Source organism: Capricornis sumatraensis, chromosome 6 (genome assembly GCF_032405125.1).
Source record: "Capricornis sumatraensis isolate serow.1 chromosome 6, serow.2, whole genome shotgun sequence".
In the NCBI taxonomy this organism is placed as follows: domain Eukaryota; kingdom Metazoa; phylum Chordata; class Mammalia; order Artiodactyla; family Bovidae; genus Capricornis; species Capricornis sumatraensis.
The window spans coordinates 110,250,155-110,494,323 of record NC_091074.1 but is presented as its reverse complement, the minus strand read 5'-3'; the positions used below and the strand labels follow the sequence as shown (position 1 = coordinate 110,494,323).

The 244,169-nt window shown below is 43.3% G+C and overlaps 1 protein-coding gene across 1 annotated transcript; it reads left to right on the top strand.

The window, feature by feature from the left end:
- The first annotated feature begins 22,425 nt into the window (after positions 1-22,425).
- Positions 22,426-131,794, top strand: SUSD1 (sushi domain containing 1). The gene is made up of 18 exons (XM_068973655.1): positions 22,426-22,473; positions 22,642-22,792; positions 26,785-26,904; positions 29,427-29,582; positions 39,863-40,015; positions 40,857-41,036; positions 57,606-57,785; positions 69,403-69,500; positions 70,122-70,308; positions 80,377-80,486; positions 85,426-85,618; positions 106,085-106,176; positions 108,601-108,787; positions 120,681-120,777; positions 124,594-124,852; positions 127,732-127,764; positions 127,860-127,977; positions 131,724-131,794. Exons 1-18 carry the CDS (start codon positions 22,426-22,428, stop codon positions 131,792-131,794), a joined length of 2,433 nt encoding a protein of 810 aa, XP_068829756.1.
- Positions 131,795-244,169: the final 112,375 nt, after the last annotated feature.

Here is a 244,169-nt window from a genome sequence, read left to right as displayed (position 1 = left end):
AACTCTTTTCTGTCTGTCTTGTGTTTTCCTTTGGGTCCCTGTTTTCATCTTTTGAAAAATCTACTCATCTTTTAGGGTCTAGCTTGAAGGCTTCCTCCTTAATGATTTCTTTCTTGTTCTGGGCAGCTGAAAGGCCCCCTAATGTGAGCCCCACACTGCCCACCCCCCCAACCCCGCCGATAGGATTTTGTTTAAGGCAGAGAAATGCTTCTTAAAAACTCGACTGGTCTAGAAGCCACAGTCCTTCCTGCATCTTGGCGGAGGCTACAAATGCGATGGGTGGTTGAAGGAAGTCATGGAGTCTCCTTGCCTGGAACTTCCCCCTTAGGCCACCCTAGACTGGTCCTGGGAGCCTGAGGTAGCTTCAGGCTCATTATTCCCAGGAAAGTTGGAAAGTTGGTCTCTAGAAAGCCATTTCTAGAGTATTCTGGAGTTATTGTGTTCTAAAGATCAGAGGTAAGGGTTTGGGCTTCCCTGGTGGCTCAGAGCGTAAAGCGTCTGCCTGCAATCCAGGAGACCTGGGTTCAAATCCCTGGGTCAGGAAAATCCCCTGGGGAAGGAAATGGCAACCCACTCCAGTACTCCTGCCTGGAAAATCCCATGGACGGAGGAGCCTGGTAGACTATAGTCCATGGAATCGCAAAGAGTCGGACAGGACTGAGCGACTTCACTTTCACTTTCAAGGGTAATGAACTGCACTCAACAATGTAATGGGTATGCATTTAAGGCTGTACACTTGAGTTATACAAAATGTAAGTCTATTACAAGGATTTTTATTATTAGGACCTGTGGGGGAGAAGATCTACTTGATTCTACACTGGTCAAACTATTCCCCAAGTACTGTGTTCAGTCTGGGGCATAAATAACTCTTTAAGTAGACATAGGTGACAACAACAACAATAATAAAGCACAAAGTAGTTACCCAGAATGGTGAGACTCAAAGCTACATCCTAGAATGCCGTAACAAGAGGGAGCCCAGCTCAGATAAGCTTTGATTTGTGAAAAGGCAGATCTGGTAAGCTGAGAAGGGAGGAGTTCTGAAGAGCCAGCGTGCTCACAAGTTACAGTCATACCTACTGTTCTTGCTGCCTGGCACCATTTACCCTGCTGATAAAAATGTTGCCCTGTATCATGAATCCCTCCTTCCTGGCTCAGTCCTTGGGGTTTGGGTGAGGCTGACCCCACACTCAGGCTGAGCTCTCGTAGCTCCAGGCTATTTATTGATCCTATTATCGAGGACCATGGTGTGGCTATAGGTACCTCTGTCCCGAGGGAGAAAAAGTTTCAAGGCTTTTGTGTCACTTCTGGGGAAGAAAAGCTTTCTCTGTCCATTGGATTTGAAGCTGAGATGCTGTAAGTACTGATCTGCAGCAGCTATCATGTAGTAACGCAGTGAAAACCTGAAGAACAGAGCAAGCAGAGCCAAGAGAGAATCTGGATTCCAGGGGCGCTGTTGGCGTTTGGTCAAGTCACACCTTAAGTCAGATCTGTCAGTGCACCTCTCAGATTATGGGAGTCAGCAACTTCCAGTTTTGCTTTCAACAGTTTGGATCATAGGAAGTCATGTGAACCAAAAGTCTCCCAAGGAGTATGCAGCAGGGAAGTGAAGCAGAGGGACTCAGGAAAGAGCAACTCTGACAGCAGCTGGTGAGTTGGCAATATGGAGAGCTAGTCTGTTTGGGAAGGTGCAGGTGACTTGACTTAGATGATGTTTGACAACCTGTGTTTTATCTGAGCGTCTAAGGTCTATGGCCTGTCAGCCCAATACTATGCAATACTGGCAAATCATTGATGTACATAAGAAGTAACTGCCATGATGACAAAGAATAATTTGATTTTAAAAAATTACCTGTGAGTGCTTAGGGTTTATTCCACAAACCTGCCAGAGAAAATCAAAGCATAAGAGATCTTTTGAACTGGCTAATACATGCTCCCTTTTCCATTACCCACTTTGGGACAGACTCAAAGTTTCTCACTCATATCCATTTGAAAACCACTGTGGGAGCAAGTCAGTACAACGTGGGGTGACATCAGAGTCCAGGAGACAGTCACTGTGGGAGACAGTCACCTGGGGATAGATCAACCAGGAGCCTTGGAGCCCTTGAATGAACAGGAAATGAGACATGTAGGGAGGTGACTAATCTGAGGATTGTCTGCACTGGCTTCCTCCAAGGATGAGTAGCTGAGCTGAATATTAACACCCACTGGCAACTGAGGACAGACAGTGACTGACTCCAATCTTCCTTCCTTCTTCCAACATGTAGAATACTTGCTAGGTACCAAGAGTTGTTCCAGATATAAGGATAGCTGGTTAACATGGCATTCACAGCCTTGAGTCTAATGGGAAGGACAGGCAATTAAATGCTGAAAAGTCACTTACAGGGAAACTTTGGAAGTAGAAATGTATACTTAATATTTGTGGATTTCACTGTATGTAAATTATGTGTGTATGCAGTCACTCCAATCGTGTCTGACTCTTTGCGACTCCATAGACTATTGCTCACCAGGCTCCTCCATCCATGGAATTTTCCAGGCAAAAATACTAGCGTGGGCTGCCATTTCCTACTCCAGGGAATCTTCCCAACCCAAGGATCAAACCTGCGATTCCTGCCTCTCCTGCGTCGGCAAATGGATTCTTTACTACTGTGCCACTTGGGAATCCCATGTAAAGTATACTTGAGCTTAAAAAACAACAACAAAAACAGGAAAAAATAAAACAGAATCACCTAAAAGTGGAACTGGAAATCCAGGCAGGGTATTATCAGAGCACCAAAATAGAGGTTATTTGTGTAAGCTATAAAGCTGATTGTGATCAGATTGATAAATGCGTGAAAGAGCCAATGCACCTACAACCCACGAAAGCAGAAAGAGAGGCTCTTCAAAAAAGTGAACTTTCTATTTGGAACACTAGAATAACCTCAAGTTCAGAGATATCAGGGGCAGGGAGAAGGAACTGATATGATGGTGCTGCTGCTGCTGCTAAGTCACTTCAGTCGTGTCCGACTCTGTGACCCCATGGATGGTGAGCTGGTAATTAATTCATGAGCTGCAAACATCTGCACCCATTCTCTGCCTTAGAAGTGGTGGATCCTGGATTTTTTCCCCCAGGTGAAACTTTTAAGTAAAGCTTATTTTTTACCAAAGATGAGAGTTATGATACCTGAGGCTCCCAGAGAAGGCACTGGAGCCAGAGAAAGTAGCCAGTGTACACTTTTTCCCTTCCACCCTCAAAACCATTAGAGCTAGGACCACTGAAACCAAATCTCTATTTACGCTTAAGAAAGCAGGGATTCTCACCTGGCCTTGGGAAACATATCCGATCTTCTTATTCTAAACAGATGAAACTCTCATGTGAAAACTAACAGGTATTCAAAAAGCATGAAACAATGAGGAAAACCAACAGAAGTGTCATCCAATGCTACAAATAAACAAAGGACCTGCTGATGAAAGTGTTAATCAAGAAAGAAAAGAACTTTAAAATACCATAGTTTGGGGACTTCCCTGGCAGTCCAGTGGTTAAAACTCTGAGGTTTCACTGCAGGTGGCACAGATTTGATCCCTGGTCAGGGAACCCAGATCCTGCATGTCATGAGGGCATGGCCAAAAAAAGAAAGTTAAAATATGGTAGTTGGTATACTTGAGGAAGTCAGGAAGTGCCATTTACAGAAATAAAGGCATTCTATAAAAAGAAAGAGTTCTTGGAAATTTATGCTTGGGAAAAACATGAATGCAGAAATAAAAAAGTATTTCAACAGATCGGGATGAATGAAGACCAAATTGTGAACAGAAAGACTGTGTTAGAGCTGTCTTCCATATTCAGTGAATAAACACAAAGAAGATGATGAGAATAAAATAAATACTAAGCCACGGAAGCTATAGGCAAACTTTTAGAAGCTGTCTACCATACATTCCACAAGAGATAAATAGAATCAAGAGAACAAAAGAATCAATGAATCAAAAGGAAAAAAATTTCTCTGCTGAAAAGTGAAGTCACTCAGTCGTGTCCGACTCTTTGCGACCCCATGGCCTGTAGCCTACCAGGTTCCTCTGTCCATGGGATTTTCCAGGCAATAGTCTTGGAGTGGATTGCCATTTCCTTCTCCAGGTGATCTTCCCAGCCCAGGGATCGAACCCAGGTCTCCCGCATTGTAGACAGACACTTTACCGTCTGAGCAACTAGGGAAGCCCAAGAAAGGCTCAAATCTACAGATTGAAAGGGTTCAATGAGTGCTGGGCAAGAAGGATGAAAAACTACATCTTCATGAAATTTCTGAATTCCAAGGTTAGACAGAAAACCCCCAAAGCTTGGGTTGAGCAGCACGAGAGACACATTACCTGGAAGGAATCAAATCAGTCTGTGGTTCTCATCAGCAATGCTAATACAGAAGACAGAATTCTAAGGAAAGATTCTTTTGAACCCAGCTTCTAGATGCTGTTACCCTATCATTTAATTATTGTGAATTCAGAATTCTCAACTCAGTTAATCTTTAAGGAAATAAATGATGGGAACAAAAATCAAGATATATTTGGACATGCAAACATTCTGAAAGTTTACCATCCAGGAACCACTTTCTGAAAAAGATACTCAGATGTACTAGAAGCTGAAGAAGAAGGAGGAAGAGGAGCAGCAGGAGGGTGAAATAGGAAGCCACAGGGCACAAAACTCAGCAGTTAGCAAAGAAATCAGTAAAACCTGTGGCTAAGCCCATTGTGAAATAATTGAGTACAGTATTTCTCTTTTAAAGATTGTACTATTTGCTAAGGTCAGTGATGGGTCTTCACTGTTGGCAGTTCTTATTAAGCAAGGCATAGCTCCATCAGCCTTCAGAGTTGTGAGCTTCCTCAGCAATTGTGTCAGTCATGGTTAGATGCACCCTACTTCTCAGGGCTGTGGGTGCCTGCAAGGGTCCTCAGGCCGATTCTTGGTCCGGAAATGGGCTGTCAGCAGGCTTCCTTTTGGGGTTTGTGGAACAAACATACCAACAGCTGAGGCTTCCTCTTGTGAGGCAGGTGACTCTGTGTGTGTGTGTGTGTGTGTGTGTGTGTGAGAGAGAGAGAGAGAGAGAGAGAGAGAGAGAGAGAATGGGTGACAGAGCCCTAGTCTTGCTTGGTGTTACCCTGATACCAAGGGGCAAGGATGGGCCAATACTATGCCAACTGCTTTCTGAACTTCAGCTGGAATGTCTGAAGTTTGCTTCTAAATCCACATCTTCCAGGGCCTTCCCTGGCGATCCAGTGGTTAAGACTTTGCCTTCCAATGCAGGAGGTGCAGGTTGGATGCCTGGTTGAGGAATTAAGATCTCACATCTTGAGGCCAAAAACCAAAACATAAAACGGAAGCGATAGAGTAACAAACTCAATAAAGACTTTAAAAATGGTCCACATTTTTAAAAAATGCCAAATCTTCTATCAGAGTGCCCTTGCCAGTGCAATTCTGAGAACCCTGGTGTCGGATGGCTTCTAGCAGTCAGATGTAACAGCCAATAGTCTATTTGTTGCCCAAGCTGCACAAACTAACTGCAGGTAGGATGTTTGGTTTGTGTGTGTGTTCGGGGGAGGGAGAGGCGTGTGGAGGAAGGCAGGATAATCTCACTTGCTCTTTCTCCCATCGCAATGAAGTGTCTGAGAGTCATTGAGCTTTTAAGAATGACAAGTTTACCTGCACTTGACTTAGAGACGGTCATCAGCAGGGCTTTTCTCCATAGAGACAGGTTCCTGCTATAGGTCTGGACAAATCTGCTTAAGAGGTTGACTCCATCCTGGGAGCGTCAACGTGGCCTCTTACAGGTAGCCTGGCGGTGTTCTCAGAGGTCACGTCAGCTAGGAATAGATGTGTGTGACCAATGTCTGTGACCGTGGAATGTGGTGTTACAGAGGGGGCTCACTTTTATTGTTTTCAAGCACTCACAGTTTTTCAACCAGCGTAATATATCAGAGGCTTCAAATATTTAAATCATTTGCAAGTTAATGCCAACTTCAAGCAATAAGTTCAACACCAAAACTTATCAAACTCATTACAATTACATATTCAAACCATTCCCGAAATATCCACAGATAAGCTATTTATTTACAATTTGCAAGCCTGCTAGTATTCCCAAGCCAGCCTCTGGAAAAAAGCAGTAAGTCATTTCTGGTTAGGAGTGTGATGACCAAGCAAGGGATTTTTCCAGGAAAGTTCTAAGATATTTGGTATCCAGCCTCCCTGTCTCCCTTCTCCTTCTGGCTTTGTGTCATGTCGGGATGAGAACCCACCAGGCAAACACCAAACTTTATATTGTAAGGAGACACACTGAAAAGCAGCCAGGGGGGGGAAATGCTAGAGGTACTAGGGCCAGTGTTCACTTTCTATTTGCCCAGACTTCTCTCCACACTCCTGCCTGCCTCACAGGCCACTCAGGGCTCTCTAGGAATCCCATCCATTTATGTCTCAGGGATTGGGGGATGGGGCTTTCCAAGGGACCTTTCCTATAATTCTGATTTGTCAAGATTCAAAGTTAATGTGGGGAGTCCTATATGTTAGTGCCTGCCTGGTAAAATAAAAATAGGTACCTACCTTTTTTTCCTCATTGACTTTCAAAAATCATTTTCATCATGTTTAAATGTGCAGCTCAGTGGCATTAAATACATTCATCTTGTTTGCAACCATCACCACCATCCACCCCCAGAATTTTCCATCTTGCAAAAGTGAAACTCTCTACTAATTAAACATCAGCTTCCCATTTCCCTCTTCTCCAAACTCCTTCTACTTCTGTCTCTATGAATTTTCCACCTTATATAAGTGGAAACTTATAGTACTTACCCTTTTTTAACTGGCTTATTTCACTTAGCATAATGTCCTCAAGTTTCATCTACAATGTAGCATGTGTCAGAATTTACTTCCTTTTTCTTAAGATTTTTTTTTTAACGTGGACCATTTTTTAAAGTCATTATTGAATTTTTTACAATATTGCTTGTGCTTTATTTTTAAAAAATCTTATTATTATTATTATTTTGCCAAAACTTCAGCCATGTGGGATCTTAGTTCCTCCACCGGGGATCAAAGCCTTATTCCCTGCATTGGAAGGCAAAGTCTTAACCACTGGATGGCCAGGGAAGTCCCTACTTCCATTATAAGGTCAAATAATATTCCATTGTATGTCTCCACTACATTTTGTTTATCCACCCATCCTTGCATGGATATTTAGATTGCTTCCATCCTCTGGCTCATGTGAATAATACTCCTGTGAACATGGGCATTCTTTGTTGTCACCGAATGTTTTGATTATGTAGCAAGATGTATTAAAATAGACTTCAGTATTTCTTAGACTTCAATGATGGGAAATAGGAATAAGTCAGGAAGCTGTCTGGATTATTTATACAAGACTGCTTGATGTCCCTTAAAATCACTTCCACAATATTGGTCAGTAAACCTCAATATTTTAGGTAGGATTTAAATATTTTATTAATCATATGAAGGTTCACTGATGAGTAAATTACTGTAAAAAAACTCTTAAAAGAGAAGTTTAAAGTTTTTTTTTAAGTGTGGAAAATGATAGTTTTTCTGGAGAGCCAGGAAACTAGCATTTGGTGGCCTGAAGCATGAAGAAGGAGCAGATTATAGTGAACAATATGTACACAGATGAGGAAGATAAAATGCTTTGAACTAGGAAAAAATGTACTTTTCATTTTTTTCAACAATTCTTACACATTGGTACTGGAGCAAATTTGAAAATATTGTAATATCTGTACATTATATTATATGTACAAAAGCTATGCATATAATTTTAAAATTTTTTCTCTCATCTCTTTTAGTGGACATTTTTGTGGAAGCCATGTGGCAAATCTAATCCAACGCAGTTTTCAAAGCTGTCTGGTTTACTGATGTCATTTTTCCCTGTTTGAAAACACTGCTGCATACTTAATCGGGTGTGTATCTCTCTGGACATTTAATATTTTACTGGGATTTAGGAGATAGGAGAGAGAGCTCTTTCAGAATTTATGATGCCATCTTGAAACCAAAAGTCATTTTTTTCTTTGATGAAGTCATTAAAATCTTGATATCATGGGAAAAAAAAGGTTCTCTGTAAATTCTCTTTTAAAAGACAGTGGTGTACTGACCGTGCTCCCTTAAAAAAGAAGAACATTTTTCTTAAGCTAAATATTTTCTTGGTAATAATCTCACTGCCAAATTTAATTAACACTGGTTCAATATTCTCTTTTAATTCTAGCGACAAGTACTGATAAGATAATTTTTCATTGCGTGACTCCATGAACTTACCATTGGGTAGGATGTAGTTTGTTTTCACAAAAATATTTGTTTGAAAACAAAAAATCACACAATCTAATGTAGGATATAAGTGCATCATGTATTGTACTAACATAAAATTTTCAAAATTTAGAAAGACTCCAAGCTTCCAATTCAGGAGACACAGGTTTGGGGAGCTAAGATTTTACATGCCATGAGACTCAGCCAAAAGATTAAAAAAAAATTTTTTTTAAACCCCAAATGGTGCACAACCCTCTAGAATAAAATAATCTTCAGAAGGGCTACTGCACAACACCTAGCACCCCATTGAAAAGACACCCAGTAATCTGTTGTCCATTTCCAAGTTTTGGATATTTTTTCCCTGACATCACCAATTAAAAATGTATATGGCTTCCCTGGTGGCTCAGATGGGAAAGAATCTGCTTGCAATGTGGGAGACCTGGGGTTCATTCCTAGGTTGGGAAGATCCCTGGAGGAAGGCATGGCAACCCACTCCAGTATTCTTGCCTGGAGAATCTCCATGGACAGAGGAGCCTGGGGAAGGGGGGTGGGGTTTACAGCCCATGGAGTTGCAGAAAGTTGGACCCGACTGAGTGACTAAGCACAAGCACAATAACCTATACATAGACACAGATTTATAAACGGATGTACACAAATGTATCAAAATGTATGTATTTATTTGGCATGGGAGCATGGCAGAGAAGAAGAGGTATGAGTGAAGTCACTCAGTCGTGTCCGACTCTTTGTGACCCCATGGACTGTAGCCTACCAGGCTCCTCTTTCCATAGGATTTTCCAGGCAAGAGTACTGGAGTGGGTTGCCATTTCCTTCTCCAGACCCAACCCAGGGATCAAACCCAGGTCTCCCACATTGTAGGCAGACGCTTTCCCATCTGAGCCACCAGGGAAAAGTCCGAAGAAGAGGTATAGGTTGATGAAAATGTCCTGAACGTATTTTTGTTGAAACAATGACATGATTTCAAAGTTCATGGAGAGCGGAGCTTAAAGACACTGTCTAAATAATAGGAGATAGCTTGCACTACCTGCCCTGTCCATAGTACTCCCCAAAGCAGGCTCTTACCTTTGCTGAGCAAAGAATGATTAGCAAGGAACCCTGATGCAAAGGGCCTAGGAAGTTTATTTTTAACCACTTCTTTTTAAGGCTGCACAGCAAGTTGAACCCTTCTGTGGGTGTGGTCCTGGGTGGTTAGGGTGAGAGCAGGCCCATGGCACAGAGACAAGCCAGTGAGGATATGGGTGAGGAAATGGGTGAGGAAGTGGAGGGGGCCGCTGCTCTTGGGGTGCTCCACAGACACCTCAAAACGGACCCTTCAAGCTGAAACCGTTCAACCTGGAACTTATTTTTTCTTTCCCTGCAGCCAGCCTCTCCCTACCCCAGCTTGCCACAACTCCCTTTGTGTTTCTATTTCAGTGACTCCCAACGCCATCAACCCAGCTGCCCAAACCAAAAGTTTCGGTGACATCTGTAATTTCTCTTTGCTTGTCCACCACAGTCCACTGGTCATAAGATCCAGTGGATTCCACCCAATACTACTCTCACTTCTTACTTCCCTCCACACTCGGAGCCACTGCTCCGCTCCGGGACGTGTCCTCTCTTGCCTGGATCTCTGAAGCAGCTCTGGGCGGGCTCCCTGCCTCCCGGGCCCCTTTCCCAGTCCTACAGAGCCAACCCGGGGAGACTTTCCTGATGAGATCCCGGTGACTGCTTCTCAGCAACAGTTCTTTATCTCCGCAGCTCACTGCCTCTCTCCAACTGTCCGTTCTCACTCTAAGGAGGTCTCCCTCCCCATTTCTAGAATGCGCGCTCTCCAGTCTAGCCCACGCCTCTCACCGCTTAGATTCCTCTCTGGGCCCTTCTCATCCCCAGGTCTTCGCTTACATCTTCCTGAAGCCTCCCTGACGCCCCAAGCTGACTGTCCCCGGAGTAGCAGGAAGCCCTACCAGCTCTGAAGCCACTGACGGTCTTGTCGCCTGGTCAAGCCTGTCGCCGGGGCGGCCTGGACCGGCGGGCTTCTCGCCCTTGGAGCTCCAGCCACCTCACCCAGCTCTCTTTCAGTTCCTGAAAGACTCCTGTTCCTTCTGCCCCTCACCCCTCTTCCTTTGCCACCCCGGGAGTGCCTCCCTGAGCCCCTAGGATCCCGCGATCGTTCCTCAGGCTTAGGGCACAGGACACGTTTTCTCCCGGCGCAGTCGGGAACTCTACGTTAGGGTGTGTCACTAGGCCGGGCCCGCCGGGTGTCCCTGGGCCTGCAGCGCCCGGCGCGCAGCAGGTGCACGGCCGGTGCAGGAGCGATTGCCTGAACGAGCATTCTCCGGGGCGCCGGCCTGCTGGGGAGGAAGGGCCCGCGCGCCGCTCCCCGACCCCGGGACCCCGCGGCACCCTCGGCTCCCCCGTGCGGCGCCGGAAGCGCCCAGCCCGGTCCCCTCCCCAGGGCGCCAGCCGCCTTATCTCGGCGCCTCGGGGCGGCAGGAGGAGTCCGGGCGCGCCGGGAGGGAGGCGGCGGCGGCATGGCCCGGGGACCCTGGGGCGTCGGCATCCCGCTAGGCCGCCTGCTGCTGCTGCTGCTGCTGCTGCTGCTGCTGCTGAGCTTAGCCCGAGGCGCGCCCCGAGCGTGGAGCCAGGACGGTGAGTGCGGGCGGGGAGCGGGCGCGGCGCTCCCCCGCCCCTGGGCCGGGCTGGCGCAGAGCCCGGGAGTGGGGCTCAGGTCGGAGATCGGGAGGGCGGGGCTCCGAGATACTGGTGGGCTTCCCCGGATGCCTTCCCCGCCCCCGCACAGGGGCTGTGGGGAGCTGAGTGCCCTGTGGTCGGGTCCGCGCCCCCCGGGGACCTGGCGCGAGTGGGGGCTGGGCGCGAGCGGGCTGTGGGGGCGCCCCCTGGGAGAGCCGCGCCTCGTGCGAGAGGGCGTGGAAGGGCGTTCCGCCTGCACTGTCACGCTTCCGGCCCCGCTCTGGCTTTTGCGCGACAAATCCTTGACCCTGGAGCAGTTTTCTTCCTGCCTTTTAATTTTTAACGTTTGATGAAGAACCGAGTGCTAATATGGTGAGAAAGAAGTGTAAGGAAGTTTATGGGAATAAAGCACTCATTAATCAGTTGATTCATTTAACAGATGAATGGTCCTTGAATGGTTTTCCTGAGAAGGAGGTGAGGTCCCTGTGCTGGCCCTCACTGACCTCATAGTCGTGTCCTACTCTTTGCGACCCATGAACTGTAGCCCGCCTGGCTCCTCTGTCCATGGGATTCTCCAGGCAAGAATACTGGAATGGGCAGCCATGCCCTCCTCCAGGAGATCTTCCCAACCCAGGATGGAACCCAGGTCTCCCTCATTGCAGGCAGATTCTTTATGTCTGAGTCACCAGGAAGCCCATTCTGGAGAAGACAGACAAGCAAATAATCCATTTCCAGGCAGTTGGAGTAGTAGCCTGCCAGGCTCCTCTGTTCATGAAATTCTCCAGGGAGTGGGTTGCCAGTTCCTTCTTCAGGGGATCCTCCCAACTCAGGGATCGAATGCTGGTCTCCTGCGTTACAGGCAGATTCTTTACTGCCTGAGCCACCAGGTAAGCCCTTGAACCCCATCAGTGCTCTGAAAAGTTGAGTGGTCAGAAGAGGGAGAGACTACATCTGATTAAGGGAATCCAGTAGCACTGTGGAAGAGGTGACCCTTAGTCAGTCAGTTCAGTTCAGTCGCTCAGTCGTGTCTGACTCTTTGCGACCCCATGAATTGCAGCACGCCAGGCCTCCCTGTCCATCACCAACTCCCGGAGTTCACTCAGACTCACATCCGTCGAGTCAGTGATGCCATCCAGCCATCTCATCTTCTGTCGTCCCCTTCTCCTGCCCCCAATCCCTCCCAGCATCAGAGTCTTTTCCAATGAGTCAACTCTTCGCATGAGGTGGCCAAAGTACTGGACCCTTAAATGGGACCGAAAAAGGTAGGTAATAGTCGATACGGGAAGGTGAGGCAAAGGCATCCCAGCTCATCACAGAGGGCGCAGTCAGCTCTCCACTGAGAATGAATGAGTGAATGCATGAATCCCAGATGGAGGGGACAAAGGAAGAAAGTGCATGGAGGCACAGAAGCACAGGGTCTGCATTTCCATTGGACTGACGTGTAGAAGGTGGGTGGAAAATGGGGGCAGAACAGCAGGTTGGATTTCACCAGAAGGCAGTGCGTTGTAGTTGGCAGACCCAGGCATTTAGACTTAGATGTTTCTGGGCAGTGAGGAGCCATTGATAATCATTGCAGGTTTAGTACAGGGAGTGAGTGATATAAAAAATGGTACAAGGGAGACTTTTCTGTTGGTCCAGTAGGTAAGACTCGATGCTTCCACAACAGAGGGCATGGATTCAACCCCTGATTGGGGAACTAAGATCCCACATGCCAGGCAGTGCAGCCGAAAAAAGAAGTATAAGGAAAGTATCTAGCTTCCCTAATAAAATGAAATAGTCATCCTGTGAAGTGAAATGAAGTGAAGTAAATGAAACAGTCATCCTGTAGTGGATGGCAAATACCATGTAAGGAGATACTCAGAGACTCTGCGGCTCCTACTCTTGTTCCCCACAATTCTCTTCACCTTGGGACTTTCACTATCACTGGATGGTATTTTTCTTGGTTGGCAAACCTTCTGAAGTGCTCCCTCCCCTTTTTGTAAACATCAGATGCTCTGATGGGATTTCTAACTTCCTTCTCTAACTAGATCTCCCACAGCAGTGTACATAAAAGCTTGCAGACGCCTGGAGCATACTTCAGAATCTCTATGTGAAGACAGTAGCCTAGGAAACTGTCCACTGTGTTCCCATTGACTTGCTGGGCTCAGATGTTGACCAAAGTAACTACATAAGCCCAGCCATCTGCAACTGCTTAACTGCTGTGAGGTGAATCTTGGGAAATGGAAGTCAGGGTTGCCCTGGTTGAGCCTCCTCTCCCTATGTCAGCATTTTCCCATCATTTACAACCGTGGAGAACCTGGTGTGATCAAGGGCAGGTTTCCTTGCAGTAGACAGTGTGGGAACTGACTAGAGGCTTAGGGGCTGTTGAGGAAGTTGTTACATCTGTTCTAAAAGTCCTGACTCTTGGCCCCAGAGTCATAACCGCAGGAAATGAGGACTGTGTGTAGATGATAAGGTGGAAAGGGAAGGACTTAATGACAGATATTAAGGTTCAAGGGAACCAAAGAGGGAAGATGGAACACTACAGGTTCGGGACGGGTTGATTTGGATATACGGTTCTATGGTGCTATAGTGCTCCGTCGTGTCCTACTCTTTGCGACCCCGTGGGACTGTAGTCCACCAGGTTTCTTGCCTGATTTCCCAGGCAAGAATGCTGGAGTGGGTTGCCATTTCCTCCTCCAGGGATCTTCATGACCCAAGGATTGAACCTGCTTCTCTGCATCTCCTGCACTGGGCAGGCAGGCTCTTTACCACTAGCGCTCCCTGGAAAGCCCCATATGGTTCCATTGTTGTTCAGTTGCTAAGTCATGTTTGACTGTTTGTGACCCCATGGACTGCAGCACACCAGGCTTCCATGTCCTCACTATTTCCCGGAGTTTGCTCAAACTAATGTCCACTGAGTTGGTGATGCTATCCAACCATCTTATCCTCTGTACCTTCCTTCTCCTCCAGCCCTCAGTTTTTCCCAGCATCAGGGTCTTTTTCAATGAGTCAGCTCTTCACATCAGGTGGCCAAAGTTTTGGAGTTTCAGCTTCAGCATCTGTCCTTCCAGTGAATATTCAGGGTTGATTTCCTTTAGGATTGACTGGTTTGGTCTCCTTGCAGTCCAAGGGACTCTCAAAAGTCTTCTCCAACACCAGTCTGAAAGCATCAGTTCTTCGGCCCTCAGTCTTCTTTATGGTGCCACTTTCATATATGGTTCTATAGAAGGACAAAAAAAGACTTGGGAAGAAAGATGCTTCGTTGTTTTGGAGATCCTGAATTTGAGTTGATGTTAGGAATTTGGAGACATGAAATCAACAGGGAACTGAGACTGTGGACAGTAAGTGTCTGCAGTGATGGTGATTCAATGGTCACTTGAAGCCTTGAGGTTGATAAGACGAAGAGGACCAAGGACAGGTTCTTTTTGGTTTTGTTTTTTTCCAATTTTTTCATTATTTATTTTTAACTGAAGGATAATCACAATATTCTGTTGACTTCTTCCATACATCAACATGGATGTTCCCTTCCTCAAGAGCCTCCCTTCCACTTCCTGCCACATCCCACCCCTCTAGGTTGTCACAGAGCCCCGGTTTGAGTTCCCTGAGTCATACAGCAGATTTCCACTGGCTATCTGCTTTACATATGTTAGTGTATGTTTCCATGGCACTCTCTCCATTCGTCCCACCCTCTTCTTCCTACCCATATATGTGTCCATAAGTCTGTTCTCTTTTTGTGTCTCTACTGCTACCCTGAAAATAACCTATTCATCAGTACGATTTTTCTAGGTTCCATCAATATATGTTAATATATGATATTTGTTTTTCTCCTTCTGACTTACTTCACTCTGTATAATAGGCTCTAGGTTCATCCACCTAATTAGCACTGTCTCAAATGTCTTCCTTTTTATGGCCAAGTAATATTCCATTGTATATATGTATCACAGCTTTCTCATCCATCTGTCAATGGACATCTAGGTTGCTTCCATGTCCTTGCTGTTGTAAATAGTGTTGCAGTGAACAATGGAGTACATGTGTCTTTTTCATTTATGGTTTTCTCAGGGTATATGCCCAGTAGTGGGGTTGTTGGATCATACGGTAGTTTTATTCCTAGTTTTTAAAGGAGTCTCCATACCGTCTTCCATAGTGGCTGTATCAATTTACATTCCCATCAACAGTGCAAGGGGGTTCCCTTTTCTCCTCACCCTCTCCAGCATTTATTGTTGGTAGATTTTTTTTGATGATGACCATTCTGACCAGTATGAGGTTATATGTCATTGTGGTTTTGATTTGCACTTCTCTAATAATGAGCGATGTTGAGCTTCTTTTGATGTGTTTAGTAGCCATCAAGGACAGATTCTTGGAAAGACTAAGTTCAGATGGTACATGTGGAGGAGAAGGAACAGCGCCCACAGAGGTCAAAGGAAGACTGAACATCAGGGACACCAGGAGAATGGGAGCCAAGGGCGTGGAGACTGAGAACAAGGCTTTAGTTTTGGTGGCTCTGTCAGTGGGAGCCAGAGCTAGCTGAGCAGTGAGAGTGAGAGCCAGATGCAGAGGGCTCAAATGGATGCAGGACCTTGACTGCAGAGTAGACACTCTTTAAGGAAGATCGAAGCAAATAGGAGATCGTGTTCGTGGGCTGGCCAGGTCAGTGCAAGATATTCTTTTTTTTTTGGCCAGGAGAAAGTGGTAAAGCTGTCTCCAGCACATTTTATTTTTATTTTTTATTGGACTATAATTACCTTACGATGCTTTGTTAGTTTCTTCTGTATAATGAAGTAAATCAGCCATATGTATGCGTATATCCCCTCCCCCGTAGACCTCCGCCCCACTCTCGTCCCTCTAGGTCATCACAGAGCGTGAGCTGAGCGTCTTAAGCTTTATAGCAGGTTCTCACTAGCTATCTGTTCTGCACATGGTAGTGTATGTATGTCAATCCCAATTTCCCAGTTCATCCCATCTTCCCCTTCCCTCCTCTGTCCATATATCTGTTCCCTATATCTGTGATGGTCATCAGTACGTCTAACACATTTTAGAATGAGATGAATTATCCAGTAGAGTGAGAAACAGAAAATGTAAAAAAAAAAAAAAGAGATTTACTGGAGAAGGTCAAACAGCAGAGGTGGTCTACAAGTGGAAAGCTTTGTAAGGAGAGGGGAAGGAAGGAGAAGAATGGAGACCTGCTCTTGCCTTCCGCTACAGCTGGCTACTTAGTGAGTGCTGTGCAGTTTTCAAAACCAGCCCAACTGTCCTCCTTCTTGGAGGCCCCTTGGAGTTTTCCAGTTCTCTTTGCAGCACCAGAGACACCACACACACACCTCTGTGCCATATTGTGGGGGACACTACATACTTAAGGAAGTATCTATACATACACATATGGACACATACATATCCATATAATACCTTTGCCCTATATGCTTACACCATCAGTCAGTTCAGTCCAGTCGCTCAGTCGTGTCCGACTCTTTGCGACCCCATGAATCGCAGCACGCCAGGCCTCCCTGTCCATCACCAACTCCTGGAGTTCACTCAGACTCACGTCCATCGAGTCAGTGATGCCATCCAGCCATCTCATCCTCGGTCGTCCCCTTCTCCTCCTGCCCCCAATCCCTCCCAGCATCACAGTCTTTTCCAATGAGTCAACTCTTCACAGGAGGTGGCCAAAGTACTGGAGTTTCAGCTTTAGCATCATTCCCTCCAAAGAAATCCCAGGGCTGATCTCCTTCAGAATGGATTGGTTGGATCTCCTTGCAGTCCAAGGGACTCTCAAGAGTCTTTTCCAATACCACAGATCAAAAGCATCAATTCTTTGGCGCTCAGCTTTCTTCACAGTCCAACTCTCACATCCATACATGGCCACTGGAAAAAACATAGCCTTGACTAGACAGACATTTGTTGGCAAAGTAATGTCTCTGCTTTTCAATATGCTATCTAGGTTGGTCATAACTTTTCTTCCAAGGAGTAAGCGTCTTTTAATTTCATGGCTGCAGTCACCATCTGCAGTGATTTTGAAGCCCCCAAAAATGAAGTCTGACACTATTTCCACTGTTTCCCCATTTATTTCCCATGAATATTGCAGTGTAATTGTTTACTAGTGTGAGAGGTCCTTGTGAGTAGGGACTGTGGCTTGTATTAGGAATCTGGTATGGAAATAAATGAAGACTACTCCATGAGAATAGGCAAAGGCTGTTTATATAAAGCTTCCTCTAGCAAGAGAGTCAGCCATTATCTCTTATGTTTGTCAGAGACTCAAAGACAGGCTGGGGAGTCACAACTTTACAGTGGAAAAGGGAAATCTTCAGGTATGCCCCCATTGGCTGGAGGATGTTGCCATGGGCAAGCTGGCAATGGCTTCCCTCTAACAGCAGGCATCCCATTGGTTAGGGGAGTGTATTTGGCTTTCTCTGATTGGCCCTAAGTTTGAGGCAAGGGTAAATATTAGGGAAACTGGCCAATACTGATTAAATCCTGATCACTTGGGACTTATTGTTACAGAGGTGGTTTGACTTACTAGACCAGTGGTTGCAGGTTGTAGGTCAGAGTTATGTTTTTATGTATGATCTAGCCATTGTCCATTTGCATTTTCAGTCTCTCACTGGTAACATTGCTAAATTACATTTAACTGTTATCCAAAATGCTCCACACAGCCTTTGACTGTGTGGATCACAACAAACTGTGGAAAATTCTCCAAGAGATGGGAATACCAGACCACCTCACTTGCCTCCTGAGAAACTTGTATGCAGGTCAAGAAGCAACAGTTAGAACCAGACATGGAACAACACACTGGTTCCAAATCGGGAAAGGAGTACGTCAAGGCTGTATATTGTCACCCTGCTTATTTAACTTCTATGCAGAGTACATCATGTGAAATGCCAGGCTGGACAAACCACATGCTGGAATCAAGACTGCAGGGAGAAATATCAATAACCTCAGATATGCAAATGACACCACCTTTAGGGCAGAAAGCGAAGAGGAACTAAAGAGCCTCTTGATGAAGGTGAAAGAGCAGAGTGAAAAAGCTGGCTGAAACTCAAATTCAAAAAACTAAGATCATGGCATCTGGTCCCATCACTTCATGGCAAATAGATGGGGAAGCAGTGGAAAGAGTGTCAGACTTTATTTTTGGGGGCTCCAGAATCACTGCAGATGGTGATTACAGCCATGAAATCAAAGGATGCTTGCTCCTTGGAAGAAAAGCTATGACCAACCTAGACAGCATATTAAAAATCATAGATATTACTTTGCCAACAAAGGTCCGTCTAGTCAAAGCTACGGTTTTTCCAGTAGTCATGTATGGATGTGAGAGTTGGACCATATAGAAGGCTGAGTGCTGAAGAATTGATGCTTTTGAACTGTGGTGTTGGAGGAGACTCTTGAGAGTCCCTTGGATTGCAAGGAGATCAAACCCGTCAATCCTAAAGGACATCGGTCCTGAATATTCATTGGAAGAACTGATGCTGAAGCTAAAGCTTCAATACTTTGGCCACCTGATGTAAAGAGCCAACTAATTAGAAAAGACCCTGATCCTGGGAAATATTGAAAGTAGGAGGAGAAGGGGATGACAGAGGACGAGACGGTTGGATGGCATCACCGATTCGGTGGACATGAGTTTGAACAAGCTCCAAGGGATGGTGAAGAACAGAGAAGCCTGGTGTGCTGCAGTCCGTGGGGTTGCAAAGAGTTGGACATGACTGAGCAACTGAACAACAACAACAACAGCAACAAAGATGCTTCAGGGAGGAGAGAGTGGAGGAGCGGAAGTCAGGTAGCCTGAGTGGGAGGAAGCTGTGAGATGGTAGTTGATAGAGCAGGAGGGTGTTGGTGGGTGGGTGAGGCGCCAAGCCCTAGCGGAGCAGAGAGGTTAGTAATGGGTGAGAAGGGCTGGAACCAGTCAGTCCTGTTTCTTAACCTTTCCCTGGTATTGCTCTGAGTCTGGGAGTGGCTGAGGAACCTGTTGGCTCAGGCCCTTTGGGGTTTGGGAAAGTCAGGGGCTGGGCAGAGGCCTTGAGAGGCTTGGGGAGCGATGGGTGGAGGGAGTTGGGGAAGTTGTTATAGTATGAAGGGCACTGGCTTCCTGAATCTGCAGCGCATAGGCTTGGTTTTCCCTCTGTCATCGTGAATCACAGCTGCACATACTCTGTTCGGAGTGAGAAGAGGAAAGAGGGGGAAATGGAAGGAGTGCCTTGTTTTGGAGTGACTTACAGTCACTGAAAGTAACGGAGCAGGATTAGAGCTGACGAGGCCGATTCCCACCGTGGCCTGTCTTCCTTCTCCAGGAACTTGGCCCTGGGCCTATTCTCAGCTTCTGGTCAAATCCTAAAATTGGCTCTTAGGTCTCTGCAGCCTAAGGTAGCAAGTGGCCTATTGGCCTTAGGTCTGCAAAGGGGATGGGGCAGGGGGTGAGGTGGGGTTGGGGTTGAATATGGATTATGGGGGGCGGGGGGGAAGGTATGCAGCTGCTAGAGAATGTGAGGCAGCCTGTTTGTGGGTGACATTCAGGACGTGAACCTTAGGGTGTGGCTGCTTTGCTCAGAGTTCTGAAACACTGACGTTGGGACACTCAGCATGGGTTGGTTCCTGGTCTGGAGGCCAGGTGTGGCGGTCCTGCTGCAAGTTGGTCTTGGTTAAAGAGGAAGGTGGACAGAAGAAGGCAAAAGGGCCAGCGCAGATGCGGGCTGATAATCATTTAATGCAAAGAAAGGTTATAGGTTCTTGACTGGGAATGGCAGCCCTGCATTGACGGGGAGAGGGAGTGGACGATGGTTCCCACTGCCCTGCGAGGACTATACTGCTTGAAAGAGTAGAGTGTGCTCTGTCTTGGCGGATTTTTAATGTAGAGGCTATTTTCTTTGTTTGTTTTTGTTTTCCTGTCAGGGATGTTGGAGAGGAGAGGCTGTGAGATCTCTCACATTCCTTCTGTCTCCGGAATCTGATGCAGTCTCTTAGGAGCCATGCAATTTTCTGCGGTACTGTAGGAGACTCGGGAATGCTTTCTCTCCCTGAGCGTCAGCTCCCCTTTGCTTTCTCCCTCAGGTCATCTGATCTGTTTCCACATGTCTCCATGAGTTTGAGAGACAGGATTTCAGGCAGGTTGTGCAGTGGGCTTGTTTGGTGAATGGCTGGGGAGTAGATTACGATTTGAATCCAAGCACTCCATTTGTGCTTTTTAAACTTCCTTCTTCCCTTGACAGTGGACAAAATCTGCTTCGTCACAGTCCATCTGCTGTTGTTTCAAGGGTGCATGTAAGTTGTTGCTTGAATTTTGAAATACGGGCTGGCAGCCTCCACTCCATCCCGAGGTCTAGGTGTCCATGTGTGCAGTGTGACATGGAGAGGGGGGAGGGGTAAGCAGAGCTGAAAGGGTGAGGAAGCTGAACTTACAGCTTCTGAGTCAGAGGTTACTCAGAAGGCTAGAGGATGTGGGAGGTGGGCAGGGAGTGAACAAGGAAGTGAAGGTACTATGGTTCCCAGAATATCAACCCCCTGAATAGGTGGGCATCTGTCTACACGATATTCCTTTGGGTTTCTGCATCAGTGCAGCTCTCCATGACTCTTTATTAGTATAATTGGGAGCTGGCTAGTTGTCAGCACCTTCATTTATTCATTAACGAAGAGCTGTTGCATGGATGTTACAATAACGCCTAACATATTCTAATTGCTTTACGCAGATGAACTCATTTACTCTTCAACCCACGAAACAGCCTGTATAGGTTTATTTTCATCCTCGGATTACAGATTTACAGGAAACTGAGGCACAGGATTGTCAAGGATTCCTCAGCTAGTTAATGGCCAAGCTAGGATTGTAGCCCAAGTGATCTGTCTTAACCCTGCTCTGAACCAGGGTGTCTCAGACCAGGCACTGTCTCATGCATGACTTGTTTCTAACAACAATAACAATATCTATGGAAAGAGCTATAAATATTCATGGAAATTAGCTCTTTGTCTAGTGCTCGAAAGCTCCTGAAGCACTGATATTTCTCATTTAGTCCTCGGAACGTGATCTCCATCTGAAAGATTAAAACCAGATCTCTGACAGTTTCCTTGCCTACGATCCCACAATCAGGGAGCAAGAGAGAAAACTCCAGTTGGGACTGAGACACTGGTGCTTCATTGTTGGATGTAGTTTTGGCTGACGTAGTCACTGCAGAGTAGAGAAGGGAAGTGAATTTAGGGTGGCAGCCCTCAGCTGAGAGACACAGTAATAGTAACTTAGAGCACCTGTCAGGTGTATCTTCTTAGACTTCTTTGCTAGAGTTTGCATTCTCCTATTGCTCTGCCAGTAATTCTAGGCATCCCTAGGCCAAGGGGAAGGTGTGTGTGGGGTGTCCCTCACCTCTGTAGTAGTCACCTCAGTTACTGTGTCGCAGCCACCTCTCTGCTCTCCTAAGCAGAATCTGCTGAAGACAGCAGTCACGTCATCCTTGATGTGGCTGTGAAGCTGCGCCTGGACCCAGTTCCTCTCACCACCCCTGTCCCCAGGTAATAGGCACAGTGACCTGGGCACGGGTCTGGAGGATTCTGTTGGGTTATTCTCTCTGTCATGTTGGTCCCACGGCTGTGCTGCGCCTCAGTCCAGACTTGGTGAAAGATGTCTTCAGTATTTCCCAGGGTCCTTGATGTAGAGGTGGCTCAGCTGGTAAAGAATCCACCTGCAGTGTGGGAGACCTGGGTTCGATCACTGGGTTGGGAAGATCCCCTGGAGAAGGAAAGGCTAGCCACTCCAGTATTCTGGGCCGGAGAATTCCATGCACTGTGCAGCCCATGGGGTTGCAAAGAGTCAGACACGACTGAGCAACTTTCACTTCAGTGCTGCTGGTAGTGTGGTCCATCTGGGAGCTTCTTAGAAATGCAGATTCTCAGGCCCTGCCCACACCCAAACCCAACACTTCGGATTCTGTTTTAACAAGCTCTCCAAATAGGGTGACCAATTATCTTGGTTTGCACCAAACTGAGGGGTTTCCTGGGACAGGGGACTTTTAGTATTCAAACTGGGTTGAATTGGTTACTTTGTCTCCAGTGATTCTCCGTGTTTGTGTGACTATAAATATTTATTACTGTTTTAAGTGGCTAAGTTTTGGAGTAGTTCATTACATAACAGTAAAAAACAGACTGAACAGCTAACACTTTTTTTTTCAGGAAGGAATAAAGGAATAAATATGTGATTAATGTCTTCAAAATTTAACATTGTTAAATTTTAAAGTCACTTTGTAAACTAATTGTGTACGTTTGTGCTTTTCTCCAGTGGTTCTTTTTTAAAATTAATCACTTTTCCGTTGTGCCGTGTCTCTGTTGCTGCGCACAGGCTCTCTCTAGTTGCAATGAGCAGGGGCTATTCTGCTAGAGTGCTCTGGCTTCTCGTTGTGGTGGCTGATTGTGCTGGCTTCTCTTGTTGCAGAGCCCACAGGCTCCTGGGCTCCCGTAGCTGCCGCCCGTGATCTCGGTAGTCGTGGCTTTCAGGCTCTGGAGCTTGGGCTCCGTCATTGTGGCACAGAGGCTGAGTGTTCCCCAGCATGTGGAATCTTCCAGGACCAGGGCTGAAGCCGGTGTCCCCCGCATTGGTAGGCAGTCTCAGCCACTGGACCTCAAGAGAAGCCCTCTAGTGATTCCTAACTGAGTTAGGAGCTATTGATCAATGAACACTATTGTGTGGTCAGAAGCAGCCCCAAACCCACCCCAACCCCTGCCTTTCCTTGTATTGAGGTTGTACTTCCTACCCCTTTCTTTAGGATAGGTTTCTTCCCCACTCCTGGTCCCACAAGCAATTAGCACTCAGAGGCTCTCCCTACTCGGCCCTGCAGAGTGGGTTAATTATGGCTGAACAAGAGGCTTCCGTTGCGGTCCCCCTTTCTCTGGAAACCACTTTCTCTTCTGCAGGTGGTATGGGAAGCCTTTGGTAGCCTGGCACACGTCTTGTGTATTAAAAATGATTAAATAGATTTACCCCATATTGGTGGACATTTAGTGTGGGGACTAATCTCTCCCTTCAACTCTGTCTGTTGCTCATATAACTGGAACCTTCCTGGTGCATTTTTCCAGGTTGCAAAGTTCCATCTTACGCCAGGGTCAGTTAGAGGATCTGGGCATTTAGCTACTCCTCCGTATTTTCCACTTGTTCCTTAAACTCTCAGGCCCTACCCTTTATGTTTGCCGTCTGAGGCACTTAGGGACCTCATTCCTGAGCCTTTCAGGTTGACTTTTATTTATTTTTATTTTTATTATTCTTTTTTTCCCCTCCCTCCCTCCCTCCTTCTTCCTTTCTCCCTTCCTTCCTTTCTTTTTTCTTTCCTTTTAATTCTTCCTCTCAGTCAGTTCTCGCATGTCCGTCTCTTTCATCTTCTGAAATATTGCCAGCATCCTTGGCTTGCTGTCATCTTCTCTCCCAGGGTTTATACTTTGATGGTCCTTTAATGTCATTTTAAAATTTGGGGGTGGAGGGTTGTGAGTGTGTTACGTCTGCTGTGTTTAATTGAAAGTCTTTCATTTGTAATTTAAAAGAAATTGTTTATGTATTTTAGTTGTATGTTTGTATATAGTCTTTTTTTTCTTTACCAATCTTGAATTTGACTACTAGTCTTTACAATGGATGGGCTTACCTTGGCAAAAGTTTTTTCAATGAATTTGAATATATTTTCTAATTCTTTAACATCTTTTTACTAAGTCCTAACTCCCCTATCCCACAGCCTCTATTTGATTTTTCTTTTTTCAAGCTTCTTGCATTAAAATTCTATTTCCCCCCATCCCCTGGCTGCCTGCTTTTCTTTTTTCTTTTAAAGTATATAAAAACATGCCAAACTCAGCTTTTCTGAAGTAGATAAGCTTTTATGTCTGGTATTAAACATTTCAATGTTGATATCCTCTTTGCTCCAATAATTATTTAGGAGACTGTTCTGTAGTTTACAAGAAGGCTTACTTTTGGGGATGCAAGTCTTATGTTTTATCTTGTAATTTTATTATATTATTACATGGGAGAAGGCAATGGCACCCCACTCCAGTACTCTTGCCTGGAAAATCCCATGGGCAGAGGAGCCTGGTAGGCTGCAGTCCATGGGGTGGCGAAGAGTTGGACACGAATGAGCGACTTCACTTTCACTTTTCACTGTCGTGCATTGGAGAAGGAAATGGCAACCCACTCCAGTGTTCTTGCCTAGAGAATCCCAGGGACGGGGGAGCCTGGTAGGCTGCTGTCTATGGGGTCGCACAGAATCGGACACGACTGAAGTGACTTAGCAGCAGCAGCAGCAGTCAGTATGACCTTTATAATTTCTACTTTTTAAAATTTGTTGCATTTTTCTTTAAAGTTTGGGATATTTGTTAATATCCTATGGTTAATTTAGTACTTCTTAGTGATAAGCATGGCTTGTCTCATTTTTGTGTTATATTTTGTTTTAAAAAATAAAAAACAAGCCTGATTAAGAATATTTGTATGTCTCCCTTTCTCAGTTAGTTTGATGCCTAGAGCAGTCTGTGGGCTAAGTCTTTATTACCTGGGTAGTAATGGAGCCAAGACTAAGGTGAAATTCCATGCTGAAATGTTCTCCCTCCTAGGTCAACTCCTGATATTACAGACACTGGGAGTGCAATATAATGTTCCCACAGAATCTCGGCTAGAAATTCTTGTTTGATCTTGGGCCATGTATCACCATCTGGTAGATCTGGATGTTTCAGGAATTTTAGCCCCAAACATTTTTGCTGCTTATCTAAATAATTGGGATCTGGTGATCCTCCTGGGACTGGTTATTATCTCACTGACATTTAAAACACATTTGCCACTTTTTCCCTAAAAGGAAAATGGATAGGGCAGTAGATGAGTAGCTCTCCCCTCCGTTTGCTTCTTTTTAAAAATAACTATTGTAGTTTATTTTATTTATTTTTTGGTCATGCTGCACAGCTTGCAGGATCTTAATTCCCCCACCAGGGATTGAACCTATGCCCCTGCAGTAGAAGCATGGAGTCCTAATGCCCAGGGAATTTCCCCATTGCTTTTTAAGTTGCAGGCAGTAGGACTGCAGGTGCCTTTATCCAGTTGGTCAATAAAAATATATTGAATGTTTTTACCCTGCCCTAATGATATGTGGGCAAATGACATAAGTCCTGTCCTTGAGAAGCTCATTCATAATAACCAGCTGGGAAGACAGAGGTGGAATAGAATATATTGACAAATTAACATGGTTGATATGGGAATGTATAAGCATTAGGAGAGCACAGAGGAAGATACATTAAATTTTCCTAAAGAATGAGGGAATGAGGACCACCCTAGGGAGAGTGTGATATTTAAGCTGGGTCTTGAAATGAGAATAGGTGTTAGTTGGCCAGGGAGGGAAGGATAGATATTCCAGATGAAGGAACATCATGACTAGGGCATGGACTAAGACAGTGGGTAGCATGTTTGTGTGGGAAAGAGCAGTTGGCCTCTTTCCTGGAGATCACCATGTATTTGAGTTTGGAAGCATTGAGGCTTATAGGAGTTAGTCTAGGGTTACACTTAGGGAAGCACTGAATACCAGGTGGAAGAATTTGCACTCTACTCTGTGGGCAGCGGGCAACCCCTGCAGATTTCTAAGGGTGAAATAAGGTCTTTCGTTGTTCTTCAGTCACTAAGTCATGTCCAACTCTTTGCCACCCCATGGACTGCAGCACACCAGGCTTCCCTGTCCTTCACTGTCTCCCAGAGTTTGCTCAAACTCATGTCCACTGAGTCAGTGATGCTATCCAACCATCTCATCCTCTGCTGCCCTTTTCTCCTTTTACCTTCAATCTTTCCCAGCATCAGAGTCTTTTTCAATGAGTCAGTTCTTGGCATCACATGGCCAAAGTATTAGAGCTTCAACTTCAGCATCAGTCCTTCCAATGAATATTCAGCGTTGATTTCCTTTAGAAATGACTGGTTTCATCTCCTTGCAGTACAATGGATTCTCAGGAGTCTTCTCCAGCACCACAATTCAAAAGCATCAATTCTTGGGTGCTCAGCCTTTTTTATAGTCCAACTCTCACACCCATACATAACTACTGGAAAAACCATAGCTTTGACTAGACAGACCTTTGTTAGGAAAGTGATATCTCTGCTTTTTAATATACTGTCTAGATTTGTCATAACTTTTCTACTCAGGAGCAAGTGTCTTTTAATTTCATGATTGCAGTCACCATCTGCAGTGATTTTTGAACCCAAGAAAATAAAATCTGTCCCTGCTTCCACTTTTCTCCTATTTACCATGAACTGATGGGATCTGATGCTATGATCTTAGTTTTTTGAATGTTGAGTTTTAAGCCAACCTTTTCATTCTCCTCTTTTATCCTCATCAAGAGGCTCTATAATTCCTCTTCGCTTTCTGCCATTAGAGTGGTATCATCTGCATTTTTGATGTTATTGGTATTTCTCCCTGCAGTCTTGATTCTGGCTTCTGCTTCATCCAGCCCAGCATTTTGCGTGATATATTCTGCATAGAAGTTAAACAAGCAGGGTGACAGTATATAGCCTTGACGCATTCCTTTCCCAATTTGGAACCAGTCCTTTGTTCCATGTCAAGTTCTGTTGTTTCCTGACCTGCATACAGGTTTCTCAGGAGGCAGATAAGGTGATCTGGTATTCCTATCTCTTTAAGAATTTTCCACAGTTTGTTGTGAACCACACAAAGGCTTTAGCACAATGACAAAATTGGTCCCCTGGAGGAGGAAATGGTAAACCACTCCAGTATTCTTGCTGTGAGAACCCCCCATGAACAGTATGAACAGTATGGAATAAAATCTACCCTTTATAATTTTGGTATTCAAATGCTGGTTCTCCATTGTAAATGTCTGCTACCAAAAATGTGACTCATCTGGAGTACGTGACTGAAATGTTCTTTTCCTGATATATGCAATTTATGATTCAGATTTCCATTCGGATATCTGTGCCACTTGCCATGAACATGCTACCTGCTTGAAAAGAGAAAGGATGAGCATCTGTATCTGCAAATATGGATTTGTGGGCAATGGGAGGACTCATTGTATTGGTAAGTTCTGACTCTTGGCTAAGTTGAAAACTTCATCAAGAAACAAGATTCTCCAGTATTAAAGAGTTGGTGTCCTTGGGGGGCAAACATTGCTATTGTTCATGTGCTTTTATTATAAGAAGTTTTGTCAATTACAGTAAGTCTCTGTTTTCGTGTTTGGATATATCCTTTCTTTAGTGTTTACAAGGAATTATCCCTCACGTTAGAGGTCACTGAACTTGAATCTCTGGGAACTCTCTGACCTAACACAGATATGAAATCTGGTTTTAAGTCTTGGGTTTAACTTAGCAATTTGAGTGAGTATTGTCTTTTTAAATTTCTCGAGTTGTTTTGACAGAAAACTATTTTTATTAGTACCATGAGGAAAAACAAAGCACAATTGCCTATTGAACTTTTCTGGCTGATAGGTGAAATACTGTTTCTTTGAGTCTTATGTCTACCAAAATCCATCCTTCAAGTTTTTTGTAGTTGTGACCCTTTAAGCTCTTGGATGACTTACAGAAATACAAATACCTTTAGACTAGAAGTATCTGAAATAATTTTTTGTCTCAGAGAATCCACCATGCCATAGGGAAAGGGAGGGGAAGAGAAGTCGCTCCGCCGTGTCCGACTCTTCGCGACCTCATGGACTGCAGCCTACCAGGCTCCTCCGTCCATGGGCTTTTCCAGGCAAGAGTACTGGAGTTGGGTGATGGCACCATGCCATAGGAGTCAGATAATATCCAGTGTCAAGCCCAGTTCAGAGAGAGAGAGAGAGTTCCAGAGCAACTTTACGGTAATGGATGTTAGGATAATCATGGTTTTCTCCCAGCATCCATGTTACCTGCAGTGAACATATGGATAGTTTTACCTTGTAGCTGTGGATTGACAGTATATACCACCTTACTGTGGTATCTTTGGTTTTGTTTGCTTGTTTGTTTCCTAAAAAAAAAAACAATTAAATCCTGAGTTCAAAAACTCATATTCTACTTCACAGGTACATGTTTTCACAATCACACAACTTTGCTTGTTCCTGCAGGCTGGAGTTGGGCCTCCCTGACCCTCTCTGTTTAGGATACAAACACTATATACTTCATATTCCAATAATTGGTGTGCTGAGACCACACCATAGGTTGCAGGTAAGATTACAGATGTAGTGCTAAGTCATGGGACCTAAGAACTCTAGAATTCCCTACAAACCCATATGTCCCTTCTGATGAAGTCTGCAGGGCAGACGTGCCTCAGGAACAGTAGCAAAGGAACATTCCATCTTATGGGCAGGTGGGCTTGTATCTGAAAGCCCTGTGCCCTGCGTAGTAAGCCAGACTGGACACTTGACCTAGCTATGGCTTGAGGGTCCATTTGGCCTCTCTGTGTTCTTAGATCGTTTAACCACAGATAGTTTTAATGATGAATAGATTTAATTAAATTTTAAAAAGATAATGTAAGGAAAAGGAAAGAAAAAAAACCTACCATATTTTGAACGGAGTGTGGAGTGCTCTTGGGTTAGCAGGAATTGTGTGCAATTGTGAGAGGCAACTGAACTGTTGTGAGGGGACCAGTAATGTAATAAAACAGTAAGTGACAGACAAAAAACTCCAGTCCCTCAGCAGATGATATCCTCCCCCCAAAAAACCAGCTGGATAGATCACCTCTCAAGGGATGTAAGAGAAATTGGTCACAGGAGTTCCCTCTGATGGTATAGTCTAAGGCAGAGTGAGTGAATTCTAACCTGGGGGCCAGACTTCATTGCTGCCTGTTTTTGTAATAGGGTCTTAATTTGTTTACTGACTCACTGTGCTTTTATGATCCAAAGTACGGAGACCCATGACCGGCCTTTGAAAGAAAAAGTTTGCTGACCCCTGGGCTGGAGGACAGGAGGGAGGTTTATGTTCATTTGACATTGATTTCAAATGATTGAATTAGAAATAGTCACGGCAGCTCCTGTGGTCTCATCACGCATCCAGGTTCCAGCCCCTCCTCACTCGGTGATTAACATTGTTTATATGGATCACTAACAATCAGCAGGAGCTGCTCCTGCCACTGTATTAGCCCTGCCCCCGGATGAGGCTTGAGCACTAATTCCATTGTGTGTCCTGGTGACTCAGAAGTAACAAATTTTCCAGTTAATCATTGGATGCAAAATCATTCTACTTTGATTTTTGTAAAAAAAGGCAAGAGAATGGCTGAGCTGGAAAAGTGGGATTCTGCTGGATTTTTCCCCCCAGGCCTATGACAAGATCTTTTTAAGTGTGGAGAAGTTCAAAAAGCATCTCCATCTCCCAGTCTTCAAGTAGGATGGGCTATCAAAATGAGATGCTGAGTTTCTCTTGAGGTTTCGTACGCACTTGGCGTGAGATGAGGAGCCCATGTCCTGGAGTCTGAGAAGTATAGTGAGCGGAGGAGAGGCTGGGGAAATAGATCTTTCTGCTGTTGTCATAGAATATTGATTCCCAAGTCCGTAGCACAGGAGAACAGTCTGGGTGGTTGATCGTGGTATGGCGTGACAGCCCTTTCTGTGCTTTGTCTCAATGTACCCACAGATAAAGATGAGTGCCAGTTTGGAGCCAGTGTGGTCTGTGGGAACCATACATCTTGCCACAACACACCCGGAGGCTTTTATTGCATTTGCCTGGAAGGATATCGAGCCACAAACAACAACAAGACATTCATCCCCAATGACGGCACCTATTGCACAGGTACTCAGGAAGGGGGTTGCAGATGGCAATGCGGTGATGGCCGAGGGTACCTGGTACCTGGGATGTGGAGGATGGTGGGTATTTGGACATGGCCTGAGTGTTAGTTAGTATCAGGGAATTAGTGTTCATTTTGTTAGAAGGAATAGCTGTATTGTAGTATTTTAGGATAATATTCTTATTTTGGGAGCTGCATGCTAAAGTATCTAGGAGCGTTATTATGAAGCTTCTGGTGTAGTGTTTATTTATAAGATACTTTAAATGGCAAAATGTGAATGATTGCTGAATCTTGGGGGGTGGAGGTAGAACTAGGGGAGACTGTAATATTCTTTTGCTTGCTCTGTGTGTCTGAAATGTTTCATAACAAACAGCAAGGAGAGATTCTTCGAGATGGTGTGCCATCTTTGGAGGGACTGTGGTACTCGCCAGCTCTGTGCACACTGCCCCAGGGATGAGCTCTGTAATGCACCTATTAGAGTTGTGGGCTTGTCTCCTGGAGGAATAAGCTGAGTGAGGAGCACAACTTTTAGGATTTCAGTAGCTTTGAAGGTCAGGTTTTGGACATATGTTGGTCAAATAAAAGGAGTGGGCAAAGGCCTCCTAATTTTCAGTAGCTCCTGTTATTATTTTCATGATTGTATGTCATGATAATATAGCTCTTGGATTTTCTAAGGAAATCTTTGAAACAGTAATGAGGAGGAAAGGCAAGAAAAGACTCCTAGTTCTAAGATGGTTTTGTGTGGACTTAATGATTTTTCTTGAGGAGGTTATGGCAACCCACTCCAGTATTCTTGCCTGGAGAATCCTATGGACGGAGGAACCTGGCAGGCTACAGTCCATAGCATCACAAAGAGCTGGACAGGACAGGAGCGACTTAGCAGGCACAATGACTCTTCTTAAAAAGCTTTGTGATATTTAAAGGTTTGGGGGAGACACGAGAGAGGAGAGCATTTTTTATCTTTTTCCCAGGAACCGCAGGTTCTGATGCTCTGATTCATTCTCCCTCTTGACCTGTACCAAGGTAAAAGTCCCTCAAAGGGTACATTTGATTTATTCTTGGCATGAATGAGCACGTTCCCTCAGAGAAAACATTTTATAATATCTTGTTGTTTTAGGTAGCAAATTACTTGCTACATGATTGTAGAAGTGCAGTGTTGCAGAATTAAATTAGGTGCCTTTAAAAAAACACTTGGAAGATGATGGTTCATTCAATATACATTTTTCATGCGCTTCCTACGTGCCAAGGATGTGCTAGTAGGAGGTGATGGCGGATAGCTAATTTCAGTTGAATGTATTAGTCATGGGTAAGCAGAGGGCACTTTCCAGAGTCTGGAATCCTTGGAGGCACTTACCTTGGAAGTGGGTGAGAGATGCGATGCTTTCTGGAGGGCTTAACACCTGAAATTGTGTTTTCAAGTCTGTGGGAGTTTGACAGGAAAAATTTTGTAACAGTATGTTTCAGTATAGTTTCCAAGGATGCATTATGTTTTTTAAAGGATATGAAGAAGAGAAAGGAAGAAAAGAAATATTATATGCAAGGGCCAAATAGATGTCAGCTTAGGAAGAACTGACCTTCCTGGAACAAAATCCTTATCTAGGCTCTGCTTCTATTTATTCTACTTCTTGTAATTATTTAGTGACCTTCCCCTTTAAAAAAAAACTGAGGTATAATTCATTAAACCACAAAATGCCCTCTTTTAAAGGGTACAATTCAGTGGTTTTCAGTATAATTCAAAATAGTTGTGCAACAATCTCCATTACTCGATTTTAGAACCTCCCTTTAACCCTCAAAAGAAACCCCATATCCAATGGCAGTTATTCCCATTACTTTTTTTTTTTTTTTGAGGCCTTTATTTATTACTTTGTAAAACCTGATGGATGACTTTTCTTGATGACACTGAGTTTCTTGCAGAGTCACAGTTTCACAGAAACACCAGTGGACTTTAGGTAGGGCAGAAGCTTTAGCAAGTTTGGGGGTATCAGCAGTTATCCAGTGCTTGCCTGGAACCAGAAGATTATAAATCCCAGTTCTTGAATTCTGAGAAATTCCTGGGACTTGGTGTTCATTGTGCTCTGCAGGGTTCAAGTCAAGTTCAGGAGCTGTTGCAGGTAGGCCTCCTTGGATGTCACTGAGTATAGATGAGGGCTGAGCTGCAGCAGTTCTGGTGCTGGAGAACCCACAGACGTTCTGGTCCCCAGGCTGCCCCTGGAATGACTCCTGGCGATCCTGGAAACTTTGCGATGAGCCACAACCCAGAGGAAGAAGCTCTATGGCACTTGCAGCATGAGGGCATTCCAAAATACCGGAGGCCTGGACAAAGGCGTTGCTGTCCCTCGTGATGGTCTTCATTTCTTCACATCCTTGCCAACCCTGGATAATATCAATAACAGTCCCCATCTTAAATGGGTGTTTATGTTCCTCTAATGTGGCTTCCTAAGATATAGGTTTCTGAGCTGAATTTGGTGTTTGAGGAGGGACTGTGCCCTCTATTTTAGAGCATTTAAATGAAAGAAGAGAGTGAAAAAGTTGGCTTAAAACTCAACATTCAGAAAACTAAGATTATAGCATCCGGTCCCATCACTTCATGGCAGATAGATGGGGAAACGGTGGAAACAGTGGTTGACTTTGTTTTTCTGGGCTCCAAAATCACTGCAGATGGCGATTGCAGCAGTGAAATTAAAAGACACTTGCTCCTTGGAAGGAAAGTTATGACCAACCTAGACAGCATATTAAAAAGCAGAGACATTACTTTGCCAACAAAGGTCCGTCTAGTCAAGGCTATGGTTTATTCAGTGGTCATGTATGGATGTGAGAGTTGGACTATAAAGAAAGCTGAGCACCGAAGAATTGATGCTTTTGAACTGTGGTGTTGGAGAAGACTCTTGAGAGTCCCTTGGACTGCAAGGAAATCCAACCAGTCCATCCTACAGGAGACCAGTCCTGGGTGTTCATTGAAAGGACTGATGTTGAGGCTGAAACGCCAATACTTTGGCCACCTCATGCGAAGAGCTGACTGATTGGAAAAGACCCTGATGCTGGGAGGGATTGGGGGCAGGAGGAGAAGGGGACGACAGAGGATGGGATGGTTGGATGGTATGGTTGGATTGCATCATTGACTCGATGGACATGGGTTTGGGTGGACTCTGGTAGTTGATGATGGACAGGGAGGCCTGGCATGCTGAGGTTCATGGAGTTACAAAGAGTCAAACACGACTGAGCTGCTGAACTGAACTGAAATCTAGCATTTAAATCAAGCCGTGTGGCCACTCCCCTGCCTCTAGCCAAGAACCCCCTGCAAGGATGTGTACGTGTGCACGCTCATTGTTCATGGTCAGGGTCAGGCGTGGGTTATGAAGGAGTGGCTTGTGCTCTAGGGAGAGCTGAGTCAGTAGAGAGGCGAGGCCCATTCACAAATTGGCTATCAAGTGTTGAGGACCAAAGATCAAGCAGGCACTGTGTTAAGTGCTTTCCACATGTTTTATTTAATCTGTGCCAAAAAACCCTACTATAATTAACTTCATTTTACAGAAGTGGTTTGGAAAGGTTAAAGAACAGACATTAGTACAACTAGTAGGTAGCAGAATCAATTCTCCAACCTGGGTCTGTTTGACTTTCAAATCCATGAAAGAATTTTAAATACAGAACATCAGGGCTCTGGGATGAGGTCAGAGTGTCCTGCTCGGTTTTGCTTTATTTTCTACCAAAGTATGGTTCTGGCTGTGGATAAAGTTAAATAATCTTATATATAGAATGAGGCATAGGGAATTTTCTCCCTTGATTAGTTAACTATGTTAATACGGTTGCTCAGAACATTTTTTTCTTCACAAGCAAACATGTTATAACCTTGGAGACCCAATGGAATCTACCACTACGTGGGGAGTTTGTCCTGTTGAGCTTAACGTGATGACCTTAACATGTCTATCCAGTCAAGATCTAGAACAGTTTAGTAAAGGTATGCTTTGGGAGCATTAGGAAATAGCAGAGGATTAACTGTGAAAATCATGTCGTACTCATCTCAGTGATATATGGTAAATACATCTAGACTTCCTTAAGGCAATTGATGTTCCTGACAATCTCTGTGGACAAGACAGAGAATTATTGATTGGATGATGTTAAAATTAGATTGTAAAGGAAGAAACAGTGTGGTGTAGTGTTTAAGGATATGGTCTCAGGAGCCAGACACCTGGCTTCTGATTCTAGCCTTTCCACCATTTAACCTGCATGGCTTCATGTTAACCATTCTATGCTTCAGTTACTTCATCTGTAAAATGGGGATAATAATAGCATCAACCTCCCAGAGTTTTTGTGAAGAATAAATAAGGTGGAAAATAATCATTAATAAGTAACAAAGTGTTTAGAACAGTGCTTGACGTGCACAAGATGACATGCAGGAGTTATCGTTATTAATAGTCATTATAACAATTATTGTTATTAGGCTGTTGAATGACTGTACACAAAGCAAATGGATTAATGCCTGCAGTGACTCATACAGAGCTAATCAGTATCTAGAAACTCCAAGTGTTTTCCATACCACTGCATTTTTGCCTTATAATACTTGGGCCTTTAATTTTTAGTAGCTCCTGAAAAATTAATTTATTCCTACTCACTACTTTTTAGGAATCTGGGGCAGGTGGACAGGCTGGAAAATGGTTTCTGTGTTAAAAATGTATACATAAACACATTTTACAAATTCCTCAGTGGGGGGGGGGGGGCGGAAATCTTACTAAGCTAAGATGATAGATCCAGTCTAGGAACACAGTGCTGAAATCATTTCTAAAGTCTGTCCTAGATTGAGATTGATTTTAAGAATCCTCTCTTAACAGTTACCCAAACTTCCATGATTTTGTTATCAACAATGTTTGTTGGGTTTGCCTGGTGGCTCAGTTGAATCTGCCTGCCAATTCAGGAGACATGGGTTTGATCCCTGATCTGGGAAGATCCCACAGGCAAATAAGCCCATGTGCCACAACTATTGAGCTTGTGGTCTAGAGCCCGGGAGCTGCAACTGCTGAAGTCTGTGCTCCCTAGAGCCCGTGGTCCCTAGAGCCTGTGCTTCCTGCTCCGAAACAACAAAAGCCGCAGTGATGAGGAACCTGGACACCTCAGCTATAGAGTAGCCCCTGTTCACTGCAACTAGAGGAAAAGCCCACAGAGCAACAAAGACCCAGCACAGCCAAAAATAGATAACAACACTGTAGAAGAAAGAGCAAAAAGCAATGTTTGTTTGACTGGTTTCACTTCTCGCCACCCTTTGTTGTGTTTTATGATGTCTTCTCCTTTCTTGACAATATTTATTCTGATTTTTTTTTTTTGGTCAGTAGTGTGGTTCTTGAGATCATTCATGTTCTAAAATGTCATTCCCTTCCTTAAATATAGCACGATGTTTTGCTCTGCTTTCCTTAGAACTCTGTACATATTACTCCTGTGCTATCTGGCATTTAGTGTTTCAGACAAGAAGTCCTGGGTCAGGTTGCTTCTCTTTTCCTCATAAATTACTATTCCCTTCTCTCAGGAGGTTTATAGATTTTTCTCTTCTTCCTTGAAACCCAGAATGACTCATTTTTCAACATTCATGCCTGTCACCTTAAAAGGCTATTTTTTATTTGAATACAAAACTGGAGCGTTTTTTTTTTTGACATTAAATTTTTATATATTCACTCCATTTTCTTCTGTAATTCCTTTTAAATAGATATTGAATGTTTGGGGTCTGTTCTCATATTATTTTTTTGTCCCATAATTTCTATCTTAGATAATTAATTTTTCTATGTGTTTTGGAGAATTCCTTGAGTTGAAATTTGTGCATTTATTTTCAGTGCCTCTATTGAGCTTTTATTTTTGGCATTCGTATTTTGCTTTTAATTTCCAAGACTTCATTTTTTTTCCCCTCAGAAATTCCCTTTTTCTTTAATACAGTATCTTCTTCACCTTATTTGGATTTCAGCATCTCTTCCTATGTCAGGAGTGTCTTAGTTAACTCTACTCCTCCCACCCCACAATGCCCCCCAAATTTAGTGGTTTAAAACAACAATTTATTATTTGCTACAGTTCTGTGGCTAGCTGGTTTTGTCACTTGTGTACAGATATTCAAGTGGTGGCTGGTCTAGGCTGGGCTGATGAAGGAAAGCCTCTCTCACGTACGGCTCGGTTGGAGTGTGTGTGTGTGTGCAGTTGTGTCCGACTCTTTGGACCCTATGGACTGTAGCTCTCCAGGCTCCTCTGACCATGGCGTGGAATTTTCCAGACAAGAATACTGCAGTGGGTTGCCATTTCCTACTCCAGGAGCTCTAGCCATGTCTCATGGGTCTCCTGTGTTGGCAGGCGGATTCTTTACCACCAGCGTCACCTGGACCTTGATTCTAGCTGTCAAGCAGGCTACCTTAGTTCTCCTTCACGCAGTATCTCGTCCTTAGGGCCTCTCTGACTGGCCTGTCTCCCAAGCACCGCAGCCTGAGTTTTCTGTAGCGTGGACACTGGATTCCAGCTGAGGGAGAGAGGAAGCTGCCAGGCGTCGCCTAAGGCGATGTCCAGAGCAGGCGCCATGTTGCTTCTGCCAAGTTCCATTGGACAAAGCCAGTCTCAAGAGCGGCTCAAGAGGAGGGGAAATGGATTCCATTCTTGATGGGAAGAGAGGCAAGAAAGGAAGGGGAAGAGTTGTTGACAGCCATCTTTGGAGTGCATTTCCCACAGAGTTTCCCAAAGATGTAGGTTGATCAGAATTGGTCCCTTGGGTCTCCTCCAGCAACTGAATGAATTACTGTTTCCCAGACAACAACCAGCTAGCAACGAGGCAGGTATTCCTTGGCCCAAAACCCCAAACCAAACAAACCAGTATAAAGACTATAGTGAATTTTAATAAAATCACTAAACAAAAATATGAAAGGATTCTGAGATTATATTCTTCCTTTTGGGCAGGGGCATTGTTAAAACATTCTTTTTTATTTTTTAAATGAAATGATAGTGTTAGTTTTTTTGAGGAAAAAAAAGACTTTACTGGAAAATTAGAATATTGGTCAAAGAAAAGAAATGCAAGAAGGCAAAGTGGTTGTCTGAGAAGATTTTACAAATAGCTGAGGGAAGAAGAGAAGCAAAAGGTAAAGGAGAAAGGGGACGATAATACCCAACTGAATTCAGAGTTCCAGAGGACAGCAAGGAGAGATGAGAAGGCCTTAAGTGAACCATGCAAAGAAATAGAGAAAAACAATAGAATGGGAAAGACTAGAGATCTCTTCAAGAAAATTGGAGATATCAAGGGAACATTTTGTGCAGGGATGGGCATGATAAAGGACAAAAATGGTAAGATTAAGAGGAGGTGGTAAGAACACAGAAAACTGTACAAAAAAGGTCTCAGTGACCTGGATAACCATGATAGTGTGGTCACTCACCTAGAGCCAGACATCCTGGAGTGTCAAGTCAAGTGGGCCTTAGGAAGCATCGCTATGAACAATGCTAGTGGAGGTGACAGAATTCCAGGTGAGCTATTTCAAATCCAAAAAGATGATGCTGTGAAAGTGCTGCACTCAATATGCCAGCAAATTTGGAAAACTCAGCAGTGTCCACAGGACTGGAAAAGGTCAGTTTTCATTCCAGTCCCAAGGAAGGGCAATGCCAAAGAATGCTCAAACTGCAGTTGCACTTATTTTATATGTTAGCGAGGATATGCTCAAAATCCTTCAAGGGAGGCTTCAGCAGTGAACTTAGAATTTCCAGATGTACAAGCTGAGTTTAGAAAAGGCAGAGGAACCAGAGACCGGATTGCCAACATTTGTTGGATCATAAAGAAAACAAGGGAATTCCAGAAAAATATCTACTTCTTCTTCATTGATTACACTAAAGTCTTTGACTATGTGGAACACAACAAAGTGGAAAATTCTTAAAGAGATGGGAATACCAGACCACCTTACCTGTCTTCTGAGAAACTTGTATGTGGGTCAAGAAGCAACAGTTAGAACCTTACATGGAACAACTGAGTGCTTCAAAATTGGGAAAGGAGTGTGACAAGGCTGTATATTGTCACCCTGCTTATTTAACTTATATGCAGAGTACATCATGCAAAATGCCAGGCTGGATGAAGCACAAGCTGGAATCAAGATTGCCAGGAGAAATATCAACAACATCAGATATGCAGATGATACCAACTCTAATGGTGCAAAGAGAAGAGGAATTAAAGAGCCACTTGATGAGGGCGAAAGAGAAAAGTGAAAAAGCTGGCTTAAAACTCAGTATTCAAAAACTAAGATCATGGTAGCCGGTCCCATCACTTCATGATAAATAGAAAGGGAAAAAGTGGAAGCAGTGAAAGATTTTATTTTCTTGGGCTCCCAAATTATTGCATACAGTGACTGCAATCATGAAATTAAAAGAATTTTACTCCTGGGGAAGAAAAGCTATGACAAACCTAGACAATATATTAAAAAGCAGAGATATCACTTTGCTGACAAAGGTCCGTCTAGTCAAAGCTATGGTTTTTCCAGTAGTTCATGTATGGATGTGGGAATTGGACCATGAAAAAGGCTGAGTGCTAAAGAATTGATGCTTTTGAATTGTGGTGCTGGAGAAGACTCTTGAGAGTTCCTTAGACTACAAGGAGATCAAGTCAGTCAATTCTAAAGGAAATCAGTCCTGAATATTCATTGGGAGGACTGATGCTGAAGCTGATGCTCCAGTACTTTGGCCACCGGATGTAAAGAGCTGACTCATTGGAAAAGACTCTGATGATGGGAAAGACTGAAGGCAAAAAGAGAAGGGGGCGACAGAGGATGAGATGATTAGATAGCATCATTGCCTCAATGGACATAAATTTGAGCAAACTTTGAGAGATAGTGGAAGACAGAGGAGCCTAGAAGTCCACGGGGTTGCAAAGAGTTGGACAGGACTTAATAATTGAACAACAACAACACCATCAACAGCAATATCAGTTCTTCCAAAATTACAGGTCTTTGAAATCCCAGAGTCTGGGAACAATCAGACTTTCTTCAGTCACACTGCCCCTTCTGTCCTCTGTCCCCCTGATAGTTCTTGCAAATGTCCTGGAAAAAGTCCCCTTTTACTTATGGTACTTTTCTTTCTCTAAGTGAAATAGGTGTCTCTGTGGCTCTGATGGAGTTTCTAAAGCTTTAAATTTCGTTCAGTAAGCCAAGTTGGAGGGGAAAAACTGCTAACTTGCAGAAAGATTTCTTTTTTTCAGCCTCTGAATGATTGTGTGGTTTTTACTCCTGCACCTGCTACCACTGGCAATCTTCAGTCAAAGGGAAAAGTCTGCTAAGAAACATGTCTTATCCTTCTTGAAGGCTGTTTTAAGCACTTCTGGTCTTGGTAAAATTAGTGAGACCCTTCTAAGTAGCTTCTTTTCTTCTTGCCTTATGCTCATGAAACAATTTTCACTCTGGTCTAAGCTGTTTGTATTAGGAATTCTTCAGATATTTTAACATAAAGTTGATGCCAGCCTTGTTTTATAGTAATTTAATTTTTTACCATACTTATTCAGGTTCATTTTGTTGGTTTGTCAAGAGAGTTGGTAACAGTTGTTGGCTTTTATAAATTTTCAGAACACATTGACAAATATTTATTGAGCACCTGTTGGTGCCTATGATATGGACACAGGAGAAGGACTCTTAAGGAGTACAACAAATTTGTGATACAGTTACAAACAAATGCATCTACTTAAAAGTGTAGATTGAGAATGTGAGAAGTGGCTATCAGGAAGAATGGATAAAGAAGATGTGCCATGTTTATACAACGGAATATTACTCAGACGTTAAAAAGAACAAAATAATTTGCAGCAACGTGGGTGGACCTGGAGATTGTCACACTGAGTGAAGTAAGTCAGACAGAAAAGGAGAAATAGCACACAACATCCTGAATATGTGGAATCTAAAAAAATGGTATAAATGAACTTATAAAACAGAGACTCACAAACTTTCAGAATAACCTTATGGTTGCTGGGGGGTAGGGAAGGGGATAGTTTGGGAGTTTGGGATAGACATGTACACACTGCTGTTTTTAAAGTGGGTAACCAACAAGGACCTACTGTATTGTACAGGGAACTCTGCTCAGTGTATGTGGCAGCCTGGATGGGAGGGGAGTTTGGGGGAGAATGGATACGAGTATATGTATGGGCGAGTTCCTTCTCTGTTCACTTGAAACTATTGCAACACTGGTAATTGGCTTAACCCCAATACAAAACGAAAAGTTAAATCCCTCAGCACAAAGAAGAAATGGCTATCACAATGTCCAACCCTTTTCTCCTTTTTGTTTTTCTCTCCCTTCTTGTATGGGTCTCAAGACATAGATGAGTGTGAGGTTTCCAGCCGATGCAGGCACGGAGGGCGGTGTGTGAACACTCGTGGGAGCTATGAATGCTACTGTATGGATGGATACTTGCCAAAAGGTGGACCTGTGCCTTTCCATCCGACCAGAGATGCCACGTCATGCACAGGTGGGTTCCTGGCAAAGAATGCAGCATCTGAAGGTGAGAGTCTATTGATGACTCTCCTGCTCTGAGCCTAAGTCAATGGGTCTGTGTTGAGGATGTTGGTGGGAATTTGTGTTTTGCATATTTATAACCTATAAAATTAAATAAGTCATGATAGAGGGGGCTATATTAAAGTTAAAAAAACTTTAGGGATTTTTGTAGTCAATAGATATTCAGATATTAACCATTATATTAGATAGTAAACACAGCTAATCTGGTAAGGACCAGCATCTCAAAAGTTACCAAGGAAGTTATAAAGGCTTATATATTTTAGGATATTGTGCAAAACGAAAGTTATACTTTGTTGGGCTAGGCTTCTCTTCATTGTTGTTTAGTCCCTAAGTCATGTCTGACTTTTGTGTAACCCCGTTGACTGTAGCCCACCAGCCTCCTGTCCCTGGCATTTCCCACACAAGGATACTGGAGTGGGTTACCATTTCCTTCTTCAGGGGATCTTCCCAAATCAGGGATCGAACTCACGTCTCCTGAATTGGCCGGTGGGTTCTTTACCCCTGAGTCACCAGGGAAGCCCGCAGGCTTATCTTCAGTTAGTGTAAATTAGTGCGAGTTGATTGCCAGATCCTTTCAGTTTTGTGCTGTTACTTGTGGAAGACCAGACGACTGAATAGAGACACTCATTGGAAACGTGCCCAGAAGTCTTGTAGAAATGAGTCAGTCTATTTTAAAATATGACTCGCGTGTGTGTATGTAAGGGAAGAGAGGATAAAATAAAGATGGAAAGAGATTATGTATTTTGAAAATATACATTCATATAGTAACAAGTTTGACATTAATTTATTTTCAGAAATAGACTGTGGGACCCCTCCTGAGATTCCAGGTGGCTATATCATAGGAAATTATACCTCTAGGCTTGGCAGTCAGGTTCATTATGCTTGCAAAGAAGGATTCTTCAGTGACTCAGAAGATACAGTTTCCAGCTGCACGGCCATGGGCACATGGGACTCCCCCAAATTAAACTGCCAAGGTGAGTTTTCCGAAGGTCCAGCTTCCCAGCTTACAGCATCTGGAGGCTGTTTTCCTATTTCTCTCTAAATCTCTTTTTGGGATAATGAATGAAGTAAATAAATCCAATAATTTCTTGTTGTTTCTACTAGGTTTTCAGTTGATTCTCTTGGTATTTAAAGGAATAATATCATCTGCTAATGATGATAATTCCATCTTTCATTTTCCCATGTTTATAATAGTCATGTTTTTCTCTTAACTGACCACTTAGTTAGTGTTTTCAGAGCAAAAGTTTAAGTATTAGTATTGACTTTGAACTTTCTTTCCTTATTCCTGACTTTCATGGGAGTAGTTTGAGTATTTCATAATCAGTCATGATTCTGGCTTTCTGATGTTACCGACATCTAGTTATGTTTTTATGTACACTGATAGAGAGCTATGTGCTAAGTTCTGTTCTAAGCACTCATTCAGTCCTTACAATATCCCTATGAATGTGTGCTATTATTATCGCACTTTACAGATGGAAAAACTGAGGCATGGAAAAGTTAAGTAATTTGTTTGAGGTTATTGAACTAGTGATAGAGCTGACATTTGAACTCAAAATTCTAGTTTCTGAGGTTGTATGCTTTATCATTCTGGTATACTCCTGTTTTTGTGATGCTGTTGGCTTCTGGTTTGTTTTCTACTTTTGTCTTCATCATTTTACCAGTTTTTGGCTATATATACATGATATTAAGGAAGTATTCATCTATTTCCATTTTTTACTGGGATTTGTATCATTTTTATCGTGTCTTTTAAGCATGTATTAAAGTGAAAGTGAAAGTGAAGTTGCTCAGTCGTGTCCGACTCTTTGCGACCCCATGGGCTGTAGCCTACCAGGCTCCTCTGTCCATGGGATTTTCCAGGCAATAGTCCTGGAGTGGATTGCCATTTCCTTCTCCAGGGGATCTTCCAACCCAGGGATCGAACCCGGGTCTCCTGCATTGTAGACAGACGCTTTACCATCTGAGCCACCAGGGAAGTCCAAGCATGTATTAAGGTGATCATGTATACTTTTCTCCTTTCAACCAGTTATATGTTGGTTTATATTATTAAATTTCCTAATAATGATCAATACTAGTTGCTGGAATGGATTCTTCTGGGTCTTTGGTATTTTATTTTTTCAGTCTGGATTATATTTCTGAAATTATATCTAAAATTCTTGCATTGATATTCATAAGTAAGATTGGTCTATTTTCTTTTCTATGCTATCTTTGGTGGTATAGTTATTAATGTTATTCTAAATTTTGAGAAAAGAAAGTGAAAGCATTTCCTTCTTTCTGTATTCTCTGGAATACAATAAACAGGATTTTTGAAGATTTCACCTGGAAAACCATCTGGATGTGGTACTTGGGGAGAGGTAGTCCTTGGGATATTAAAAAAGAAAATGAATACTTACTGGTCCTGTTTAAGTTTCCTATTCCTTTTGACATTCATTTTGGTAATTTACATGTTCTTAAAAACATCATCAATTTCAAATTTATTTGCAGAGAGAAGGGTAAGGCACTCACTTACTTTATACGCACTTACTTTTTGATTTCCTGTAGTTATATGTGTTATACTACTGAAATATTGGAGACAGTTTCAAATGTCTATCGATAAAGAAAGAAATTAGTCAAATAAATCATAGCATATACATGAGATGGACTATTCTGTAGCTAATACGTTGAAAAGAATGTTTACTGACATAGGTATATTAACAGTATATTACTGAATTACAAACTATATGAATAATATGCCCTTAATTTTGAAAATTTTCACATATACACGTTTATGAAAAAGTTTAGAAAGCTATGCATTAAAACGTGAACTGTGCAGAGGAATTCCCTGGTGATCCAGTGGTTAGGATTCCTCACTTCCACTGCAACGGGCATGGGTTTGGTCCCTGGTGGGCGAACCAAGCTCCTGTATTCCATGCTGCTGTGCTTAGTTGCTCAGTCCTGTCCAACTCTGTGTGACCCCATGGACTGTAGCCCTCCAGTCTCCTCTGTCAATGGGCATTCTCCAGGCAAGAATACTGGAGTGGGTTGCCATGCCATCCTCCAGGGGATCTTTCCAACCCAGGGATCAAACCCAGGTCTCCCACATTGCAGGCGAGTTCTTTACTGTCTGAGTCACCAGGAATGCCCCCTGGATGCCATAGGGTGCAGCAAAAACAAAGCAAAACAAACCCCGAAAATGTTATTGAAGGAATTTTTTTTTTACGTATTAGACAAAGTAACAAAGTTGTTTCCATTTTGGAAAAAAGAAAATAAAGCAATTGTCATGGAAGTTATTGTGTATCTGAGACACCTCAGTGATGGGCTTGGCTAAGTTAATCCTTTTGATATTCCGATTTGCGATTCAGGCTCTGATCGCATTCTGATAATTGTCATCCTGGGGGTTAAGGAATTCTAAAAGTACATTTTAGTTCTCACATTGTCTTTCTGTGGATCAATTAAAATACAGAACTGAGATTAAAATGTGCCATAATGCATGTCAAAGAACTCCCTAGAGAGTTACGTAAGAAACTTCATATAAGACAATTCATATTACTTTGAAAATCAGTCGTCATCCAGATTATTGAACTGAGAATGGAGAAAGTTAATTTAGAGAAGAGTGCTTGTTCCATTCCCCAAAGAACTGTCACTTAGCAGGTCTTCATGTCTTTCTTCCCTCCGGTTATAACTGTTCCCTGTGCTTGCTGACACCCTCCCCCGTGTCACCACATGGCCACCGGCTTCTCCCTGCTGCGCTTTCTCTCTAAGCTCGCGCCTTCATATTTATCCTTCTTCAGTCGTCTTTGGGGCTCCAGAATCTGGGCCCTGTGCCAGCCGGCACTGTATTTTTAGTTGAGCGTTGTGAAGCCGCAGGAATTGGGAATTCCGCTGAAAACACTAGCAAACTGTGAACTTGGATGCTGAAGAGCAGGTACTTAGGAAAGGAGCAGCTGTGTGGTCCAGATGGCAGCGTGTGTGTCTGAGGATGGACTTCCCCACCAGAGAAGGCACAGTTGGCGGATCCTGCTGTTTGCCTTCTCCCAATTACTGGAGGCTCTGCTGCTGCTTTGGTGAGGGGGGATGGAGGGAGGCTGTGACATAAATTCCCTGTTCAAGCAGGCCTCAGAAGTGGATGATGGAAGGGAAGATGACACCTTCCAAAATAGGTAAGACTTTGTGGAAACGTGCATCACACATTTCCAGCATCTCTCTGGAGAAGACAATCTCTAGCTTGCATTTCCTTTGTTGTTCAGTTTCTAAGTCATGTCTGGCTCTTTGCCACCCCATGGACTGCAGCACGTCAGGCTTCCCTGTCCTTCACTGTCTCCCAGAGTTTGCTAAATTCATGTCCGTTGAGTTGGTGATGCCATCCAACCACTTCATCCTTTATTGCCCCCTTCTCCTGCCCTCCATCTTTCCCAGCATCAAGGTCTTTTCCAGTGAGTCGGCTCTTCATATCAGGTGGCCAAGGTATTAGAGCTTCAGCTTCAGCATTAGTCCTTCCAGCAAATATTTGGGGTTGATTTCCCTTAGGATTGACTGATTTGATCTCCTTGCTGTCCAAAGGATTTTTAAGAGTCTTCTCAGCACCACAGTCCTAAAGTATCAATTCTTCAGTGCTCAGCCTTCTTTCTGGTCCAACTCTTGACACCTGTACACAACTACTGGTAAAACCATAGCTTTGACTGGACAGACCTTCGTTGGCAAAGTGATGTCTCTGCTTTTTAATAGGCTGTCTAGGTTTGTCATAGCTCTTATTTTGCTATTACTATTATTTTTTTTTAATTTTCAGAAAAGGTGCCAGTTGTAAGTGACAGCTTAAAGAATTTGAGTTTTAAAAAATTCAGCCAAGCCAAGAGCAAGGTGAGGGAATCACTTTAACCACATTATCATTAGCAACAAATCCAGAGTCCAGCTCTGATGCTATACCTGATAGATCCTGTGACTAGGCAAGTCTGGAGTCTGGAAGGAGAAAAACCAGATACACCATGAACTGTTCTATAAGAGTGAATTCTCAAGTATCATGTAAGAAAAATGGGTAAAACCTTAGAGAGTTCAGATGGAGAGATGGGTGGGTCAAGGATGAGGTGGCATTTGCATTCTTCCTTTTGGGTAGTGACAGTGGTTAGCAGTGTAGGTGGGCCAGTTGAGGGTTCTGGGACCATCCAGGTTTGTTCCCATCATTTTGGGGGCTTTATCTTCAGGCTGGGAGTTCTCACCAGAGTGTGTCTGGTACTGAACAGTCCCTTAAGAATCCACTTCTATGCTTGCTTCTTGCTTAAAACTCCTCTAAAAACAGTGAAACGGCCACTGCACCTAGAGTCAGATCCTAACTCCTAACCATGGGTAAATATTTGTTTATCTGTTTGGCTGTATGGGTTCTTAGTTGTGGCATGCAGGATCTAGTTCCCTGACTGGGGATCGAACCCAGGCTCCTTGTACTGGGAGCGCAGAGTCTTAGCCGCTGGACCACCAGGGAAGTTCCATAACCATGGATTTTGAAGCCAACATGGGTCAGGTCCTTTTGTGTTTCTGTACAGGTTACGTCTCCCAATATTCTCTCCCAACCAGTATGTCTCTTATCAGCTTCAAGGCCTTTTCTCTCTACTTGAAATAATTGCCAATCTGCTTTAAAACATTGTTATTGTGGTAGACCACACATAGTATAAAGTTCACCGTTTTAGCCATTTATAAGCCATCTATAAATGTACAGTTCAGTAGCATAAAGTGTATTCACAGTGTTGCGTGAATCACTGCTGTCCATTTGCACCATACAAAACAGAAGCTCTGTACCCATTAAAAAAGAATCCCCCATTCCTTCTCGCTCTTCTACTTTCTGTCCCTGTGAATTTGTATTATAGTTACCTCGTATGTGTGGACTCATACAAGACTTGTCTTTTTATGTCTGGCTTACTTGACTTAACATAATATTTTCAAGGTTCATCCATGTTACAGCATGTATAAAACTTCATTTGTTTTTTTCCCTTTTAGTTTCATTGAGAGGTGATTAACATGCATCACTGTATAAATTTAGGGTGTGCAGCATAATGATTTGACTTACATACACCATATCATGAAATGATTATCACTGTGAATTTAGTGCTGATTCATCGTCACACACAGATACAACATTAAAAAAAGAGAAAATGCGGGCAAGTCCCTGGTGGTCCAATGGTTAGGACTCTGCACTTCCACCACAGGCAGCCCAGGTTTGAGCTCTCATGGGAAAACTAAGATCTCACAGGTCAGCTAAATGAATACTTAGAAGCTACACACTGGATGTTTCCATTTAAAAACAAGAAATAGAAAAATGATAGCCTTTTTCCTTGTGATGAGAACTTTTCGGATTTACTCTCAACAATTTTCTTATATAATGTATAGCAGTGTCAATTTATCACTTTGTACATTTCATGCCAAGTACTTATTTCTTTTATAACTGGGAGTTTGTACCTTTCGAAGAACATCATTCCTTTTTCAGGCTGAATAATTTTCTGTTGTATGTATACACCACATTTTATTTCTTCATTCATCTGTTGAGGGAGGCTATGTACTTTTTGCACAGCAAGCTCCTTTTCATCTTTCAAATTTCAGCTTTGATGTCATCTCTGACATCCTCTTGCTTAGGATGTGTGTTGCTTATTATTATTTTTATGGGACAGACTGGTGAAAAATCAGTCTGGGGGGACATCAAGCACGCATCTTCTTCAGTATCGTCTCTCCGCCTCCTGGCACAGTGCCTGGCATACCTAAGCCCTGTAGAAGCACCCCAAACCTCCCCCAAAAGGTGGCAGAGATGATGGCAGGCATAGTGGACTTGACTTCTGAACTGCGTCCCGGCTTATCCTGTGGCCGAGCCTTGCTGAAAGCCTGGTCTCCTCTTTTCCTGATTCCACACCTTCTTACTCTGTCTTCTGCACCTTCAGGCCTGCTTCTCACCTGGCATGACATTTCTGTGTTTTGATAACCCACAAACAAGGCTCTGGGGCTGACTCTTGGTTTCCCCATCTCCACACATGCGGCCCTCCAGGATGGATGGCACAATCCTGTGGGCTGATTGCTGAGGCAGGGTTTCTTCTTTGAGTTGGTTAACAAAGGTGGGACATGGTTTCTCAAGTCTACTAATAGCAGAGCTGAAGCTTGAAGGTTTACAAGGTTTTCCTTAAACATTGTTTGGTTTGCTTTTTAGAAATGCCTTCTGAGGTGGTTACTGTTCTTTTTTAGTGAAAGTCGCTCAGTCATGTCCAACTCTTTGTGACCCCATGGACTATAACCCCATGGTCCGTTGAATTCTCCAGGCCAGAATACTGGAGTGGGTAGCATTTCCCTGCTCCAGGGGATCTTCCTAACCCAGGGATTGAACCCAGGTCTCCCACATTGTAGGCAGATTATTTACCAGCTGAACCATAAGGGAACTAGTTTGGCTTTATTTCCCATTTCATAAATATTCCATTTACAACCAATAATGGGTATCATTTCCCATTAAGAACCAGAGCAAGGAAGCGACTTACCTTATGTCACCAGCTTAGATATCAAGTTGAAAACCCAAAGCACCTTTCCAGAAGGCAAATTCCGTATAGAAGCAAGCCTTTGTGAGCCCTGGAGGTGGGAGGCAATGGTGAAAGGCTGGAGGGCTCTAGAAGGAGAGACACTGGGGCAAACTTACCTTCCTTCCCAGTGTGGTTTTGAACCCACCCAGAGGGATGTGTGTTGTTGCTGAGTCAACTCTTCATCTTTTAAGATTTTCTTCGTGGAGCCCCATCTCATCTTTAAACAGTTGGGGAGGGTTTGAAAAAGCTTTGGCATAAGTTGGAATACAAATGAGTGCATTCAGGGGAGGAGTGGCGGACAAGTTTCATTGCACTGCTGTCTGAATTTTTAGTAGTGTGTGAGGATTCTGGGACCACACCCAGACTTAGCAGGGAAGAGCACTGAGTTCAGCTCCTGATGTCTCTACCTGGGTGAGAAAGGAGGGCGTGGTCACACACTTACTTTGTGTTTAGCATCTGTGTTCCTGGTGATGGGAGTTTTTGCTCCTTTGAAACTGATTTTCTGGGAGCTCACTACATAATGATCTTTTTTTTTTTTTAATTTATTTTTTTGTAAAGTAGTGTTAGTCACTCAGTCGTGTTCGACTCTTTGCAACCTCATGGACTGTAGCCTGCCAGGCTCCTCTCTCCATGGAATTCTCCAGACAAGAATACGGAGTGGATAGCCATCCCCTCCTCCAAGGGATCTTCCCAACCCAGGGATTGAACCCAGGTCTCCCACATTGCAGGCAGATTCTTGACTGTCTGATCCACCAGGGAAGCCAATTTTTAAAAAAAATTATTTAAATTTAAAAAATTAGTTAACTTATTTATGACTGGATCTTCGTTGCTGCCTGCAGGCTTTCTCGAGTTGCAGCGAGCAGGAGCTACTCTTCACTGCGGTGCACAGGCTTCTCACTGAGGTGGCTTCTCCTGTTGCAGAGCATAGGCCCTAGGGTGCACAGGCTTCAGTACCTGTGGCGTGTGGGCTCCGTAGTTGCAGCTTGAGGGCTCTAGAGCACCAGTTCAATAGCTGTGGCACACAGGCTTGGCTGCCCCACAGCACGTGGCATCTTTCTGGACCAGGGATCGAGCCCATGTCCCCTGCATTGGCAGGCAGACTCTCAACTGGAGCACCAAGGAAGTCTCCCTATTGATCTTTAAAAACTGTCTTGACTTACTGGCTGCCTGCAACAAATCTCTTGTGTGATCCTTTTGCCAAGTAAATTCCATTAAACATATCACTTACAAATGTTTGGAGTCACGTGAGTGTACAAAATGAATGATGACATTGGTTATAAGACTCAGGGTGATGAAACATGAACTCTAGAATCAGAAAGGCTTGTGTGAGTTTTGGCTAAGCTGCTCAGTGGTTCCATCACCACCTCTAAACTTCTCCAAACTCCGGTTGCCTTCTGTCGAAGGGGGAGAAATTATTGTCACCCTAGAGTTATTATGACATTTTAAGGAGATAATGAGTAAAAGTGTTTGGCATTGTGCTTGATGCAGAGTAGCTGCTGGGTGTTTGCCATCAGAAAATGAGAGTCATAATCTAGACAGGAGTGGCTGGTAGTTTTTCTAACAAAAATTCTAGGTCTTTCTGAAACATCCTACCATAAAATGGGAAAGTCTAACATTTTTTAGCTTTCACTTTACCTTATTTATTGGTTTTTGATTCATGTGTTCTATTTACAGCTAGAACAGTTTTAGTGTCATTTTTTGAAAAAAGATTGTTATGCAGCTACCTCAAAGCATCAAAAACCATTTCAACCTACAAATGGAAGATCTCTATGAGAAATACTGATAAACCTTTTCATTTTCCTTCCAGCACTCACGCTTTTACCTACCCTATCACCTCCTCTGATGTTTCTGAAGTGTTCAGATTCTACCTGTTTCCATAGTGGACACTATTTGTTGACAATAAGCGTTTTTATGTGAAATGGAAAATTTTCTTTTCCCTCCAAATGATCTGTGGATATGATCTGAAGAAAAAGTATTGAGGTTAAAGTTCATGGGGGACTTCAGAATACAAAATCCACTGAAAAGTAATTTTTTCCTTTTACCATCTTAAGGGCAGGTAGGCTTTTTGGTACTAATGAGTTCAGTGACAGCAGTTCATAAGCTGCTTATAAGAATGTGCTTCATGGAATTATGTAACCCTCCCATTTCCCTTGGATGATTGTGATATGATTTTCTGAATTCAAGTTGTCTCATATTGCAATGTTAAGATTTCAACCCCTGCATCAAATATGTATGTAGTTTAATGCCCAAGTGATCCTGAACTAACTATATTTGGCCAGATTCAGAACATGTCATAAAGTGGGTGAAACTTTGTCATAAGGCTACATTTATATTTCTTACATATAAACTTCACCAGAGTTCTGGTTCAAGATGGTGGAGTGTGCTTCACCTTCTCCTGAGAGAACAGTAAAATCAGAGCTAACTGCTGAAAACTGTTAACAGGAAGATGCTGGAACCCACTAAACTTCACCAAAATTAATGCTCATAATAATATTAATAGCTCACATGACTTTAGGGGATATTCTAAATATATAGGATATAGATATAGCTCACAAAGAGCTTACTGTTAAGAGGGGAAGAGAACATTTTTACAAATGAAGATTATAGGTATAAGAGCTGAATTATCTGATCTAGAGCGTGAATGTAGTGTAGACTCTGGCATTCACCTACCTAGACTGTTCGGGCCCTTACAACCTATCATGTTACACTAATTTCCACGTGTTATAAAGCTTCTGATTTGATACCGCATGCTGCGTGCTTAGTTGCTCAGTCATGTCTGAGTCTTTGCTATGGACTGTAGCCCATGGACGGAGAAGCCTGGAGGGCTGCAGTCCATGGGGTCGCTGAGGGTCGGACACGACTGAGCGACTTCACTTTCACTTTTCACTTTCATGCATTGGAGAAGGAAATGGCACCCCAGTCCAGTGTTCTTGCCTGGAGAATCCCAGGGACAGGGGAGCCTGTTGGGCTGCGGTCTATGGGGTCGCACAGAGTCGGACACGACTGAAGTGACTTAGCAGCAGTAGCCCACAAAGCTTCTCTGTCCATGGATTCTCTAGGCAAGGATACTGGAGTGGGTTGCCACGCTCTCCTCCGAGGGATCTTCCCAACGCAGGGATTGAATCCCTGTCTCTTAGTTTCCTGCAATAGTAGGCAGATTCTTTACCACTAGCGCCACCTGGAAAGTCCCTGATTTGGTACTCAGGCACAGTAAGGGACTTACTGTTGGGTAAATGTGAAAATTGACTTTAATGTGATTTTCTTTCATTTTCTTCCCTGTAGCTGCCCTTTAGCTATAGTTTTTCATTTAGTAGTTTATTTTTCTGGCAAGAAGAAAGATTTATTTTTCTCGGAAGGAAAAAGTGAAAAAGGTTTTTCTTTTTTGGGAGGGGTCAATATTAATAGGTAGAATAGGTCAATCATTCATTCCCTCAGCATTTGGGAAGATGTCTACCTCAATTTGTGGACATTATTGGTCTTTTTTTTTTTTCTTTCTCAGCTTGGTATTTATTGGTCTCTAAAACAGTCTTAAATTAAGCCTTATATTACACTGTTATTGCTATCGTCAATCACATTATTTGCTGATGTGTAGTCGGATACGACTGAGCATAATAAAACAAGCACTGTCACAAGCACGTCACTTTCAGTTTTCACTTTCCACTTTCATGCATTGGAGAAGGAAATGGCAACCCACTCTAGTGTTCTTGCCTGGAGAATCCCAGGGACGGGGGAGCCTGGTGGGCTGCCATCTATGGGGTCGCACAGAGTCAGACACGACTGAAGTGACTTAGCAGCAGCAGCAGCAGCAGCATAATAAACAACAGTTATTGCTGATACAGTAAGTTGTTGATTAGATGGCATAAATTGCCTATACCTTTCATCAAATAAATTTCCTTCCGGACCATTTTCTTGGGTAGAATATTAAAGGGTGGATAAGCATTTTTACCTTCAAGATATGAAACAGAGTTACAATATCAATGTGATCTTTGAAACTGGCATAACACGTTTTCCCCCAGGAAGACCTATTTTGAAGTTGATTATTTGAATAAAATCACAGATAATAGGATACTAAGGAAAAATTCCCAGCCACATTCATAATTAGATGACTAGATTCCTGATGCAGATTCAGTATAATTACCCAGAGATATGTGTGCTTTAATGAACACCCCTATGCATATGTGACACAAAATTTGTGCAGTGTAGTTTTTTCTTTCCTTTGGATGTTAAGTGTTTTTAAATGGCTTCTTTCCTTGTGACAGTGCTAGTTTTATTATCAATTGTAACCTCTGTTGGGTTGATTTTTGAATATGTCTTAATCGGGGCCACTGGCTTTCCTGGGTCCCATTTGGCCTGAGCAGAAGTGGAAGTGGCCACCATCTCAGCATGATGCAAATATCTACGATGGGCTTATGTTCCATACAAGACCTGGGCCAGACCCAGGGTTAAATATCAGTACCAAGAAGGCTTCAGGGCAAGTACAGTGGCAGGGGAAATCCATTTCCAGCCACTCTCTTGCTATGGTTAAGTAGAGGGAATTGTCATAGAACCATTCTGGACTGATTTAAATGCTTTTTCATGCAACTTTTTCTTCTGAGGTTTTGGTTAACCTATAAAGTCAGAGCCTAGAGTGAACCCCTTCAGTGTGAGCCTGCCTGGATGGAATGAACCTGGATTTCAGGATCACAAAAACCGTGCTTTGAATACTGGCTCTGTCTTTTAATAGTGAAGTAACTTTTGAATGTGACTTAAACTCTTTGACCTCCATTTTTGTATCTGTAACCTACATGAAAATAAGACATTTACCTTGCAGTAGGGTTTTCCATGAGAAATAAATAAGACTGTGTATATGGAAGAGACTACTTTATGTTTAGTTGGATTTTGGTGCACGCTATTGTTTTAAAATTATTAAAATTTTTTATTAAAACTATTGCGGTTTAAAAAGCATTCCCAGAATTCACCGTTAAAAGAATGATAGTTTTTGTGGGCCTTTTTCTCAGCTTTCATCTACTTGATGTTTGGTAGGTGTGAGTTACCTCTGTTAGATAAAAAAAATATAGAGGTGACGTGCTCCTGTCTTGTTATCGGTACTTACAATTTACTAATGTGTTTTTCCTTCCTCCAGGGCTCTGGTCATATCAACATAGCATTTAGAAAAAGATTTCTTTTTTTTATTTTTGGCTGCGCTGGGCCTTGGTTCCATGCTGGGGCTTTCTCTAGTTGCGGAGAGCAGGGGCTTCCCTCAGTTGCAGTGTGCGGGCTTCTCTTGCTGTGAGCATGGACTCTAGGGTGTGCAGGCTTCGGAAGTTGTGGTACGTGAGCTTAGTTGCCCCGAGGCATGTGGAATCTTAGTTCCCAGATCAGGTATCGAACCCATGTCTCCTGCATTGACAGGTGGATTCTTAACCACTGGACTACAAAGTAAGCCCCAAAGTAATATTTATTGCATCTTGAACAACGATGAAGTAGTAGCAAGCTGCTGCTGCTAAGTCACTTCAGTCCGACTCTGTGCTACCCCATAGACTGCAGCTCACCAGGCTCCGCCGTCCCTGGGATCCTCCAGGCAAGACCACTGGAGTGGGTTGCCATTTCTTTCTCCAATGCATGAAAGTGAAAGTGAAGTCGCTCAGTTGTGTCCGACTCTTAGCGACCCCATGGACTGCAGCCCACCAGGCTCCTCCATCCATGGGATTTTCCAGGCAAGGGTACTGGAGTGGGGTGCCATCACCTTCTCCGAGTACCAAGCTGCTGCTGCTGCTGCTGCTGCTAAGTCGATTCAGTCATGTCCGACTCTGTGCGACCCCATCGACGGCAACCCAACAGGCTCTCCTGTCCCTGGGATTCTCCAGGCAAGAACACTGGAGTGGGTTGCCATTTCTTTCTGCAATGCGTGAAAGTGAAAAGTGAAAGTGAAGTCGCTCAGTCGTGTCCGACTCTTAGCAACCCCGTGGACTGCAGCCCACCAGGCTCCTCCATCCATGGACCAATGTGCAACTATTTATTATTTACTAGGTAAAACATACAGATGTAAGTAGGCATTGTGAGGATGCAAGAGATTGTAAGATAAAGCTTCTTTCCTTTAGGAACTGTTCATGTATTTGGGAAGACATAGTCAAAAGAACCCCACTAAATCCTCAAGCAGGAAATAAAGGTCAAATGAACCGGATAAACATTCTTTTAACAAATTACTTATTTAGTATCTTTTCTGCTGAGCTGGGCCTTTGTTGTGGGCCTGTGGGCTTTCTCCAGTTGCAGCGAGGAGGGGCTACTCTCTAGTCATAGTGCCCTGGCTTCTCTTGTTGTGGAGCACGGGCTCTGGGGCCCTTGGCCTTCAGAAGTTGCTCCTGCAGAACTCACTAGTTGCGACACACAGGCTCTCGAGCACAGGCTCAGGAATTGTGGCACACAGGCTTAGTTGCCCCATGACATGTGGGATCTTAGTTCCTGGACCGGGGATTGAACCCGTATCCCCTGCATTGGCAGGTGAATTCTTAATCACTGGACCACCAAGGAAGACCCAGATAAATAATTATCCTTGTTTCTACTTCTTCTCTCATTCTCACATCTAATCTGTCACCAAGAATCTTGTTTTGCTTCCTGTATACGTCTGGAATCCATCCCGTTCTCTCCATCTCCATCATGACCTCTCGAGTGCATCTAAGGCCTCACCTCTCTCTGTTGGACTTCTGCTCTAGACGCTGATCCACCTCTCCTTTTATTCCTGTTCTCTACCCAACATTCAAAATGGTCTTTTAAAAGTCTAAGTCAGATTATCTCATTCCCTTGCTCAAAACCCTCGCATGGCGCTCAGCTGCTGTTTCACAAGCTCCAAGCTCTTTCCTAAGGCTTACAAGGCCCTGTGACCGTCTCTGCTCTTCTCTGCACTGTCATCTCATGCCACTTCTCCTTGCTGACTGTGCTCCAGCCAACAGGCTGCATTTCCCCTTCTGGAACACATCAAGAACTTTCTCACCTCAGGGTCTTTGCGTTGGCCTTTTCACTTGATTGAAATGTTCTTCCTTGGGTCCTGAAGAACCCAAGGAAGGCTCATTCTCATCCTTCAGGTCCTAACTCAGATGTTACCTCCTCAGAGAGCTCAAACCATTCCTGACCACTCTATGTAAAAAGTCTTTCCCATCCTATCACATTATCTTTCCTCCTACTTAACATTTTCCACCATCTGCAATTACCTTGTTGAATTATTTTTTTTGTCTAATTATTCTATCCCTACGTTCTCTGAGAGGAGTGATCTTATACATTTTGTTCAGTGCTGTAGTGTATCGCATACTGTCTAACATACACTAGGTGCTCAATAAATAAATGAGTAAGTGAATGAATGAACACAGGCTACGAAAGCTCAGAGGAAGAAGGGATCCCTCTATTAGTCATGGAGCAGTTTCTTCATTGGGAAGGATTTTGCTAGGTTTGAGGGAGGAAGCATGTAATCTGAGGAGAGAGAAAGTGAGCAAGGTGGAAGGTGACAGAAAGAGGCGTATACTGTAGATTTTCAAAGATGGAGCTGCTCCTGAGAGGCAGTGGTTATAGGAATCTGATGGATGTGGATTCGGCTTCTGTCACACGATTACCCATGTGACTTTGGATGTTTTATTTAACCATGTTAAGTCACTTTACCTGTAAGATGGGGAAAATAATCTCTACTATGGAGGGTTACTGTGAAGTAGTAATGTTAGATACTTGAGGCCCATTTGGGATGCGTGTGATGTCAAGGGGTAGCCATTCATACCACTGTTTAATTTAGGTTTTCACCTGTGAGTGTGCATACAGATCAGATTTGCAGCTTAGTAGAAGTGTGGATACCAAGAACCCAACAGACTACTACTCATTCAGAAGAGTTGTCTCTGGGTGATGGTGGTATGTGTGTGTGTATGTGTGTGTGTGTGAGAGAGAGAGAGACACTCCATTGTGTGATTTTTTTTCAAAAGCTCCCTAGGTGATTTAGACCGTATAGCTGTTGTTTAGAACCATGTGTTTAATCCTCTCTAAATATCTCTTGCCAAGGGACTGTCCCGGAGAAGGCAATGGCACCCCACTCCAGTACTCTTGCCTGGAAAATCCCATGGATGGAGGAGCCTGGTGGGCTGCAGTCTATGGGGTCGCTAAGAGTCGGACACAACTGAGCGACTTCACTTTCACTTTTCACTTTCATGCATTGGAGAAGGAAATGGCAACCCACTGCAGTATTCTTGCCTGGAGAATCTCAGGGACGGGGGAGCTTGGCGGGCTGCCGTCAGTGGGGTCGCAGAGAGTCAAACACGACTGAAGCAACTTAGCAGCAGCAGCAGTAGCAAGGGACTGTCCGAATTGAATAGCTCTGAGATGGGAAGTCACAGAGTTGGGTCCAAGCTGCCTATCCCTGGGCATCTACCTGAGTCCCTAGAGACCAAGCTATTGATTTCTTATCTATTAATATCAGTTAAAAAATAATCTCGTAGTCCCAACTAAAGCCACCGTACCTTCCATTATTCTTGGTCATGTCCAAGATGAAAGTCAATTTAATTTTTTTCTATACTTTTATACCTTTATTATCCATATGCTGTGCTCAGTTGCTAAGTCCTGTCCATGAGATTTTCCAGTCAAGAACACAGGAGTGGGTTGCCATGGCCTCCTTCAGGGATCTTCCTGACCCAGGGATTGAACGTGGGTCTCCTGCATTGCAGGCAGATTCTTTACTGTTTGAGCCACCAGGGACGCCCATAGACCTACATAAATCTATACCCTCAATTTATTCACTGATGATCCCTCTAATTTTCTGCTGTAACTGAACCCTGTCTTGAACTGGCTGTTTTAGATGTCAACAGTGGCTGGGCAGTCTTAGGAAACATTAACCATCTGTTCAGTTGGTTGCTCATGTACACACAAATATACTAGCATCTTGGAATGTTTGGGGCCAGTATGCAGGCTGAAAGATCTGATGTTGGGAAGATAAGCTGAGGGCCAAGAGGTCTTGTGTCGGGCCAACACGTATGAGAAGGGAACAAATCTCTGCGGGCAAACATGGGGATTGAGAGGTGGACAGGGTTGGAGGCTTTCTTTAATGAGCACCTCATTCTGGTCCCATAACTGCTCAGGATTTGTATCTGCAGTGACCAGAGAGTAACTCTTTACTGCTAGGTCTGTCAAGCTCTACATCACACTTGAATGATTATGAAGACTTATCTGTACATCCAGCTTGTTTCATTCTTGTGTTTCTTCTAAAGGCCCATCCTTCTCTTTTCTTAGGGTATTTATTCTGATTCACTTTTGTTATTGGGTTGGAGTTATTTTTGAATTTTTTCCCAGAAGAGTTACACACGTAGATTTTTTAAGAATCGTAAAATACCTGAAAGTGACTCTTTTATTCTTCTATGAGGCAGAGTTTGGCTGGGTCTAAAACGGCAATGTCGTAATCCTTGTCCTTCAGATTGTTCTCTGTAAGTATTCCAGTGTCTTCCAGTAGTCAGAGTTGCAGAGAAGATATTTCATATTCATTGTATAAATCCAGGTTTGTCTCCCTCTATGTAGCTGGCTTTTTCCCTTTGAAAAGTGCATCTATATTGAATGTTAATTAACTTTCCCCATTAATTTCCTTTAAAAAGTTCAGAGATTTTGTATGTATTTTGTTTACTCTTCAGTTGGCAAAAAAATCTACAGTTATATTATTATTTACTCAGAAGTTAATGACCTGAAGATACACAGTAAAAGAGAGCAGAAAAATCTTAGTATTTAAAAGAACCCTGAGATGGATTCTTTCATTGACCAAGGAGTTTGCTATAGTATAAATAATCTCATAATTAGAATGTTTTCTGTATATACATGTTTGTAAATTTCATTAAGCTCAGAGAACTCTGTTTTCTTTACTTCTGAACAGTCTTATTTTAAGTATCTGCAGTTGAATTATTTGATGGGGTTAATGTCTTTCCTTATCCCATATGACTGGACTCTATCATTGCTAAATGTTTGTTTCTAAAAGGTGAATTATGGGATGGAAGTCATGGGTCATAACAAATGCTGTCCTACTTCTTATTGCAGAGATTGACTGTGGCCGCCCTCCAGAAGTGCAGCACGCGATCCTAGAGGGGAATCACAGCTCCAGACTGGGCAGTGTGGCTCACTATGTCTGTCTAGAGGGCTTTGAGAGCCCTGGAGGAAAGATCACTTCCGTTTGCACAGAGAAGGGCACCTGGAGAGCAGGTGCTTTGTCATGCTCAGGTATAAACCCCATTCTGTAGGGCTCCTGTCTCCAAGAGCTAAATAGCAAGCAGGAGTATGGAACCTAAAGCCTTTGATTGCTTGCTCTGTGTACTGCACCTAGCCATGCCATTTACCCCAGCGGGCACTTGGCTTTAGATTTGTCAGCCGAACCCTGAAGATTTAAAGGGTGGATTGGGAAAATAATTTGGATAGAAAACATTATGCATTTGTCTTTTGAAACTCACTTTAAATCACAGTGACTCCTATCTCTTCTGCTTGGTTGGCTGAGAGACTTTTCTCTATGAACCATTTTCACAGGGGGCTTACTTGAAAGTCCTAATTAAGCACATGTTGACAGCTTTTCAGAGGAAAGGTGGTGTCATGTATAGCGAGGTTTTTAATGTTTATTTTTAATTGTGGTAAAATATGCACAACATAAAATCTACCGTCTTAACGCTTTTTCAGTGTTAACTATTTTCACATTGTGCAACCAGTCTCCAGAACTTTTTCATCTAGAAAAACTGAAAGTCTGTATCCATTAAAGAGTAGCTCCCTATCTTCCCACTCCCCACAGCTCTGGTACCACCATTCTGCTTTCTGTTTGTATGAGTTTGGCTAATTGACCTCAAGTAAGCGAAACCATTAGTATTTATCGTTCCGTGGCTGGCTTATGATCCTTAACATAATGTGCTCCAGGTTTATCCATGTTGTTGCCATTGGTGGTATTTCCTTCTTTTTTCTGGCTGAATGATAATATTCTGCGATGTTATATACGCATTATGCTTATCCATTCATCTGCTGATGGACAGTTGTGCTGCTTCCACCTTTTGGTTATTGAGACTAATGCCTCTCTGAGCACAGGCTTACAAATATCTCTTTGAGACCTTGATTTGAATTCTTTTGGATGTGCCTGCTGTGCTAAGTCGCTTCCATTGTGTCTGACTCTTTACGACCCCATGGACTGTAGCCCACCAGCTACTCTGTCCATGGGATTCTCCAGGTAAGAATATTGAAGTGGGTTGCCATGCCCTCCTCCAGGGGATCTTCCCAACCCAGGGATCAAACCTGCGTCTCTTATGTCTCCTGCTTTGGGAGGCGAGTTCTTTACCATTAGCGCCACCTGAAGTGAAAGAAAGTGAAAGTGACGTCGCTCAGTCGTGTCCGACTCTTTGCAACCCCATGGACTGTAGCCAACCAGTCTCCTCCATCCATGAGATTTTCCAGGCAAGAGTACTGGAGTGGGTTGCCATTTCTTTATCCGGGGGATCTTTCCAACCCAGGGATCAAACCCTGGTCTCCTGCCACCTGGGAAGTTCATAATTCTTTTGATATGCTCCCTCAAATGGGATTACCTGTGAAAAGGAGTTTTGAGACTTCAGTTCAAATTCCAGCAGTCCCCTGTGCTAGCTGTGTGTCATCATGTAAGGCATTATTCTTTTAGAGCCTCAGTTTCCTAGTCTGTAAGAGGGGGGAAATATAGCCTGCTTTTCCTACTTCAAATAGTTGTTGAGACGGAATCAAATGAGATAATCTACAGGGAACATTTCAAAATTTAAACCACTGTGCACATATTAGGTCTTTTACTGAAATTATTAGCCTGACTTGAAGCGGATCCTGAGTCAGAAGTATAGGCTTCCACATGCTTTATTTCACCTTGGCCTCCACGAAACAAGGTGGGGAAAGGCAGTGATTCTTAGGCTTGTGATAGTTGGCCCAGGGTGTGACAAATTGTTGTCACCTAGTCTTGAATGGCTCTGGTAATTTGTTTCTAGATGTTGACTTGCTTGGCTCTGAAGACAGATCTCTGAAGAGTGAAATCTCAAGGTAGCTTTGGTTTGGGTCTCTGGCTTGACTTGCAGTTGAATTATGGCAGAGTGTCTTGAGTTCAGTTCAGTTCAGTTCAGCTGCTCAGTTGTGTCTGACTCTTTGAAACCCCATGAACTGCAGCACGCCAGGCCTCCCTGTCCATCACCAACTCCCAGAGTCCACCCAAACTCATGTCCATTGAGTCAGTGATGCTATCCAAACATCTCATCCTCTGTTGTCCCCTTCTCCTCCTGCCTTCAATCTTTCCCAGCATCAGGATCTTTTCCAATGAGTCAGCTCTTCACATCAGGTGGCCAAAGTATTGGAGTTTCAGCTTCAACATCAGTCCTCCCAGTGAACACTCAGGACTGATATCCTTTAGGATGGACTGGCTGGATCTCTTTGCAGTCGAAGGGACTCTCAAGAGTCTTCTCCAACACCACAGTTCAAAAGCATCAGTTCTTCAGCACTCAGCTTTCTTTATAGTCCAACTCTCACATCCATACGTGACTACTGGAAAAACCATGGCCTTGACTAGACAGATCTTTTTTGGCAAAGTAATGTCTCTGCTTGGGTCTTGTCAAGCTAAGTTTTCTAAAGGAAATTCTAGCATGAGCAAATATAACATGTGGACTACAGGTTATTATTTGTCCATAGGGGAAGAGTTTATGACCATTTGTGGGACGGAGATTTGAAGAAATCTATCAATCCATTCAATAGATATTTATTTAGCATACATTGTGTGTGGGGTACTTTGCTGGACACTATCTTTTTGGAATTTATGGGGCAATGGAGTAAATAGATTTTTCTCCAAAGAAATGCACAAACAAATATACATTTAATATTGAAACCCTTGGGTAAAGAACCCTGGAGAAGATGAACTCAGTCCTGTTGCTGAAACCATGTCTGTGCCATGCATTTTCCACATTTAGTTATCTATACCGCCACTGCAGTAGGATGTAGGTTAGAGATTGCAGTCATAACAACAAGGAGGGGTAGATTTGGATGAGAACCCAGAGATCTAGACCAGCCTTCTCTTATGTCCCATTGACTTGTCCAACTTGCACAAAGAAGCAAGGGCAAACCTATAACTAACACCAAGGACTCCAGAGTCCCCATCTTCATCATTGGAAACATTGAGAAGAGCTAATGCCATTTCAAACCAGACTGATAGTCTTCCCAAACAATGACTGCCTCTCCAACAGCACCTCTAAGTTATTTGGAGGGAATGAGGCAGCTGCCTCGTGGGTTGCTGAATTCAACATGTGGGGAGGTGGTCTTGGGCCAGAGCTACCTGTGGAGTCACTGGGTCTGAGAGCTGGGTGTAGCTTCAGGACCCTTAGCCATTTTCTTCATGGCTGGCTCAAGCTGTTTGTGCCCCCACCATTCAGAATTCAGGGGGAGCACTTGGATTAGTCACTCCTTGAAAAACCAGTGGATCTGCATGGCGCATAGTAAGCTATTAATTAGCTGATGCTTGTAGAGCACTTTGAAGAACAAACATGTTATGTAACTGCTAATTATAATTACCGACCTCAGCCTGCCACCTTTCACAATGTCTGTGGCTCCAGCTGCAGCTGTTTCCATGGGCTTATGCAAGCTTTGATTTAAGAAGAGAAAAGGCATTCTCCCCGAGAGCTGTGATCTTGCTCTGAGGAGGCCTCTATGCCCTCAATCAAGATTGGCAGCTAAATTCAATTTCCGCAGATAAAGGGGGGCGATTTACATGCTGATTAATTCATGGCACAGTGCGCACGATCGCTGGGTCGCTAGGTAGGAGACAGTTCTGGAACTGTAGTGAGAGAGGCTGATCACCACGGCTCTTGCTCAGCTGCCCCTCCCTCCTTCTTTTTCCTATTTTTCACCCGTTTCTTCCTACCTCCCCCTTCTGCCTTACCTCTTTCTGTGTATTTTGTATTTACCCTCCTCAATGTTCACTTTTTTCCAATTTTTTTCTACTTTTCTGCCTAACCTGCTGTATAGCAGAGTGATTCAGTTAGAACTGTATACATTTTGCATGGAGTATGAACTCTGGCAAGGTGGTGGGACTTTTTTTTTTAAGGCCAGTTTAGACTGGAAACTCCAGACAGCCGAGAATTAGGCAATTACGTTGGTGTCTGGAAAAACCCCAGGTGGAAGCTTGATGTTCAGTGAGTCGGCTTACCTCAAGATCAAAGAGACTGATTCATTCTTGATAAGACTGTCCCTGGCTTTCATTCTGCACAGGTCATTTGGCTTTTTATGTTTAGAATCTGAGTTAATAATTATGAAGTTGATGCTCACTCACTCCAGGCTCTTAGAAGAGCAGCATCTCTATTGAAACGCAGACTGTTTGACTGCTGGGAGCCTCTCTGAGTCCCTCACCCGACTCAGGCACCGGAGTCCAAATGCTTCCAGGCCTCCTGTTAGCTTCTGCTCCTTCTATTTTTGCTGTTGTTGCTGCTTTTCATCCCAGCGAGTGCTCACTTGCAGTTCGACATATTTCAGACAGAAGAGAAAGGTCAGCTGGAATAAATGGGCACACATGCAAACAGCCACATGCCTGGAATTTGTTTACATACATAATGTTTAGACCATCAGGCATTAGAGCTGCCGTAGATCACACACCAGCTCAGACACCCACGGCTCTGCCAGGAGCCTTGATGCTTGGTTTCATTGTGTCCTCAGAAAAACCTGGTGAAGTAAGTATTGATGTTTTCATTTCATAGATGAGTAACCTGAGACTCGTAAAAGTGAAACAACTTTCACAGGGTCATTCAGTGACTAGTAAATGGCAGAGACAGGATTTGAACTTAGGTCTTGAAGCCTGAGATTTTCTCCTACCAGGTTCCCAAGGTTGAACTATTTGTAGGTCACCCTGACAGAGTTTGTCAGAGGAAAAGTATCGGTTATTTAATGTTTCTTTAAACAACTTAGATTTAAAACTTAAATTTGTAGTTTAAATTTATTGACCAAGGACGCTTTGTAATATATGTAATAGCATGAATTTGATGTTAACACCTCGTTTTTTTTCAAAAATCAATACCAAGCGAGCCTATAGAATGTATAGAGGTGCCAGCAAAACTCACCCTAAAGTGTATGAAACATTTAGCAAAGCATACTCTAAGCCATGCTGCTCTGCCTCTTTTAGGCGACCTTAAAGACTGAAAGGGCCTCCCAGGTGCCACTAGTGGCAAAGAACTGGCCTGCCGGTGCAGGAGATGTAGAGATGTGGGTTCGATCCCTGGGTCAGGAAGATGCCCGTGAGGAGGAAATGGCAACCTATTCCAGTATTCTTGCCTGGAGAATCCCACGGATAGAGCAGCCTGGAGGGCTACAGGCCGCAGGGTTGCAAAGAGTCGTACACGACTGAAGTAGCTTAGCATGCAAAGACTAAAAACAAACAGGAAACACAGCAGAACTCTTATAACCAAACACGATTTGTATAACATTGTCACCTTGGGGAGGGAGCCGTACTCTCATTTCAATGATGCTATTATCAAAATGTTTCTGTTTTGTAATCCAACTGGGATGGCCTTTGAAGGTAGTTTAATGCATCACATTGGAAGACTGGTCATGTTAGTTTTGAAATCAGGTACTGTTTTCACCTAGAAATGACCTCCAGCTTGACCATCTGCTAGGGTCTCCTGAATTTATTTGGTAGGATCTTTTACTGTTTTCAAAAATAAAGAACATGGATAGAAAATTGAAAACCAAAAGAGTACGTTAGGCCAGGCCCTGCCCACCGTGGGGCTCCTGAGAGAGCGGGGTGTGCTCACTGACTCTGTCCCCTCCCACCCCAACTTTGTCTCAGTCTCTCCTGCAGGAGAATCAGGCATCCAACACCCCAGTACACTTAGGTGGTCTTAGTGACCACCTAACCATCAAATTCATCTTCTAGCATCAATCCTTGTTCCTTTTAACCTTTTCATAACACTTAGCATTGCCCACCATTTATCCATATATTCATCCATCTATTTAATCAATCAACCAAATGATAAATATTTTAAAAATATCTGTGTCCAACCAACTGTGTTAGTTTCTGGGGATAGAAAGACCTTTTTTGTCTTTGCTGTTAGGAGAGATTTTTTATTGTTGTTCAGTTGCTCAGTTGTGTCCGTCTCTTTGTGACCCCATGGATTGCAGCATGCCAGGCTTCCCTGTCCTTCACCATCTCCTGGAGCTTGCTCAAATTCATGTCCATTGAGTGGGTGATGCCATCCAACCATCTCGTTCTCTGTCGTCCCCTTCTGCTTTCAATTTTTCCCAGCATCAGGGTCTTTTCCAATGAGTCAGTTCTTTGCATCAGGTGGCCAAAGTTTTGGCTCTTCAGCTTCAGCATCAGTCCTTCCAATGAATATTCAGGGTTGATTTCCCTTAGGGTTAACTGGTTTGATCTCCTTGTAGTCTAAAGAACTCTCAAGAGTCTTCTCCAACACCACAGTTCCAAAGCATCAATTCTTTGTTGCTCAGCCCTGTTCATGGTCCAAACTCTCAGGAGAGATAGACTTAGATATTAAACAACTAATTACAAAATTAGTTCCTTACAAATGTGATGAGTACCACAGAGAAATACTAAATGCTCATAGAATGCTAAAATACATATCTTTATATATATGTATATTTATACACACACACAACCATGCGCCACGTGCAGAATCTAAAGCAAAGCAAAGGTACTTTATCACCAGTGAATGCTTTGGTTCTCAGAGTTCAATGTAGAGTTCATTTGGATGGTGTGGGGGCCTCCTTTGTTTAAAGCCGGGGAGGCCTAAGTGTTCTACAACTGGGCAAGCCAGAGATCCGCTCTGCCTGCCTCTCTCCAGTTAGACCTCAAGTCTGATCACAGAACCATGTGCCCTCCTTTGGGAGAGAAAGAGCCATATGTGAGAAGGGTGAGAGATCAAGCCCTTGCTGCCTCATGCAGGCCCTTCTCGGGTGGGGGTGAGAAGGCTGGGGTGTTCGGTGGGAAGGAAGGGAGATAAAGGAAAGAGACAAGACTGCGGATCTTCTCTCCCAAGGCATCGCGCTGTCCTCGCCAACCACTGGCCGCCTTCCACGTCGCTCTCTCCTCTGATTTCCCCTGGAGTTTCCATGTGTCGTAGTCCCCTGCTGTTGTGCTGTCCACTCCCCACGTTGTATGTGGGTGGGTCACCTGCACCCCGAGCTTCAGTTGCCATCCACACATTGATGACCTTCAAGAAAGTTTTTTCACCGAGATAGATTAACTCAGACTTAGCACGTTCTAAGCACAATTCATTCGTTTCTTGCTCACAAATGCATTCTACTTCCTCCCATGTTTCTTATGAGAACAGTGGAAGGCAATCCATTCAGACTCTCAGGCTTGGAGACTGGCAGTCAGCCTAGACGCCTTATCACTCATCTGCTATTGCTTCTCCTTCAGGAGAAACTATTACTTATGGTTTTAAAGGCAGTGCCCTGATTCCATATTTTTGCCTTTTTGCTGAGTAACTTCTTCAGTCCAAAGGCTCTGGGTTTTGGAGTCTGGCGGGTCTAGTTCTGAATTCTGACTTGACTGCTTACTGCTTCTGTCCACGCTATCTGGTCCATAGTAACAACTCAGTAAATGTTCACCTATAATTGGCTTTATGATTGCTTCCCATGACTGCTGTGAAGATATGATCAAGTCTATAAAGACCTATATATCAGTGTTTGATGTATTGGAATCACTGAGTCAAGCGGGTCAAAACACACCAGAGTTATTTTTTGTCTTTTAATTAAAACAGTTTTTTTTGGCCACACCAAGCAGCATGGGATCTCAGTTTCCCAACCAAGGATTGAGCTTGTGACCCTGCATCAGAAGCTCAGAGTCTTAGCCACTGGACCGCCAGGAAATTCCTCCTCCAGAAGTATCTTTCTTAAAAAAAAATAAAACAGTCCCCACCATCTTCCTGCTTTTAGCTCTCCATGGCTGGCAGGAGTAAGCCTGTGTTTAGTTTGGTGCACAGGTCTTCCCAAGTCTGATCCTGTTCTCTTTCTGAAACCTTGCTGCCCCTCTTCCTCCTCTCCAGCACGTTACACAACACCACTCTGAAATTGTCCATACCGTTTACACCTAGGACTTTGGACCTGCTTAGATGTCTTCCCCACTCTTAAGCCCTGCAGCCATGAAGGGTTGCATGGCCTCCATGAAGCCAGCTTCCCCAGTTCTTCTGGTGAGAGTTGGTGGCTTCTTTCTCTATACCTTGTGGTACTTGTGTATAACTTTGTTCTGATATTGATGGAATCATAATTTATCTGCTTGTGTGTTAGCTTCCTCCATTAGATACAGTGTTCCTGAGGGAAAAATCATCACAGCCCAGTGCCTGGCAGGGGAGGATGTTTGGCGTTCAATGATGGTTCAGTTAAGGGTCAATGATGAATAAAGTGCTCTGGACTCAGTTCCAAAGAGAACTTCCAAAAGTGTTTTCAGTTTTCAGTACTATTAGAAAGAAGGTGTAGCCTCCCAAGTCATCTCTTTTAAAAGGGCAGCATGAATGTAGATGTTTAATATCTGATACATTTACAAAGAAGTCTTTCCAGCTGGTGTGTAGACACCTGGAGGGAAGAGCAACTGAATTTTGTTCAACTACTCCTTGGAATGAAATAGCTGACCTCCCTACAATAAGATCTGGGTCCCATCTGTGCAGAGAGCAGGGCACAGGCTGGAGGCAGATGGCACTTCTGAGATGTCATTTGCGGTTGTCATAGTGAATGAACTAAAAGGAAGAATAAGAAAGGAAACTTTCATGTCTCCTTTTTTTTTTTTTTTACATTTTAGGATAACAGGATTAGAACTTCTTTTAAATTGAAATTTATTTATTTTAATTGGAGGCTAATTACTTTACAATATTGTATTAGTTCTGCCTCATGTCTCCTTTCAAATCTCTGCTTGGGTGGCAAAGGGTCCCGAGTGGGAAGGAAATATGCTTTAATGGCAACTCAGCGACAAGGTGAGGAGTGGGATGTTTCCTTTTCCTTCTGGACCACGGGATGAGTATCAGGGGGCTGTGGGAGTGAACAGAGGAGTCTAGAACTCTAGTGCTTCGATGGGCTGGAGAGGGAAGGGGCTGGGAATATTTGGGACTTTTTCAAGCTGATAAAAGGCTGTTGCCAGTGTCATCATCATGCTACCCAAGGAAGTGAATGATTGGATCTTTGCATCCACCAGAGTACCCATGTCCACACCTGGAATATTTCTTTGATTTCAAATTATCTGTGCTCCAGGAAGACGCACTGATGTAGTGACCCAGGAGTGCAGTAGATGGACATGCGTGATCCTCTGGGGTCTCTTCAGAAATTTGCCTCTTTTCCTCTTCCTGCCTCCACTTATTCCCACTTACTGTCAGCTGACTGGGCTTACCCATGACCAGGTCATGTGTGACATCAAATCTCGGCAGTGCTGCTGATTGGGTGATTTAGTAAAGATATAAAATCTTCAATGGGCAAGGGGGTCAGTAGCTTAGGGTCTATCTAAAGGTAGCATTGGTTCTGAGTATGAAGAAATGGGGCTTCCCAGGTGGCTCAGGGGTGAAGAATCTGCCCGCTAATGCAGGAGACATGGGTTTGACCCCTGGGTTGGGAAGATCCCCTAGAGAAGGCAGTGGCATCCCACTCCAGTATTCTTGCCTGGGAAATCCCACAGACAGAGGAGCCTGGACAAGCTACAGTCCATGAGGTCTCAAAGAATCGGACATGACTGAGCAACTAACACACACACACACACACACACACACACACACACACACACACACACCCCAGGAAGCAGGAGTGAAGGCTGAGGTGGGCAGAGCAGGGAAGGAAGCCAAGCCAGCATGAGGATTCCTTGTTGCCCTGGTCCTTACTGAGTGCACGTGATCGCACCATCAGTGCAGCAGTGCCCTGAGAGGTCCTGTAGGTCTGCTCTACAAGGGGAAGAAAAGTAAGGGGCAGATTTTTCCAGTACTTCTTGTCTTTCAAAAAAGTGTCCATTCCCCCCACTTCCAGGTTGCACATGCAGCAGGGAAACCCCAGCCTGGGAGACAAGACATGGTCATGTTGTCAAAGCTCAGACAGGGCAGGAGCAAGGGGCATGTGAGCTGAAAGGGTCTAAAACATCCATCAGGGGCATCTGCTTCAGTGGGGAAGCTTGAATGTAGGGTGAGGAATATTCCCCTTTGGTGAGATGTTGATTCTCTCCTCTAGAGGTGATCGTTTGGTAACTTCTACCTGCAGGGAATAGGGCTTCCCTGATAGCTCAGTTGGTAAAGAATCCGCCTGCAATGTAGGAGACCCTGGTTCAACTTCTGGGTTGGGAAAATCTGCTGGAGAAGGGATAGGCTACCCACTCCAGTGTTCTTGGGTTTCCCTGGTGCCTCAGCTAATAAAGAATCTGCCTGTAATGTGGGAGACCTGGGTTCGATCCCTGGGTTGAGAAGATCCCCTGGAGAAGGGAAAGGCTACCCACTCCAGTATTCTGGCCTGGAAAATCTCATGGACTGTACAGCCCATGGGGTCAGACATGACTGAGCGACTTCCACTTCACCTGCAGGGAATTTTATTCCTTTTGATGCTGTTGTAAGTGAGTTTTTAAAAATTTTATGTTTGGCTTTTTCTTTGATAGTGGACAGGAATGCAATTGCTTTTTGTACATTGGCCTTGTACCCTGCTACCTGGTTGAACTTGTTTCTTAGCTTTAATTGTGTGGTGTGTGTGTGTGAATTCCTTAAGAATTTTTTTAGACAAGAGCATGTCAGCTGCAAGTAAAAATAGTTTTACTTATCTGCAGGAAATTTGTTAAATAGAGAAAAAGCTAAGTCGTTTCCCCATTCTCGTCTGAACAACTTCCTAAGTCGTTTACTAGGTTCATTGGAAACTGTTATCTCAGGAACAAAGTGTCTCCCACACTGCTAAATTTATTACATGAAATATGTACAGAATATTTATTTATCTGAAAAATTTTAATTGGAGAATAATTGCTTTACAATATTGTGTTGGCTTCTGCTATATAACAATGTGAATCAGCCATAAGTATACATACGTCCCCTCCCTCTTGAGCCTCCCTCCCACACCCCACCTCCCACCTCATCCCACCCCTCTAGGTTGTCAGAATACTGCGGTGAGCTCCCTGTGACATACAGCAACTTCCCATTAGCGATCTATTTTACATATGTAATGTGTATGTTTCAATGCTACCCTCTCAATTGGTCACCCCCCGCCCCTGCCACATGCAGAATATTTAAAAGAAACAGAACAACTTAAAGAAATTAGTGGCTTCCTAATAAATCAGATTTAAATGGTTTCAGTTAACGGAGCCCCAGAAATACCCAGGGACCTTGTGGAGAATTTATTTAGCTTACCCGCAATGGGCCGCTCCCGAGGAATGGTCATGGGTGGTGATCTGTGTCATTTCCCTCTTGGGAACAGCAGTGACCTGGCGATCAAAACGCTCCATCAGTCAGTGGGATGAGGGAACCGGAAGCTGGTCTAACCTGCGCAGCTGCAGGGAAGGTTCAGGGCTCGGTTCTGGGTCCCTTTCCTTCCCCCAGAAATGGAATGCCTGTGGCATCCAGTGGCCTGTCAGACCAATCACAGGCTGGAATTCTCACCCGTACTTAAGGGAATTCTCACCCTTTTCTTCCACATCAGGTCATGGGCCGAGCTTCACTCATGATAAAGTTAAATTGGGTGATTGGCCTGGGATAGCTTGAACTGCTGATTCGGTTTCTGAATCCTAGTGTGAATGGTGACCAGCAGAGAGACCAGCTGGGCAAGTAAACAAAGTCATGCCCTCTAACGGGCTGGCCATTAGGATTTTCCCAAAGTCCTTTGATGCATTTTGTTGAGTGGATTCTTTCTTTCTCTCTTTTAGAAATAATTGTAGAAATTAATGAGGTGTCGGTGTTTAACAACACCTGTGTGAGGTGGCAAAGAAACCCAGGAAGAATAAACTCCAAGATCGAATATGTGGTAAGTGAAGTGAACTCCTTTTTCTTCTGCCAGGGCAGAGATGGTTACCATGGGAATGAGAGTCAGAGGAACTTGCTTCCGGAAGTGCTTCTCAATCAGATAGCTCTTCAATCCCATAGTCCTTTTTAAAGTGAGTAGAGTTTTTCCGATATCTGGATCATTTGATTTTACATGTGGTGTTTAATGTGTTTGTCATCCTCCAGGGTGTATGCGTGGGGGGTGTATTTATATTTGGCATCATCATGATTGCTTGTTTCCAAGCTCTTGAGTTTCACTCCCCCAGAGCAAGCCTAGAAGCATCTGCTGCCTGGGTGACAGGATGCAGCGAGCAGGTCTTGGGCTGTGACTGCCTCCATTGATCACTGGTCATCTGAGTGCAGGATAGCACTGCTTAGAGAAACGCCCCATTTTATGTCACTTCTCAGGGTTTCTGGGTTACCGGGCTGATCAGATTGCATCATCAGATACCTGATAGCAGAGGTTTGCCCTGTTTGTCTGCCCCAGGGTGAGCAGTCAGTATAAAAGGGAGTGGTAAGAGAGTAGGTTCCAGCACTACAAAATCTCTCCTGGTTGTTTTCAGTGAAGTCACGATGGGTTCTCTTGTCTTTTCCCCTCACAAAGATACACATAAAAGGACAGCGGTTGGACCCCCTGGAATCAGTTCATGAGGAGACAGTTAATTTGACCACAGAGAGCAGGACCCCAGAAGTGTGCCTAGACCTGTACCAGGGCACCAACTATACCGTGAACATTTCTACAGCCCCTCCCCGACGCTCCGTGCCAGCCGTCATTGAGTTCCAGACAGCTGGTAGGTGGAGGTGAAGTCTCATTTCCTGCTAGAGAATGCTAAGCACAGGATGTGGGGAAACGTGCTTCAGAATCCACAGGTCAGGAGAGTTCACAGTTACTTTATAAGATTTGCAGCCAAGAGGTTAATTACTCCAGCGGTCAGAACCAGAGCAGGGCTAGTAGGAGAGATTCCTGTCCTAAGGATGCCAGAGTGAATGGGATTCTTACCTGGGTCCTCTAGTTGACGTGGAAGGTAGCAAGAAGGCATTTAAAAGATAGCAGTAGGCAATGATGCACTGTTTCAATTGTCCAAGGCAATAGCGGTTAGCCATCTGGCTTATCTTTGGTGGGAAACTCAAAAGCCATTTCTTACTCTTGCCCATGACAAAGGAGGAGTCAGGGAGGCTGACCCAGGAGCTGTACATCTAGGATGAGAAGTGACCCCAGGACTGATTAGGGGTGGGGATTCAAAGTGAGGGTGAGCAGGTGGAGAGGAGGAGGCAGCCCTAGGATGCAGGAGGGTAGAAGTTGGTTGGAAAGCAGATTGGACAGGAAGGAGCCTCAGGAAGTTGTAATAAACACTAAGGCACATAGATATCATCTGGATTTTTATATCATCATGACAATTACAATAAGTTTTTTTCAGCACTTTGGTTGTGGGATGTCAAAATTAATTAAATTCTTTAAAAGCAAACCTTGAGAAGCCATTGGTGTCATTTAGGGTCTTGTATGAGTTGAGGTAGTTCTCAGCTAGCTATTTAATGTCCTGTTTAAGGAAACCTATTTAAGTTGGACCATAAAGGAAGCTGAGTGCTGAAGAATTGATGCTTTTGAACTGTGGTGTTGGAGAAGACTCTTGAGAGTCCCTTGGACTGCAAGGAAATCCAACCAGTCAATCGTAAAGGAAATCAGTCCTGAATATTCATTAAAAGGACTGATGGTGAAGCTGAACCTCCAATGCTTTGGCCACCTGATGTGAAGAACTAACTCATTGGAAAAGACCCTGATGTTGGGAAAGATTGAAGGCAGGAGGAGAAGGGGATGACAGAGGATGAGATGGTTGGATGGCATCACCGACTCAATGGACATGAGTCTGAGCAAGCTCCGGGAGTTGGTGATGGACAGGCAGGCCTGGCTCAGAGTCAGACATGACTGAGTGACTGAATTGAATTTAAGAAAACTCAACCTTTAGGTATTGCTGCTGCTAGGAACTGGGAAGTAACACGGATGTGGCAGAAATAAATGAAAAGTGTGCTAGTCTTTACAATATCATTCAGACTATGAAATTATACAAAATAAGTCTCAGGGTACTTGTATAGAAATAAAATGATTTATTTCTAAGTAAAGACTATGCTAGGGAAAGATATTGTCAACTTAATATGGTAACTAATTAGAGAAAATTGTTCAGAGTTAACAATAAACTACTGTAGATTTATTAGGAATGAAAAGATCATCCTAGGACTCCAAACTCATCTGTCCCTGTTCAGGCAATGACAGATTGCTGTTCATTGTCCGCTGTTTTTACTAACATCCTCTTCAACCTTTTCAAGTTAATTTCAGCTGAGGCCAGCATGGTCTTTGGGTTCAGACAGACCTGGATTTACATCTTAACTCTGCTGCTTAAGAGTTGGATGACCCTGGCTGAGTCTGTTAATGTCTCCAGACCTCCTTCTGTCTGAAATTTTAAGTGGAACTAGATTAAATTTGCAAGTTAATCTAGTGAGGATTGGGCTTTATATTGAATTATCCCAACTGGGTACAAGGTACATTTCTACATTTTCTCCATATCTACTCAGGTTTTGTCCTTCCTGTTTATTTATGCCTTCATGTGAAAATTTGTCATTCTGCTCATCTGGATCCTGCACGTTTAGCCATCCGATTTCATGATTAGTGTTATGCCAGTTCTCTTTAAATGAATTGGGAAGCTTTCCATATTTTTATACCCTGGAAAAGTTTATATCACTTCGGGATTATCCCCTTTCTTTAAAGCTGGACACATTTGCTCATAATATCATTTAAAAGTTTCATCCCTTTGGGAGATAATTCTTTAATGACTGTCAATTTCTTCTATGGTTTTGGGGATTTGTTTGTATTTCTTACATTTTCTTGAGTCAATTTTTATAATTTATACTTTCCTAGAAAATGTCCATTTAGTGATTTTATTTTTTTATCTATTTATTTTTAATTTTTTAAAATAAAAAAATTTTAATTGGAGGCTAATTACTTTACAGTATTGTGGTGGTTTTTGCCATACATTCACATGCTATATTGGGAGAATGTCAAATGGAATATTTGTAGTCTCCTCTGGAGTTATACATTATATATCCCCAGGTTATTTTTTTTCCTACTGTTGTGTTTCTTTCTTTTTAACACTTGATTTGCTTAGCTTGGGTTGTGTGTTTCATTACTATTCTTTTCCCTGAAGAATAATCTCTTTGGTTTTTAAAATTATTTTTTATCTCATTAATTTCTCTCATTTTAAAATTTCCTTCTCCCTGATTCTCTTAAGTTGGTTATATTGTTCTATTACTAAATTCTTGAGTTAATTGCATACTTCAACTTATTTCCATTATTTTCTGTTTGATGATAAAAGATTTCAGTTCTTCTTTCTCCCTTCTGGATTTGATCTTTGGTGGAATTCCTTAGGCATTTATACATATTCTCTTTATTTTTACTTTCAAGACACAGTGTAATTACTATTCTGATTTTCCCTTGATGGAAGAATTATTTATGAGGGTGTTAATATATGTTCCCTTTATTTTTACTTTCAAAGCATTATAGACTTGGTATTTTGATTTCCCCATTGATTGAAAGATTAATTATGTATGCTATCAAGTGGTAGGTTTAAAATATTCTCAACATTTACACTTTGCTGTTGATTTCTAGTTTTTTTTCAATTTTAGTATTCTTTGGGGGAGATTTGTTGACATTTTCTTGGGATTTACTGTTTGGCAAAGTTTTGCAATACTAAGTGTAGTGTTTGCTTGTAAATAAGGTAAGATTTAGTCTTAAATCAACTTCAGTGGTAAGGTTTTTCAGGACTTCTGTTTTTGTTGTTGTTATTATTTTTTGCTTATTCTGATTGCCATTCTTCTCAGGTTGCCATACATTCTGATAGTTTGTTTCACACATTTTGATGTTATGATATTTATGTTCATGATTGATGTCTTAATTGTAGATTCTAACTTGCACTATTAACAAGTGGCTCACTTTAGCCTATTTAATAATTTTTTTGCCCTGATTTTCTTGACTTCTTTGTGCTCTGCTTGCATGATATGCCTTGGCCCACTTTTGTTCTTAAAATCTGTCTGGATAATATCGCTATGGATGTACTTGAGGAGATAGCATACGTTGCAAACGTTTGTGAGAAAAATAGAGTTAATCAATTTACACAGTGGTGTTTGTGATATGATTTTCCTTTCTTCTGTCATCTTAATTTTTTCTCTTTTTAATGCTTTGTTGCTATGTCTGGTGTATACTCTATTTGCTGCACAAATGTTCTTTTCTCAGTGATTCAGACAGTAGAGATCTTGCTTTTATTCAGTACTACACATTAAAAAACAAAAACAAAAAAATCCTATTTGAATGTGTATTTCTCTTATTACCAGTGTGGAGACTGGAATCATGTCGACTTCTCCCCCCAAAAAAAGACAAGGAAGTTAGCATTTTTTACTTCCTTTTATTCCTTCCCCTTTTGCTTTCCTTTTGCTACTGGCTTAATACAGCTTTTTATTGCCAGCTTCTTATTTTTAATAATTTTTAACATGCACTACATCTTTCAAGAATTCATTTTTATATAAACTTATAGCAATATTTATAACAATTATATAAACAGCTGTATGTTTTCATAGTTTTGGTGCTTACTAGCGGTTCTTTCATACCAAAGTTTTTCTGTTTTCCTCTATTTTTATTTCTCTTTCTGCATCGTGATTTCTATCTTCTTACTGAGGAATGGGATACTTTCTGAGCCCAGGGTTATCAGAGAACCTCATTTTGTTGTCTTCACAAGTGAATGGGAGCTTGATTGAAGATAAAATTATTGGACAAAACCTTTGTTGTCAGAATCCTGGAGGCGTTTCACATTGGCTTTGGGAATTTAAAGTTTTGAAAGAGGAATTTGAAGGTGTGATTTTTTTTTTTTCAATCCCACATAGACAATCTGATCTTTTTCATGCTGGGTATCATAGTTTTCTTTATATGTGAAGTTCCAGACTTTAATCACTTACTCATGCATGTGGTAAATGCTTATTGACCACTTACTATGTGTTTGACAGTTCTGGGCATTGGGAATTCAGTAGTGAATGAGACAGAAATCTTTTCTTTCATGAAGTTTCAGCCATGGTTATATACATGTTAATGTTTTTCACAATTTTCCTAGTACCCTGTGAGTTTTTGGATCTTCACATTTAGGTCTATCTACACATTAAGAATATTTTCTTTCATTAAATCTCTGAGTCTTGTTTTTGTTAGTTTGTGTCAGCTTAAAAAAATATGCACAGTGTGATAGATGAGAGTTAAGTTTTATTTGGGGCAGTATGAGGACTGCTGCTTGGGAGAGAGCACCTCAGATAGCTCTGAGAAACTGTTCCAAAGACATAGGGGTAAAGGACACTATATATGTGATTTTGATAAAGGGGGAATCAAGTACAGATTTTTTGGTAGAAAATTTCTGCTTGTCTCGTGAAGCTTCTGCTAGTCACAAGAAACAATCTTCACCAAGAAGGATTTTAGGGGTTTTCTAGATATGAAGAGATACAAGAATTGGGCTCATAAAATCAGCTCCTGAGAATATCTAGCTATCTGAAGACCTGTCCTGCCAGTCTTCCAGGAGCACAGTTCAGTTCAGTCGCTCAGTCGTGTCCGACTCTTTGCGACCCCATGAATCACAGCACGCCAGGCCTCCCTGTCCATCACCATCTCCCAGAGTTCACTCAGACTCACGTCCATCGAGTCAGTGATGCCATCCAGCCATCTCATCCTCTGTCGTCCCCTTCTCCTCCAGCCCCCAATCCCTCCCAGCATCAGAGTCTTTTCCAATGAGTCAACTCTTCGCAGGAGGTGGCCAAAGTACTGGAGTTTCAGCTTTAGCATCATTCCTTCCAAAGAAATCCCAGGGCTGATCTCCTTCAGAATGGACTGGTTGGATCTCCTTGCAGTCCAAGGGACTCTCAAGAGTCTTCTCCAACACCACACTTCAAAAGCATTAATTCTTCGGCGCTCAGCCTTTTTCACAGTCCAACTCTCACATCCGTACATGGACCATAGGAAAAACCATAGCCTTGACTAGATGGACCTTAGTCGGCAAAGTAATGTCTCTGCTTTTGAATATGCTATCTAGGTTGGTCATAACTTTTCTTCCAAGGAGTAAGCGTCTTTTAGTTTCATGGCTGCAATCACCATCTGCAGTGATTTTGGAGCCCCCCAAAATAAAGTCATGTCACTGTTTCCCCATCTATTTCCCATGAAGTGATGGGACCGGATGCCATGATCTTCGTTTTCTGAATGTTGAGCTTTAAGCCAACTTTTTCGCTCTCCTCTTTCACTTTCATCAGGAGGCTCTTAAGCTCCTCTTCACTTTCTGCCATAAGGGCGGTGTCATCTGCATATCTGAGATTATTGATATTTCTCCCGGCAATCTTGATTCCAGCTTGTGCTTCTTCCAGCCCAGCGTTTCTCATGATGTACTCTGCATAGAAGTCAAATAAGCAGGGTGACAATATACAGCCTTGATGTACTCCTTTTCCTATTTGGAACCAGTCTGTTGTTCCATGTCCAGTTCGAACTGTTGCTTCCTGATCTGCATACAGATTTCTCAAGAGGCAGGTTAGGTGGTCTGGTATTCCCATCTCTTTCAGAATTGTCCACAGTTTATTGTGATCCACACAGTCAAAGGCTTTGGCATAGACAATAAAGCAGAAAGAGATGTTTTTCTGGAACTCTCTTGCTTTTTCCGTGATCCAGTGGATGTTGGCAATTTGATCTCTGGTTCTTCTGCCTTTTCTAAAACCAGCTTGAACATCAGGAAGTTCACGGTTCACATATTGCTGAAGCCTGGCTTGGAGAATTTTGAGCATTACTTTACTAGCATGTGAGATGAGTGCAATTGTGCGGTAGTTTGAGCATTCTTTTGCATTGCCTTTCTTTGGGATTGGAATGAAAACTGACCTTTTCCAGTCCTGTGGCCACTGCTGAGTTTTCCAAATTTGCTGGCATATTGAGTGCAGCACTTTCACAGCATCATCTTTCAGGATTTGAAATAGCTCCACTGGAATTCCATCACCTCCACTAGCTTTGTTCGTAGTGATGCTTTCTAAGGCCCACTTGACTTCACATTCCAAGATGTCTGGCTCGAGATTAGTGATCACATCATCATGATTATCTGGGTCATGAAGATCTTTTTTGTACAGTTCTTCCATGTATTCTTGCCACCTCTTCTTAATATCTTCTGCTTCTGTTAGGTCCATACCATTTTTATCCTTTATCGAGCCCATCTTTGCATGAAATGTTCCCTTGGTATCTCTAATTTTCTTGAAGAGATCTTTTGTCTTCCCCATTCTGTTGTTTTCCTCGATTTCTTTGCATTGATTGCTGAAGAAGGCTTTCTTATCTCTTCTTGCTATTCTTTGGAACTCTGCATTCAGATGCTTATATCTTTCCTTTTCTCCTTTGCTTTTCGCCTCTCTTCTTTTCACAGCTATTTGTAAGGCCTCCCCAGACAGCCATTTTGCCTTGTTTTTTTTTTTCCAGGAGCACAGAGTGCCTCATTTCTGCTCTCCACTCTGAACTCCTTCAGCGGGTATTGGAGTTCAGCTGCTGCAGCAGCACATAGTTTAATCTTTGTAGAGATAGATGACGGCCAACCATGGCAAGCGCCGATTTGTGGTTGACATTTATTTTTGCACTTCAAATACTCCTATGTAGAATTCCTGCATTGGTCTTCCATTCTCTCTCTCTTTCCTTACATCCATGCCTTTGTCCTCGGCCTTCTGTGAGTGTGTAGTAAGTCTGTTCTCTAGATGCATTTATGCATCTATGAATTGACATTTCTGATGCACTTTAAATTCTCTTGTTGCACTTTCATTTCCTTTTGTTTTTTGTTTTTGTCTCTTCTAGTTCCTCTTTTATTTCTGCCTCTCTCAACCAATTTCCTCTCTGCTATCACATTCTTCTACCATCTCATCCTTTATCTGTTTGAATACATCTTTAAAATTTTTTACTGAGTGTACGAAACAGATGTTGCTGAGTTTTGCTGTTATTTTGCTCAATATTTTTTCAGCAGTGTTCATTCTTTGCTTTCAAGGCTTGATCTCCCTCTTCTTCTTTGTAGAATCATTTCTTAGGCTCCCCCTTTCTTGATTATGATTACTTACCCTTGGAAGGAGAAGTTTTATTTAGGGACTTCCCTGGTGGTCCAGTGGTAAAGAGTTCACCTTGCCACGTGGAGGATGCAAGTTCGATCCCTGATAGGGGAACTAAGATCCCACAAGCCACAGGGTAACTAAGCCCATGAGCCACAAATGCTGAAACCCATGAGCCACAACTAGACAATTCGTGCATCCCAGTGAAAAGATCTGTGAGAACAAAGATCTCGCATGCTGCAACTTAGATCCGAGGCAGTCAAATACATAAATAAATAAATATGTTTTTTAAAGTTTTATTTAGCATTGATATTCCCTTCATAATAAAAGGGATGGCATTCCCTTTGGTCTTACTTTTTCTTGCATAACATTGATATGCTTATCTCAGATCTCATCTTGAAAGATTTACTGCTGGTTGGATGATCCAGTGTCCTTTGAGGAGCAGCTGCAAGAAAGCCTCCTGCCCTGATTGAACACTTGGCTATCTTGGATCAGTAGAACTGTAGCTCTTGCGTCAGCTCAGCATCACCTGGCTTCATGTGGACCTTTGCCTACAGGGGCTGGAAGGAACAAGTCTCCCCTTTTGCCAACCACAGCTCTCTGTCAAATGGAACCTCCAGATCCCCAGGCGTCCACTTAGAAGTCCTTCTCTGTTAATGATCTCCATTGTGCTAACAAGAGACTATTATTATTAGAAGTAGAAACAGTGAGAACAAACAGTGTATGTAACCCTGGGTGCTTATCAGAATTGCCTGGTGAGTTAAAAAAAGAAAAGAAGAAAAAAAACCCACCGATGTCCAAGCTCTCCTTTAGATCTGCTGATGGGCATTTAGGATTGGGAGCCTTCAGGCTAAGGGGCTCCAGACGGAGCAGTCCTGTGACCAGTCCTTGCTTCCGGCCCCCAACTCTCTGGGCACCAGTCCGCCCTGTTCCTTCCTTTGAGATTTTGGGACCCTGCTCCTTTGCTTGGAAAGCATATTGCACAGAGCTCTCAGCCTTTTTTTTCCTTTGCCTAGTTTCTTCCACATTGCACTTTGTAGAAATATCTTCATGTTTCTGCCTTATAGATGGCAGTCAACCCTTCTTTCTAGCCCAGATGCAAGTTGACCCATTTTTACTGTTCTCCATCACTTCTGTCAGGGTTGGGGGTGGGAAGTGGGAACCAGATGCCTTTGTTCTCAGACCATAAGGGCTATAAGTGGGAAAATCATACTGAGACAGGAACTCTGCAGACAACACTTCTGCTTTATGTTCTGTTTGCGTACAGACATATGCTATATGTGGTATTGCTCACATAGGTATACTTGACATGCCTCAAAACCACATGCATACATGGAGCAATTTTTGTTTCTGGGATCCTTATGCAATCCTGAAAATGAAAGTTGTGAAGGTATCGGAGAGCACTTGTGATAGGTCTTCAAATTCTTTCCCATCACCATATTTTTACATCTTCTAATAAGAGCTAGCCAAGACTACTTTCTCCGAGCTGATTGCCTGGTGCTGCCTATGTCAGTGATATTTAAAATGTAAAATGGACAATTCTGATTTTGAAGACAAAAGTTTATTGTTATCATTATTTCTTCTTAGGTAGCAAAGACTCCAGTGGGAGAAATACACCTGAAAGGTTGTTATAAAAAGCTTCTCTCTGCTAACATTGAAACTTTTTCACATTTGTAGAAAATGTCCAGACTTGTTTGTTGGAAATCTGCTTTTTCTTGAAAATTAGCCTTGGTATTACTAGACTCTCTGTGGGGGTCTTAACAAACTTCTTTTTTGTTGTTATTGTTTTAACTGCCTTAAGAAAATAGAACATCGAAGAAATGAATTAGGCTGCAGGAGGTATGAAATTACTTTTCTTCTGTACAGTGATGGAAATGCATCTGCTTCTTGATTATTTTACTGCATTAGCCCTCATCTAAGGAGCCCTGGAAATACTGTCTGCTGAGAACACACATCTTGCCTGGTCATCTACTTTCTGATCATCTGCTCTAAGAAACATTTGCTTTAAGAGTTCTAATCCCTGACCTTTGACTTTTATTCAGCTTTCTCCTTATTCTCAGACTTTCTGCCTGTTGAGATAGTTACCTTCATGACGTTTTACTTATGGGACAATCCAAAGGATAGGATTAGCTTTCTAAAATCTCACACCTTTATGGGTTAACAATAGCTTTATATATTTTATTCTTTTTTATGGATTTTTGACTGCTCTGGGTCCTCGTTGCTGCACGCAGGGCTCTCTCTAGTTGCGGTGAGTGGGGGCTACTTTCTAGTTTCAGTCTTCAGCTTCTCATTGCACTGAGTTCTCTTGTTGCCGAGCACAGACTCTAGGGTATCCCGGCTCAGCAGTTGTGGCACCCAGGCTTAGCAGCATGCAGAATCTTCCCGGACCAGGGATCGAACCCACATCCCCTACGTTGGTAGGTGTATTCTTGACCACTGAGGCACAAGGGAAGTCCTACAACCGTTTTAAAATATATATACATTATTTGTGCTTGTGATATAAGAAAAGCAACATGGATTGCTTGATTCCACAAATAAGGAAATTGAGGGTCAGAGGGGTTAAGTGACTTAGCTAAGGTCATGCAATTAAGAAGCTGTAGAGCCAGAACCTGGAGCCAGGTTTGATGCTTCTGCCCTTACACATTCTGTTGGCTCTTGGAGTTGCCACTGTCCTTCATCGTGGTGTGTTTGGCTAGCAACATTTCCCTGTGTTCTTTCTTATCTTTCAGGTGATGATCTCTTAGAAGATGATGGGATTTTCAATATTTCAATATTTAATGAAGTTTGCTTGAAATTGAACAGGCATTCTAGGAAAGTTGGATCAGAACAAGTGTATCAAGTAAGAAGATCTCTTAAGCTATTCTTAATAAATTGTGTCACTTAAATATTTGGGTGCTCTCCAAGTCGGGATCCAGAGTATTTAAACACACTAATGGAATGAACTTCTAGATTGTTTAATTTTTGTTTCTAGAGATGGATGCAAGACAGCTGCAAGTGAGGGACTAGATTGAAGGAAGATACTATATATATATATTTTTAATTTTAATGATTTGCTATCCTTTTCTCTGATATTTCATATATATTATATTTTATTAATATTTTGGCATATTAGTTGCCGCTGGTTTTGTCATCAAATTCATACATGGATGTCAGTTTTTAAGAAACTTCTTGCAGGGCTGTTGTTTCTCATTTAACTTGAATTTATAAACATTACAAATCTCAAGTGAAATTGTGAGTGTAATCAGGTAGGAACTGAGATTTGTTATTTTTGTGTCAGTTTCAATTCAGTTCAGGCAAATTTTGCAAATTTGCCTCAGACTGATCTTCATTCTACCCCACTGCATTCATTCTGTCCTGTTGCATTCACTCAATCCAAATTCTCATACAGCATAACAGAGTTCCTAGTACTTTAAAAATTAATTTGTAAAAAAAAAGTGACATTCATACCTCATTTACCTTTTCTATTTATTGGGAAGAAAGAGTATCTACACTTAGATGGCCTTATATTCAGAGAAATTCTCCAGTTAGCTGCTTGGAACTTTCTAATTTTGTTCAGTTCAGTTCAGTTCAGTTCAGTTCAGTTGAATCGCTCAGTCGTGTCCGATTCTTTGAGACCCCATGGACTGCAGCATGCCAGGCCTCCCTGTCTATCACCAACTCCCAGAGCCTACTCAAACTCATGTCCATTGAGTTGGTGATGCCATCCAACCATATCATCTTTGTCATCCCCTTCTCCTCCCGCCCTCAATCCTTCCCAGCATCAGGGTCTTTTCCAGGGAGTCAGTTCTTCACATGAGGTAGCCAAATATTGGAGTTTCAGCTTCAGCATCAGTCCTTCCAATGAATATTCAAGACTGATTTCCTTTAGGATGGACTGGTTGGATCTCTTTGCAGTCCAAGGGTCTTCTCCAACACCACAGTTCAAAAGCATCAATTCTTAAGCACTCAGCTTTCTTTGTAGTCCAAATCTCACATTCATAGAGTTTAGTGCCTAGCAAATCATCTGGCAGAGCGTAGACTAAGTATTAAATTAGAATTAATTCATCAGCCGTTTGCCAGAAGAATATCATGTGTTAGGACCTGGAAGTTCTGATCCGAATTAATATAAGCATACATGTAAACAGACAACTACAATTTGGTATCATGAGAGTTTTGATAAAAAGTAAATAAATGAAATAGGAGATTATGTTCAGGTACAGTTTTCTTTTAACAAGAATCAGAAATGATGCCGAGTCATAGACAGTAAGTAGGAATTCACCAGACGAAAGATGTTGGGTGAGGTGGAAAAAGGGCACCATGGGCACGTAGAGTAGCTTATTGGATAATCGAGAACGTGGCTTTTTGGAGGAACAGAGAAAACAAGGGAGATGGGAAGAAATGAGACAAAAATCTGAGTAGTGGCCTGATCATCCTTGTATCCTGTACTTTTGAGCTTGGATCTTATTTTGATGTCTATGTGGAGGCACTGAAGGATAAACAGGTGAGTGAAATATTCAAATTTTTATACTGGAAAGAGCACTGAATCTAGAAATATATTCAGGTATCTAAGTAATTTAATATAAAATAAAGATGATTTTTCAAATGAATACAGAAATAAATGGTTTGGAGACAACTGGTTAACAGCTGGGTTAAGAGGATAAATGATTCTTACTTCATGGCCTACACTAAAGTGATTAAAGAGTTCAATTTAAAAATCACTATTTTTTTAATATGTCAGACAAAGATTAAGTAACATGTGAAACACTCTTAATGAATCCATTGGAAAGAAGTGAACATTCAAAGGGAGTTTGCAAAAGAGAATATACTTACTGCCAAAACACACATGAGCATGTGTTATGCCTCAAAAAAAATATAAACCATGAGTTACCATAGTCTTACTATAAACTTGGAGTGAATCCTGTTACACACAGCTGTGGGCACTTAAATTGGCATGATTTTCCAGAATGGTTACTCGTTAGGGTCTATCAGTAAATTTTCAGACATATACTATAATTTATTATGCAGACATACACAGAAAGATTAAATTATCCTCTGAAGCTTTATGTATATTAGGGGAAATTGAAAACAACTTAAATGCCCATTAATAGGGATTTGTTCCAATAAATAATCATACATTCATCGGATAGAACACTATCAGACGCGAAATATTTTCTGCTTCCCGCTGGACAGCATTTGCTGCTGTGGACCAGTATTCCCACTGAAATGGTCTCTCTATCTCTGTTGGTCTGAGCCCTCTCAGTCTCCTTTACAAGATCTCTCTTCTGACTGTCCCTTGAACTTGATTCCCCCAAGGTTGCGCCTTCCCTGTTCTCTTGTCATAATGCACCTGTCTTTGGGTGTCTTACCCATTGTCTTGACTTCCGTGACCGTCTCCATCTCCCAAGACTCCTGAGTCGATTTAGTTAGGGCTAGTCTGTTCTCTAAGCTCTGGGCCATGTACGCCACCCCCTACCAGCTTCCTGTGCTCCTTTAGCACTGTGTCTTCACATATGTGACTCTCTACCTGCAAAACCCTTCTTTCCCGCATTGTACCTGGCTAACTCCTGCTTGTCCTTCAGTGATCAGCTTGGTCATCTCCCTGGTGGGAGGCCTTCACTGACCTCTTCCCCCAAATGCCATCCCTTCTTTGAATTGTTTTTCCTATCCTGACTTTTCACATCCCCAACTCACATAAAGTGAAGTTTTTCAGTCGTGTCCGACTCTTTGCGACCCCATGGACTGTAGTCTACCAGGCTCCTCTGTCCGTGGGATTTTCAAGGCAAGAATACTGGAGTGGGTTGCCATTTCGGTTAATGCTAATTTCCCCTTCAGTCCACAATTAAGATGAGGAAGCCTTCCCTGATCCCTAAGGAGGAAGGTCAGGTGGCCCTCTCGGGTACTCCTCCAGCCTCATGTGTTGTAACACTTATTCCTGTGTATTTTATTTGCCTGGATACTTACCTGTGAGTTCCTTGAGGTTGGGACCTGTATCTTATTTACTGTTGTATACCCAACACTGTATACTCTGGCTGGCAAGTAACAGGCACTCTATCCATTTGCAGGATTATTTAATAATAGAGAAAAATTTTATAATATGTTGTTAAGTAAAAGGACTATATTATAAAATTATTCAAATTGTGTGATTTCAAGTTTGTTAACTAGAAAGTAATTTTTGTTTATAGACTGAAATACAAGTAGTTTAGAATGAGACAGACTAAAGTTGTGAGGTTTTTCTCCAGCAGATGGCAGCAGTCTAAATGTAGAAGTGGGTGAAATCAAACGTGGATGGACGGAGTGCTTTCAGTTGTCAAGAATGGGTGACATTGAGAACAAAGGGGTAAGGGTGTTGAGGGTGTCAGGCAAGGAGAGTGGTAGAAGTGATATAACAATGAGTTTTTTTTTTTTGAGATGGGGGGGGAAGCTGAGGGTGGGGGTGTTAGAATATTAGTAGACAGTTTTGAGTGAGGAGGTCTTAGGGGATTTCCTGAGAGCAATCAGAGTGGGAGCAAGTGGTTCAGAAGAATAGGTGATGGGGAGATCCTGGTGGAGCAGCTCAGAGGAGGACACAGTCTAGGATGTGGCTGTGGATATGGGTAGCTCAGGTGGAGTGGAGTAGCTTCACAGCAGTGAACTCAAGGCACTCTGAGACCCAGTTTTGATGGCTTATCTATATAAGGACTTACATGTTACCCAAGAGAATGCTAGGAATGCTTGCCTCTATGGGGGAGAGAGGAACTCTCAATGAGCCAGGTGTCAGAGTGAGGTGGAAGAATGACTGTGATGAAGAAGGGTAGAGGATGGAAGAGTCAGTGACACCAGCATCAAAGGAAACTCTAAAAATATGTACATCCAGCTAAAGCACTAGATGATCATATGATCTGGGACTTTTACATGGTTTTTTTTTTCCTTTATAAGCCCCTATATTATATGTACATCTTGAGTTGGTGGTGGCTAGAGTATTATTGGGTTAACATTGTGTGTGATGACTCCTTATACTGAAAACTCTTTTCCAGAGCTCTAATAGGCAGGCTCAAGTGAAGTACCATGGCTCAGTTGCTCAGTTATGCATTCCAAAGGCAGATAATTTGGGGATGTCCTCATAAAAGTTTAAAATGTCTATTCTAGAGACTTGTCTATGGATTCCTTATGAATGAAAAGAAAAGGATTTTGCCCAGTAACTCTAGTGCAATCTCCTTCACCTGGGTAGGCTCAAGGGATTACTGTAGACTAGCTTGACATTTGGAGAAGGCAATGGCACCCCACTCCAGTGCTCTTGCCTGGAAAATCCCATGGACGGAGGAGCCTGATAGGCTGCAGTTCACGGGGTCGCTAAGAGTCGGACACGACTGAGCGACTTCACTTTCACTTTTCACTTTCATGCATTGGAGAAGGAAATGGCAACCCACTCCAGTGTTCTTGCCTGGAGAATCCCAGGGACGGGGGAGCCTGGTGGGCTGCCGTTTATGGGGTTGCACAGAGTCGGACATGACTGAAGCGACTTAGCAGCAGCAGCAGCAGCAGCTTGACATTTGGTTAATCGGAGATGTAGTTATGCATTTTAAGCTTAGTCTTATAGCTGGTTGAGGGGGAGGTTGCATAGGCTAGATAGGGTAACTTTGTAAAGTTGTCACCCAGTTTAGCTTGCTGTTGTATTAAAAATAATTCTATGTGGGTGAGGATAAGTAGAAGGAAGCTCCTTGCTTTCTTTCCATTTTGCTTGTAGTATAGGTATCTGCAAGCCAAACAAATTTAATGCATCCCTTTCTTTAATCTCTTTAATCCCTTTAATCTCATGACAGTTTAAAGTTCTAGGTCGAAGGCGGTATCTGGATACTTTTTATCATGCAACATCGTTTAACTTTACTACGAGGGAACAGACGGCAGTGGTGTGCTTAGATCTGTATCCAGCAACTGACTACACGGTGAATGTCACTCTACTGGGATCTCCGGAGTGGCTGTCAGTGCAAACAACAGTAACCACCGCACCAGCAGGTAGGTGGGGATGTCTTTCTGTTTGGGATCTTAAGACAACAAGTTAAATCTGTGTATTGAACTACACAACATGGGGGAGCATAAAGAATGCTAGTCTTGGAGGCAAGAGACCTGGGTTCTCGGTCTAACAAACTGCCAGTTTTGTCTGGGGTACAAGGTCTCTGAATCTTCCCTCCCCAACAGGGGTGCTGGCTCAGACCAGGAACTGAATGATTTACTCAGGGATCTCTAGGGGTAATGGATCGAGCATTGTGTAAGGCTTTCTATCTTTCGCCTCAAATTTAAGACAGCTGAAACCTAAACTTAGACATGATGGCCAACTAGAACCAACTTCCAGGAGTTTGGAAATGTGAGCTCCACTGTGTCGGGCATTGGAGGGACAAGGAGGCCACCTGACTGGGTCTCATACAAGCACATTAACCCAACACAGAGAACAGTGGCCTAAAGCAGATTAGGCTCCTTCTCCTGTGGCTTGTGTTGTTGCTGTTTAGCCGCTCAGTTGTGTCACTCTTGCGACCCCATAGACTGCAGCACACCAGGCTTCCCGGTCCTTCACTCTCTCCTGGAGCTTGCCCAAACTTGTGTCCATTGAGTCAGTGATGCCATTCAACCATCTCATCCTCTGTTGTCCCCTTCTCCTCCTGCCTTCAGTCTTTCCCAGAATCAGAATCTTTTCCAGTGAGTCGACTCTTCACATCAGGTGGCCAAAGTATTGGAGCTTCAGCTTCAGGATCTGTCCTTTCAATGAATATTCAGGGTTGATTTCCTTTCCGATAGAAGCGGCTGCGTCAACTCCACAGCTCTCCCTAGTGGCGAGAGATGCTGATGTTGCTACAATTAATTTCCTGTTGTTTTTTTTTTTTGCCGTCCTGTAGGGCCTTCAGCCTCTTTAGTTCCCCGCTGCTGCTGCTAAGTCGCTTCAGTCGTGTCCGACTCTGTGCAACCCCATAGATGGCAGCCCACTAGGCTTCTCTGTCCCTGGGATTCAAACCCGCACCCACTGCATTGGAAGTGCTGAGTCTTAACTGCTGGACTGCCAGGGAAGTCCTTCTACAATTAATTTCTTTTGTTCTTTTATCAGTAAGGTTTAAGGGACAAACCTATGGACAGCCAGGCAGAGACGCTGCCCCCTTTGAAGGAAAACAGTAGAATAAGATAGGTCTTGCTCCTGAGGCCTTTATCCTGTTCACCCACTGATCTTTGCGGGTCGAGAGTGAACACTTTGGTCTTCGTACTTGGAAGGCTCTGAAATATAATAGACACAAGTGAGGCCCATGCAGTACAGGAGAATGAAAATTCACTATTTTATTTTCCATCTCAGATTATGCTTGGTATCAACAGACATTGCACGATGCATATCTCCTCACAGCATAAACCTAGCCCCCACATCCATTTCCAGAATTTGAATATACATTTCCTCCAACTGTTCAATCCTCAGAGGAATATAAGTCTGAAATTAACACCTACTTCTCCTTGTAAATTAACGTGTAAAGGCACTCGAGTCCCAGGTTCTTTCCTCCCCAGTGTTTTCTCTGCAAAGTCTCTGTCAGAGTGGCCTGCTTGTGATGGAGAGTGTGCTCTAGCTGTTACATCCTAGGAATCTTGTTTTTTTGTGACTTCTTGGTGGAGGTGGTGCTCAGTCACTCAGTCGTGTCCGACTCTTTGCGACCCCATGAACAGTACCCTGCCAGGCTTCGCTGTCCATGGGATTCTCCAGACAAGAATACTGGCGCGGGTTGCCATTTCCTCCTCCAGGGGATCTTCCCAACCCAGGGACTGAAACTGCATCTGTTGATCTCCTGCCTTGGCAGGCGTATTCTTTATCACTGAGCCACCTGGAAAGCCTATATTACTAAGGTACCTCCAAAGTTGAAGTAATCTTGAATTATCCCAAGTTTCACCTTTCAGTGTCTCAACGTGAGTCCCAGAGTTACAGAACTTTGAAAAGCAAAATTAAGTGACAGCTGTACAACACTGTGAGTGTACTAAATATCATTGAATTGTATACATTAAAGTGGTTAATTTTATGTTGTGTGAATGTCAGTGAGAAAAACTCGGTGGATTAGATCTGTTTGTCTTGCTCCTGGGCCTCAGTTACCTTCTGCGTGATTCCTTATGTGACATAATGAAAGTAAAATGTTTAACACAGTTCCTAGTACATAATAATGATGATGACGACAGTACTAGCTTTATTTACTCATTTGTTTAGGTTAGTTTTTATTGGAATATAGTTGCTTTACAACGTTGTGTTAGTTTTTACTGTATAGTGAAGTGAATCAGCTATACGTAGTCATAGATCCCCTCTTTCTTGGATTTCCTTCCCGTTTGGGACACCACAGAGCACTGAGCAGAGTCCCCTGAGCTGCACAATGGGTTTGCATCAGTTGTCTATTTTATACACAGTAGCAGCTCTAACTTTGCTTTTTGAGCACTGAAGATGTACAGCCATTGTCCAAAGTGCTATCCTTGAGTCAACCCGAACCTACCCAACCTTCTGAGGAAGGCATTGCTATTATTCCCCTTTTACAGACAAGGACCATGAGGCACAGAGAAAGTTAAGCAGCTTGCCCAAGATCACAAAACTCGTGAGAGATAAAAGTGGGATTTGAACACAGTCTGGCTCCAGGGCCCTCATTTTTAAACAGTGCATGTGCTGCTTTTCACTAAATATTAGTACTCAAAAAAAAAAAAAGCAAAATTTTGCTCCTAGAACCTAGCACATGTTAGTCCAGACCTCCTTTGCTTTTGTCAGCCTTGCAGCATGAGCAGAAACTTCAAGTGCCATGGGTGTGTAAATGCATTCATTGAATAAACGTTCCTTTCTTATCTATTGTGTGTCAGGCAGGTTCTTATAGCTGACAGTGCAGCAGCAATAAAACAGTCTCAGCTGTCACGGGGTTGGAGTCAGGAGGTTGGAGAGGAGACAGATAAACAAGTAAGGAAATATATCATATGTTAGGTGGGGCTAAGTGGTAAGATGAAGACTAAAATTTGGCAAAGGGAGTGGCAGTTGATGGTCAGGGAGGGCCTCTATTGTAAAGAGACATTTAAGTACAGGTTTGAAGGAGGTGAGGAGAACACCATGTGACAGGCATGTCCTTGGCATGTTCCGGGAACATCAGGGAAGCCGGCATGGCTGCAGCAGAGTGAGTTGGAGAAAGGGGTAGGAGATGCAGTCTCTGGCTTGAGTATAATGAGGGGGTCGTGCTGCCAGGGTGAGAAAGTGAGACTGTGGTTCTCTCCTCCTTTGCAAGGTGGACCCCAGATTATCCAGAGTGAGTATAATCTGCCGTATGATGTGTCCTCCTCTATAGGCCACCAAGTAATCAGAAGTCCACCCGCCGTGAATTTCAACTCAATTTGGGAAATCTCTTTTCATAAAGTTCCTTGGATTCCGTCTGACCTTAGGCTGCTCATCTGTTGTCGGGGGAGGAAATCTGCTCTCTCTGAGCATTTTGGAATTTTGCCCATGGTGGCTCCAGGTCTTTCTTGTCTATCCCATGTATTTAGAACCTTGTATTTCCATTTCTCCTTCAGGCCCTGTTTCTCCCACCCTCCACCATTGCTAAAGATCTTGATCTGTGTAGTGAAAGAGCCTCCTTTCTCTGTAAGCAGGGCATCCATATCTATAGTAGGAAACTCTTCAAGTGAAATGCATTGTCTTAAAAAGAAATAGACCCTCTGACATGGAAAACAAAGTAAGGTTGCCAGAGAGGGATAGCAGGCGGCAGGTGGTGGTGTTTAGTTGCTAAGTCGGGCCCGACTCTTTTGCACCCATGATGACTCTTTTGCAACCACAGTGACCGTAGCCTGCCAGGCTTCTCTGTCCATTGGATTCTGGAGTGGGTTGCCATTTCCTTCCCCAGGGGATCTTCCCGACCCAGGGATTGAACCCACGTTTCCTGCGTTGGCAGGTGGCTTCTTTACCACTGAGCCATCTGGGAAGCTCCAGTGGGGGCAAGGGGCAGAGATAAATGAAGAATTTGGGATTAACATATACACGCTGCTATATATAAGGTAGGGCTTCCCTGTCGGCTCAGGTAAATCTAGAACCTTTACCTAGAATCTTTACCTGATTCTAGGTAAAGAGTCTGCCTGCCAATCAGGAGATGCAGGAGACTGGGATTCAGTCTCTGGGTTGGGAAGATCCCCTAGAGAAGGAAATGGCCCTGCAGTATTCAATGGACAGAGGAACCTGGCAGGCTACAGTCCATAGGGTCGCTAAAGTCAGACACAACTTAGCCACTAAACAACAGCAGCAACAACATATATAAGGTAGGGAAACAACAAGGACCTACTGTAGAGCGCAGAGAACTGTATTCAATATCTTGTAATAACATTTAATGGAAAAGAATCTGAAAAGTATATATATGTGTGTGTACATATATGTGTGTGTATATATATATATATTGTATATTTGAATCACTTTGCTGTACACTTGAAACTAACACAAAATTGTAAATTAACTATACTTCTATATACAGAAAGGAGGGTACATGACAAAAGGGGAGAAAAGTACACTCATAGTTCATTAGAAAGAAAGAAAGAAATATATTGTCTTGCAACACAGTCCCAACTTCCTGTTCCTTTCTCTGAATTTCTCTGTCCCCAGAAAGCTCCCAAGAATTGTCCTAATCCAAATGACTTCCTATTATTGAATGCCTTGCTTCTGAGTCCTGCTTCCTGGTTAAGAGGTTTCCTTTGTCTTTCCTGGAAAATTACCCTGCTCTGATCCTTGAGCTGCTGTTGAGTTTCTGGAACTCGTGCTTTCATTGGTCTGATGTGGTGCAGGAAGTCCCCTAGGTTAGTGGTTTTTCACCCAAACCCCACCTTTCCCTAGAACTGAATTTCTAAGACCTGATCTGCCCGTGTTTCTTTGATGGGAACCGAAGCACTCCTTCCTACCACCCTTTCCTTTACTGCATTGCGAGGGATAATCCTCCAGTGTCCAGGGCCTCCTACGTGTTCCATTCTGCTCCGTCAGGCTAGCTGAGTGCTAAGCTTTCAACCTTCCATGCCAGCTGTTTCTATTCCTTCTTCTTCCCCAGGCCTGGCTAATACCTTTTGCTATAGATTACTACTTACCTTCTCTGTATTTGCTTTTTGTTTTCGTACTTCAATTTTTGTGTTCCTAACATGTAACTTGGGATTCTGCCTGTGAGGTTTTCATAGAGCAAGAATGATGCCTTGCTTCAGTCAGTGTTCAGATAAAGTCTTCCCACCTTCCCTTTTGTTGGGAGGTATTTATTTCTGTTCGGTTCAGTCTGTGACCTCAGCCTGGGCCTGATCAAGGAGGCACCCTGAATCCTCCTTACATCTCTGCTTTTCTGCTCCTTCTTTTCAAGTTTTAAATCCGTGTATTTCCTGGGCAGACTTCCTTATAGTCTGTGCCATACCTGGTGTTTCAGCTGTAAGAACAATATCACCTTGAATCTCACTGAATGATGCCTGAAGAATCCTGCACTGATCTTTCTATCTTTCTCTTATTAAATATGTCACATTTTCTGTAGCTACATAGTACCACAACTCCAGTTATTGAAAAGCTCTCTGTTAGTGCTTACACGGGTTACCTATTTACACCTGTCAGAGGACCCTTCTTGATAGAATAATACTTAACTCTGATCCCACCTTTTGGGGGATCATCTTGTTTTTCCCCCAGAATAGCCCCTTTATTCTTCTCTTTGATGATTTTCAGCCATTTCCCTGACCTAGTGAGTATTTCTACCTTTTCTAGTCTCTTTAGAGCGGTTACATTTGGATATATCTCCTTTTCCTTATCGTAGTTTTCTAGCTGGGCTAATAACATTGTACAGGAGGCAGTGATCAAAGCCATCCCCAAGAAGAAGAAATTCAAAAAGGCAAAATGGCTGTTTGGGGAGGCCTTACAAATAGCTGAGAATAGAATAGAAGCAAAAAGCAAACGAGAAAAGGAGATATAAGCATCTGAATGCAGAGTTCCAAAGAATAGCAAGGAGAGATAAGAAAGCCTTCCTCAGTGATCAATGCACAGAAATAGAGGAAAGTAATAGAATGGGAAAGACTAGAAATCTCTTCAAGAAAATTAGAGATACCAAGGGAACATTTCATGCAAAGATGGGCTCAATAAAGGACAGAAATGATATGGACCTAACAGAAACAGAAGATATTAAGAAGAGGTGGCAAGAATACACAGAAGAACTGTACAAAAAAGAACTTCATGACCCAGATAATCATGATGGTGTGATCACTGGACTAGAGCCAAACCTTCTGAAACGTGAAGTCAAGTGGGCTTTAGGAAGCATCACCATGAACAAAGCTAGTGGAGGTGATGGAATTCCAGTTGAGCTATTTCAAATCCTGAAAGATGATGCTGTGAAAGTGCTGCACTCAATATGCCAGCAAATTTGGAAAATTCAGCAGTGGCCACAGGACTGTATATTTTCACCCTGCTTATTTAATTTATATGCAGAGTACATCATATGAAATGCTGGGTTGGATGAAGCACAAGCTGGAATCAAGATTATTGGGAGAAATATCAATAACCTCAGATATGCAGATGACATCACCCTTATGACAAAAAGTGAAGAAGAACTAAAGAGCCTCTTGATGAAAGTGAAAGAGGAGAGCGAAAAAGTTGGCTTGAAACTCAACATTCAGAAAACTAAGATCATGGCATCTGGTCCCATCACTTCAAGGCAAATAGATGGGGAAACAATGGAAACAGTGACAGACTTTATATTTTTTGGGCTCCAAAATCACTGCAGATGGTGACTGCAGCCATGAAATTAAAAGACATTTGATCCTTGGAAGAAAAGCTATGACCAACCTAGACAGCATATTGAAAACAGAGACATTACTTTGCAGACAAAGGTCCGTTTAGTCAAAGCTATGGTTTTTCCAGTAGTCATGTGAGAGTTAAACTATAAAGAAAGCTGAGTGCCGACGAATTGATGCTTTTGAACTGTGGTGTTGGAGAAAACCCTTGGACTGCAAGGAGATCCAACCAGTCCATCCTAAAGGAAATCAGTCTTGAATATTCATTGGAAGAACTGATACTGAAGCTGAAACTCCAATACTTTGGCCGCCTGATGGGAAGAACTGACTCATTGGAAAAGACCCTGATGCTGGCAAAGATTGAGGGCAGGAGGAAAAGGAGACGACAGAGGATGAGATGGTTGGATGGCATCACTGACTAGGTGGACATGAGTTTGAGCACGCTCCGGGAGTTGGTGATGGACAGGGAAGCTTGGCGTGCTTCGTGCAGTCCATGGGGTCACAATCGCAGTCGGACACGACTGAGCGACTGAACTGAACTGAATATGATTTCAAATTTTCTTCTTCTCCTTCACTTTACTCCATTTTCTCCCAATATTGTCCCATTTGCAAGATCAAAACCTCTTCTGTAAACTGATTTCATTCCTTTTTCAGAGCTTGAGCAAATCTCATCTTTAGAAAGAAAGGGTTCTGTCCAATACCTTTTATGACTTTTTCTCAGCACTTGAGTTTGTAATAATCCCACTGGATTTTATCCCCTTTTCAACCAGGAAGAATCCCTGGTCTAGAATCCCCAGGCTGTTGTTGTTGTTCAGTTGCGAAGTCGTGTCCGACTTCTCGTGACCCCATGGACTCCAGGGGTCCAATGCAGTCCTCCAGGCTGCATGTCTGGAGGCCTCCCTTTCCTTTACTGTCTCCCAGAGTTTGCCCAAGTTCATATCCATCGAATTGGTGATGCCATTCAACCATCTCATCCTCTATGACCCTGTTCTTCTGCCTTCAGTCTTTCCCAGCTCAGGGTCTTTTCTAGTGAGTTGGCTCTTTGCATCATGCGGCCAAAGCATTGGAGCTTCAGCTTCAGCATCAGTCCTTCCACAAGTAGGACTGGAAGGACTGATGCTTTAGGATTAACTGGTTTGATCTCTCAGTCTGGGGCTCTGTAAAACAATCCAGAGCAATTTGAGAGCCTGTGGTGTTGGGGTGACTCTTGAGCCTGTAGACAAACCATGGGTTCAGTCTTTTCTCAGATCTCTTCATTCTGAACAAGATAAAGAGAGACAGAATTTGAGGCAGCTAATCTCCTGTTGTCTGCTAATGTCTGGCACCCCCAGATGCTCTCTAAAATCCATCAAAATCTGCCACTAGTGATCTTTTTGTGCTCACAAACTTTAGCTAACAGAAGAATCACCTGGAGAGCTTATTAAAGCATAGGTTCCTGAACTCCATCCTAGAGGTTCTGACTCAGCAGGCCTGGAGCGCAGACCTCAAAATTTCATTTCTAGTAAGTTTCCAGGCCTTGTTGATGCTGCCAGTCCATGTTTTGAGCAGCACTGCTCTAACCACACAAGCTACTTAGCTACTTCTGGGCAAATTAAAACCTTTACCTAGAAGAAAAGACACGATAAAGAGAAAGACCAAAAAAAAAAAAAAATAGTGGTAGTCAAAATAATTCAAAGTGCTCATGTCTAAGAAGCTCACACATTTTGCCTGATATGCGAAGTTTTCCTGGTAATTGAATATCTATCAATACCTCATCTAATTATTTTTTAATGTGGCTACACCAAGTCTTAGTTGTGGTGCGTGGGCCCTAGTTCCCTGGTCAGGGATGGACCCCAGGCCCCCTGCACTGGGAGCACGGAGTCCTAACCCCTGGACCACCAGGCAAGTCTCAGTGCTTGATCTATTCTTGCAGTTCTAGGTACAGAGACCAAGAGCCTCCATCTCTCCCGGGGGTGCTTTGCCCCCTGGTGGAGGCTCTTGTCTTGTTGCAGGTGGAAGATCGTGAGTCTTACCTACCCCGCTTCTGCAGACTGACACATGAAAGTAAAGTATTGACTTTATTTGCCTGAGCAAGTTCCCAGGAATTACCCCAACATAGTTCTAGTAAGAGTGACGCTGGAGAGTGAGGCTAAGATATGTGTGGCAAAATGGGGTTTCCTACTGTCTTTCCCCCTGGAAGTTCGGGTAGTTGGGTCTGCACAGGGACCCTTGCCTGGCTTATGCACCCAGTCTCAGGCTGACGATCCGAGGAGAAGGAATGGGCAGAGACAGGTTACTCACTTCTCGGAGACGAGATACACATGTCCCTTGGGCCTGAGTCTAGGCAGTTCCCAGACAGCAAGGATCTGCTTCTTTGGGCAGTGACCTATGACATATGAACTCCCCCCCTAGGAAATGTGACCGAAGGAATAGTAGCCTTCTTCTTACCTGTCAGATTACATATTTACTCTTCATTCCTTGAGGATTAGTGAGTAGTGAGTGGAGAGAGGCCATAACTGTTCTTTCTTTTGTAAAAATCAGGAGACAAGTAAGTAGCAAGCTTTAACACACATGACCTCTGTAATGTTAGAGAGTTGATTGGGAAAGGTCCATTCCAGTTCCAGGAGTGTATTTTAGGAAAGTAACTCTAAGTTCCTCCAAATTCATATATTTCAACATCCAAATTTCTTGACTGATTTCTTTACTATTGTTATTACATTTATCTGTTCAATTCTGTGTTTTCATTGATAGAGTAAGAGTTTATTATTCATAGAGTAAGAGTTTATTATTGGTGTCAAATTATTTGTGTCAAATACTTATCCTGTTTTATCATTTTTTAAAATTTGTTTATGATGTCTTTGATGTATAAAGGCTTTAGGTTTCTATGCAGTCCAATTGATTGATCTTTCCTTTGTGATTTATTGCATTAATGTTAAATACAGATTTTTCAAACAAAAGTTTTTATTTATAGCCCATCTTTTTTTTCTAGGACTTTAAGTAACCTACATCATAGGGAAAGTGTTAGTTGCTCTGTCGTGTCCGGCTCTTTGTGACCCCGTGGACTGTAGCCCGCCAGGCTCCTCTGTCGGAGGGATTAACCTGGCAAGAATACTGGAGTGGGTTGCCATTTCCTCCTCCAGCAGATCTTCCCAACCCAGGGATCGCACCTGGGTCTCCCGCATTGCAGGCAGATTCTTTACCATCTGAGCCACCAGGAAAGCTAAGTGACCTGCATGGGTATATAAAATAAGTAGGTAACCTAAAGAAGAATGTAAAACAAACTCAGGGACCTAAAAAGGATGTCAGAATAAGGCTAAGAATAGTTCATATCCTTATAATCTATTTACTTTTTCATCAGTGGCTTGCACATTTAGGTTTAAGTTGTCAACCCATCCAGCCAGGAAGAAAGCCATTACATGACTTATAAGGTTACAACAAATGGTGTTCTTGGAAAGAAGTAAAGTTATTTTCAACATATAGAAATTTCTGATTGGGGGAGGGGCGTTTCATAAGTAATTCAGTGTTTGAGCAGCATTTTATGAGGACTTTATGATGCTGTTTCTTTATTGCCCCTCAACATGGCTCATTGTGTCTTAGAAAAGCACAATTCACTGTGGAGTGGGCAGGGAAAGGTGCCTCCGAAATGCCTGTGCTCTGCTGATCTGACTTGATTCAGGGGTACGATTAGCTTAGTTTAGATTATTTGGAGGAATGAACTGGAGTCCATGTTTTTCAGGAAATGTTTCCTAAATATTGCTGCTCGATAAATGATGGGGCCCATGTGTTCAGATGATTCTGTCTCATCTGTCCCTAGGAAACAGTTGATCTGTGTTGCCAGTTGAATTACAAGGATCTGTGCCGGAAAAGAAGCTGCCTGCCTCCATTATAGGGTTAAGCCGAGTCTAGGGAGCTAAGCTAAGGGAAATGTACAAATCTGCCCTCCATGGTTGAATCTCAATTCCTGTCCTTACAACGTGATCACATACTTTTAGCCTGAAAATCTCATGGTGGTTGTAACTAGATACCAAATTTGTCTTAAGAAAAATTTCAACAAAATAATGAACTCTCAACTTTGAATAATGGTTATATCCTTCTAAGATCAACTGAAATATACATCAAGGACAACTAAAATGATGCCCTATTTATAGAGTTATAGAAGGGCTGTAAAAATAGTAACTGAGCTTTCCAGATAGTTGATTTGTTGCCATTTTTTTCTTGACAATATTTACCTTGAAAAACCAACTGTCTGTTTAGGCTGCTCCTAATTAGAGGTTTAAAACCAAATCATTTATGACTAAGAGAATGCTGGTTTTTCTGTGCTCTTTAGAAGAGGATTGCTTGCATTTAGTTACTTCTAAAATAGTGTTGGTAAATTTTAAAAAGTATCTAAAAAAGAGGAACAGGCCACGTTTCCTCTATTCCCTGGTTGAATTCCTGACTGATGAAGTGGCTTACGATAGCAGGTTTTCTAACAGCATGCATAATTTGAGATCTCTTGGGACCTTATAAACCTTCCCCTGTAACTGATTGCTGTTCACAGAATTGAAGTCCAAACAAAAGATAGTAAAGACCACAAATAATTTAACATGGTTTCTGATATTTTCCCACAAAATGATAAATACTGTAATAACATTTCTGGGTGGAAAAGGTATGTCTGAAGTCAGCCTGCTTCTCTTATAAGCCATCAGCCTGAGAAACTCATACTTGCCATTGGCCAAGCCAAAAATCAGCATATATTTTGCGTGGAATAGCCAGTCATCTATAATATGCCAAAAATGGAGAGAGAAAATGGTTGTTCTTTTTAAGATAATGACATTGTAGATCCAGCTAGGTAGAACCATACTCAGAGGATAAATAAAGATGAGTAAGTTCTTTGGAACTGGAGCTTGTCACTAAATGGATTTTAAATGGCTCTAGATGCAATGGGTTCGTCTCATTCTTCCGTTTCAGGGCCACTATATTCGAATCATGTGCACAGACAAAGAGGCTCCAAGGCTCTCTCCTTGGCTGAAATCAGACAAAAGACCACTTACTTCTTAGTTTACCCCATCCATTAATACAGTACAAAGGAAACCTGACTACTTGATGTTCTTTTTTCTTTTCATTTCCTTGTGACTTTTAAATTTGATATAATTTCAAATTTCTCTCTCTTGTTCTCTCTTTCTCTCCCCTTTTCCTGAAATAAATCCCACTTTGTCATAGTACATTGTTTTTTTTAATATGGCATTAGATTCTGTTTCTTTGAGTATTTTTGCACCAATATTCATAAGTGATGTGAATTTATAGTTTTCTTTCTTCTTCTGTACTATCCTTATCAGGTTTAGACATTAATATCTTCTTTGTTTCATAAAAAGAATTTGGAAAGTTTCCTTCATCGTTACAATTTATGAAGCATTTGGACTACCTGTTCTTGGATGGTTTGGTAGAATTCCTCTGGGTAACAGTCTAGGCCTAGGTATTTTCTGTGTTAGTTCCTTGATGATGGTCTTAATTTTTTCTTTTTTTTATGGACATTGGTATGTTTCAGCTTTTAATGTCCAATGGAGTCCATGTTGGTAAACTGTAGTAGGAATTACCCATTTTATCTGTTTTCAAAATTTATTTGCATGGTGGTCTGCAAAAGTAACTTTTTGAATTTTATTTTGTTTCAAAGATTATTTCTCCTTTTACTTGATTTTTTCCTTTTTATTTTCTAGCTGATTAGTTAGCAGTTTGTCTATTTTGATAAGTATTTTCAAAAAGTGAAGTTTTTTTTTTGTTGTTATTAATTAGATCTACTGTTTGTTTCCACAATTAGATCTACTCCACATCAGGGATTAGCAAAGTATGGACCGTGGGCCAAATCTGGCCTGTCATCTGATTTCATAAGAAAGTTTTATTGGAACACAGTCAAGTCATTTATTTACATATTGTCTGGTTGCTTTTGTGCTACAAAGCCAGGATTGAGTAGTTGTAACAGAAACATCTGGTCCAGAAAACCTAAAATATTTACTATTAGATCCTCTATAGAAACCTTTCCTGACTCCTGCTCTACATCATTAATTTCTGCTCTCATATTTCCTGTATGCTCTCTTATGCTTCCTTTTGCTTTAAAAAAGTGGTTGGAGTTTATCTGTATTCTTCTATTTTGGGTTCTCTTTTGACTTATAGGGGCTTCCCTTATGGCTCAGCTGATAAAGAATCTGCCTGCAATGTGGGAGGCCTGGGTTCGATCCCTGGGTTGGGAAGATCCCCTGGAGAAGGGAACGGCTACCCACTCTAGTGTACTGGCCTGGAGAATTCTGTGGACTGTATAGTCCATGGGGTTGCAAAGAGTCGCCTGAGCAACTTTCATTTTGACTTAATCGGATCTTACTCTCTCCCTGCACTTCTTTTTCCTGTCACCACATAGTTTTCAAAGGATACCTATTCCTTCCTTTTTAGTCTCTGCTTTCCCAGAAGCAATACCTTTCTCGTTGTTCAGTTGCGAAGTTGTGTCTGACTCCTTGCGACCCCATGAACTGCAGCACACCAAGTTTCCCTGTCCTTCACGATCTCCCAGAGTTTGCTCAAATTCATCTCCACTGAGTCACTGATGCCATCCAACCATCCCATCCTCTGTTGCTCCCTTCTTCTCTTGCCCTCAATCTTTCCCATCATCAGGGTCTTTCCCAGTGAGTCAGCTCTTTGTATCAGGTGGCCAAATGATTGGAGCTTCAGCTTCAGCGTCAGTCCTTCCAGTGAATACTCAGGGTTGATTTCCTTTAGGATTGACTGGTTTGACTTGAAGTCCCATAGATTTTTCTTCTTTTGCTTGTAGTTAGTACTCTGATATGCCAGGTCTCTTTATCAGTATTTTCACCCTTAAGGTGAAATTCCTCTTTCTGGGAGTGACTCTGCCTCATGATTGGGCCCTTTGCTTCCCTCTTCTCTTTCACAGGTTTCTTCTAGTGCCCCCTCACTCTCTAGAATGATGTGTGGGCAATTGAGAGATAGTTTTGCTGGGCCTTGCTATTCGTTTTTTCATAAAAGGTGATTAAAGTTTGCAGTTTTCTCTTGTCTTCCAGTGGTGACGACAGCATTGGTTTTATGTTGTTCTGTTTGCTTTTGCAGTTGATCTGAAGTATATTTTGGAGAATGTATGGAGAGATTTGAATTTAAGGGGCCAGCATTATCAGTGAAGTAACTGGAATGCTAATCTTAATGAACTCTTTTTTTGAACATTTATTTCTGGTTGTGCTGGGTCTTTGCTGCTGCACAGGCTCTTCTCTAGTTGCAGCGAGCGGGGGCTTCTCTTCCTTGCAGGGCGCGGGCCTCTCATTGCAGAGGCTTCTCTTGTCGTGGAGCATGGGCTTTAGAGTTGGTGGGCTTCGGAGCACAGGCTCAGTAGTTCTGGTGCACGGGCTCAGTTGCTCTGTGGCAAGTGGGATCTTCCCGGATCAGGGATCCTACCAGTGTCTCCTGCATTGGCCGGTAGATTCTTCCCCGCTGAGCCACCAGGGAAGCCCTGTAATAAACTCTTCAAGTGCTAACTTTCTGTCTCCCTGTCTCTGCTCTCCTGCCCTTTCTTCTACCTGGAAACCTCACCCCTCTTCGTCAGTTCCTACATTCCCTTCTTTCATGTACTGAAAGTACATGTTCCTTTTTCTGAATCTTTTCCAGGAGGAAATATTGGGAGGAGTTTGGCACAGTTACTCTGGAGTCAGGTTATCTAAATTCAAATCTCAGATCTGCTGTTTACAATCTCTGTGCCTTTAAGCAAGTTATTTAACCTCATGTGGCTAAACTGCCTTAACTATGGGAATAAGGGTTATGGATTTGTTGTGGGACTAAACGGGTTAATGCACATGGAAAACCAGCATATGTGATATGCAATAAGCATCTATCAAATATTAACTGTGACTTAAATTTATCTTATGGCATTTATTATATACTCCTTTATATTTTTGTTACATTGATATAGTGGGTAACTTCTCTTCTCGATTAAATACATATTAAGGGCAGGAACCATGTCTTATTCAGAGTACTTGTATTCCATTCGGTTAATATATCAGGTAGGGGCTTCCCTGGTAGCTCAGCTGGTAAAGAATCCACTTGCAATGCAGAGACCTGGGTTCCATCTCTGGGTTGGGAAGATTCCCTGGAGGAGGGCATGGCTACCCACTCCAGTATTTGTCAGGAGAATCCCATGGACAGAGGAGCCTGGCAGGCTACAGTGCATGGGATCGCAAAGAGTCGGACATGATTGAGCAACTTTCACACTCCCAGTATATCAGGTGCTTAGACTTCCTCATATTGCTGACTGCTTACATTTTAACAGTAGGGAATGCCATGCTCGCCACTGTCCTGGACACTAGGTGTACAAAGATGAATGAGCCATGGTGTTTCATAATACACACATGCATAATTATACATACATAGTAATATAATGCATAAAGTGTAGTTTGAAGTTGCAGGGGACTCTGGGAGCCCTGAGAAAGTAATGACTGATTTTCCCCAGAGTTGCTTGCCTGCATTAACAAAGCTGAAACATAATTTCTAAGAATCTGATGAACTAAGAGCCAAAATTTTTCTTCTCTGAGTCATTCTTGCAGGTCTGGTTTTTCAGCTTTAGGTTTCTTGTGGGTGGGGAAATGAGAGAGAGAAGGCAGAGTGACCACTGAAAGTGCAGCAGTGAATGGCCATTTGAATGAGAGACCGGGCATGTATAATACTTACTAGAGCAAAGGATCAGAGAGTGGGGCAGGACAGGATTCAGCGTGAGCTGGCTTCTACTGGGGATCCTTTTCCCCTCCAAGTGAGTCAGCAGGGATTCAACCTACCTTTAGTTCAAACAGTGAGCCCCTTGGATGGAGAGAAGGGAATCTAGACAGAGTCACTCTCTGACCAACATGGACCTAAACTTAACCAGTGAGTCGTTTCCTGTGAACAGAAGGAATTGTGGATCCACCATTACTGTAACATTACAGTTATTTGTGGCATGCAGGATCCAGTTCCCTTCCCAGGGATTGAACCCAGGCCCCCTGCCTTGGGAACACAGAGTCTTAGCCACTGGACCACCATGGAATTCCCAAGATTATATTTTAAGATTTATTTTTTTCGCTTGTTTATTTTCTGCCTTTCTCACTAGAATGAATTCCATTCTGTGCAGGGACTTCGTTTTCTTACCCCTTTATCCTGCTCCAAAGAATGCCTGGCACATAGTGAGAACTTTCTAAATATTCAGTGAATGAATGAGTAAACTTATTCCAAGAAGGACCATTGGAATCACCTTTGGAAGTACATTCCACTTGTAGATTACTTGGTGGAGAATTGGTATCTGCACTTTCCTATCTTTTCATTCAAGGATGTGGCATTTTTCTCTTTATTGTTTTCTTTCATGTCCTTCAGTTCAGTTCAGTTCAGTTCATGTCCTTCAGAGAAAAAAAATCTTCATGTTGTTGCCAAAATCTTGACTCCCTGTCCAACTGATGCCAAATAGAAATATGGAGACAGAGTTTGGAGAAAATCAAAAAGCAGATTTATTCTTTGCCAGGCAAAGGGGAAACACAGTAGGCTAATGCTTCAAGAACTGTACTCTGCTCTCTGGGAGATAGGGAAAAATTTTATATCCTAATGAATGTTTTGCTTTTTGGAGGGGCAAAATTTCAAAATGGCTATAGCAACCGGGTCTGGTGTCTCTGAAGTTATTGACCTGTGACCTTTTTGAAATGTAGCATGCTACAAGAGAAGAATGCCAGGTGCAGAGTAGAGTTTATATGGAATTAGAGTGTAATTAGTTTTGTTGAGCTTTGTGAAGGACAAATCTAGCTACAAGTGTTTGTAGTAACAGCTAAAGAATAATCAAGATTGCTTACCTCTTTTAGGCTTATTTATGCTGTTTCCCCAGCTTGTTCATTGTTTTCTTATTTTCCTTGTTTATCAGAAAAGAAAAGTCTCATGTCTGTTTAAGAAAAGTATTATTTCGATTTTCCTGCCACAAGGTAAGTCTTGGACATTTCTTCAGTTCAGTTCAGTCGCTCAGTCGTGTCCGACTCTTTGCGACCCCATGAATCGCAGCATGCCAGGCCTCCCTGTCCATCACCAACTCCCAGAGTTCACTCAGACTCACGTCCATCGAGTCAGTGATGCCATCCAGCCATCTCATCCTGGGTCATCCCCTTCTCCTCCTGCCCCTAATCCCTAAGACTCTTGAGAGTCCCTTGGACTGCAAGGAGATCCAACCATTTCTAGTTAGATTTATTTCTAGGTATTTGAAGTTTGTTCATGGTTTCTTCTCTTGTGAATAGAGATCTTTTAATTTTTCTGTTTCATTTGTGGTTTCAGTTTACTTGTGTGAGCAGGCCTATGTTCATCCTGGGGGCTCAAAGGGAGAATCCATTTCCTTGCCCTTTCTGGTTTCTAGAGCCTGCCTATATTCCTTGGCTTGTGGCCCCATCCTCAGTCTTGAAAGCTCCTCAGTTTAACATTAAATTTCTCTCTCGCCCTGATCTTGTCTCCTTCTTTTAAGAACCCTTGTCACTGCATTGAGCCCATCTGAATAATCCAGGGTAATCTTCCACACTGTAATTACATTTGCAAAGTCTTTATGCCATTAAGGTAATATGATACAGATTCTAGGAACTAGGATGTGGACATCTTTGGAGGGACCGTTATTCAGCCCATCATACTTGTTCTTGCAGATATGTAGAAAACTGTTAGTTTTTCTATGTTCTCACCTTTGCGTGCAGTTTGCCAAATTCCTATTATTTGTTTTTCTATTGTTTATTTGTTTTTTAGTTGATTCTTTTTGATTCACTAGCAGTTGCATAATTTGACCCCCCTCTTTCTGGCATTTATAGCTCATCTTTTCATTGCCTAGGCCTCCATTGTCTAGAATCTCCTGAGTATAGAGGAGCCTGGCAAGGTTGCAAAACAGTCGGACATGACTCAGGGGCTAAACAGCAACAACAGGGCTAAATAGCAGCTGTCAGGCCATACATCCTTGGATTGTTCTTAACTTTACTAGAAATTGCTTCATTGTTTTACCACTAAGTATGGTGGTTTCTATTTAAATCAGCAAGTTTCTATCAAATTAAATCTTAGTTTATGAAGATTTCTATAAAGGAATGTCCATTAAATGTATTAACCATTATGATCATAAAAGTGACATATGGTTTTTCTCTTTTGATCTATTAATATCTTTTCCAGTAATGATCATCTCTGTATTCCTGGAGTAAATCTCTCTTTTTTCTAGTATACTGTTCTTTGAATGTATTGCTGACTTCTATTTGCTATTATTTTCTTTTGTATTTTTGTATTTATATTTATAACTCAGTTTGGCATAGCGTGTTTAGTTACTGGTTGTGCCATTTTGTATAGCTTGGGCATTGTCGATTGTCCAGTCATACTGAATGAATTGGAAACTTGCTACCTTTTTGTATGATCTGGAACTGTTTAAATACTATTAAAATGTGAGTTTCCTTGAATCACTACTCAGTTCAGTTTAGTCACTCAGTCGTGTCTGATTCTTTGCAATGCCATGAATTGCAGCACACCAGGCCTCCCTGTCCATCACCAACTCCTGGAGTTCACCCAAACTCATGTCCATCGAGTTGGTGATGCCATGCAGCCATCTCATCCTCTATCGTCCCCTTCTTCTCCTGCCCCCAATCCCTCCCAGCATCAGAGTCTTTTCCAATGAGTCAACTCTTCGCATGAGGTGGCCAAAGTATTGGACTTTCAGCTTCAGCATCAGTCCTTCCAGAGAACACCCAGGACTGATCTCCTTTAGAATGGACTAGTTGGATCTCCTTGCAGTCCAAGGGACTCTCAAGAGTCTTTTCCAATACCACAGTTCAAAAGCATCAATTCTTCGGTGCTCAGCCTTCTTCACAGTCCAACTCTCACATACATACATGACCACTGGAAAAACCATAGCCTTGACTAGACGGACCTTTGTTGTCAAAGTAATGTCTCTGCTTTTCAGTATGCTGTCTAGGTTGGTCATAACTTTTCTTCCAAGGAGTAAGCATCTTTTAATTTCATGGCTGCAGTCACCATCTGCAGTGATTTTGGAGCCCCCCAAATAAAGTCTGGCACTGTTTCCACTGTTTCCCCATCTATTTGCCATAAAGTGATGGGACCAGATGCCATGATCTTCGTTTTCTGAATGTTGAGCTTTAAGCCAACTTTTTCACTCTCCTCTTTCACTTTCATCAAGAGGCTTTTTAGTTCCTCTTCACTTTCTGCCATAAGGGTGGTATCATCTGCATATCTGAGTGAAATCAAGTCAAGAAGTCAAGTCGCTTAGTCGTGTCTGACTCTTTGCGACCCCATGGACTGTAGCCCACCAGGCTGGTTGTTGATATTTCTCCTGGCAATCTTGATTCCAGCTTGTGCTTCTTCCAGCCCAGTGTTTCTTATGATGTACCCTTCATAGAAGTTAAATAAGCAGGGTGACAATATACAGCCTTGACGTACTCCTTTTCCTATTTCGAACCAGTCTGTTGTTCAGTATTCTTGCCTTGAGAACCCCATGAACAGTATGAACAGAACCAATATTGTTTATCTCTAAAACCATCTTCTATACCTAGTAGCGAGATTGCCTTATCCTGAATCACCTATACTTTCTTCCCTACTTTGTCTTACAACATTTGAAGTAAAGCTTGTGACCTGTGGAACAGGTTTTCTTCGGGCAAAGCTGCCCAATCCATAAAAAGGGGTCACATCCTTTGGCTTGGCTTCTTTCAAAGGAACCTGTTGGTTGAGGGGCTTACACAATAGGGTTGGCTTGCATGAGATTTTCTTTTTCTCAGGTGCTTTGGGAGTTGTCTTTATCACATATTAATCATCACAGTGTTCCTATGAAACTTCTTAGCAAGTCTGATGTATTATTTTCAGTTTAGGGACAGGGATCGTCTTTGAAGGAAGTAACCTCTGAGTTTTGAATAACTAGTCTTTATTTGGGGCTTCCCTGGCGGCTCAGGCAGTGGAGTCTGCCTGCAATGCAGGAGACCCAGGTCTGATCCCTGGGTCAGGAAGATCCCCTGGAGATGGGAATGGCTACCCACTCCAGTTTTCTTGCAGGGAGAATCCCATGAACAGAGAAGCTTGGTGGGCTACAGTCCACGGATTCTCAGAGAATTGGACAGACATGACTGATCGATTAACACTTTCATAGTCTTTATTTTAAAAGCTTGAAGAATGTGCCTCTATATTACACAGTACCAGATTTGAACTATCTTTTGGATTGATTACTATGACATTGAGCAGAGACCAACAAATGGTTCTTTGGTAATAAAAGATGAGGAAGCCCAAACCAAGAGGGACCATTCCTCGCTTTCCATCATGAAAAGCCTGACTGTTCGAGCTGGCCTTTTTTATTTCCTCAGGGAGCAATTCTCAGTTCTCTGCTGAAATGTTGCTCTCAGCTCAGAATTTCAAACTGGTGCTTTTTTTGTCTAAATGAGGTTTGTCCAAGGCAAGGACAATGAGTTTGAGCTTAGGAAACTAAGGGAATTTGCAGTGAATAGACTTAAATAATTTTTAAGAAGGATCCTCTGATTGGGTATCTTTTGGTCGTGAATCTTTCATCAGGACTGAGTTTACAGGAATATAAAAGCAGAGTTTCTTGGACTGCTATCACTAGTTTCTACATTGAAATAGTGAAGAAGGCATCCTCTTGTAAATGCTAACCTTTGGAAGATTGTTCAATTAGAAAGTAATATTTTGGTATAAGGTGTAAGTTGATTTCTCATTCTTTTCCTCTTGCAGTACAACAAACCATCAGAAACATTTCAATATTTAATGAAACCTGCTTGAGATGGAGAAGTATGAAGACAGCTGATATAGAGGAGATGTATTTAGTAAGTTACTGAAACTTATTCTTTTTTTAGGTGTTTGTCTTGTGTGGGAGGTTAAAAAAAATATCAACAAACCAAAAAAAACAGAAAAAAAGACCGCTTAGATAGCTTCCGTAATCAACGAAAGATTTATAGTTACAATTGCAATAAGAAGCAAAAACCATATGAGCCAGGAATCCCACTGCTGAGCAAATACCCGGAGAAAACCATAATTCAAAAAGATACATGCACCCCAATGTTCACTGTAGCACTATTTACAGTAGCCAGGGCATGGAAGCAGCCTAAATGTCCATCAACAGAGGAATAGATAAAGATGTGGTGCACACATACGAAGGACAATTACTCAGCCATTAAAAAAGCAAACTAATGCTGCTTGCAACGGCATGGGTGGATCCCAAGATTGTCATACTGAGTGAATAGGTCAGAGAAAGACAGATATCATATGATATCATTTATATGTGGAATCTAAAAAAAAATGTACTAATGCCTATTTGCAGGTGCCAATGCCTGTTTGCAGGTGCCAATGCCTGTTTGCAGGTAGCAATGCCTATTTGCAGGTACCAATGCCTGTTTGCAGGTAGCAGTGCCTGTTTGCAGGTAGCAGTGCCTGTCAGACATGGAGAACAGACTTGTAGATTTAGCAGGGGAGGGGGAGGGTGGACTGAACTGAGACAGCAGCATTGAAATATACACATTAGCATATATAAAATAGATAGCTAGTGGGAAGTTGCTGTATAATAAAGAAGGCTCAACCCAGTGCTCTGTGACAGCCTAGATGGGTAGATGGCGTGGAGTGGTGGGAGAGAGCTTCAAGAGGGCGGGGACGTGTATACTTACGGCTGATTCACGTTGTTGTATGGCAGAAACCAACACAACATCATAAAGCAATTATCCTCCAGTTTGAAAAAAGGATACAAATGAACTAGAGGTAGGGGATGAGAGAGGGAGGGATAAATTGGGAGATTGGGACTGACATGCATGCATGCTAAGTCACTGCAGTCGTGTCTGACTCTGTGGGACCCTGTGGACCATAGCCCACCAGGCTCATCTGTCCATGGGAGGTACTTGTAGCAGAGAAGCAAGTCATTCATTCCAGGATTCTCCAGGCAAGAATACTGCACTGGGTTGCCATGCCCTCCTCCAGGGGGTCTTCCCAACCCAGGGGTTGAACCCACATCTCTTCTGTCTCCTGCATTGGCAGGCAGGTTCTTTACCTCTAGTGCCGCCTGGGAGGCCCAGGGACTGGCATATACATGCTGCCACATATGAAATAGATAACTGGTAAGAGCCTGGGGTATAGCACAGGGAACTCTACTCAACACTCTCTAATGAGCTATATGAAAAAGAATCTTAAAAAAGTGGATATATGTATATGCATAACTGATTCACTTCGCTGTGCATCTGAAACTAACACATTATAAATTAACTATACTCCAATAAAAATTAAAACCATAGAATAAAAACTGAATGCAATTCTTAAAAAAAAAAGAAGCAGAGAGAAAGTGGGCATTTCTGCTGCATATTTGAAGTCAGAGACTTTGGGGATTGATGAGAAAGACATGAGGGTTTCTCTGTGTAACATAGTCTGATACAGAGCCGAGGTTCAGGCAGTATCCATGAAAGGAAGCCAGTGACTTTTCATGGTGTGTGTCTCTCTGCACCAGTGCCTCTGATAAGGGTCTGAATGTGTTGCCTAGCGAGTCAAGGGGGAACTTTTAAAGCTAAATATGTTTGTAACAAAGGTACAGACCATGGGATGAGCTGCTGCTAGAAGAAATTAAGTAGGAAGAGAAGTGGATCTATTGGTCCAGATGCTGGGACTGTCAGAAGGTGGTGAGAGAGGAGAAAAACCCTTCCCAGGTCTTACCAGAAACCGGCTAGGTGTATCCTGACGCACACCTTGCTCTGGAAAAGCCTTAGTTCAGATTCTTAATTTTTTCCTAGGAGATTGTTCTCTGGCCTTCCTTCCTCAGTTTTGCCAACAGGCTTTCCCACCGGGCGTGTGCCATTGTGTGTGTGGGAACAAAAAGGGAGAAACTTGTCAGTTTCAGGGACTGTTGTGCATTTTGATTTAAAAATATATTTATTTTACTGATCATATTGTAATTATGCACTTCCCAAATATTTATAGTATTACAGCTCTACTTGTATTTCATATTTGTTTTCTCAGACTTTTTATTTTGTATTGGGGTAGAGCCTATTGACAATGTTCTGGTAGTTTCAGGTGAACAGCGAAGGGACTCAGCCATTCATATACATATATCCATCCTCTCCGAAACCCTCCTCCCATCCGGGATATCACATAATGTATTTCACTTTTTAGAGGAACTTTAGAATGGAGAGCAAGAGTGCTCATGAGAAAAAGTAAGTATCCAGGCATTCAACCTTTCAAGCTGGTAGTTTACCTGGCGAACTTTTCTGTTTCAGGTCCACATTTGGGGCCAGAGATGGTATCAGAAAGGATTTGCCCAGGAAATGATCTTTAATATCACTGCCAGCAGTCAGACTCCTGAGACGTGTTTGGACCTGAGGCCAGGTACCAACTATAGTGTCAGCATCCAGGCTTTGTCTTCTGAACTTCCTGTGGTCATCTCCCTGACAACCCAGATAACAGGTAAATCTTGAATAACAGCGCTTGGCCGAATGAAATCGCCGCAGAGCTGTATAGGCTCAAACAAAGAGCCACACTATTACTTTTTATCATTATATGATGAACTTTAAGAGAATGAGGAAGAAGGATATGAGATTGGAGAAAGGTTCTCAAGGGACTTCCCTTAAACTGCAATGTTTTATTTCTTAAAAAGATATCTGAAACAAAATAGCATTGAATAAATCTGGAGAGTGTGTCCATGGGTGTTGGTTACATTCCTTCTGGATATTTGAACTATTTCATCCTTAAGAAGAATTTGTCTTCTGACTGTTTCTTTCTCAGTAACATATTTGTCATTCTGTTACAAGTACCTTAAGAGTGGGCTACCCTCCGGGGGAGAATGACTGGCAGTCTCACTCTAGGACCCTAGAAAATGACTTTCCACTCATTTTCTCATCTCGCCTCAAATCTGTGATGGTGTCCTCCAGCCCCCCAACACACACACTCTGAGCTAATTATCAGAGTATTAGTTTCTTGTGTCTTATTTCCCTGATAATTTAGAAGTAATCAGGTGAGGACTTTCTACTCCCAAAGTCTCCCAGGGCTGCCTGCAGGCAGAACCTACATTTTATCTTCTCTCTCGATCCCAACTCTCTTGCCCCCACCTTCCCTTAATCCTGCCATCCCCTCTTGCCTCGTCTGTCCCCCCAGTAAAGAGTGAGTCCCGCCACTGCACTGGCAGGTTGTCATGTCTCCTTTTTAAATGAAAACAGAGATAGACATCTTTGGATGCCATATTCCTTGCAGCTGCTCTGTCTTTTCTCAGCCTCTACAGTGAAACTCCTTGCAAGAATGTTGTGGAGGCGCCACATCCTTACCTCCTCTTCTGTCTTTAACTGTTTCCAGTCCAGAGGCATTTGTTCTCAATGCTTTACTGGGAGTGTCTCTATCTTGCAAAATCCGCAGGCCCATTTTATTCTTATCTGATTTTCTCTACAGCATTTGGCATCCCCTCCTTGAAACACCTTTTCTCTTGGCTTTTGGATCCTGCTGCCTCGCTGGCTGCTCTTTCCCAGGCTGTTCCACCAGTTCCGTCTACTTTAATGTGGCCCCGCCCTCTGCCTTCTCATCCTTTTACTTCATTATCTACCCTTTCTGCCTCTGTGATCTCTACCAGTCTCATGGCTACAAACAATACCTATATTTTGACAGTCCCCAAATATGTGTCCTAGTCACATTGGAGAAGGCAATGGCAACCCACTCCAGTACTCTTGCCGGGCAGGTCCCATGGATGGAGGAGCCTGGTAGGCTGCAGTCCACGGGATCGCTAGGAGTCAGACACGACTTCACTTTCACTTTTCACTTTCATGCATAGGAGAAGAAAATGGCAGCCCACTCCAGTATTCTTGTCTGGAGAATCCCAGGGACAGGAGAGCCGCGTGGGCTGCCGTGTATGGGGTCGCACAAGTGTTGGACACGACTGAAGCGACTTAGGAGTAGCAGTCACATTCTCTCCTCTGAGCTCCATATACCTACCTGTCTCCAATATCTTATTTGAACATTTAATAAGCAAGACCAATAGAACTTTTGATTTCTGATCTTTGTCTTTACCCCACAAATCCATTTTCCACCCAGGCTTCTCTGTCTCAGTCATTGGCATTCCTATTCACTGATTGCTCAAGCCGTAAAGTAATTGTAATTAATTCTGCTTCTCCCACCAGTTTCTATTCCTTAACAAGCTGGCTTCTTCCTGAAATAAACATTATGAATCCAACCACTTCTACCCCCTTTGCCTTTACAACTAGCAACTTAATCCAAGCTAGCAACTTCTTGCTTGGACTCCTGCAATAACTTCTAAATCTTCTCCCTGCTTTCACAGCTGCCTGTCACCTGCTGCTGTCTTCATCTTCACCAGAGCTTTAAAAAGATCACTCAAGGGATTTCCTGGGCAGCCCAGTGGTTGTAGGGGACATGGGTTTGATCCCTGGGAGCTAAAATCCCATGCGTTGCACAGCGCAGCCAAAAGATTAAAAAAATAAAAAAATTGAAATAAAAAAATATTTAAGAAGATCACTCAAAGTGTCATACTGAGTGAAGTAAATCAGACAGAGAAAAACAAATATGTAATGTTGCTTATACATGGAATCTAAAAAATGGTACAAATGAACTTATTTACAAAACAGAAATGGAGTTACAGATATAAAAAACAAACTTATAGTTACTGGGGGGAAAGGACGGGCAGGATAAATTAGGAAATTGGGATTGACATATACACACAACCATATATAAGGCTTCCCTGATAACTCAGTTGGTAAAGAATCTGCCTGCAATGCAGGAGACCCCAGCTTGATCTCTGGGTTGGAAAGATCTGCTGGAGAAGAGATAGGCTGGCTACCCACTCCAGTATTCTTGGGCTTCCCTTGTGGCTCAGCTGGTAAAGAATCTGCCTGCAATGCAGGAGACCTGGGTTTGATCCCTGGGTTGGGAAGATCCCCTGGAGAAGGGAAAAGCTACCCACTCCAGTATTCTGGCCTGGAGAATTCCGTGGACTATATAGTCCTTGGGGTGGCAAAGAGTTAGACACGACTGAGCGACTTTCACTTTCACAACAATATATAAAATAGATAGCAAATAAGGACCTATTGAATAGCACAAAGACCTCTACTCAAGACTCTGTAATGACCTGTATGGAAAAAGAGTCTTTAAAAAGAGTGGATATATGTATATGTAAAACTCATTCACTTTGCTGTGTACCTGAAACTAACAAAACAGTGTAAATTGACTATATTCCAATAAAAAATTAATACAAAAAGAAAAACATTCACATAAGAACGTGTCATCCCCAGCTCAAAACTGTCGGATGAGTTTGCGTTAGTGTTGGAATAGAATCCATGTGCCTGACCACGGAACATGTAGTCTGGCCCTTGCCTGCCTCACTGACCTCATCTCCCTCTGGCCTCTCTCTTTCTCACTAAGCATCAGCTGCCTCCCTACCTTCCCTGCTATTTCTCAAATGGGTCAGACGTGTTTTTGCATCCAGACATTTCCATCTGGTGCTTACTGATCCTTAGATACTCCCTCCACATGTCCTGGTTGTATAGTCGCTACGTCATGTTTGATTCTTTTGTGACCGACTGCAGCCTGTCAGGCCCCCTGACATGAGATGTCCCAAGCTAGAAAATACTGGAGCTGGTGGCCATTTCCTTCTCCAGGGCATCTTCCTGGCCCAGGGATCAAACCCGCATCTCCTGCATTGCAGGCAGATTCTTTACACCTGCGCCACCAGGGAAGCCCTGTCACTCAGGTTTCTGCTCAAATTCATCCTTTCAAAAATCACCTCCCCATCACCACCCCATCACTCTCTATCCATTTCCTCTGTTTGAATTTCTTCACAGAACTAATTTCAGAACTTGTATTTTGATTTTTACTTGTTTGTTTTCTTTTCCCCTACTAAAATAGGAGCCCTCTGATGGCAGAGATTTTTGTCTGTGTGTTCTGCCTTGAATCCCCAACACATAAGGATCGTGCTAGCCCACGTAAGGACAATGATAGCACAGCAAAGAAATATTTTTGTAATGAACGCATAGGAAGACTAATCTCAAAATGGCCAGCGGGTGGTGTTGGCATTGAGAAAATGGCTGGTTAGTTAATGAAAGCTTTAGACCAAAAAAGAATTCACCAGCTGGTGAGTTGGAAGGAAATGTTCAATTTGGGCATTTCTTCCCATGGTGATTTATCAAGATGAATAGCTGTTCAGTCTCCTACTCTTTGGTCCGTCTTCTGTTTGGACATTTTGCGCTGCTGATTCACATTAGCATTTCATATGTTTTGATTTGGGAGAGAGAGTTTCATCTTGATGAGCCTCATTTATACCTTGTTTTGTACATGAAACAGCCTGGTAGCTCACGCACTCTGTATCTGTGCTCATGGCCACCAGGGGACACTGTTGAGCTATTTGAATTCATTGAGACCTTGCCTGTCTGTTTTCCCTATCTATCCCACTTTAAAGAATTTGCAATTTTAAAAAAGTGTGAAACTTCTAAGCAAACAAACAAGAGAAGAACAGACCCCAAGCCCTCCCTTTAATGAATAAGAGATGTGCTTCCTTGCCTAAGATGTGACTCTGTTTTAGTAAAATCGTAAACTTTTGAATTTTACCAGAAATGTGAGGCAAGGGGTTTGGATTTGGAATATGCAGCAGCTGGTTTCCCAGAAGAAAAGTGCATGGAATTTCCATTCTGAGTGTCTTACGTTAAGTTAAATCTTACTGATGGGAACAAGATGAAAGCATGCGCTTTAAATATATTGCTGACCTCAGGGGAGAATGAAAGTTTTTGGAATGTTGAAGGACAGAAGCAAGTGTTGCAGTGAAAACAAAAGAGGGTGCTGGTGAGAAGGGTGATGAGATGGAGAGGAGATCACAGTGCTTCTGACTCATAGCCCACACGCTTCCGCAGGCAGCCTGTTGATGGGAATTCCTCAGAATAGCCCCACCATTCATTCACACACCCTTTAGGTCAAGGGGAAGAATGAACGTTTATCTTTGATGTGGACCCAAAAGGTCAGAAGAGCTGTCATACACAGGTCGTGCTGTTTTCTCTTGTTGTTGTTCAGTTGCTCAGTCATGTTCAACTCTTTGCGACCTCATAGAGGTCACATGCCAGCCTCCTGTGTCCTCTGCTCCCGAAATTTGCTCAGATTCATGTCCACTGAGTCAGTGATGCTATTTAACCATTTCACCCTCTGCCATCCGCTTCTTCTGCCTCCAATCTTTCCCAGCATCAGCGTCTTTTCCAATGAGTTGGCTCTTCACATCAGGTGGCCAAAGTATTGGAGCTTCAGTTTTAGTCCTTCCAATGAATATTCAGGGTTGATTTCCTTTAGAATTGACTAGTTTGATCTCCTTGCAATCCAAGGGACTCTCAAGAGTCTTCTCCAACACCACAGTTCAAAAGCATCATTCTTCAGCGATCAGCTTTCTTTATGATCCAACTCTCATATCTGTACATGACTATTGGAAAGACCGTAGCTTTGACTATATGGACCTTCATTGGCAAAGTGATATCTCTGCTTTTTAATATGCATCTAGGTTTGCCAAGTCAAAAAGCTTATAGGCAAAATTATTTTCTTAGAGATAGGAGAGAACCAGAGTGGGAGAGGTGGAGGGAGGGGGGAACAGAGGAGGAAAGAGAGAGAGAGAGCCAGTACCTGCAGGTAGATAAACCACTCATTCGACACAATGCGGTGATCATCTGTGGTTGAATGGCCATTATGGAACCAAGAGTGCTGGAAGAGAAAAAGGAAACAAATATGTGAAAGAAATCATTTCTTCCTGAGTCTATCCTCAGTGCCCAGACTGGCAACGTACATGAGAACTTCCCCATCTCTGTATTTGTAATAAGAAAAAGAGAATGCACCTTTTCAGATGTTCAGGAGAGCCACTGAAAACACAGGTGTGTCCCAAGCTTTATTGGACTATCCCTTTCGCAGAGAGGTCCAGTCAGGATAGCTCTGATTCCCGCTCCAGGACTAGGGACCACTGCCCGCACCTCTGTTGTGTCCTTAGGAAAGGACCAGGCGGGACCAGGTGTCTTGAGTTCTGCTGGCCTGGGCTTCTCTTCCACAGACCATCTAAGGGCTGTGAAGTCCTGTGTCCGCAGTGAGGGCTTCATCTCCGCAGGCTGGATGCGGGGCACCACCCTGGCTCCTGATGGCCTCACCCCAGCTGTTCCCCTCTTTGTCCAGGCTTTCTCAGAGTCTTTCATGGACACAGATTCCTTGATGTCTGAGGTCCTTATGTTAGGTCAGCCCAGGATGAAGGACACATGTCCTTCCATACCTCCTCTAGTCCCCAGAAATCTCCCAGCTACTTTCTAGCTTCAGATCAACCCCCAACCCCTTAAGGAAATGACTGTTTGGGGATGGATGTCACCCCGCTCTTCTCACTGAAAGCATCTGCACCCCCTCTGAGGCCCCACAGAGACAAGATGGTACACCACCGAGGAAAGCAGGCTGGATGTGTTATTTTCACAACGTTATATTAACGTTGTGTGAGTGCTAAGTAGCTTCAGTCTTGTCTGACTCTTTGTGACCCTGTGGACCAGAGCCTGCCAGGCTCCTCTGTTCATGGGATTCTCCAGGGAAGAATACTGGAGTGGGTTGCCATTCCCTTCTCCAGGGGATCTTCCCCACCCAGGGATCGAACCTACGTCTGTTACATCTCCTGCATTGGCGGGTGGATTCTTTACTACTGGTGCCCCCTGGGAAGCCCATCCTATATTAATATTAGCTGCTTATAAAATATGAATGGGAAAGTTTCTTTATATTGAATGCCTAAAAGGGTTTCTGTGTGTTGGGGTGGTTGAAAGGTATACTGAAACATAACAATTAATTCAGCAAATACCTATTGATTGGTTATGTACAAAGACCAGTGCTAGGTGCTGAAGGAGATAAAAATAAAAAGAAGCTGGTTCCTTCTCCTTGGGAAGCCAAGTCTGATAACCTTACTGACAAGGGAGTTGCAGCTCACCGTATGATACCTGATGACTTATGGCATAAGCTCTATTTTCTCCATTGCTGTCAATTTCAATTTATCATGCCAGCCTGGTGGGCTACCATCCATGGGATCAGAGAGTCAGACACGACTGTGCAACTAACACACTCACACTGAGTGGGGGTCGTGGTCCAATTAGGAGATGCTGAGGATTAGAAAAGAACCTCTAGGGTATCTTTACTTTTATATATTCATATATGTTAGTTCCTTGCAATTACTTGATGCTTATAGCATAAGGTTGGGACCTTTGCTTAAGTTTGGTGCAGACAAAATTTTCCTTTACTTTTTCTTCATTTTAGTGGGTCTTAGAGAAATGACACATTTGCGCTTCTGTTACTTCCTTTCTCTCACTGATTTTAATAATTTGCCTACATTAATGATTAATCTTTCGTTATACATATTGCACCCCCGGTTATGTACTCTTGAATTTTCTTTTCAGTATTCTTTTTGACATTCAGACATTTTAAGTTTTCATGTAATCAAGTCTATTGATTCTTTTATAGTTTCTGCCTCGGGTCATGCCAAGAAAAGCCTTTCCCACTCTGCAATCAGATCAGTTCTTATTCTCTACTATTTTCTAATGCTTCTTAACAATTTTGCTTTTCACATCTTAGCTTGCAACAATCTGGAATTTGTTTAGATGTGTGGTATAAGGCTAAATTTACATGGTAACTTTTTTCCCCCCAAATGATCAGCCAGTTTCCCCATCACCTTTGGAAAGACTGTTTATGCCACACACTATATTCTCATTTGTTTATTTGGGTCTCTTTCTTGATTATCTAGCCTGCCTACCCTGTGCTTTTACTTTCTTATTTTAGTTATTGTAACTTTAGAGTATATTTAATATTTGGGGGACAAGTTCTGCCTCATTGCTTTTCTCCTGAATCTTCAAAGTTTTCTCAGCCTCCAAAATTTCCTTTGTCACTTACTTCTAGGAGAGAATGGACATTGTTGGCATCTAGGAGGGGCAGTGAATGTCTTCCTTCTGGGTCTGCCCCCAGCTCACATACTCAGGGTGAAAGAACTCCACCCCAGACACCACCCATTTCTTGCCTTGGGTCTGATTTGGTTTAAATCAGTAATAGGCCGATGGAAAGGAGAGCAGACCAGCCAAAGACAGCAGTTTGGGGAAGAGAAACAGCACCTTGGAAAATATGGCTAGGATTAAAGTTATCTGCCTGCAATGCGGGAGACCTGGGTTCAGTCCCTGAGTTGGAAAGATCCCCTGGAGAAGGGAAAGGCTACCCACTCCAGTGTTCTGGCCTGGAGAATTCCATGGATTGTATAGTCCTCGGGATAGCAAAGAGTTGGACATGACTGAGAGATTTTCACTAAGGTTGCTGCTGCTGCTGCTAAGTCGCTTCAGTTGTGTCCGACTCTGTGCGACCCCATAGACGGCAGCCCACCAGGCTCCCCCGTCCCTGGGATTCTCCAGGCAAAAACACTGGAGTGGGTTGCCATTTCCTTCTCCAATGCATGAAAGTGAAAAGTGAAAGTGAAGTCGTTCAGCCACGTCCGACTCTTTGCAGCCCCATGGACTGCAGCCCACCAGGCTCCTCCATCCATGGGATTTTCCAGGCAAGAGTACTGGAGTGGGGTGCCATTGCCTTCTCCATCACTAAGGTTATTTAACCTCAAAAATGCAGAAAAGAAACAGTCTACTCAAGTTCGGCTTTTGCATTTGAGAGAAAAAACAGACTATTTATAAGGTGGGAAAGGCAGTGAGCAGGCAGAACAGAAAGTAGTCTAGAAGTCATGTGTTGATTGAATCAGCTGGATGGTTGTGTCCTTAGAACTGGAAGGACGGACGATGCTGGGGCTGAAAGGGGCAATGCGGCACAGAACAACCAGGAGGGGCTTCCTTGCCCTGCTGTGGGCCCGCCTTCCCTAAACTGGGCAAGCGCTTTTTTTCTGCTGTTCCTGGGGTGGGTGAGAAACTGGGTGGTTTTAAAAGGTTTGCCAAGAGATTAGAGGACCTAGAATTAGTCATCTCAGAGAAGAGCAAACAGAGGAATAACTTAAAAGAGCCCGAGGAGGGTTCTCACACAGAAAAGAGTAAACAGTTAATCTCCCTCTGGGCTGAAAACAGGAAATGTGTGATAAAAACCACTTACTTTCCTGTGAGGACGAAATGTCACCAATGAAAGGGCCTTTCAGTGATAGCCTGAGAGCTGAGTGTAGAGATACTTGGAATGCTCCTGTGCCCTGGTGGGGAACCTGGTGGGGCTTTTCCGTCTGCATTTCCCCTCTCCCCATTGCTGGCTGGCTGCGGGAGGCTAGCCTCAGGGGTGTTATGGAATTTCTTTCTGGCTGCCTCTTGGAAAGGTGGTGGACCTTTCAATACTGTAGGGTGCGGTCTTAACTGAAAGTAGAGGCTGTTCCAAGTCACCCCAAGGGCCTTTAACAGTGGCACAGATTTACAGAAAACATGATTTGTATGGCCACTGTATCTGCGTGGTGTTGGAAGAAATTCTAGACTTCGTGTTTAATAAACTCTATAGGAAATTCTCACTCGTCCCCCTGGTCTTAGATTCCTGGGTGTCCCGGTGGTCCACTCTGGGCCCTCATCTTTTCTCGGATGCCTTTATACCATCTCTCTGGGCCGCCGTGTGTGCGAAGTCGCTTCAGTTGTGTCCGACTCTTCGCAACCCTATGGACTGTAGCCCACCAGGCTTCTCTGTCCGAGGGATTTTCCAGGCAGGAATCCTGGAGCGGGTTGCCATGCCCTCTTCCAGAGGATTTTCCAGACCCAGGGATTGAACCCATGTCTCTTATGTCTCCGGCATTGGCAGGTGGGTTGTTTACCACTGATGCCACCTGGGAAGCCCCTTCTGTTGATGACTGACTCCATGTCGCCATCACAGTTTGCTCGTAAGCTCTGGACTGCATTTCTAACTGCCTGCTGGACGGTTTCACAAGGACTTCAAACTTAACAGGTCTAGAAGTGAGCTGCAGCTGAACCTTCCCCCAGACCTTGATGAATGACGTCGCTACTGACTCAGGGACCAAAACCAAAGCCCAGGTTCCTTCCCCTTCCTTATCTTCCACCACTTTCCGTTCCGTCTCTGCCCCACGTATCTCCTCCATCCGCCCCCTCTTTTCCATTGTGAGCACCATCACTTGCTTCAGGCCTCAGACACTTCTTACCCAGATTTTGGACAATCTATGCTTCTGCTCTTTTCCAATTCATCCTCCAGCTGGCGGTCTAAATTGTCTTTCTAAAATATACATCTGCTGAGAATCTTTAGATGACTTCTGCTTATTTACAGGACCTCAGATCTGACCTAGACACACACGGCTTAATTATTATTTACTTGTTTATTTGATTTTGGCTGCAGTAGGTCTTCCTTACTGCCTGCGGGCTTTCCTTAGTTGCGGAGAGTGGAGACTACCCTTTTTAGTGTTGCTTGGGCTTCTCAATGCGGCGGCTTCTCTTGTTGCGGAGCGCAGGCTTTAGGCACATGCACTTCAGTAGTTGTAGCTTGTGGGCTCAGGAGTTGTGGCACGTGGGCTTAGTTGCTCCTCGGCATGTGGGATCTTCCTGGACCAGGGATCGAACCCGTGTCCCCTGCACTGGCAGGCGGATTCTTATCCACTGTGCCACCAGGGAAGTCCTACACTTCTCACTGTATTTTCTGTCTCTGCTGAGCTGGAACTCAACCTTTTGGCTACACTGAACACCTGCTGTTCTCTCTCTGCACGCACTCTCTCTCACCTCCCACCTCTGAGTGTATCAGTTTCTGTATTTGATAGGCTCACCCCACTGCCCTGGGGCAGGCATTCTTCCCCTGCATTCCTACCACTCTCATTATCGTAGCTCCAAGCACCACCTGTTTACAAGACTCTGCTATCAGACTCTGAGCTCCTGGAAAGCAGAAACCGGGTCTTCCATGGCTTTTCTCCCAGCCTCACATAGAGGTGGCTAGGAAATATTTGTTGAAAGGCAGTGTGTAAATAGCATATTTAGTGGAGCTTTAAGATCTATCTTGGAAGGTCCAAACTTTTTTTTTTATTATAATTTGAATTGAAAATTTCTACTCCAAATCTGTTTTCTAATTGGGTAAAAGAGTCTTGAGTGTCTGTTTTGGCCTTCTAGTTCTTAATTTCACTGTGGCAGCATTCAGGGGAATTTCGGGGGGACTGCATATTTTATTTTTTCTCTTTCTATCTCTCTCTGTAACTCTCATCCACTTGATAGCACTGTTGAGAAGATTAAATGAGATGAGGCATCTATAGGACATATCTACATATGTGTTGTGCAGCCAACACATGTTAACTGTGTGACAGGCAGAGTGGTGGCTGGTATGTTCATACTGTGAATGTCACTCCCAGTTAGACGATGCAACCCCGGTGTCAACCAGTCAGTGCATTCTCCTCCCCATGAAGTAACTATATGGGAAATCTGGTTGCTGGGGAAAGCAAGATAAGGGCAGACAGCTGTGTGATTATAAAGGCTCTAGAAGTCTAGGGAATTCCCTCCAAGTCCAGAGGTTAGGACTCCATGCTTTCACTGCTGAGTTGCAGGTTCAATCCTTGGTCAGGTGGCTGATTCATGTTGATGTGTGGCAAAAGCCATCACAATATTGTAAAGTAATTATCCCCCAATTAAATTAATTAAAAATAAAATTAAAAAAATAAAAGGATAATCATATACACACACACACACACACACACAAACACACACACACACAAATCCCTGGTCAGGGAACTAAGAACCCACAAGCTGCACAGAGCAGCCAAAATAATAATAATTAATAATAATAATAATAAACTCTTCCCAAAGGATCTAGAAGTCGGATATGCTGGTCTCCTCACCAAACAGGAATCTATCTTCCAAGATCATTGAAATGACCACAGCCTCCACCCTCTGTTAGTGCTGGGGCATCACTTTTTAAAAGAATTATAATAAAATACATACAACATAAACTGTACTATTTTAATCATTTTTCAGGGCACAAGTTATTGGCATTAAGTACATTCACAGTGCTGTAAACCATTACCATTATCTATTTCAAAAATGTTTTCATCACCTCAAACAGAAACTCTGTTGACCATTAAGCAATAACTCCCCATTCCCTATCCACACCCTCAGCCCTTGGCAACCTCCAATGTATTTCTGTCTCTATGGATTTACCTGTTCCAGAGATTTCATGCAAGTGGAATCATGCGATATTTGTCCTTCTGTGTCTGGCATATTTCTCTTAGCCTCATGTGTTCAGAATTCGCCCATGTTGGAGCATGTGTCCAAATTTGCTCATCACTTCTTTCATGAAAACTTCCTCTTGATGTCCCATGAGGACCACTTTCTTCATGATTCTGCTTGTTCTGATCACACCGGTTTTCTTCTTTGCAACATGTTTTCAGAGCCTCCCCTTCCGGAAGTAGACTTTTTCACTGTGCATGGAGGGCCTCTGCCACGCTTGCGACTGAGGAAAGCCACAGAGAAAAATGGACCCATCAGGTGAGTAGAGGCCTCTTTCCCATGGCTGCCCAGTGGCTGCCCGTGGAGTGTTTTGGAAACACTGCTTCGAGTGAGGATGAGACTTCTCTCTAGGTGGCTACGCTGTGGTAGTTAAGGCAATGGGCCTCTTTTTTTGTTTCCTGGGGCACAGACTGGGCTTCCCTGATAGCTCAGTTGGTAAAGAATCCACCTGCAATGCAGGAGACCCTGGTTCAATCCCTGGGTCGGGAAGATCTGCTGGTGAAGGGATAGGCTACCCACTCCAGTATTCTTGGGCTTCCCTTGTGACTCAGCTGGTAAAGAATCTGCCTGCAATGAGGGAGACCTCGGTTCAATCCCTGGGTAGGGAAGATCTGCTGGAGAAGAGAAAGGCTACCCACTCCAGTATTCTGGCCTGGAGAATTCCATGGACTGTGTAGTCCATGGGGTCGCAAAGAGTTGGACACGACTAAGTGACTTTCACTGACTGGGCACAGACTGAGCCTTTAATTCCAACCAGCACCCTCCTTAGTGAATAGAGAGATTTTTAAGGGACCAGAGATGAGCATTTGGGCAGCTGAACTCAAGAAACAGAATCTGCTCCTTCGGTCATTCAATAAGCATTGAATGTGCCTGTGACATGTCGGGCAGTGTCCTTTGCACTCATGCCTCCAGGTATATCCATTAGTGATGGTGGATCAGGAGCATCATTGCATTTACCAAAGACAGAATGTATTTTCCTTTATTTAAGGGTGACCTTGGGGTGTGTGTAGTGGTTTCTAGGAGAGTCATTTGGATGATTCCTTTAATTCATTCAAGTACTGAGATGTGGGCAAGACATTGCATTGCTAATAACTGCCTCTTGGACTCCAGATGGTATTAGGGTGGAAGTAATTTACATCAGGTGGTGGACTGTGTTGTGTTCAATTAAGCTTTTTATTTACACAGGTCAGGGAAGGATTAGGAAAGCAGAAATATTCCCTTTTTAGAGAGGAAGATTGATGTTCACTTGGAGGGATGAGCAACTTACTGACAGGAGTCTAGAAAAATGGGATAGATGATCTTATCTGCAATACAGAAATAGAGACACAGACATAGAGAAAAAAATGTGTGGACACCAAGGAGGGAAAGAGAAGGGTGGGATGAATTGGGAGATCGCAGCTGATTCATATACACTACTATATATAAAACTGGTAACTTGTGAGAACCTACTGTATAGCACAGGTAACTCTACTCAGTGCTCTGTGGTGAGCTAAATGGGAAGGAAATCCACAAAAGAGGGGGTGTTTGTATACATATAGATGATTCACTTTGCTGTACCATAGAAACTCTTCCAACACTGTAATTATATGCCAATAAAAATTAACTTTAAAAAAGAAAAGATGGCAATATTCTGCTTCCTTGACCTAACCCACACTACCTATGTCTCTCATGACCCTTCAGTCTAATGACCCTACAGTACAATCAGGGTAAAATTCATGAGATATCACAAAACTGTCCAAAGAAAGTCTAGCAAAATTATCTGTGTGTCCATTTATAATGAAACTTGGGCTCTTCGTGTCTGTTCATTTGAGCCCAGTAAATGCTCAAAAGTCTTTCCAGGCATGTGTATGGCCTAAGTTGTTCTGTGTCTTAATTCCTGACAAGTTGCTGGAAGGCATTGTAATTCTGTTGCTGGAAGGAGACTGGAAGTCGTGACCTCAGTGCCCGAGAGAATGTGCAATACGTACGTGATATTTAGGCCAGGTAATTATGTAAGGGAGAAAGAAAAGCCAAATGACACTCTACCCTTGTGGCTCTGTGCCGGCCAGTGCCTCCAAAACAGGAAGTGGAGATCTGTGAGTCACTGGGGAAGGTGCTGGTGAGAAAGAGGGGAAGAGTCCTTCTGGAACAGTCGTGCTCTCAACAGCCATGACTGCTTCCCCAGTGTCATCGGCACTGATTAGCAGCAGGATGTTGGGGTGGTTTCCTTGGCCCGAATACCTGGTTGGAGCTAGAGGAAGCAGCCAGCCCAGAGTCTGCTGTGTGCATTATCCAGGATGGGGGCGTGGGGCGCTTGGTGGAGCAGGGGCTCTGGCCCCACGCCTCCCCTCCCTGACCGGGTGATCTTGGGGGATGATGCAGCCTGTAACCAGGCTCTCCTCATGCTCATGTCTCCCACACTTGCCAGATTCCAGGAATCACCTAGGATGCTTTATCAGCAGCATGAATTCTCAGACTCTACTGGAGATTTTGATTGAGTAGGTCTGGGATGCGGGCTGGAAATTTGTACAGTTATCAAGCGACTCGGGTGATTATGATCATACTACCTGGGAAGACTGCTTTATGCCTCTTGAATGGTACCTCTACTAGGAAATGTTCAGAACCAGAGGAGTTCAAGTGAGCCTTGAACTTGCACTTGAACATCACTACCTACATGGTAAGATGAGAGGGACTTGAAGGTGTGCTTACAGACAGCATGGAGCCTGCTGCCCATTTACTTTTTCACCTGTGTCTGTGATTCACAGGGGTGTCTTCATCTTCAAGTCCCCAGGAAAGTTTGTTGTTATAAGTGTTCCTTTGTAGGCAGTGAGGCTTAGTAAATGTTCACTGGTGGTGGCAGTGACAAAGCATTGCCCTGCGGGCTTCACTTTGTCTTTTTTGTACAGAGCTCACTGCTGAAAGTGAATCCAGAAACTTTGTGGAAATCAGGGGCCTGAGGACACCTAGGAATTTCAGGAGCCTGGTGGATGGGTACTTTCTAAATCCAACACCTGCTATTAACCTAGTGACTCATGGGCTCTTAGGAAGCAGGAGATGGGGCATTAAGAATGTGGAGCAGGAAGTGTATACTTATTGGTAAAATAGAATTACATATGCTAATGAGTTTGGGAAAGTATCCTAATCATATTGATGCTGATGCATGTTTTTCTTCTTTATTGAAATTTCAACTCAAGAAACATCAGTGCAGAGTCAGTCATAGCCAAAGACCTGCAAAGATTTGCAAGAATGCAAGAGTAAATCATTCAAGTCCTTACTATCAAGCCTGATAGAGAAAGCAGACATCCCAAAACTTACTAGGAGATGAGCCCAAGCAGATGGAAATAGAAAGGAAGATGTGATTTATTCTCAGAGTGTTTTTGTCCTTACACTTTCTTTTGCTGACAGATTTTCTGTTTGGTGGGATAAATAATACTGAAACATGATAAAGTGACACCAGACTGCTAGTGTGTTTCTTTGTCCACATGTAGGGAACATACAGGATTTTCCCTTTCCAGCTGTTGAAGGATATTGTCAGACTAGATGAGTTCACGGTGACTTTGCACTCCGTGCTTCTCATTCATTTCATAGGAACTTCGGTATCAGTCCATGAACTGGAGGGAGTGTCCGTCACATGAGTTCTGTTTTAGGCTCCTCATGTGATTATGTGGAGCCTTTTGGCAGACTTAGTGCCCTAACTCTTGTCGGCAATAGGCCTCCATGTGACTGCTAAACCCTTTCCCCAGCTGGACTTTGTTTGCCCACGAGAAAAATCACTGATTAGATCAACTTTATGACATGTATGCTCCAGGCAGTTTCCCAGGTAGCCATCTGCGGCTAGAACTTAGAGAGACCATTCTCCCAGTATCATGAAGCATGAATACGGTTGGTTCCCACTGGAGTTCCATGACTGTTGGAGCTGCCAGATTGTGAAGCCCACGTGGGCAGGGACTTTTATCCAGTGTTGTATCTCCAGCATCTAGCAAAGTGTTGATCTCATAGCCGGTGCTCAGTAAGTGTGAATAAATGAATGAATGACAATACCCCCCCCCACACACCCAAGCAAGGGTCTGATAGACATTTTCTTTTCTCTTACAGTTCATATCAGGTGTTAGTGCTTCCCTTGGCCCTCCAAAGCACATTTGCTTGTGATTCTGAAGAGGCTGCTTCATTCTTTAGCAAAGCTTCTGAGGCCAGTGGATACGTGACGGCAGAACTGCTGGCCAAGGATATTCCCGATGATGCCCTGGAGATATCTATTGGAGACAGGCTGTACTATGGGAAATATTATAATGCACCCTTGAAAACAGGGCACGATTACTGCATTATATTACGAATCACAAGTGAATGGAATGAGGTATAGTTCTTTAAAAACTCTTGTGAATTTGATATTTTCTTCTTCATGTGAAATTTACATATTTGAACATTTGTTTTCCCCGTATCTGAGATGAACACTGCGTATAAGAACCATAAACATGTATTGAACCCTTTCACTTTATAAAGGAGGGGCAGGTGAAACCTTTCTGGAGGTGGATATTCTGAACTTGCTGGGGGAACGTGTTTGGATCTGTGTTTGGACTGAATTTGTTTTGTTTTTTCCTAAGCTTTATGGAATGCTCTCATCCCATTGCACTGGGGAAGCCTGAGCTGGAGTGGAACATCGAGATCTTTCTGCCACTTCCCTGTACTCCTGCCAGGCTGCTGCATTCCCTCATTCTCTGGGAAGCAGCAAGAGGGGAGGGGCAGATTATGCTCAGCACTATTTTCTGGCTCTATTTCCTGCTTCCGTTACTTCCTTGGCTATTGCGTAAACCCCACTGTCATCGCTCAGTCCTTAGAGAGTCTATGTGTTTCTAGCAGTGGTTCTTTCTTGAGACATGGGAACTCATGAGAAACACGAAAACAGGAGACGTGTATACTCTTTACAGAATGAATGATTATAATGAGCTGGACAAGCAGAATAGCCAGAGCTGGGTCCATCAGTCGGGGTGGAGGAGCTTCTGGAAAGAGCATTGTCATGGTTGCCCTAGGAAAACTCAAGAGTTTGATATCAGTTCATATTGGTTGGCAATGAAAACTAGAAGAATTCTATGAATAGAAGCATCTCTTGACTGATGAATGTGGGGCATCTTGCGTGTAAGGCTCATCACATGTTTAAGGCTGAAACATGCTATTAAATTTTGTATAGGACACAAGTCACATGTGCCATTATCATGTGTGATATAAAACTAAGACTATGTCCAGGTAGCAGAAAGGTCTGGGGGTGTTTTGTGGCAATTAAGTAGGGATTAAGAATTGAAAGACTAAAGTCCAGAATATATTGCCCTTAACTTGTTGCAGAGGTCTTTATGACTGAGACAAGGCCTCCTTGCTAGAATATCACTTGGAGATCCTGACTTGGTATCTCTAGCCATAGGCAACGCTGGCGGTAGAGTATGTGTGCAATTTAGAGATTGCTCAGACCTGCTGTCTCCGGCCGGGACTTTGCTCTGGGAGGGTGTATTACTCAGCTTGGGCTGCCATTTCAAACCTGCCAGTACTGCCCTTACTAGAGCTTTGTAAATTGGGAAGAATGAGTTTTCCAGTCCCCTCTTTTTGTTTTTCCTTTTATGTATCTGCCTCACTAAGTAACATTACCATGTTCCTAGTTGCCAATACAGAAAGTGAAAGTGAAGTCGTGTCCGACTCTTTGCGACCCCACGGACTGTAGCCCACCAGGCTTTTTCGTCCATGGGATTTTCCAGGCAAGAATACTGGAGTGGGTTGCCATTTCCTTCTCCTGGGGATCTTAATGACCCAGGGGTTGAACCCAGGTCTCCCGCATTGAAGGCGGATGCATCTGAGCCACTAGGGAAGTCAGTACAGAAATCTAGGAATAATTCTTGTCTTTCTTTTTCTTATCTTCTTGTGCAGTCCATTATCAAATTATGTCAGTTATGTCACCTTAATGCCATTTAAAACCATCCTTTTCTCTCTTTCATTAGCACGGTTTAGCCTTTGACATCTCTGTCTGAACAGCAATTTTCTAACTCATCGTCTCGCCTCTTCTACCTATACCCTTGCTCCATACCACTGCCATAGTGAGTTTTATAAAATGTAACATCTGATCAAGCCACTATATTTTAATGAGCTCCCTTCTTTATCTGGCCCTGTCAATGTCTCTCCTTTAATACACTCAGTTCCCTAGTAACAGTCTTGCTTTTTGAGGTCCTTTTTCTTTCCCAGTATCTTGAAATATACCCTTCACTTTATTCTTGCATATTATCTTTTATTAAATGCACTGATGCAAGGCTTCCCAGGTGGCACTGTGGTGAAGAATCTGTCTGTCAATGCAGAAGACACAAGAGGGTTCGATCCGTGGGTCAGGAAGATCCCCTGGAAGAGGAAACGGCAAGCCATTCCAGTGTTTCTTGCCTGGAGAATTCCACTGACCGAGGAGCCTGGCAGGCTACAGTCTACAGGGCCACAAGGAGTCAGACATGACTGAACAACTGAGCTCAACAAATGTCATCTAGAGAAGTATTTGTATATCCCAAGCCTTCTCATAGCCTTGCCCGTAAGAGGCATCACTATGTCTTGCTGAACCTGGATGTGACCTTGGAATCCTCTTCAACGTCATTCTCCAGGCAGTCAGTGCCAGTTGCTGAGAGCTGGCAAGGGGAATGGAATTCGCCGCCATGCCTGCTCTTTCCCTGGAGTGTGTACTTCCTGAGAGCCATTGGAAAGCTTTAGGGTCATCATTCCTAGGCTCACTTCTGTCTCTGTTGCCCTGCCAGACCCTTTGAATGCTTGGTGATCAAAAGGCTAAATTGTAAGATGCTACAGCTGAATGAGACTTTTCTTTTTTGGCCACACTGCACAGCATGCAGAATCTTACTTCCCTGACCAGGGTTTGAACCAGCAACTCCTGCAGCGGAAGCACAGAGTCTTAACCACTGATTGTTTTTGCTGTTCAGTCGCTAAGTCATGTCTGACTCTTTGTGACCCCATAGACTGTAGCATGCCAGGCTCCTCTGTCCTCCACTGTCTCCCAGAGTTTGCTCCAATTCATGTCCATTGAGCTGGTGATGCTATCTTAACCACTGAACCACCAGGTAGGTCCCCAGGATGAGACATTAAACATCATGTTGTCCAAAGTAAGAGATAAAACCCTGCAACTTGGAGGGCAAAGGTGTATTATTTAAACGGACATCACATGCCGCCCAGTTATACATGTTGCTTTACTTTCCTTTACAGGTGAGAAGAAGTGCCTGTGCCGTCTGGGCTCATGTAAAAGGTAAAACCGTTTTCTGTCCCCATTTCTCCTCTGTTCACTCGGCAGCATGAAGTGTCTGTTAATGAGATTTCTTTTTAAACTGTCACAGGTGATGGAAGCACATCTCAGACTAGCCGTAGCTGAAAAGGATGGGGGTGGTGGGAGCGCAGGGAATCAGAACCCGAGTGGCATCACCAGGAACCGGGACGGGGCTCTTAACACCACGAGTAGGACTCTCCCTTTCTCTCTGTCTCTCGTCTCCTCTGTTTCTAAGTGTGAGCTGCTTCACTTTCTTCTACTGTGAACTACGCGGGGGGGCAGGATGGGCAGCAGCTGCCCCATGTTAGCCACGTCAGTGGGGACAGACAGTTTTTCAGTTCCAGGAGTCTCTTCTCCTAGGCAGGTGACTATCCATTGGATGAATCACTGTTAAGAGGAGATGGGGTAGTGTGATCAGCCTACCTGGGGTTTGGGGCTTACTTACTGGCATGGCTGGTTGGGGGTGCCGATCAGTGTGATGGGCAATCCCACAGGGTTGCATTGAGAGGGGCATATGATCCCCATCAGGAAAAGAGGAACAGCAAACCATGTTGACAGACCAAAGCAAAGAGCTACAAACAGTCCACTACTTTCAACCATTTGGCTACTTCTCATGCACACGCACACACACGCACACACACACACACACACAATTTAGAAAAACATCCTCCATTAAGAAAGTGGAATTATCCTCCGTATAACCAAAAATGGAACCCAAGAAGAAGACAGTCCAAAGGTGGATCTGTATTAAATCCAGGTCCAAGACCAAGGGATGACCCATTCCTATTGACTTAGTGCTTCTCATGATCTGCTTAGCAGTCTGTGATTAAATGGCAGATTAAACCGTTCTCAAATCACAATATATAATACGAAAGGGAAAGGTGGATTATCACAGTAACTACATTCATTTAGAAAGGAGGAAAAGGGCTTCCCTGATGGTCTAGTGGTTAGGAGTCTGCCTTTCAGTACAGGGGACACTGGTTTGATACCTGGTCCTGGAGGATCCCACTTGCTGTGGGGCAGCTAAGCCTGTGAGCCGCTGTGCTCTGCAACAAGAGAGACCTCTGCAACGAGAAGCCTGTACACTGCAACTAGAGAGTAGCCCCCACTTGCTGCAACTAGAGAAAGCCCTCGTGATGCAATGAAGACTCAGCACAGCCAAAAAATTACTAACTAAATAAACAAAATCATTAAAAAATGGGAAGAAAAGATAAAGAACCAAGCTGTGCAAGACTTCCCTGGTGGTCCAGTGGTCAAGAATCTGCCTTCTGGTGCAGGGGACACAGGTTCGATCTCTGGTTGGGAAACTAAGATCCCACATACCGCAGGGCAACTACGCTCGTGCTCCGTAACTACTGAGCCTGCCACACTCTAGAGCTCGTGCATTGCAACTAGAGAAGCCAAAAATGCAACAACTAAAGAAGCCTGCACACTGCAACTAAGACCCAGCATAGTCCCCTGCCGCCACCCCCCCAGCCCCGGCCTTCTCCTGCAAAAGAACCATGCAGTTGCCCGGGGACCGATATCAATGACCCCATCCTGCTGGACAGGAAAAGCAAGCCTCTCCTGGGCTGGCAGCAGAATGGGTCACCTGCTCAGTCAGTTTGGCTGCCTCGGGCTCTGCCTGATTGATGGGGGAGCACCTTGTCCCTTTGCTCCAGAGCTCTCCCTAGAGATGCAGCGGGGAAGAACCTGCTGAGGACCCTACAGCTCAAACCTTCTGCTTCTGGGGGGCAGTGATCTGGATGGAGGAGTTGCCTTAGGGATTGAGCTACCACAAGTCTTGTTCACCAGGCTGGGATTTCCCTGGCAGGACATTTCTGTAAACCAGAGGGCAGCCAGCCACTGGATTTGACTCATAGGAATTCCATTAATTTGTAGCTAATACCAGAAATCTTGTCAAGTTTATGACCTTTTTGAATCTGGACCTTTTCCTGGTGGTTCATGCATCCTAGCCACTGCCTGAGGAATTCTGCTGTAGCCTGGAGTATCAGTTTAACTCCTTACATCTGTCCCTCACCTCAGAGCAGCATAAAACAATAGGCTGGGTTGGTTAGGAAAAGCCTGCATCACCCTGCTTCCAGGAGGGATCCACTAGGTGGTGCTTTACAGCTGGGGGATGTGTTACCCTGTCGGTGGAGGGTACCTAGCAGGAAATGATTGGGAGGAACCTGGAGAACTAAGCTTCCTTTATTTGTCTGAAAGTGAAAGCTGCTCAGTCGTGTCCAACTCTTTGCAACCCAGGCCAGACTACTAGAGTGGATAGACTTACCTTCTCCAGGGGATCTTCCCAACCTAGGGATCAAACCCAGTTCTCCCTCTTTGCAGGTGGATTCTTCACCGACTGAGCTATCAGGGAAGTCTGCTTATCCCCTAAACTCATTTCCCATCTTTTTATCTCTCATCACACCAACTTCCAACATGGGTAGCGCACATGGCTTTTCATCTGGGCATTGAGCATTACCTGACTGTCAGCCGTCTTGAATTGTATATTGCCAGGTAGTGAGGGCCTCTCTCTCTTTCTTCAGTTTTCTTGTGAAAATAATTTACATATAATGTTGTGTGAATTTAAGGTGTTTACCAGGCTTCTCTGGTGGCTCAGAGGTTAAAGTGTCCGCGTGCAATGCAGGAGACCTGGGTTCGATCCCTGGGTTGGGAAGATCCCCTGGAGAAGGAAATGGCAACCCACTCCAGTATTCTTGCCTGGAGAATCCCATGGATGCAGGAGCCTGGGGGGCTACAGGCCACGGGGTCGCAAAGATTCGGACACGACTGAGCAACTTCACTCACTAAGGTGTTTAGTGTGATTTGAATCATGTATATACTGCAGAATGATTACCGCCATGAGGTTAGTTACTGTCTCCATCACCTCATGTAATCACCTTATAATATGTAATTTATACATATATAAAATCTGTGCATATATGAGTATTTAAGATCTACTCTCCTAGCAGCTTCCAAGTGTACAATACAGTACTGTTGACTATAGTCACCATGCTATACACTAGATCCCCAGACCTTACCCATCTTACATCTGGAAGTTTATACCCTTTGATCAATATCTCATTTCCCCTACCCCCAGCCCCTGACAAACACCACTCTGTTTCTGTGACTTCAGCTTTCTAAGATTCCATGTGTCATTGAGATCATACCGCGTTTGTCTTTCTCTGTCTGATTTAACTTCACTTAGCATCACAAGTGAGGGCCTCTCTTAACAAAGATGTGCGCCGGTACATTTCTGCTTTCCGGTTAGCTAAGCCCCCTTTCTTGGAATTGAATGATGGCCACAAGAAACAATCACACATTCCAACATTTGGAAGTTTTTCTACCAATCCATTCCCCAAAGCTTAAAGGGCGGAAAGGAGTTCCTACAAGGGAAAGAGGTGCTTCTATCCGAAAAATGGAGGCATACAAGCATTGTGGATAGGCCCTTCAGAAACAATAGCTTCCAGAATCTACTACTTTCCACAGATGTTTGGTGTAAGTAACAAACTCACACTAGATAGAAGATACGGCCGAAGAGCTGGCCATGGTCATTTTACCGAGATTAACAGGAAAGATTTTGCTTTGGAAATATCTAAGTGGTTTTTGGCAGTACCCTTTCCCCCTCATATTGAAAGAGAGTTTGAACCTTTAAATACAAGCTACTAGAAAGCTCTGAGATAATAGAAAACCCACTGTGGTGTTGAAATTCTGAAGGGGACGCTCGCACAGATACATCTATGTACAGGGTTTACTTGGGTGGCCACTCACCTGGCAGTCTCCTTTTGCAGAAGTTTTGGAGACTGCCTTTTCAGAAAGTAATCTGGAGAAAACTAGGATCCAAATTAGTCCTGAGATTGTTTCGGTTCACTCGTGCCAACCAACAGCCCCATTCTTGCTTTTGCCCGCTGATGAATTATGCTATGTCACCTTTCATACATTCCCCTAAGAGGGCTTTGTGATGACGACCAGGGAGCCAGCAGTGGGTTTGATGGGAAACCCATCAAGGGAGCTGAGGCCTGAGCTCCCTTGCCCGAGTCCTGCTTGTAATCAGTCGAGTATCTTGTAAATTGTATTTAACTTGGCTGGTTCTTCATTGCCTTCCTCCAAGATCCCTGCGATCCTTTCCAGCCACAAAGGACTTGAGCCTGTGTTTTCTTGAGTCATAGCACAAGATCATCTGATACGTGAGATGATGAGAAAGTGTACATTCTCATCAGGGAACATTCTTTAGTCACAGGCATGAAACCTCTGAGTCATTTATGACCCCTCCTCTTTCTCTTTTAGCCCACATTTTGCACTTGGGCAGGGCTTTCTGTCATTTCTGTGTTCACTCCCTGAGTAGAGGCCTTTGGACGACTGGCCAAGCCTATTTCTTATCTCCCACAAGAGTGTTCAGGGGTTTCCTCTTCCCTCCAGCCTACTCTGCCGCCCGACATGTTAATAAGGTGCAGTACTGATTTTCTGATTTCCCCCGGTGGTCCCTCCAGAGTTCTCCACTACTACTTTTTAAAAAATTACTCTGGGGGGAATTTATGTCCATATCTTTTGGCTGCGCTGCGTCCTTGTTGCTGCACACAGCCTTTCTGTGGTTGCAGTGAGTAGGGGCTACTCTTTCTTACAGTGCACAGGCTTCTCATTGAGGTGATTTGTCTTGTGGAGTGCCAGCTCAGTAGCTGCGGTGCACAGTTTAGCTGCTCCGCGGTATGGGGGATCTTCCTGCACCAGGGATCGAACCCGAGTCTCCCGCATTGGCAGGCAGATTCTTAACCACTGGCCGCCAGGGAAGTCCTGCCAGTACTTCTTAGTCTGGTGTCCAGGGCCTCAGTTGGACAGTGATGTACCCTTCTGATTGCATCTCCATTCTTCTCCATTTAAACCAATGTGCCCATACTTCTCTGCCTGTGTCCCTTCTTTTCTCTCCTGAATGTCTTTGCTCATATGATTCTGTGCTTACTTTCACCTGGATCACCCTATAATCTTCCTGCAATTTCTGTTTATTACAGTCCCTCCTGTTCTTCAAGATTAAAGTCAAATGCCATTTTCTCCTTGACACTTTAAAGATTTCCTCAACAGGGCAGGATCTCTCTTCCCTCCCTCTCTTTAGCCATTCTACTGTACTTTCAAGCCACTGGCGCACTTGTCTTTTCTCACTAGATTTCATACCCTTGAGGGATAGCATTTGAAGAGTGAGAGCAGTGCCTGGTAAGCAGCAGGTATTTAACCAAACTTTATTGGATTGGGTTGAATGATTACTGGGGAACTAGTAGTACAGTCTGATGAAAAATGAAGCATAGCAGGTGCAACACTATCAAATAAGCCAGAGAAGACTGACATCCAGATATAAGCCTAGTGGGTATGTATATGTATGAATATGCTGTGCATGTGTATATATACATACATACACACACACTCATTTTGAACCTTCATAATTGTAGTAGGTAGTATTCTCTTAATAATACAGCCTCACAAATTGCTGGTCCCTGGGGTACACCCACCTGCTCTTACTTATTCGTAGAGTATTCTAGTTGTTGCTGTGATAGTATTTAAAGATGTAACTGGAGTCCCAAATAGGGAGATTATCCGGGTGGACTTGATCTTATCATGTGAGTCCTTTAAATCTGTGTCTAAAAGTCAGAGGGAGAAGGCAATGGCACCCCACCCCAGTACTCTTGCCTGGGAAATCCCATGGATGGAGGAGCCTGGTGGGTTGCAGTCCATGGGGTTGCGAAGAGTCAGAAATGACTGAGCGACTTCACTTTCACTTTTCACTTTCATGCATTGGAAAAGGAAATGGCAACCCACTCCAGTGTTCTTGCCTGGAGAATCCCAGGGATGGGGGAGCCTGGTGAGCTGCCGTCTATGGGCTCGCACAGAGTCGGACACGACTGAAATGACTTAGCAGCAGAAGTCAGAGACAGGGGAATTTGGAGGTTCCAAGGGAGAGATGCATTTGATATAATGATTTCTCCTGCTGGCTTTGAAGATGGGGAGGACCACATGGCAAGGATGCTGGCAGCCAGTAATAATATGGGGACCTCAGTCCTACAACTGCAGGGAACTGAATTTAGCCCACAGGCTGCATGAGCTTGGAAGTTGATTCTTCTCCAGAGACTTCAGAGGGAAATGCAGACCTCCTGCCATCCTTATTTCAGCCCTGTAAGACCCTGAGCTGAGAACCCAGTCAGTGTGCCTGAACTTCTGACCCACGAAACTGTGAACTGATAAATGGGTGCTACTGCTCAGTCTATGGTAACTTGTTAAGCTGCAAGAGAGGATGAATTCAATAATTTTACTGATTCATCAGGTTTTATTTATCTCTAAATTAGTTTTCTACTTTGGTCTCCTTTGCCATCTTCTGCTTCTCAGGAGTGACTTCCCAGATAGCACTAGTGATAAAGAACCCGTCTGTCAATGCAGGAGACAGGACATGCGGGTTCAATCCTTGGGTCAGGAAAATCCCCTGGAGGAGGGCATGGCAGTCCACTCCTGTATTCTTGCCTGGAGAATCCCACGGACTGAGCAGTCTAGTGGGCTACAGTCCATAGGGTCGCACAGAGTCGGACACCACTGAAGTGACTCAGCATGCACGCATGCATTCCTCAGGGGATTCAAGCAAGGGAACCCTAGAATAGCAGAGAGAAATTTAACACACTAAATAGAATTCACAGTGCCATTATTTGTACCTTTTGGAGAACAGAATTGTTGCTTTCCGAAAATGACCCTGCTGGTGTAAATTTGTGAAAAAGTCCGTAACCAGAGGAAGTCCTCAAGCTGTCACAAAATCTAAGAGTAGGAATGGGGCCTTTTAAATGAATTCTTCAGCACCTGTGATATTTCCATTAGTGAAGAGGTTAAAGATAAGGCCCGGGAAGCCCTGTCACTCCTTCGGAGCCCTATACCTCTTCAGGGAGCCACCCCACAGAGAGTGGGTTAAGCCTAATGGATTAACTGGTTAAAGAACGAGTCACTGAGAATCTAGGATATACACATGATTCACTCACTTGGGTTTCTAAAAGAATATTCTACAAGTGACTGAGAAGAAAAATGACATGAGATCATGGAAGGGAGGGTTAGCCAGGTGGCAGAGCTTTGAAAAATGTAATACCCATTGGCTGGTTGCAAATTTTCTCAGTTAAAAAATTAATGTGGGAAGTCCCTAAAGAAGCATGTGGCTATACCATGATTGGATTGACTCAAGTTCACAGAGTACAAGTACAATGTAGAAAAAAAGACATAGAACCAGGAGCTGTTCTACCAGCAAGAATCATGCCAATATTAGCAACCGTAACATTTACAATTGCTTACGGTGTGCCAGGCACAGTTCTAACCTGTCTGAACTCAATTATTTCTCACAATAATCTCATAAGGTGGGTACTGTGGCTATGATTCCCATATTATTGGAGCATCCCTCAGTGGGGAAACTGAGGCCCAGAATGGCTGAATAACTTGCCCAAAGTCACACAGTTGGGAAGTGGTGGTGCCCAGGACAGACTTGGTCAACCTGACTGCAGTACTCAAGCTTTGAAATTCTGTTATATATTTGTGTCTGTTTCTGGGCTTTTTACTTAAATTTTTTTTTTTAATTTTATTTATTTTTGACTGCACTGTGTCTTTGCTATGGTACATGGGCTTCTCATTGTGGTGGCTTCTCTTGTCGCAGAGTCCGGGCTCTAGAGCTCAGGCTCAGTAGTTGTGGCCAACAGGCTTAGTTGCCCCAAGGCATGTGGAATCTTCCCGGACCAAGGATCAAACCTGTGACTTCTGCACTGGCAGGCGGATTCCTAACCACTGGACCACTACGAAAGACCCTGGGCTTTCTATTCTGTTCCGATATATTCTTTCCTGTACTGATACTGTACTGTTTTAATATCTAGTCATTCAAGTCACTCCTGATTTTTTCTTTCTTAATTTTTTAATTTAATCAGAGAGCCTCCTCCTGTTTTATAATATGGCTTCTTAAAAACATGAAGGCCTTTTTCTTCTGAATACCAAAAATAGCCAAGCAGTATGCATCAAGCTTTTCTAGAAAATCTCTTGACAACACTTTCTGAGGGAATCGTTTGCCTGGCTCTTTAGGAAAAGGTGTGTCTACTCTGCTTTTGCTGTGCCGGCTCCTCTGGAGAGTCTCCAGTAGAATGACACAGCCCTCAGCCTGGTTGTAGAGATCTGAGCCATGCCAGGCTGTAGATTTCTGCAGTGACGGAAAGGTTTTAAAAGTGTGTTGTCCAGCGTGGTTGCCATGCACATGTGACTGCTGGGCACTTGAAATGTGCACTTAAAAGAGTGTGACTGAGAAACTGAATTCTTGTTTCAAATTTTTAGAATTGAAGTATAGTTGACTTTCAATGTTGTGCCAGTCTGCTGTACAGCAGAGTGACTCGGTTAAGCGCGTACAGACATTCTTTTTTATATTCTCTTCCATTCTGGTTTATCATAGGATAGTGAACGTAGTTCCCCGTGCTGTACAATCGGACCTTGTTGTTTGTCCATTCTGAATGTGTGGTTTGCGTCTCCCAACCCCAGACTCCCAGTCCATCCTTCTCCCTCCCCTTGGCAGCCATAGGTCTATTCTCCATGTCTCTGAAACTGTTTCTGTTTTGTAGATGAGTTCATCTGTGCCGTATTTCAGATTCCACATGTAAGGGATATCCTGTGATGTTTGTCTTTCTCTTTCTGACTCACTTCGCTTAGTGTGATCATCTCCAGGTGTATCCGTGCTCAGCCTATTCTATGGCTGAGTAGTGTTCCATTGTATATATGTGCTGCGTCTTTATCTGTTCATCTGTCCATTGGCATTTAGGTGGTCTCCATGTTTGGGCTGCTCTGAGCACAGGGGTGCATGTATTTTTTCGAATTATAGTTTTATGTGGGAATATTCCCAGGAGTGGGATTGTTGGATCATGTGGTAATTCTAATTTTAGTTTCCTGGGAAGCCTCCATATCGTTTTCCACAGTGGCTATACCAACTTATAGTATAGAACTATATCAATACCCACCAACAGTATAGAAGGGTGCCTTTTCTCTATACCCTCTCCAACATTTGTTATTTGTGGGCTTTTTTCTTTTTCTTTTACAGTATGATATATTGGTATAATTGGTAAATTAGTATTTCCTCTTTATTTTTAAAATAAAATTATTTATTTATTTTTAAATGACACAAAGATGAATTTTTTAACGATAAAAGGTACATTTCACAAAGAAGATAGACATCATAAACCATTAGACCCCTGACAGCAAAGAAACAAAGATACGTAAAACAAAAATCAGAAGAAATATAAGAGAAAAGAAAAAATATATACTCATAGTGAGACATATTAACATTGATCTGAGAATATTTTATCAAGTGCAGAAAAAATAAGAATAGGAACATCTTGAATGATGTCATTAATAATTTAAATATAATAGATTTCTATTAATCTTATATCCTGTGCCTAGTTGTGCTTAGTTGCTGTGCTTAGTTGCCCAGTCATGCCTGACTCTTTGCTCCCCCGTGGACTGTAGCCTGCCAGGCTCCTCTGTCCATGGGGATTCTCTAGGCAAGAATACTGGAGTGGGTTGCCATCCCCTCCTCCAGGGGATCTTCCCAATCCAGGGATCGAACCCAGGTCTCCCGCATTGCAGGCAGATTCTTTACCGTCTGAGCCACCAGAGAAGCCCAAGAATATTGGAGTGGGTAGCCTATCCCTTCTCCAGGGAAACTTCTCACCCCAGAAATCAAACTGGGGTTTAGCAGCTGAGCTACCAGGGAAGCCCCAATCTTATATCCCACAAAATTTTAAATATATTTTGTATCTCATATGCTGTTATTAGATGTCCATAGGACATTTAGACGGTGAAGGCAATGGCACCCTACTCCAGTACTTTTGCCTGGAAAATCCCATGGACGGAGGAGCCTGGGAGGCTGCAGTCCATGTGGCTGGTAGGAGTCAGACATGACTGAGCGACTTCACTTTCACTTTTCACTTTCATGCATTGGAAAAGGAAATGGCAACCCACTGCAGTGTTCTTGCCTGGAGAATCCCAGGGACGGTGGAGCCTGGTGGGCTGCCATCTCTGGGGTTGCACAGAGTTGGACACGACTGAAGCGACTTAGCAGCAGCAGCAGCAGGACATTTAGAGAAAAATTGGCTATTTGTAGATTTCTTAATGATGGCCATTCTGACTGGTGTGAGGTAGTACCTCATTGTAGAAACTGAATTTCAAATCTAATTTAATTTAAATTAATTTAGATTTAGATAGCCACATGGGGCTAGTGGCTACTGTGTTAGACAGCACAGAATTGATGTTGAAATGGTTAAGTGGCGTGAACTGTTCTCAAATACACCACATTCACTGCCAGGGAATTAAGTCATCTATGTTTTGAGGGTCTCAAGCTCAAGGGCTATTTTTCCTCTTTAGCTTCTCTCCCCTTACCGTAGCAGATATTTGCTTCAGCTGTTTTCAGCTCTTCCAAGGCAGTGCTGGGTTACCTAGGGGGTGGACTAAGCATATGCCTGGGGCATCAGTAAAAGGAGGGTACAGAAAAATGAAATACAGTTGGCCCTCCGTGTCTGTAGGCTCCACATTCATGGATTCAATGAACTGTGGATTGAAAATATTCAGAAAAAATAATTCCAGAAAGTTCCAAAAAGCAAAAATTGAATATGCTGCACACTGGCAACTGTTTACCTAGCATTTACTTTGTATTTACAGCTATTTACGTAGCATTTGTATTGTATTAGGTGTTATAGTTAGTCGCTCAGTCGTGTCCAGTTCTTTGTGATTCCATGGACTGTAGCCCGCCAAGCTTCTCTGTCCATGGAATTTTCCAGGCAAGAGTAAAGTAAAAATAATAATAATAATAAATTTTTTAAAAAAGAAAAAAAAAAAGAATACTGGAGTGGGTACCCATTCCCTTCTTCAGGGGAACTTCCTGACCCAGGGATCAAACCCTGGTCTCCTGCATGGCAGGCAGACTCTTTACGTCTGAGCTACCAAGGAAGTGCATAACCTAGAGATGAATTAAAACGTACAGCAGGTTATAAGCAAGTGCTGTACCATTTTACATAAGGGACTTGAGCATCTAAAGCTTTCAGTATCTGAGAGGGGCCCCAGAAGATCCCCCATGGCATTTCAACAATGACAGCTGTAACAAATCATCTAGAAGTTTTTGGAAATGGATGCACATCCTTAAGCTTATTCCGTGGCTTGCTGGCATTTTTTTTTTTTAATTCTATGTATGCAGTCAGCCCCCCGAGATCTTAAAGTCTGGTGGCTCCATTGTACAGATTTTTGTTCTTCCAAAGAGGAATTTGAACTACCACAGCCCGAGGCCCCAGCATCGTCAGCCTGTGCAGGAAAGATCTGGTCTGAACCCCCTGACTTTGGGGAGAGAATATGGAATCACTGCTGCAGATAAAGCTGGATTCAGATCTGCACTGGGAGAGCATGGTGCTGTGGTCAAGCAAAGACCCCAGGGTCAGGCAGCTTGGGTTTGAATCCTGGCTCTATCATTTAGTAGCTGGGTGACCTTGGGGGAGTTTCTTAACCATTCCATGTCTAGGTTCTTCTTCTATAAAATGGGAATAATAATAGTGCCCAGTGTAATAATACTTGGTGCTATCATTATGGTACCCAGTGGGTGGTTAGGAGAGGTTTTTCGATCAGTGTCTGGCACATAATAAGTGGTAAGTAAGTGCTTGCAAATTAAAATGAGGCCTTTAGTTTGGAACATGATCCTCTGATTTAGTCATTTGGCCCAAATGTGCAACTCAAATGTGGGTGTTTTCCCGTTAACAACCAGGGATCTCCCTGGAGTTGGCATGCGAGGCATCCCCAAATAGAACATATGAATGCCTTTCAAAGAGTTTTTACATCAATTTTCTTATTTTATGCTCATGGCAACCTGCTGAACAGAGCAGGGAGGTAGCACCCTTATTGGTGTGTGGGAAAAGTGACAGATGACTTTACTCAACAGAGACAATTTGTTTGCTGTATTTGACTACCAAGCTAAACTACCATATTTGGAGCAAAACTCCAAATGATGTCAGAATGACATCCTCCTCAAGGGAAAGGAAATCTGCCCATAAAAGCTGATCAAGTGTAATTGACTTGAAGGAGGATAGGCACACGAAGAAGTATGCGTTTGTGTGCCCCCAAAAGATCAGCTTTTATCCCTTGAAGTTACATTCAAGTTAGAACGTGGCCTAGTATTCATGCTCCCTTTTCAAAAGTGCCGTGGGACAGTGTTTCCCTGATGCCCTGTTCTCAGGGCCAGCTCAAGGGGCCAGAGGCGCTCTGGGCCTTCTGGGGATGGTTTATTAAACAGGGTCAAGCTCTGGTTAATGCGGAGCGAGCGCAGGTGGGCTGCAGCTCCTGGGAGCGCCGTGGTGATTCTGGACGCTGTGGGCTCAGGGTGCGGTTTTCGTCTCACAGGTTCATCGCTCACACTCTCGCTGCCTCAGGTGCTGGGCGTTGGGCTGGGATCCGTGGCCGTCGTGATTGTCCTCGCATCCCTCTCCTTCTCAGCAGTGTGGTATGTGAGACCGTCATTTTTGAGAAATGAACGGAATGGAGGGAGGAGGGGCTTGGAACCGTGAGGAACAGCTGGGATCGAGGAGGGTCAAAGGGGGTGTGGGGGGAAGTTGTCCTACCCTCCACAGATACTCAGCAGGTGAAAGGCATGGGTGACTCTGCACCTTGGATGGGGGCAGGGGCGGATGGGGAATGCCCTCCAGTCCCAGGAAAAGAGCAAGGTCAGTGATGGCTCCTTGGCCGCCCACACATGTGGCACGTCTCCCGGGCTGCTTCCTGTGCACATGGGGATCGCCATGGGAAAACCAGCGTGTGTCAGTGAACTCTCTTTTCCTCCTCTGTGTCTAGATCGCCAGTGGGCACTGTGTGAAGGGGACGCTCTGCTGCTGGAGCAGATGGCGTGACAGCTTCTCAGAGGTCTGCGCAGAGGCCCCGTGTGTGCGTGGACCTGCGGTCCCATTCCTAGATTCAAGACGGTCACTATCTCTTTGGCATCCCCCCAAGGAGGACACTCAGGAATTGCTGCTGTCTTCCTTGTATCTCTGAACCTGAGAACCTTGATATACTGTGTGATATTGACCCCAGGCTGCAGGTCACGTGGGCTGGGCCTGTGTTCTCCTCCAAGTGATACCTGAGAGTCTCTGCCTCTTCCTTCAGAGCATCTCTGTTATGAATTCAGAATCTGTTCTTTTACAATAAGTAATGACATACACAGGCTTCCCTTATAGCTCAATTGGTAAAGAATCTGCCTGCAGTGCAGGAGACCCAAGTTTGATTCCTAGGTTGGGAAGATCCCCTGGAGAAGGAAATGGCAACCTACTCCAGTATTCTTGCCTGGAGAATCCCATGGTCAGAGAAGCCTGGCAGGCTACAGTCCATGGGGTTGCGAGAATAAGACACGACTTAGCGACTGTATCACCACCAATGAGATGCATTGAGATGTGGGCTGGAGTTTGACTGTAGGAGGGACGTCAGTGCAAAGGGTAGAGATCATGACTGAGGCAAACATGTCAGACACTTTAGAAGCACCCCTTTTCCTGCAGTTAGTGACCCACTAACTAGAAAGCATGCTAGCCTGGGACCTCCCTGGTGATCCAGTGGTTAAGACTCCATGCCTCCACTGCAAGGGGCATGGGTTCATTCCTGGTGGGGGAACTAGGATGTTGTGTGGTGTGGCCAAAATGAATAAATAAAATGTTTTAAAATACTGAAAAAAGGGAAGAAAGAAAAAGTATACTATGCTGGCCACTCCGGTAAGTTCCTTGCAGTGTCTGGTAGGCAGCCATTACTTTGATACATTTCCCTTTGTCTTATATGTATTCAAAAGCCATGAGTCTTCTTCCAGTAAAAAAACATTCTGTTAACTTAGCTCTCTTCCACATGAACGTTTATAGCAGCCTTGATTAAATTTTTTATCACTGCTTCCTAAAAATGTGCTTTAGATTGAGGGTTCGTGTGATAACAATAGGTCGCAATAGTATGAAGCCCGTGGCCAGAGCCTCTGTGTTTACAGGAGAGGGGAACAATGTGGTTGACATGATCCTGCGTTTTGTCTACAACGTCAGTGACTATGAGTGTTACTTTATCACTAACCATGACACATTAGGTGTTAAGCAATCTTGGGCCCGTTGTCAATATGCTGAATTGACGGATAGAGTGGATTCGATTTGACTTTTGAAGCTCGAATCAGTGTTCCTGAACTTTCCTCCCTAAACTACAGGGTAACTCCAAGGCTCAGCAAGTCAGGAAGGGAGAAGGACAGAGCCTTGTGGCTTCTCTAAGGGACAGTGGTGTCCTCTTCCACCTTCTCCCTTTCTCTCCAGGCCTGGAGAATAGAGAACTTGGGAAGAAGGTGGGGCAAGCTTATTGCCCAACTCGAGGTGCAACATAGATGAATGTGGTCCTAGAATTGGGCAGCACTGGGGTCCTAAAGAAAAGGGACAGCCTTTCTAATGTGGTGGGCTGGCACATGCTTCACTGGCTCCCTGGGCATCAGTGAGGGGCACATCTGAGCAGCCTGGGCTTGTGGGCTGATGAGGAGACATGGGCAGAAATAGAACAGGTGAAAGCTCTCTATGAAGCTGCTCCCAGCCCAAGGCATATCTTCTCAATTGCGAAGAGTCAGAGAGAGTGAAGTGGTACCGAGATGCTTGGGTTTTCAAGGTCAGCTGTCGGCCATGCCCCTGACCAGTACTGGACAGTATTAGGAATAGTTGTCCTTTGTCCTGAGGTACCAGCTCAGACTGCAACTTAGGATCAACATGAGAACCACGCCTGCCCTCATCTCAGGTGAACTGTAGAGTAGAACTCTCAACAGACTAACACAAGCAGCTTCCTACTTTTAATTTTTATGTGTAGCAATTCACATTTAGACTGTTTTCACAGCTCTTGGGTTAATTTCGGGAATCATTACAAATTCTTGCGGTTAGTATTGAGTAAGGTCTCTGATGAGTAAGGATTTCCCTCCAAAGCCCCCTCTGTTCAAAGAATCTGAGCCTCCTCCCCTCATTATCTATTGCCAGTTCTGTGAATACCGTATGTTTCTGTAGTTCCCCCTAATTTCCAGTTCTCAAATTAACTGCCAAAGAAGCTACAGTTGTCCATATGGGAACTTAGCATAACTGTCGTTGAAAGGAAGAAATCCCATTTGCTTGGTGTCAAAAGTGTCTGCCTAAAACAACTAACGAAATACGAAGTAAAATGTACTTCTGGGTACGTGCAGAAACGTAAAAGCAGTTCATGAAAGGGTACTGAAATAGCAAAAACATAGACTTTGCTGCTTCTTCTGAATGTTCCAGATTATAACACAGAACTGCTTGGTGTTAATACTTAACAGAAGCAGGTGCTGAACATTTGCAAAAAAGATGCACCATTTTCCTGCAGTTCTTTCCTGACCATTTTCTCATACACATGAAGGCAGCTTTAAGTTCTCTGAATTTACCTGGTTAGCTTTACCACAGCACCATCCTTTTTTTCCCAAGCGGATTCCTGGCTAAGGCAGGAGAGCATCACAGGAGACCAAGGGTGAGTCTTCCTTGCATTCAGCATCCTTCTGTCGAAAGAGATGAGGGCCACTAAATAAAGCTTGGTCCTCAAGTAGAGATGGAGAAAGGCTCTTTTCTTAATTCACAGTCTTGGTGACAGTGTATAGAGGTGAGTGCTAAGATTTAGTCTTGAGTGACCTAATAAATTAAAAATAAAAATTGGAGGGTTACCCAGATATTGGACAGTTTGTTTCCTGGCTGACTTTTTGTTTTTGTTTTTGGTGCCCATAGTTTTTATTTATCTCCACCATAGGTTTTGTTTATACATGTTCTTTCATTCCATCCTCACAGCAGTTTTCTGTGATGGGAAGCTTGGGGGTTATCATTTCCCCATTTCAAAATGGAGAGATAGGTTCTTACAGATACGTAACTTCAGTTGTGGGGCCAAATATTCTGGCAGGAAGTCCAGTTCTCATTTGGGATTTGAAGGACCATTTGATTCTTGGGAGAGTCAGGTTTTTATATTTCCAAACCATGCATATATATATATAACAATATATATAGTGTTACTGCCTTTAGTATTGGAGCACCTGTGCCTTTTTATACTTATTTTTTCACTGTAGATACCTTCCCTCACCACTTCTAGATGGAGCCATAAAAAAAACAAAATAGATGGAGGTTAATTAGGGGAAATAGGTAATTGTCCACCCATAACTCCAGACCTATAATTGCATCTGGGCCCTTTAAGATGAAAACCAGAGCAGAACTGATTATCTTTGACATTCCGCAGTAGCTTGGAAAAAAGTTAATATTTAAATTGATTTTAAAGGAAGTGAAAATAGAATTCTCAAGGCTCCCTTCATATTGCTAACTGATATTTTGATTTCCTAAACCCTTAATTTTTCCATTTGATTCACCAAAGAGAAAGCCAGTAGTAGTAGAAGTCAATCAAATGGTATTTTTAAGGACTGTTTGCCTCCTATAGCCTTTGTTGGTTAAACTCAAGTGCTCAGTTTTGGAGAGGAAAGAGGGTGTGCCTTTTTGTGTGTCTGTGGGCAAGTGATTCAGTGAGGCAAATCAGTTTTAAGAAGAGTGCATGCCGATTGTCTCAGAGAGAATGAATGAGTCATTTTGGTGATATATGTGTGTGTGTGTGTATATGGTTATGTTTCCATATCCATACTTTGTGGGCACAATTAAGGGTTACCAAAACGGCGTCAAGCAAGGCATATGGTTTCTAACATGCTTCTTTTCCATCAGCATATCCTGGCCACATTTTTTTCGTGTCAATAGTAACAGCATTAAAAGTTGGCACCATAATTTATTTAACCAATACTCTGTTGTGTATTGTGCATTTAGAGTGTTTTCAGATGTTTACTATCTTTATATGCCTCTATATAGTTGTATACAATTATCATTCAGGCTAAATTCCTAGACGCGAAGTTGTCAGAATGAAAACTGTATACATTTTAGATTTACTACGTATTGTCAGAGAAATCTCAAAGAAAGTTTATGCCAGTTTATGCTCTCACAGGCGGGAAGCCTCAACACAAGTGGCATCATTGATATCCTTAATCTTCATTAATCTGGTAGGTGGAAAATGACCGTCCAATGCTTTGTTCGCATTTCTCTGTTTTGCATGCTGATGGTCCTTTGTAATTCTGTTGGGGTGCCTTTTTTTTCCCCAGTAGTTGGCTTGAATCTTATATTGACTTGAAAAAGCTCTTTATATTATGGTAATTTTACTCTTAACTGTCACCTATGTTGTAAACACATTTTCTACTTTATCATTTCCCTTTTGACCTTGTTTGTGTCATACATTGCCACACAAAACTTTAAATCTGTGTAGTCAAGGGTATCAGTCTTTTTTCTTATGTATTTTGCCCTGGAACCATGCTTAGAAGGACCTTCCAATCTCAAGATAACAATTGTAATTCAGCAGTTTTAAAAAAATTTAAGTCTTTAAGTGTTCTGAAATTTATTTTAGTATAAGGAGTGAGGTTGGGAGGGGTCTTTTTTTATTTTTATTGTTGCTAAATGGTTTAGCCACTTGTTCTACGCATATTCCTTGACTGCTGTTTTTTTCTCTGGCGATTTGACTCATATACTGAATCAAATACTAGAGTCTATTTCCGAACTTTCTCTTTTGTTGTACTAATTTATCTCTATGCGGATACCACCTGCTTTGAGTTTAAAATAGGTTTTTGTTTTTTTAATATCAAGTAAAAATGAGTTGCCACCCTTTTTCTGTTAATTCTCAAAGTATCCTCAGGTTTTATTATATATTTATTCATGTATACATATTTATTATATATAAACTAAAGAATTATTTGGTTCAATTCCTCCTCCCCAGATCTTCATATTTTTCTTGGGGATGTATTAAATAAAGAGTACTTCTACCCCAGAACATGATATATGTCTCCATTTAGCGTTTGTGTGTGTTCCTGTCTAGCATATTCTAATTTTTGACTTGGGCTTCCTGGGTGGTTCACTGGTAAAGAGTCCATCTGCCAATGCAGGAGACATGGGCTCAATCCCTGGGTCTAGAGGATCTGTTGGAGAAGGAAATGGCAACCCATTCACATTCTGCCTAGGGAATCCCATGGACATGGGAACCTGACAGGCTACCGCCCTTGGGGTCACAAAGAGTTGGACACGACTGAGCAGTTGAGCACAGTGCAGCAGTTTTCAACTTACAAGCTGCTGCTGCTAAGTCACTTCAGTCATGTCTGACTCTGTGCGACCCCAGAGACGGCAGCCCACCAGGCTCCCCCGTCCCTGGGATTCTCCAGGCAAGAACCCTGGAGTGGGTTGCCATTTCCTTCTCCAATGCATGGAAGTGAAAAGTGAAAATGAAGTTGCTCAGTCATGTCCGACTCCTAGCAACCCTATGGACTGCAGTCTACCAGGCTCCTCCATCCATGGGGTTTACCAGGCAAGAGTACTGGAGTGGGGTGCCATCGCCTTCTCCGAACTTACAAGCTAACTAATGCTTATTTTTGGTTGTGTGTACCTAGATATTTTATATCTTATATCCTGAACTCTTGAGTCATTAACTCTGATCCTGCCCTTGAAAGTGCAGCATCCCACAGCCTCTTACTCCAGGCATTGTTGGAATTCTCTTCCCCTGGAGTTCTGCCATTTTGGGAAGAAGTCACATCAAGATGGGACTCCAGCTCGACTGTCTACTTGACCCACAAAAGCTCACAGACCCTTGTCAGGCCAAACAAGGGATTGCCCCGCCATCACAGATCACTTCAACCACCGACTTCAGTTTTTCACCTGGTTGACCCTTTGGCCTCTATTAATAGAGTGCAGCTTCTACTGCATTCCAGCATAGTTCCCACTTTTCTGTCCTGCTCTTGGCCTGACAGGCTCAGCTTCTCGACCCTTGGGTTTCCTATCCCTGGAATCAGATACCAGGCACTGTGTCCTCTGACACAAAGTCTCTGAGTGGCGGTCCCCTTGAAGCTCCTCTTTCCCGACTTGCCCTAAGGAAAGTCCGCTTACCTCCTGCCAAAATGGTGGGAGATAGAAAATGCACAGCATGCCAACAGCTTTCCCCAGAGAACTTTCTCTTAGCCTTTTCAACTTAAAACCACTTTACAACCTGGGCATTGGGCGAACGGTCACAAGACCACTTGAAAATCCTTATTTTAGAATATGGGAGTGCATGCAACCTATTCTTTTCAATTTTTCTGAAATTTGATCACAGTGAAAAGAGTCCAAGTTGAGGCCAAATGATAGAAAAATACAATTCACAGAAAAATCAAAATGGCTCCTGAACACAAGAAACGATGTTCAATCTTACTTTTAAGAGAAATGGAGACTTTCCTGGAAGTCCTGTGGTTAAGACTTCATCTTCTAATTCAGGGCATGAGGGTTCCATCCCTGGTTGGGAAGCTAGGATCCTGCATGTCTCATGGGCAAAAAACCAAAACAGAAAACAGAAGCAATATTGTAACAGATTCGGTAGGGACTTTAAAAATGGTCCACATCACTCAGTGGCTAATGTGATGTTTTCCTACATAATGAGAAGACAAAGTGAAGGAAGGGAAGCAAAAGTCCTCAAGGTACCACTGTGGTGCAGTTCTGGTTAGAGCTGTTGAGGACTGAGTGGGTGATTGATTTGGTGTTTGGGAAATAAGGTTTGTGGCAGGACTGGAATCCAAATAGATTTTTGTTGTTTTAGGTAATTTATATCATATGCTATCTTTTAGGTAAGAAAGCGGAGGAATGAGAATATGTATTTAATTTTATATAGAGAAACACTGGAATGACAGCAATGAATTGATGCAAATGATGAAAATGGTTATAAATGAATAGACTGGGGAAATAAATGGTGCACATTAAAAAAAAAAAAACAACCTTAAGGAAAAAGAAAAGTGTAAGTTAGTGAGATATCATTTCTCACCTGTCAGTTTGGGGAAATTCAGAGATTTAACAACACACTGTCTTCTGAGGCTGTGGGGAAATAGGTACTCAAATGTTGTTACTGGGAGTATAGAATAGTTCAGTCTTTATGGAAGGGAATCTGGCAATATTTACTTTTGTCCAGCTTCTATTGTCCTTAACTCAGCAGTCCCACCTCTGGGACCTATCCTATGGTTTCACTTACACATGTTCCAAATGATGCATGAATAGGATTATTTATCATGACATGGCTTATAATAACAAAAGCTTAGAAACTACCCAAATGCCTCCGAAGAGGAAACTAGTTGCATGAACTATGATACTTCTTTGTACACAATAAAGTACGCTGAGTTATAACAAAGGAATGAGGAAGGACTCTATGCACTTGTGTGAAGAGATCTTTAAGCTGCACTGTTTTAATGAGGAAAAATGATGGAGAATAATGTATATCATATGCTAGCTTTTATGTAAGAAAGGAAGGGTGAGACCATCTCTTCAATTTTACATAAAGAAACACTGGAATGATGGCAATGAATTGATGTAAATGGATACAAATGGAGCAAGGGAGAATGGGGTGGACCCCTCCACAGGACGACAGTGAGTCTTTTAAGTGTTTATTTTCTTATTTTGTTTTGACTTTAAACATGTAGTCAGTTCAATCACTCAGTTGTGTCCGACTCTTTGCGACCCCATGAACTGCAGCACGCGAGGCTGCCCTGTCCATCACCAACTCCCAGAGCTTACTCAAACTCATGTCCATCGAGTTGGTGGTGCCATCCAACCATCTCATCCTCTGTTGTCCTCTTCTCCTCATGCCCTCAATCTTTCCCAGCATCAGGTCTTTTCCAATGAGTCAGTTCTTCCCATCAGGTGGCCAAAATATTGGAGTTTCAGCATCAGTCCTTCCAATGAGTATTCAGGACTGATCTTTAGGATGGACTGGCTGGATCTCCTTGCAGTCCAAGGGACTCTCAAGAGTCTTCTCCAACATCACAGTTCAAAAGCATCGATTCTTCAAAGCTCAGCTTTCTTTATAGTCCAACTCTCACATCCATACATGACCACTGGAAAAACCATAGCCTTGACTAGACGGACCTTTGTCAGCAAAGTAACATCTCTGCTTTTTAACATGCTATCTTGGTTTGTCATAGCTTTTCTTCCAAGGAGCTTAAACATGTATTACTATTATTACTAATAGTAATATTACTATTCAAAAACATAAAAATAAAATTGTATAAGAGAAAGTGTTCCATTGAATATCCTATTACACATGTCAAATAAAAATCTGATGAGTGCTGCTTGGTTTCCTTCTCAATGTAAACCCAAGACACTTAGATTTAGATCAGATTGGTTTAATTCCTCATCACAAAATTGGTGGGGCATCCAGTACTATTTAAAGATTTCTGAAAATTCCATGGGGTAGTAAATGTGGATGTGTTATGTCAACTCTACAGCCAGTTTCTGCTTCCTATGAATTAGGTTAGTTAATAGGTTATCTCACCCTCCTGTGTGGGGTCCCTGTTCCCCTGGCACTGACCCACCAAGAACTCAGCTCCTTTTCATGATTTCCACCCAAAGTCTCACTAAGGACTTAGGGCATTTAGGTAATATGAATGGAGAGTGTGTTAGTTTCCTATTGATGCAGTAAACAGATTGCCACACTTTCAATCACACAGATTTATTATTTTACAGTTCTGAAAGTCAGAAGTCTGCCTTGAGCCTCACTGGTCAAAGTATTGGCTGAGCTGTGTTTCTTCTGGAAGCTCGAGGGGGGATCCATTTGTCTGCTCTTTCTAGATTTTAGAGGTTGCCTATGTTCCTTGATTGTGACCTTTTCTCCATCTTCAAAGCCAAGAGTGTGGCATTTTCAAATCTTTCTTTCTGACCCTCCTGTTCCCTTTCCCAGTCCCACTTCACTTTATAAAGATCATTGTGATTTCAAGGGGCCTCCCTGGATGATTCAGAGTAATCTCAATATTCTTAATTTAATCACATCTACAAAGTTCCTTTTGCCATGGAAGATAACTTACCCACTGACTCTGGCATTAATATGCAGGCATCTTTGGTGGCCATTATTCTCCCTATAACAAGAGAATATTATATTTTAGATATGCAAATAATTAAAAGCAGATGTTAGTTATCTCTGTTCTTCAATGTTCTCTTCCCTTCCCAATCCTTCTCATCTTCATTATCAAATCCCCTAAATTCCTGAAATGCAGAACCATTTAGATGTCTTTTTCTTTCCTTCTTTTTTCCCCCACTAATCTATGACCTAGGGGTTTCTCTCATAGCTCAGTCAGTAAAGAATCTGCCTGCAGTGCAGGAGACTCTGGCTTGATTCCTGGGTCAGGAAGATCCTCTGGAGAAGGAAATGGCAACCCATTCCAGTATTCTAACCTGGAGAATCGCATGGACAGAGGAGCCTGGCAGGCTACAGTCCATGGGATCACAAGAGTTGGACATGATTTAGCCACTAAACCACTACCACTAATCTATGACCTAAGCATCAACCTTAATCCAAATAATTTACCAAAATAATTTTTAAAGCAAGAATAGCTTCCTCCTTAAGAATTCTGTTTCTAGGTGTTAACTTAAACTTTATATTTTTGACCTTCTGAAAATTTCCCAGAGTTTCTGATTGCTGAACGTATCCTTCTTTGCTGCACAATGCTGATTCAGATTTCTTAAACATTTTTTTCTGAATCTTTGGTAAGCATGATTTTGGGAAGACAGCTAGAAACTAGAAGATGAAATATTTGAGAGGGAATTATAGCAAAGACTGTATATGCTTTTTAATTTTTTACTGTGGTGTAGCAAATTACTACAGATATAATGGCTTAAAACAGTACATATTTGTTATCTTCAATCTTTTATGGATCAGGAATCCAGGTTTGGTTTATTTGGTTTCTCTGCTCAGAGTATCACAAGTCTGTACTCAACGTGTTGATTGGGTTGCATCTTCATCAAGAGGCTCAATTGGGGAAGATCCCTCTTCTATGCTTATTCATGTTGTTGGCAGAATTCATTTCCTTGTGGTGGTATGGTTGAAGGTCCAGGCTTTTTGCTGGTTGTCAGCTGGAAGCTGTCCTCAAGTTTTAGATGTCAATCATAGTTCCTAGAGGGCCATTTTGAATTGTTTGCCATCTGGGATTCCTAAACAGACTGCCCAGTTCATCAAGTCAGCAAGGATAATCTCTGAATACAGGGAGAGACCAGATCCCCTTTTAAAGGGCTTTCATCTAAATCATGCCCACCTAGGATAATCTACTTTTAACTAACTAAAAATCAACTAATTTGGAGCCTTAATTATACCTGCGAAAGCCCATCACTTTCCCCCCCCATATTCTGTTGGTTAAAAGTAAGTCACAATCAAGGGGAAAAGATTATTCAGGCTGTGGGCACCAAGTGGCACAGATTATGAGGGCTATCTTAGAATTTTGCCTACCATAAGTCACTAAAAATAATCAATTATAGATTTTAAATTCTACCACAGTATTTCCTAGGTTCTTATAAGGGGCTGTAGCAAAAGCTGAGAAATACTTCTATGTTCCCTTAGAAGTGTGCCAAGGCTGCCAGTGGTGGAAGTGACCAATGGCCAGAGGTTTTAGGAAATTAACTGGGTCTGGAAGTCTGCCTTCTCCCCTTGAAGAAGATACATTTCTTTGAGTGATGTACAGAGATTTTGGGGAAGGGAAAGGACATAATTTCTCAGGGTCCATAGGCATGTATATTAAAAAGCAGAGACATCACTTTGCTGACAAAGGTCCGTACAGTCAGCGCTATGGCTTTTCCAGTAGTCATGTATGAATGTGAGAGTTGGACTATAAAGATGGCTGAGTGCTGAAGAATTGATGCTTTTGAATTGTAATGCTGGAGAAGACTCTTGAGAATCCCTTGGACTGTAGGAGATCAAACCAGTCAATCCTAAAGGAATTCAGTCCTGAATATTCATTGGAAGGACTGAGGGTGAAGCCGAAGCTCCAATGCTTTGGCCACGTGATGCGAAGAGCCAACTCATTGAAAAAGACCTTGGTGCTGGGAAAGATTGAGGGCAGGAGGAGAAGGGGACAACAGAGGATAACATGGCTGGATGACATCACTGACTCGATGGACATGAGTTTGAGCAAGCTCCAAGTGTTGGTGATGGACAGGGAAGCCTGGAGTACTGTGGTCCATGGGGTTGCAAAGAATCGGACATGACTGAGCGACTGAACTGAACTGAACTGAGTACAGCCAAGAATGGATGAGACAGGGCAAAGCATGTATAGCTGTTACCACAAGCCGTGATTCCTTCTGTCCAAGATGCCTTCCAGTGAAGAGTGGACCTTAGAATCTGAAAGAGGGCTCAGCTCCAAGAACCAGAGGGACCTTGGGTTGTCTTGGGATGGTTTCTATTCATTGTGATCTCACAGAGATGAACACCAGATGATGTGGACACTCGCGCTAGGCTGGGATGGTCAGGGACAGCCCTGAGGCTCTCCACCAAAGCTGCCTTCTGGCCAAAAAGGGGCGGAGCCCAGGAAAGGGGAATTGTTGTTGCAGGGCCTTTAAAGGGGCAGCCGCTGGGCAGAGCATCTCTTGCACTGAACAAGGAAGACAGTGTCTTGGTCTGGGTCAGAGAGTCTAAGTTTTCACATTGCATGAGGCCCTGTCAAGGAGATGTTGCACAAGGCTGCCAGACTTGAAGACTCCAGCCAGTCTGCAGCTTGCTGCCAAAGGCATGAAACAACGGAGTCTGACTTGGCTGCCTGGGAACAGCATTCATGAGCATTCTTACTAGATTTTTTGGAGAAAATTAACACATAGCTACCTGGTCTGAATACCAGTCTGAGTTTGGTGAATCTGGAAGAGCTTGCAAGATTAGATGGAGGCTGAAGAAACTCCACCAAGGTGACTGACCTTGTGAGACTGCATCTCTCAATCTCTATCTGTAACACACCTCTGGTGTCAGCACTTTCCTCCACTTCCCTCCATCTCTGCAGTCATTCCTCCCACCTCCCTCGACAAGCACAGGCTGCTGCTGCAGAGCCCTGTTATTGTTGTTTAGTTGCTAAGCAGTGTCCAACTCTTTGTGACTCCATGGACTGCAGCACACCAGGGTCTTTGGTCAATGGGATTTCCCAGGCAAGAATACTGGAGTGGGTTGTCATTTCCTTCTCTAGGGGGATCTTTCCGACCCAGGGATTGAACTCGTGTCTCCTGCATTGGCAGGTGGATTCTTTAGTGCTGACTCACCAGGGAAGCCCGTAGACCCCTGTAAGGAGTGAAAGTTGCTCAGTCGTATCTGACTCTTTGTGACTCCATGGACTACACAGTCCATGGAATTCTCCAGGCCAGAATACTGGAGTGGGTAGCCTTTCCCTTCTTCAGGGGATCTTCCCAACCCAGGGATCGAATCCAGGTCTCTTGCATTGCAGGCAGATTCTTTACCAGCTGAGCCACAAGGGAAGCCCAAGAATACTGGAGTGGGTAGCCTATCCCTTCTCCTGCAGATCTTCCTGACCCAGGAATCGAACTGGGGTCTCCTGCATGCAGGCAGATTCTTTATCAACTGAGCTATAAGGGAAGCCCTGATAGACCTTGTAGACCAGTCCAGACCCCTGTAGACCTCTGTAAAGAGATCACTCAGATGGGGGTGGAGCTAGAACAGAGCTGGAACCCCCACTGGAGATACAGCTGAGGGAGCACGCAAAGCTGACTGAGAGCCAGGCATGGAAAGGCCAAGGCTTGTCACTGGATGAGACAGTAGAGCAGAGACCTACATCAAGAGGGACACACGGTGCTGAACAGACTTGGGGAGTTGCCTGTGTGCCTTGGAGGGCTGCCTATGTGGCCCAGGACTGTGGTCTGTATTGATCGTATTGCACACTTAGCTTTCTAAGGGTGACAAGCCAGGTCATTGTCCTCAACCTCTGCCTGCAAGTGAGTTGCCAACTGGCCTTTTATCACCCACCCAGCTTTCGTCAGCTTTGTCATCCAGGTCATTGCCCTAAATCCCTGGAACTTCACCAGTTTCCCGAGAACAAACGCTTTGGACTGCTTCTAGTTTATGGATAATTCTAGGGCATTAGCCTGCACTTTTGGAAATGCGAGTTTCCAAATTGACTTATCTTTTAATGCCTTATGATTTCTGCTTTGCGTAATTATTTGCTTGGTCAACCACCATGCTGTGCTCTGGTAAACTGAAACAAAGTGTTGTAGCTGAGCAGCGAGAAAAACAACCTATTCTGAGCAGATGCATTCTGAGTGGAATGAGAGTCTGAGGCTTGAGCCTCTTGGAGAGGATGCTCAGCTGTACTGAACTTTTCAGCATTTCCATTGAGAAGCTCCAAAATTCTCTGACCTGAGTGAATGCCTATCTAATTCTGAAGAGATTCCTCAGGAACCCCACTCTGAGGGTGGTGATAAGCCATTAGAGTTATTTATATTTGTAAGATTTATAAAGAATACTTACAGTGAAAGGAAAGCTTTTCTTAAAAAACAAACAAACAGAAAGACAAAAACCAACATTCATAGAACACAGGGATGGAATTTGACTCCCTGTGAACGAAATCATAGCTTAACATAATCCGAGTTATATTGTGATTTGGAAATGTTCTGAACTCAACACTTATGCTAAGACAAAAGTATGTAGACATTTCCCTCCCCGCCCCTTCCCGCCTCAGGAATAAGCTTGCTGAATCACCACAGGTTTGTTTTTAACTACTGGTTTGCTGAATGTCATTGTCTAGTTGGCTTGGAGTTGCTCTGAGTCCACCCTTGAGCCCACTCTTTGAGCCTGTCTGTCATTTGGAAAAATGCATTACTGGTGTCCTTCCTGCTAAGTATAGAGCCTTGGTAGCCATGTCAAATTAGTGGTTAATAGTAAGACTTAACCCTTTGTTAAACATATTTGCCGCAAATAAAGTGTTCCCTATATGGTTGGGCATTGTTGATTCCCACACTTCCTTAATAATCTATCATTCCCTACATAAAATCTTACACACCAATAACAAAACCCATAAAATCCTTCTGCAAGGGCAAAAAATGATTAGATAATTCAAAGCTAGTTCTGCTGATATTTTTTTCCAGAAGTTACACCCAAATATACTTTCTCTGGCACCAGCAAAAATGAAGCAAGAAATGAACATGGAAGTAGGAAGCCAGGTGAACATCAGACAACTGACCAAAATGTTCCCTGTCCAAAGGCTAGGTGTGATTTCCAACCTCACTTGCACAGCCTGTGTCTTCGACCTTTCTATTCCCAGACAATACTGTTTTCTTTTTTTGCGTAACACTACTCTTCTCTAACTGATGGCTTCCAATGGATCATATCTGTCTGAGGCATGTTTCTTAAACTCTAAGGAGGACTTGTCGTGTGTCCTGTCTGGAGTGTAGCCAGGCAACTTCCCAGTATACTTTCAAAGGAATGAGAACGGAAGTGTGAAATACAGTCCCATCTGTTAGTTTAGCATTCATCGTGAGCAGACTGGACTCTCGCCCGACTGAAACAAACTGATGTCATCTGCTTTCATTTGACCCTGAATGTTCCCTGTGATTGAGACAGCAGTCCAGGTTTCATTTCACAACACCCAGCAAACTTTGCTGAGTGCCTTCAATGATGGAGTTTCTACCCTACAAGCGGAATGACAAGAGGCAAGTGTTAGTTGTTTAGTCGTGTCCAATTCTGTGACCCCATGAACTATAGCTGGCGAGGCTCCTCTGTCCACGGAATGCTCCAGGCAAGAATACTAGAGTGGTTAGCCATTCCCTTCTCCAGGGGATCTTCCTGACCCAGGAACTGAGCTCCAGTCTCCTGCATTGCAGGCAGATTCTATACCGTCTGAGCCACTAGGGAAGCTTGAATCACAAGAGAGGAGGGGTGCAAAAAAGAAGGAAGCGGGTAGCAACAGTTACTCAGGTGGAGATTGAGCTGGACCTTGAAGGATTAGGAGGGTTTTTTCAGATGGAGGAATCTAAGAGGGAAATTCCAGTAATAGAAGTGGGGAGGGGTATAAGAATATGAACAAAGGCAGGACATTTCATGAAGAGACATTAAAAATCACAATAGAGGGAGACATTTCCAGAGTGAAAATGGAAGAACTGATGGTCCATCAGATTGGCTGGTTGCTGGAGGGAGGTAGTGAGGTTCATATAGGAAAGGAAGATATGCTGATTAAGCTTTTGAAAAGAACATTTAGAAAGAAGAGGACATCTGCTAGACAGTTTGTGACTCTAATGAGACTTTTCCCCCCAAAACATGATAGATTTTCATCTAAATTGTACTCCTTCCAAGTAGATACTTTGAAAAACTAAATACTTATTCTACTGATGCTATTAGTGTTTTTAAAAAGTCTTCAGAAATCCCCTTTGGGAATTGCCTTCAAAATGTGTTTATGAGTTACCAAAGAACACTGCATAGGTTTATTACCTCGTGGGTTTCTGTCTCTGTTTCTCTACATATGGTGAAAACGTTATACACACATACAAAATATGTATCACTAAAACTTAGCCTGTTAGGCATTTTTAATTTAATTTTTTCTTGAGATATTGTTGATTGATAATGTTGTGTTCATTTCTACTGTACAGCGAAGTAGGTCGGTTATATATACATTCTTTTTTTATATTCTTTTTTATTAAGGCTCATTACAGGATATTGAATAGAGTTCCCTGTGCTATACAGTAGGACCTCATTGTTTATCCATTCGACATATAGTAGCTTGCATCTGCTAACCCCACCACCCCTCCCTTCCCCCTCCACCCCCTTGGCAACCACGATTCTATTCTCTATGGACATTTCTTTTATAAACTAGAACATGCTGAGAACTTCCCAGGTGGTCCAGTGATTAAGATTTCATGCTTCCCCTGCAAGGGGTGGGGGCTTGATCTCTCGTCAGGGAACTAGGATCCCATAGGCCACGAGGCTCGGCCCAAAACACAAAAACAAAAGCGCTAGAACATGTGACAAATGGTTTTACCTATTTCCAGAAATTGAATACAGTCTGGAAACGATTTCACTTATGGACTCAGAATACCGCTCCCAAAATGTGCTGTGGGCTGTGATGGCAATCTTCAGAGAGGGCTTCAGCAGTAGTCTGAGCCACCACAGCACTGGAGCCATGTGGCCTCCGCGGGTGGCCTCCATGGGTGACTTTGCTGCAGGGACTCTGTCCCTCGATTATGCACATTCTGGGGAATTTCTGTGACCATGGCTGGACAAGTTGTCATATAACAGCTTATGGTTCACAGTGGCCTCCTGTGGTCACTCATGATTAGAGGCTCCCCTTGCCCTGAGTCCCCCAGAAGATGCTGCCAAAACTGGGGAGGGAAGGGGGTTTCCTAAAACCATCAGGGACTAAGACAGACACCCTAACAGCAGAATCTGAGGAGGCCTGGGACTTCAGCTCACCGCACACTCTGGCTTTGTTTCACGGAAGCAGAGCCCTTCAGCAGAGGGAGGAAAGGCCTGTCCTATGCCCGGAATCAGGAAGCAGGCTGCGGAGTGCCTCTGATTCCATTCTGGGGGCAGACGGGTCATACCCCCTCCAGGACCACATTCCAGGGCAAGGTTCTGGATCCGGAAAGAATGCAGAGCTTGGAAACAGCTGACCAGTATTCCTGGAAGGTGCACACCACAGACTAGCAGTTCTGATTCCTCAATAAAGTGCCCAAAGGGCGCGAGCATGTGAGTGTGTATATACTGTGTATATGGTACACGTGTGCATGTGTGTGCTGTTGGTTGTGTGTACACACATGTGTGTATTGGGTGCTGCATGTGCATATGGTATGCTCATATGGAGTGTGCGTGTATAGTGTGTAGTGATGCATGTGTGCATTTTATGTTGCCTGCTGTGTCTGTACACATGTGTCATTGTGTGGTGAATGTGCATATAGTCTGTTTGTGGTGTGTGTGGTACACGGGTGCACATATATGTTGTATGTGTGTATACGTGTGTGTGGTATATGTATGTATGATATGTTCACATACTGTGTGTGTGGGTGTGTGTGTGTGAAGGGTGCTTGACAATTCTGGCAGGAGTGAGTGATAGGATCTGCCAGTGGTCATCCCTCTCCCTCCACCTTCAAAGCCTATGGGAATGGGTCAGTAGAGATAGGAGACAAATTCCGTGAGCTGAAGAACCAATACTTTTTCCCTTGGGAGGAAGAATGATGTTTTCGCAAGGACTACACAACTCTTCGAATCAGAGTAGCAGCGGGTTGTCCGCCATTTGTGTTGCACGCATCTCCCATTTGTCCTTTGTCTTCTAACCTTTATTCCTTTACAGGGCTCCTATTTGTTCTGCGTTGGAAAGTTTTCACTGTTGCATAGTTGAGGTTCTTAATCTTTTGTTTGTGATCACTGGCTATCATGACATGCTCAGACTTTCCACACATCATTATAAAAACAATTGTCCAGTTTCTCTCCTAGTGTTTATGTAATTTTGGTTTTTACTTTAAAATATTTTGTTGTACTTGGAATTTATTTTATGTAATGAATGAAACAAGAACCTGCATTTTATTTAAAACATTCCACACTGACCTGTATTTTTCTTTCACAGTATTCATCATAGTTACAATAGCCTAATTATTTATGTGATTAGCTTTTACCAGTCACCATTGATTTGAGATACCATATATTTCCTACTGTTGGAATACTTTAAAAAAATGCTTCTTTCTGTAAATATCATGTTGGAATTTGGACCAGAAATAGGATGATTTTGTAAGAATTTATACTAGAATATTTCTGTATTCTAGAATATTCTGTATTCCATAGGGGATGCCTTTTCACTTACCCATATATTATTTTCTATTTCTTAGTAGTTTTCTGTTTTTTTCATGTAATTAAAATTTATTTATATAAATTAATATACTTTTAAGATGGACTAAATTTGGGTTATATTTATAATACATTGTAAGACTTTGAGTACTGAATATTAATATTATATCATGAAAACCTTATCAACTTTTTACTTTTCAAAAATTTTCTGCTGAATTTTAAACTTCCTATTATTTGCAAATAACGATAATTTTGTTTTTTTCATTCCAGTATTTAAACTTCTTATTTTGTTCTTTTGCTAATTACAATGTCTATCACATAAAAACAATGTCATATTATAGAGATTATAAATGTTTGATTGCTAAGCATGATATTGGTTTTTGATATGAGATATGTTTTGACAGTAAGGAAATTATTCACTTAATCTCATTTTGCAAAGACCTTTTATTGAGAATGGACATTAAATTTTATGAATGTTTTATTGAAATCTGCCATGGGACTATATGCTTTTCCCACTTGGTCAACATTAATATAAATTTTCTAACATTTAGCCACCTTTGCATTCTTGTAATACACAGTCATAGTCATAGTATACTGCTAATTAAGTCTGCTCCCAGGTTCTACTTAATACTTTATTCTAGAACGTTTTATAAATCAACTTTGATATCTCTAATTTTCTCTTGTGCATTATCTATTCAAAGCATCAGTACATTGGTATTTGTAAATTGGAAAGAATTCCTTCTTTCTCTCACGTAGGACATTTAAAATATGTTGTTTAGTTATTTTAGGGGCTTCCCTGATGGCTCAGCAGATGAAGAATTTGCCTGAAATGCTGGAGACACAGGAGACTCTAGATAGTAATTATTCACCTCTTTTCATTTGCCTTTTCAAATGTGTCAGCATAGGATTATTCCATGTTCTCTGGAATTGTGAAGTAGTCTTGTCTCTAGATACTGCCCCAACCTGATAGGAAATGATAACAGAGAAAGACGATCATGTGCTTGGCAGACCAGAATCTCTTGCAACACCAGGTCCCTTGGCAATCAATGATGAGCCAGTGGGCCCCAACGGGAGTGCTTCTCATTCTTCCAGCAGCTTTCCCATGCCCCCAGGACTCAGAGTGTGGGAACCTTCAGAATTGCCTCCACTTACAATCTATGACACTGCATTGTGGTCACAAGCTGGAAACTGGTGTCAGGTCATGGGACTCTCAGTTTGTTCCAAAGGGCGTTAAAAGGCTGCAATCTTCTTGAGGCCTTTCCCAGCTATAGCCTGCTGGAAGTACTTTTTCTTGCTTTTACTTCGTTTTCGTTCCTACTTGTGTTGGTGTAGGGTTTGTGGTTAACATACTTCTGCCATCATTTTCTTGACAAGTCCTCATAGCTTGTTTCACTTCACAAAAGTCCATGGGTGAACAGTATAAAAGATCATTGTTGGTGATGTCCCTGGTGGTCTAGGGGTTAAGACTCCACACTCGCAATGCCAGTGTCTCAGGTTCAATTCCTGGTCAGGGAACTAGATCCTGCATGCTGCAACTAACAGCCTGTGTGCCACAGCTAAAGAGCCAGCATGCCACAGCTAAGACCTGGTGCAGCCACATAAATATTAAAAAAAAAAAAAAAAACTAATAAAAATGGTTGAAAAATAAAGGAAGAAGAAAGAAAGATTATTTGGAGAATTTTCCTGGTCATCCAGTGGTTGAGAATCCCAACTTCTGCTGCAGTGGGTTTGAGTTGCAGCCCTGGTCAGGGAACTAAGGTGCTGCAAAAAGCAGCCAGAAAACAAGCAAAAAACCAAAACCAAAGTCCTGTCCCCCAAACAACAAAGACAAAACGACTCCAGAGAAACCATGCTTAAAAAAATAAATAAAGGAAAGACCATTTGGGAAAGTAAATGATCATGGAAAGCCTAGACAATTTTGAAAAGGTTTTCTCTACCAGATAGGATGTGCACGTCATGCTCAGTTGCTCAGTCGTTTCTTACTCTTTACAACCCCATGGACAACAGCCCACCAGGCTCCTCTGTGCATGGAATTTTCCAGGCAAGAATACTGGAATGGGTTGCCATTTCCCACTCCAGGGGATCTTCTTAACCCAAGGATTGAACTCATGTCTCTTGTGTCTCCTGCACTGGGAGCCAGGGAAGGCCTCCAGATAGTAACTGTACCATAAAACTGTGATAAGTAAAGTGGTGCTGGCACTTAAAGAGAGAGATCAATTAAATGGAAGCCCAGAAACATATCCAGGGCAACACCTGTTGTCAGTGTCTCTGTGAGTGTGCTCAGTCAATTCAGTCGTGTCCAACTCTTTGTGACCATATGGACTGTAACCCACCAGGCTCCTCTGTCCATGAGATTCTCCAGGCAAGAATATTGGAGTGGGTTGCCATGCCCTCCTCTAGGAGATCTTCCCGGCCCAGGGATCAAATCCAAATCTCCTGTGTCTCCTGCATTGCAGGTAGATTCTTTACTGCTGAGCCACCAGGGAAGTCAGTCAGTGTTTCTACGGAGACCTAAATTATGGCCCCGACATGTGGGATAGGGGAGACTAAATGAAAAACGTGGATTACATGGAAGATTCTGGAATGGTACTGAAGTTATCTCAGGTCACTAACACTCTTTGCTCTGAGTTCCTGGCAGAAACCAATGCAAATTCATTCTGGAAGAACTCATCTTCAATTTAGATCCTCAGGATCCCCATTAATCACTATGAGAAACCTATATGCAGGTCAGGAAGCAACAGTTAGAACTGGACATGGAACAACAGACTGGTTCCAAATAGGAAAAGGAGTACGTCAAGGCTGTATATTGTCATCCTGCTTATTTAACTTATATGCAGAGTACATCATGAGAAACACTGAGCTGGAAGAAGCACAAGCTGGAATCAGGATTGCTGGGAGAAATCTCAATAACCTCAGATATGCAGATGACACCACCCTTATGGCAGAAAGTGAGGAGAACTAAAGAGCCTCTTGATGAAAGAGGAGAGTGAAAAAGTTGGCTTAAAGCTCAACATTCAGAAAACGAAGATCATGGCATCTGGTCCCATCACTTCATGGCAAATAGATGGGGAAACAGGGGAAACAGTGCCTGACTTTATTTTTGGGCACTCCAAAATCACTGCAGATGGTGACTGCAGCCATGAAATTAAAAGACACTTACTCCTTGGAAGGAAAGTTATAGCCAATCTAGATAGCATATTGAAAAGCAGAGACATTACTTTGCCAACAAATGTACATCTAATCGAGGCTATGGTTTTTCCAGTGGTCATGTATGGATGTGAGAGTTGGACTGTGAAGAAAGCTGAGCGCCAAAGAATTGATGCTTTTGACCTGTGGTGTTGGAGAAGACTCTTGAGAGTTCCTTGGACTGCAAGGAGATCCAACCAGTCCATTCTGAAGGAGATCAACCCTGGGATTTCTTTGGAAGGAATGATGCTGAAGCTGAAACTCCAGTACTTTGGCCACCTCATGCAAAGAGTTGACTCATTGGAAAAGACCTTGATGCTGGGAGGGATTAGGGGCAGGAGGAGAAGGGGACGACAGAGGATGAGATGGCTGAATGGCATCACCAACTCGATGGACGTGAGTCTGAGTGAACTCCAGGAGTTGGTGATGGACAGGGAGGCCTGGAGTGTTGTGATTCATAAGGTTGCAAAGAGTCGGACATGACTGAGCAACAAATGAACTGATAGCTCAAAGATCACTGAACATTCAAGGGAACAAGTCACTATGACTGAAAGTTAGCTTAATCTATACCTTCTGTGTGAAGACACCAGGGACTGGAATTATTAGACATAGAATGTAAAATAATTGTGTATGGAATATTTATAGAAATGAAGAAATTTTAGAAATGAATAATTGGAGATTATTTATTAGGATGGGGAAGATTTAAAAATAATCAAATTGCAACATCTCTCAGGTATACTTTTAAGTGAAAAAATTAAATTCATAATTGCATATTTGGTATTGCTAAATTTAGCATAAGAAAGAGAATGATAAGAATGCATATATGCTTTATCTGCATAAAGAAACATGGGAAACATACACAAAAAACTGACAGAAATGATTACCCTTAGGGGCAGATAAGGATGGGATAGAAATATTTTTAATTCATACATTTCAATATCATTTAGATTTTTAAAATCATATGTCTTTTCTTGTCTGCTCAAAAATAGTTTAATCAAATAGAAATTTTATCAATGAAGCACATAAATTTAACAGAATATCAAATACAGCTAAAGAGAAAATTAGAGATAGTGAAGGAAATGGTAATGCATTCCAGTATTCTTGCCTGGAAAATCCCATGGACAGAGGAGCCTGGCAGGCTACAGTCCATGGGGTTGCATGAGTCAGGCATGACTGAGTGAGCACAAAGAGAAAATTAGCAAAGCAGGAAGACAAACACAAAAAGAGTGGTCAGAAGAAAGCACAGACAGAAAAGGATGTGTAAAATATAAAGAGAGATTGAGATACAGAGGATGGAATGTGAGGGTCTGAGGTACATATAATCAGAATTTCAGAAGAAATGAAATGGAGCGGGATTCTATAGGCCTTGTCCCCCATATCCTCAGCCTGCCTTCTGTCTGTGAAGAAGTTTAGCCAAAGAACAAATTTAATCTAAGAAGTGAGAAAATGCAGAAAAAAAAGGAAAACAGTCGAAGGAGACCAACAATAATTATGTAGTTATTAAGCCTAGTCAAGGACCTTTAGCTCCTTCTCAAGGGCTGTAGGGAATGTTCTGAGCCATATCCTGTGAGTTGTCTTCATAGAGAGTGAAGAAGCTGACTGCATGTTGACCAGCCTAGAGCCATGACATGCTGATGGTGGTTTTGTAGCTGAAGTTGTGTCCAACTCTTGCAGCCCCGTGAACTGTAGCCTGCCAGGCTCCTCTGTCCATAGGATTTCCTAGGCAACAGTACTGGAGTGGGTTGCCATTGTCTTCTCCAGGGGATCTTCCCAACCCAGAGATCAAACCTGTATCTCCTGCATTGCACGTGGATTCTTTACCACAGAGCCACCATATAGGGAAAACCAATTGACCGTAAAGAAATGGGAACAAACTGAACACGGAACTGAAGATGAACTGTTCTTAAAACAACCAAGACGACGCTGGTCAGACCACCAATTTCAAGATGACCATCAGAACTGACTCTGCTGTTTCAATACACAGCCCCCTCCCTCATTCTATAAAGGCTCTTGCCCCTTGAGGGTTGGGCGGGGAGGAGCTGGTCTTTGGACACGCATCCACCCACACTCCCCCCACTGCTCAGGTGCCAGCATCCAAAATCAAGCAAACTTTCCTTTCCAGCAATCTTTATTGGCTTTGGGTGGTGAGCAGCTGGACCTCACATTCAGTTACAGAAAGAATAAGGAGTATGGAGAAGAAGCAATATTTGAAAAGCTTGAGATTTAGGGGCTTATAAAATCCCAGGTATAGGTGAATCACTTTGCTGTACACTCTAAACTAGCACATTGTCAATCAACTACACTCCAATATAAAATGAAAATCAAATTAAAAAATAATAAAAAGAAGTAATGATGATGTTACTCCCACATTTGGAGTGTGAAAAATGATTAGAAAGGCCATGGACTGATGGAGGAGTCTCGGGCAGAAGGAAAGACTGGGAAAATGGTATTGAAATAATGCGTGTCCCAGAGGGCAGTACCTGGTGGCACTGAAGATGGGGCATATGAGATATAAAGGAGTCTGCATTATGGAAATGGTGATGGCAGCAGAGATTAAGGAGGAAGCCAGCATGAGCTGATATGCTGATGGGAGACGGTTATGTCTTCAAGGGAATCTGGAAAATTTAACAGTAAACTAATAGTTTATACTCAGTGTATTTTTAGTTTTTTACTGGAGATAGGGCACTAGGGTGACCAAGAGAGACAGGGACAGTACTTCATGAGGAGGGTAATCCCAGCTGAGGGGTCAGAGTGAAGGTCCAGAATAATGCCTTTTTAAATGAAACCATGTGTCTTTTTTTCCCCCCTGAAATCACTCAATTTCTTTTTTTTTTTAAATTATGAAAGCATAATGACATTTACAGGAGACTTGGAAAATACAGAACCAAGTTACATATAGTTTCACTGTATACTGAAATATTTTTTAAAGTAGATAAAGTAAGATTTCTAGTTGGAGTTTCAAAATCAAGCTCTCAAAAATTATTAGAATGAATAGATAGCACTAGTGGTAAGGAACTTGCCTGCCAATGCAGGAAACATAAGAGGGGCAGATTCGATCCCTGGGTTGGGAAGATCCCCTGGAGGAGGAAATGGCAACCAACGCCAATATTCTTGTCTGAAGAATCCCACGGACAGAAGAGCCTGGTGGGCTACAGTCTATAGGGTTGCAAAGAGTCAGACACAACTGAGAGACAGGGCACACAGCACATATACAGAAAAGTAGAAGGATATAGTAGGCCTGAAAAGCACTGTGAACCAATACAGCTTGATTAAGATTTATACAGTTTTTCACACCACAGTAGGATACAAATTCTATTCAAGTTCCCATAAACTAGATGATATTGAAACATATCCCGGGACATAAGGTTCAAAAATTTAATGATCTAATGGCGTTGAAATCATATAGAATCTGTTCTCTTATCATCGTGGAATTACATTAGAAATCAATATCAAAAGATATTTGAAAATAACACACAGATTTTCAAGTGCAATGTGACATTTACCAAGAGAGATCTCTGACTTAGCCATTGAAAGCCTCAATATAGTTAGAAGATTGAAAAAAATAGAGGGTGATTGCAAAGAAGAAAGTATTTAAATGAGAAATTAATATCAAAATATCACTCAATTTATCAATTTACGTGAGTCATTCCTCATGCCAGACCATGAGCCCCAGGGCAGAGTCCAGTTCCCAGCTCTGTCTGCTCACGTGATCTCAACCTGACCACACTTTCCCTGCAAAAATCCCAGAATGCCCAAGGGATTGGAGTCTTGGGATTAGTTTAGTAAACACTTCTTATAAATATCTCTTAAATTTTCCATTAAAAAGACAGGCAGCTGGCAACCCCAGTCTTCCGCAGTGGGCCCCACCCCATGTCTTTTTATTAAAGTCAAAACATTTTAGCTGTTTCCATATGAACTTTATGTATCAGATAGTGACAGAGAGGGGCATTTCTCTGGGTCTCTTAGTCTATAAATAAGATATGGCTAGCGGGATGAGTGGAGAAGGCACTGGCAACCCACTCGAGTACTCTTGCCTGGAAAATCCCATGGATGGAGGAGCCTGGTAGGATGCAGTCCATGGGGTCACTAAGAGTCGGACACAATTGAGCGACTTCACTTTCACTTTTTGCTTTCATGCATTGGAGAAGGAAATGGCAACCCACTCCAGTGTTCTTGCCTGGAGGATCCCAGGGACAGCCTGGTGGGCTGCCATCTATGGGGTCGCACAGAGCCAGACACTGAAGCGACTTAGCAGCAGCAGTAGCAGCAGCAGCAGCAGCAGCAGCGGGATGAGCACCAGCTATTGAACATTTACCTTGTGCTAGGCGTGGAACTGTGCACTTTGTAAACAAGGTCCATTGCAGGTATCTAAGGATCGTTATCATAATAGTTATTACTTCTCTTGCTCACACTCAGTTGTGTCCGACTCTGCAACCCCATGGACTGTAGCCCACCAGGCTCTGCTGACAATGGAATATTTCAGGCAACAATACTGGAGTGGGTTGCCATTTCCTTCTCCAGGGCACCTTCCCAACCCAGGGATAGAACTCGAGTTTCCTGTGTCTCCTGAATCACAGGCAGAATCTTTATCTGCTGAGTTATTGGGAAAGCCCATTTTAAACATGTTAAAACTTATGTTTAGAATCAGTTTAATCATTATCCAAGGTCACCTACAAGTACCTAGCAGAGCTGGAGTTCTAACCTAGGTCTTTGTACTCTAAATCTTAAGCTTGGGGACTTCCTTGGCAGTCCAGGTGTTGAAACTCAGTGTGGCCAAAAAAAAAAAAAAAAATCTTAAGCTTGGAAATTGTTTGTGTACACTCAATTACATAAAAGTGGAAATCTCTCTCATTTTTAGAGGATTCTCTGGGTGATAAACTCAGTACTCAATTTCCTGTTCTCCATTACTTTGCCGACTAAGGTCCATCTAGTCAAGGCTATGATTTTTGAAGGCTGAGGGCCAAAGAATTGATGCTTTTGAACTGTGGTGTTGGAGAAGACTCTTGAGAGTCCCTTGGACAGCAAGGAGATCCAACCAGTCCATTCTGAAGGAGATCAACCCTGGGATTTCTTTGGAAGGAATGATGCTGAAGCTGAAACTCCAGTACTTTGGCCACCTCAAGCGAAGAGTTGACTCATTGGGAAAGACCTTGATGCTGGGAGGGATTGGGGGCGGGAGGAGAAGGGGACGACAGAGGATGAGATGGCTGGGTGGCATCACTGACTCGATGGACGTGAGTCTGAGTGAACTCCGGGAGATGGTGATGGACAGGGAGGCCAGGCATGCTGCAATTCATGGGGTCACAAAGAATTGGACACAACTGAGCGACTGAACTGAACTGAACTGAGTTAAAGGATTGCAAAAAGACTGACCCCAGGAAATAAAAAACACTAACAAATATTTCTTTTTGCTTCTCAGCTGTCAGCATGACACCTTAGCTTTCTATTTCTTCAAATTTCCATAAAACTCATTTTGTTTCCCATTAAATATAATTTTAGTTTTGGAAGCTTTGATTTTTAAGGTGGGTGTGAATATATGTTTGTTCTAGGTGCTTGTATGTCAAAACAATTTGTAATATAGTTAATTTTTAAATGTCTCTTGGCAACTGTTTTAAAATCATTTCAACCTCTGGGGGAGTTGAAAAATAAATATTTGCTTCCTGAGAAACTACAAAACAAATGACTCTTTTCTTGTTCTTGGGAATTAAATTCTCACATTTAACTCCATATCAGAAGTAGCTTCTTTTTCATTTCCTATGATATTTAAACCTTTTTTTTCCTGAGCAGTGATGAAAACACCTCTTTATGCAAACACTCTGATTCCTGCTCATGTTAAAACCCATTTGGAAAGCACCCCCATTCAAGGTATCAGTAACATTTTCTTTGAAGGACACTCTAAGTGAACTGGTTTACAGGGAATATATCCTGCCCCATGATGCAATCTTGGTCATATGTCTCTGATATTTCTTCACATAGACCTTGCCAAAACTCACATGTCCCAGTTTTGGAAAACAGCATGACATGGTCAGCTGATTCCAAGGCCCAGATCAGTGGTTCACAAGATTTACTGAATATTAGAATCATCTGAGAAGCTTAAAAAAAAAAAAATACAGTGAAGTCTCAAGAGACTCTGATTTAAGTGGCCTGGAGTGCCACCTGGATGTTAAGATTTTTTTTTTAAATTTCCACAGGTAATTCTCCTGTGCAGACAAGTTTGGAAACCGCTGCCCAGAGCCAGGGGTGCAGGTTTAGCCCCCACCCTTCTTGTAACAGGCTTCCCAGGTGACTCAGTGGTAAAGAACCTGCTTGCTGGTGCAGGAGATGCAAGAGATGTGGGTTTGATCCCTGGGTTGGGAAGATCCCCTGGAGAAGGAAATGGCAACCCACTCCAGTATTCTTGTCTGGGGAATCCCATGGACAGAAGAGCCTGGCAGGCTATATACAGTCCATGGGGTCATAAAGAGTCGGACACAACTGAGCAAGCATGCACTGCTTAGAATAGAATAAAAAGAAACAGGCAAATGTTAGGTAAAACCATTGTTGAAACCTTGGTTATCAAGAAGCAGACTTCCTGTGAAACCTCCTTCCATCAAGCTCCTTTCCCAGGGTTGGTCCTCAGAATCATATTTGATGGAGAAAAAAATTAGCCTCATTATTATTTTTACCAGTGGGGAGGATACAGCTGATTTAATTTATGTATTCATTCATTTATACTTTTAATATAGGGCTTAATGTTGAATTAAGACTGTAGCAAACCTTAATGGCAGTATACATTATACCGAGCATGAAACTAGCTAACACTATATTCTGATAATCACAATATTTTAGTTCTTTTGGGAAGAAGTTTGTTGCTGCTGCTGCCGCTAAGTCGCTTCAGTCATGTCCAACTGTGCGACCCTATAGACAGCAGCCCACCAGGCTCCGCCATCCCTGGGATTCTCCAGGCAAGAACACTGGAGTAGGTTGCCATTTCCTTCTCCAATGCATGAAAGCAAAAAGTGAAAGTGAAGTCGCTCAGTCGTGTCCAACTCTTTGCGACCCCATGGACTGCAGCCTATCAGGCTGCTCTGTCCATGGGATTTTCCAGGCAAGAGTACTGGAGTCGGGAGCCATTGCCTTCTCCAGGGAAGAAGTTTAAGGATGTTTATAACTCTTTGGTAGATATGTATCCGTAGTCATCAGTTAGTCTCTTTCTAATTGACTCCTTTATTCTGGGCCACAAACGTTCAAATCTCCCCTGGGCTTTAAAACATTTTCTTCTTCCCTGCTTCCCACTCAACCCATCATACCACCTTCTTCCATCCTCTCACTGCTGCATTCTTCAAGAGCACAACCTGTACTTTCCACTCTTTCCTAAATGTTATCATACCTAATTTCCATCTCTGTATCTCCTTGGAAGCTGCACTCACAAGAGTGATTGATGGTTTTGGGGATCAAAATCCAAATTCAATAGATTCTCTTCATGTTATTTAACCTGTTATTTAATACCATTTAAAATTCTCTGAAGCAGTGATGATAAACTCAAACTTCCCTGGTGGTCCAGTGGTTAAGAATCTGCTTTGCAATACTCGGGACTGGGATTTGATCCCTGGTTGGGGAACTAAGATCCCACAGTCTTCGGAACAACTAAGCCTGGTGTGCCACGACTACTTATCCTGAGCACTGCAACAAAAGATCCCCCATGATACAGCAAAGATCACTAGTGCTGCAACTAGGAAGGACCCTTTGCAGCCAACTTAAAAAACAGAAAGAGAGAAGAATGGAACACTCAGAGATATTTAAAAAAAACAACCCAAAACCCCAATGTGTACTTGACATAAGAATCTATACATAGATGGGAGAAAGGTAGCTGAGTCCAGAAATAACCTTGAGAGCATGTGAGTAATTAACATAGGACAAAGGTGGCCTTTAAATTAAGTAGAAAAAGCATTCATCTGTTGCTGGCTGTGCATAATGAGGAAAATGAGGTTGGACCTCTTCCTCACACAATACATACAGTTAATATATCTCTGATGGATATAAACTTTCAATGTGAAAAAAAAGAAGAAATTTAGAAGACTTTATGCATGAACTTTGAAAAGAAGAGAATTCTTAAGTAAATCAGAAAGCCCAGAATTTATAAAAGAAAACACAGATGTGGATGGCTATATTAAAGATTTTGTTTTTTTCACATTGTTGTACAGCAGAAACTAGCACAATGTGGTAAAGCAGCCATCCTCCAACTAGAAAATAAATAAAATAAAATAAAGAAAATCTTTTGTACACTGAAAAACACTGAAACCAAAGTTGCAAATGACAAGTTGGAAAAAAATATTAGTAATACATATAATAGAGATTTAATATCCTAATATACAAGCAGCTCCGATAAATTGATAGCAAAAACCCTCAAGAAGCTAGATTTTAAGCGGGTCAGGACTTGAACAGGCAATTTATAGAGAAACAAATGCAGATGACCAGCAAACGTGGAAGGCAGAGTAACACAAATTAAAGCTATTATGAGAACCATTTTTCACTTTGATTGGCAAAATAAAAGCACCAGTGATGTGGCAGGCATATGAGTTGCTGCAATTTTTAGGAATGGAATCCAGCTCTATCCATTACAACTAAAAACATATTTATCTTTGCTGCTGTCTTCAGGAATGCAATCCATTTCTATCCATTCCAACTAAAGGCATATTTATCTTTTATCAAATCTCACATATGATACTCTATCTCTGAGAAATAGACAGTGGTATGTAGATATACATGTGAAAGTGCTTCTGGTGTAGTTTTGCTTGTGTTCAGTGTCAACAGGAGAGGTATGGGGTCTGAAGTTAGGCTTGCAGGGCTGAGTCCTGAAACAAATCTTGCAGACAACATACTCTTCTGAACTGATCTTTATTTTATCACTTATTATTCAGTTCCTCTTTTCCTTGCTTCTTTTTCTATTGTGGCAGGTTTGACTTGTCACATGGAAGAAATACTTAAAAATTTCTCATTTTTAATTTTTTGTCATGTTTTTCTTTGTTTCCAGAGATTTTTACTTTACATGTGTTGATGTCATGTTATTTGTTATACAAAAGATGAGTGCTCAGAAGCTCGGTTGTGTCTGACTCTTTGCAACGGCGTGGACTGTAGCCTCCCAGCCTCCTATATCCATGGGATTTCCCAGGCAAGAATACTAGAATGGGTTAACAGGAGACCCTGGTTTGATCCCTGGGTTGGGAAGATCCCCTGGAGAAGGGAATGGCTACCCACCTCAGTATTCTGGCCTGGAGAATTCCATGGACTGTATAGGCCAGTCATTTCAGTTCAGTTCAGTCACTCAGTTGTGTCTGACTCACTCTTTGTACCCCCTGGATTGCAGCACGCCAGGCTTCCCTGTCTATCACCGACTCCCGGGGCTTGCTCAAACTCGTGTCCATCAAGTTGGACACCACTGAGAGACTTTCACTTTCACTATTTCTTCCTCCAGGGAATCTTCCTGACCCAGGGATGGAACCGGCATTTCTTGCATCTCCTGCATTGGCAGGTGGATTCCATACCACTAGCGGCACCTGGAGGCCCCATATAAAAGATAATAGCTACTAAATATAATGACAAATTTCCTGGTAGCTCAGATGATGATCTGCCCGCAATGTGGGAGACCAGGGTTTGATCTATAGGTTGGGAAGATCCCCTGGAGAAGGGAATGGCTACTCACTCCAGTATTCTTGCCTGGAGAATTCCATGGACAGAGGAGCCTGGCGGGCTTAGTCCAGGGATCACAGAGTCAGACACGATTGAGTGACTAACACTACTACTAAATATCAATGATAAATTATATGCCTTTTCCCATTTTTTTGAATTCTACTTTATCTAAAATAATGACTATACTCTCCACTTGTATTTAGTTTGCATTTGCTTCAGATTTCTTTGTCCATCATTTTACTATTCTGTGCCACTTTCCTGTTTTTCAAGGTTTCAGTTCAGTTCAGTTCAGTCGCTCAGTCGTGTCTGACTCTTTGTGACCCCATGAATCGCAGCATGCCAGGCCTCCCTGTCCATCACCATCTCCCGGAGTTTACTCAGACTCACGTCCATCGAGTCTGTGATGCCATCCAGCCATCTCATCCTCAGTCGTCCCCTTCTCCTCCTGCCCTCAATCCCTCCCAGCACCAGAACCTTTTCCAATGAGTCAACTCTTCGTATGAGGTGGCCAAAGTACTGGAGTTTCAACTTCAGCATCATTCCTTCCAAAGAAATCCCAGGGTTGATCTCCTTCAGAATGGACTGGTTGGATCTCTTTGCAGTCCAACGGACTCTCAAGAGTCTTCTCCAACACCACAGTTCAAAAGCATCAATTCTTTGGAGCTCACCCTTCTTCACAGTCCAACTCTCACATCCCTACATGACCAATGGAAAAACCATAGCCTTGACTAGACGGACCTAGGTGTCATAAATCACAAATCTGTATGCAGGTCAGGAAGCAACAGTTAGAACTGGACATGGAACAACAGGCTGGTTCCAAATAGGAAAAGGAGTGCGTCAAGGCTGTATATTGTCACCCTGCTTATTTAACTTATATGCAGAGTACATCATGAGAAATGCTGGACTGGAAGAAACACAAGCTGGAATCAAGATTGCCAGGAGAAATATCAATAACCTCAGATATGCAGATGACACCACCCTTATGGCAGAAAGTGAAGAGGAACTAAAAAGCCTCTTGATGAAAGTGAAAGTGGAGAGTAAAAAAGTTGGCTTAAAGCTCAACATTCAGAAAATTAACATAATGGCATCCGGTCCCATCACTTCAGGGGAAATAGATGGGGAAACAGTGGAAACAGTGCCTGACTTTATTTTTCTGGGCTCCAAAATCACTGCAGATGGTGACTGCAGCCATGAAATTAAAAGACGCTTACTCCTTGGAAGGAAAGTTATGACCAACCTAGATAGTATATTCAAAAGCAGAGACATTACTTTGCCGACTAAGATCCGTCTAGTCAAGGCTATGCTTTTTCCTGTTTTCATGTATGGGTGTGAGAGTTGGACTGTGAAGAAGGGTGAGCTCCAAAGAATTGATGCTTTTGAACTGTGGTGTTGGAGAAGACTCTTGAGAGTCCCTTGGACTGCAAGGAGATCCAACCAGTCCATTCTGAAGGAGATCAACCCTGGGATTTCTTTGGAAGGAATGATGCTGAAGCTGAAACTCCAGTACTTTGGCCACCTCATGCGAAGTGCTGACTCATTGGAAAAGACTCTTTTGCTGGGAGGGATTGAGGGCAGGAGGGGAAGGGGACGACCGAGGATGAGATGGCTGGATGGCATCACTGACTCGATGAACATGAATCTGAGTGAACTCCGGGAGTTGGTGATGGACAGGGAGGCCTGGCATGCTGCGATTCATGGGGTCGCAAAGAGTCGGACACGACTGAGCAACTGAACTGAACTGAAATCACAGTTTAAATTCTCTGAGATTTCTAGAAGCACTCTTTAAACTATAATTCTCTGTCAACGATAGGGAAATTTGCTTTCCATACTGAATATGAGGAATTTAGAGAACATTTGCTCCACCCTGTACTTGGCAGAGTGCTTCAAACAGTGTAATTCTGGGTGGATTCTGAATGTAGCAGTGGTCCTTGTTTTAACACAAGCAGGCATTTCTTACTAACCTGTGAAGTGGAAGGAAGAATGAAATTAGGATATTTAGCCTCATAATCTTTCATTCCAGGGAAAACTGTTTCTACTGCTATCAGTTTCACATCTCTCACTGCCAGCTGTGATTCTGCCAAATGACGCAGGACAAGGGTTAGGAGCATGAAGTCTCTTCAGCAAGGTGTTTTTTTTTTTAATTAATACTGGATCAGTCACTTTAGAGACTCTATTTTGTATGCTGTTGTTTAATCACTAAGTTGTGTCTGACTCTTTGTGACGCCATGGACTGCAGCCCGCCAGTCTCCTCTGTCCCTGGGATTTTTCCAGGCAAGCATACTGGAGTGGGTTGTCATTTCCTTCTCTAGGGAATATTCATGATGTGGGGATTGAACCTGCATCTCCTGTACTGGCGGGCAGATTATTTACCATTGAGCCACCTGGGAAGCCCAAGGTTTTTTTTTTTTTTTTTTTTTTTTTATCTTTTGGCCTCACTGCATGGCACATGGGATCCCAGTTCCCTGATCAGAGATTTAACCTGTGCTCCCTGCATTGACAGCACACAGTCTTAAACACTGGGCCACTGGGGAAGTCGTCTCCACCAAGGTTTGCACCCTGAGTTCACCACTTACTTGTTGGGTGGTCTTGAGTGATTAACTTAACATATTCAGCTTCAGTATCTGGAAAAATAAATAAATAAAGCTTGGGCAACAGTAGAATTCTGAATTCCATAGAGTGGTTCTGAGGATTAAATTACATAATCCACAATGGTGGCACATACTAAATGCTGATGAAATGTTAGCTGTGGGTTATTATTTTTACCATCATCATCCCCAAAATGGGGTTGATGACCTTTAGAGACCATTTCTACCAGAGCTCAATAAAGTGGCATAATAACGATTGCTTTTCCCGTCCTAGAATTTTCTGCTCACAGTTTTCCCATGGACCACATGCTGGCCTGTCATGGGATACTCACAGATCGATCAGTGAAGAGTAAATTTACTATCACAAAGCAATAATTGACTTTCTTCAGTTGACTCGTTTCTCTAATATAACTTGAGGCAAGTCCTTACCACCTCTAGAAAGTGTTTCACACAGAGTCCTCTTTTCCTTAAATTCTCTGGATCTTATTCTACCCACTTCCTCTTGCAGTCCTCTCTGAGGTCCCCACTGTTCTAGGTCCCACTTCAATTTCCTTGAAAAACTCAACCGTGTTGCATGGGACGTAGAAGCTGAAGACTCTGGGGTCTTCAACCATCACCTGGAGGCTAACATGAGTGCCCTCTGCTCATCCTTTGTCAATTTAAAGGGAGGAGGGCATCTGGTCTCTCTGTGCAGTAAATGGTGAGTTCTCCTCTTCTGGGTTATTTTTCCCTCCAACAATAGTTGTGATCAATTCAGTCTTGCAAATTTGCTCAGCAGCCAGCGTACTTCATCATCCAGCTGACAGAAGGGCAAATTTTTAAATAAATTATATATTGAGTTGTTACATATACTAGGATCTGGGCTAATTCTTTCTTTCCTATGCATTTCTGTTAAATCTTATATGTACCAGTCTGATTGCCTTCCTGTGGCTTTATAACATATTTTAGTAGAGAACAGAGCTAATTCCCCTTTCAGTGCTTTAATTTTTCAAAATTGTTCAGCTGCTCCTCCATCTCCTTTTCATTAGAGGCAGGAGAAGAGAAGATGCAAGGCCCCAACCTCCTTTGTTATGCTGGGTGGACAGAGGACACAGTTCTATTTAAGCTGGAGCAAGGTCTAAGAAGGGAGATTCTGGGAAGCCTTTTATTTTAATGATAAAGTGTTCAGTGAAGGCTGTCACCTCTCCTTTCCCTCTCTTCCCATTTTGAAAGCATATATGTGTCAGTCATCTTGAACTTAAGAATCATTTTTTCAAGTTCAAAAAAATAATAAAGCCGGGGGAATTTATACAAGTCTGTGGAATGGTAAGGATATATTATAAAATGTCCTTTCTCTAGACCTATCGGGAGAAATTAGGCAAATATTGGCTCAGTTACTGAAAGTGACTTCCATTAATTCACCCATTTAATAAGTCTTGGTTGAGTCTTTCCTGTTTGATGTGTGTGGACATAAAATAATGAGCTCATTCCCAAAGGTTGATGGGTATATGGATAAGGAGCAAGAAATCAACCCGGTTGATGGTTTGCACTTGAGAGAATGATGCTCAGGTCTGGACAGTAGACTCCTATCTTCTGTGGACTCTTTACAAAAGTGATTTCTCAGCAAACTTCTTGCATTTCCTGGTTTCGATGCCCACCCAGTCCCTACCCTCCAAGGATGATTTTTCTTATCTCAAATTGCCTTGTGTGGAGAACATTCTTTTTTAGTAAGCCCAGTCATTTTACTAAGGAGCAGGTGGCTGGAGGAACCATTCTTGAAGCCAGTTCTGCTACTACAGGGGCCTGAGATTCACCAAGGGGATGATGATGACGTGGACATCATGTGTGCTTTTGTTACAGAGTCCCTCTGCTTGCCATACAATAGGCCAGTGAATCTGAGAGATGAGGTGTTGAGGCAAGGAATACAACTTTATTCGGAACGCTGGCTGACCGAGAGGATGGCAGACTAATGTCTAAAAATAACCACCTTGCCAGGGTGTGGATGTCAGATTCTTTCATAGAGCCAGGGAGAAGCATTGAGGAACTACAGTCAAAAGACAGAATAGAGAGGGAGAGGCTGCGGGGAAATGAGAGGAGCTTCAAGCTTGCAAAACGTCTCCAGGAATGATCAGCCTCAGGGAAAGGATATGTTAATCTCTTATTTTCACAGGGCAGAGTCAGATGATCTCCCTGTGAGCTAACCAAAGACACTTTAGTTGAACAGTCAGGCAGAGGGCCAGGGTCCTGTGAGGCAGGCCATTATGTATGACTGTAATTATAAAAGCCATGAAAAGCAAGTCAAAGAAACAGTTCCAACAGAACTGGCTTCTCCCTCCAACACTTAGAGATCAGAAGGGAAGAAGCCACTTTAGACTGGGGGATTGGAGACGATTTCAGAACCAAAATGGCATTTGACCTCTTGTTTTTGGTATTATGGCTAAATTCTTACAGACCTTAAGCAATTCACCCAAAGTGGAAGCAAAAACTTTTGTGGGGAAAGTAAAAATTAGCTGGTGTTTGTTCTTTGTACCACAGATATGCTAGGACTTCCTGGGGTGGGCGGCTGATAAGATCAGTGGTTAGTCAAAGTGATTGCTAAGTTACTGCCAAGCTAGACCTTGAATCATCTTCAGTGGAGCCTTGTGTCCCAGGGAAGGCCAAACCACATACTTCTCCTGTTTGTCACCTGACCTCTCTTCAGAAGTTTTCTGAAGGCATCCAAGACCAGTAACCACTGAGCTGTGAAGGGACAGTCTGGTCTCTTAAGTTTGTAATGTAGAGGGCTGAACTTGCTCCTGGGCTAGTAAACTCTGGTCCTAGGCAGGATAATTTATTAAGATATGCATCTTTATTTTCTTGGTACATTACTTGGCATTCCAACAAGTAGCTTTGTGCTCCCTTGCTGTAGGGCCTAAAGAAGTAGTAGTCTACAGGTCACCTCCCTTCCTGGCTTTCTCCATTTACCCTGAAGAACTGAGCACATTATTCTAGGGAAAGGATCTGTAAAGTGGCTTGAGAAATAGAGTTCTTAGTGAAGGAGGGAACAGACAGAGTTGGACTCCACCTTAGGCCAGGCTGCGAACATTAGGCTACATGCATGGCCACCCTCCCAGTGGACTCTGAACTTTAGAAATGTCTATAGAAATGGCACACCAATGGAAAACCAGACCCCCAGATAAAAGAGCCTCAGGACTTGTACTTGGACTCTCCGTTGCCTAAAAGAATATGCTAATTATCTCTATAACAGAACAAAGGGGTAAATTCCATTATGTTTCTCAGGATATAGCCACAGGCCTATTGATAAATATCCACTGTTAGACTTGGGACACATGAATCATGGGTTAACTTTGATCATATCTCTCTTTTACCTTGTCCAGACTAGTGTCAAGGAATCTGGAGAGTTGGGTTTGAGCAAGTACACTAAGGGTATTTAAAGTTTTCACAAAAACTGGTCAGGGTCCCTGGCTAAGAGGAGACTCTGCCTTGGGCCCGCCAGTGTAATAAACTGCACTCCACTACCTGCATTGTCCTTCTGAATGAGTTTTTTTCCTGGAACACATGGCTACAACACTTGGTGCATTGGCTGGGAAACTCCTCACTTTGAGGAGACAAGTCCCATTTGGGACTACTCCGAGGCCTTGTGACTTGAATCGTCTAGAGAGGGGAGGGCCCCTCGCCCTTCTGGAAGGATTCTGCTCAACGCCCGGACCTTTCACATTATCAAGTAGTGGACAGCAGCAGGGAAACTGAGCGCTCAAGTGAGGAGGAACCCACACAGCAGGGTGGAAGAGGGGGCCTGATCACCTCCCTGGGAGGGGCTAGAAGGAGCAGGAACCCACAGGAGCCTGGAATAGGCAGGTGGCGATTGCTTGGTACACAGGTCAACGAGCGTGCTCGGACTTAGAAAGGGGATTTGTGAAGGTCATTTAGGTGTGTCCACGCCGACTCAGGGAAAATTATTACCAGCAATCACCAGGGGATTTTTAGGATAGGAAACTGGTCCTTGTATGCTCATATTCTGCCCTCCCCCAGGAAGTGTCCCATCTGCTGTGAAATTCTTGATCCCCTCTGAATTGTCGGGCTAGCAGGAAGGGGATACATAAGTGAGTCCAGTTCAGTTCAGTTCAGTCGCTCAGTCGTGTCCGACTCTTTGCGACCCCATGAAAAGCAGCATGCCAGGCCTCCCTGTCCATCACCAACTCCTGGAGTTCACTCAGACTCATATCCATCGAGTTGGTGATGCCATCCAGCCATCTCATCCTCTGTCGTCCCCTTCTCCTCCTGCCCCCAGTCCCTCCCAGCATCAGAGTCTTTTCCAATGAGTCAACTCTTCGCATGAGGTGGCCAAAGTACTGGAGTTTCAGCTTTAGCATCAGTCCTTCCAATGAACACCCAGGACTGATCTCCTTTAGGATGGACTAGTTGGATCTCCTTGCAGTCCAAGGGACTCTCAAGAGTCTTCTCCAACACCACAGTTCAAAAGCATCAATTCTTCGGCGCTCAGCTTTCTTCACAGTCCAACTCTCACATCCATACATGACCACTGGAAAAACCATAGCCTTGGCTAGACGGACCTTTGTTGACAAATTAATGTCTCTGCTTTTGAATATGCTATCTAGGTTGAACTTTCCTTCCAAGAAGTAAGCATCTTTTAATTTCATGGCTGCAATCACCATCTGCAGTGATTTTGGAGCCCCCAAAAATAAAGTCTGACAATGTTTCCACTGTTTCCCCTGTTTCCCCATCTATTTCCCCTGTTTCCCCATCTGTTTGCCATGAAGTGTTGGGACCAGATGCCATGATTTTCATTTTCTGAATGTTGAGCTTTAAGCCAACTTTTTCACTCTCCTCTTTCACTTTCATCAAGAGGCTTTTTAGTTCCTCTTCACTTTCTGCCATAAGGGTGGTGTCATCTGCATATCTGAGGTTATTGATATTTCTCCCGGCAATCTTGATTCCAGCTTGTGCTTCTTCCAGCCCTGCATTTCTCATGATGTACTCTGCATATAAGTTAAATAAGCAGGGTGACAATATACAGCCTTGACGCACTCCTTTTCCTATTTGGAACCAGTCTGTTGTTCCATGTCCAGTTCTAACTGTTGCTTCCTGACCTGCACATAGGTTTCTCAAGAGGCAGGTAAGGTGATCTGGTATTGCCATCTCTTTCAGAATTTTCCACAGTTTATTGTGATCCACACAGTCAAAGGCTTTGGCATAGTCAATAAAGCAGAAATAGATGTTTTTCTGGAACTCTCTTGCTTTTTCCATGATCCAGTGGATCTTGGCAATTTGATCTCTGGTTCCTCTGCCTTTTCTAAAACCAGCTTGAACATCTGGAAGTTCATGGTTCACTTATTGCTGAAGCCTGGCTTGGAGAATTTTGAGCATTACTTTACTAGCATGTGAGATGAGCACAATTGTGTGGTAGTTTGAGCATTCTTTGGCATTGCCTTTCTTTGGGATTGGAATGAAAACTGACCTTTTCCAGTCCTGTGGCCACTGCTGAGCTTTCCAAATTTGCTGGCATATTGAGTGTAGCACTTTCACAGCATCATCTTTCAGGATTTGAAACAGCTCAATTGGAATTCCGTCACCTCCACTAGCTTTGTTCGTAGTGATACTTTCTAAAGCCCGCTTGACTTCACATTCCAGGATGTCTGGCTCTAGGTGAGTGATCACACCATCGTGATTATCTGGGTCGTGAAGCTCTTTTTTGTATAGTTCTTCTGTGTATTCTTGCCACCTCTTCTCAATATCTTCTGCTTCTGTTAGGTCCATACCATTTCTGTCCTTTATCGTGCCCATCTTTGCATGAAATGTTCCCTTGGTATCTTTAATTTTCATGAAGAGATCTCTAGTCTTTCCCATTCTATTTTTTTCCTCTATTTCTTTACATTGTTCGCTGAGGAAGGCTTTCTTATCTCTTCTTGCTATTCTTTGGAACTCTGCATTCAGATGCTTATATCTTTCCTTTTCTCCTTTGCTTTCTGCTTCTCTTCTTTTCACAGCTATTTGTAAGGCCTCCCCAGACAGCCATTTTGCTTTTTTGCATTCCTTTTCCATGAGGATGGTCTTGATTCCTGTCTCCTGTACAGTGTCATGAACCTCTGTCCATAGTTCATCAGGCACTCTATCTATCAGAACTAGTCCCTTAAATCTATTTCTCGCTTCTACTTAAATCTTAAATTTCTCACTTGAATCTATTTCTGACAGAATGTGGTCCACTGGAAAAGGGATTGGCAAACCACTACAGTATTCTTGCCTTGAGAACCCCATGAACAGTATGAAAAGGCAAAATAATAGGATACTGAAAGAGGAATTCCCCAGGTGGGTAGGTGTCCAATATGCTACTGGAGATCAGTGGAGAAATAACTTCAGAAAGAATGAAGGGATGAAGCCAAAGCAAAAACAATATCCATTTGTGAATGTGACTAGTGATAGAAGCAAGATCCGATGCTGTAAAGATCAATATTGCATAGGCACCTGGAATGTTAGGTCCATGAATAAAGGCAAATTGGAAGTGGTCAACAGGAGATGGCAAGAGTGAACGTCGACATTCTAGGAATCAGCGAACTAAAATGGACTGGAATGGGTGAATTTAACTCAGTTGACCATTATATCTACTACTGTGGGCAGGAATCCCTCAGAAGAAATGGAGTAGCCATCATGGTCAACAAAAGAGTCCAAAATGCAGTACTTGGATGCAATCTCAAAAATGACAGAATGATCTCTGTTCATTTCCAAGGCAAACCATTCAATATCATGGTAATCCAAGCCTATACCCCAATCAGTAACCCTGAAGAAGCTGAATGGTTCTATGAAGACCTAAAAGACCTTCTAGAACTAACACGTGAAAAAGATGTCCTTTTCATTATAGGGGACTGGAATGCAAAAGTAGGAAGTCAAGAAACACCTGGAGTAACAGGCAAATTTGGCCTTGAAGTATGGAATGAAGCAGGGCAAAGGCTAATAAAATTTTGCCAAGAGAACGCACTGGTCATAGCAAACACCCTCTTCCTACAACACAAGAGAAGACTCTGCATATGGACATCAGCAGATGGTCAACACCGAAATCAGATTGATTATATTCTTTGCAGCCAAAGATGAAAAAGCTCTATACAGTCAGCAAAAACAGGACCCAGAGCTGACTGTGGCTCAGATCATGAACTCCTTATTGCCAAATTCAGACTTAAATTGAAGAAAGTAGGGAAAACCACTAGACCATTCAATATGACCTAAATCAAATCCCTTATGACATAGTTCAGTTCAGTCGCTCAGTCGTGTCCGACTCTTGGTGACCCCATGAATCACAGCACGCCAGGCCTCCCTGTCCATCACCATCTCCCAGAGTTCACTCAGACTCACGTCCATCGAGTCCATGATGCCATCCAGCCATCTCATCCTCTGTCGTCCCCTTCTCCTCCTGTCCTCAATCCCTCCCAGCATCAAAGTCTTTTCCAATGAGTCAACTCTTCACATGAGGTGGCCAAAGTACTAGAGTTTCAGCTTTAGCATCATTCCTTCCAAAGAAATACCAGGGTTGATCTCCTTCAGAATGCAGTCCAAGGGGCTCTCAAGAGTCTTCTCCAACACCACAGTTCAAAAGCATCAATTCTTCGGTGCTCAGCTTTCTTCACAGTCCAACTCTCACATCCATACATGACCACAGGAAAAACCATAGCCTTGACTAGACGGACCTTAGTCTGCAAAGTAATGTCTCTGCTTTTGAATATGCTATCTAGGTTGGTCATAACTTTTCTTCCAAGGAGTAAGCGTCTTTATGAATTGGCTTTTCCCGGAGACGGCCTGGGACATGGGATATTCAACCCATTATGTTTTCATCCACACCTGATCAAGCCCACCAAGGCAGAACAGACTTTCAGGGAGAAACAGTCTTGGACCACATGGTGTTCTGGTTTGGCCTTGCTGACCAGCAGGTGAAGACAGGCCGATCCTCCTTCTCCCTCTGGGATCTGGCAGGATTTGGAAGAGGATGACCTGCCCCTCCCCCATACTGGATGACGATGCGCCCACTGGCCCAGTGCTCCACCAGGACTGGAGGCGCCTTAATGCCCGATCCAGGGCCAGGTGAAGTTTCTGCAGCAGCCACTGCTCCTCTGCCAGCTCTCCCGGAGGTCGTAGAGCTCCCATCTCGGCGGTTTCCGATCCCGGTGGCAGAAGCCTCTGGCCAACACTCCCAGGATCTGGATCCAGCCGAACCGCCCAAGCTACACCTGCCTCTCCCAGTGAGTACTGACAGGAAGGGGAAGGAGAGAATGGAATTAATTAGAAACTGCGCTCTGCCAGAGAGCCAGAGGGAACGAAAGAGAACAGACAGGAGATTTGCAATGCCAGGGAAAGTCTACCTCGGGCCCTCCGGAAAACCTCATCTGCCCCCAGGAACAGGACAGTCCTTCAACTGGTCCCAACGGAGGCCCCGGGCCCCGTTAGAGCCAAACCAGTGAGTCCACTACTGAGGTTTTGGCCACTGGAGTAATGAATGCCCCAAAGCAAGGAAAGAAAAGGAAGCTCCCGCAATGGTGGGGCTTGCTGATTTGGAAATTAAATAGGGCTGCCAGGGCTCAGAGATATCAGGTCCCCAAAAGCCCATGGTAACCTTGAAAGTGGGTGACAAAAACATTGACTTCATGGTGGTTACAGGAGCAGAACTGTCTGTAGTAACAAAACCTGTTGCACCACTGTCCAAAAAGACTACTGCTGTAACTGGGGTATCGGGAGAAGACATGATTAAATTGTTTTGCCAGCCCAGAAAATGTCGGATGGGGGTGGGCACCAAGTGAGTCATGAATTCCTCTACATTCCTGAGTGCCCAGGACCCCTGTTGGGAAGACATTTGCTCTCCAAACTAGGAGCACAAGTGACTTTTTCCCCTGAGGAGAGGCCCGCCTTCTGGATAGGCCCTATGACTTATTTGTTCTCTCTCAATACCACCCCCCAAGATGAGTGGAGGTTGCATGAGCCTCCGAAGGAAGAACCTGGTGGGCTGGAAGAGCATGAGAGAGAGCTAACTCAATTATTCCCTGAAATCTGGGTGGAAGACAACCCATCCTCCCCCCAGGCTGGCTAAACATCAAACCCCAGTGACAATAGAACTCAGACCAGGCACCATCCCAGTTAGAAAGCGCCAGTACCCGCACCAATAGAGGCCTGGGCCAGCATACTTCCTCACATCAATAGATTGAAACAAGCGGACATTCTAGTAGAGTGCCAGTAGGCTTGGAATATGCCAATCCTGCCAGTCAAAAAGGAAGAAGGAGAGGACTATAGGCCTGTACAAGATCTCAGGCTAGTCAACTAGGCTACTGTGACTTTACACCCCACTGTTCCAAACCCCTATACCTTACTTAGCCTCCTCCTGCCAAGGACTAAAGTTTATACTTGCCTAGATCTCAAGGATGGCTTCCTCTGCGTATGCCTTCCTCTGCGTATGCCTCGCCCCAGCATCACAGCCCATCTTTGCCTTTGAATGGGAAGATCCAGTCAGGGGCACCAAACAACAGCTCACCTGGACTCCCCCACAAGGGTTTAAGAACCCCCCAGCCATCTTTGGGGAAGCCTTGGCTTCTGACCTGAACTCATTCCATCCGGAAGTGTATGGATGTTGGCTCCTACACTACGGGGATGACCTGCTGCTGGCCCCTGAGACCAAGGAAAAGTGCTGGGAAGGGACGAAAGCACTGCTCCAGCTGCTGATGGAAGCAGGTTACCGGGTGTCGAAGAAGGCACAGATCTGCAAGGAGGAGGTAAGGTATCTGGGGTTTGTTTTAAAGAAGGACACAAGGTTCAGACCCTAGCTGGGTTCTATATACTGATGGCACTAGCCTGATAAAACAAGGACAACGGCTGTCAAGTTAGCCAAAGCGGAAGGGGCCATCAAGACTGAAAAGGGATGGTGGGAATTGCCAAGTGGCAAATTATTGGTACCGGAAGAGCTGGCACACAGTCTGGTAAGCCAAACACACTGAGCAGCCCACCTAGGCCATGCTGCCTGCCCACATATTAATGCTGCCTCTCGGGTATTCAGACAAAAACCTTCAGGTATTCAGCTGAAAGGCATGCTGCCCTTCGAACACCTGGGAGTGGACTTCTCTGAAATGAAACCTCACCGACACTACTGTTACCTGCTGGTCATGATATGTACGTTCTTGGGATGGGTAGAAGCTTTTCTCCCTGGACTGAAGGAGCATCAGAAGTAGGCCGGTGCCTACTTAGGGAAATAGTTCCCAGATTTGGATTTCCTACCAGCATTGGGTCAGACAATGGCCCGGCTTTTGTAGCTGATTTAGTACAAGTAAGCAAAACTTCAAACATCAAATGGAAACTGCACACTGCATATAGGCCCAGAGTTCTGAGATGGTGGAATGAACCATCCAGACACTTAAAGAGACTCTCCAAGTGGATCATAGAGACTGACTGCTCCTGGTGGACTTGCTTCTGACGGCTCTGCTCAGACTCAGGATGACTCCATGGTCCCAAGGCTATTTTCCATACGAAATTGTGTATGGGAGGCCCCCTCCCATAATAAAACAGGTGTCAACAAATTTGCCTCAGGTAAGTGAAAGAGGAGAATGAACAAGTTGGCTTAAAGCTCCACATTCAGAAAACGAAGATCATGGCATCCGGTCCCATCACTTCATGGCAAATAGATGGGGAAATAGTGGAAACAGTGTCAGACTTTATTTTGGGGGGCTCCAAAATCACTGCAGATGGTGACTGCAGCCATGAAATTAAAAGACACTTACTCCTTGGAAGAAAAGTTATGAGCAACCTAGATAGCATATTCAAAAGCAGAGACATTACTTTGCCGACTAAGGTCCATCTAGGCAAGGCTATGGTTTTTCCAGTGGTCATGTATGGATGTGAGAGTTGGACTATAAAGAAGGCTGAGCACCGAAGAATTGATGCTTTTGAACTGTGGTGTTGGAGAAGACTCTTGAGAGTCCCTTGGACAGCAAGGAGATCCAATCAGTCCATTCTGAAGGAGATCAGTCCTGGGATTTCTTTGGAAGGAATGATGCTAAAGCTGAAGCTCCAGTACTTTGGCCATCTCATGCGAAGAGTTGACTCATTGGAAAAGACTCTGATGCTGGGAGGGATTGGGGGCAGGAGGAGAAGGGGACGACAGAGGATGAGATGGCTGGATGGCATCACTAACTCGATGAACGTGAATCTGAGTGAACTCCGGGAGATGGTGATGGACAGGGAGGCCTGGCTTGCTGCGATTCATGGGGTCACAAAAAGTCGGACACGACTGAGCGACTGAACTGAACTGAAGAGGGGATAGGATTTCGCAGCAGATGGAACTGTGTAAGGTAATAAATCAGGTAACTAAGTTTGTACAAGTAAGGGTGCCATTCCCCCTTGGGGAACAGATTCATGAGTTTACGCTTGGTCAGCAAGTATGGATCAAAGATTGGAAACTTGATTTACTAGCCCCTCGATGGAAGGGCCCTTATACTGTTATTCTAACTACCCCTACTGCAGTTAAAGTTGCAGGTATTGCCCCTTGGATCCATCATATGAGGGTGAAGAGAGCATACCACGCAGACCCAGAAAACGCTGAGTGGACTGCACAGAGGGACCCCGCTGACCCTCGAGAGACTAAGACCATCCTTAAGAAGATCCTGGACAAGCCCCTTGAGGATGAAGCCGCATAATCAACTCCTGCTGCTTGGTCTCATCAACGTGCGCATTCGTACGTGGACTTCACAGTACCTCAAACTGTTGGGTATGTGTGGCTATGCCTCTGTCTGTGATGGATAGACTTCCCTGGTGGCTGTCATTGCTCCGCCAAGGAGATTTTAAACCACTCTGCTCTTTTCTGGGACACAGTCATAATCTCTCCTTGCTCTCTGGGCGTAAGCCAGAACTATAGTCAATAGACTCGGGTCATAGGGTTACATTTGATATAAATGCCAGTGTAATAAAAGCCTAACCTACAACAAGCCCTGGTAAATCTACCTTATTTACATGCTAGGTGGACAAGATCTGTGTTTCAATGGTATGAGTATATTACTGCCTTATTCGTACCCTCCATAGGGACAACAGATATTATGATTAAAGTAGAGGCCTTGACTAATTTCACCAAACAGGCCCTCCTAGATAAAACAAAAGCCATCCAAGCCTTAAATGAAGAGCAAATCCAAATGAGAAAAGCGGCAATTCAAAATAGAATGGCTTTGGACATACTCACAGCTGCTCAAGGAGGGACCTGTGCTATAATTAAGGTTGAATGTTGTGTATGGATTCCTGACTTATCTGGCAATGTATCAACTGCTTTAGATGACATGAAAAACCAGGTAAAAGCAATGTCAGATGAAAACATTCCTTTCTGGTCTTCGGTCCTATCTTGGGTGAAGGGCAACTGGTGGAAAACTATATTTACCATTGTTATAGTTGCCTTGATAGTTCTGCTTTGTGGACCCTGAATTTTACAATATATTATGAACTTTGTAACCTGAAGGTTAATGTCCTTCTCCCAAATTGGCGGTCGGAGAGCCAGGGTGCAATATATCCCTATGAGTGATGCTCATAATATGAGTTAAGAGCATCAAGAGGAGGGAATGAAGGAGGAAACAGACAGAGCTGGACTCCACCTTAGGCCAGGCTGCGAACATTAGGCTACATGCATGGCCACCCTCCCAATGGACTCTGAACTTTATGCCTGAAGTCTATAGAAATGGCGCACCAATGGAAAACCAGACCCCCAGATAAAAGAGCCTCAGGACTTGTACTTGGACTCTCCGTTGCCTAAAAGAATATGCTAATTATCTCTGTAACAGAACAAAGGGGTAAATTCCATTATGTTTCTCAGGATATGGCCACAGGCCTATTGATGAATATCCACTGTTTATCTAGACTTGGGACACATGAATCATGGGTTAACTTTGATCATATCTCTCTTTTACCTTGTCCAGACTAGTGTCAAGGAATCTGGGGAGATGGGTTTGAGCAAGTGCACTTAGAATATATAAGGTTTTCACAAAAACTGGTCAGAGTCCTTGGCTAAGAGGAGACTCTGCCTTGGGCCCACCGGTGTAATAAACTGCACTCCACTATCTGCATTGTCCTTCTGAGTGAGTTTGTTTCCCAGAACCCGTGGTTACAACATTAGCAATGGAACAGCAAAGATTTTTATCCAAGGGAAGGAGGAGATATCTGCAATTTTTGTAAGTAATGGCACTCTGTGGCATATCCTCCAAGAACCTCAGGAAGATGACAATTCCATATTAAGCATAGGAAGGTCTTCCTGGACTCTGGGTATCAAGGCTCTCAGCCCTGGCAGATTTCTATGAGGCAACTGGGCCACCCAACTTCAAGAATCTGTGTAAGCATCTTGGTGGAAACCATGTAGAGAAGGGATTACATCATAGGTCAAACCTGTCACACCATATGTTTTTGTACAACCTATGAATTAACATTTTTTTATTTTTAAATATTTGAAAACTATCAGAAGAAGAAGAATATTTCATGACATATAAAAATAGTGTGAAACTCAAATTTCAGTGCTTATGAATAAAGTCTTTTTGGAACACAACCAAGCACATTCATTTACCTATTGTCTATGGCTCTTTTCGATCAACAACGGCAGAGTTGAGTGGTTGTGACACAGTCTCGTCTGGCCTGCAAAGCCGGAAAAATTTATTCTCTGGTCTCTTGCAGAAAAGGTTCACTGGCCCCTGAGACACAGCAATGACCAGAGATGCTCTTCAATGTTTTGCTTTACATCATGAGTCCGGGACATTAGCTCTGGGAGTGGGGATGGGACTGGAAGGTGGGGAGGGAAAAGAATCCTCTTAATCACTGAAATTTAATTTTCTCTAAGCTGAATATAATGGGATGATGACATTGATGCCATCCCTACCGTAATTTTATTAAAAGTAGATAGACAGTATGTTCTTTCTAGCATGTTCAGGTTTGTTTTACAAATTCATTCTTATCTCAGAGGCCTTCCTGGCTTTTGTTTCACAGATCCTGTTTTGGAAATAATGCCCATAGGTCTCTTCCATCTCTGAATATCCAAATCCTACCATTAGATCTCAACCCAAATATTTACTTTCCTCTCTATCCCTAGAAGTCTAACTTTGTTTTTTCTGCTTGCAGATCCACCTAATGAGATTTTTTTTTTTTTTCAGAAGAAACATGCTTTCAAATATCCTGATTGTTTTTCTTTGTGCAGTGGGACCATTTCTCCCAAATTAAAGTTTTCATGTGATTTCTCCACTCTGTAAATCCCCACTGGACTCTAAGACACATGGTCAGTTCAGCTCAGTTGCTTAGTTGTGTCTGACTCGTTGTGACCCCACGGACTGCAGCACGCCAGACTTCCCTGTCCATCACCAACTCCTGGAGCTTACTCAAACTCATGTCCATCGAGTCAGTGATGCTATCTAACCACCTCATCCTCTGTCATCCCCTTCTCCTCCTGCCTTCAACCTTGCCCAGCATCAGGGTCTTTTCAAATGAGTCAGTTCTTCGCATCAGGTGGCCAAAGTATTGGAGTTTCAGCTTCAGCATCAGTCCTTCCAATGAATATTCAGAACTGATTCCATTATGGTAATTTGCATGCATTTCTTATAAATTTCCTGAGTACAGCGGTTGAGTCTAAGGTCAATAAGCCATCCTGAACAAGAATCAACTCAATTCAGATCAGTTCAGTCACTCAGTCATGTCCTACTCTGTGACCCCATGAACTGCAGTATGCCAGGCCTCCCTGTCCATCATCAACTCCTGGAGTTTACCCAAACTCACGTCCATTGGGTCAGTGATGCCATCCAACCATCTCATTCTCTGTCATCCCCTTCTCCTCCTGCCCTCAATCTTTCCCAGCATCAGGGTCTTTTCCAATGAATCAGCTCTTCGCATCAGGTGGCCAAAGTATTGGAGTTTCAGTTTCAACATCAGTCCTTCCAATGAATGCCCAGGACTGATCTCCTTTAGGATGGACTGGCTGGATCTCCTTGCAGTTCAAGGGACTCTCAAGAGTCTTCTCTGACACCACAGTTCAAAAGCATCAGTTCTTTGGCACTCAGCTTTCTTTATAGTCCAGCTCTCATATCCATACATGACTACTGGAAAAACCATAGCCTTGACTAGACAGACCTTTATTGACGAAGTAATGTCTCTGCTTTAGCTGTCTAGGTTGGTCATAACTTTCCCTCCAAAGAGTAAGCGTCTTTTAATTTCATGGCTGCAATCACCATCTGCCACTGTTTCCAGACATCCTAGAATGTGAAGGTAAGTGGAAGCTTCACTGTGAACAAAGCTAGTGGAGGTGATGGAATTCCAGTTGAGCTATTTCAAATCCTAAAAGACGATGTTGTGAAAGTGCTACACTCAATATGTCAGCAACTTCAGAAAACTCAGCAGTGGCCACAGGACTGGAAAAGGTCAGTTTTCATTCCAATCCCAAAGAAAGGCAATGCCAAAGAATGCTCAAACTGCCTCACAAGAATCAACTCAACCAGCTTCAAATTCTGTCTCCACTGCTAGCCATCAGGGATGTGCAGTCCCCCACCCCTCAACATTTTCTGAATGCTCCAGTGTTGGGTGCCCAGCCACCAGACCCACAACTGATAAGGCGACGTTCTCAGAGGTGATGTGATAATTCCCTCTCTGCTCTGGCTTGTCCCTGGCTTTCGTGTAATCTCATTAGGAATGGAGCCAACTCTCCTGAAGAGGCCAAACAAATCTCATGTGTACATTCTGCAGAGACAGGATAATTCATGATTCAAAATCCTCCAGATTTATTTATATTAAATAACTGAGATATTGTTTGTACTTCCTCCTGTGAATCATGCTCTGTGCATTTGAAACCAAGGACCCCCAACCAAAAATTGAATTTCTCTGCCAAGTTTATGAGATCTCTCTATCCAAACCATATTCCCTTTCTTGTCCAATACCCATTCCTCTCAAAATTGAGGAGTGTCAAAAAAGAGGGTGACTGAAATTTAGTGGGACCCCATGGGGCCCTCCTGAGTCCAAGAGGCTTTCTGTGTCCCCCATTCTGTTTGTAGGAAAAAGGCTTTCAGTCTTCTTGATGATCCCTGAGTTCCAAAGGGTAGATTCAAACAGTTACTAATAACTAGAGGAGTGAGGGAATGCAGAAGCAAAAATGGTAGTCAGAAAACAATAGCAGAGCATGGGAGAGGGTCCTGGGGTTCATCCTCAAAGGATATATATATACCTAACAATCTGACACAAATGCCGAACCTGATTCTGATCAGCGCTTCTGCACACAGTATATCATCTATGAGGACTTGTCTCTTCATCGCCCAGAAAGGGTTCGGCAGGGCAAAGTCTGGGCGGCTCCTTCAGCTGGTTTATAGGTTGTGTGATGTCCTTTACTCGCACAGTGGGATAACCTAGTGAAGGCACTGTTTTCATTGGTCCCATTTTTACAAACAGGTAGACTCATTCATTGGAGAAGGCAATGGCACCCCACTCCAGTACTCTCACCTGGAAAATTCCATGGATGGAGGAGCCTGGTAGGCTGCAGTCCATGGGGTCGCGAAGAGTCAGACATGACTGAGCGACTTCCCTTTCCCTTTCAATCTGATGCAAACCTCTGAATTCTTCTTTATGCATTAAGGCTTCTACTCAGGTGGAGGATGGTAACTTCAGGCTGAGCACGTCAACCTGAGACTGGTTGGAACCAGAAGACTGATGATTGAGATTCTTGAAACACTACTCTGTTCCCTCCCCACCAGCCAATCAGAGGAAGGTCACACACCCAGGAGTCTGCCCCCCAAGTTTTGCCTTTATTTTTTTATTTTTGAAAATTTTCTTGACCACACCACGCAGCATGCGGGATCTTCATTCCCTGACCAGAGGCTGGACCTGTGCCTCTTGTATTGGAAGCTCTGAGTCTTAACCACTGGACTGCCAGGGAAGTCCTCCCAAATTTTGCCTTTAAAAATGTTTCCCTGAAAACCACTGGAGAATTCAGGCCTTTTTTGAGCATAAGCCACTGGTTCTCCTTGCTCAGCACCTGCAATAAATCTTTCTCTGGTCCGAATTCTGAAGTTAGGTTTGTTTGGCCTCACTGTGTGTCAGGCACATGAACTTGAATGTGACCACACACTTACGCTGATCGCCCTCTTTGGTCCACCTCTGTGAGCCTACTCCATCTGAGAGATGTCCCCTCTGTCAGATGGGGTGGGAATCCAAGCTTGGGAAACAGGAATCCTGTTTTCTGGCTCTTTCTCTAATCCATCTTTTCCACTCATTACTGTCTCTTCACACAATTCGAGCCTCTCACAGAGGGGCTTTGTCCGCTTGCTGGGACAGCTGTGAGAGAGTCCCTGAGGGTGCCGTTGACATAGCCTGACTGGCTCTGTACCAATTACTTGTCTGAGACCACAATCAGAAGTGCTTCTTAATTTAAAAAAAAAGAAGAAGAAGAAGTCCTTCTGATGCCAGGACGGGCCAGTTGTGGCATTCCACCTGCCATTTTCTACTTCCCATCATCACTGCCAGGGGTCACCCTGCTTCCAGGTCTGTTGGACAGACCCTGCGTCTGGGTCTTGTCCTCAGGCTCTCGTGGCTGGAGCAGATCTGCTCTCAGTGGCTCTGGGTCCTGGCTCCGTCCTCTAACTTCTGAGGGCCACAATGTGAGGTCTTGCATCTTAAATCTCTCTTCTCTGGGAGACTCCCATCAACCTGAAACCATTCTCTTTTGTTTCATGCCCCAAACAAAAAGAAAGCCCCTGAAATAACCCTCCTTAGACCCCATGCTCCTCTCAAGCTGGAGCTCACTGTTTCTTTTCTTCTGTACAGCCAGACTTCTCGAGAGTATTGAATCCCCTCCACTGTCTCCACCCTCTCAACCTCTGTTCCCCCTGCAGCCCACAGTGACCTGATTTCCGGCTGAGGCATCTATCGGAACCACCCTTGTGAAGTTGGTCATTCAGTCCCAGCTGATTTGATTTCTGCTGACACCTCTCTTCTGAAAACATGCTTACCTTCAGCTTCTGTGACATGTCACAGTCCTGGAGTTTTCTCTTACTTCTCCCATCATTTTTGTCTTGGTTTCTTTTATCAACAACTCCTCTATCTAATTTCTTTGGTTGGAACTCCTCAGAGTTTTGTCCTAGACATTCTTCTTATCCTATGCTCATTTCTCAAAAAATTACATCTATCTACTTCTTTGACTTTAAATACCATGAGAGAGTTCAGGTCTTATAGCAGAATGACCCCACTGCAGAACTGGAGCTGTTGGCTTCCATATGGAAGGTCAGGTTGGGTCAGGAGAAGCCCAGAGAAGACAGAAACTGGGGTTTCAACCCATAGAATCACTGAATAAGCAACCCAAGGTGATATCTTTCCTCATCCGAGAAAGTCAGTCATTGGAGGCAGTCAGACTGTGATGGGGCCAGTGAGCCTGGGGACCCTTGATTGGTTGGGGGCCTCTCAGTCAGATGGGGTTAACCTTAGCTCTTACCTGTGTGACTCCATTCCTATGAAATATCCAGAATAGGCAAATCCATGGAGACAGAAGGCAGATTAGTGGCTGCCAGGGACTAGGGGGAGAGGAGACAGGGACTGACTGCATAATGGGTACAAGATTTCCTTTTAGGGAGATAAATGTGTTTTGCACTAGATAGCGGTGATGGTTGCACAACAGTGTGAATGCACTAAATGTCACTAATGATAGAAAAAAAAACATACATCTCCTCAGATTGACCTCAGCAAGAGAGCCACTGCAGCTGACCCAAACCGTCTAGACCGTGCAAGGGCAGCTGTGACAAGCGCGTAAGGAGCCGCACCCTGGAAATGACTTGAAAGCTACACCTTTCCCTAAGATACAGAGTGTGCTATTTTATAAGACAACTAGGGGATTTCTAACCATACTAAATCACAGTGAACCGCAGGTGTGTAGTGTGACAGTAGAATATAGACTAAAGTTGAATGAATAATTTTTTTTTCGAGTTTATATTTCTGTGACTATGATGAAGTGAAATCTGATGGTTCAGTGGAGCATTTTGGTAGCCTGATCTGAGGCTGGGGAAGGAAGCTGGTTTGAACTATTTAAGGCCTTAAGAGCTGGTAGGACTCTGTAACCATTTGGAGAAGTCTAGAATTATACCCTTGACAAGTGACGTGAGTGAACACTGCCTTGTGCTGGTCCTTTACTGATCTTGTTCTATTGTATTTTTCACAACGACCAAGAAACACAGGAGACCCAAGATTTGAACCGAATATATCTACCCCCAGAATCTATGAAATCCTTCTGAGCCTGTGAGTCCTTGAGTCAGAAAAAGAGGGATTGGCTGGGGGAGGGAACTGCTGATACCCTGGGTTCTGCCTAAGACTGCTGAGCCAGCATCCTTCATGGCATCTCTCTTACTGTTCCTGCAGCTGTGTAGACCGGGAGACGTTGCCTACACAGTCGTCTTGTCTGTGACCTTGACATTGTCTCTACCCTGCTGATGACAAAATGTGAGAGAATCATCCTGCTCAGTGAAACTTCTAGAGTTCGCTTGCTTGTCAATTTCCCCCTCGTGTTCGCCATCCCCTCTTCATTTCCTGACTTGTAAACAAGCAGGAGGAGGGCAGGTGACTGGTAGCTATGCTACCAGAAAACTCTGCTGTGCTCAGCACATCCTGTTATTGTGAACCTCAAGTCCTGCTTTGGCGTCTACCAGCCCTATTTTCCCTCCTTTTTCTAGCCTGCGGTTAGGGGAGTGAGTGGATGTACGGATATTTTTATATCCACATTTATATTTTTCACTGGTGTACTCGGGAGATCGTGAGCCTTGGGACTGATGTTGGATTCAAACCCTAGTTCTAATACTAAACCTCAGTTTCCCATTTTACCTGGAAATAAATAAAAATATTGAGCTCAAAATCCTTTTTATTTATTTTAGAGTTTCTTTTATTGACATATAGTTGATTTACAATGTTGAATTAATTGCTGCTCTACAGCAAAGTGATTCAGATATGTGTGTGTGTGTGTGTGTGTGTGTGTGTGTGTGTGGTTTATCATGGGATATTGAATCTAGTTCCCAGTGTTATATCTTATTGTTTATTCTATATATAATAGTTACCTCTGCTAATCCGAAATTCCCAATCCTCCCCTCCTCCACTCCCTCTGCCTCTTGGCAACTGCAAGTCTGTTCTCTGTGTCTGTAAGACTGTTTCTGTCTTGTAGATAAGTTTGTGTCATATTTTAGATTCCGCATATAAGTGATATCATATGGTATTTGTCTTTCTCTTTCTGGTTTACTTCACTTAGTATGATAATCTCTAGCTGCATCTGTGTTGCTGGAAATGACATTATTTCATTCTTATTTATGGCTAAATAGCATTCCATTACATATATATTCATATATGTATATATACACATGCATATATATACACCACATCTTTATCCATTCATCTGTCAATGGACATTTCCATGTCTTGGCTACTGCATGGGGATGTGTGTACCTTTTCAGAATCTTTCTGAAGCCTGCATGAAATGATAGAAAAGGATCTAGCTCTTTTCGTGACTTTCAGTAGGCACTCAAGAAATTCTATTTCTCATCCTTCCCTAAGCCCTCTCTCAAATGTTTCTGTTTTAGCACGAAATCCAGACGAAGACCCTGATTCTGGGAAAGATTGAAGGCAGGAGAAGGGGATGACAGAGGATTAGATGATTGGATGGCATCACCAAATCAATGAACATGAGTTTGAGCAGACGTTGGGAGATGATGAAGGACAGGGAAGCCTGGCTTGCTGCAGTCCTTAGCAACTGAGCACCAATCAGGCTACGTATTGGACCGTGACACAGACTCTGTGTCGTGGTGCTTGGAGTGAGCGGAGATGGGATAAGCCTTTGGGAATAATGAGGACGCTGCCCTTGCCTCACTCTCAGTGAGTGAAGCCGGAAGGCTGCAGGATTCTGGAGGACATTCTGCCTTTTCCCTCTTTTCTTCCAAAGCTCACTTTCAGCCCAGCACCCTCAGCCTGGGTCCCCACTGGCACAAGTTACTTTACAGGCTTGGCCTTTCTTAAACCACAACAGAAAGTGGTGGTGCCCAGGCTTGGGAGAAATGACAAAATATGTGATCTGTCCCTATGCACTAACATCCTGAATTTGGTCTTTTCTCTCCTTAGAGTTAGCTTTCCTTGCAGTGTCTGGATCTCTCCTTTCCATCTGCCCCTCCACCCACAAGTATCTATGCCCAAATGTCAACTTCCAGAAGGTATGTGGAAGACTTCCCCAGTGGTCCAGTGGTTCAGAATCTGCCTTGCAATGCAGGGGATGCAGTTTCAATCCCTGGTTGGGGAAACAAGATCCCATGTACCAAGGAGCAGCTAAGCCCGCGTGCTGCAACCACTGAAGCTCACAAACCGCGGAGGCCATGTGCCATTACTACAGAGTCCTCAAGCTGGAATGAAAGATCCTGCATGCTTCAACTAAGACCTGATGCATCTGAATTAATAAATATTAAAAAAAAAAAAAAAGAATGCATGTGGATCAGGCCACACCCTTCCAGGGCAGCCTTGGTCCTGCCATAACGTATTAGGACATGGTTGCCCAAGAATTGCCCATCAGAGTAGGCCGCAGAGTGAACCAACAGACAATTCCTTGCCTCCGCTTATGAATCTAAATAAAGAACATCAGCTTGGTACAATATTTCTGTGTGTGTGTGTGTCTGTGTGTTAGTCACTCAGCCGTGTCTGACTCTTTGCAACCCCATGGATCGTAGCCCTCCATGCTCCTCTATCTACAGAATTCTCCAGGCAAGAATACTGGAGTAGGTAACCATTCCCTCCTCCAGGGGATCTTTCTGACCCAGGGATCGAACACAGGTCTCCCATGCAGGCAGAGGCTTTACAGTATGAGCCACCAAGGACACCCACAATGTTTCTCAATTTCTTTCTTTCCTTCTTTCTATTAATGTATCAGTCAGGTAAATAAGAACACCCAGAATAATATCAGGTACCATATATTAAGCATATGATATGTTTTCAGATGCACTAGCAGGGCTTCCCAGGTGACAATAGTGATCAAGAACCAACCTATCAGTGCAGGAGGTATAAGAGATGCAGGTTTGATTCTTAGGTTGGGAAGATCCCCTAGAGGAGGGCACGGCAACCCACTCTAGTATCCTTGCCTGGATAATCCCATGAACAGAGGAGCCTGGAGGGCTATAGTCCACAGAGTTGCAAAGAATTGGACACAACTAAAGGGACTCAGTATGTACGCATGCATGCACTAGCAACAACTCTATGAATCAGAACCATTATTATTCCCATTATACCAATAAAGAAATGGAAAGCACAGAAAGGTTAAGTCACTCTTCCAAGGTCATACAATTAATGGTAAACCAAGTGTTAAACCCTGGAGATTTAATTCTTACATCCTGGGCTTTTACCATCAGGCTATTGCAGAATAGGGTGTAACATGGCTTTAAATGTTAAGGTCTGAATTTCGGGTCATGACTTAAAGGTGAGTACTTACTGGGATGCAATCAGTATCTTTTGACTGAACCTTGTTATTTGCATATTTCTGTTATAATCAGAGCATGTGGGTTGACATATACATTGGTGCAGCCATCTTTGGAAAATATGCCCCAACAACTTTGAGAATGTTGTAAAAAGCAGGACCTTTATATAATATATTAAAGCTTATTCTACTACTATAAAGTAAAATGTAGCCACAGAATTTCCTTCTTTCTCTAGGTTTCACTTACACGTTCAAAGCATTCCCTATCGAGTGGATGGAGGTGCCCCCAAAGCCATAGTCTCTATATACAGAGAAATCTAAAAGGCTACATAAAAAGTTTCTGCTTTTAGGGACTTCCCTGGTAACCCAGTGATTAAGAATCTGTCTTCAAATGCAAGGGGCATAGGTTCGATCCCTGGCAGGGGAACTAGGATCCCGCATGTCCTGGGGCTGCTGAGAATCAGCTATAGAGAAGCTTGAGTGCCACAGCTAAGACCCAATGCTGCCCAATAAATAAGTAAATATGTTTTTTTAAAGATTTAAAGAAAAGTTTCTGCTTGCAAACTTATATATCACTCCAGGTAGAGAATGTCTTCCCTTACTTGATACTTACAAACCCAGGAGGTGGAAGCCTTTATCCATTTTTCTGTTGAAATTTTCATTTTTTGGTTTAATTTGTAAGAAATCTTTATATGTAATATAACACACACACATATATAACACACCAAACTACATTTGGTGTTTAAAAACATAATTATGTTGCAAATATTTTCCAAGTTTCATATTTGTCTTTTGTTTATGCTGTATTTTTTATCATTTTTGTTGCTTTATAGCACTGGTTACTGTTATGCAACTGTTAGGTTTATTATGCTTTTCCTTTGTGGTTTCTAATTTTTGTGTTAAGCTTCTAAAGGCTTTGCATATGCCAAGATTATATGAATGTTCACCTATATAAGCTACTATGATTTTTTTATATTTATTTTTATCTTTTCTTATTTTTTGGCTGCACTGAGCAGCATGTGGGATCTTAATCCCCCAGTTAGGGTTTGAACCTGTCCCCCCGCAGTGGAAGCATGGAGTCTTAACCACTGGGCTTTCAGGGAAGTCCAGTTATTTTTACATTTAATTCTGTATTTTATCTGAATGCATGTCAACATAAAGTAAGGTTCAATTATTTCCCCCCAAATAGTTGGCTAGTTTATCATTTTCCCCAAATGGTTAACCATATTACTTGTGGAATAATTCCTCCTTCCAATGATATAAAATGCACCTTTATCATGAATGTGAGCCACATCGTACTGTGATCTGTTTCAGGAATTTCCATCTCTGAGTGCACCCTCTGATTTTGCTCTCATGACACCAGTCTCAAGTCTTCTTTGCACATGTCCTTAAAAATCCAGCCCATTAATGATCAGTGGGTTGGATTTGATTAAATATTTACTGGGAGAGACAGAGAAATGGGTTTCCACTAAGTTCCAACACACAAACTAATCAATGAGCCCCTGCTGAGCTGCTCTATGCTTCCCCACATGGGTCTGAGTCCTGATGGGGTTTTCAAATATTTGTTTCATAGGTAAGGTCAGTTCTCCAGTATGGCAAGCCCTCTTACCCAAAGGCCTTGGTGATCAAGGAATCTGGGTGCTCAAGGGGAGGAATCAGGGTATTGTGTTGCCCTTATTTACATCCTTGTGGGATTACTGGGCTCTAGAGGTATGCTCCCCTCCTTGGCTGGGACAACTGGACCTTTTGACAATGACAGGTCTTTCCTGGTGGCTCAGATGGTAAAAAATCTGCCTGTGATGCAAGAGACCTGGGTTCAATCCCTGGATAGGGAAGATCCCCTGGAGGAGGAAATGGCAACCCACCCCAGTATTCTTGCCTGGAGAATTCCAGGGACAGAGGAACCAGGTAGGCAGAGTCCAGGGGGTCGCAGAGTTGGACACAACTGAGTGACTAACATTCACTCAACCTCACAGCAGTCCACTGGCAGCTCCAGGCCAGTCTGGAGAGACCAAGAAAGACTGTTGCAGATAACAGACTATTGCATTTGAAAGGTGAATGTCATGACTGCTGTAGAACAGATTCCAGGCTGTCTTAGCTCATCGCCAAAGGAGCAGAGAAATCCCCTCTTCCTGCACCACCATCATATCAAGTTTTTCTCTTTGTAAATACTTCCACATCTGTGGCCTTATTTAGTCCTAACAGTTCTTCTGTGAGATAACTGGTGGTTGTCTCCAGTTTATAGAAATGATAACCTCAGAAGTGATACAACTAAAATGTAGAAAAGGTGGAACTAGATCAGAAACTCAACTGATTAGCCTGGTACAAGATTGTTTAACTTTCCCCCATGGAATGTGTATTATCCTTGCCCACTCATTCTATGCTGCCCACCCCCCGCCCCCCATCAATTTGCTTTCTCCTGTAACAAAGTTTTTTTTTTAGTTCAGGATTTCCCAGGTCAAACTCTGAACGCTATGCCCCCTGGTCTCCACGTTTTCCAAGCCAAGTTTATTTTTTAGTTAGGCTTTCTGATGGGGCTAAAAGTGGGGCTGCAGTTTAGCTTGAAAAGAGACAAGGTCAAGGCTACTTGAAAGGAACTGGCATTATGCCCCGGGGTTTGCAGTGGAAACTGAACTTCTTGCATTTTTAGATAGAAAAGGGGTCAGCCTGCCCAGCCTGAATTGTCAACCAGACGCCCTGGTCTAGGGAATTTTCCTGCCTCAGGACTGCTGAACTGAGGAGTAAAGTTCTGGAGTCAGGGGGTGCAGTGGGTGAGAGGGAGTTTTGTAGACAAGAGAACTGTATATTTCAATGGGGTCTTCATGCTCACTAGGACACAACAGTTTATGGTATTCATTAAAGATTTCCAAATCTTCATATCAGCAATTAAATCCTTTATGGACTCTGGATAAATGTAATTATTTGTGTTGCCTACTTGTGTTTTTTAATAACTGGATTTACCAGAGATTCATCTCTTTCTTCTTTTCCCAAAGAAACAGCTCTTGGATTTGCTTATCTGTTCTGTCCAGTTCTGTTTCCTAACTAATTAGTTTCCACCTTCATCTTTATTATTTTGATCTTCTTGATGTCTTTGAAGTGGATTTTACTTAAATCCCTGTCATTAAATGTTAACCTGTTGTCATTATTATTTATTTGGTAATAAAAGCATTATTAAATGGAAGCATCCCATTTTTTACACAAGTTCTATTTTATAAATAGCTTGCAATAGTAAGCTGATATTGGGGAGTGCAGAAGTCTTTTCTAGTTTCTAAATGGTGGATGTTAAAAATCGAGATGGAGTGTTGATGACAATTGCCAATATGATCTACATCTGAAATTGCAGAAATGCATAAATCATCCTCACCAGCCACTCTATGCTTCCCTTTAGAGGCTTGTTCGGAGCTATATATAAGAAACACTAGGGAATTCCCTGGTGGTCCAGTGGTTGGGACTCCAGGCTTCACTGCCCACCCCAGGTTCAATCCCTGAGGGGGGGGAGTTAAGATCCTACAAGCCATGAGGTATGACACCCTAAAATTAATCCAATGGGAATCAAAGCACCACTTTATTAATAGCTGAGCCAGTTCATATAATGTTCAGAGAGAAGCTCTGGAGAAGCTAGAATGGTGTCAAGCCTAACACAGATTCAGCTCCAAATCTTGGGATCAAACATTCGGGTCTCCTGTGGCATGAGCTGGCTGGGCTCTGAGAGGTGCCCTGACTGTTGCCACCTAGGCATCAGGAGTCCCTAGGCATACAGAACTGGAAGAGGATGGGGAAGTGGGCAGAGATGCTGCAAAGCCACCTGGCTTGGGGGAAAGTGTAAGGCAGGAAGCGAGTGGGCAGAGAGCTCGCGGCATGGGGAGAAGCAGCTAAAAGTTCCCTTCCTATATATAGTACAGAGCTTGTCTTCGTGTCATCGTTTTGTTTTCCATGGCTACTTGTGATTAGAGGATATAGTCCAAAACCTGCTGGTTTCAGAAATTAATGAGATTTCCTTACAGGGCTCTTTCTCTGTGCAACTGTTTCTTTGACATTTAAAAGAAACGATTTTATATGTAACTAATATGAATGATGCTAAAGCTGAAACTCCAGTACTTTGGCCACCTCATGCGAAGAGCTGACTCACTGGAAAAGACTCTGATGCTGGGAGGGATTGGGGGCAGGAGAAGGGGATGACCCAGGATGAGATGGCTGGATGGCATCACTGACTCGATGGACACGAGTCTGAGTGAACTCTGGGAGATGGTGATGGCCAGGGAGGCCTGGTGTGCTGCGATTCATGAGGTCACAAAGAGTCAGACACGACTGAGCGACTGAACTGAACTAAATATGTCTACTAATTCAAACTTACTATATGTATTAGTCAACATTTAATAACTTTATTTATTGTTCATTTGGTGATAGAACAATAGGAAATCACAAACATATTGCTACAATGGCATATTTAGAAAATTACATGACAGCTTTAATATTTCTTCATTCAACTTTTAATCTCTTATTCATATAAAATGATTCTTTGCCTTGTTGAAGACTTAAGCCCTTTTCAAACTTAATTCCACTTTTCTGCTATGAGTATCGCCAGGACGTTTTTTTGAACTGAAGTAAAATTGACTTGCGATATTAGTTTTAGGTGTACAACATCATGCTTCAATGTTTTTATACATTACAAAATGATCATCACAATAAGTCTAGTTACCATCTGTCACCATACAAAGATGACAATATTATTGACTGTTTTCTCCATGCTGTATGCCCAGACCTTTTTGTGTTTGTTTGATGTATCTTTGCCTACATTTTACACCTTTCTAAGTATTTTATATTCAGTTCAATTCAGTTCAGTTCAGTCACTCAGTCGTGTCCGACTCTTTGCGACCCCATGAATTGCAGCATTTCAGGCCTCCCTGTCCATCACCAACTCCCGGAGTTTACCCAAACTCAGGTCCATCTAGTCGGTGATGCCATCCAGCCATCTCATCCTCTGTCGTCCCCTTCTCCTCCTGCCCCCAATCCCTCCCAGCATCACAGGCTTTTCCAATGAGTCAACTCTTCGCATGAGGTGGCCAAAGTACTGGAGTTTCAGCTTTAGCAACATTCCTTCCAAAGAACACCCAGGGCTGATCTCCTTTAGAATGGACTAGTTGGATCTCCTTGCAGTCCAAGGGACTCTCAAGAGTCTTCTCCAACACCACACTTCAAAAGCATCAATTCTTCAGCTCTCAGCTTTCTTCACAGTCCAACTCTCACATCCATACATGACTATTGGGAAAACCATAACCTTGACTAGATGGACCTTTGTTGGCAAAGTAATGTCTCTGCTTTGCAATATACTATCTAGGTTGGTCATAACTTTCCTTCCAAGGAGTAAGCATCTTTTAATTTCATGGCTGCAATCACCATCTGCAGTGATTTTGGAGCCCCAAAAAATAAAGTCTGACACTATTTCCACTGTTTCCACATCTATTTCCCGTGAAATGATGGGACCAGATACCATGATCTTCGTTTTCTGAATGTTGAGCTTTAAGCCAACTTTTTCACTCTCCTCTTTCACTTTTATCAAGAGGCTTTTTAGTTCCTCTTCACTTTCTGCCATAAGGGTGGTGTCATCTGCATATCTGTGGTCTTAATCTGAAACTTCTGTTAAATGTCTGTCACATTGTTTTATATTTTTTGGTTTAAAAAAATTGTGTTCTCATTCTTTTCTGCCTCCTTCCCTCTCCCTTCCCTTCTTCCCACCTCCTCTTCCATTCTTCCTGTTCTTCCTTCCTTTCTTCTTTTCTGCCCTCCTCCCTTCCTCCCTTCTTCCCTCTCCACTCACCTTTCACTAATTATAAATATACTCTTCAATAGTTTTTAGTAAATTTGTAGAGCTGTGCAGCCATGACCACAATCCAGTTTTAGAACTTTCTCATCAAGCAACCAGCAATGTTTTCTGTTGATAAATTTCCCCTTTCCATGAAATTTGCTCAAGTGAAATCATACCCTAGGCAGTCTTTTGTGTCTGGCTCTTTTTCAGTTAGCATAATGCTTCTGAAGTATTTTGTGTATCATCGCTTCATTCCTTTGTCACTGACTAGTATTCCATGACATGGATATACCACATTTTGTCTTCCCGTCACCATTTGGTGGACTACTTTTTTGGCTATTCTGAATAATGCTGCTATGAGTGTGATTTCTGTGTGGACATGTTCTCATTTTCCTTGGGTAGGTTCTCAGGAGTGAAATTCATGATAAGATTTGTGATGAGTTTCTGTTTAACTTTATTTATTATTTGCAAAAATACAAGTAGAACAATAGATCGTTTTCTCCAGGCATGATTGGCCTTTCTCTTTCCCTCCATGCTCCCTTTGTCCCCAAGTCAAGAAAAGTATCCTTTCTGTCATTGAATATATCCATACAGAGTTGTTGCTTTAATTTAGACTCTTTGGAATGTGTGACTCAGTGCTTTTAATTTTAATTTGTTTTGAGATAATTCCTATAACACAAAATTCACTACTTTAAAGTGTACAGTTCCATGGTTTTTAAATATTCACTATGTTTTGAGACCATCACACTGTCTAATTCCAGAATATTTCCATCATTGCCCCCCATGGATACCCCCTACTTATTAGCCATCAGTCCCAATTCCTCTCTCACCCCATGCCCTGAGAACTGCTAATCTAGTTTCTGTATATATGGATTTATTTATTTCAGAACTTTAAAAAATTTTATTTATTTTATAATTGAAGGATAATTGCTTTACAGAATTTTGTTGTTTTCTGTCAAACCTCAACTTGAATCAGCCATAGGCATCAGAAATTTCATAAATATGTCATCATACAGTATGTGGCTTTATGTGTTTGTCTTCTTTCACTTAGCCTAATAGGTTTGGCTTTTTGAAAAACATCCTATACCACTTCACATTCCCATCAGTGGACTATGAGGGTCCCAGTTCCTTGGGATAGTATTTTAATGATTACCATTCGGTCCATGGGGTCTCAAGAGTCCAACACGACCTAAAGACTAAACAACAACAATTCCTGTTATGAGATTGAAACAGAAGAGATGTGCCCGACTCAGCAGTAAACATGTCCCTCTGAGTTGTGTCCACATGGCGGAGAGTGTGAACAATGAGCTGGGGGGAGGGACTTATCCTCAGTCGACGGCAACTTTGTTCTGGGCTTTCTGGACACTCGGGAGCTCTGCAATCTCATTTCTTCAGAAAAAGAGCTCCTCCAGTCCCTCCCACATTCTGGACTTAAGAGGGGAAACAAATGGGACCCTGGCTAATTTGGGACATTTAAAAACACAGTGTGAAATAACATCAAACACGGTCCAAAATGCCTCTTCTCTTCCTTCCTTCCTTCTTCTTTCCTCCCTTCTTCCTTCCTCGCTCTCTCCCTCTCTCCTTCTCTCCCTTTCCTTCTTCCTTTCTTTCTTTCTTCTTCTTCTTTTTTTTTTTTTTTAAAAACTCCTGAAAGGAATGAATTGTGCTTTCCAACTAAGTCTGCCAAAGTGAGTTTTATGACTGACTTGATTGTAGGAGCTAGTCGACAGAAAGGCTGCAGTTCTGAGAACCACACAGCTCAACCCTATACCAGAGCTGTCAATGCAACCCGCCCTACCATGCGTATCTTAGGAAAATTGAGGCAGGCAGCACATTGTAGGAAAGAAGAATTCTGAGTTAGCAGCCGGATTCTGCTCGGGGGCTGGTTTCCTCAGGCACACTGGGAAATTCCTTCACTCACCGTCATTGCTGCTGAAGTAAGTTCTGATCAAAGTTGCAAAAACAAATGCAACACAGCAGAGGGAGGAAGATTGTTAAAACTGTGGTTTTTTTACAGGAAAATAGAAAAACGGACAAACGAAAGTGTCAGGCCAAAATTTGTTTCTTACGTCTTCTCTTTGGAGCCCTACACTGACAAGGTGGATGGATTTCCTTCCAGGTTGAAAGAACAAATATCTCTGATGCAAAAGCACAATGTCAGTGTCCCTTCTCCCAGGGACAAAACTCACGTCCCCTTCTCAGCGCTTGGCTATTGCCTATAAGCTACTGACGGTTTGTTTCTGGGGGATGGCCCAGGGCTGGCCCTCCTTCTATCACCTTTGTTATATATTTTGTAGGCTTGGGCAGATAAAGAAGGACTTCCCTGGTGACCCAGTGGTAAGACTCCGAGTTCCCGGTGCAGGGGCCCTGGGTTCGATCCCTGGTCAGGGAAGTAGATCCCATGTGCCACAATCACGAGTCCACATGCCACGATGAAAGAGCGAAGATTCTACTTGCTGCAACTGAGCCAAAAAAATAAGTAAATAAATCTGTACTAAAAGAAAAAAAAAACCTTTTGAGAATATGCTCAATAACTCAGTGTAACAACAGTGGGATTAAACTTTTGTTATACAACAGATAACAACAGATGGATTAAAATAATTGTAATTATTCAGAAGGCTACTTTCTCTGGGAGAGGAGGCTTGCCCTTCTCAAATAATTATGTTTTATATATGCATTTTGAAAGTTTGCACCTCTCCAGGAATTTTAAGGGCACTTACCCCCTAATGATAACACATAATGATTTGCAGAAATATTTCCATGTGTGTGAGGGGGAAAAAAAGATGAGTTTTAAGGTTCCAAATCTGGAAATTTTTAATTCTGTTCTGATGGTTTGCTGTCTTAAACATCAATACTTCAGCATCTCCCAAGTCATATATTTCAGGGATTCATATCATGAAAGGTGGCTAATGGCATCTGGTTCAATTTCTATTTCTTTAATCAATATTCTTCCCCGTGGCTAATGGTATCTGGTTCAATTTCTATTTTTTTTTAATCAGTATTCTTTCCTGTGATACGGAATATTTGAGAGCTTATAGGAGCACATGGAGTGATCACGCACAACATTTAGTGGAAATCAGATGAATGCTCTGTTGAGTGAATTGTCTAGAGGGTTTATTCCTTGGTTAAACAGCTCTTTTTTTCTTATTTATCACCTGTATTGTTTCATTTATCCTCACAATTGATTGCTGATTAAAGGCCAAGCATAAGAAACCCTGACATTGAAACGTATGCCACAAACTAATAAAGGATATAAAATAACAATTCTGCAAGTTTGCCTCAGACTGATCTTCATTCTGTCCCGTTGCATTCACCCAATCCAGATTCTCACACAGCATAACAAAGAGTTCCTAGTACTTGAAAAATTAATATGTAAAAAAGATAGTGACATTCCTACCTCATTTACCTTTTCTATTTATTGGGAAGAAAGAGTATCTACACTTAGATGGCTTTATAGTCAGAGAAAGTCTTCAGTAAGCTGCTTGGAACTTTCTAATTTTGTTATCCTGATATAAAGCGCAAAATTAAAACAGTAAACCAATAGATTAAAAAAATTTTTTTTGATTGCCCTGGGTCTTTATCATGGCACTCAGGCTTTCACTAGTTGCCCCCCTGGCATGTGGAATCTTAGTTGCCTAACCAAGGAGAGAACCTGGGTTCCTTATATTGGGAGGCAGATTCCCAACCACTGGACCATCAAGGGAACTCTCCTGGCCCCACCAATAGATTTTTAATGTTCAAAAATTTTGAAACTTCAAACAATTTTGAAAATGATTTTGCCTGTTTTTGATGGCATACACATTCTTGCTTCAGTACTTCATTGTAGAACATGCTTGATTCCCAAACCAAACTCAACATAACGTGTCATTTAATTTATTTGTTTAAAATTAGGATTTTTTTCCACACAGTTAAAAAAATTAGATCCTGCCATTTGTTAGTTTTTAAAAAGTAGAGTTTTGCCTTTATATAATATAAAAATTATCTCAGTACCTTAAAGTGAACTGACAGTATATCAACGAGGTGTTGATCTAAAATAAAGTATTTTAAAATTAAAATTACTTCTTTATTATATATGATCCAAAAATGATGACTTATTTAATTACTAAGAAATGTGACAAATATATGAATAATTAATAGAATGCATTAAATGAAAATTTTAACTTTATGACCTATAATTATATTTTTAACAAGCTATAAATATATTGTTGTTTTTTGTTTAGTCATTAAGTTGTGTCCAACTCTTTGGAATCCCATGGGGAACTGCAGCACTCCAGTCTTCCTTGTCCTTCACTGTCTCCCAGAGTTTACTCAAAGTCACGTCCATTGAGTTGGTGATGCCATCCAATCATCTCATCTTCTGCCACCTTCTTCTCTCTTGCCCTCAGTCTTTCCCAGAATCAGGGTCTTTTCCAGTGAGTCAGCTCTTCACATCAGGTGGCCAAAGTATTGGAGTTTTAGCTTCAACATCAGTCCTTTCAATGAATATTCAGGGTTGATTTCCTTTAGGATTGACTGGTTTGATCTGCTCTCAGTCCAAGGGACTCTCAGGAGTCTTCTCCAGCATCACAAGGGAAAAGCATCAATTCTTCAGTGTTCCACCTTCCTAATGGTCCAACTCTCACAGCATAAAACATATATATGAGACTAGATATAGATGTAGATAGAAAGGTGTAGATTCAAAGGAAGTACTTTTGAATGAAAATCCCTTGTGAATACATAGTTTATGTTTCATGGGGAAAAATGAAAGAGAAGGAGAGAGGTGTGAAATACTGGCAGGAAAAATCCTCTGTTATATCATAAAATCATTAGTTCACACATCTCCTTTCAGAAAATTTACCTCTTTTCTGGGTGGTTCCACCCACTTCCCCAGGAGTATGGGGTATAAGCCTCTGTTCCAAATACCTCGCTCTTTTTTTCCAGGACGAATTACTATTTGAGAACTTAAGAGTTTGGTGGTAAGTGATAACTTCTCCAGATCTTTCAAGAGTCAAGAGAGGAGACCTGAATATTGGTTGGTTTTCCCTGTCTCACACTAGCTTTTTCTTTCTTCCATCACTTTCCAGAGTCTGAGTCACATGGGTAAGCAAGCCAAACATTTCTGGAGTCAGACAAGCCACCAGTATGCATGCATCACCAGAAAACTAACAGCTGTCTTTGACATACAGGCAAGGGTGTCAAGCGCTGGCATGGAACTCGGGCTGGCTTCCTGACATGAACCTCTTGACACACTTCTTGATTCTCAGATTGATTTTTCTTTTCCCAAGTCTCCGGGTTCCCCAGTTTGGGAGTTAGTTTCCTGCTTACATTTGCCCAGAATGAAAAGCTGTTCGCAAGGCAGTCATTATGCAAGTATCAAGTTCATTCCCTAATCCACAGTCCTGCGTCAGTCCCCAGACGTCTGGTCCACGAGAGGAAACAGATGCTATCTCAATCTAGTTTCTGTGAGATCAGAAGCAATCATTTCAGTTCCTCTCTGGTTTCCTGAGCCAACCTTCTCCATGCTTCTACTACAAAGCCTACCTCAACTTTTGCATGGCTAGCTCTAAGATCTCTTTATGGGTGCAGTGAACCCTGAATTGTTGTTCTTATAAGCAATGGAAAAAGAAGAATTGTTCCTAAAAGCAATTCAAGCTCTTAAGGTTTTAGAAACATGCCTCTTTGAAAACTGAGCAGTGCTTTCTAGAACTTTGCAAGGAAGTTTCATCTTTTTAAATCCACAGGCTTGCTGCATATATCATGGTGCCCTGCTGCTGAAAAATCATGACTGAATCAATTTTATGAGGTTCTGAGGTCCCTTTGCCTTGCTAGCTGGCTCTTGGAGACTTTACCTAGCTCTTAAAAGATGTATTATAGCTAAGGAGAGAAATAAAGAAGGACTCAATAGTGGGAACATCATAGGAGCACTGAAAATCACTTATATATAAAAAAAGGATACATGTAGTTCCAAAGTGACTGCATAAGCCAGATATTACTCTTGAAATTGATTATATGGCTAAACTCGTAGGACAATAACCTGAGTGTAGAACATGTACATGCTTATTTTATCTTTTTAATTATAATCTTCTTTGCAAAACTATAGGGTCTGTGAGAGAAGAGATTTTTATTTCTTTACTACTGTATTGTTGTGTCCTATATATGACAGGTTCTCAGTAAGCAAAACTGGACAGTGAGGCAAAAAAATGTGGCCTAGTCAAAATTTTAAAAAATTTTTCATCTTGCAAAGAAATAGATATAAATACTAGTACAACTGGAAACATCAATTTATTTTCCAGGACACTATCAAAGGTGTATCATTAAACTTTAAGCTAAATGCCCAGAGATAATTAATAGAAAACAAAGGAGCACAAGGGAAAAAATGCAAAACATAAAATCTGAGATGAGAAACCAAGTTTTTCAGCCAGGAAAATAAATGTAAATGAGTAAAGTTGTCCTATTAAAAGATAAAGACTTTCATATTAATTTTAAAGGTCTGTTATTTATTTCTATTTAATGTCTGATAAATAAATTTTATTTGTACAAGACAAGTCATTCAAAAATAGCTACTATTATAACATCAGAAGCCATGAACATAGTCAAAGAGTGTTGGGGGTGGTGAAATTTAAAAATGTCTATGGAGACTTCCCCAGTGGTCCAGTGGTTAAGAATCTGCCTGCCAGGGGCCACAGGTCCCATCCCTTGTTCTGGAAGGGTCCATATGCTGTGGAGCAACTAAACCCATGTGCCGCAACTACTGAGCCCACGTGCCCAGAGCCCACACTCTGAAACAAGAGAGGCCACCACAATGAGGAGCCCATATCCTAAAACAAAGAGCAGCTCCCACTTTCCACTAGAAAGAAGCCCATGCATAGCAACAAAGACCCAGTACAGCCATAAATCAATTAATCAACTTTGAAAAATCTCTATGAATAACACAATCATTTGTTACATCCAAAAAAGATTGAAAGCTGGAGGATAGAAAGATATCACAGTCATATACTTTTGGAAATACTACCTTCACCTGTAAGTATCTTTGGAGTAATAGCTATTTTATATGCACCAGAGATTCATAATAAATATTAAATTACCCCAAAGGCACAAATGAAACATTAACATAAGTATGAAAATAATTTTATGTAAGGTTAAAAATCTAGTTTAAGATGCTTCAAATATATAGAGCTATAGACTAACGCATTATATCCTCTGAGTTGAGGTGGAAATAAAATTAGGGTTAGAGGCACGAAAGAATGTATGACCTATGTTAGATTTTTTTAAAATGCAGTGGGAGCTTTGTAAAGGTTTTAAGTATAGGGAGAAGGGTAATTAAGTTTGCCATATAAAAGGATCACTCTATTAGTCACACCAAGAATGAAGGCACTCTAGAAGTATCCTGGAAGCCAGTGAAGAAGCTAAGACAAGCTTTCAGGAGAGAAAAAATGGTGGCCTGCAGAAGGTGATGCAATGGAGAGAGAGAGGTAAATACATTTGAGAAGTATTTGGAAGGTAGAATGGATAAGACTTGGGGATTGATTGTGTGGGTGTACATGGCAGGGTGTATTTCCAAAGATGGATTCAATAATATTTCCCATCCAGATCAAGAGAGAGAGCCTGTCTCCACATCCTTAACTCTGGGTGAGTCCTGAGACTACTCTCTCTAACCAATAGAACATGGAGGAAGTGACACTGTGTCATTTCCAGGTGTAGCATTCAAGCAGCCAGCTCTCTTCCACTTCCTGTCTCTTAGAACCCCCAGGTAAGAGGTGTGACTACCCAGAGAACAAGCCTTGAGAAGCCCAAGGCCTTGGAGAGGTCCTGGAAGATGAGATGGCATGTGAAGAGGAAGACGGAGGAGTACTGAGGTGTCCCACACTGTGAGTGAGGAAGGCATCTTCAAAGGTGGTCCCCCACCCCAGATGTCCCAGCTGAAGCACATAGCTCAGAGATGAGCCATCTAGCCAAGCCCTTCACACATTCCGGATCCCCCAAATCATGAGTCAAATAAATTGCTGCTTTTAGCCCCTGTATATTGAGAGTCATTTGTTATGTACCAACGGAAAACCAGAACAGTGAATGGGAAGGAAAAGAATACTAGGAATGCTATTTGTAGGATTTGTGGTGATGCCTTTCTTGGAGATGGAAGATGGTCAGAAAGATGATGAAGTCAGCTGAGTTCAATTCATCAGTGAGAAACCCTTGTAGAGTTCTCGTAGATGAATATATTGTTGGTACAGTGAGCCGAGTGAGACTAGAACAACACAGAATCTCTAAGCAATCAACACTTCAGAGAGAGGAAAATGAAAAACCTTCTTTAGAAGGTCGTGAAGTAGAAGCCATTCGAGTGGAGATTCAGAAATCAAGGGCAGGAAAGGGTCTCAAGAAAGAAAGAAAGAAAGAAAGGCTGAAGAGAGCCTGTCTTACATGAACCCAAATTGCCCAATGGATTAGCAAGAGGAGCTTAGGGAAAAGATGGGAGAGAAGAGTAGACTGCAGTTTCTTCGGGAGTGGGAGAGAGGTGAGGATACAAACATGGGGAATGCAGATGCTATTTAAGACCTGTTTGACTATACAAGGGAAGAAAAATGGGGCTACATCCCTGTCAATGACAGAGGTTGCTTTAACAACGTTTTTTTTCTCTCTCTCTCTCTCTTAAGATGAAGGAGACAAACTTTTTTCCCTTTAAAAGAGTGATACTTGGGACAGTTTTGTCTGCTATTGTTCAACTGTCCTCTGGCTTCTTGCATTGCTGCGAGAGGTCCTAGAGCATCCGGCCCTAAGCCTTCCTTGGGTGGGAATCATTTCACTTCTTCCTGGCTTCCCCCTGCAGCCTCCTCATCTTTCTCCTATCTCCTTTCTTTTCTATCTGCTTTCCATTAAAAAAAAAAATATATATATATATATATATATATATATATATATATATACAGTACTGTATAGCACAGGGAACTATACTCAATATTTTGAAACCTGTAAGGGAGAAGAATCTGAGAAAAAAGATATATATGTATGCATAACTGACTCCATTTGCTGTACACCTGAAATTAACACAACACTGTACATGAACTATACTTCAACTTTTTAAAAAACTGGGGGAAAAAACAGCTGCCAAAGTATGAAGTGTAATCTGAAAAAGACTGGAAATGGAATCACTGTGCTGTGCATCTGAAACTAACACAACATTGTAAATCAAGGGTTCTTCCAAAAGCTTTTTAAATAGATTGCTGAATGCATTACTTTTAAAAAAGTTATAAAATTTTAAAAACCATTAATTCCTGAGTCTACCGTTATTTCTTCTACAGTTCTCTTTGTTGGTTTATGCCTTTGGAAGAACATTCTTTTTACTGTGGGTTTTTAATGCAGAGAGATAAAAATGTGTTCCGTTTGTCTTGTCTCTTTGGAATTCCTTGCCCGTGGAATATTAATAACATTAATAACACCTCTTCTTTGGCCAGATGGGCTTCGCTAGTGGTTCAGACGATAAAGAATCCACCTGCAACGTGGGAGATCCAAGTTTGATCCCTGGGTTGGGAAGATCCTCTGGAGAAAGGAACAGCTACCCACTCCAGTGTTTTGGCCTGGAGAATTCCATGGACAGAGGAGTCTGATAGGCTATAGTCCTTGGGGTTGCAAAGAGTCGGACACAATTGAGCAACTTTCACTTTTGGCCAGAAAGGAAATAATCATACATTCCCCAAAGCTTATAGGTCAGATTATAAAGCTTATAGGTCTTATAGGTCAGATTGCCCAGCAGCAATGGACAAGGAGAGATGAAAATAGAGATAAGAGATATGGTGGGTTTTGTCCTCGGGCTCAGTGGGACTCAGCTCTGACCTGGAAACGAGGTGCAGTGGTGAAACAGGGGCTTCTTTTCCTCACCGTCACTTGGTACTGGCAGCTGCCAAGTGGCAACTGTCAGTGTAGGGACAGTTGGTGGCAATGAGGAAGAGGGCTTGAGCCAGACGTTCCTTCCTCCTGATCTTGTGTCATCCCCTCCCTGAACGAGGCAGCCTAGCCAAACTCAGGCTGGGATGGCACCGTTCTTGAGCGTGAGGTCCTCCAGGCTTCCTAAAAAGCCTCAGGAAGACTGAGGGCTAACCTGAAAGGAGGTGGGGACCGGGACCAGAGTAGGAAGAAGACAGATGAGAAGAGGGTAGGAGATGGGTGATGGCAGCTAGAGTTTCCCTCTCTCGTGCTTGAGGACTGAGGGGCCTGATTAGAAATGACATCTTTCAGGGCTTCCCGGGTCCCAGTGGCTCAGTGGTAAAGAATCCGCCTGCCAACGCAGGAGACATGGGTTTGATCCCTGATCTAAGAAGATCCCACAAAAAATAAGCAAAAAAGAAAGAATGAAATAACATCTTTCAAATATCCTAAAAGTTGGCAGAAATAATTTTGGAGTTAGAATGGCCTGAAGGTTCTGAAGGTTCCTGGCCTCCACTCCAGAAGGTGGAAGGGCTGCAAAAGGTTATTCTGAGTAGGGCCTTTTTCAGATGCTGTGTGGGTGAGTGTTTCTGCTGTGCCTTCCACTGAGGCATATAGATGTAGGGAAGGAATTTGTCACTGCTGGATATATATATATATATACTCTGTTTATATATATGTAATGGAAAAATCAGATTCTTTTCCATTATAGGTTGTTAGGAGATAATCAAAGGACTCAATCCTGAATATTCTTTGGAAGGACTGATGCTGAAGCTGATGCTTCAATACTTTGGCCACCTAATGCGAAGAGCTAACTCAGTGGAAAAAGAACCTGATACTGGGAAAGACTGAAGGCAGGAGGAGGAGGGGGCAACAGAGGATGAGATGGTTAGATGGCATCATTGACTCGATGGACAAGGGTTTGAGCAAACTCAGGGAGATGGTGAAGGACAGGGGAGCCTGGCATGTTCCAGTCCATGGGGTCACAAAGTATTGGACACGACTAAGTAACTGAACAACGACGAAGATATTGAATATAGTTTCCTGTGTTAGACAGTAGGTCTTTGTTTAAATATTTTTATATAGTAGTATGTATATGTTAATCCCAAACTCCTAATGTCTCTCTCCCCCTACTCCACTATCCCCTTTGGTAAGCGTAAGTTTGTGTTCTATGTCTTGGCAGTCTTAAAGACTAAGCCCCACATAATCTTGATGGGAATTATAAATTAAATCCCTCATAATACAACAGAGATGCAAGTTAAAGATTGGGCTTCCTTTAAAAAATTCTTTTAGTTTGTGGATTCTGCTTCTTTGAATATGACTTCTTATCTCTTTGGGTTTCCGATTCATAAATGTTGGCTGGGTTTTCTCAGAACTCCTGTCATGGGAATATTAGGCAGAATGAAGCTTTGCAGTGTTCCAGGCAACCCAGGGAGAAAAAGTGAAAAAGTGAGGACAACGCCCACGAGGTAGTCATGGGCTCCATCCTCAAACGACAGGGATCATGTGCCTCCTCACATGTGGCTCAGTGGGAACAACTCATAAGACCCTTCATGTTCACCCCGCTTAGGGCTAAGCCTGCGGGACAGGTCTTGGGAGAGGAATACGCAGAGCCTAAAACTGCCCCTCCTGTAAATACAAGGACCCTCAGCTGGAGATTGGACAGCTCTTCAGACTTCCGAGCTCTGTGGTGGTCCCTTGGTGTTTCTGGGTGCTAGCCTATGTCTGGGCTGCAGCTGAACTATTATTCTTGCTTATCTCTTTAGAGAGAGCATAAAAAAGGAATTTCTGCAGGAGGGGGAAGGAAATGTTTGTGTTTGAGGGGTTTAGTGGAGTGGGTGCGTGCTGTCTTTTATTATAGGAGGCTGTATGGTACAGAGGTTTTTTGTTTGTTTTTTGGACTCGTGGCAAGTGGGATCTTAGTTCCCGACCAGGGATGAAACCTGTGCTCCTGCATTGGAACAGCAGTCTTAACCACTGGACCATCAGGGAATTCCAGGCATAGAGGTTAAATCACCAACCTTGGAACCAGACTTGCTGGACTCAGATCCTGGCTCTGTTCCTAACTAGCTTTGTGACCTTGAGCAACTTACTTAATCTCTCTGTGTACCTATTTCCTTATCTATAAAATAGTGATAATAATCACATTGCTCTCAATGGATTGATGTAAATATTAAATTACTAGCATATGTAAAATATATAAAATACAAATACCAAAAACCCGGAAAGGTTGCTATAAATGTTATACTATCTGTGCCCTCAGCCGCATTGGCATCATTACCACTAGAGGGCGCTGTTAGCCTTAGGGGCATGACAGTTCAGTTCAGTTCAGTTCAGTTGCTCAGTCATGTCTGACTCTTTGGGACCCCATGAATCGCAGCACGTCAGGCCTTCCTGTCCATCACCAACTCCTGGAGTTCAGTCAGACTCATGTCCATCGAGTCGGTGATGCCATCCAGCCATCTCATCCTCTGTCGTCCCCTTCTCCTCCTGCCCCCAATCCCTCCCAGCATCAGGGCCTTTTCCAATGAGTCAACACTTTGCATGAGGTGGCCAAAGTATTGGAGTTTCAGCTTCAGCATCAGTCCTTCCAATGAACACCCAGGACTGATCTCCTTTAGGATGGACTGGTTGGATCTCTTTGCAGTCCAAGGGACTCTCAAGAGTCTTCTCCAACACCACAGTTCAAAAGCATCAATTCTTCGGCGCTCAGCTTTCTCCACAGTCCAACACTCACATCCATACATGACCACTGGAAAAACCATAGCCTTGACTAGATGGACTTTTGTTGGCAATGTAATGTCTCTGCATTTGAATATGCTATCTAGGTTGCTCATAACTTTTCTTCCAAGGAGTAAGTGTCTTTTAATTTCATGGCTGCAGTCACCATCTGCAGTGACTTTGGAGCCCCCCAAAATAAAGTCTGACACTGTTTCCACTGTTTCCCCATCTATTTGCCATGAAGTGATGGGACCAGATACCATGATCTTCGTTTTCTGAATGTTGAGCTTTAACCCAACTCTTTCACTCTCCTCTTTCACTTTTATCAAGGGGCTTTTTAGTTCCTCTTCACTTTCTGCCATAAGGGTGGTGTCATCTGCATATCTGAGGTTATTGATATTTCTCCTGGCAATCTTGATTCCACCTTTTGCTTCTTCCAGCCCAGCATGACAGTTAACCCCTAATAGTAGGCACAGGATCCCTGGACTAGGGGGAGCCCAGCACTGAAGCAGCCACTGCTCTACTCTTCATTTGAGTAAGAAAAATTTGTTGTTGTTGGAAAAGCAACCATCCAAAGCCTAGAAAAAGGGCAGGCCACAGAACGATCCCGAAATTCAGAGTTGTCATGGCAAGCATGAGCTGGAGCCTAGGGAAAATAGGAAGTGGCCAACAAGGATAACTGTTAAACCCTGGCTTTAGAGAGAGTACTATGCCTTTATCTCAGGCCAAGATCTGGAGCCAGGAGAGAAGGGGAGTCAGCAGGAAGGCCCTGTGTGTTCAGTGTGAGGAAAGATGGTACTAAAGCTTGAAACCTGCACGAAGGCAGGTGGAGACCAAAGAAGAGCCTTAACATCCAAAGGGTCAGGGTGGTTACTGACATGAGATACGAAGCTGGGGCCTGAAGGTAGGAACAGAACAATCAGGTTCAGGGGGAACGTTCTGGAAGGAGCCATTATAAGAGGCTTGCAGCCAGAGCTCTGGGTAGCTGGCGAGTTCCTAGGACCCCTGGGGCTCCTTCCTCAGCTTCCTCCCCCTCCCTGTGTATGTGACCCATGCTGAGTACCTGCCATTTAGGGGGCTTGCCTCGCTGTCTCTCTCTACGGGAGGGCCTGAACAGGCCGCAGACCACTGTTACTTCTCTCCTTCCCACTTCATTTGCTGCACCCTTTGCAGAAATCTATCTGGTTCACACCCACTGTTTCCACAGCCCATGGCTCCCATCCCAGTGAGATTTCATTAATGTCTGTTTCCTGGACTGCCTTGTCCCTGCCCTGGCATTCTTGCACCCTGCAATGCCTGGGTATCTGCAGCCTCCTCCGTGGGTATGTGTGAGTGTGACGTAGGGAGATGCTGAGATGGAAGACAGCACCCCAACTGGGACTGAGATGGAACACTTCATTCACAAAGCGGTGGGTCCCTGAGCACACTGATTTTATTTATAGAAACAAAGAAAGGTGACATTTCTCACATCTGAGTGTTAAGCTCTGCCATTGGCTACACTGATTTCCAAAAACTGCCTGTGATCAGAAGGGGGCACTTTGTGGTCTGATTTGCAAGGTCCTTCTAGAAGGTTCCCACTGCCCTCCCGAATAGCTGCCCCACCACCTCATCTGTTTGGCATATTTGTCATTAACATTATTCCTATATTGGCGCTATTTCCTTAGTATGTGGAAACCTTTACCACTTGTTACTTGACGTGCAAAAAGCTGGACCAAGAGCAGTGCTAACTGGGGAACTCTGCTCTTTGTGGTTTCTTCTCTGTTTAGTGAAACAGCCACACCAGGGGCCAGTTTTCCCCTATTCTCAACCGTTGCTCAAGGTACAGGGTGCGGGGGTGTGCAGCTCCTTCCTGGGCCCCTGCCTCCCCTGGGGCCCCAGAGTCTGCTGTTGCCACTCAAGCTGCTCCTGACCACTGATGGTCCACAGCAGCAGAGATGATGCAGGCCTGGAGGGTCCAGGGTCCCCCAGGCCGCCTGGGAGTCCTGACCTCTCTCTTCCATCTAAGAGTTTCCTCTTTGTTTTTTCTTGGATACTCTATCCCCTTTTTCAGGTAGTGGAATCATGTGGTGCCTGTTGGAAACTTCCTTCCAACAGTTTGCTCTCCGTCTACCTGCTCAGGTCAGAAGTCTCCGCATCACTTCTGATTCTGCCATTCTCCTTATACTCCACTTCCAGTCCATCAGTTAGGCCTGTCAGTTCTGTCTTCATAAGGCATCCCAAAGCACAATGAGCATACCTTATTTTGTAACCAGAAAAATATAAACGTGCATTTGTGTGTGTTTGTGCATATGCACACCTGTAGGCATGCACACAAAGGGTAGTTTGCATGTTGGCAGCTTTTGGTTTTTTTGGCTGCACCAAGTGCCATGACCAAGTGATGTGCAGGCTCTTAGTTCCCTGACCGGGGATCAAACTCATGTCCCCTGTAGTGGAAGCACAGAGCCCTAACCACTGGACTACCAAGGAAGTCCCAGCAGTTTTTCTATTAAAAAAAAAGCTAGAGAATGTAAAAAGTGGAGGGTAAGGGTTGCTGCTGCTGCTGCTAAGTCGCTTCAGTCGTGTCCGACTCTGTGCGACCCCGTAGATGGAAGCCCACCAGGCTCCCCCGTCCCTGGGATTAGATGGGTTGAAAACAAGAGTTTAGGCCTCAGAATATGAAAAGAAGATGAAAAATAACTGAGTTTTAAAATACACTGTATTTTATAACACAAATAAACTTATATACAACACAGAAACAGACTCACAGATGTAGAGAACAAACTTATGGTTACCGAAAGTGAAAAGTGAAGGAGAGGACAGATAAATTAGGAGTACGGGATTAACAGATACACACTGCCATATACAAAATAAACCACAGCGGTTTACTGTATAGCACAGGGAACTATACTCCACATTTTATAACAACCCTTAAGGGAAAAGAATCCTTAAAAATAGATATATACGTATGCATCACTGAATCACTTTGCTGTACTAAGACAACATTGTAAATCAACTATACTTCAATAACAAACATTAAAATTAAAAAAACACTGTATTTTCCACTCCTACTCTGCCACAAGAAAAAAAGCTTTTGCAAATTGGTATGTGTAGTCTGAGTGGACGCATACAACCCAGTTTGTTTGTTTTATTTTTTGCTTACCACACAATGAAGATCTTAGTTCCCCAACCAAGGAATGAAGCCAGGCCTCCTGCATTGGCAGCTCAGAGTCCTAACTGGACTGCCAGGGAATTCCCCATCCCGGTACTGCATAAAACGATTTGGCACACTTACATCAGTCTTCCTACAGGCCCATACGTAGCAGGGCAGAGCTCTGCCAGATGGTGTTCATCTCAGGTACACTGGTGGCTCAGGAAGTGCCAAACAGAGGCCAACCAGGGGGCTGGAGGCTGGCGGATAATGAGGGCTTGTTCCTGAGTCTGTAACTCAGAGGGGTTTCTCCAAAGGCTGGGGTAACTCTGAGGGCACAAGCAAATGCCCTGGTATTGTAAGTGTCAGAGGCCAGATTCTGGTTGGGATGGACACGTTTTCCACCTGCTGGGAACTGGGGAGACCAGATGTCTGCCTCGGGTTCCACACAGATGTTGGTTTCCCATCCCTGCAAAGAACTCAATGAGATCTCCCCTCCCTCTTCAATCCCCTCAGTGTTCTGAAGGGACACAGAAATGGTAATAAGAATGTAGGGCTTTGAAGTCTCATTTCCTGGTTGAAATTTCCAGTTCTGCCATGTACTGACTGGTGACTTTGGGCCAGTTATTGAACTTTTCCAAGCCTGTTGGGACTTCTCTTGCAGTCCCATGGTTAAGACTCCTCACTGCCAATGCAGGGGGTACAGGTTCAATCCCTGGTAAGGGAGCTGAGATCCCACATGCAGTGTGGCATGGCTGAAAGATAAAAAATTAAAATGAAGCCTGTTTTTTTCTCTTGAGAGATAAAGAAATAATATTATGTGCCTTGCATCAGATGAGATAATGAAGATTACACATTTGATCGAATGCCTTGTCAAACAAAATGATGCTCAATACCTTGTAACTGTGATGATCACCTCAGCAAGAATGCGGGTATGACGAAACACGGGTTGCTTCAGATCTGGAGTAACAAAGGAGAAGAAAGAGTTCTGGGGTGGTGCAACTGTACCTGCGACAGCAAAGGGCCTTCCCCGGTGCACCTCAGTGACGGTGTCATCATGCTGCTGGGGATCTGTGTCCCACGGTGAGGTGGGGATACAGAAGGAGCGGCACCCCAAGGCTTCAAGCTGCTCAGACTCCACCTCCACCCCAGATTTCAGGGCACGCCAGGTTCACTGGCTTCCCTGGTGGCCCAGGCAGTAAAGAATCTGTCTACAATGCAGAAGACCTGAGTTTGATCCCAGGTCTAGGCTGGGAAGATCCCCTGGAGAAGGCAATGGGTACCCACTCCACTATTCTGGCCTGGAGAATCCCATGGACAGAGGAGCCTGATGGGCTGCAGCCTGTGGGACCACAGAGTCTGACATGACTGAGCAGCTAGCACCAGTACTAGCAATGGGGAACTGCACATTTCCAGAAAATTCATAGTGAAAAGTCAGCCTCAGGAAGTTGACCCTAGTTGTCTAAAATTAACGTTTGCCTCCAAAGAGAGCCTCATGGCCAGAAGAAAGAGGAGAAGTAAGAGTCTGGTGCCCAGTGCTCGGGGCCTGGCTCTTTCATTTCATTCTCCCGCTGCCCAAAGGGGTTCATGGCTGGTCTTTGTGGGACAAATGGGCTGGAGAGGGAAAAGATGAAGGGCTCACCAGGCTAGGACTACTCAGAGGACGGGGAACCGACTTCGTCAGTCTGGGACTTGGTCAACCTGAGTCCCTTTAGCTGCCCACCTGTCAGAGAAAACCGGCAGGAAGAGAAACCAATCGGGGGGCCAGGGAGGAAGTTCAGGGACTGAGGTTGGTGATGCTGCTGGGTTTACACCATCAGGGCTAATAACCAGCTGTGTTTATGAGGCGTCCACCTTTGGTTAGCCTTGGCACAAGCCACATCTCCCACCGATAGGGAGAGGGCCTGGCCTAAGGTCAGTTCGCAGTCAGGGTTAGCGTCTGCGGAGCTGCACCTTTACCAGCAGTGCCGGCGAGAGGAAACCCCAGCAGCACCCGCTCCTGCTGGATCCTTGGTGGGCTCTCAATAGCTAGCTGTCCCCAAGCTCCCTGCCCTTCTTATGCTGTGTGCACTCCCTCCCCCACTCCTGGCTCCATCAGACATCACCACCCCTCACCTCATGCCCTGCTCAGCGCTTGACTTCCTGGGGAGGTCTGCCCAGCTTCATCCCCGAAGGCCGGCACACAGACCCTCTTCTCTTTGATGACTGTATTGTTCCACGTGAAAGGGAAATAGGATCACAAAACCAACACATCTAAGAAAGTTACCAAACTGAGAGCTTTTCTTTAATTAAAATAGATACATGCACCCCTAGGTTTAAGGCAGCACTATTTACAACAGCCAAGACGTGGAAATAACCTAAATGTCCATTGACAGATGAGTGGATAAAGAAGATATGGTTCGTGTGTATGTGTGTGTGTACAACAGAATACTCCTCAGGCTTCCCTGGTGGCTCAGTGGCAAAGAATCCACCTGCCAACGCAGGAGACATGGGTTCGACCCCTGGGTTAGGAAGATCCCTTGGAGAAGGCAATGGCAACCCACTCCAGTATTCTTGCCTGGGAAATCCCATGGCCATAGGAGTCTGGCAGGCTACAGTCCATGGGGTTGCAAAAGAGTTGGGCTCAACTTCAAAAACTAAACAATAGCAAAAACACTGCTGCTGCTGCTGCTGCTAAGTCGCTTCAGTCGTGTCCGACTCTGTGTGACCCCAGAGACGGCAGCCCACCAGGCTCCCCCTCCCTGGGATTCTCCAGGCAAGAGCACTGGAATGGGTTGCCATTTCCTTCTCCAATGCATGAAAGTGAAAAGTGAAAGGGAAGTTGCTCAGTCCTGTCCAACTCTTCGCGACCCCATGGACTCCAGCCTACTGGGCTCCTCTGTCCATGGGATTTTCCAGGCAAGAGTACTGTAGTGGGGTACCATTGCCTTCTCTGAACAAAAACACTACTTAGCTATAAATAAGAATGAAATAATGTTTTTTGCAGCAACATGGGTGGACCTAGAGGTGAGTCAGAAAGAGAAAACAAATATCATATGATAGCACTTAAATGTGAAATTTATAATATGACACAAGTGAATTTGCAGAACAGATACAGACTCACAGAGATCAGACTCGTGGTTGCCAAGGCGGAGGGAGGAGGGCAGGGATGAATTGGGAGTTTGGGATTAGTAGATGCAAACTGTCCTATACAGAATGGATAAACAACAAAGTCCTGCTGTATAGCACAGGAAAGCATCTTCAATAATCCTGTGATAAGTCATACTGGAAAAGAATATGAAGAATAATGTCTACATGCATAACTGAGTTACGTTGCTGTACCGCAGAAACTAACATAACGTTGTAAGTCAGCTATACTTGAATCAAATGAATTTACAAGGAAAAGGAAAGTTTGAGGTACGGAGCCAAAACTAAAAACTGCTCATTTTTACCGTAAATGTGGTCCCTGATCTGAATTCGTTGATTCCTTCATCCATTCAGTGAGTGTTTACAGAGCACCCATTGTGTTCCAGGGAGTGGCCGAGGCACTGGGGATTCAGCGTGCAGAGTCAGACACACACTTGCCTCTGCTCTCCTGAAATTCCTGCCTCCTCTGAGTCAGTCACAGGATGGGGGTGAGGGTGAGGAGGTGGGGTATGAGATGAGGGGGTGCGAGGGGACGGGGCTGTGCCTCTGATGTCCAGATCCCATGAGCAAACTCACTAGGGGCACTGCTCTCAAGCCTACTCTTAGGCCAGAAGCAGGATTAGAGTCGGAACTGTTGACCTGGAGCAGCTGGAAGCAGTGAGGCCTTGAATGTCTAGTTGGTCCCAGTGGCTGAGGGAAGCCAAGGTCTGAGCCAAAGGGGTGGTGGCCTGGGTCGGATCTCCAGGCTGCAAAGTGAGTCAGGGAGTTAGGGAGAGGTCAGGAGGGGGACTGCAGGGGAGGAGGCTGTTAGTGGGTCAGGACTAGAGGAAGGCGAGGGTGCTGGGTGCTGTCAGAGTGGCAGGATAATAGGGCGTTTAATGCTGGTCACGACAACAGAAACAGTATGTACCATCGAGCGTGTGAAAGGCTTCCTGCGTCTGTGCCAGGCAGCAAGCTAAGCCCTTGACATCCCCAGTCCTGCGTTAAGTTGGGCAGGGCAGGGCAACAGCTCCGAAACATGGAAAGGAACTCACCAAACCTCAGTTTCCTAGATCCCAGCCAAAAGTTCAGACCATGTGAGCCACCCTCCCCACCCTTGCCCCTTCCAGTTCTTTCTAAGGAAAATGACACTTCATCAGAAGTAAAGATGAAATGAAGCCAGATGAACAGTCTCCTCACCCCAGGTGGACCACTGAGCATCGCTGAGCACTCATCTCTTTACTAAGCCTTTGTACATTCTAGCATCACCCTGCCAAAGGACACAGATTTAAGTGCCTTGGGCCAGACAGGTAATGTAAATGACTGTGTGTGAAGAAAAGCTGACACCAGTCTTCAAAGCAACAGAAAAATTCATGGGGACTGACGCTATCTGGAGGTGAAAGTGAAAGTCACACATGCTTGTCTGATTCTTTGCGAGCCCATGGGCTGTAGCCTTCCAGGCTCCTCTGTCCACAGAATTCTCCAGGCAAGAATACTGGAGTGGGTAGTCATCCCTTTCTTCAGGGGATCTTCCCAACTCAGGGATCAAATTCAGGTCTCCTGCATTTCAGGCGGATTCTTTACCAGCTGAACCACCAGGGAAACCCAAGAGTACTGGAGTGGGTAGCCTATCCCTTCTCCAGGGGATCCTCACAACCCAGGGATAGAACTGGGGTCTCCTGCATTGCAGGCTGATTCAACATGAAACCCATTGGCCAGATTTTTTTTTTTTTTTTCTGTCCAGCAGAAAATAGCAATCCAGATTGTAATAAGAAATTTCTAAATTAGCAAATGTTGACAATAAATACAAAAATCAAAACAGACAAGCAATATCTCTCTGCGAATTGTATTATACAAAGCAAATCTTAAGAGTTGGCCACCCTGCCTTGTGACAATCGGAGAAATTCAGAGTCCTTGGAACTGCTTCTCCAAACATGTTAAATCCTCTCACAGAGAGCGTAGTTCCCTTAGGCATTGTGTGAGCACCACTATTTCCAGAACTCTAAAGCAGCTTCGCAATTGCTTTATCTGCTGACTCAGGGATGGGGAAGGAACACGAGGGGAGGGGAGAAGATGAAAGACTCGGGGGCAGGGGCGCTACTGTGTTCTGGGCCTGCCTACACCCTGCAGACTTGATCTCATTTAATCCTCTCGGTTTGTGTTGTAGGTATTTTTCCTATGTTCCAGAAGTGAAAACTTTGGAAAAAAAAGTCACTCAAGGCCAGAGCCTTTGGGAAGGAGTTTTTTTCTTTCCAGTACATTCTGTAGGACTGACTGTTGGGCATCTGGGCCCGTGGCCTCAGGGGAGCTTCCGGGGCCAAGCTCTTGCTCTGTGTGTCCCCACTGGCCTCGCTCACTGCTGCGGGCACTGAAGCACACCGAGAGGAGCGGAGGGAGCATCCACCAGCCCCGCTGCATCCGTGCTTCATCCACAAGCTTCCCTCACACACATCCAGCAAACACTCGCTCTCTGCTCCTCGCTGTTCTTGGAAGACTGAGACCACCCAGAAGAAACTGAGCCTTTACTTTCTCCCTGCAGAGAGCGTTCAGCCTAATAAGGGAGACCTGTCTGAAAACACTGGGTTGAAGACATAGCTAAAGCAACCTGTAGATCCCAAGGGCAGGGGGAAGTGACTCAGCTTTGCCCTCTCATGAAGACAGAACTGGAGGAAGTTGAACTGGAGAATGGTCCACATTAAAAAAAAATCTGAATAATGAAAAGGAGCCAACTATGCAAGGCTCTGAGAATATTCCAGACTTAGAGAAAAGCAAGCACAAAGACCCTGAAATGAGACTGAGTTTGGTCAGAGACAGGACTAAAGTGAGGCGAGTGAATTGATCCCTCTCAGGGTCAAACAAGTGCATGATTAGATCCTGTCTTTGTTTTACATGTTGATATTTTGCTCACTGTGAACTTTGGGGGCATAGACTTTTTTTTAAATTTTGTATTAATATAGAATTTATTGTGATGCCACGCCTTAAATTTTGCACCAAGGCGAGTGCTTCACTTCCCTTCCACCAGTCCTGACCCTAGGCGGAGAAAGAAGCAGGATGAAATCTAGCCAGTATTTGTGCTGATGTTACCACCGGTGGGGATACTTTCCGTACAGTTGGGATGGGCCAGTGGGCAAGGCTATTATGATTCTGTGATCATATGATTTGAGCACGAGATTAGAGTTACTGCGAAACAATCTAATGATAAATAGCTCTCAGTTTTCCTGTGTTTGAAAAACTCAAAGCCCAGATTATACAGAGACGTAGCTGCCAGATTTTGCTCACATCCCCCAAATTCCAAGTCTACCAGCTTGCCCTCTCCTGACTCCTCTGAGGCCACATGTGTTAATGCACAGAGTCTCCCCCAGATCGCTCTTGCAGGGAGACAACTCCGTGGCCCCTCCAGCCAGGCCCTTCCGGGATCCTTCCTGCGATGCTGTCACAGGTGACCTCCCTGTTCTAGAGTTCTCTTGAGACTAAGCAGCTTTCTTCCTTGTTAGTTTGCATTTCAGGGCTCCTAGAAGCCTTTACGCAAATAAGCTGCCGGTGGCCTGCCAGATACCTTACGCTCTTTCTCTCCCCGGCTTGCCTCCCTCGCTTCCACTCTCTCTCCTTTATCAGACATATTCTTTGACCGCCTATATGTGTGTTACCATGAAACTGAAAGATGCTTGTTCCTTGGAAGGAAAGCTAAGACGAACCTAGACAGCCTATTCAAAAGCAGAGACATCACTTTGCCAGCAAAGGTCCATATAGTCAAAGCTATGGTTTTCCAGTCGTGTATGGATGTGAGAGTTGGATCCTAAAGAAGGCTGAACACTGAAGAACTGATGCTTTCAAATAGTGATGCTGGATAATATTCTTGAGAGTCCCTTGGACAGTCAATTCTAAAGGAAATCAACCCTTCCAGTATTCATTGGAAGGAAGGATAATGAAGCTGAAGTTCCAATACTTTGGCCACCTGATGCAAAACCTGACTCACTGAAAAAGACCCTGAGGCTGGGAAAGATTGCAGGCAAAAGGAGAAGCAGGTAGCAAAGGATGAGATGTTTGGATGGCATCACTGACTCAGTGGACATGAATTTGAGCAAACTCTGGGAGGTGTTGAAGGACAGGGAGGCCTGGCGTGTTGCAGTCCATGGGGTCACAAAGAGTCAGACATAATTGAGCGACGGAATAACAGCAATGAATGTGTGTCGCCGTACTTGGGATGCAAGGATGGAGAAGACAGACATGGCCTCTCCCATATTGAGCTCTCCATCAAGCAACGATATATCCTTGTCATGAAGAGGGAGGTGCAGTGTGCTGTAAACGTTCATAGATAGGAAGGAAATGTCTAGAGCCGCCTGTTAGTTTAAAATATGAGAATGAATTTCAGAGAACGAAAAAGTAGTCTCCTCACCACAGTCCTAGAACTCTGATCCTTTCCTTTCCAGACTCATACTCTTCCAGTCCTTTTACCGAATAATAAAGACCTCACTGTGGGGCCAGAGAATCTTTAAAGGGGAAGGGAGTAAAGGCGTGTGACGTAAAGCAGAGGGGTTTATTGGGAAGCATTCAGCCGGTGGCAGACTGTCTTTCCCAGACGTCTGGCTAGTGCAGCCCCGGACTCACTCTTACTTCATGTCCCTGGGATGGCCTGTAGGCTGGAGAGAGAATCCCAGTCCTGGCTGCAGCCATCATGCATCATTTTTTCTTTTTTTTTTCGTTTCATGCTTCCTGTGTAGACTCCACTTTTGTGTGTGACGCTTAGTCAGCACAGTATTGGTTATCTGGAAGCTGCTTCCACTCCATGGGGAGACCAGAAGTCTGTGACGGACACTAAAAGCCAGGAATGTGTCCATATTAAGTCAAATAGTTAATTTCTTTCTCTCTTTCCCTTTTTGGCCGTGCTGTGCAGCAGGTGGGATCTTATCTTAGTTCCCAACCAGGGATAGAACCTGTGTCTCCTGCACTGGGAACGTGGCGTCTTAACCACTGGGCTGCCAGGAAAGTCCCTCAGATAATTTCTTAAACTCCTCAGTGAGTCCATTCTCACGTGGGACACGCCCTCACCGCTGAAGGAGAGCCTTCTTAGGTCGTTCAGGTCTTTTGAGAAAGACCTGATATGTCTTGTCATTTCTGCCTTCATATCTTCTGTTTTTGTGGGCTTGTAACCCCAAAGACTGCGTGCATGCATGCATGTATGCTAAGTCACTTCAGTCCTGTCCGACTCATTATTTAATGAAATGTAGCCCTCCAGGCTCCTCTGTCCTTGGGATTCTCTAGGTGAGAAAACTGGAATGGGTTGCCATGCCCTCCTTCAGGGGAGCTTCCTGACTCAGGGGTCAAAGCTCTTGCATCTCCTGCATTGGCAGGCGGGTTCTTTACTCCTAGTGCCACCTGGAAAGCTACCCTGGTGGCTGGATACATAAACACGTGACTTGACAATTGACATTCTGTTCGACCTTGTCTTGCATGGTCTAATCTTAAGCAGTTTCCCTCCCTCCAAAGCAGCTGTTATCAGGGAATTCAGCCTGGGCGCAGGTGTGTAGGTCTAGAAAAAGACATTGACTAGGAAAAGATAAAGCGCTTTCTTCTCCTGCACCCAGAAGATGGAAATGGTTGCCAAGGGAAAGAGGCCAAGAAATGTATTCCCCAGAGGCAAGGTTATCTAAAGCTTCCCAGAACCTTTCCGAGCTAGAATAATTTTATTCTCTTGAATTGTTTGAAAGTGAAAGTGAAGTTGCTCAGTCGTCCCTGACTCTTAGCGACCCCATGGACTGCAGCCTACCAGGCTCCTCCATCCATGGGATTTTCCAGGCAAGAGTACTGGAGTGGGTTGCCATTGCCTTCTCCTTAAATTGTTTAGTCTGAGGTGAAAGCTGAGAGCTGGTGCCTGGCTGCTCCGAAATCAAGATGATCTGCAAATACAGGCAGAACTTTTTGACTTTAGGGTCACTTTTGGTTTCCTTATGACCTCTGGCTCTCTGGGCTGGCCTGGTGATTTCCTGGTGTGTCTCTGAACGGACTCAATCTTGCATTCCTCGTGGCACACAAGTCTGGCAAGTAAACAGGACCACTTACTTGGTTGGGTTTGAGGGACCATCTAAATAGACACAGAGTTCAGCCACACTGTACAGAATCTTCCCTCGCTTGTACCAGGGGAATGTAAAATTTCATTCTGTTATGACAGTTGGAGCAATTAACATTCCTGAGGGAAAATTCAAATGCAAGGTGTACCTGCCAACTATTGTCCCCTAAGGGGAGGAATGTGGGAAAATCGAATCTCTTAACAAACAACTTGAGTGAAGAGCTTTATTCCTAGGAAATCAGCATTTAATATATCACTCTGGCAAAATAATATCCCCTAAAGCAGTGATTATTCATCCGGACCGCATATTGGAATCACCTGGGGTGGGGGGTGGGGTGGGGGGCTTTGAAAACTGCTGATGTCTGGGCCCCATTCCAGAGATGACGGCTGAAATGCTTAGGGGCAGGGCTGGGCATCAGTATCTGATATCCGCAGGGGATTAGATCCAGTACCTTCCTACAGTAGCAGAATCTGTGGATGCTGAGGTCTCATAGATAAAATGGCAGATTGTGTGTGTGTTTCAGTCGTGTCTGACTCTCTGCTGCCCCTTGGATTGTAGCCTGCCAGGCTCCTCTATCCACGGAATTTTCCAGACAAGATACTGGAATGAATGGGTTGCTGTTTCTTCCTCTAGGGGTCTTCCCAGCCCAGGGATCAAACCTATATCTCTTGTCTCTTGCATTGGCAGGCAGATTCTTTACTTGCTGAGCCATCAGGGAAGCCTGTAAAATGGTATAACGTTTGCAGATAACCAGTTCACACCCTTCCAGATACTTTAAATCATCTCTAGATAACTTACAATACCTAACATGAGATAAAGGCTATGTAAAGATTTGTAAATACAATGTAAAATCTATGGAAACAGTTGCCAGCAAATTCAAGTTTTGCTTTTTGGAATCTGCTGGAATTTTTTTCCACATTTTTAAAAAAGCTTTTTATTTTTACTATTTACTTATCTATTTATCTGGCTACATGGGGTCTTGTTGCAGCATGCAGGCTCTCTAGCTGTGGTGTGTAGGCTTAGTTATCCCACAGCACGTGGGATCTTAGTTCCTCCACCAGGGGTTGAACCTGTGTCCCCTGCATTGCAAGGCAGAGGCTCATCCACTGGGGCACCAGGGAAGTCCCTCCACATAGTTTTGATTCATGGTTTGTTGAATCTGGGGATTTAGAACCCTTGGATACAGAGCTTTTGTTTTCATTTTTTGTTGTTGTTTTATTTTTATTTAAAGACCCAACTTTATTTTCATTTTCTGGCCATGGCACATAGCTTATGGGATCTTAGTTCCTGGGCCAGCAATCAAACCTGCACCCCCTGCACTGGAAGCTCAGAGTCTTAACCACTGGGCTGCCAGGCAAGTCCCAGATATGGAGTTTTAATAACTCCCCAGGTGAGTCTCAGGCCAGGGCTGAGAACATTGTCCAAAGGAATAGTCACCTGATTCCCACTCCAGGTGAATAACCTGACCCAGAAAAAAGAAAAGAAAAAGCACCATTAAGTGGCGCTAAATTAAACCAGCTCACTAGCCCACTGCAGAAAGTAGAATAGTTCAGTGGAAGTGGTTCCAACCATACCACTGCACATCTGCAGAAGGAATGGAGATACTCTGTTGATTACAGCTTTACTTTTCCTCCCAAAGTAGCCAGGCATTTTCCCCAAATGGCTAGATGAAATAGCCTATACTTTCTCCACTGATTCTACATTTTTATTATCTATTAATATTCCAGTACTGATAGAGGCTTTTTGAAGCCTCTTTTCTGGTTCATTTCTTATTTTTGCATCAGTCTCACATGGTTATAATTACATTAGGGTTAGTATTTTTAATATTAAAGAATTTACCTTTATTACAAGAGTAGTAACAGTCAAATGTTTTCCAGAAAGAACCACTGTTAACAAAGTAACTCAGGTTTAGTAAGCAGCTGCGCTTTCTTAGCCCTGCTTTCACACAGCAACTTGTTTCATCCCCACTGCTGCTGCTGCTGCTGCTAAGTCACATCATTCGTGTCTGACTCTGTGCGACCCCATAGACAGCAGCCCACCAGGCTCCCCCGTCCCTGGGATTCTCCAAGCAAGAACACTGGAGTGAGTTGCCATTTCCTTCTCCAATGCATGAAAGTGAAAAGTGAAAGTGAAGTCGCTCAGTCATGTCCAACCCTCAGTGACCCCATGGACTGCAGCCCACTAGAGATGCATCCCATCTCCTCCGTCCATGGGATTTTCCAGGCAAAAGTACTGGAGTGGGGTGCCGTTGCCTTCTCCATAGCCCTATGAATTAGATACCATTGTTAGCCCCATTTTACAGAAAAGGATGCTGAGGCACAGACACATTAAGTAGCTCACCTGAGGTTACCCAGTTTATAACTGGTAGAGATAGGATCCAACTCATGCAATGTGATTCCAAAGCTCTTATCAAGTTGTATATACCTCACAAATTATTCAGTCTCTCTGTCTGTGTCTCTTTCTATATAATGTATACTATATAATATGTTACATAATTTTATAATACAATTATAAATATTATCATATAGATACATATATGCAAACAAATATAAATGTGTATAAATATAATATATCTTATGATATACCTTATATATAATATAACCTGTATATATGTATATAGGAAGTAAGTTTTCTTTATTTTATTGAAGCATAGTTGATTTACAATGTTGTGTTAATTTCTGCTGTACGGCAAAGTGGTTTAGTCACACATATATACACATTTTTATATTCTTTTTCATTGTAGTTTATGACAGTTCAGTTAGTCAGTTCAGTCAGTTCAGTTGCTCAGTCGTGTCCAACTCTTTGCAACCCCCATGAATCGCAGCACGCCAGGCCTCCCTGTTCATCACCATCTCCCAGAGTTCACTCAGACTCACGTCCATCGAGTCAGTGATGCCATCCAGCCATCTCATCCTCGGTTGTCCCCTTCTCCTCTTGCCCCCAATCCCTCCCAGCACCAGAGTCTTTTCCAATGAGTCAACTCTCCGCATGAGGTGGCCAAAGTACTGGAGTTTCAGCTTCAGCATCATTCCTTCCAAAGAAATACCAGGGTTGATCTCCTTCAGAATGGACTGGTTGGATCTCTTTGCAGTCCAAGGGACTCTCAAGAGTCTTCCCAACACCACAGTTCAAAAGCATCAATTCTTCGGAGCTCACCCTTCTTCACAGTCCAACTCTCACATCCATACATGACCACAGGAAAAACCATAGCCTTGACTAGACAGACCTTAGTCGGCAAAGTAATGTCTCTGCTTTTGAATATGCTATCTAGGTTGGTCATAACTTTCCTTCCAAGGAGTAAGCGTCTTTTAATTTCATGGCTGCAATAACCATCTGCAGTGATTTTGGAGCTCAAAAAAAAAAAGTCTGACACTGTTTCCACTGTTTCCCCATCTATTTCCCATGAAGTGATGGGACCAGCTGCCACGATCTTCGTTTTCTGAATGTTGAGCTTTAAGCCAACTTTTTTACTCTCCTCTTTCACTTTCATCAAGAGGCTTTTTAGTTCCTCTTCACTTTCTGCCATAAGGGTGGTATCATCTGCATATCTGAGGTTATTGATATTTCTCCCGGCAATCTTGATTCCAGCTTGTGTTTCTTCCAGTCCAGCGTTTCTCATGATGTACTCTGCATAGAAGTTAAATAAGCAGGGTGGCAATATACAGCCTTGACGTACTCCTTTTCCTGTTTGGAACCAGTCTGTTGTTCCATGTCCAGGTCTAACTGTTGCTGGGGATAGTGAATATAGCTCCCTGTGCTATGCAGTGGGACCTTGATGCTTATCCATTCTGTGTGTGACAGTTTGCATCTGCTAATCTGGAACTTTCGGTCCATCCTCCACCTCCTCCCACTCTGCCCCTTGGCAACAAATCTGTTCTCTGTGTCGGTCAATCTGTTCCTGTTTTGTAGATAAGTTTATTCATGTCATAGTTTATATTCCACATATAAATAATATCATATGTATCTGTCTTTCTGACAGTTCACTTAGCATCCAAATTGCTGCAAATGGCATTTTTTTGTTCTTTTTTTGATGGCTGAGTAGTATTTCATTGTATATATAGAGGTATGTTATATTTTTTAAGGAAATATTTTTTGTATTATTTTTGGAAATAATGCTGATAATATAAACTCTCATATTCTAATAGTATAGTATAAGTGCTTTTTATGGAACATTTCTAAGTTGGGTGACCTTGAGCCATGTTCTTAATCTCTCCAGGCCACTTTCCTCTTCTATACAAAGTGGATAATAATGATACCTGGCTCATAGGGAAGATGAAATGGGTTTTTACATGGATGAGTGCTTGGCAGAAGGTAGATATCAATACTTACTAAATATTGGTTCTAAGTATTAAGGGAGATGAATTCTGAGTTAGCCAGGGTCTAGTACTTGAGAGAAAAAAAAGATAGATGTCCCATTTTTATATTAGAGACTGACTCTTGTCATCTGTCCTACAATTTCACCCATTTAACGCACTCTTACAACTGTTTATCCTAGTTTTCATTTTCTGATTCTATAATTAATTTCCCTTTATCATGACTATTTTTTGAGAGTTTGCATTCTGTCTCTTTCACAGCACTTCCTACTTTTGAGGAATCATTCTTGTAATGAGCCTCTTCCTTTACATGTGTTAAGAAAAAAACATGTTGGTAAGTCCTAGTTTTGAAACGTCCAATCCAGTACTTATGAAATCTTCTGTACTTTGTTCATGCTCAGTTGCTTCAGTCATGTCTGACTCTTTGGGACCCTTTGGACTGTAACCCACCAAGCTCCTCTGTCCATGGGATTCTCCAGGCAAGAATACTGGAGTGGGTTGCCATGCCCTCCTCCAGGGGGTCTTTCTGTCCCGGGGATCGAAGCCACATCTCCTGCATGTCCAGCATTGTAGGCAGGTTCTTCACCCACTGAGCCACCTGGGAAGCCCTAAGTCTTCTTATACTGGTACTTAATTTAAAAAATCTGTGTAGATCTAACTGTTTCTGAGAAGGAAGTGCTAAAACTTCTCTCAAAAATGATTTTATCTGTTTCTCCCCTCGTTCCATCAGTTGTGGCTTTATATATTTTATGGCTAAACAGTTGTGTACATCTTCACGATTGTTATGTCGATTATATGGCATCATTATTTTTCCCCTTAGACTATATTTTTGGGGAGTGGGGTGTGAAGAATTTAGAAGCTATTTTGCCTGAAATTAAACTGCCATTTCAGCTTTCTTTTGGCTCTGATTATCTGATGTGTCTCTCCTTGTCATCTTATTTTCATTCCCTGTATATCTTTTAAAATTATCCATGTCTTCTCTACAAATAAGTCACATGTCAACATATTCCACATCCCTGTGGTCCAGCCTTCTTTCTCAGCATGCTGGTATTCTCTTGTTTTAGTTACGTGTTGTCATGGACACACATGAGTTTTTAAATGTTTTGTCATTATTTATTTAGGCAGCAATAAAGTTATTTACTTACCTTATTCCCCAGATGGCTTTGCTTCTTCCTCATTCGTCTTTTAATGCCATCATATTTCTAATTCCACCTCTGGTCTCTATTTCTGAGAACATCTATAACACTTAATTTGTATATTTATCTTGCTAGTCATTTAATTCTGCTCTAATATTGGCTCTTCAGTTCATTATTTTTGTTTTATAGAGTTTTCATTCCTCAGATGTCTCTCTCTCTTCTTTTAAATTTGTGAGCTCATATTCTCGTGTCTGTTGGCTACCTTGGTTGATCATGTGTCTGCAGGAAAGGGCAAAATCCTGATCACCGTCTTCTCCAGATGGGTGGAATGGGCCCTCAGTACCTCCATGTCAGCTTGCCCCCTAGTACCCTAAGAAATCCCACTTCTTAAACCATCTGTGAGCCACTTTATCCAGGCATGGATCTTTTGCAGAGCTGGTGTCCTAGGTTGTAATTTCCTGGTAAACAGATGGGGGAGAGCCAGGACATCTGTGACTAGGAAATTAATGACCACAGCTGGTCAATTTTCTTAAAATGTATGAGATTGGGACCTTCTCTATATTTGGATTTTTTGTTTATTTTAATGGGTATAGGCTGGAAGGGATCTTGTAAATGTGCATTTAAGCTACTCCCTTTCCCAGAAGTGTTCGTCTGGTTATTTTTAACTTATCAGCTTTATTGTACATTCTATTTTTAATGTGATCTTAGGTCAGATGAGGTCATTACTGAGTGGTGGTGGTATTTTTCCAATTGGTATGATTTCTTTAATCCCGTATTCAGTGGTCAGTCTGATGTCCTTTCCCACAGATTCCTGGGAACTTTATTGACTCCTGGTTCTTTCTGGCTCTGAGTTCAAGTTCCTGCTCCCTAAGCCCGCTTGCTGTCATGTGCCTCTTTTCTCCTGAAGCCATTCTCTCTTCTCTATTTCATAACTCAGCTCCTGTTCTATGATTCTTTGCCCTGAAACTGCCCACAAAAGACTTCCAGCAGAATTTTAAAAATATATGGTTGACTTATCTGAGGATCTGGGGTGATCAAGGGTGAGAGTTATGTAGTCGACATCCCAGGCCCAGTCCTCTCCCTACTTCTGAAGGTTCTGGGTCCTTTCCTCTTATTACTATTTTCAAATATTCATTTATTTATTTGGCTACACTGGGTCTTACTTGCAGCATGTGGGATCTAGTTCCCTGACCAGGGATCAAACCCAGGCCCCCTGCATTGGGAGTGTGGAGTCTTAGCCACCACACCACCAGGGAGCTCACCTTCTTTCCTCTTAGAATTCCCCTCTCAGCTCAATTATTTTATCCTACCAGGCATAAGAATGACAATAATATTACTAATCTTAATAGTAAGCATGAAGAGAATTGACTATGTGCCTGGCTTCCTTGATAACTGATAGCTCAGTTGGTAAAGAATCCTCCTACAATGCAGGAGACCCCGGTTTGATTCCTGGGCCAGGAAGATCCTCTGGAGAAGAGAGAGGCTACCCTTTCCAGTATTTTTGGGTTTCCCTTGTGGCTCAGCTGGTAAAGAATCTGCCTGCCACGCAGGAGACCTAGATTTGAACCCTGGGTTGAGAAGATCCCCTGGCAAAGGGAAAGGCTACTCACTCCACTCTTCTGGCCTGGAGAATTCCATGGACTGTATAGTCTATGGGGTCACAAAGAGTCAGACACAACTGAGAGACTTTCATTTTCACGTGCCAGGCACTTCCAAAGATTAATCGTTTAATCTTCACCACAATCCTGTAACAAACTTAGTAGAAATAGCTGCATTTTAAAGATTAAAAAACCTAATTGTGTATAATTTGTTCTACTTAAAAATGGGCCTTTAGAAGAACTGACAGAGACTTTGAAATTTTGTTTATTCTCTCTCCCCAGTAGTGTCTGGGAGGTAAACTGAGAAGTATGCAGATTTAAGTCTTCCAAAATATCGGTGATACCAGTCCTTTTGAAAGACAGACATGGATACAGTCAATGGAGTGTTAGATAATTGCAAGATGACAGCTGGGGCCACTCTGCTCACAGGGTTTATTGTCATCTGAAATTCTCATTTCATAACTTATAGAAAGCAGTGATCTTCTTCACATTTTTGCAAGTGTTTTGGGGGACCTACCTACTAACGGTTATCTCTGCTCTACGATCATGGTTCTGCTGAATCATATTATGGGCCATCCCATGATAACACAGGCTTAGACACTGTAGACTTACAAAATATTCACAACCTAAAAGTTGAGAGTTATGTTTTATTCAGTAGGAATTTCTAGACTTCAAGCCCCAGCGGCAGCATCTCAAGTTACTCTGAGAATTGCTCTGAGCAGCTGAGGAAGGGAGCCAGGTTATAGATTTGACTGCTGCGTCCTCAAGGGGCCTGACTGAGCCTGCCCAGGGAGTGAGCCTCACCTAGGGAGGGGGACAGTGCAAAGGCTGAAGTCATGACCACAGGACCAGATGGGCCCCAACAAGTTCAGGTTCCAGGGGGAGGGAGTGGAGACAAAATTCACAAACCAGCACCTTAAGACTCCTCCATGTATATGTGAGCACACACACACCACTGAAAGGCTGAACATAGGACATCACTGTCTGTTTTGAAGAACTAGAGCCAGAATACAAAGGGAATCCAGAGACACAGGAGGGGAGTAAAGAAGAACCAGTTCTGCTATCGAGACTCAAACAGAGGAGCTGGGGGAAATGCCCCAGCAAGCAGTAGGGGAGACAACGCCTGCCTTAAACTTTTCACAGAAAAGGAAGGGCATGCCACCTCTGTGGAAAAAAAAAAAAAGATAAAAGATGTGGTAATAAATGAACTGAGATTAAAACAGGGACACTAGAAGAGCTAAGAAAAGAAAGCAAGGACGGAAGAGCATGTTAGAATAAATACCTTATCACAGAAATGGCAAACAGAGCAGAACGTATGCAGTAGCTGACTTTATGTGTGATGTGAGGAGGAAGCTTAAGAAAATCACAGAAACTTCAGAAGAAAACACAAGGAAGGGACTTCTCTGGTGGTCCAGTGGTTAAAACTCCGTGCTGCCAATGTGGAAAACGTGGGTTTGATCTCTGGTCGGGCAGCCAAGATCCCACATGCCATTAACACATAAAGAAGAAAAAGCAATTTGAAGGAAGAAAAGAAAAGCCAGAATATCCTTTTGACTGAAGCTCTGGTTGTTGGCCCCATGGTGATTCTCAGCCGTCTTCTCCCTCACTCTATACATACATGGGATGAAAAAAGCAAAATACTGGATACCTCAGCCTCCTCAGGAAGATATACATCTTCTGACTTGAAAACATGTTGAAACTACTTTAAGTGAGAATAGCAAGTTGCAGAACTATGTGACACACAGTCACACACACACACTCGCTCCCGCACATAACACTACAGGTTGAATTCCACTCCCCCTCTCCCCCAGGCTCTGTCCCTCCACCGCTCCTCCCCCCACCATTCATATGTTAAAGCCTAATCCCCAGTATTTCAGGATGGGACTGTATTTGGACATAAGGTCTTTAAAGAGGTAATTAAGGTTACATGAATTCATAAGGTGGGACTCTAATCCCATTTGAGTGTCTTTATAAGAAAAAGAATTTAGGACATACACACCCACGTGGGCGCGTGTGTGCGTGTGGAAGGCTGTGTGAAGACACGGAGAAGAGGACCATCTACAAGCCAAGAAGAGAGGCCTCAGAAGAAACCAACCCTGTGGACAACTTATCTCAGACTTCTGGCCTCCAGGACTGTGAGAAGATAAATCTGTCATTTAAACTATCTAGTCTGTGGTATTTTGTTAGGACAGCTCTAGCAAATTAATAGCGTGTGTGTATATGTGTGTGTGTGTGTAACAAAATAAAACTGGAAGAAAATCTATCAACTTTTGCTGAGATCATTTCTGAGGGGGTGGTTCTATAAGGGACTTTTGATTTATGCACTCCATCGCAGAGTCGGACACGACTGAGCGACTTCACTTCACTTCACTTCCATCTTACATGTTTTTGTTTGAACATATTACACTAAGCACAATTTCTTCCTTAATGGAAATAAGGATTATTTTTTTTAAGTTAGGTGGGACAATAGAAAGGGAAACAGCTAAAACATAGTAATTGCCATGTCTCTGTATGTGGCTACGCGTTTGCCTCTGAGCTGTCAAAGATGCAGCTCACGAAAGTACATCTTGTGGGTTACGTCTTGTGTGCCAGTGATAAAAACCCACTGAAGTCGCTCAGTTGTGTCAGACTCTTTGCGACCCCATGGGCTGAAGCCTATCAGGCTCCTGTCCATAGGATTTTCCAGGCAAGAGTGCTGGAGTGGGTTGCCATTTCCTTCTCCAGGGGATCCTCCCGACCCAGGGATTGAACCTGTGTCTTTCACATTGCAAGCAACACTTTACCATCTGAGCCACCAGGGAAGCCCAATAAAAGCCCAGGTCAGGTACCCACCTAGTGCTGATAGTTGTATCAGCCAAGAATGTTCCATGTGTCCTCACAAGGGTGACACTGCAAGCATTCTAACAATCCAAAATATGGCTGGTTCCACGTGGCTGTTTCTCTGTTGACCCTCAACATCGCAGGAAGTGCAAGCAAAGGAAGTTTTATGGGGCCAGGATCAGATTTTACTCTCCAGTGATTCACCCTGCCTGCTTCACTTGTGTCTGTTCTCTGCCAATACTTAGGTTTGCAAGCGCAGTGTAAATAGACCGAGGAAGCACAGAGCAGGGGCTAACGGAGTGAGGCCCTCTTCTTCCTTCTCTTCCTGACCTCTGCTTTGAGCAAAACCAAGTGAGTGGGATTTCCCTGGTGGCCCAGTGGTTAAGAATTCGCCTTCAGTACAGACAGCACGGATTTGATCCCTGGTCCGGGAACGTCCCACATGACTTGGGGCAGCTAAGCGCATGCATCGCAAGTACTGAACACACACTCTAGGGCCCTCTCTCTACAACTAGAGAAAGCCCATGTGCAGCAATGAAGACCCCGTGCAGGCAAAAATAAATTAAAAAAAATTTTTTTAAGAAAAAGAGAAAAGGAACTCACAGTCTAGGAAGAAAACAAACGACAACAGCAACAACAACAGAAAGCAAATGAGTGGTGCCTGTGATCAGCCACGGAAAAACTCAGTATTATCTACCTAGTGGTTTGTCTAGGGTCAAGAATGGAGTGTGGGAGGTGTTTATTGCAGGGGAGGAAAGAGTGGATTTCTTTTTTCTTCTAATATGGACCAAGTGAGTCTACCATAAGTGCATTTCACTTTTTATTTCATTTAAACACTGCAACAACCCTGTGAGGTATATTCTATTAGAGTCTTCACTTTTATAAATGGGGCCGCTGAGTCCGAAAGAGGTTAAAAGTTGGTCAAATCTCTGAGCTAGCAGAGGCGGAGGTAGGGATTGAAGTCACGTTGGCTGACCTGATGTTCTTTAATCATAACAAGTCCTAGCGCTGGGACTTCCTTGGCAGTCCAGTGGTTAAGACGCCATGCTTCCAATGCAAGGGGTGAGGGTTCGATCCCTGGTTGGGGACTAGATCTCACATGCTGTGTGGCCAAAAAAAACAAACCAGAAGACCTGGCATCTAGTTCTATCACAGCTACTTGCTGCTGTTGTTTAGCTGCTAAGACATATCCAACTCTTTTGCAACCCCATGGACTGTAACCCACCAGGCCCCTCGGTCTATGAAATTTCCCAGGCAAGAATACTGGAGTGGGTTGCATTTCCTCTTCCAGGGGATCTTCCTGACCCAGGGATTGAACCTGCATCTCCTGTGTTGGCAGGCGGATTCTTTACAACTGGGCCACCTGGCAAGCCCTGCCACTGCTTGCTAGCTGAATGTTTTTGACAAAACCCTTCCTGTCTCTGAGCCTAATTTTCCTCCTTGGTAGAGAGAAGGAGGGCTCTTTACTTGCAGCATGCAAACAGTTGTAGCATGTGGGATCTAGTTCCCTGACCGGGGATTGAACCTGGGCCCCCTGCATTGGGAGCACAAGAGTCTTAGCCACTGGACCACCCAGGAAGTCCCAAAGGGCTATTTTCTAATGTGACTTCCCGTCCTCGACCAGACTCCATAAAGAAGGTGACTGTCATCCCTAGTCTACTTGACACTTCCCAGTTTAACACAACCTAGCAAATTTGATTGAGCCGTGCTTTTTCTGAAAACCATTTTCTAAACAGTGCTCCACGGCAGGCCTTCCTTCGAGAAAGGGTTGTAGATGGTTTCCTTCCAGGTTTTCCCACTTCAGTATCACTTTCATCTGCATTCTCTCCCATGCATACCAAAAACTACTCGAGAAGGTACTAGAATACAGAGGGCTATAGCTGATATTTCCCGAATCCAGACATCTGTGTGTAGCATTTTAGGACGAGAGAGGTCCCAGAGATAAGGAAGAAGAGTGGAGCACATTTATTTCAAGCTCAGACTGGGGACAATGGCAGAGGTGCTGTAGAGACCAGCAGGTCAGAGGTTGCTGAACTTTAGTGCTCAGGAGTCACTCTGATGGACCCCCTCAGGTTTCAGATGGGAAACTGAGGCCCAGAAAAAAGAAGTGAATCAGTGACAACCCTGGATTCCTAAGTGTCATTTCAAGGTCATTTTCACCACACCCCTCAGTGCAGATGAAAATTGCCTCCTCCCCCCATCTCTCCAACTGCACAGCTTGGAAAAGGCCAGCGCCTAGTGGATATGGGTAATGTGTGTTCAGCCCTGATCTCTGGGGTGTGAGCAGGCAAGGCCTTCCAGTATCCAAGCAACACTTTCTTCACTTGCCTCTTCTTAATTCAGAACTTTATTTTTTTTGTTTTGGTCAGGCTGCGTGGCATGTGAGATCTTAGTTCCCTGCTCAGGGACTGAACCCATGCCTCTTGCACTAGAGCAGAGACTCTTCATTGAACCACCAGGAAAGTCCCTGATTTAGAACTTTTGTTTAAAAAACATATATATGAGAGCTGTCAGAGCTTAGATGGTAACCTACAAAACTTAGTCAAATTACTGAACACCAACTTCCTCTCATTTAAAAAATGAACAGAGGCATCACTTTGCCAACAAAGGTCCTTATAGTCAAAGCTATGGTTTTTCCAGTAGTCATGTACAAATGTGAGACTTGGACCACAAAAAATTGCTGAGTATGGAATAACTGATGCTTTCGAATTGTGGTGCTGGAGAAGATTCTTGAGAGTCCTTTGGACTGCAAGAAGATCAAACCAGTCAATCATAAAGGAAATCAACCCGGAATATTCATTGGAAGGACTGATGCTGAAGCTGAAGTTCCAATCCCTTGGCCACCTAATGTGAAGAGCCAACTTATTGGAAAAGACCCTGATGCTGGGAAAGATTAAAGGCAGGAGGAGAAGGGGACGACATAGAATGAGATATTTGGATGGCATCACCAACTCAATGGACATGAGTTTGAGCAAACTCCAGGGGATGATGAAGGATAAGGAGGCCTGGCATGCTACTGTCCATGGGACCTCAAAGAGTCAGACATGACTTAGCAACTAAACAACAACAAGTGGTTATTACAGATGTTTTCCCAAAGTCCACCACTTTATTGAGGAAGAGAGATAGATTGGGAGTTAGGGATTGACATGAACACACTGCCATATTTAAAAATAAATAACCAATAAGGACCTACTGAATATCTGCTCAGTATTCTGTAATAACATAAAGGGGAAAAGAATTTGTGAAAGAATAGATCGATGTATAAGCATATCTGAATCCCTTTGCTGTACCCCTGAAACTAACACACATTGTTAACCATCTATACTCTGATATAAAATAAAAATTAAACAAAAACAAAGTACGTGACTTGACATATTATTCACCAAACTTTCAAGACTCTCATTGATTACAGCTGAAAGGCCAAGTCTTGTCTGCTGACTTTACAGCCCTCCAAGATCTGGCCGCACCTACGTTATCTCCCACTCTGGGATTTGTTGTCCAAGCTAAACGTCATTCTTTTCCATGGATACACCCAGCCTTATCACACCTCAGAACTATTTGCTCATGTGATAGCTTCCTCTGCCTGAAATGCCACATCGAAATCACACTCCTACTTTTCATACCTAGCTTTGAAGTCCCTTTACTTTGAGGCCTCTCTTCAAACTGGGCGTGACCTCTGCCCATGTCTGAGCTCCAATTGTATGTTATCAATTCTTTTTTTTGCGGCGGGGGTGGGGGGGGGGGGTGCACAGCATGTAGATCTTAGTTCCCTGACCAGAGGTCAAACCCGTACCTGCAGAAGTGGAAGCTCAGAGTCTTAACTACTGCACCGCCAGGGAAGTCCCTCAATTCTTTTCTTCAAGTACCTATCACATCCTACCTCACTGCATAGTCATCTATCTAGTAATCTTCCAACTGAACTATGAACTGTGAGGCAGGATTCATGTCATATGAGGCACCTTTGATTGTCCACAGCGCCTATCAATGAGTGATAAAGGGGGTGTGTGTTGAGTGCACAGTGTGAGTAATCAGCTGAGTGAATACAATTCCAGAGACTCTGAGGCATGAAACCAAAGACTGGAACACAGAGATGGAAGGGACAGAGCTGCTCAAGGCATCATTCATGGTGGTGTGGAAGTTGATTACCTTAGAGACTCAATGGAGGGCATGCAGAGAAGGACGAAATGGTAGGAAGAAATAAGTACTATGGTTGCAGAAAAGAATCATGGGCTGCCCACCCAGGTGCAGAGAAGGAAAAGACAAGTTATAGCACCCTCTCCACCCTCTCTTGAAACTCTCACTCATGTGTGACCCAAGTGTGTGTGCAAAGAACTTGCTTTGCTGATGGTTTTGTGGTGGGGGCTGGGGGAAAGGAAGTGGTTAGAGAAGCAAGAATGGAGAAGCAATACTGATCAAAAAATGAAGTTAAATTTATGAGAATCATGAGACCATGTCCTAATGAGGTCATTGCCTCAGGCAGATTAGGAAGCAAAAATACACTTTTACTGTCATAAAGTAGAGTTTGTGTGTGTGTGTGTGTTTTTCCTCCTCTGAAAGAAATAGTACTTGTTTTGAGCCAGGAAATTCAGTGAGTCTTGGGAAAGGGATGAGGTGAGACTTCCGCTCTCAGGAGCTGGGACATTGAGATTATAGGGAAAGGTGGTCCCAGGTAGTGGAGATGGCCAAGTTTGGAAACTCTGATGTAGCACTCAGTGCTATAAAGACATCTTGAGTAAAGGGGCTGTGTGTGACTGTGTCACGTTAAGATAGAGCTATGTAGCCGGAGGGCTCTCACATCCAACGTGAGGGCAACTGAGCACAACACACTCAAGGGGGAGCACTGTGTTCTCCATCAGGCTCTGATGATGTGGCATGTTTTGATACTCAAAGCACTTTCTTCAGCGGGCAAGGGCCTCTGCATTTCTAGAACACCCTATTTTGGTGAAAAGTGAAGTGAAAGTGAAAAGTGAAAGTGAAGTCGCCCAGTCGTGTCCGACTCTTTGCGACCCCATGGACTAGTAGCCTACCAGGCTACTCCCTCCACGGGATTCTCCAGGCAAGAGTACTGGAGTGGGATGCCATTTCCTTCTCCAGGGGATCTTCCCAACCCAGGGATTGAACTTGGGTTTCCCGCATTCCAGGCAGACGCTTTAACCAAAGTGGTACCTAATCCCCATCACATTTTTGCTGATGGATTAGAACAGAGGTACTGACATGGCAAATGCTGGACTGTCCGGCCTCTATAAGGGAAGGCGACAAGGGAGAAAGAGGCCTGGAGTGGGTTAATGTATGAGTTTTCTACGGATGCTGTGACAAGTCACCACAAACTTGCAGGCTTAAAAACACAAAGCTACAGGCGTCCCCGCTGGCTTGGTGGTAAAGGATGCACTTGCCAATGCAAGAGACACAGGTTCGATACCTGGGTTAGGAAGATCCCGCATGCTGCAGAGCAGCTAAACCTGTGTGTCATGACTGCTGATCCTGTGCTCTAGAGCTTGGGAGCCACAACTACTGAGCCCGAGTGTCTTAGCTACAGAAACCCACGTGCGCTCGTGCTCATGCTCCGCGCGGAGAAGCCACTGCAATGAGAAGCCGCCACCTGCTGCAGCTAGAGAAATGCCTGTGTGGCCACAAAGACTCAGCACAGCCAAAAAGAAACAAATCGCATTATTTTAAAATACAAAGTTATTATCTTACAATCCTGGAGGACAGAAATCTGAAATGGGTTTTCACTGGGCTAAAATCTAAGTGTCAGAAGGGTTATTTTCCTTCTGGAGGGTTTAGAGGAGAATCCATTTCCCTGATGTTTTCAGCTTCCAGGGGCCACGTGCTTCCCTGGCTCACGGTCCTTTCCTCCATCTTCAAGCTAGCAGTATAGCATCCAGAAATCTTTTCTGTCCTCTCATACATTTAAAGGGCCTTTTTAATTAAATTAGGCTCATCTGCTTAATCTAGGATACTATCCTGTGTTTTCAAATCTGCTGTTTAACAACTTCAATTTCCTGTGCAATCTTAATTTCTCCTTGTATAGGATATAACCTATTAATATGTAACAAAAAGTATCCTTCCTAATCAGGGATTAAAATGTAAACATCTTTGGTGGGTGGGTTTGGGGGTGAGCTTCTTCTGCCTATCACTGTTAGTGAACAAAGACTGTCTACCACAGAATGATGGAGAAAGAGTCCTTATCTTTACTTTCCTTTTATCATTTTCATCAAGTAGAAAGCTCTTCGGATCTAAAAGAGTGGACTCAATACTGGTTGTACCAAAAGCTCGAGATGAAGGAAGAGGCAGTACCAGTTCTGGGCTCCTGGATCACAATGGAACTTGCCCCCAGATAGTGAGGTGATTTAAGAGCGAGATTTCCGAATTGCTCACAGAGAGTTTTAAGAATTCATGGGGGATAGTAAAAGAGTTTGAACACTAGAAATGGCCAAAACGGAGTACCAGTTTTTAAAAGGGAGATGATAGATTCCCTGGATGGAAGGTGAAATGACTTTGACATTGTTTCCGGAAATAATTTTGAAAGAAATATGAAAAGAATGTTTCACAAGCGCCTAGAAGGGTTCATTGCAAGTAGGAAACAGCATGAGCTCGTTGAGAACAAATCCTATCAGACCTATCTTATTTCCTCCGTGGACATGGCCCCTCCATGGTAGGTCTAGAGGGAAGATAGACAGCACGCATCAGCAGACTCTGAGTCCGTCGAGGAGCTTTCCCATAAGGGTCATCTGTGCATCATCTGCGGTGTGCTGGAGTTGGCTCACGCTGGCTCACAGAGCTGTTTGTGCACATTTCTGCCCAACACCACGTTGAAGTGGCATTACACTGATAGTTTGGAATCTGCCACGTTGGGAGTAGTCTCACCATGGAAATCAGGAAATACTACAAACCATTTTTTTTCCTTGGATAGTTGGTTGTTGAACACTTGCCAGCATAACACTGTCTGTACTACAAGTATCCAGCACAGTGCCAGGACAAAGCCGATACGCCATAACTTGGCTGAGGAATAAATAACTTGGACAAGAAGCTCAGCACAGTCTCCCATAATATGCCTGCGGTCAAGAGACATCTTAACTGGATGCCAGTGCAACAAAAAGAAGAAGAAAGATAAAAAGAAATAAAGGGAAAAGAATCTATGTCAAACTGAAGGGAATTCTCTAAGAGTAGAATAGAGCCCAGGTCTCCTGCAATGCACGCAGACGCTTTAACCTCTGAGCCACCAGGGAAGCCCAGAATAAAATGCTCAGTCCTGTGAGTCTTGAG

What these genes read in the sequence shown, in the direction of transcription:
- SUSD1 (XM_068973655.1), top strand. Translation starts at nt 22,426, where the DNA reads ATGTGGAATCTTCCAGGACCAGGGCTGAAGCCGGTGTCCCCCGCATTG. An exon ending in GAGAAAAATGGACCCATCAG is followed by an intron (nt 120,778 to 124,593) that starts GTGAGTAGAGGC and finishes TTTCTCTTACAG; the next exon opens with TTCATATCAGGTGTTAGTGC. An exon ending in CCTGTGCCGTCTGGGCTCAT is followed by an intron (nt 127,765 to 127,859) that starts GTAAAAGGTAAA and finishes AAACTGTCACAG; the next exon opens with GTGATGGAAGCACATCTCAG.